This window comes from Citrus sinensis, chromosome 8, assembly GCF_022201045.2.
Source record: "Citrus sinensis cultivar Valencia sweet orange chromosome 8, DVS_A1.0, whole genome shotgun sequence".
Lineage (NCBI taxonomy): Eukaryota > Viridiplantae > Streptophyta > Magnoliopsida > Sapindales > Rutaceae > Citrus > Citrus sinensis.
In genome coordinates this window covers 24,224,981-24,513,338 of record NC_068563.1, presented here as the reverse complement: position 1 = coordinate 24,513,338, position 288,358 = coordinate 24,224,981, and the positions used below count along the sequence as shown (strand labels likewise).

At 35.0% G+C, this 288,358-nt stretch overlaps 9 protein-coding genes and 3 long non-coding RNA genes across 33 annotated transcripts; 9 read left to right on the top strand and 3 right to left on the bottom strand.

The window, feature by feature from the left end:
- Positions 1-294: 294 nt before the first annotated feature.
- On the bottom strand, positions 295-5,842 carry LOC102624929 (mechanosensitive ion channel protein 1, mitochondrial-like). Its single transcript, XM_006487848.4, has 7 exons — positions 5,675-5,842; positions 4,518-5,364; positions 4,154-4,431; positions 3,242-3,342; positions 2,685-2,792; positions 1,323-1,544; positions 295-773 (listed from the first exon to the last, which is right to left on the bottom strand). Exons 2-7 carry the CDS (start codon positions 5,330-5,332, stop codon positions 669-671), a joined length of 1,629 nt encoding a protein of 542 aa, XP_006487911.1. The 5' UTR covers positions 5,333-5,364; positions 5,675-5,842; the 3' UTR covers positions 295-668.
- A 5,565-nt stretch (positions 5,843-11,407) lies between these two features.
- On the top strand, positions 11,408-13,234 carry LOC102625209 (capsanthin/capsorubin synthase, chromoplastic-like). Its single transcript, XM_006487849.4, has one exon. It carries the CDS (start codon positions 11,573-11,575, stop codon positions 13,082-13,084), a length of 1,512 nt encoding a protein of 503 aa, XP_006487912.1. The 5' UTR covers positions 11,408-11,572; the 3' UTR covers positions 13,085-13,234.
- Positions 13,235-53,271: 40,037 nt separating this feature from the next.
- On the top strand, positions 53,272-59,145 carry LOC102625486 (mitochondrial fission protein ELM1). The gene is made up of 10 exons (XM_006487850.4): positions 53,272-53,590; positions 55,056-55,294; positions 56,148-56,244; positions 56,579-56,728; positions 56,891-57,017; positions 57,267-57,379; positions 57,468-57,531; positions 57,630-57,723; positions 57,801-57,909; positions 58,697-59,145. Exons 1-10 carry the CDS (start codon positions 53,408-53,410, stop codon positions 58,796-58,798), a joined length of 1,278 nt encoding a protein of 425 aa, XP_006487913.1. The 5' UTR covers positions 53,272-53,407; the 3' UTR covers positions 58,799-59,145.
- Positions 59,146-59,295: 150 nt separating this feature from the next.
- On the top strand, positions 59,296-60,829 carry LOC102625769 (casparian strip membrane protein 2-like). Its single transcript, XM_006487851.4, has 3 exons — positions 59,296-60,084; positions 60,181-60,304; positions 60,416-60,829. The coding sequence occupies exons 1-3, from the start codon at positions 59,792-59,794 to the stop codon at positions 60,632-60,634; spliced, it is 636 nt and encodes a 211-aa protein (XP_006487914.2). The 5' UTR covers positions 59,296-59,791; the 3' UTR covers positions 60,635-60,829.
- A 689-nt stretch (positions 60,830-61,518) lies between these two features.
- Positions 61,519-68,386, top strand: LOC102626053 (OVARIAN TUMOR DOMAIN-containing deubiquitinating enzyme 6). 2 transcript variants are annotated; one of them, XM_006487853.4, is made up of 10 exons: positions 61,519-61,738; positions 62,295-62,338; positions 62,423-63,308; positions 63,561-63,722; positions 65,530-65,607; positions 66,599-66,677; positions 66,769-66,914; positions 67,433-67,498; positions 67,593-67,767; positions 67,988-68,386. In XM_006487853.4, the coding sequence occupies exons 3-10, from the start codon at positions 62,625-62,627 to the stop codon at positions 68,203-68,205; spliced, it is 1,608 nt and encodes a 535-aa protein (XP_006487916.1). In that variant the 5' UTR covers positions 61,519-61,738; positions 62,295-62,338; positions 62,423-62,624; the 3' UTR covers positions 68,206-68,386. The 2 variants fall into 2 exon arrangements, with proteins under 2 accessions (XP_006487916.1, XP_006487915.1); XM_006487852.4 differs by having other exon boundaries at positions 62,295-63,308.
- Positions 68,387-82,010: 13,624 nt separating this feature from the next.
- Positions 82,011-262,926, bottom strand: LOC102613465 (receptor-like protein 15). Of its 10 annotated transcripts, none has more exons than XM_052432141.1 (16): positions 262,755-262,926; positions 197,389-197,775; positions 197,113-197,268; positions 195,305-195,379; positions 194,642-194,797; positions 193,754-193,828; positions 193,410-193,565; positions 141,298-141,372; positions 140,481-140,636; positions 139,598-139,672; positions 139,325-139,483; positions 139,095-139,244; positions 138,608-138,766; positions 136,884-138,281; positions 99,448-99,807; positions 82,011-82,602 (listed from the first exon to the last, which is right to left on the bottom strand). In XM_052432141.1, exons 2-16 carry the CDS (start codon positions 197,750-197,752, stop codon positions 82,028-82,030), a joined length of 4,089 nt encoding a protein of 1,362 aa, XP_052288101.1. In that variant the 5' UTR covers positions 197,753-197,775; positions 262,755-262,926; the 3' UTR covers positions 82,011-82,027. The 10 variants fall into 10 exon arrangements, 9 of the variants coding, with proteins under 9 accessions (XP_052288101.1, XP_052288099.1, XP_052288100.1 ...); XM_052432139.1 differs by lacking the exons at positions 136,884-138,281; positions 138,608-138,766; positions 139,095-139,244; ... (7 more) ...; positions 197,389-197,775; positions 262,755-262,926 and adding exons at positions 101,389-101,547; positions 101,874-102,023; positions 102,104-102,262; ... (7 more) ...; positions 262,079-262,234; positions 262,353-262,744 and having other exon boundaries at positions 99,448-101,061; XM_052432140.1 differs by lacking the exon at positions 262,755-262,926 and having other exon boundaries at positions 197,389-198,114.
- LOC102627204 (small RNA-binding protein 11, chloroplastic-like) lies at positions 109,068-110,854 on the top strand. Of its 5 annotated transcripts, none has more exons than XR_008050969.1 (4): positions 109,068-109,881; positions 110,249-110,317; positions 110,399-110,505; positions 110,583-110,854. XR_008050969.1 is itself a non-coding variant. In XM_006487859.4 (4 exons), exons 1-4 carry the CDS (start codon positions 109,867-109,869, stop codon positions 110,688-110,690), a joined length of 258 nt encoding a protein of 85 aa, XP_006487922.1. In that variant the 5' UTR covers positions 109,071-109,866; the 3' UTR covers positions 110,691-110,854. The 5 variants fall into 5 exon arrangements, 2 of the variants coding, with proteins under 2 accessions (XP_006487922.1, XP_052288113.1); XR_008050968.1 differs by having other exon boundaries at positions 110,249-110,322; XM_006487859.4 differs by having other exon boundaries at positions 109,071-109,881; positions 110,249-110,276.
- Positions 160,984-162,512, top strand: LOC102607679 (small RNA-binding protein 11, chloroplastic-like). The gene is made up of 4 exons (XM_006487871.4): positions 160,984-161,199; positions 161,970-162,038; positions 162,120-162,226; positions 162,303-162,512. Exons 1-4 carry the CDS (start codon positions 161,142-161,144, stop codon positions 162,414-162,416), a joined length of 348 nt encoding a protein of 115 aa, XP_006487934.1. The 5' UTR covers positions 160,984-161,141; the 3' UTR covers positions 162,417-162,512.
- On the bottom strand, positions 163,314-163,797 carry LOC102630589 (uncharacterized). Its single transcript, XR_371765.3, has 2 exons — positions 163,746-163,797; positions 163,314-163,607 (listed from the first exon to the last, which is right to left on the bottom strand). It is a non-coding gene; the product is annotated as an uncharacterized LOC102630589 (long non-coding RNA).
- LOC102607983 (uncharacterized) lies at positions 183,259-184,949 on the top strand. Its single transcript, XR_008050974.1, has 3 exons — positions 183,259-183,343; positions 183,667-183,723; positions 184,916-184,949. It is a non-coding gene; the product is annotated as an uncharacterized LOC102607983 (long non-coding RNA).
- On the top strand, positions 204,060-235,238 carry LOC102614642 (mRNA-decapping enzyme-like protein). Of its 5 annotated transcripts, XM_052432148.1 has the most exons (8): positions 204,079-204,478; positions 204,597-204,646; positions 205,051-205,195; positions 208,383-208,439; positions 209,360-209,477; positions 209,638-209,716; positions 234,203-234,585; positions 235,047-235,217. In XM_052432148.1, exons 1-8 carry the CDS (start codon positions 204,279-204,281, stop codon positions 235,104-235,106), a joined length of 1,092 nt encoding a protein of 363 aa, XP_052288108.1. In that variant the 5' UTR covers positions 204,079-204,278; the 3' UTR covers positions 235,107-235,217. The 5 variants fall into 5 exon arrangements, with proteins under 5 accessions (XP_006481472.2, XP_052288109.1, XP_052288110.1 ...); XM_006481409.4 differs by lacking the exons at positions 208,383-208,439; positions 209,360-209,477; positions 209,638-209,716 and adding exons at positions 232,873-232,929; positions 233,847-233,964 and having other exon boundaries at positions 204,060-204,478; positions 234,124-234,585; positions 235,047-235,238; XM_052432149.1 differs by lacking the exon at positions 209,638-209,716 and having other exon boundaries at positions 204,069-204,478; positions 234,124-234,585; positions 235,047-235,228.
- LOC127899141 (uncharacterized) lies at positions 252,705-254,162 on the top strand. Of its 4 annotated transcripts, none has more exons than XR_008050972.1 (3): positions 252,705-252,841; positions 253,102-253,220; positions 253,317-254,162. It is a non-coding gene; the product is annotated as an uncharacterized LOC127899141 (long non-coding RNA). The 4 variants fall into 4 exon arrangements; XR_008050973.1 differs by lacking the exon at positions 252,705-252,841 and adding an exon at positions 252,883-252,913; XR_008050970.1 differs by having other exon boundaries at positions 253,102-254,162.
- Positions 262,927-288,358: the final 25,432 nt, after the last annotated feature.

The following is a 288,358-nucleotide window of genomic DNA, read 5'->3' as shown; positions in this document are numbered from 1 at the left end:
ATATCTTGACTTTTAATTGGAATTAAAAATCATTTACTAGCAATTTGATTTGAAATTGTGGATGCTTATCTCGACATGGGAAGGCTGATTTAAGCTAATAATCTTAGGTAGGCTTCCTATATTTTTTTTGTTATTTAAAAGTTCACTAGGATATTGCTTCAATTTTCCAATTTATTTATTCAATTTTTTAATTCACAGCAAAGGTTTTCCTTAATAAGTTAGGGAAATTCCGCACAGCATTCCCCGAAAATATGCGATAAATTGAAGAGTTGAGATTTTTGCTGCTTGACGCAATGGCATAATCATCCACATACCAATTACCAGACGGCTACTGAATGTTTCATTTCTGCAGTTCCCATGTTTTTGGATTTCTGGCAGTGATTGACACTATCATTGCTCATGGTTTATACACTGGACAAAATTGTTATGCAGTGATCTTGGTTTGGTTCCAATATAAAGGAACTGTCAGCTTCCCTTGCACAAGCCCTCGGGCCTCGACTGCTGTCTTTCCTTTGATACTATCATCTTTTCTAAGGCAGTTGGCCACCTTATTTCGGCAATGATCCATCATTGCTTCACCTAACTTCAAGAACACCTACCATGCTTTGCTACCAGCATGGCTGAACTTCTGCAAGGACACTGTTGTCTTTTGGTTGTATCATCATCAACTAATCACTGTCGTATTTTCTGCCTAATGATGCACCATGCTCCTTGATAATCCAGACTGATTGTAGAAGAATGTCTTGTTGTGTAGAGTATAGCTCATCCTTGCTCTGAAGTCACATGTACAAAGTGAAAGACTTTAGAAAATGGAAAACAAATATGAGAAGTACATATCAAAGCACACCAGACTTGAAATAAGAAATGTCAAGTATTAAGCATATAAAACATTAGTCAGAAGGAAGAAGAAATAATTAAATATGTAATTCAATCGGTCGACTACCATAGAGATCAGTGACTCATTAAAGTTATAAAACCACACAGAAAGCCATTGACACTTATGTTCAGCAATAAATGAATCACAGTGTCTGCAAATTCTTGCTATTTAAGATGGCAAGGTCTCTCATTACCGCACAAAGAAATCTTCCAATCAAATCATACTCACTCAGGGGATCGGACTTTGCGGGTAGGTATAAGGCGTGAGTGGGCCAGGGGACACAAAATAAAGCGGGGGTAGAAAAGCCAATAATACTGACCAGATGATATTTGCAATGTACAGTTTTTAAACTTAAGCCGAATAACATAACCACCAGGTTCTAGTTCTGTACTTAATTTAGAATGATAAAATTAATGCAGTTGAAGCAGGAAAAAAGGAACTTAACCATTTGTTTGAGATTGCATCCAACATTCAATTCTGCAAAGGAACTTTCTATCTGAGACAAGAAACAGTAAGGAGCCTCCTTGCCCAAGAAAACTTTGGTGTTCGATCTTAGCATGCTTTTAACATCATCTGATATTTGGGGAACCTTGTCCAAATCATCAATGTGCATGGGAATTCTGATAACCAGGGCACGCCATGGAGCACGTGACTTATTCACAATTACCTGCAAATTTTACAAGGTAGATGTTAAGATCTCTCTAACTGAAAAAGATATACGATGTGTAAATCGTATGACCGAAAAACATCCAAGCTGTGGAACATTATTAACATAAAAGTTGTTAATCATGCACAACTAAACCATGCATGCGTTTTTGTGTCAATTTGTTCACCACGAGACCAACAGAAAAGTTTCCCCTTACCCTTCTAAATACAGAGCTAGAGGTAATTAAAAAAAAAAAAAAAATACAGAGCTAGAGCAATTTGATGAAAGTTGGTCATCTGAACTTAGCCTTGATATTGAAGCATAGGCAATATGATAACTACACAACCATTTCAAGATAAAAAATAAAGATCCAAAGCAATTACCAAGAAATATTAGTCATTTGAACTATTACCCTTGGTGTTGAAGAATCGGCTACAAGAGAAATACATAAAAGTATTTCAAGGCATAAAGAGAGTATAAATCAACATTTGAACATCCAACACTTAAGTCCTCATAGAACAACGACATAAGATTACAATAGAATGTGGAACTCCAAATATTCACAAAAGGATTTAGAATATAACTTGATAAATGTTTAGCAAGGTAATACTGCTCCATAATACCATGTCCAAAAGTTATTATTACCATTCAATGTTCTTAAGAGCTTTTTGCAATCACCAACCAAATTATCCAACATTGATCACCAATTAGGAAACATGCATAAAATTCTAGACCCGATCTATGGAATCCATGATCTCAAGAAAATGTCAATCAACGTAAAAGTTAAAGGCTCCAGGGATTAAATTCTAAAACTTTTATGAAGTGTTACATCCATTAAGCTTTATGAAGTATCCTTGAATCTACTTCAAATGCAAAGGTAACATTTCAGCAGTGTTAATCAAACAATTTGTCATCTAATATCCTAATCTGGTGCAGATTGACTGTTTTGGGCCAGTAACTAGTATTTCAATTTCCAGTTTTACTGTCCATTAGCACCTGAATAGCAGATGCAGTCTATGTGATCAATAAACCTACACTGAGATGATTTTAACAACAGTAAATTAGCATGAACATGGTTTGCACACTACAAGTTGGCTTGATAGTGAAGATCATAATTTGCAAAAGATATTAAAGAATAAATGGAGGGAAAAAGAGGTCCACCTGGCTAGAAAACATTGAATTTGGAACTATGACTGGAAATTTTTCAGCACTCAGTAATGTTGTCGTGGTAAGTCCCATTTCCACCACTTGACCCTCAACGGATCCAGCCTGCAGAAAAGAAAGACAATAAAAGAAAAAGTAATTAAAAAATAAACATTTTTCAACAAATGCATAAGAGCTAGAAGCACAAATTTCTTTTCTTTTTATTCTTTCAAAATATAAAAGCACTTACAAGGGTAGGACTATAATTATGCTAGATTAAAGAAATCTTTGATCTATAAAAAGTGAGCCGTATAGGTAATTTTACTTTGACCAATTCAATGAAACTAAACAAGAGGAAAAATCTAACTAAATCTCCCTTGAGGTTCAGGAGATGGAAATTTTCTTATTCTATTGAGGACCTCCCTTATAGGACATGTGTGGCAACTGCGATGGATGGTAGTTAAAAAGACAGAAAGTCTCTGTTTCAGCATAAAGTCTCTGCTTCAGCAAACTTTATTGCCAATCTGGAAGAAAGAAATAAATATCATTTTCAATGATGTATATACTCTTTTTACTTTTATAGTATCTCCCAGTGAAAAGGGCTTTGAGAACTGCATAGACAATCCACTAAGCACATTCCCAAGGACATCTCTGGAAGCAAAAGCGGTAGCCACTCCTAAAACAAAATATATAACGTTAAAGAAGAGTCAAATCTTAAAACAAATGCAATGAAGAAATCTTTAAAATTCATTCATGTCCATTTTAAAAACTTGAACAGAGTCTGTTAAATTAACCAACCATAATTTTTCAAAGAAAACACCAACAGTGAAAAGTGTCGAAAAGCCATTAAGATACTCAAACTTCTATCTTGAATACCTAAAAGCATATACTATAAGCGTATTATTTCCCACTTCTAGGAACAGACATGAGTGCAGTCGAATTGAAAAATTGTCAAGCCAAGGAATCAGATCTAGGTGGGTAGCCACGCAGTAAGCCCTATTTTGATGATCTTAGTCATTGGTTTATAGAGCAGACTGAACAGTACAGAACAATGATGTCAAGGCCAAAGAAACACAATTCCCAGAAAAATAAATTAACAAGTACAATCTCAGACATCTCTGGTTAAGAAAATTTAGTAATGAGACAAATAGAACGTACCCATTGACATATCTGAAGCTCAGACCTCTAGTTATGATAAATCATAAAGGAAATCAAATGATTTACACATGCATGGAAGTAGTGAGAAAAGATTATAAATCTTAAAGAATATAACATGCAGCACAAGAAGATGAATGCATTAGGCAAATTGTAACTAATTCTCTCGTTTAGAATAAGTATCGACAATTAACTACAAGGAAATGTAAAACTAAATTTACAAGACAAGAAAGTTTGATTAAATTTAAAATTTTGTTTACGATAACATCTTTCCTATCATTGTCAATGAAACAAAAACAAAAGAGAACATGTCGCTAACAACAAACACTGACCTCCTATGCCACCAACTGTCAAGATTGATTGCACAGCCACCCCACATGCCTCTGCTAAAGCCATTAACCCTATAACAAACAAACCAACTGATGAAATTCTGTCTAGAGCTAGCATCTTTTCCCGATCAAGCCCTGCAATACTTTGAGAAGCCATAGCACGGGTGAAGACATTTGTTTTCCACCGATGCAAAAACCAAACAAATGAAAGGATAACTGCACCCCTCCACGCCTGAGCAAGGTATTGAGATGCTATAGTGGTTGGAGCTACCATCATACCGCTAAAAGTCATAGCCACAAGTATTAGTCAAACTATGAAAACAATAAACAATGCCAACATGGGAAATGTTGAATTTGAACAACTAACATTTGCACAAATGCCATGAATGTGATCAGATATCTCACTGGATCCTCCAAAGCACCCCAAAAACTTTTCTCATAAGGAACTTGCTCGATGGATAAGCCTCCAGATAGTAAAGAAACAGGACCTTGTATTGCATATTTATGAAATCTCCTCAAAACCCTAGGCATCACCACCCAAGCCAACACAGTTCCAGTCAAATAACAACTAACTGGAACAATCACATCCCTAAGATATGGATGTGCATCAAGCAACTGTTCAATCTGTGGGCTCAGTTCATCTTTAGCCTTTTGTCCTGTGTAACTTACTCCATCTACTACACTCTTCCAAGCATCCTTAATTTTATCAAAGGAATCACTTCCAACAATACCATGGTTACTAACATCCGTTTCACTCCCACTAGATGCAGCTGGAACATCAATTTCTGTAGATTTATGAGTTTTGCTACCAAAGAAAGAAGAATATGATCGATGGCCCAGGAAGGGGCTTATTGAAGCAAATGTAGCCAATCTCCGTGAGCAAAATTTTTTCGATGTGGGTATATATGATGAAACACCATTGGCTTTGTGGCATTGAGTTTTACCGATAGGTGCAAAACCATGAACTTTAAGTTGATTATTAATAGAATTTAAAGCGGAGTGCAACCGACTGTTGTCGTAGTTGTTATTCACAACTGCACAGGATAGCTTTACGTGCTTTTGCTCAGCATATCTCGCGAGTTTGAAGTAAGAGTTAGAAGTATGTAGCAATCGTGGTTTGAAAGAAGGATAGATGGAACTACTACAAAGTGATTTTAGTATTGAGAACCTGATGCCGGCCATATGAACTACTTAAATCAAGGTCAAAATGATACCTGCAAAATGTTCAAGAACCAAACTGAAATTTTAAGAACTAATCAACTTTAGAGCTAAATATTCAAAGATATATCTGGAACCATCCTGAATTCAAGAAATCAATTACACAATCTTATGAGAATTTTACAGTAAGTAAAATTATTTTTTTAATGAAAAGAACACACATTACTTGTAATCCCTAACTCAAAAAAAAAAAAAAAAACCTTAAAATTGAGGCTGGATTAAACAAGAGCTTAAACTGAGAGCTAAATAAGAGGAAAAGAAAAATCGAAGGATAAATTGAGAGAGTGGTAATTTAAAGATTCATACCTTCAGTTAAAGTTCAGGAGAATGAGAGAGGATGCGTCGTCGTATTCGATCAAAGGCAGAGTTTGAAGATTCTCGAGTGGTTTAATGAACAAAGAACAGAACAAGACTGGTACACCACGCACGATATTTGAGAGGAGTAAATAACGTTTGGTTCCCCTAATGTTTTTCCAAATAAGTATATACATACTGATAATGAAAATATAAAATAAAATAAATTTATAATTAATAAAATTTAAAAGAAAAAAAGGAACCAAATGCAAAAAGGACCCCAAAAAAAATTTCAAAAAAAAAAGAGAAAAGAAGAGGAAGTTGGTTATAAAAAATAAATACATCAAGTTCCAATTTCAACTTGACAATCAGGTGGGTGGCATTTGTGGGTAGTTTGCCGCTTTGAGTCTTTAACCTCAAGTTTTGAGTGGAGATCAAAAGGATTAGAATTCTCCACCTCTCTTAAATTTTTAATTATTTTATGTCATGAATTTTTAATGATAGTGTATGAGAATAATTTATTTATTAACTAATAATTATCCACTTGATTAAAAAAAAGTTAAAATTATGAGAAATCATAATCCTAACTAAAAATCCATACCACATGCATTACACTTTGAGCTAATGAATTTTACAATTATTATATATGTTAAGTTTTCAGGTGCAGACATGTTGTTAAGCCGTATAGGTTAAAAGAGTTAATTTTCAATACAGTGTGATTTAATAATATTAAAAACTGACTCTATTAAAAGACGAGGGTATCCGGACTAGAAAAAGACTATATATATATATATATATATATATATATATATATATATATATATATGGACGTAACAAAATAATTTTTTAACTATGATTAAAATAACAATTATTTTTTTATGATAACTAAAAAATGTATTTAAGATGAAATTAGTTTAAAAAGTCTACTCATTGAAAAATTCTAAAATGCATCAAAATATCGTACCAGCCATATAACAAATAAGTGATACTAAAAAATGCGTATATTTATTTCATATAAGCATCGTTCAATTAGTGATTATATTAAATTGTATTAATTAGTTATATTAGCTGATGTATTCTTGAATTTTTTTTCCTAATCACTGTATATAAAAGTCCGTAATCCGCCTTGAAAGTAAAGTCGCACAACTCGCAAATGGCGAGTCTCCTACAGGATGTTATGACGGAAATACTAAGCCGACTGCCTGTGAACCCTCTCCTGCGTTTCAGGTGTGTTTCAAAGACATTTTGTGGGTTAATAGACAGCCGATATTTCATTAAGCTCCATATGAATCGCTCCATCGAAACGAACTCCAATCTCAGTCTCATTTTTGTAGATGATGAACGGCCGGATCGCTTCATCGAAAAACAAAAAATTCTCCAACTGCTTGGATTCCCTTGATGATGCCGTGGAAATTGATGATTATCCATTTAAGAATTCATGTGAGTTTAGTAATATTAAGATTTTTGGTTACTGCAATGGATTATTTGCCGTGAAAACTCGCCCAAGAAGTAAAGAAATAACTTTGCGTGGAACCCATCAACTAGGAAACACCGAATATTACCCAGGTGCTGCAGTGATGATAATGGTTCCCATGAATGCGTCAATGGGTTTGGTTATGACGCTGCTAGTGATGACTACAAGTTGATTAAGAATTTTACAACCCGGAGACGACGAGTTTATTGGAGTTAGTGTTTATGTTTATAGTTTGAAAACTAATTCTTGGCAACAAATTAAAGAGTTGCCATTTTCTTTTTTCGGTGCTCATGGAGGAGTTGCTTTTGTAAGCTGTGCTTTGCATTGGCTGGCTTGCACAGCTCCGATCCTGAAGTAGCAAAATATGATTTGATGGTTGCATTTGATCCAAAGAGTGAAGAACTTTACCAAGTGCCATTACCTCCAGTAGAGGATGATGGATATTTTGATGAAGTGGACGATTTCAGAGGATGTCTATGTTTGACTCGCGATTATGACATGTATGAATATAATTACCAGGGACCTTTCAGTACATGGATGATGAAGGAATATGGGGTGATGGAGTCTTGGACTCAAAGTTTAACCTCTTTTTCCAGTTCTACAAATCCTTTACCTTTTGTAAAACCTTTAACTAGGGGTGACAATTTTTCCCAATGGGATGAGATCATGCGGGATCCCATTCCATTTGGGACGAGATTGGTACATATATTTGTCCCACAAAAAAATTTAGGGACGGAAATGAGACATTTTTTTATCCCACTTGTATATACGGGACGGGAGTGAGATTGACAAATTTTCAGAAGATCTCATTTCATTTGGGATGAGATTGAGACATATATTTGTCTCATAAAAAGATTTTTTTTATCCCACTTACATATACTGGACGGAAGTTGGATTGACAAATTCTATCCCATCCAGTCTCATTGCCGACTAAAAATTGAAAATTTTCTAATTGCGAGATCTCATCTCTTTTGGGACGGGTTCGAGACATATTTTTGTCAAAAAAAAAATATAAGGACGGAAGTATGACGTTTTTTCATTCCACCTGCATATACGGGACGGGACTGAGATTGGTAAATCTCATCCCATCCCGTCTCATTACCAACCCTACCTTCAATTCATATGAAGTATGGGGATGTAGTTATAATTTATGAAAAAGACAAGGTCTTTTGTTGGTACAACGTGGACGAGCTGCTGGAGAATCAGGGCATGCTTGATGATAGGTGTGGGCAATTTCGGATTCGGATGAATCCGATCGGATTTCGGATAATTCGGATTGGAAAAAAATCCATCCGATTCCAATCCGAATATCAAATCCGATCTGAAATAGTTCGGATCGGATTCGGATTGGATAAAATTTCAGATAAATTTGGATTTGGATCGGTTCGGATTGAGTTCAGATTTGGGTGAGTTTGACTGGTTTAGATGATGCTTTCGAATCCTCCTTCTGAAACCTACCGGCGCTAGCGGTTCCACTGTTACTTCCATCAACAAAAGCATGGCACATCAACAAGAAAGTGCAACCACAACCCATTCCAAGAAAAAAAGATCAAATCAAAGAGAATACAAGTGAGTTTGAGAATGACAGTGCCGTTAGGAAAGCACCGTGACGGAGACGGAGCTTTGGAAGATGTCGGTGAGGACAGTGGCGACCATGTCAGCGGTGTAGTGCTTGTTGGAGGAGATATAACGACTGAGAGGGAGGCGATAACAATGAGGATGGAGAGGATGTGGAGGAGAATGAGAGAGAAGCAGACGAGGGAGGGAAAGAGGCTAAGGGAGAGGGTGAGGAAGATGAGGCTTGATGATGATGGTTGCTGTTGAAGGAGACGGCCATTGTTGCTGCTGTTATTGAGAGATGTTAGATCTTGAAATTTTTGATGATTTGAAGAAATATTAATGATGAAGATGAGTAGAAATATCTGAAGAAATATCGAATTCTGCTTTTATATTTAATTATTTAATTTATTTTTTTAATAAGTGTAATCCGATCGGATGACACAAATTATATCAAATCGGATTATTGGCCAAATCCGAATCCAATCCAAATAAGTTCGGATCGGATCGGATCTATCCGAATTCGATCTGATGCCCACCCCTACTTGATGATTTGCCAGTTCACTTTGTATATGCAAATATTATTTGTTTGGACAGCCTTTTGTCACTTGATGCTTATACAAGAAATGTAGTTGACGAAGGGGGGAGAATCAATTAGAAGAGGTAATTTTTTTTCCTCTTTTGCATTTTCAAGGTAAGTATATATGTAGACATTTTTTACGATGATTTGTCATGCTGAGAATTTTTAGAATACATTAGAGGTAATACAATGAATTAATGTATTTATAATACATGTAGTTAATTTTTATATAATCATCAATTGTAAGTTATTTTTCCAAAAAAGATATATATATATATATATATATATATGTTATAACATTCTTTATTTGTCGTATGATTGACATGATAAATTCAGAGGTACTCTAGAATAAAATTTAGCATTTTCTATTGAATCACAAAATAATTCACAAAACAATCAATTAATCTAATAATATTTTGAACCAATTAAAAATTCACAAAACAACCAATTACGGTAATAATATTTTGAACCAATTAATAATTCACAAAACAACCAAATAATGTAATAATATAAAATTTTAATGTGTTAATTTTTTTAATATAGAGTTGGGTCGGGTCGAACTTGGTCAAAACCCGAGAATTAGGACCAAATCAATCAGGTCAAAATTAGGGTCGGGTCAAATTGCTATTTTTAGTAGTGATTGTTGTATCTTCAACGACGGTAACAAGGAATTTATGGGAATGGCCGTCGATTTGGTAATGGGACTCATAAGAATATTGTCATAGACAGAGAACACTACATAGATAGTTCTATATTACAACTATCTATTTCTATTTGACTATAACCTTCTTTTTCTTATTTTCTTCTCTTTTCGTAAGAGTCCCTGCATAATAAGCTAAAATCTAAGGAGTTGAACTATTAGCACCGCTCTAATCTCCTCGCAAAACTCCTCTTTATATCTACACTTTTATCTTCGAATAAAATTTCACTAAAAGGAGAAGTAAAAATTGAAATCATGATTCATGCTACCATTACGGCCAACATTTTACACCCCACCTACGCGTTGCTTTGACATCATAATAAAACAAGAAAAAAAATTTAGAATTGTTTCTCAAAATTAATAATTATGCCACTATTTAGTAGTATTACATGCATATATATATATATATATATACAATAGTTTTTTGATCAGAGATTTTAAAGTGCGGGAAAGTTCGAGAAAGCTTTAAAACCGCACGGTTTTAAAGGATTACAGTTTTAAGCTTTTAAAAACCATACAGTTTTAATCTTTTAAAGTCATACAGTTTTTAAGCTTTACCGCACTTTCCCGTACTTTAAAATTTCGGACTGAAATATTTATATATATATAAATCAGTAAGCCATTTCTCATGATGGCAAAGATCTATCATCAACATCTAATAGAAGTTATTTCTTCTATTAGAAGGCATGTACCTTAAAACCGGTAAGTTAAGCTCATAAAAAGTTTGAGCAATTGACAAATTTCAACAAAACAACAACTAAAAGAAAATAAGTAGGGAGACAAAATGCAAAGAAATTAAGATAATTGAGATAGGTGATAGTTGAGAATTGAGAAGTAAAAAGATAAATTCAAACAAAACTAAAGAAATAGAAAGAGATGAGGGTTGTGACAATTAGTTGGTGTGTATAGAAAAAAAATGAATTTTTAAATCATTTCATAAGGTATGTTTAGAAAGCGGTTCTCACTTTTCAGTCAAACAGGGGTGCCAATAGTTCAGCTCAAATCCAATTCTTTTTTGGGCTTTGCAAAGCTAAGCCCAAAAACCTTCACGAGTGGTGACCTATACTCCGATTCTGGGAATGCGAAGATTCCATGTTTCCTAGTGGTTACCACTCTTTGGTCCAATCAACATTTTGCACACAATTAAGTTATTTTTGACTTCTCTAATACAGTAATATTTTGTTGCGTTTGGTGACTCTGTTTAAAATTAGGTTAATTCAATGCCGTACAATTTTGAGATGAGAGTTACAAGACCGGCCAGAACTTTTCTTAATATGACAAAACATAATTCGCAAACGCCATGTGAGCCTGCCAATAATAATATGGAGTATATGGTGCGGTGGCAGCAGTAGCTGATATCTTTAGTGCGGATTGACGATATTGGCGCTGCACGCAATAAAATATTGACAATTCAAAGCACCCATCGCTTTATTTACTTAGCAGTGAATTATGGTCTCCTCTCCACTTAGAAAATGCGCCAAAAACAAGTAAGAGAGCATCATTTTTCTCTTCTTCCTCTGAGATCCCTCTGTTTCTTTTATCTCAATTATTGACTCCTCTCCACTTTCTTTTGTCTTTCTCATTTCTCTGTGCTCTGGCATGGCAACTCTTCTTAGCCCGTTTTCTCCTTCTCCTTTAGCTAAAGTTTCGCAAATAATTGATTCAACATCATCACATTCATTTTCGCTATTTCCATTAGGCCGCCAAAATGCATGTTCAAGAAAGGCGGATCATCATCATCATCACAGGATCCGGACAAGCAAGTTTGGTAACTTCCTAGAGTTGACACCGGAGTCGGAACCTGAATTCTTAGTCTTTGATCTCCCCTGGTTTCATCCGTCCGATCGTATTCGATATGACGTGATCATCATTGGCACTGGACCTGCCGGCCTCCGTCTAGCTGAGCAAGTCTCATCGCGTCATGGTATCAAGGTATGTTGTGTTGATCCTTCACCTCTTTCTACGTGGCCTAACAACTATGGAGTTTGGGTTGATGAGTTTGAAGACATAGGACTTATAGACTGTTTGGACAAAACTTGGCCGATGACTTGTGTTTTTATTAATGATCACAAGACCAAGTATCTAGACAGGCCCTACGGTCGTGTTAGTAGAAATATTTTGAAGACAAAGTTATTAGAGAATTGTGTTTTAAATGGCGTTAGGTTTCATAAGGCTAAAGTTTGGCATGTGAATCATCAGGAGTTCGAGTCTTCGATTGTTTGTGATGATGGAAATGAGATTAAGGCTAGCTTGATTGTTGATGCTAGTGGCTTTGCTAGTAGTTTTGTTGACTATGATAAGCCAAGAAACCATGGATACCAAATTGCTCATGGGATTTTAGCTGAGGTTGAGAGTCACCCTTTTGATTTAGATAAAATGGTTCTCATGGATTGGAGAGATTCCCATTTAGGGAATGAGCCTTACTTGCGAGCTAGCAATTTGAAGCTCCCAACTTTTCTCTATGCAATGCCATTTGATTCAAATTTGGTATTTTTAGAAGAAACATCTTTGGTTAGTAGGCCAGTTTTGTCATATAAAGAGGTTAAGAGAAGAATGGCAGCGAGGTTAAGGCATATGGGAATTAGAGTTAAAAGAGTGATTGAAGATGAAAAATGTTTGATTCCAATGGGAGGTCCTCTGCCTGTGATCCCGCAAAGTGTGATGGCTATTGGCAGCACGTCTGGTTTAGTCCATCCTTCAACTGGGTATATGGTGGCTCGGACCATGGCTCTGGCCCCTGCGTTGGCTGATGCAATAGCTGAGTGCCTTGGCTCAACCAGGATGATCAGAGGCAGGCCACTTCATCAGAAAGTGTGGAATGGGTTGTGGCCAATTGACAGAAGATGCAATAGGGAGTTTTATTCATTTGGTATGGAGACTTTGTTGAAGCTGGATTTGAAGGGGACTAGGAGATTCTTTGATGCTTTCTTTGATTTGAATCCTCACTACTGGCATGGGTTTCTGTCCTCAAGGTTGTCTCTTGCAGAGCTTGCTGGCCTAAGCTTGTCTCTCTTTGGACACGCCTCGAATTCTTCCAGGTTTGATATTGTTACCAAGTGCCCTCTTCCTCTGGTTAAAATGATGGGGAATCTTGCCCTTGAAACCATTTGAAGATTAAATGTTCTTGAATAATTAGCGTCTCTTGCAGTACACAGTAACATGTTATGAATACAACGAATTTAAAAAGTGGATGTCGGTATCATTCGTGCACTTGAAATGATGGATAATAGAAATGAAAAGATCTGATTATATGGTTGAAAATGATGGCTTTATACATGTTATTGTGTTTATGTTTCACTTTATTTCTTTTACAAGTGAAGAAAGTGTTTCTGACCTTCGCTTTTATTTGTATCAAATCCAAATGTACAAAATGCAGTGAACACCCACCCAGGGGCGAAGCCAGAAATTTTTTCGGGTGGGCTAAATTTTTTCGAATTCCAAGTATTATCGCAGCTAAAAGTATAAAACTTAATTAAGAAGTTCATTAATATATAAGAAAATAAATCAAATCTCAAAAGTAATTCAATTACAATTAAAAACTATTTAAGTTGTGCTTTACGATATTTTTGAGTATTAAATTTATCTAGTATCAAATTTGAATCGATAGTATGTACAATTCTCTTTCATTATAAATAATCATACAATCTGATATAAACTCATTCTCTAGCTTATTTCGAAGTGGTGTCTTGATAATCCACTAAATTAGGCCATTTGATTTAGCTCCTGAATTTCTTCTTTTCTTTTATGAAAATAACTATCTCTAATGTATGATCTATCAATAATCAATTTAAAAATTTGATTGGTAGAATTCAATGCTTTGACTTAACAATAATTTAATCTTACGCAATAAAATTAGAACAAGAACTGACTAAAGTCTTTACTACCTTATAATTAATAAATATTTTTTAAATGATTAAATAAAAAATAAATTTATTATATATTCTTACCAACAGAAGGTGAATAACTGAAGAAGAAGCAGAGCATGTTAGCACCAAGATCCCAAGAAACAAAGAGAGCAGGTTATGAAAGAATAAAGTAAACGCTCACTTTTTTATTTATTTATTTATATGAATAACAAAGTTGTAAATTAATAAAATGATTAAGTCGTAAATAAAAGTATAGAGTAATGACAACTTGGTAAACTTTGCACAATGGTACTTTGTAAATTTTTCAAAATTTTGGACGGGCAGCTCCGCCCTTGCACCCACTCATTCCATAAAATTTCCTTTATTTCTTTCTCTGAGAAAAAGCTAATTTTCAACTTCAACACATTCTTGGACACACTCTTCAAAGCATATAATCGAATACTCTCAACCCTTTTACGTGTTCTACAAATGACTGTTATGAGGCTTACATACAAATACAACCCGCCAGAGATTGAGGCATTAAATGTCAACTGGTTCAATCTCTTTTTCCTCATATGGAAGACCTATGCTTAATTGCCAATGTTAACATTCAACAAGCTATGTTTTCAAGAACTGAAATCCTTCGACCACACCATTAATTTGGTAGCCAGGGTATGACACCACACTTGAGTGCGGTTTATTTGCCAACGACCACACTATTTCTTCAACCGGTACATTGTTTGCTCTATTATGTGCTAACTATAATTTAAATTAAAAAGTATAGTAATTAGTTACATAAAAAAATCTTATTAAAGTTTGTAACTTATATTGAATTTAGTTAAGAATTAATTCTAACTTTTTGTTTTTTGTAACCAAGCGGAAAATGTACGAGTGTGTTCATTTTGCAACCACATATGTTTTCTTACCTTATAGGGGTGTGTTGATGCCAAATAATGCATATGCTCTCTATAATGAGACCATATCAACACTTAAAACTTGTAATCAACCACCATAATGTTTGCACCTCCCAAAGGTCTTTTGATTGAAAAATCAATTTGACAATCAGTAGGTAGTCCAATAGCATCACAATTTGAGAGATACTCAGCACAAAATTCAAGTGCTTCTTCAGTAATATAACTTTCTGCAATACAACCCTCAGGGTGGTAGCGATTACAAACACAATTCTTAAAAGTTTTCATATCTCTCTCAAAAGGATACATCCATCGAAGGTAAACTGGCCCACATAACTTAAACTATTCAACTAATGGACTGACAAATGAATCATTACGTCCAAAAAGCTAGATAGGAAGTATTGCTGCAATAAGCATAAAATGATTACAAGTTCCTTTTACAAGTGGTCAAGAGTAATAGGTTCTACCACCATAGAGCACAATGAATTAAAAATGAAGCACATCTTGATTATAGTATTTTTAACATTTATAGGCAAGCAATTTCAAATGGCTAATGGTAGTAGTTGTTGTATCAAAGTATGACAATCATGAGACTTAAGACCTTGAAGCCAATAATCATCCGTTGAAACAAGTTTTTGGACATTGGAAGAGTAACCATAAGGAACTTTCACATTTTGCAAAGTTTCGCAAAACTGTTTTTTTTTTCTTTTTTACTTAAAACGTATAGAGTTGGAGGTAGGACTTTGTTACTTTCGTTTGTTTCATCAGGAACTAGTTTTCCTCTTATCTCAAGATGCTCAAGATCTTTTTTAACATTAATCTCATCTTTTGTCTTACCCGGTACATGAAGTAGTGTGCCATAAATATTTTCACACACATTTTTTTCAATGTGTATCTCATATAGTCACTACTAAAAAAATGGTCTTTACTGATACTTATCTTGTGACACTTAATTAAAAAGTATCAGTAATTACATGTGTTTGGGGCATTTTCCGTGTTTAACAGATAAGTATCACAAATTTTCAATACTATAGTGTCTGTAAATTAAGTATCACAAATATGTGACATTAAGGTATCAGTAATTAAAAAAATAAAATTTTAATTTTGTATCCACTGGGAGTCGAACCGCAGACTTCTATACTTTAACTTTTTAATTTTAAACCTTAAGCCACCAAACCACAAGTTGCATTTTTACTTAATAAACAATAATTATTAAAAATTAAATTAAATTATCTAGAAAGTAGAAACTATGTCGTTTTAATGAGGTGTACATGGAAACCTAAAATCTAAAAATTTTGACGAGCAAAAAATCTATCCCCACCGCCACTTTCTTCTTTGAACTGAAGCTCTCTTCTCTCTCTCTCCCCCCCCTCTCTCTCTCTACCTCTCTCTCTAACAACGTTCTACTTCACAAGTCGTTGCTGTAAACCTTCAAAATAAGCCGTCATCCTTGAGCTAAAATACCCTTGGAAAAAAGCCTAGAAAGTGTTGTGAAGAACTTGGCCAAAGTTAGGGTTCGAAAGTCAGATTCAAAAAATTAGGGCTTTTTTTTTTAGGGTTATTTTATTATTTTTAATGTTGAGTTCAGAGAGGCCATCGACATTGTGGGGGTTTAAGACAAGGGGATTGGGCCCTGCAGAGCCAAGAAGGCAAGTTAGAGGCGATTCCTTGATGAGAATGCTGATGCTTCTGAAATGGATTTTCTTGGAGGAGACCTTGCTGTTTCAGCCTTTGCAGATCTTTCTTTTGATCTTCCATTGAGGTGGTTTAGAGAAAAAGGAATTCATGGACATCTTTTTGCATGTGCTGGGAACGTTGCCAAGTTAATAGAGAATGAATACGGAATTTCTCTTTGCCAAAGTTTTTGGAGTCAACTCGAAGTTCTGCTAGAGCTGGGATTGTTTTTCCCACAAACCTATTCCGCCTGGAGGTGAGTTATCTGTTCTGTTGAGTTTATGGAATTTAAACAACATATGATGCTTTGATCTGGGTGGTTGTATGATTGAGGAAAGATATATGATGCATTATCAATCAAGGATCTGAAGGTATCTTGGCCTTAGTAAATGGTCATTTAGAGTTCTTCAGGACCAGTTTTTTCTTTGAAAAATAATTATGATTGAACACTATCTTAAAATGATTAAAATTTAATTCATTTCGGAATAAAAGAAGGTCCTATACTTCCATAATCAAGAACTGTTAAGGGAAATATTTGATTTTTACTTTGTGGGTCATTATCCATAAGTAATATTTGCAAACATGTAACTCTATAATTGGGAAAGTTGATTTTTGGGTATTTGTCAAACATTTAAATATGTGGGGGACCATCCCATTGAACTAGTAGATATTTATATGGATGTCCATTGAGCTTTTGTTTAACTTCAAATGTCTACTTCTTGAGTCATTACTTCTATATATGTAAATCCTAGTTTAAAGTGCCTGCAGAGAGGTGATTGTTTCTATTTCCATGCTTAAGTTCATCATGAAGTTTCCTTTGATAAACTTGCAGTAGAAAACATGGAGGGGAATGAGTAGGGAAAGAGCATTACATTGTTGGTCAGATTTAGGAAATGCTTGATGGAGTGCCCTTCTTATACCTCTTCATTTTTTTGGACTTGGCTTGTAAATTGTATTATCACCTTGCCAAATAGAAGTCAATTTTTAGTCCTTGTTTTTCTTCCTTTAATCTAAGATTGAATAACTTTTTGCATGAATACCGCCATATTTAGAAAATTTGTAATTATTATTCATTGATTGGTAAGCTAAATCTCACCTCTCTGTTTGGTTGAAATAATAAAAAAAATTATTCAAAATCAACTAGCAAACTTTTAATTTTTTTTCGTTTCTGCAAAATGTGCAGCTTCCATGATATTTTTTTCTCTGTATTACATTTGCCATACACACTGTCTTCTAAATCTTATTCGGTACTGATGTTGCTGATAGGTAGGTGAACTTATGAAACTTGACTACCAAAGAAAGGTTGCTATGCTTAACAAGCAAAAGAAACGAGGTACTAACTCTGAAGCACTGGAGAAAATAAAAGCAGCAGTCAGTCATCTGCATACAAGATATATTGTCGATATGCAATCCATGGATTCAACAGTTCTCGAAATAAATCGTTTACGAGATGAGTAGCTATATCCAAAACTTGTTCAGCTTGTTGATGGGTATGTTTCGTTCTGAGAAAAACTTCTGAAGTTAAATGTTCTTGTATCTTATTCCATTTGGTTATTTGGAATTGAATTATTATGTGTCAAAAATGAACTGAACAGTAGGACAGAACAAGAATTACTGGGACTTGTTTAGATGGTTTGACTGCTTAAGCTGATGCATTAGAAGATGCTGGATGTAAATTTTAATTAAGTTTGGCAATTAACTAGGTACTTAAGTTTATCATGCGAAATTCATTAAAGTTTTCACGAAAATGAACAGAATCGGTTTTGCTTAGGACCTGCACTACTGGGATTTTTTTATTCATTTCTATAGACATACAATATTATCACCATGCCATGCCTAGGAAGAACCTGTGGTAAAATAATGATTTATTCCTCTTGGAATAGTTCCTGTGGTGGGTAAATTGAACGAAAATAAATTTCTAGTCTCATAGGACTATTTCTCTTTTACACTTCCTTGACATTAACCGGTTGTTAGTAGTTTCAGACAAAACTTCTTTGCTCAGTTTGACTAGAAGAAAGATATGCGAAGAATATACAAATTGCTTATTTAGGTTGAATAGGTTTTTTTTTTTTTTTTTAGTTTGCGTTCACTGCATTTTGGAAACAATCTTTGGTGGGTTTATTTGGAGTTCTTGATGGCACATTTATTATTGAACTCATAAACTATCCAGCTCTAGCTGCACACTTTTCCTTCTTTATCATACTCTTTATAATTCTAAGGGTGCTCTTATTGGTGTTAGAAGAATGCTTTATTGGCTCTCCATGAGTCGAATGATTTTGGAAGTAAAAAATGTTGAATGTGATCTAAATGCAAAACATAATGATACCACCCCTGCTGCATGTCTTAAGCAGGCAACAAATTTTATGCAATTGGCATTCTCACATTTTATTAAGTTCATTTTTTTTCATCTTAGCTTCATGCTATTGGCATTCTCTCAAATGCTTCTCTCATCTTATGTTGATTTCCTTCTTTCCTTGTATTACTTTTTGAGTCACTTTTCCTCTCCATCTCAATATTTTCATTTTGGTTACTCATCCTATAACTTCATGTGTCGATTTGCAAGCTGGTCTTGTTTTACCATTGAATTTCTGCATAACTGCGCTACCGCATTTGTACGACCACATTCTCCTTTATAAACCATTTATTTTTATCTCATTGTATGAAAACCACTGCTGGTATTGACAAACAGTTTATCTTCAAAAACAATTTCTCCTAAAGAGATTTTGCACAAAACCTGAAGTCCCGTTTATGGCATGCAGGATGGCATTAATGTGGGGGACCATCCCATTTCTGAGGTCTGTACCAGTTTGGATCTGTACCAGTTTGGAGAACTAGTAATTTCTCGTAAGTAATATTATCCATTATTTCATGAGCTAATGTTTAAAGCGATTTTTGGGTTATGATGTCAATCAAGTTAAAGCAACATTACTTGTGAGTGGAAATATATAATGATTATATTTTTATTCTACTTTTTTTTTTATCTTCTTAAAGTTTATAATTAGGCAAACTTATTGAATACTTAATTACAATTTAGGGTGATATTCTTTAAATGGTTCACATGAATAGATTTAAGTAGTATAATAAATCTCTTACTCACTTTATAAAGGCTTAACTAAGTTTACAAATATTATTTCTTTTAGTAGTAATAATTTTGGATCGAACTCTCAAATTATTGAAATATTTTATGTCCAAGCTTTATTATGCCTAATATAAATATGGAGATTCATAGTTATTTTATGCCCAGTTTAAGGAAACTGCAGTTTGAGAACTTATTTTTTGCCTTGTTAAATAAGCTTTTAGAATGAATAAATTGAGGAAATGAGTGGTGATTTATTTATAATAGAGCATTTGTGATAACTTTTAACTATGCACAAAAATCATTTGGTATATGTAGATAGAGTAACATGCTTGTGCTGAAAGTAGATATTACATTGAAAACTTCTTGTCTGCTATAGTTTGCTATATATATAACCTTTACCAAAAGAGAATAATTGAGTTTATTTATAAATAGCTTATGATTATTTTTTTCTTTCGAACAAAATAATTTTATTTCTGTTAATTGTTGTTTCTCTAATGGCTCGATATTGGCAGCTAATTTTTTTTTTCTTTTCCATGTATTCATATGCAGATTTGATCAATGTGTTTGAAGTGTTTATTCTTCAACTTCACTTATATCCTAACCTATACAGTCTATTGAATGGAGAAGCTGCTGGTGGATAATGCAATTATACTACTCATATTCAAAGAGTGAAAGGCAGTCATCCTTGTCAATTTAGCTTATAGATTTATTAAATTTAGCCACAAGTAGTAGGCATTTGATTGGATAGTAGAAATTTTTATGTATTGAATTTGGATTATTTAGTTATGAGAGTAGGATATCTCATATTTTTGTTATTGAAGTTTTGGAATTTGTAATATATACTAATAATATTTAAATGTGAAATGAAAGATTTTATGATATAAATCAATTTCTTTTTGTTATTTTGTGGTGCCTTTTAATTTTCCGAATAAATCAATAAGCAATGATCCAATTCAATTTTTTATTTTTTTAAAATAAATTAACTAGTGATACCATGGTAACAGTAATCATAGACACTAATAAAATATCAATAACTACTAATCGTATGGTATCATAATATCGGTGATACTGTAGTAATAGTAATCACTGACACCACTTACAAGTGTTACTATTTTTCTGACTCCCAGATTACTGACACAATTAACAAGTGTCAGTGAAAGTAATTTCTGACACTATTCTAAAGTCAGTAAAGACCATTTTTCTAGTAGTGAGTGTGAACTAATAAATTATTTGAATATTCTAAGTTAAAAAATATTGATATCTTTTTGTACAATTTTCTAGTTTTGTTTTCATCACCGTCACCATCACCACTTCCATCATGTTTCCGCTTTTTGCTTTCTTTTCCCCAAACTTATTGTCAATATCTTTCACCATGTTAAAGATTTTCTTACCAGACAAAGTTTTAGGAGGCTCATCCTACTCTTACTTTCCATTGAAAACTTTTTTAAGTTTCCAAAATTGGTGAGCAAGTGGTAGAAATCGACGATGACCCATATACGACATTTTTTGACTATGCACCAACCAGCATGCACAAGTGTCTATCCCTGGACAAGCATAATAGCCCTTAATAGTACACTCGAAGAGGTTTTCGTATGCTGAGAAGTCACTAATTGTCCACATTAACATAGTCCGTAAATTGAAGATTTCTTTTCTATATGCATCATAAACATCAACACCTACATCCCATAGAGTTTTTAAGTCATCAATCAAAGGTGCTAAGCATACATCTAGATAATTTCCAAGTTGTTTAGAGCCAGATATCAAAAAAGAAAACTTCATAAACTTTCTTTTCATACACAACTAAAGAGGAAGATTACATGTTAATAATGTAACTGAAATACAAGTAAGCAACCCAAGAGGGGGGGGGGGGTGAATTGGGATTCTAAAAAATTATTCAATAATAAAGAAAATCTTAATGCAATTATAACTCAAATTCAAAGCAATAATAATTAAGATGATCACAATATAAAAAGGTAAGGGAAGAGAGATTCAAACACGAGATTTTTACGTGGTTCGGCCAACCTCGCCTACGTCCACGCCTCCAAGCTTTTCGGGCTTGAGGATTCCACTAAGCAAGCCTCCAAGGCTTCAAATGCTTACACTTGACTTCCAAGGTGTCAATGGACCTTTACAACAAGAGATTATCCCCAATCTCTTAACCCAAGTGTATCCCAACACTTACAATCACTCAAAGTAAAAGATTAAAAATTTATTTTGCCTCTCACAATATACAAGATAACTCAATGATGCTTAATATGTGAATAGATGAAGCAAGAATGTGTTATAAGCTCTATGAAGATTGTATTCTCGAATATTAGCTCAAATGGTTGTGTTGTGATCAACCTTATTTGAATTTGAATGAGCCTATTTATATCTGGAGCTGAAAATCTAGCCGTTACAAACTGTCGGGCAGAAAACGGTTCGCCGTTAACGATAAACGGTTAACCGTTTCGCTTGTTCAAAGTTACCGTTGGACCAGAATTCAAATAAACGGTTTGCCGTTTAGGATTGCCCTTTCGCCGTTAACTTCCAGAGACCTGCAAGATGAGCATTCGTTATACGTTTACGCTAAACGGTTAAGGACTTGTGTGAGGTAACGTTTCTGGATATTATCGGTTAACCGTTTGAACAATAATCGGTTAGCCGTTTGTCTCCAGTAACCTGCAAAATGAACATCAGTTAATCAATACCAGAGGCGGACAACCCTCAATTCTGGACGTTATCGGTTAACCGTTTAAAAAGAAACGGTTCACCGTTAGTTTCCAGTAGCCTTCCTATCTTGGGTGTTTTCTGTTAAGCGTAAACGGCTAGAGCTTAGGCAATATGATGCTCTCTGGTGATAATCGGTTAACCGTTTAAAAATAAACGGTTCACCGTTAGTTTCCAGTAACCTTCCCATCTTGGGTGTTTTCCGTTTTCCATGAACGGTTAGAGGTTAAGGAAATGTGTTACTCTCTGCCTTTAATCGGTTAACCGTTTAAAATAAACGGTTCACCGTTTATGACCAGTATTGCAATTTTAAACAAGTTTTTGCAGAGAATTTCTTTCTAATTTGAAATCCATCTTTTATGAAGAAATAAGGCAATGATTAAAAGAGTTTTCGTTTATTAAGAAATAACTCCATTATTTTTGTCAAAATACATTTAAAATTTGTTATCATCAAAATCAATATTATTAACATATTTATGTTAACAATCTCCCCCTTTTTGACGATGACAAATTTCATTCAAAGTTTTAGCTCCCCCTTAATATGTGCTCCCCCTACATGTATGGCCAAAATGAGAAATGTGAATAAAAGGATTCTTGCTTTAAATTTCCCATTTTAAATCCAAAAAAAATATCTCATTAAATCCCAAAAAAAAATCATCTTCATCTTAAAAAGCCACAAAATATCTCCCCCTTCATCATCAAAAAGAAAAGAGGAAATAAGAAATACGTAAATCCGTTTTAAAAAAAAATTGTCCGGTTATGGCGAGTGGAAATTTTGGCAGAGTTTTCCCTTAAAAATGAGCAAAACCAGTAATACAAAGTGAGAGAAAAACACTTCCAAAAATAGATTAACATCAACTGCTTCTTCCAACAAGCCAACAACTCCATGAACAAACATATATCAACACTCCAATATCCACAAATAATCTAATATGATAATATCCAACAGTCAGTCAATCACAAATCATCAATCATGTAATCATCAAGAACATCACAAATATATGCATCAAAATCCATGAGAGAAATATAAAAATGCTAAAAATCAAAATGAAGAATGTATGTGCGAAAACAGAACTCAGAAACTATGGAGGTGGAGAAGATGTGCTCCCCGGATCATATCCGAAATAGCTGAGGATAGTGCGCTATCCAGCGATAAGCTCAAGCTGCTGATCAAGGCTCTGCCGCTGGTAGATCTGAAAGTCTACACGCAGCTGCTGGTGGTCACGAGAAAGAGTGTCCAACCGATCAAGAATCATCTGCTGGCGCTCCGAAATCTGCTGAACATCAGTGATCAGCTGCTGCACGATGTCGGAGGCAGGAGGCGGAACTGGAGCTGGAGGTGGCACAGAGGCAGATGGCGGCTCGGGAACTGCAGAGGGCTCAGGAGCAGGAGGCGGCTCGGAAGAGGAGGGAATGTCAGCATCCATCGCACGCTCCTCAGAGTCTGAGTCAGCTGGAGGCTGAGGAACAAAACGACGACGCGGAGGATGAGGATGAGCGCCTAGTCTAAAGTCAGGAAGCTGATCGGGACGATAGATATCATTGAGCATCCGATCGTCCTCTGGAGCAATCAAGGTATCCCGGTTTTTGGCGTTGCTTGTCTTTATCCACTCTCCATTCTTCCTAGAGAAACCGATACTAGTCATGGCCTCGGGACCAATCCGTCTAGTCTCCATGTGACCAGTATCAAGAAGTGGAACCTCAAAGCGTCGCAGTATCTTAGTGATGATACTGCCATAAGGAAGCAAGCGGTGGTTGACCATTGGAGTACTCAACATATGTCGCACAATAATATACCCGAGGTTAATGGGACGGTCTGTAAGAAGGCTATCCAATAGGGCAACGTCCAACCTCGTAACCTCATCTGAGTGACCCTTCCTAGGAGTCACTATGTGCTGTAAAATAGAGTGAAGAATACGAACTTGGAGAGGTAAAAGTTGAGACCGAAATGGAAGCATACAAATCTCATCCGATAAGTCTCTACGACGACATATATTACGGACGCCATGAGTATGAGAAAAAGTATCAAAGGAGAGGGTTTTCCTAGAGGTATAAATGTCAAGCCCCTCACAAGGGATACCTAGAAAGTCAGCTAAGTCCGCATCATCAAATTCTATGGGTACACGGCCGACTTGAGTGACTATCCTATTTGGACGAGTATCAGAGATTTCCATGTTCGAATAAAAGACTCGCATTAAGTTTGGATAAACTCGGTTATCAAAATCAATGCCAGACTCCCAAGGCTGAAGCATATCCCGAATACTTCTACCACATACAACCAAATTACGAAAATCATCAATGTCAACAAAGAAGGATTCAAGTACCTTTCGACCATCGAAGCGTTCTTCGAACCGCTTGGCCAAGGAAGGTGTGGGGAAGTGAATCCTTGAAAATTCAGAGACCTCCCGAGGTGGTATAGGATTCCTTGGAGGCACTGATTTACGCTTGGGTGTTCTCTGAGAAGGTTCAGCCATGGAAACCCGAAATAGAGTAGAGAAAAAGCAAGGGAGATGTGATGGGACAAAAACAAACCGATAAAAAGTTTAAGAAAGAGTAGAGGATGTGACTAGGATGTTCAATTTGGTTGAAGAAAGGTGGAAATCGGATTAAGAACGAAGAAACTCGTCCCGTGACTGTTAGGGTTTAGATTTGGGATTTTTGAATTTTGGGCACGATTTGAAGTTTTGAATCAGTAGAAATGTTCTAAAGGTGATAAGGAATGATTTTGAAAGTTTGATTTGGCAAGAAAATCAAGAAAAATGAAGATTTGAGGACAGAGAAATCTTCGGCTGCGCAACAATGGTGGAAACGGTGAGAGGGTAACTGGAGAGGTAGAAGAGAACCTTTGAACAATATTTATACTTCGCGAAAACGGTTAACCGTTTATTGAAACGGTTAAAGGGTAACTTCCAGAGGCTAATGAAAAACAAAACGGTGTAGCAAACGGTGAGAGGGGTAAACGGACAGACACAGAATCTCGTTTCTGGAATTAAACGGTGATCCGTTTATATGAAACGGCTAACCGTTTATTTTATCTGTAATTTCGCACATTTGATTTAATTTTTGGCCAGCAAATAATATATTCCAAGATCATTTAATTGATCTGAAAATATTTTATGAGCCAATTTAAATGCATGATTCATGAACATGTTTTCAACCAATTTATTCATACAATCAAGAGTAATTAATTCAAATTCATCATTTGTCTATCAAGCTCAAGCATTTCATAAACAATAGTCAATCAATTTAGTACACTCAATAGCATGAATAGAGATGTTAATGCAAGAATTTCATCATCCTAAGTTCATGCCGAATTTTTGAAAATTGTTCTTCGCAAAGCGGTTTTGTGAAAATATCGGCAAGTTGTTTTTCCGTGGAAATAAACTCTAATGCAATATCTCCCTTTTGAACATGATCTCTCAAGAAATGATGTCTTATTTCTATATGCTTAGTTCGAGAGTGTTGAATGGGATTCTTTGAAAGGTTTATAGCACTAGTATTATCACACTTAATAGGAATTTGTTCAAGATTAATGCCATAATCTCTAAGTGTTTGTTTCATCCAAAGAGCTTGTGCACAACAACTTCCGGCAGCTATATATTCAGCCTCGGTGGTTGACAGTGCGACAGAATTTTGTTTCTTGCTAAACCATGAAACAAGAGAGTGTCCTAGAATATAGCAAGTTCCACTAGTGCTCTTCCTATCCACTTTATAGCCAGCAAAATCCGCATCCGAAAAACATGTTAAATCTATGTGAGTTCCCCTAGGATACCAAAGGCCAATATCTATGGTTCCATTCAAATAACGAAAAATTCTTTTAACAGCGAGCAAATGAGATTCCTTGGGACATGACTGAAATCTTGCACACAAACATACACTAAACATGATATCGGGTCTACTTGCAGTCAAATAAAGTAGGGATCCGATCATACCTCGATACATTTTGATGTCCACTTCTTTACCTTTTTCATCTTTGTCCAGCTTGGTTGTTGTGCTCATTGGTGTATTCTTGGTCTTTGAATCATCAATGCCGAATCGTTTGAGTAGATCCTTTACGTACTTGGCTTGATTTATGAAAATTCATTCCTCGTTTTGTTTGATTTGAAGTCCAAGGAAGTATTTCAACTCTCCCATCATACTCATCTCATATTCGTTGCTCATACACGATGAAAATTCTTTACACAACAACTCATTAGTAGAACCAAAAATAATATCATCAACATAAATTTGAACAATAAGTATGTCTTGATTCTTATGCTTAACAAATAAAGTAGTATCCGCTTTACCCATAGAGAAGTCATTTTCTAGCAAGAAATTCTTAAGTCTATCATACCATGCTCTAGGTGCTTGTTTTAATCCATACAAGGCTTTAAGTAATTTGTAAACATGATTTGGAAACTTTTCATTTTCAAAACCAGGGGGTTGTTTTACATACACTTCTTCCATAATATACCCATTTAGGAAAGCACTTTTCACATCCATTTGAAATAAAATAAAATCTTTATGACATGCATATGCTAACAACATCCTAATGGATTCTAACCTTGCTACAGGAGCAAAGGTTTCATCAAAATCAATTCCTTCTTCTTGGTTGTAGCCTTGAGCCACTAATCTAGCTTTATTTCTTACAACCACACCAGATTCATCCATCTTATTCCTAAACACCCATTTAGTACCTATTACAGATTGATGTTCAGGTTTAGGAACTAATTCCCACACATTGTTTCTTTCAAATTGATTTAACTCCTCTTGCATTGCCATAATCCAAGATTCATCATTTTCTGCATCCTCAAAAGATTTTGGTTCAATTTGAGAGATGAATGCATTATGCTCACAAGTATTTCTAAGTGATGATCTAGTTGTTATACCTCGTGAGGGATCTCCTAAAATTACATTTTTAGGGTGAGAAGAGACATACCTCCACTCCTTGGGGAGTGTTTGAGAAGTACCTTCATTTTGCTCCACATTTGGTTCTTCATGATGTTCGTTTTGAATTCCATGTGGTGCTTCCTCTTGTTTGTCATTTGATGCTTCTTCTTCTTGTTCTTCTTCTCCTGCATCATCATCAACCACGACTTTCTCCGTAGAGGAGGGGTTAGACTCATCAAATGTGACATGCATAGATTCTTCCACAACTAAAGTTCTTTTGTTATAGACTCTATAAGCTTTGCTTGAATTTGAATAACCAAGAAAAATTCCAACATCGGATTTTGGATCAAATTTACCAAGATTATCTTTTGTGTTCAAAACAAAACATTTGCATCCAAAAACTTTAAAATATCCAATGTTAGGTTTTCTCTCTTTCCAAAGCTCATAAGGAGTTTTGTTAAGATTAGGTCTAATCAACACCCGATTTAAAACATAACAAGCGGTGTTGACGGCTTCGGCCCAAAAATATTTTGGTAATGCATTTTCATTTAACATGGTCCTAGCCATTTCTTGAATAGACCTATTCTTTCTCTCAACAACTCCATTTTGTTGTGGAGTTCTAGGAGGTGAAAATTGATGCTCAATGCCTAGATTATTGCAAAAACTCTCAAATGCATGATTTTCAAATTCTCCTCCATGATCACTCCTAATGCATACAATACCATGCCCTTTTTCATTTTGTAATTTCTTACAAAGCACTTTAAAAGCATCAAGAGCATCATCCTTATTGGCTAAGAATAATACCCATGTATATCTAGAATAATCATCCACTATCACAAATGCATAATATTTGCCATTTAGACTTGCATATCTAGATGGCCCAAAAAGATCTATGTGAAGAAGTTCAAGCGGTTTTGAAGTAGAAATATGGTTTTTATTTTTGAAAGAAGTTTTAATTTGTTTTCCAAATTGACAAGCTTCACAAATCTTATCCTTTTGAAAACCAATTTTCGGAAGACTTTTAATTAAATCATCTTTCGATATTTTTGAAATCAAATCCATACTTGCATGACCTAACCTTCTATGCCATAACCAACAATCATCATGCAATGCTGAAAAACATTTATCAAGAATGGATGCACATTCTATGTCAATGATATAAACATTACCACATCTATTTCCAGCAAATACGGTTTTGCCATCACATGAGTTCTCAATAACACAACTAAATTTATCAAAGATAACTTTATAGCCTTTGTCACATAATTGACTAATGCTAATTAAGTTGTGTTTCAAGTTTTCAACCAAACACACATTCTCAATTAGAGTTGAAGAGATTTTACCAACATTTCCAATTCCAAGAATTTTTCCTTTTGAGTTGTCTCCAAAAGATACGTCTCCACCATTTTCAATTTTGGTGAAGCTTGAGAACCATGCATAGTTTCCGGTCATGTGCCTTGAACAACCGCTGTCCAAGTACCATTTATTTTTCTTCTTCTTCAAGCCCTACAAGAAAAAAAATCTCAAGTTTTAGGTACCCAAAGCTTTTTGGGTCCTTGAGGGTTAGCAACGGTTCCTTTTGGAACCCAAATGCATTTGACACCATAATATGCATTTCTTTTCACGGGACATCTAAATTTCATGTGACCATTTTGATTACAATAATGACATACAATCTTATGATTATTTGTGGAGGTAGCTTTAACAAAATAACTCTTATAATACTTTTGCTTCAAGTTAGGCTTATATCCAAGTCCTCATTTATCAAAAACACATTTTTATGAGTTAAGCATATTATCCAACATCTTTTGCCCATTTGTAAATTTCAAAACAATTTCATTCAATTCATTATTCTTTTTCTTGAGCATTTCATTCTCATTTTTCAACTCATCTATGTGTGATTCTAAATGCTCATGTAAGATGCTAGGTTTCTCATTTGATAATGCAATTTCATCATGCAATGTTTTGTTCCCTACTTCTAGGCATGCAATTCTAGCATTTAGAGATTCATTTTCATTTTTAAGCTTTGTCATTTCCTTTTTAAGACATACATTCTTTTTACCAATCTTCATCAACTCATTATGTAAGTCTTTAAAAGCATCATACAATTCATCATAGGTGGGATCACTTACCTCATTTAGATCATAATTCTCTCCTATTGCCATAAGTGCTAGGTTTGATACTTCTTGCGATCCTTCTTCATCACTTGATTCTTCCTCACTATCATCCCAAGTTGCAACCATTGCTTTCTTCTTGAGTTTGTTGATGAGTGGGCACTCCGATCTTATATGTCCAGGCTTTTTGCATTCATAGCATGTGATTGCCTCCTTATTTTCCCTGTGGTTCTTGAAGTTTCTGAAATTTCTTCGCTCTCCGGTTTTCTTGAAGAATTTTCTGAACCTCCTTGCTAGCATGGCTAGCTCTTCATCATCCGGTTCACTCTCCCCATCACTCTCATGTTTTGAAGCTTTGAGAGCAATGCTTTTCTTCTTCTCTTCAAGTCCTTTTTCTGCAGCTAAATCCTCTTCATATGAAATAAGAGAACCAATTAAATCATCAAGAGGTAAAGTATTTAAATCTTTGGCCTCTTCAATGGCAGTTCTTTTAGGTCTCCATTCTTTTAGAAGTGACCTAATAATTTTCTTAACTTTCTCACTATTTGAGAAGGTCTTCCCCAAGGCACCTAGAGTGTTCACTATGTCCGTGAATCTAGTATACATAGAATACACATTTTCATTTTGTTCCATTTGGAACAACTCATATTGGCGAGTGTATCTACTGATTTTAGACTCTTTCACTTGATTTGTCCCTTCATAGACAACTTCAAGTTTATTCCATATCTCTTGTGCACTTTCACAACTAGATACTCTATGGAATTCTTTCTTATCAAGAGCACAAAACAAAGCGTTCATAGCCTTGGAGTTTAGAGACATCTTTCTCTTTTCTAACTCACTCCATTGACTCGATGGTTTAGGAATATCATCTCCTACTTCATCTTTGAGCGTAGGCATGAATGGACTATCACAAACAACTTCCCAAATTTCATAATCTAAGGCTTGCAAATAAATTCTCATTCTAGTTTTCCAATAAACATAATCATTACCGTCAAAAAATGGTGGTCTAGTTGTGGATTGCCCTTCTCTAAAGGTTGAGTCATTTAGGGTTGCCATGGATCTTTTACTCTAGACGATTAAGTCTTAACAAGAGAACGAGGCTCTGATACCAATTGAAATACAAGTAAGCAACCCAAGAGGGGGGGTGAATTGGGATTCTAAAAAATTATTCAATAATAAAGAAAATCTTAATGCAATTATAACTCAAATTCAAAGCAATAATAATTAAGATGATCACAATATAAAAAGGTAAGGGAAGAGAGATTCAAACACGAGATTTTTACGTGGTTCGGCCAACCTCGCCTACGTCCACGCCTCCAAGCTTTCCGGGCTTGAGGATTCCACTAAGCAAGCCTCCAAGGCTTCAAATGCTTACACTTGACTTCCAAGGTGTCAATGGACCTTTACAACAAGAGATTATCCCCAATCTCTTAACCCAAGTGTATCCCAACACTTACAATCACTCAAAGTAAAAGATTAAAAATTTGTTTTGCCTCTCACAATATACAAGATAACTCAATGATGCTTAATATGTGAATAGATGAAGCAAGAATGTGTTCTAAGCTCTATGAAGATTGTATTCTCGAATATTAGCTCAAATGGTTGTGTTGTGATCAACCTTCTTTGAATTTGAATGAGCCTATTTATATCTGGAGCTGAAAATCTAGCCGTTACAAACTGTCGGGCAGAAAACGGTTCGCCGTTAACGATAAACGGTTAACCGTTTCGCTTGTTCAAAGTTACCGTTGGACCAGAATTCAAATAAACGGTTTGCCGTTTAGGATTGCCCTTTCGCCGTTAACTTCCAGAGACCTGCAAGATGAGCATTCGTTATACGTTTACGCTAAACGGTTAAGGACTTGTGTGAGGTAACGTTTCTGGATATTATCGGTTAACCGTTTGAACAATAATCGGTTAGCCGTTTGTCTCCAGTAACCTGCAAAATGAACATCAGTTAATCAATACCAGAGGCGGACAACCCTCAATTCTGGACGTTATCGATTAACCGTTTAAAAAGAAACGGTTCACCGTTAGTTTCCAGTAGCCTTCCTATCTTGGGTGTTTTCTGTTAAGCGTAAACGGCTAGAGCTTAGGCAATATGATGCTCTCTGGTGATAATCGGTTAACCGTTTAAAAATAAACGGTTCACCGTTAGTTTCCAGTAACCTTCCCATCTTGGGTGTTTTCCGTTTTCCATGAACGGTTAGAGGTTAAGGAAATGTGTTACTCTCTGCCTTTAATCGGTTAACCGTTTAAAATAAACGGTTCACCGTTTATGACCAGTATTGCAATTTTAAACAAGTTTTTGCAGAGAATTTCTTTCTAATTTGAAATCCATCTTTTATGAAGAAATAAGGCAATGATTAAAAGAGTTTTCGTTTATTAAGAAATAACTCCATTATTTTTGTCAAAATACATTTAAAATTTGTTATCATCAAAATCAATATTATTAACATATTTATGTTAACAGTAACGAGCCAACAACTGTAAGTAGTGCTAAGTGTACTATGTGGGTTAACTCCATCAGTTAAGAGAGCTAAATAGAGATTTTTGGGTTCTTAAGCAAATTTTGGCCATTTATTGTCAATTAGTTGCCAGGTTGGGGAGTATGTTAGGTGGCGAAACTTGCCATATCTAGTTTTCTTATTAGCATGCTATGTTAAGTTTTGAGCTGTTTGTGGTGATTGAATTCATCTTTTGAACTAGGAGTAAGAGGAAAGTACCATAACATCTTTTTGGAAACCCCTTTCCTAAATTTTTTTTAGCCATCTTTTTTTCTTTACCACTTAGATGCTTTGGGCATTTAGTAAGATTAGCAAATTTATTCCTATACAGAATGCAATCATTTGAACATGCATGAATTTTTTTGTACTCTAGGCCTATCACTTTCATTGTTTCCTTGGCCTCATACATTGACTTAGGTAGATTATTATTATTCAGTAAAATATCATCAAGGACTTCTAATAAAGCCGAAAACCCTTTATCGGACCATCCATAGTTTCATTTCACATTATAAAGTCCCATTAATCCAGATAACTTTGAATGTTTTGCACCCGGATACAAAGGCTTTTCAGCATCTTCAAGCATATCCTTAAAAGAACTATGATCTTTATCATCATAAGCATCTTCGACCATACCAATTATGCCACTGTAATCATGACATCTGAATCGTTGATTATGTTGATGGTCTTGACACTTTGTAGGTGCAGAAACATGGTCAGTCTCACCATGCTAAGTCCAAACTCTATATTTTGCAAGAAAACCTTTTTCAAATAAATGATCCTTCACCTATTGAAGAGTATGAAACTCCATATTACAACAAAAGGTGCAAGGACATCTAATTGACATTTGGTTTTTAGCATTCAAAATGGCAAAATTTAATAAATCAGTAATTCCGATACTACACTCTAGGGGCAACTTATTACAAGTTATCCAAGTTCTGTCTATTCCAAATACTTTTACCTGTTCATATATTATATAGTGTCAGTTTAAGTTTAATAAAATTGCATGATTAATTTCAAATATTTAAAGTTATTATGATTATAGCTTCAATAATAAATTCGTAATTAGGGAAAATCACTTACAACTCCTATACTATAAATCAATGCATTACCATAAAATATAATAATTTTTCTAGTACAATTATATTAATTTGAAAACATTAATAATAACATATTTTTGTTTGACAAAATTACAAGGCTTATGTATTAATTTGAAAACATTCCACTTACAGATAATCTCAATTAAGTTTAAATCACTGGAATGTCCTCGAATTGATGCTCCACCTATAAATTTAAGGAGATGAATTAGTAAGATTGGTAGTAATGGCTTTTTAATAAGCCGAGCTAAATTTCTAAATAATGAAGTTTATTAAATAATAATGAATTAATAAAACTAGAATTTTAGACCTTTTTATATAGTAACCTTAATATTGTGAATTTACCAAAATAGGTAAATTGAAGATATTATTTGATAATAAAATTCTCCTAATCAAAATAAGAAATCCAAAACAAACGGTGTCCAAATTGGATATCTACAAAAAAAAAAGATAAAAATCCTAAAAGAAACTAAAAAAATAAGAAAATATCTTAAAATAAAAAAACAACATAGAATCACTTTAGCATGGGATTTGATTGTCTCGTCTCAATCTTCGAAACGGTATATTATATGCCCCAAATGGATACCTGTAGCTCAAGTTATGCCCTTTGAAAGATACCCTACTCACAAACGCAACCATCCCACATTACTATATTTAAGCAAAACTATATTGCCTGAGTGGAGTTAGAAACTACAAACACTAATTTTACTAATAAAGATGACCTTTAATTCTATCTAATTCTACACTATTACTAAAACTAATGCAACCAAACAAAAGCCAACCTTCAACGAACTACATGTCAGAGTTTGGTTAATAGGTATGTGTAGTAAATTATTGAACTCCAACAAAGCAGGTTTTATACATACTGAGAGTACTCAAGTTTCATTTGACAAATAGTAGCTAGTCCAAGCTATAATATTTAATTCAACTAAACCTTAAATTTGAAATAAAGAAAGTGAGTGAAATGTTCAAAAAATGAAGCAGTACTGTAATTGCCGACGACAACGACGATGTTGATAGAGCTCCGTGTTGCTTCAAAATACTGTTGAAGGGTGAATCAAAGGCTCGATTTCTGAAATAAGAGTTTAAATAGACTATAATTGTGTTTAGGGTTTGTTTTACACCCTTACAAGGTTAGTTAATTTGGCTAGCATAGTGAACTGGGGAAAGAAATTTTTAGGTTTCCATTGATGGGATGAGGGAAAAAGATTCGACTGAGATTTGGGCTTGAAATAAGGGTGTGTCTGCCAACATAGTGAACTGAGGAAAGAAATTTTTAGGTTATGGTTGATGAGATGGAGGAAAGAGGTTCGATTGAGATCTAAACGTATTGCTTTTATTATTGTATTTTTGTATTTAAATTTTTAATAACAAAATTTGTATCCTAAGTTTATATGGTTTATTGGTAGATTTACAAATTATAATAATTTTTTTTAACCTCTGTATCAGTGATTTCTAATGTTTAATTTACTAACACACTAGTATCAATAATTTATTATACTTATTTGTTAAAAATAAAAATAGTTGTTAACATGAATATGTTAATAATATTGATTTTGATGATAACAAACTTTAAATGGCTTTTGATAAAAATGTTGGAGCTATTCCTTAATAAACGAAAGCCTTAATAATCATTCCATTCATATTCATAAAAGATGGACTTTCAAATTAGAAAAAGATTCTCTGCAAAAACTGGTTTAAAATGTGATTCTGAAAATAAACGGTGAACCGCTTTCTTTTAAACAGTTAACCGATTAATACTAGAGAGCAACATATTGCCTAAGCTCTAACCGTTTATGAAAAACGGAAAACACAAAAGATGGAAAGGCTACTTGAATTTAACGGTGAACCGTTTATTGAAACGGTTAACCGATAACATCCAGAATTGAAGGTTGTACTCCTCTGGCACTGTTTAACAAAATCGGATAAGGCTAAATTGTTTTGCAGGTTATTGGAAACAAACGGTGAACCATTTATTACAAACGGTTAACCGATAATATCCAGAGAAGTCACTTCATGCAAATCCTTAACCGTTTAATGTAAACGGATAACTGATGTTCATCTTGTAGGTCTCTGGAATTTAACGGCGAAGGGGTAATCCTAAACGGCAAACCGTTTATTTGAAATTTAGCCCAACGGTAACTTTTGACCAGCCTAAACGGTTAATCGTTAATGGTTAACGGCGAACCGTTTTCGGGCCGACAGTTTATAACAGCTAGTTTTTCAGCTCCAAATATAAATAAAGCTTATTCAAATTCAAAGGAGATTGATCACAACACGACTATTGAGCTTATATTCGAGAATACAATCTTCATAGAGCTTAGAACACATTCTTGCTTCATTTATTCACGTATTGGGCATCATTGTGTAATCTTATATATTGTGAGAGGCAAAACAAATTTGAAATCTTTTGTTTTGAGTGATTGTAAGTGTTGTGATACACTTAGGTTAAATAGATTGAGATAATCTCTTGTTGTAAAGGTTATTGACACCTTGGAAGTCAAGTGTAAGCATTTGAAGCCTTAGAGGCTTGCTTAGTGGAATCCTCAAGCACAGAAAGCTTGGAGGCGTGGACGTAGGCGAGGTTGGCCGAACCTCGTAAAAATCTCTGTGTTTGAATTTCTCTTCCCTTATCTTTTTATATTGTGATCAACTTAATTGTTATTGCTTTAAATTCATTCTAGATTTGCATGATAATTTGTCTTAGAATCAAATAATTTTTAAAATCCCAATTCACCCCCCTCTTGGGTTGTATACTTGTATTTCAATTGGTATCAGAGCCTTGTTCTCTTATTAGGACTTAATCGTCTAGAGTAAAAGATCCATGACAACCCTAAATAACTCAACCTTTAGAGAAGGGCAATCCACAACTAGACCACCGTTCTTTGACGGTAATGACTATGCTTATTGGAAAACTAGAATGAGAATCTATTTGCAAGCTTTAGATTATGAAATTTGGAAAGTTGTATGTGATGGTCTGTTTTTGCCCCTAACTAAAAATGAATTCGGGAAAAATATTCCAAAACCTTCAAGGGAATAGAATGAGTTGGAAAAGAGAAAAGCTTCTTTAAATTCCAAAGCTATGAATGCTTTATTTTGTGCACTTGATAAGAAAGAATTTCATCAAGTATCTAGTTGTGAAAGTGCCAATGAAATTTAGCACAAACTTGAAGTAGTTTATGAAGGCACAAATCAAGTGAAAGAGTCGAAAATTAGTAGGTACACTCGATAATATGAGTTGTTCCAAATGGAACAAAATGAGAGTGTGTACTCTATGTATACGAGATTTACGGACATAGTAAACACCCTAGGAGCCCTAGGAAAGACCTTTTCAAATAGTGAAAAAGTTAAGAAAATCATTAGGTCACTTCCAAAAGAATGGAGACCTAAAAGAACCGCTAATGAAGAGGCCAAAGATTTAAATACTTTACCTCTTGATAATTTAATTTGTTCTCTCATTTCATATGAAGAAGATTTGGCAGCAGAAAAAGGACATGAGGAGAAGAAGAAAAACATTGCTCTCAAAGCTTTAAAATATGAAAGTGATGGGGAGAGTGAACCGGATGATGAAGAGCTAGCCATGCTAGCAAGGAGGTTCAAAAAATTCTTCAAGAAAACTAGAGAGCGAAGAAATTTCAGAAACTTCAAGAACCAAAAGGAGAAGAAAGAGGTAATCACATGCTATAAATGCAAGAAGCTCGACCATATAAGATCGGAGTGCCCACTTATCAACAAACTCAAGAAGAAAGCAATGGTTGCAACTTGGGATGATAGCGGGGAAGATTCAAGTGATGAAGAAGGATCGCAAGAAGTATCAAACCTAGCGCTTATGGCAATAGGAGGGGATAATGATCTCAATGAGGGCTCAAAGAAGAAGAAAAATAAATGGTACTTGGACAGTGGTTGTTCAAGGCACATGACTGGAAACTATGCATGGTTCTCAAGCTTCACCAAAATTGAAAATGGTGGAGACGTATCTTTTGGAGACAACTCAAAAGGAAAAATTCTTGAAATTGAAAATGTTGATAAAGTTTCCTCAACTCTAATTTAGAATGTATGTTTGGTTGAGAACTTGAAACACAACTTAATTAGTATTAGTCAATTATGTGACAAAGGTTACAAAGTTATCTTTGATAAATTTAGTTGTGTTATTGAGAATTCATGTGATGACAAGATCTTATTTGTTGGGAATAGATATGGTAATGTTTATATCATTGACATAGAATGTGCATCTACTCTTGATAAATGCTTTTCCGTATTACATGATGATAGTTGGCTATAGCATAGAAGGTTAGGTCATGCAAGTATGGATTTGATTTTAAAAATTTCAAAAAATGATTTAGTTAAAGGTCTTTCGAAAATTGAGTTTCAAAAGGATAAGATTTGTGAAGCTTGTCAATTTGGAAAACAAATCAAAACATCTTTCAAAAATAAAAATCATATTTCTACTTCAAAACCACTTCAACTTCTTCACATAGATTTATTTGGGCCATCTAGATATGCTAGTCTAAATGGCGAACATTATGCATTTGTGATAGTAGATGATTATTCTAGATATACATGGGTATTATTCTTAGTCAATAAAGATGATGCTCTTGATGCCTTTAAAGTGCTTTGTAAGAAATTACAAAATGAAAAAGGAGATGGTATTGCATGCATTAGGAGTGATCATGGATGAGAGTTTGAAAATCATGCATTTGAGATTTTTTGTAATGACTTTGGCATTGAGCATCAGTTTTCATCATCTAAAACTCTACAACAAAATGGAGTTGTTGAGAGAAAGAATAGATCCATTTAAGAAATGACTAGGACTATGTTGAATGAAAATTCTTTGCCTAAGTATTTTTGGGCCAAGGCCGTCAACACCGCTTGTTATGTTTTAAATCGTGTGTTGATTAGACCTAACCTTAACAAAACTCCATATGAGCTTTGAAAACATAGAAAACCCAACATTGGTTATTTCAAAATGTTTGGATGCAAATGTTTTATTTTGAACACAAAAGACAATCTTGGCAAATTTGATCCAAAATCTAATGTTGGTATTTTTCTTGGATATTCAAACTCAAGCAAAACTTATAGAGTTTATAACAAAAATACATTAGTTGTAGAAGAATCTATGCATGTTTCCTTTTATGAGTCTAACCCTTCCTCTACGGAAAAAGGTTGTTGTTGATAATGATGTAGATGAAAACTTACAAAAAGAATCATCAAACGATAACCAAAAGGATGCGTCTCATGGGAATCAAGATGAGTAACATGAAGAAATGAATGTAGAGCAAAATGAAGGTGCATTTCAATCACTCCCCAAGGAGTGGAAGTATGTCTCTTCTCACCCTAAAGATGTAATTTTAGGAGATCCCTCACGAGGTGTTACAACTAGATCATCACTTAGAAATACTTGTGAGCATAATGCATTCATTTCTCAAATTGAACCAAAATCCTTTGCGGATGCGGAAAATGATGAATATTGGATTATGGCAATGCAAGAGGAGTTAAATTAATTTGAAAGAAATAATGTGTGGGAATTAGTTCCTAAACCGGAACATCAATCCGTCATAGGTACTAAATGGATATTTAGAAATAAGATGGATGAATCCGGTGTGGTTGTAAGAAATAAAGTTAGATTAGTGGCTCAAGGTTACAACTAAGAAGAAGGAATTGATTTTGATGAAACTTTTGCACCCGTTGCTAGACTAGAATCAATTAGAATGTTGTTGGCATTTGCATGTCATAAAGATTTCATCTTGTTTCAAATGGATGTAAAAAGTAATTTATTAAATGAGTATATTATGGAAGAAGTGTTTGTAAAACAACCCTCTAGTTTTGAAAATGAAAAATTTCCAAATCATGTTTATAAGTTGCTTAAAGCCTTGTATAGATTAAAATAAACACCTAGAGCATGGTATGATAGACTTAAGAATTTCTTGTTAGAAAATAGTTTTTCAATGGGTAAAGCGGATACTACTCTATTTGTTAAGCATAAGAACCAAGATTTACTTATTGTTTAAATTTATGTTGATGATATTATTTTTGGTTCTACTAATGAGTTGTTGTGTAAAGAATTTTCATCGTGTATGAGCAAAGAATTTGAGATGAGTATGATGGGAGAGTTGAAGTACTTCTTTGGACTTCAAATCAAACAAAAAGAGGAAGAAATTTTCATAAATCAAGCCAAGTACGTAAAAGATCTACTCAAACGATTCGACATTGATGACTCAAAGACCAAAAATACACCAATGAGCACAACAATCAAGCTAGACAAAGATGAAAAAGGCAAAGAAGTGGATATCAAAATGTATCGAGGTATGATCGGATCTCTACTTTATTTGACTGCAAATAGACCCGATATCATGTTTAGTGTATGTTTGTGTGCAAGATTTCAATCATGTCCCAAGGAATCTCATTTGCTTGCTGTTAAAAGAATTTTTCGTTATTTGAGTGGAACCATAGATATTGGCCTTTGGTATTCTAGGGGAACTCATATAGATTTAACATGTTATTCGGATGCGGACTTTGCCAGTTATAAAGTGGATAGGAAAAGCACTAGTGGAATTTGTTATATTCTAGGACACTCACGTGTTTCATGGTTTAGCAAGAAATAAAATTCTGTTGCACTTTCAACTACCGAGGCTGAATATATAGTTGCCGGAAGTTGTTGTACACAAACACTTTGGATGAAACAAACACTTAGAGATTATGACATTAATCTTGAACAAATTCCTATTAAGTGTGATAATACTAGTGCTATAAATCTTTCAAAGAATCCCATTCAACACTCTAGAACCAAGTATATAGAAATTAGACATCATTTCTTGAGAGATCATGTTCAAAAGGGAGATCTTGTATTAGAGTTTATTTCTACGGAAAAACAACTTGCCGATATTTTTACTAAACCACTTTATGAAGAACAATTTTCAAAAATTCGGCATGAACTTGGGATGATGAAATTTTCGCATTAACATCTCTATTCATGCTATTGAGTGTACTGAATTGAGTGACTTATTTGTGATTTAATATTTATGAAATGCTTGAACTTGATAGTCAAATGATGTATTTGCTTTGTTAATTCTTGATTGATTATATGAATTAATTGTTTGAATATATGTTCACGAATCATGCATTAAAATGGCTCATAAAACATTTTTAGATCAGTTAAATGATATTGGAATGTATTATTTGCTGGCCAAAAATTAAATTAAATGTGCGAAATTATAAATAAAATAAACGGATAACCGTTTTCAATAAACAGTGAACCGTTTTATTCCAAAAACGAGATTATGTGTGTCTTTTTACTCTTTCACCGTTTGATGCAATCGGTAAACCGTTTAAAAACAGAGAGTCCTCTAATAGTTACTCCTTAGTCGATAAGTGCTTAAGCTTCCTCCGTTGCCTATTCTTTAGCCTCTGGAAGTTACCCCTTAACCGTTTAAATAAACAGTTAACCGTTTTCGCGTTTATAAAATTGTTCAAAGGTTTTTTTCTTCTCATTCTCCAGTTACCCTTTCACCGTTTCGGCCATTATTGCGCAGCCGAAGGTTCCTCTGCCCTCAAATCCTCATTTTTCTTGCTTTTCTTGCCAAATCAAACCTACAACATCATTTCTTTTCACCTTTAGAACACTTTCACCGATTCAAAACTTCAAATCAAGCCCAAAATTGAAAAATTCCAAATTTAAACCCTAACTGCCGCGGGTCGGGTTTCTTCATTTTTAATCCGATTCTTCCCCTTCTTCAACCAAATTGAGCATCAAAATCACATCCTTTCCTCATTCCTAAGCAAATCATCGATTCATTTTCTTCTCATCACATCTCTCCCGCATTTTTTCACACTCCGTTGTGCTTCTCCATGGCTGCACCCCCTCGGAGAAATCTCAGGCGAAAATCTGTGCCTCCAAGGAATCCTATACTACCACGGGAAGTCTCTGAATTTGCAAGAATTCATTTCCCCACACCTTCCTTGGCCAAGCGGTTCAAGGATCGCTTCGATGGTCGAAAGGTACTTGACTCATTCTATGTTGAAATTGATGATTTCAGTAGCTTAGTTGTATGTGGTAGAGGCATTTGGGATATGCTTCAGCCTTGGGAGTCTTCCATTGACTTTGATGACCGAGTTTATCCCAATTTAGTGCGAGTTTTTTATTCGAACATGGAAATCTCCGCAATTCGCCTAAATATAATAGTTACTCAAATCAGTGGTGTGCTTATAGAGTTTGATGATGCGAACCTAGCTGACTTTCTTGGTATCTCTAGTGAGGGGCATGATATTTACACTTCTAGGAAAGCCATTTTCTTTGATAGTTTTTGTCATACTGATGTAGTCCGTAATATATGTTGTCGTCGAGACTTGTCTGATGAGATTTGCTTACTTCCTTTTCGGTCTCAACTTTTACCTCTCTAAGTTCGCATTCTTCACACTATTTTATAGCACATAGTGACACCTAGGAAGGGTCACTCGGATGAGGTTACGAGATTGGACGTTGGCCTACTAGATAGCCTACTTTCAGACTGTCCCTTTAACCTCGGGTATGTTATTGTACGACACATGTTGAGTACTCCTGCGGTTAACCACCGCTTGCTTCCTTGTGGCAGTATCATTACTAAGATACTGCGACGCTTTGAGGTGCCTCTTCTTGATACCGGTCATATGGAGACTAGACAGATTGGTCCCGAGGCTATGACTAGTATCGATTTTTCTAGGAAGAATAGAGAGTGGATAAAGACAAGCAACTCCAAAAACCGGGATACCTTGATTGCTCCAGAGGACAATCGGATGCTCAACGATATCTATCCTCTCGATAAGCTTCCTGGCTTTAGATTAGGAGCTTATCCTCATCCTCCATGTTGCCGTTTTGTCCCTCAGCCTCCAGCTGACTCTGATTCTGAGGAGCGTGTGATGGATACTGACATTCCCTCCTCTTCCGAGCCGCCTCATGCTCCTGAGCCATCTGCTGTTCCTGAGCAGCCATCTGCCTCTATGTCGCCTTCAGCTCCAGTTCAGCCCCCTGCTTCAGACGTTGTGCAGTAGTTGATTGCTGATGTTCACTGGATTTCGGAGCGCCAGCAGCTGATTCTTGATCGGTTGGACACTGTTTCTCGTGACCACCAGCAGCTACGTTCTGACTTTCAGACCTTCCAGCAGCAGAGCATTGATCAGCAACTTGAGCTTATCGCTGGCCAGCACACTCTTCTCCGCTATTTCGGCTATGATCCGGGGAGCACATCTTCTCCACCTCCATAGTTTCTGAGTTATACTTTCGCACATACATTTCATATTTTGGTTGTTTGCGTGTTGCCATTTATATTTGTATATACACTGTTACCTCTATATGCTCTTTCTAGATTTTGATGACATATTTTTGTGCTGTTCTTGATGTTGGATGACTTGGTAATTGGTTAATGAAATTGTTGGTTTTTGGATATTGAAGTGTTAGTTTGTTTGTTGATGGCGTTGTTGGTTTGTTGAAAGATGGAGTTGTTGTTAATATATTTTGGAAGTGTTTTAATCTCATTTTGTATTAGTGGTTTTGCACATTTTTAAGGGGAAACTCTGCCAAAATTTTCGCTCGCCAAAACCGGGTAACTTCTTTAACGAATTTGCATTTTTCCTTTCTTTCTTTTCTTTTTGATGATGAAGGGGGAGATATTTATGGGGAGATTTAGCATGAATTTAAAAATGTTTTCTTGAGCAAAAATCTTTTTATTGGACATTTCTTAATTTGGCCATACATTCAGGGGGAGCACATATTATGGGGGAGCTAAATATTGAATGAATTTAAAAATGTTTTCTTGAGCAAAAATCTTTTTATTGGACATTTCTTAATTTGGCCATACATTCAGGGGGAGCATATATTAAGGGGGAGCTAAATATTGAATGAAGTTTGTCATCATCAAAAAGGGGGAGATTGTTAACATGAATATGTTAATAATATTGATTTTGATGATAACAAACTTTAAATGGCTTTTGATAAAAATGTTGGAGCTATTCCTTAATAAACGAAAGCCTTAATAATCATTCCATTCATATTCATAAAAGATGGACTTTCAAATTAGAAAAAGATTCTCTGCAAAAACTGGTTTAAAATGTGATTCTGGAAATAAACGGTGAACCGCTTTCTTTTAAACAGTTAACCGATTAATACTAGAGAGCAACATATTGCCTAAGCTCTAACCGTTTATGAAAAATGGAAAACACAAAAAATGGAAAGGCTACTTGAATTTAACGGTGAACTGTTTATTGAAACGGTTAACCGATAACATCCAGAATTGAAGGTTGTACTCCTCTGGCACTGTTTAACAAAACCGGATAAGGCTAAATTATTTTGCAGGTTATTGGAAACAAACGGCGAATCATTTATTACAAACGGTTAACCGATAATATCCAGAGAAGTCACTTCATGCAAATCCTTAACCGTTTAATGTAAACGGATAACTGATGTTCATCTTGCAGGTCTCTGGAATTTAACGGCAAAAGGGTAATCCTAAACGGCAAACCGTTTATTTGAAATTTAGCCCAACAGTAACTTTTGACCAGCCTAAATGGTTAATCGTTAATGGTTAACGGCGAACCGTTTTCGGTCCGACAGTTTGTAACAGCTAGTTTTTCAGCTCCAAATATAAATAAAACTCATTCAAATTCAAAGGAGATTGATCACAACACGACTATTGAGCTTATATTCGAGAATACAATCTTCATAGAGCTTAGAACACATTCTTGCTTCATCTATTCACGTATTGGGCATCATTGTGTAATCTTATATATTGTGAGAGGCAAAACAAATTTGAAATCTTTTGTTTTGAGTGATTGTAAGTGTTGGGATACACTTAGGTTAAAGAAATTGGGATAATCTCTTGTTGTAAAGGTTATTGACACCTTGGAAGTCAAGTGTAAGCATTTGAAGCCTTGAAGGCTTGCTTAGTAGAATCCTCAAGCTCAGAAAGCTTGGAGGCGTGGACGTAGGCGAGGTTGGCCGAAACACGTAAAAATCTCTGTGTTTGAATTTCTCTTCTCTTATCTTTTTATATTGTGATCAACTTAATTGTTATTGCTTTAAATTCATTCTAGATTTGCATGATAATTTGTCTTAGAATCAAATAATTTTTAGAATCTCAATTCACCTCCCCTCTTGGGTTGCATACTTGTATTTCAATAGTGTATATTTACACAATTACTGACACTTTTTACAAAGTGTTAGAAAATTAAATGTCAGTAAATGTCATATTAATTGATTATGAGATTTAAGATATGCAAGCTTCTTACTCAAATGATCATATCAGCATCATTTAAAAATATTATGTGTTATATATTTACCATGCCATAAATTCTTTTGTAATTTTTTTTTTATAGTTCATATGTAGAGATTTTTAGAACCAGAATTATTACATGAGATTATAATATATATTTTCTGGGATTAATTGTTTTGGTAATCACCAAAACTTAATATCTTAACTTTTTTTAATAAATAAAATAAAAATTAAAAAAACATAGCTTGTTCGCAGAAAGGCTTTTGATCCTATTCTAAATATTCGGATTGCCTTAAATGATAATCAATGTTCTTGTAAATTAACATTAATTAAGTATATTTTGTATTATTAGCAGAATCTGTTTATTTTAGGCTTTAATTTTGATTCATGTGTTGTACGTGATCCACAAATAGCACTAAAACCATTGTTTTAAACTTAGCCTAGACACAAATATTCACACAAATCTTATTAAACGCATTGCAGATTAAACTCTTTTTTTTTTTTAAATATATAGAGAACGGTACATTCAATTAACTAAAAATAAATCCTTAGAAATGTATTTTGTAAGATTAATTATAAATCACCAATTTTAGTAAATCAAATATTATTAAACAATATCCGCGTTGCCGAATTGACCTGATCAAAAACTAAAAATACAACACGTTTTTTATGAGTTATTAATTAAAAATAAAAATTGTTTGAATTAGACATTATATTGATTAATCCTATATAAAGCCAAAATCTACGTGTTTGATAAGTTGTGTGTTTTCCCATTTTCGTTTTGCCCTCTTATCACCGGGGGGCGAAAATTTGAAACAGGGATCATCATCATCATCATCATCACCATCTCGGCATCTCCCATCTCCGAGCTGTTAACACGAAATCAAAAATGGGCTCGAAGGAAATGAGTTTGGTGCTCTTAATGATGGCCGTGGTCGTGGCAGCGGCAGCCACGCCGAGTGGCATCAAGAGCATTAATGTTGTTGGCCGCATTGAAGATGAAAATGAGATGTCGATGCCGACGGAGGAGAGCCGTCGCCACCTTAATGCAGGCCAAGACTGTATCAGCTATGACGCAATGTTAGCCAATAAGGTTCCATGCTCCCTAAAAGGTCATTCTTATTACGATTGCCATAACAGGACCGGCAGCGGCCCTGTTAACCCTTACCGTCGCGAGTGCTCCACCTCCACAAACTGCGAAAGGTCAACCAGCTGAGGCTAATGATGGCACTCAGGGGAGATTCAAGAGTTTACAGAAACGAGAGAAATAACATTTTTCAATATTGATTGTGCCTTATACTATATGGGGGTTCATTGGATATTTTGCTATTGAAAATTAATTTCCTCCTTTAAGTTTTCCTCTTTTATTATTTTATTTTGTAATTTTTATGGAATACAAATCAGGAGTATGAATATTGAGAAAAATATTTAGTAATTTAAATACACAGTTTTCTTTGAAAAATATCAATTGCTGATGCGTTATAGTCTTGAGTATGGGAATGAAGGCATAAACATGGAAAGCGAGCATGGAAGTCTAAATCAAACACCGAATGCAAAATTAAATTATTCTTCTTTCCATCGATCCTAGTAATCTTGAGGTTTGATTTTTATTATTAAAACAAAATTTGTAGTTGTAACATAATATAAGTGTGGGGAAACCGGAAAAAATAATTGTACAAATGACTATATTTTTAAAATTAATTTTTCTATTTAAAAAATAGCATTGTCGCTAACATAATTAAATAGTTTACAAAATATAAGCACATATATGTATTACTTAAAAGGGCGTACGTAAAAATGTTAGTTTTAAACAAACAACTTAACTTTCCAATTGGGAAGGAAAAAAAAATGTTTCAATTTTGGCGACCATGTATTTGCTAGGTGTTATGAACTATAAAATTTTGCTTGGTGTGATTTTGACATTATAGATTGGTGAGAATGACACTTTGAACCTCTTATAAAATATTTTTATTACTTACATTTTTTTATAAAAGTTTAATTCCTCATTTCTTCCATGGTATGAAAAATATATAGTAATAGAACAAACACACCATTGGAGATGGTATTTAAATATGATATTTTAGCAAATAAATTAACTCTATTATTTTTACATTGTAGAGCTACATCTCAAAACAATCAATTTGTTGCAAAGAAATCATATTTATCCAAGAAAGATATTAATTGTGAATGAGGAATTTAGAAAAGAAGGCCTTTGAAATTAGAGACCGATCCAGATATTCGATTTACTAAAATTAAATCCTTGGATAAATACATTTACATGTCAGATTATAATTAAACCATTAATATTAATCAAACAAATATTCTTAAAAGTTATATACGCACGTGGGCGAGTTGACCCGATCAAAAAGAACTAAAAATATCCATATATAAATATGTCATTTAATTCAGGTTAGGGCCAATTTTAGTATCACCAAATTGTGTAGAATTCTCTATATAAAGTCCAATTCTACATGTTTGATAGTCGTGCTTCCCTTGAGAGGGTTCACACATCTCTCCAAGGTTACACAAACATCTCTGATCGGACTAATCAACGTTCTTTGTATTGTTTGTTTTTTTTTCAATCTTTATTAATGGGTTCGAAGGTACTGAGTTTGATGTTCCTAATGTTGGCGGTGGTTATGACAATGGCAAGGCCCGTGGAAGAAGACGGTCGTCGTCAGCTTGGTGGCGGAGGCGGGTTCATAAGCTACGATGCCTTGAAAGCCGATTCGGTTCCGTGCAACCAACGTGGTGCTTCCTACTACGGTTGCAGATCAGCTAGCGGACCGGTTAACCCTTACCGTCGTGAGTGCAGTACCGCGACAAACTGCCAAAGGTCAACCGGCTAGGGCTCGTAATAACACTCAAGGGGATGCAAAGTTTACAGAAATGAGAGATACTTTTTTGCATCTGCAGATTCCGTGCAAATATCATTACTCTTATTTCCTCCATTCCGATATTTTTTGTTTGTACAGATTCTGTGCAAATATCATTACTCTTATTATTCCATTCCTTTCCAAAAGGCTAGGGTAATTGACACTGTAATTAATTCCTTTTATTTGGCGAAAACATGAGAAAAATAAGAAAGAAAAAGAAACAATGTTTGTTGCCTTTTTTTATTAGCCAAGCGAGTAAGTCCCACGTTTAAGTCATCTTGACCTGTTAAGTGTTAAGTGAATCGAATCCATGAAGCCTTTAGTGCATCATACAAAACATTCATTGATATGTAGATATGTACTGCTACCGGTGAAACACGGATTTTTATAATTCAACCTCACATCTCATACGATCATTGAAACATTAATCGGAGTTGCTATTGTCCTAAATTTTTGAAAGATTTTGTGTTGCCTATTCTTTGGTGCTAACTACTTTAATTTTTTAATTTATCAACCACTAATTACTTGAGTAAATTTTACTCAAGAGAAGATCTTAATCCACGAATTCATACATCTACAGATAAAAACTGGAAGATAATTTTATTAACAAATAGAAATTTAAAAAATTTGGGAACTACTCTCAAAATCCAATATCTTATACACCCAAATGGATCCCCTTAGCACCCAAATAGATCCCTTTAGTACCCAAGGAAATGCTTTCTCTACACTCTTGAAGAGCTCACTTGCAATGCTCTTAGATCTCACAATTTTTGGATGATCAAACAAATAAAGAATTGCCCTTCTATTTGTAAGGAGCATTGCTCACCGACCACAAGTTTCAATTTGGCTTTAATTTGCCAAATTGGCAAACTGTGCTCAACTTTGGTTTGATTTTTCAACAGTTTCAAATAAAAAGCATTGCCTCTACTTTTTTAATTTTTCCTTTATAAATAACATAATTATTTCATTCAGTTTCCAAAGAAAATAGTACAAAAATATGCCCATAATATATATTTAAAATACTTTATATGTGTTTTTCTTTTTTCTTTTTTTGTTGGACACCCGATTTCAAGTTCTAGGTAAGATCTAAAAAATTAATTTCAATTTTACCCATTCCTACATCCTTTATTTACAGACAGTTCCTTGCCGCAGACAGTTTGATAGACTAATATGAAATCTTACTTAAGTGTAGGGAAGAAAACTGATCCATTGGTTTATTATTAAATGATATCTCCATGAAATATACATACAACACATTCGAGCTCCAGCGGAAATACTTCTTAGCTTTTTACATTTTTTTTTCCTCTTCTTTCTTCATCACAAACCTTAACATATATAATGAATTAGAGCAAAGAAAATTATTGGTGTATAACAGATTTTTTTTTATAAAATTTTTAGATTCTCTTGTGAAGTTAATGAAATTAAGTTGCTGCTTTTACCCCCAGCCGAAAGCCGATCATGGTAATTCTAGTTTCTCAATTATATACAATGCTTCGTCTGTAATTTAGCCCCAAAAAACAGATAAATAAATAAATAAAACCGGGCGAATAATCTGTACAAGCATTTCTCTCAGTAATTTTCTTCTATTAAAGTCTTTTCCTGCCAATAATTTTCTATGCTTAAGTTGATTACCAAACTGAAGGTTTACGACAAAGATTGTTACAGGAAAAAGAAAGAAGCAAGAAGCGCTGGGCATAAATTTTTTTTATAAAAAAAATATGTTGACAAAGATAAAAAAATCTATTAATTTAGCGAATATTAATATATCGGTAAATTACTAATTTATCAATTTATGAAGATAATATCACGTTCGTAATAGAAAATTTTATGGAGTATAGAGGTAGTATAATTAAATAATGTAGTGATTCTGTCAAGCTGTATAATATTATTTTAATTTGATCTTAATTAAATGAATCAATCCCTTGATAATCCTTTGACTAGATTACAATTACACGCTAACTTGCCCAAGAAGACTTTATGGAGAGAATATATAATCTCAATCTCCCTTTTATTTCTCTTAACATAACACATAGATTATAATGTGGTTTTTCCTTTGAAAAGTGAAAAGAATGTAACAATGACAAATGAATGAATAAAACATTCTCCCAATACAATAAAGAAAATCATAGACATATCATATGTACTTAATTTCAAATTAGTTAATTATTTATTCACGGATTAATTAGGTCTTATAGAAACATAAGATCTTTTTGAAACTCTATTATCTAATATATTTATCAAATTATGAATTTACTACATTAGCTCCTTGAGATTGATAAAAATAATTATTTAATTGAGATTATCAATTTTTTTATCATTAATTTAATAAAGTTCTACTCTATTAGGATGGGTCCAACGACAATGTACATACAGTAAATTATTAAAAAAAAAATGGATTGAGTATAAAAGAAAGATTGTTGATGGGTAAGATTTGATTCTAATCTAATGATAGAAAAAAAAAAAATTCCCAGCCATCAATTAATGGAGAGAATATATAATCTCAATCTCCCTTTTATTTCTCTTAACATAACACATAGATTATAATGTGGTTTTTCCTTTGAAAAGTGAAAAGAATGTAACAATAACAAATGAATGAATAAAACATTCTGTCAGTACAATAAAGAAAATCATAGACATATCATATGTACTTCATTTCAAATTAGTTAATTATTTATTCATGTATTAATTAGGTCTTATAGGGTGCGTTTGGTACATGTATTGTATTATGCTGTATTGTATTATTTTAATGCTGGTGTATTGTATTATATTGTATTGCATTAGCACTGTATTATAATAATACTGTATAATGTTTGGTACTACATTGTACTGTAATAAATTTTTTGATTAATTTAAATTAAATATTATATTATATTAATATACTTAAATTATACTTATATTTTATATTATTATTAATTTTAAATTAATATTATTTAAATTTATTTATATTTAATTATTTATTATTAGTTATAATAAATTATAATGTAAAAAATAATATAATATAATAATATTGAATAATAAATTACATGTTTATTAATCAATATTAATAATTATAATATAAAAATAATATTAAATTAAAAGTTATATTTAATAATCATTATTATTATTATTTTAATAAAGCAAAAGACAAAAAGCAAAAGTCAAAAAGCAAAACTAAAAAAGGGGCTCCAGCGACAGTTACAAAAGCAAGGGAGAGAGAAAAAAAAATACAAAACAAAACGGCAGCTGGTTTAACTTAATGCGGCAACAGCCGCATTAGTTGGGCTTTTAATGTGGTGATTCTGTAGTTTTTTATTTGTCAAACATGGGCTTGTGTTAAATTAATACAATGAGGTGTTTTAATACAACATCCAAACAAGTCCATAAAAACATAAGATCTTTTTAAAACTCTATTATCTAATAAATTTATCAAATTATTAATTTATTACATTAGCTCCAAGTCGAGATTGATAAAAGTAATTATTTAATCGAGATTACCAATTTAATAAAGTTCTACTCTATTAGGATGGGGTCCAACGACAATGTACATACAGTAAATTATTAAAAAAAAATGGATTGAGTATAAAACAAAGATTGTTGATGGGTAAGATTTGATTGTAATCTAATGATAGCAAAGAAAAAAAATTCCCAGCCATCAATTAATGGACCCACGTCAACCCCGTCTATGAAAATGAAAAAGAAAAAAAATAGTCTTAAGAGTGATTGAGATTGAGTTCACTGCTCGAAAAGAAAATATTAGTTAAGTTTGATGTTCGCTATTTTTAAATAAATGTCTATACATTTTACGACTTATTTTTTAATTTTTAATTTTTAAAAAATTAAACTCCACTAATAAATTAAATAAAACTACTTGAAAACTATCTCGATTAACAAGATAGATTTTTGAGTTATTAAGAATATTGAGGGACGATGAATGATGGATGTATCACGTACATTTCCGCGCGTCGGTTATTTTCTGTTCAGTATGATTGTTCGTTCGCTTAATACGGGCAGCTCATAAGCTTGCAAGATTAGTTTTTCCCAAACGGGCTTTCCGTATTTCGTTGGAGCAACTTCCTTCTAAAGTTTCGGATGGTGTGTAAGTAATTCTGTAAGTTTTATTAGTTTATATTTGAAATTATTTGAAAAAAAAAAAGATTTTTATACTAGATTAGAGAAAAAAAAAAAGAATTTGAGTTTTAAAATTAGGGAAGAACATTGATCAATTAACTAAAACTAAATAAGTGGATATACGTTTAGTTACAAACCATTAACCATCAATACTATTCGATCAAATAAGCACATTATCCACGTCGTTGAGTTGACCTGATCAAAAACTAAAAATACTACATCATATATTTAGGTTTGTGTAAAAGATAAATATTCTTTTAGTCCATATAATTCTAATTAATTACTCAATTAGTTTTAATATTTTTAAAATTACAATGAACATCCTATCATTACCTTTTTTTTAATAATGATACGTTAAAATAACAAATCTACCTCCGTTTGGTACAGCTTATTAAATAGAGCTTATAACAGTAGAACTTATAGCAGTAAAGCTTATACCAATAGAGCTTTTAGATAAAAAGTCATTGGGTATTTGGTTGTCAATAAAAAAAATACTTTTGAACCATTAAACTGTATGATATTTTTTATATTATATATTTTTTGGAGAAGCTCTCTAACCTCTACTCCCAAAAGCTCAAATTTTGGGCTTTTGCCAGTAGAGGTAAATTAGCTTATTTAAGCTAAAAAAACTCTACTAAAAAAATAACCAAACACCATAAAAATTTTTAAAAAGTGCTTATGCGATTAAATAAGCATTTATGGCTCTTAAATAAAGCATACTAAACAAGCACTTATACTTATTTAAATCAATTCTATTATGCCACAATCTAGATTTCTATGCTACTCTACTCACATTTGTGGGAGAAATATCTAATTCCATTGACATTAATTCCCTGTTCTTATCTTATTACTTTAATAATTGCTTAATCTAAGCTTTCAAGGATAAAACAGATATTAACTAAAATAAGATATACCAAATGGACCTTTTTGCTATTTTTTAAAATTATAAGAACTAACTCAGTAACTAACTCAAATTATAAGGACTAACAAAGTAATTATCCTTGCATAAATTTTAGATCACCATTAAATTAGATGGTGTAGATAATTCTATATAAAGTGAAAAATTACGCACGTTTGATGAAATTGTGCATTAATTTCCCAAATTTCTCTAATCCCCTGTCATAAGGGGGGCAACAAAACTTGAAAAAGAAAAGGGATCATCTCCGAGTTAAAACGAAAGCAACGGAAGGAAAAAAAAATGGGTTCAAAGCTGATGAGTTTGTTGTTCTTAACAACGGCGGTGGTGGTGGTGGCAATGGCAGCCGAGTCCAGAGCCTTCGACGGAAGCAACTGGGGTCGGATCAACAACGTCGGCCGCATCAACGAATACGACGAGAATGAGATGTTGATGCCGACCGAAGAGAGCCGTCGCCAGCTCTGGGGAGGAGGCTTCATTAGCTACGGCGCCCTGAGGGCCAACTCTGTCCCGTGCAACCGACGCGGCACTTCCTATTACAACTGCAACCACGGTGGCGGACCCGTTAACCCTTACCGCCGTGGTTGCTCCGCCATTACCAACTGCGAACGGGTCACTAACTAAGCCTGAGGCTAATGATCTGATCATCGGTACTCAAGGGATATTCAAAGCTTGCATGCATGCATGCATGCAGCTTACACGGATTAAAGAGAGAAATAAAATTTCATAACACATGTTAGATGTTGCTTTGAGATTTTCATATTTATTTTATATCTAGTATTCATGTAAAACTTTGGTTATTATTTTTCTATTGCACATTTATTTCCTTCTCTATGGTTTCTTCTCTCGTTATTGTATTTATAATTTTATGAAATAAAAAGACAAAAAAAAAATCATTGTAATGACTAAATCGAATAAATAAATTGAGAGTTTTAAAGATTCTTGAAATTTATTTTCCCAAAATATTATGTGCGCGTTTAATGGAGATATATAATTAAGATTCCTTAGTGTATTTTTCTCCATGCTCTTCTTCGATAGTCATTCAATGACTAAACAAATTATTTATTGTAATGGATTTTTTTTTAATACGTAATGGGTTTAATATACATTTATCTAACTGTTTCTAATGAAAAATTATGAACTGTTTATGTTTATTTATTTATTTTAAAAAAAAATCTTTAAGAATCTCCTGTCCCCTTTCTCGTACATATTTTGTCTTTTTTAAAATATTGATCCCGAACTCAAAATGGGCCTTGATCTATTTGAATTGGGCTGAAAATTCTTAGATCCAGTACTTAGATCACCCAAAAACAATTATTAATTAATTAAAAAGAAAAGCGAAATTATTAATTAATTAAAAAGAAAAACGAAATGCATAAACAAGAAGACGAATAAGCAAAAAGACTGTTTGTGAAATTGCATCGTTTCTTCATTTCCTCGCAAGTTGCAGTTGAATTGTTGAATTATCTGTAATTTGGGATTAGGATTTTGAAGACATGAGGCCAATAAGGCTTCCGGAACCGCCAACGCAAACTATGGGTGTGCCGGAGATCTTTGCAGCCGGTGCTTACAGCGTCATTAGACGGGCCGTGGTTATCGGCAACGGTCACCCGGGTTCTGAGAATCAATGCGTCGGATTGGTTCGGGCGCTTGGGTTATCCGATAAGCATGTCCTATATGTGAGTTCATTTTTAGATCTTTGTTTCATAGGAAAATAATCATATTATTTTGCATGAAGAAATTTTTTTTTTCTAGTTTTTATTCATTGCTATTGACGTTGTGTTTTTGTAAGAATTTAGAGAAGTTGCTCTGTACATGTAACGTTGTTGCTGAAAATTATTTAAAAATGTGTGAACTAAGGAAATATAAGTAAATGAGGTGGAATATTTGGGTGTGGGGAACTTGGTTTGATTAAGGGGGCAAGGAAGCTGGCGTAATTACTGCTGCATTCTCAGTTTAATGATGATAGGGTTATGTGGTCGAGAGATATAGATGGTTGTGGAGGATTGAAGGTATTGGTTGATGAATAACTATGGGGGTAAAGGGAGCGCTCTGGAGTATAATTGTCTAAGACCATTGTGTAATGGGTGGGAAAAAATTTTGTGGTTAAAATTTTCTAGTAGTACTAATATTTTCTGGATTTTTCTGGATGATTAAATGATTAATGGTTTTGTTTCCATTCCCTAGTGTGCAATGAGACAGTGTTCTTATTTGGTGAGATTGGGTGTGAAAGTGTTCATGATGCTCATCATTGTTGTTTACAAGTAACAGTTGCCAACTAACCATGCATGCTGGTTAAAGAGGGAATATAGTGTTGGGATTTTTCCATTGCAATTAAATAGAAAACTGTTATTATTTTGTTAATTTGTGGCTTTACCACAGATTAAGAAGACAAAATATCATTTATCAATTGAACTTGGATTTTAGGGCTATATGTTGATGTTAATAGGTTTTACTCAATGATATGAGGGATTGTTTGAAGTGAAAAATTTGTTGTTTATGGTTATCTAATGCTTGAAATAGTTGGACAGTTTGTAGAAGCTTGTAGCAGTAGGGAAAAAGAAGAAAAGAACTAGTTCCTAAGCTAGAAAGAAGCTGATCACCACTTTGAGAGAGCTTCAAAAGCTTGTAAAACTCTTGCTTATTTATGGATTTTCAATTGATAGTGTACTAGGTTGTCAGTACCTAGTAGGATCGTAATTGCCGATTCTGGTAGAAAAGAATGTCTGGTTTAGGATAAAAACTCTCTGTGATACTTATTGCAACACAATTATAAAAATAATTTAAAAATCATCGTAGCCCCATGGACCACCCTCAATCATATCCATAAAATTATGAAAATTACTAAGTTTTCCTGATGCATAAAACTTGTCAGAAGTTGAGAAAAATGAACCAGCAGCATATTAACCTGAAGAATAGATAAATGCTGAAGTGACTAAGTTATCAAAGTATCATTCCAAATCAAAGCTTGGGTGTTAGAATTGGTCTTATTTTCTCTCTTATAATTTGTCGAAGGTTGATGCAGATTTCACAGGGTAATTTTGTCATTTAGTGGCCAAAAATTCTTTCCTAGCTCTAATTTAATTAATTGTCTCTGTGTTTGATTTTGTGGTTGTTTTTATCTTATACTGATATGATGTGCAGCGAGTTACAAGGCCAAGGGGAGGAATAAATGAGTGGCTTCATTGGCTCCCAGTATCTGTCCACAAGAAGTTAGAATATGTCATTAGGCAAATTTGTGGTTACTCGCGTCTTTTGTCAGCAGCCCGAGGGGAGAAACCTGTCCGTCACCCTTTGGAAAATGGTGGTAATGTAGGTTTGTCATCTGTACTTGAGGCTGATGTGCGGCAGATTGTGACTATGGCCCGCGAAACTTATGAAAAGTATGCTTTTCTTTTTTTCTATTTTTTATTACTGAAATTATTTATCTGTGCAGTTAAGAAGTGTGTCAAGGTAGACTTATGGTTGAAACCAATTTTAGATTTACTGGAGCTAAGAAATTTGGAATAGTAGTACTCCAATTTTCTGGTTGGTTTGGTCCTGGTTTTGTTATCAGTATCGAAATTTATAGATTGACCCTCCCTTCTGCAAAGTCTTTTGTTAAAAGCTAGCAAAGAAGAAGGATTGAGAGACCTACCGTTAAAATATGGGGCACTTTATGAGTCTTCGCTTGCAAACGCTAATGTTGATAACTGAATACAGGGTGTTCTGAAATGCAGTTCTTCCCAAAATTATTCTGAGAATACTCGGCCAAGCCAATATATATATATATATATATATGTATGTATGTATTCTTTTTTCCCCTTCTTAGGCAAGCAGAAAACATTTTGGAAATGTACCATGGCAGTTAAGAAAATTCGGACCCATAGTTTCTTCAGCGCACTCTTCCATTCCCGATTCAAATTTACCCTCACGTATTTGGCACATGGTTAAATAGTTGTTAAGGCTGCCTAACTTCATCAAAGATTTCTGATTCTCTGTGAATAAAATGCTTCTCGCAGTATCTTTTGTCTTTCACTTGTTCTTTTTGGCAAATTTTGACTCTTGATGCTTTAGTATTGTGATGCTTGTTTTTGAACTGGCATCATCCATCTTCTTGTATATTCCAATGGATATTGAATTAGCCATGCTAAATCGTGCACTTTATCACATTGGATTGGTATAATCCAATGTACATTGTAAAGATGCTTCTATGTTTGGCTGCACAATAATAATGATTTCTATTAAATTTTTCAGGGATGGCCCTTTACTGGTAGTTGCATCTGGTAGAGATACCATTTCTATTGCAAGCTCTATAAAACGTTTAGCATCTGACAATGTCTTTGTTGTTCAGGTTTGCCACTGGACCTTATTATTGTTCTAGTTTTGTACTTGATTGGCTTCTTGGAATAATTTGCTGTAAATGCTGTAGTTTTGAGATGTTTGTCTAAGGTAAATATAGTTTTATGCATGGTGTCTATTAATTGACTCTTTTCAATTAATCTTAATTAGTCTTCCAGAAAAGAAAGTATAAATAGTGAAAATAAGAAAGTAAATTAACTAAATTGGAATATAAGTACATTATTACTTTGGAATAAGTAATACATCAATTTGAATAGCTTAATAAAGTCAGTGTTTTCAATTCTATCGACATGACTTAAGTTTTGTTTCATTTATTCTTTTTGCAGATACAACATCCAAGGGTACATTTAAACAGGTTTGACTTGGTGATTACCCCCCGACATGATTATTATCCTTTGACTCCTGAAGGACAAGAGAAGATTCCTCAATTTCTTCGCAGATGGATAACTCCATGTGAACCTCCTGATGGGCATGTGGTATGTTATATGAATTATATTGGCCCATAGGTCTGCTTTAATGAGAAACTCTAGCCTTATGGAATATTATTTTCTTTTCTTTCTGAAACTGAAGATTGTGATCCATCTTGCGGACTTGCTTTTGCTTCTCTTCTTTTCAATCTAAATCTTCTATAAACTTAGGTCCTCACAACTGGAGCTTTGCATCAAATTGATTCTGCTGCACTTCGCAGTGCAGCTAGCGCATGGCATGAGGAGTTTGCGCCTCTGCCAAAGCCTTTAGTTGTGGTTAACGTCGGCGGGCCTACAGGTACTTTCTGTGATGCTTGTTCTTTAGTGTTTTGCATACCAACTTGTACTTGCTCTGAAATTCAAATAGCTACATTCTATATGGTACATCATACCACGCCATATTCAAATTTAAGTTTTATATGGATGTCTGAGTTCTGCAGAGCATTTGAAATATTATTTGGGTTTGTTATCCATCTTAGTTATGGATGTGAGTATGAGGAGGGTGTGTGCGTTGTTTATATGATCCAATACCAAAAATTCTTCACAGGCTGCTGTCGATATGGTTCGGACCTTGCTAAGCAGTTAACGGCACACCTTCTCAATGTGTTGGTGAGCTGTGGAAGCATCAGAATATCTTTTTCAATGAGAACACCTGAAAAGGTCTTACAACAACTGCTAATTTGTCATTGATTTGTTTTAGAAATTAGAACTAGTACTTTTTATCTTATACTGATTATCATCTCAACAGGTATCAAAGATCATCATCAAGGAACTCGGAAATAATCCAAAAGTGCACATCTGGGATGGCGAAGGTATCTTCAAATCTCAATTAATTTTGAAGTTTTATTTGTGATCAAATATGGCAAACCTGGAAGTATGTTGTATGATTACTTCATGTGATGTTCTGCAGAACCAAATCCACATCTGGGGCATTTAGCTTGGGCAGATGCTTTTGTTGTTACAGCAGATTCAATCAGTCTGATAAGTGAAGCTTGCAGCACAGGGTATTCACAAGGAAATCTTACTCCCGTTTTGATAACAATTTGAAAACTAGTTCATGTTTCCAATGCCTTTCTTACAGGAAACCAGTGTATGTTATGGGAGCTGAGCGTTGTACATGGAAGTTCACGGATTTTCACAAGTCTTTGAGGGAGCGAGGAGTGGTTCGACCTTTTACAGGTTCTGAGGACGTAAGTAAAATACATTTTGCAAAGTTTAAGTAATTTGCAGCCTTACTTTCTCTCTCAAAAATTGTTCTACTATCTTTAGCCTGAGCAATTAATTATGTCGTTAAGTTAGCTCTCTTTGTGTTTATAAGCCCCATGCCAGTTCTGTTACTCAAATGGAAATTGCTATTGCTCCTTAGCTACAGTGTTTAATTTACCAGGCTAATCTTGTCTCAGTCGCTTCACTACATATAATTATACATGTATACACGTACAGCCAAGGTTCTCTTAATTCTATTTATAGGGAAGAAGATCTACTGAAAAGGATGGTAGATAGGTTTCCCAAAAGACCAGAAAAAGTTGTCTAGTGTACTTAACCTGCACCTTTTTTTTGTGCAATACATATGGTTATAAATACAATTTTTAACATGTCAAAAAACAATGATGTGTCATTAAATATCAAGTTAAAATTTGTTATAGCTTCAGCATTCAGTTTTTACTGACCTCAGTTTCCTTTTCTCAGCCCTCCCAACCGTTCCTAACCCTTCATTTTTCTGTTCATGCCGAGTAAAACACTTTCTCTATCGTGTATTGGTGCCTCTTTTTGTTCATTAATTATCACTTGGGACTCCTCTTGAAATCATCTGTGTCTAAGTCCTTATCTTTTGGCACCTTAGTCTGCTCGATTTTTACGCTAGGAATTGATTAGCTGATTGTGAGTTTAGTACTCAACAATTGCAGAATAAGTATAAGATGTAATCAGGCTTCTTTTCCATGTATTTTAGTAGTTACGTTTGTTTATATTTTTCAGATGTCAGACAGCTGGAGCTATCCTCCCCTAAATGACACTGCAGAAGCAGCTAGTCGAGTTCATGAAGCACTGGCAGAGCGTGGATGGAAACTGCGACCATAGGAGGATATCTGTGAATAACTTGTGTCATAAGCACATTGGAATAACTCTCTTTGAAAGTAGTACTTTTTGCAAAATTCTTTTGATCACCAGCATGTATAGGAACAACACCATCTGCAAGAGTTGATGGTCAATACACGTTATTCTTTACCCTTGGGGGTTTCCTATATACGCAGAATAAAAGGCTAGCTTCGTAGTGCGGCTTGTATAAAGGAAGAGGGGCAGGCATATTTTTTGCGGCTGTACCGAAAGCCCTTTTAAGGTTGGGTTTGACAGTGTCTTATATTGTGCTCAAAATACATTTTGTAAATGAATTTGTTCACACAATTGAGTTTGATTGCACACTTGAAGATCAAGTCTGATACTGATCAAATGAAAGAGTGAACGAGATGTGATTCTAATGTTCTTACTTTCTTGACTATGTAAAGAGACAACATATTCATGAAGTGGAGATGATAAAGTGCTCTTTATTTCAGTCCACGAAAATAAGACGTTGAGATTCAGAGCTTTGACTTTTCAAATAATGACAATGCTACCCGAACTCTGTTTCGTGTCCACGAGCGAAACCAACCTTAAATTTGGACGAGTGACCATAAAATCGGGCATGTTGACGACTAGTCAATCTTCAAATTTTTGTATTAGTTGTGAGTTATTTAGGCACAACATAAGCCATGATCTTTGACTAAATGAAAGTAATAACAAATCTTAATCTCTCTGTTTACACATTTCTGTCTTGTCCTGAATTTTGATGAAGTGGATGAAGTTGGCACTCAACGACTCCTACATAACTAAACTGTGCAATAACCTAACTTCCCATGATAATTCTCAAGTGCAATCAAAACTAACCCATTATCCGACATTCTAAATTTCTCTCTTTTCCCTATATAAAACACTCCCATCATACTATTCCGTATCCAGCTCAATCTCCTTAAGCAACAAGCAGATTGAAAGACTCCTTAGCTCCTCTTCATCTCTATTACAGCATAATAATTCCTAATGGAATCGGCCCACGCAATCGACATGCCCGAATCAAAGAAGGTTAATGGTAGCGGCAAAGGAAAGGCTGCTGTCGGAGCTCCTGCAGCTGCCGTGGCCACAACAAAAGCTACACCACATCCAAGAGGAGGATGGAAGAAAGGTGTCGCGATCTTCGACTTCGTTTTGAGACTCGCTGCCATTGGTGCAGCTCTTGGTGCCACTGCTACAATGGGCACTGCTGATGAGATTCTCCCTTTCTTCACTCAGTTCTTCCAGTTCGAAGCTCAATATGATGATTTCGAAGTTTTCATGTATGTATCGATATTCATTTATTTCATCTTATAAAACTCATATTTGTTGGAATAAATTAGTGTGCATTTTCAAAAGAAAATTTTTGCCCCATGCAGGTTTTTTGTCATTGCAAATGGATTAGTGAGTGCATACCTTGTACTCTCCTTACCTTTCTCTATACTCTGCATTGTTCGCCCTCATGCTGTTGGACCAAGGCTGCTCCTCCTCATTGGTGACACAGTATGCTCAATTTACTGACATCAACATAAATTTTTTTTTTTTTCATTTATCATTCATATTCACAATGTGTAGGTGCTGAATATGATTAATTAATTATTAATGTACCTGCAGGTGATGATGGCACTTACAATAGGTGCCGCAGCAGCTGCTGCTTCCGTTGTGTATTTGGCTCATAGTGGAAATCCAAACGCAAACTGGCTACCTATTTGTCAGCAGTTTGGTGACTTCTGCCAGAGCACTAGTTCTGCTGTGGTGGCATCCCTCATAGCAGCAGCTCTGCTCCTGATCCTGATTGTGCTCTCTGCTTTCGCTCTTCGAAGAAGAACTTAGTACTGAGGAATCTGGCTTGTTTTCTCAGTGCATATGATTTGGACTCTGTTATATTCAATCAACTTGTGTGGTCTTGGGACCAAGAAAGGAAAAAAAAAATTGTGAAGAATGTTAGTGTTCTGTGGGTTGCATTGCGTTGCATCATTGAAATTAGTGTTTCTTTCAGTAATGGAATTGCTTGTGTACTTGTTGCCTTTCTGCCCTGCCCTGCTCTTCAATATCTAATTTTCGTATTTTGCAATGTCTATACATACATGAAAATTTGAAAATATGCTATGGATACCAATATGAAATTAGATAATTATGAATTAATTTTAATTTACTCCTAATACATTGATTATCTTTAAAATACCCTTAAAAAAAATTCGTTAACACCGCTTTTTATTTGCCGTCATCTTGTAAATGAAAATGAGAGTAAATTAAAATTTTTATATTTTCAATAAGGTAAAATAATTGAAGTTTATCACCTTATAATAATTGGAAGAATTTTGAAGACAATTAATTTACTAGGAGGTAAAGTGAAATTAACCCGGTAAGTGATCACTTTTTGCTGTTAAAGTAGAGCTATTTGATCATAAGTATCCTTTAGAGAAAATAACAGTAATCGGAGGGTAATAACGTAATTTGAACCAGCTCAGCTTAGGGAAGTAAGGAATCGATCTCAGAGGCTAACATGGAGCAACACAGCCAAGAATCCACCTTAAAAGAAAAAAAAAAGGACTTTTTAATTCTATCTGACATCGCACGTGTAGAGCCACGTGTTACTATCACACTGGAAGTGTCCACGTATGATGTCTGTGGAAGACTCGCCGTCGCTTTGGGGGTGAATTCCACGTCAGCCACAGGCCGTGCCTCACCGTTAAAAGGCAGCCTTTCATTCCTTTTATGCTTTTTCTTCCCTACTGTCTCCTTTGCAATCAAGTTATTATCTTCTCTCTTCTTCTTCTTCTTCTTCTTCTTCTTCTTCTTCTTCGGTCCTAAAAATAAAAAGAAAAATAAAAAAAAACCCTAAAAAACCAAAATCGGCTTCTGCAGATCGCAACATCTCGGCCTCAAGCTTGCTTTCTCTGATTCTCTCCTTCTGTATCTCCGCGTTTCTCTTAGGTGAGTCGCTTGACTCGTTACCTAGTCAACTCTAGGGTTTTCGATTTGTATTATCTTTTTTAAGGGTTACGGTGATTGGTGATAGATGATGATTCTTTATTTTTGCTTTTTTATGTAATAATTTGATTTGGTTGTAGTTCTGCCCGGTTACTCTTTGTTTGGTTATTGAGAAATGGTGGGAAATTAATCTAAAGAATAGAGAAGAAAGTAGACATTTTGGAGTCGTGCTTTTTTGGCTTTTGAAAGAATAAGAGAATCTCGGCAAAAAGGATGTCGTCAATTTGTTGAATATGGTAGATTCTATTGGATATTTTTGTTTGTTCAGAAAGTAATTTTTTTAAAAAATCTTTCGTAATGCTTCTTTCCAATGTTATGAATTACTTAAACATGTTTTAGCATACCGTTAACCCTAATTTGAAAGAGTAGTTAAAAGATTATAGTTTGCTTGATTTTCCTGCCTTTTCTTGGGAACCGAAAATGAAGTAGTAGGGATTAGGTGCACAAAGCTATGATTCTTTTGTTTATTTTTTGAGGAAATGGGTATTCTTGATTGCAGCTTGGCTTTTTGAAGGCGAATTTCTTCCAGACTCTTCTTTTCGGGTAAAATTCGAGTACTTAAAAAAGAGGGTTTTATTGTTTAAAGTTGGAGGTCTGGGTCTCATGAGAATTGTTAGGGGAATGCAGAGATTGTTTCGTGAGGAGCTGAACAAGATCACGCTGCTGAGCTGGAAAGAATCCTTCAGCCAAGGAATTGGTATCACCGTGCCCAAGGCTAGAACTCGCGATAAACCCACGAATACTATGATTTTTAGTCTCTAAGTGAGGTTTTCTTAAAGGAGATTCGGTCAAGGGTTGGAAATTTGAAGCTAACAAATACAGAATTCCAATGACTCGGATTTTGGTTCAGAGAGGTTCTGCTGGGGGTTCTTCTTCTTCAAACCCTAGTCGTTCTGGGTCCTCATCAGCTCGGGCAGAGCCACAGGTTGGTACTTCTTCTCAGGTTATTTCATCTGTGAAAGATGAGGAAATTGGAGAGCAAGTGCAGGAACAAGTTGTCGTGGATGAGCTACTGGATTATTGTGGGAGTACTGGTAATAAAGCATTGAAAAGTGATGATCTTGTGGTGGAAAGCAGCAATAATGATCTGAATGAGAGTTCAAATGCTGCAGCTGTTGATAGTGAAAAATTGGGTAATGAGGAGAATATTGGTTCTGGGGAATCAAAGAAGGGCTTGGGTGAATTGAGGATTTCGGAGAGGGTGGTAGTTGAGAGTGAAGGTTCAAGTGGTGACTCACCGCCTGTTAGCAGTGGAAGTCCTCAGCCGCCTCCTCCACCTGTTCCACCTCCAAAACCTTTGGCAGCAAACTCAAGTTCAAGGAGATCAGTCTCAGGAAGTCCAAATGCTGCAAGGAGTGGGTCCTCTAGAAGAGCGGTTGCCTGGCCTGTTGTTACCACGAGGACTTCACCATCCGGGTCAAGGCCTTCTTCTCCTAGGTCTCATGGTGAAAGTGAAGGGTATAACAGTGCTGATGAGCAGAGTCCTTGCTTTGCATCCTCTTATGACGACTTGGTAAATTTCTGCCACTATTTAGTTAAATGAATGCAGCACATGTGTACTACTGTGATTCATTGAATAATTATTTTTCCTGATTCAACAGCTTACAATAATTATTTTTCTTGAATAATTATGGTTCACATTGGTGGGATGATGCCTTTGATGTTTATTTTCCAGTTCTCTATCTATATTTTTAAAGTTACATTGGTGGGTGATGCCTTTAATTTACTGCTATGTTTCTTTGTGACCATGTTGAATTGATTTCAGGAACGAGAACGTCAATTTGAGATTGATATCAGGCGGGTGAAAGGTTTTGAAGTCAAAAGGATGATGGAGGATGGAAATTGTCTATTTCGTGCTGTTGCAGATCAAGTGTATGGGGACTCTGAATTGTATGATTTGGCCAGACAGATGTGCATAGACTATATGGTAATTTTACTTCTTTCATTATTTTTCTTCAATATGTATTGGTATATAATACTGATGCACTAGAAGATTGAGTTGGTATTTCCTAAGAATTTGGAGGAGGCATTCTGTGGTTCCAATTCATGCTTTCTTTGCATGGTATCTACAATTGTTAACGGTCAACTTAATTGTCTGCACTTTAGGCTATATTGGCCTTGTTTTGTCCTTGCTGTTGAATGTTTATTTTTATGTTTCTGGGTTGTTCCTGCCTTTTCCAAGAAGTAAATAAGAGAGTAATGGGAGATCTACCTCAACTAAGAAACAGTGCCGAAGGAATAATATCATTGTCTTAAATATCATTTCACAACTCACGAGATTATCACATTGATCATTTGATTTTCAATAGGGAAGCTGTTGGATTTTATGAGAATGGAGAAAGGAATCTGGTCAACTTGGTCAACTTTGATTTGTATGTGGTGTTTTGTATGGGACATATGAAGTTGTATTATTTAGGCTACAAGCTAGTGATTGCTAGAGGGGAGGTGTCAGTTAAGATGCCTCTAACGGAGTATTATCTTGGTGGAATGTGGTCCTAATGTTTTGATTTGCAGTTGAAAATGTTAGTATTTCCTCTTCTACACAATTCTCCTGTTTCTTATTCAGTACTTGAATCATAAGTTCCAGAAGGCCCCTGAGTGAGAAGTGAGGATGTGAACAAGGCTTTGGGATTGGATTTGGGTATTTGTGCTATGTGATATTTTCTTTCAAATTATTAATGAATTTCTGGCATGTACAGCATCATATTTGGTACTTGTAATGGAAACTGTTATGACTGCTTAAATTTGTATTGCACATGGGATGAAAGCAAAAGATTTTTCATGTTGCTCTTGTAAATGGGTATAGTAGCTGGTGATATGATTCAGAACTTTCTGTCGAAAGAAACTGATAAGAAAAGTTGTCACTTTAACAAGCTTGAACGATACATCCTAGTTAAAGAACATAAAAAGGATTATAGGAGCAGAAAGGAGAGATTATTAGTAGAAAGTGAAAATAACTAAAATATGATCAGCTTATGAAGTGCTTATATATCATCCGAGTGAGTGTCTTTTCTTTTTTTGTTTTTTTCGTTTTTCTTTTCCTTTTGATTTTGATTTTGATTTTGGTTGAAAATGCAAAGACAAATGTATTTGGTGATGGTGGACATTTGCTGACAAGGTGACAGTGAGTGTACACCATTCACAAGAATTACTATTATATTATGGAGCAGTTTTGGAATTGACACGAAGCAGATGGTCAAATAATTCTCATGCACTTATAGCTTGTTTACTTTATTTCTTCCTTCCCATGGTGGTAATTTGAAAATGGAAGTGGTCGATAGAATAGCTCTGGCCTTGTTAGATGAATTCAACCATAATAATTTACAGCAGTGCTACTTCATGATGTTATCTGGCTTCAAGGCAATTTGGAATTAGGGATGTCAAATGAACCTGTATTCATGGGCACGGGTGTGTCTATCCAGAACACGCGTATTTGAGAGATTGAAACTCAAGTGTTAGTTTAGTGTGGTTGACGTTGCATTGCCCACAGCATTTTGAGAGTTGATGAACACACCTTTATATATTTCAGTTTTTTGAATTTTGCTTTTGCGGTTCTTGAAAGTCATCTGGTGCATTTGATCTTGTAGACCTATCTCGAAGTGTGGTCACCATGTGTATGAGTGTGCGTGTGCCGATTTCTCTATTTCATATCAGTCTTTATGTTTGCAATTATGTTTTGTCTATGGATGATATTGTTGTACGGTATTCGCGTCTAATTGTCTTTGTGCTTTCAGGAGCGAGAGAGGGATCACTTTTCTCAATTTATAACCGAAGGTTTCACATCTTACTGTAAGAGGAAAAGAAGAGATAAGGTATGTAAAACTGTAATCTGAGTTAGCTGTTCACTCGTTGAGTTTGTTGGTTTTAAATGGAAATTTTATAACGATACTTTTGTTCATTATAAATCTCATTTTCTCCTTAACATATCTCATGTAAATTTGCCTCCATAAGTGTGTTCGTTGGTAATTTGAACATATTGTCAACATAACCTCATTATATTCCTTTCCACTTTCGGCTAAAGCCCTATTCCCTTTGGCTTGCAAACATGCTACAAACCATCTGGTGGATTTACGTAAAAATGGACAGATCTTAAAATCTTATTATTAATACCCCCTCTCTTCTCTTGTTTCAGTGTCATTGAATGGAACTATGATATATTTTTTTTCAATGTTTTCATTTTCAAATGGATGAGAAGGAGTGGGGACAAAGAATTGTACATATGGCTTAGGTGGAGAGAAACATCTTGTAGAAGATTAGAGAATAACCTCAAATGGATGTAAAAGAAATGGTTCTTTGTTTATTTCCCGCTCTTCATCGAAACTAAATGTTATTTTTCTTTCTGGAAGGTTGATGAAGAATGGCTAGAAGAATGCATAATGTTAACATAATCCATGATAATGGTGTCTTATATTACTTTCTCAAGAAAGGGATTTTGAGTGTAGATAATGGATTGTTGAAGTGCAGAATTATCTAATTGATTTCTTTACTAAATGGTGTTACTTAATGTTGGGTGATTTACTGGCTGGTTTTTTGCTCCATGTGTAAATGCTGATGAGGAATGTGCCTTTATTAAAATAAAATATGAACTTTATCATTCTAAGCTAAGAATCTGAACCATACCCTTCCACCACTCCCGTTTTGCTTCTCGGGAAAGGGCTTTTCCCTGTAATCTCTTGATGCAAGTGTATTGTCAGTTTTTTATACTGTTTTTGCTGTGTAATGCTTTTATTTAGTTTTTCTATTTGCAATTGTGATAGCTATAGCTTTGTGGTTAAAAGATTTGTTTTAACATCTTGGATGCAGGTCTATGGAAACAATGTGGAGATTCAAGCATTATGTGAGATGTATAATCGGCCTATTCATATTTACTCCTATACAACTGGTACCACTGTGTTTTGTGTGAATGGTCTTAAAAACGCCTAGATGAATTTGCTTACTACTTCATAATTCTTTCTAACTAGTGACCGATGCAGAACCCATCAATATATTTCATGGAAGCTACAATACTGACAATCCTCCAATACGGCTGAGTTATCATCATGGGAATCACTACAACTCCCTGGTGGACCCCCGGCGTATGACAGTTGGTGCAGGACTGGGATTCAGTTGTCTTCGAGGGGTATGCGTAGCTGCTGGGATATATATATTTTTCTTTTCCATGTTTCAATCCTAATTTTTTTTTGGTGATTATATTATTGCAACTCATGATATTAGGTTTCTTTCCGCCAAAAAGGGGGGTCATGATATTAGGTTGATTTTATATTCGAAAGACTGATTTGAGGACTTGTGGAGCTATATTAGGTTTGTTTCTTTACGGCATTAAAAAATGACGTTAGAGAGGGCAAGACTGAGATGTTTATATGTTTATGGAAGAGCGTGTTTATTATGACAATAACAATGTTTATCCTTTAGAAACTTCAAATTCATGAGTTTCTTTTTCCATGGTCGTTCTATTGGATGAAATTGAAACTTCTTATAAGGCTTGAAAGAAAAATATAATAGTCCTTACCGACCAGTCAATGTCAACTGTGTTGGGGATTTTCCCAGACTGTTTCTTTGGGTTTGTTAAGCCGGTCAATGGCTTTTACTTCAATATATGATTTATTAGCTGACATTAGTTTTATGTTTTCTGTACAGACAAATGCGGACAAGGATCAAGTTAAGGCTGCCATTAAAGCTCAACAAGACCAGCAGATTGACAATGTAAATATCTTCTTTGTGCAAACAATTCTCAGCAAAATATTTGAATTTATTTGTGGATAACTAGATTCTACATTTTTTTTTAAAATATTTACAGGCGCTTCTAGCTGAGGGGCGGTTTTATTCTGATCTTGAACTTACTGAAAAGGAAATCGAGTGCATGGTAATGGAAGTCTCTCGGGCTGAGTATCTTGCAGGTGACAATTTGAAGCAGCAACTTGGCCATAAAGAATCATCTACTTCTGGGGCTGAACCATCATCTTCTGGAGCTAGTGAGTGTATTTTCAGTTGACAATGCAAGTGCAATTCTAATAAGTGGATTAAGTCATGACTTGTTTTAACTTCTCAAGAATGAGACGACTGAAGCATTTCAACTAAGATGTCAACTAAGAGCAGTTTTGTTTGTATTTGACACTTGAAACCCTGTTTCCCAAATTGAGTCTGAATTAGATTGCTAGATCCTTGTTAATAATATTTAATATTGGAATGCAGGATCATCATGTAGTGAGACCAAGCTGGAAGGCGGGAAAGGATGTGAGTTATCGGATACCGTTCTCAGCAGCAGCATGCAGATGGTGCTTTCGATGGGATTCAGTTATTTGCAAGTAATTGAGGCATATAGCATATTTGGGGATGATGTTGATTCTATGGTTTGTTATTTGTTGGAAACTGGAAGTAGCAGCAGGCGGAAAGGCAAAGCAACTGAATAAGCAAAGCTGCTGAATTTATATAATGCAGGGTAAAAATGTGGCCAGCAGCTGTGTTGGCATCTCTGTGTTGCCGTTGTAACTGGTTACATCTACCATTCGAAAGCAAAAAGTAGGAAGCAAAATCTGTACGAAACTTTTATTGTGTAACTCTCAATATCAATAAAGTAGGACTATTGCCTGATGCTTGGAATTTCTAAGATGAGGGTTTTTATGATTTTGTCAAATTTCCAGTGATCTAAAACGGGACTAAACAGCTTTCAATGGGTGTTTGCTTGACAGAAGCTTTAACATGATAGGTGAAGGCTCTTTTAGTTATTAACAAATCATTGTACTTCCTAAGCAAGTTTGATTTATTGCTCTCTGGGCAAATTTGTTGTAGGTGTAATAATTTCGGTCCTCATTCTTTATTTTTCTCTTAGATTTTTGTAAGAGATCATTTAAGCAAATTTGTTGGTGTAATAATTTCGGTCCTCATTTTTTTTCTCTTAGATCTTTCTAAGAGATCATTTAAGCATTTGAATCGCAAAAAATTAAGTGACATACGTAGATGAATGGTGAATAATAGTGAAAAATAGAACAAAAGCTACATATCTTTCATTCATGCATACATTCCTAATTAATGCAATAAAAGGTACTCAGGTCTTTGAAATTACTCAATTAAATTTGAGAGACTTATATTATAATACATTCACCAACTTTAGGGATCCTAATTATTGTATTAATATTCAGATGTAATTGTCACATTATATTAGTCATTGATGTTTACTAATTCTTTCTTGAGTAATAATCTTGCCATTTCATGATAAACATTCTTACATTAATAGTTGAGTTGATGTTGCAGTTACTAATGAGTTATCACTTTAGTTATGACTGAAATACTGAAATATAGAACAAAAACTACACATCTTTTATTCATGTATACATTCCTAATTAATGTAATCAAAGGTAATCAGGTCTCTGAAATTATTCAATTGAATTTGAAAGACATATAAAGTGGTGTGTAATACATTCACTAACTTTAGGGATCCTAATTATTGTACTAATATTCAGCTGTAATTGTTACATTATATTAGTCATTGATGTTTACTAAGTTTTTCTTAAATAATAATCTTGTCATTTCATGATACATTAATAATTGAGTTAATGTTGCAGTTACCGATGAGTTATCACATTAGTTATGATTGAAACATTGACATAATAGTTGGGATTTCTAACATTTTTCTAATACATTATATATTGACAAATTAATAGTGTATGGTTAAAATATAATTATAAGAAATCTAATTTTGGGGTCTAAATGACATAAAGGAAAAAAAAAACAGTAGAGAAATTGAAAGAAATAAATGCTATTTCCCAATCTCGAGTCTCTGTCCGAAACTGTTCACCTCACCTTGTTTGGCTGTTCAACTCTTTCACTCTCTCTCGGCTATCTCATCAAACACTTTATTTACAAAAGAGAGAGCTCACAGAAAAACCTGAGGGCTAGTGGTCGGGGCAGAGCCCAAAACGACTATAAAAAATGTCGCAGAACGGAAAATTGATGCCTAAACTGGACCAGCAGAGCACAAAACTCCTAAACCTGACGGTTCTTCAGCGAATCGATCCGTTCATTGAGGAGATCCTCATCACGGCCGCTCATGTCACCTTCTACGAGTTCAACATCGACCTCAGCCAATGGAGTCGTAAGGATGTTGAAGGATCTCTCTTCGTCGTCAAAAGGTCAATAAAGTTAGATTCTTTTCTCTCTTATGCTTTCCATTTTTTTATTTGATATTCGGTGTTTTCGAGATTGTATTACATATGAAGTTGGTGAAATTATTATTTTTTCAATTTTCAGGAACACACAGCCTCGATTTCAGTTTGTTGTGATGAATCGATGTAATACAGGTTGGTTTATCGTTGCTTCTATTTCAGTTTTGATTATTTGTACGTGAACTAGTTTTAATTTCAGTGATGAATCACTTTATCACAGTTCTGGCTAATTATTGAGGTTTTAGAACGAAGAATATAATGTACCTAACCGAAAATATTTATATGCCAATATTACAGAGGCTAAAGTATTTGCAATGTTGTTGTCTAGAGTTAAATATTGGTCGTTTTATGACAATCAGGAGAGGGGGTTGGCACAATTTTTTAGATACCCTGTGTCTATATTGGTTACAACTAGTGTTATATTTCATGTCTTGTTGTGCTTATCAGTTGCTAAGTTTTAGTTATGTCTTCTAACCTTCATGTCTTTTTGTATATGTTTTTGCACTGATAAGCTTCAATATCTTGTATAGGTGCAGATAATTTAGTGGAAAATCTTTTGGGAGATTTTGAGTTTGAAGTTCAGGTTCCGTATTTGTTATATCGAAATGCATCCCAAGAAGTAAATGGGATTTGGTTCTACAATGCTCGTGAATGTGAAGAGGTAGCAAATCTTTTTAGCAGGTATTGTTGTTTTACTGGTTTTACTACTGTAGTAGTTTAAGTGTATATTATTATGTTTTACATGTTAATAATTGACAGATAGAGAATAGTTTAGAATCTTAACCAAACTTGGAAATGTGTTTCAAATAATAGAGTATGGTTATTACATGTTGCTTCTGCCGAGGCCTCGTGAACCTGGTTTTAGTTATTGTTTTCCTGAATTGTATATTGGAATTATTATTCTTGGAATCTGGCTTGTACAGATTCCTTTTTTGCCTTGCTGGCATCTTTGAAGTTTGGTTAATAAAACTTGTTTAATGCTATTATATTCTCTTTCTTGCATGCTTTTTATTTCGAGATGTGCAATGCCAAGTGCAAAGGAGTTATTTTTGTATAGAAACTGACTATTTTATACCAGAGTTGTTCTGTGCGCCTTAAGATTGGAAAAAAGAACGGGTTGCGTTTCCTTTATATTTAGGAGATAGGAGAACAAAACAACTTGGGGAGCTGGTGATGAAGCCTTCAATTTTTTTTCATCATTTTCATCATGCAAGTGTGGACTGAAGACTCTATAGGTGATATCTGGAGTCCTTGGTGTTCTCATATTAGGTTTTTACAGTTTCATTGCTCTTCAAATTCGTCTGAAAATGTGCATCTCACAAAGACATGATTTTTTTATTTGTTGACTTGCATGTGGTAAAAGTCAAATTTCTTGCCATAAAAAATGGAACGCAAGAAGATTCTTTGAGGTTCTATATTTGTAAATTTTTCAATTTGGTATGGACTATAGGTTGTACAGCCAATGAGAATTTAAATTGGTTTTTCAGGAGTGGGGGCTGAGGTGGTGTGGGAAGAAATCTTTATATTCTATTAGTCTATGGGAGCAACAAGTTCAGAAGTATGGTTAGAATGTGGAATTTCGTTGACAAATGTAAAGAAGCAATAGGAGGTATTACTCGCTCGTGGGTTGAATATGCCGACTAGATCAGAATCATTGGTTGATTGGAATGGCACCCATGTGATAAATATGGAGTTTTAAGAAGCATGCCATTTCCACTAATTAATACTGTCAGATATGTGATTCCATGAACTTGATGATGATCATCGGTTACATTTAGTTAGTTATGGTGGTTTTCACGTGTTTTAACAAACATGGTAGTAGCAATTTATGAATATTCATTACAAAGTGGCTTTTGTTTGGAAAGCAAACAATATGACTATTTCGAGTGGCTTGCGTGCCTACATAAGTTTTTGCTGTGGCTGCTAAGTTATTGAAGTTTAACCACACAATTCTTATCCATTTTGTCATTTTTGTTTGGAGGGATTTGATGATTTTCAGTGGGACAGTAAGGTATAGAGAGTAGGTATCCAAGATATTTATGTCCTGTAGATGATTGTAAATTAGTCTTTGAATACATTCACATCGCCTTTGATTTGTTCTTGTTGCATGCAAAAGCTGTTTGAAAGGCTTTTAATTGAGTGTCTATAATTTTTTTGACCTCTATCTGTTTCAAATTTGATACAAAGTGGGCTCTCACTATTGGTGTTTCTTGTGTTAGTTAAGTGATTGCATTTGCACTTTCCTAGTTGCACCAACATTTTGCGATTTGGGAATTTAAATGATGAATTCTTAATAATTCACTTAGTGTTAAGCTTTTCAATTGCTTCACGGCTAGAAAATATTGAGATTGAGAAGAAAAACATCTCCTGATATGGATGTTGTAAATTTTTTTTTTTTTTAACTTTCGTTCTTTTTTTAACTATTTTATAATTTGCTAAAGAGTTGTTTGAGAATCTCTACGGGGATAATGGTATTTTCAATTTTACAGAACTTGATAGTAAATGATCATGTACAACTTCTTTTATTTATTTTTTATATTTGACATTCACTATTTGACCTAATCGATATCTTGGTCCTTGTATATTATCTTTAGGCTTTCCAATTATCTTCTAACACTGCTTGAAATGGAAGAGTTCTCCTTGGATTATATTGATTCATTGAATAGGAAAGATCTAAACGAGAACTTTTTAAACAAACACTATTAATTAATGGCTTTCTTTACCAAGCTGTGATCCTTCATTTTCGTGGCTTAATATGTAAAATGTAACCAACATAGGTACAAGGAGGGCTACAGGAACTAGATGGTTGACCATGCTATTCACCCAGTCATTGATTGAAGGTGCAGTAGATACTTAATCTTAATTAATGTTGAATTTACTTGTGAATGTTCTTTTGCAAGACTTAATTGTGTTTTTACCAGGATATTGAAGGCTAAAATAGGAGTATATGGGGTGTTTCTAGCTATTGCTTTTTAAGGTCTGTATTATCATGAGTTGTCTTTTCTAATTAGTTCTTGATTTGACACTAAATAAGTCTTGCACTAGTTAATTAATAAAATGAGATATAATAATAATATAGTCTGTATTTTTTTCTCTATCCCAATAATAATGTAGTCTTTATATGATAGTTCTGTAGACGTGGGCAATGAAGAAAGGTTAGAAAAGTTGCCTAATGGTGGATGAAAGGGGGGAAAAATGTGGCTGCTAGGTCGATTTGCACATTGTCATCCATTGGAAAACATTTGAGTAGGCGCTATTTATTGACAACTCATTGATTTTTTTTTGGCGTGGCCCCGGGGGGGGGGGGGGGGGGGGGGGGATAAGATGTTGACAACCCATAGATTGCTATTTTAGCTTTAAAAAAGATCAAATAGATGATGCTGGAAAGTTCCAAGTCAAAACAAGAAAAAGGGAAAAGAAAATTCAATGGAGGTTCAAAGCAATAGATATTCTCTAGGCAGGAGATCTAGTAAGTCACCTATCTGGAAAAATGCCCCAAGTCTCCTTCTTCCTTCAAGATTGTAAGGTTTGGTTGCAGCTCCTGGTTTCTGACTCGAGTTTTCCTAATTGGGTTGGAAGGTATCTGGATTAATCCTCCTAACATATCTCCTGATGCAACATAGTTGTAAAACAGTTGTATTCTCTTCCATTTTAGAATGGCTATATCATACTCTTATTGGTGCCTAGTATTGTTGAGTTCATAGGAGTGATTTTTACTATTGTATACTTGAAAAATAGGTTTGCACAGAATTACTTATTCTGTCATTGAGATTGTTCTTTTATAGAGATTTACAGCACACATAAAACCATTAAATCAGGAAACTAAATTACTGATTTAAGGAAAGAATAATTTCTAGGTAGATTTTCCTAAAATACATAGATTTGCACCTAAATAGCTATGTTACAGCTAATGACTAATTTACAGCTAATATATAATTACAGCACATATTTTTTCTAATTTTCTAACACTCCCCCTCAAGCTGGTTTGAAGATATCCTCCATAGCCAGCTTGCCAACTAGAAAATTGAACTGTTTTGTGTGTAGTCCTTTGGTAAAGACATCAGCCACTTGTTCTCCAGTAGGAATGTGCTCCATATGAACCAATCCATTATCTATCTTCTCCTTGATGAAATGCTTGTCAATCTCCACATGTTTTGTGCGGTCATGAAGGATTGGATTGTGTGCTATTGAGATTGCTGCCTTGTTGTCACAGTACAACTTCATAGGAGATGATTTTGTCGCTTTTAACTCTTCCAACAGCCTCCTAATCCACATGATCTCACAAATACCATGGGCTACAGCTCTAAATTCAGCCTCAACACTGCTCCTAGCTACCACATTCTGTTTCTTGCTTCTCCATGTAACCAAATTACCACCTACAAATGAACAGTATCCAGAAGTGGATCTTTGGTCTACTATGCTTCTAGCCCAATCTGCGTCTGTGTAGGCTTCAATCTGCAAGTGTCCTTGTGGCTTAAACAGAAGTCCTTTGCTCGGTGTCCCTTTTAGATACTTTAAAATTCTGTAGACAGCTTCAAAGTGTGCCGGTCCTGGGGCATGCATAAATTGGCTAACCATACTAACAGAGAAGGATATATCTGGGCGTGTATGGGATAGATAAATCAGTCTCCCAACAAGTCTCTGATAATGCTCCCTATTCTTCACATTCTCAGCTTCTGCAGGTTGCAGTTTCACATTAGGTTCTACAGGGTTTTCAGCAGGTTTACACCCTAGCATACCTGTCTCGTTTAACAAGTTGATAACATACTTCTTCTGATTTACAAAAATGCCTTCTCTAGATCTAGCAAACTCCATCCCAAGAAAGTATTTTAATGCCCGGAGATCTTTAATCTCAAACTCCTCAGCCAGTTTCTTTTTTAACTTTGCTAGCTCATCACAATCATCCCCAGTTAACACGATATCATCCACGTATACTATATGACTTGCTGCATTTTTGTGGTAATGTTGCATACTTATGTAGAAACATATTATTTCAAAGAAAACATACATTGAAGAAGTTCACAAAAGCAGGATCTTCAGGAACATCAGCAGCATTTGAGGGAGTTGACTCTAGAGGACCATCCATAACTGCCATAGTTGGAACAGCTTCCAGTTCCTTAAACTCACTGTAGTTTAACATAAAAGGAACTTGATGACCAATTTAAGTAATAATTAGATGATATAAGAGGTTAGGGAAAATGATGAGTGGACCCTTATGGAAGGTGATTTCACCTTAGCTAAACACGAAAATAAAAAGAAATCAAAGCTGAATCCTCGAGTGCAATGCAAATAATTTTTTCTCGTCTCTAACTCCTCTTATTCGAAATTGCTCATCATTGTGCTGTTCTTCGAGTTTTCGCTAGAGTAGAGAAAGCTATTCTCCCATTAAGTGCAGAGGAAAGAGAAGGGCAAGGGCCTGGTATGATGCTATTCTATAGGAAGTGAGAAGGTGAAGGGTTAAAATATTTTGCAATTTGGAGGTGGTGTTTGTTAGTGTGTGTGTACTTCTGAATTTATTACCTCTTTAGGATCCATAGAAATTGCCTCTTGTTCAGCATGCACTGTGCCTACGAGTAAGGTGAGCTTGCATGGTATCTATTGTCTATTTACTTGGATATTCAAACAGGACTACCAGCAACCAAACACAAATCCCCAAACAAAACACTCTTTCAAGTGCAAGGAAAGAGTAACTTGGGCATATTTATGGTTCAAGCACTACAATAGCTAAGAATGTGATGACTGTCCACAAACACTATATCAGTGCCTTTTGAACTACATCACATGCTCAAAGACTTTTTTTTTAGTCATACATAAATTAGCTATAAAATTAAGACCCTTATACAACTAAAAAGAAAGAAAAATTGTTTGCTACTACATATCAAAACTGGTAATAGCAATGTAAGATGGCAGACTTCTTACTTAAACAGATGAGAGGCTACAAATAAAAAATTTGTGCAAATAAAATATATGATAAAGAGCATAATACTTTCTTAGGGGCTAAAAATAATATACAACTTGTGAAATATAAATTGAGCTACCATTACCTTTTAGATGTGGCAACTTTCGACTTTTGAGGCACCTTGGAATATGCATTCAGAATCCTGCATTTGGAAGCCAAATAAATAATGTTAATAACAATTTTACAATAGAAAAATTAAAAATTGATAAATGGCAGTTGTAATTTATGTATGCGTAAAGATAGCTTCACATCTAGGGTCCTCCCATAAACATGCTTGTAACAAGAATTAGTTTGCCTCAACTGTTAGCAACTGCTAACAATATACATGTTAGAAAATTAGAAAAAATATGTGCTGTAATTATATATTAGCTGTAAATTAGTCATTAGCTGTAACATAGCTATTTAGGTGCAAATCTATGTATTTTAGGAAAATCTACCTAGAAATTATTCTTTCCTTAAATCAGTGATTTAGTTTCCTGATTTAATGGTTTTATGTGTGCTGTAAATCTCTATAAAAGAACAATCTCAATGACAGAATAATTAATTCTGTGCAAACCTATTTTTCAAGTTGGTATCAGAGCAGGAAGAATATCTTGCCGGAATTCCTTTTCTCTTCCTTTTGATTCCTGCACCCTAAAACCATGTCTGACTCTTCATCCAATTCCAGTATTGTCCCTCAATCCTCTATAAACAATCCTAGTAGCACGGATGTTTCAAAAATTAGTGCTATCTCCTCAGAATCTCATTCTGTACAAATCACCACAATTCGTTTGAATGGTGACAATTTTCTGAGGTGGTCTCAGTCAGTTAGGATGTATATTAGAGGGCGTGGAAAAATGGGCTATTTGACTGGTGAAAAGAAGGCTCCTGCAGTGGATGATCCGGCCTATGTTACATGGGATGCTGAGAATTCCATGGTGATGACGTGGCTTGTGAATTCAATGGAAGAAGATATTAGCTCTAATTATATGTGCTATCCAACAGCACAAGAGCTTTGGGAGAATGTAAATCAGATGTATTCTGATCTCGGAAATCAATCACAGATTTTTGAGTTGATCCTCAAACTCGGAGAGATGCGACAAGGGGAGCACAACGTCACAAAATATTTTAATTCCTTAAAGCGGATTTGGCAAGACCTTGACCTTTTCAACACCTATGAGTGGAAATCTCCCGAGGATGCTCAACATCACAAAAAGACTGTAGAGGATGGCCGCATTTTTAAGTTTTTGGCTGGACTGAATGTCGAGTTTGATGAGGTGAGGGGAGAATTATTGGAAGATAGCCCCTACCTTCAATTGGTGACGTTTTTTCAGAGGTCAGAAGAGAGGAGAGTCGGAGGAATGTGATGCTTGGCAAGAAGGGAACTGGGGTTGTTGAAGGTTCTGCCCTGGTCTCCATGACTGGAAGCAAGGCTCCTATTTTGCAACGCAAATCTGATGAAAAACAGCAAGTTTGGTGTGATTTTTGTCATAAGCCTCGCCATACCCGTGAGACCTACTGGAAAATTCATGGGAAACCTGCAAATTGGAAAGGAAAAGCTGGCCGAGCCAACCTTACTGCCAATGAGGTTGAGACCAGCCCCTTCACCAAAGAGCAGATGGAGCATCTTCTTGCACTGTTAAAATTTAATTATGTACCCAATGTTCCTAGTGTTTCTGTGGCACACACAGGTAATAAATTCTATGCTCTATCTTGTCAATTTAAATCTGCTCCATGGATAATAGATTCAGGAGCATCCGACCATATGACCAATTCCTTACATTTGTTTGAGACTTTTTCACCATGTCCCGAAAATAAGAAGGTTAGGATAGCCGATGGTAATTTCTCACCAATTGTAGGCATTAAACTTTCTGAGAGAGTAGATCTTAAATCTGTTCTCTATGTCCCTAAACTTGCTTGTAATCTCTTGTCAGTTAGCAAACTATCTAGAGACTCTAACTGTTCTGTTATTTTCTATGAATCCTATTGCATTTTTCAGGACCGGAGCTCGGGGAAGACGATTGGCAGTGTTAGGATGATTAATGGTCTCTATTATTTCGATGATAAATTTCTTAGTAATAAAATAGTTCAAGGGCTAAGTAGTATTAGTTCTTTATCTGCTCGTGATCAAATAATGGTTTGGCATTGTCGTTTAGGCCACCCAAGTTTTCCTTATTTAAAACATTTATTTCCAGTGTTATTTAAAGGGATTGATCCTTCATCATTTCAATGTGAGAGTTGTTTAATGGCAAAAAGTCAAAGAAAATCTTATATTCCAAAACCTTATCATGCTTCAAGACCGTTTTATTTATTTCACAGTGATGTTTGGGGTCCTTCAAAAGTGACCACAATTTCTGGAAAAAAATGGTTTGTGACTTTTATTGACGATCATACACGTCTGTGTTGGGTGTACTTAATGAGAGAAAAATCTGATGTAGAACAGATTTTTAAAGAATTTTATAGGATGATTGAAACTCAGTTTCAAACAAAAATCAATATTTTGAGATCTGACAATGGAACAGAGTATTTTAATAAAGTTTTGGAAACTTTTTTAAATGAACAAGGAATTTTACACCAATTCTCTTGTTCCGACACACCTGAACAAAATGGCATTGCTGAGCGTAAGAACAAGCACTTGTTAGAAGTAGCTAGAGCCATGATATTTTATATGAATGTTCCAAAGTATCTATGGGGTGATGCTATACTGACAGCTTCATATCTTATTAACAGGATGCCTACCAAAGTTTTACAATATATCACCCCGTTGGATTGCTTAAAAAAGGTATTCCCAGAATCTAGAATCAATTCTGACTTACCTTTGAAAATATTTGGCTGCACAGCATATGTGCACACTCCAAAGATGCTAAGGTCTAAATTAGATCCAAGAGCTGAAAAATGTGTTTTTATAGGGTATGCACCCAATAAAAAAGGTTACAAATGCTTTAATCCCCTTACAAAACTTTTTTTGTTACTATGGATGTTTCTTTCATGGAAAATACATCATACTTTACCAAAAATTTGCTTCAGGGGGAGAAGATAGTTGAACTAAATTTTTGGGAAATTGCTGAACCCTTACCTAGCACACTACTTGATACCTTTTTTGAAAAAGAAACCTTGGAAACTAGGCCTAAAGAAACCGAATCTGACATTGGTCTGACAGAAAAAGAAATACTACGAATGGAAAAAAATAGAAACAATCTTGAGCCTGTGGTTTATTCTAGGAAAGGTGTCCTTAGAGGTGGTAGAGACCAGGCCATTATCCAAGCACGTGGTCAACCGGAAGCCCTAAGCAATGGTCATCCAAATGCCTCAGGTAATCCTTTTTCTGTTCCTTCCTCTTCCTTTCCTATTACTGACTTAAACTTACCATTACGATCAGATTCTAGGGACGAGAACTCTGCACCTGAATCTATTTTGGAACCAGCCCCTGTTATTCTTGAACAGAATCTTAATCTTGACCTCCCCATTGCCCTTAGAAAAGGAACCCGAACCTGTACCAAACATCCTATTGCCAAATATATTTCCTATCAAAACCTTTCTGACAATTATAGAGCTTTCACTACAAACATTTCAAAACTTGTTGTGCCTAAAAATATTCAAGAAGCACTTAGTGATCCGAATTGGAGGTTGGCTGTGTTTGAAGAGATGAATGCCTTGAAGAAGAATGATACTTGGGAGATGGTAGAATTACCGAATGGAAAAAAGGTTGTGGGGTGCAAATGGGTGTTTACTATCAAGAGTAAGGCAGATGGGAGTGTCGAGAGATACAAAGCCCGTCTTGTTGCAAAAGGTTTTACTCAAACCTATGGGATAGATTACCAAGAGACCTTTGCTCCGGTAGCTAAAATCAACTCAATTAGGGTCCTGTTGTCTCTTGCTGTTAACTCTAATTGGCCCTTACACCAATTGGATGTTAAAAATGCTTTCCTTAATGGAGACCTTGAGGAGGAGGTATATATGAGTTCCCCACCAGGCTTTGAAGAAAGGTGTGGAAATGGGAGAATGTGCAGATTGAAGAAGTCCTCGTATGGACTTAAACAGTCACCAAGAGCTTGGTTTGAGCGCTTTGGCAATTTTTGTGTGAGGTTCAACTTCTATGATGTCCTTGTATATGACATCTGTCCTTATCATTGCAGACAGCTTTGACTGTGGGGAATACTTCTAATGCAGCAATCTCTGCAGAACCTTACCAGTCCAATACAACTATTTCTTTACCTTCTCATCCCGCCAGTGTTGCTTCTCCTATCGTGCCAACCTTGCAAATACCATCTCCACCTCTGTCAGCACCTACCCCTAATCTTGTAAAGCCTTCCTTATTCTTTGTTCCTCCTCCATCCTCCTATGCACGGATGATGCAGCTTGTCTCTTCATCTACACCAACAGCTCCGCCACTTAATCCTCCCCTGAGTCTGCAACGCCCATATGGTGCCCCAGTGCTTCGACCTTTTCCACCACCAACCCCTCCACCATCTCTTACTCCTGCTCTTACTTCAAACAGCGGACCATTTATCAGCAAGGAGAAAGTCCGAGAGACAGTTCTGGTGCTTGTTCAGGTTAGGATTTCTAGTTATGCAAATGCTCAAAGCTATAATTGCATTTGACATGTCCATGTTTACTGTTATTAAGATTAGGGGAACTTTATCATGCAGCTGGTATAATCTTCTTAATTGCATATTGACAGCAGATTTAAAGCTAGCATATTTGTATTGTCAGAAATACTCTTTGGATTTCTTATATACAAAAATGCATTCATGGCACGCATTTTATCAACTCTTTTAAGTGACTGTGAATTACTGTTTACTTTTTTATGATATCTAAATTGACATGTAAATAAATTTATGTTCATCAGTGGATTGAACTATTTTTCACTTATCCCAGTCTTCAAAATCATGAACCCGCACCACTTTGCCATGCTTACAGTGCAAACACTAATGCGAGACTTATTTTTTGTGATGCATTTTCAATTATTATTTTTTTCCTTGTATATCAGACCAGCTTTTATATGTAATAGGACAATCAATTCATAGACATGGTCTATTGAGCACTGCTGAATGCACACCATTCATGACCAGCTGAAAGTGATACCATTATGTAGCTGCTAGATTTTGTCTATCGTGTAGTTTTCTGCAAGTGTATAAAACCCAGTTTGTATAGTGTTTCAACTCAAATCAGTATTTTTTATGGAAAACTTATTGGTATCAGTATTTTTTATGGAAAAATTATTGGTATATAATTATTCTTGTTTCTTTTTGTTAGGGATGATGAAAAACACTTTAATGACTTAAATGTCATTTTTGGGTTTGAGCTTATTATAAGTTACAAGCTTCGAAAGTGTGTTCATTTATACCCACAATTTAGTTATACTGGTTAAACAAAGTGAGCTGGGATAGTTTTTGGATTCATGACATGAATAAAATAGGATTATTTTGTTCACGGCTTGGTGTGTTAGGTGTGTTTATTCTGAGGAAGAGGGCAAAAAGGAAAAAAAAAAATTGTGGGTTGTGAAATTTCTTAAATGAACCTTCTCTTATTGTTCTTGTATAGAGCTGGGTTACCATCAGAAATGAAGGAGGAAATGAATCGATTACTGTAACTCCCAAGGCGATAATCGCTACCTGAATCCCCACTAGCATATAACAAGAGTTGTAGATCTGATAGTTATTCCAAGTCCTAGTTATCCTCCATAAGTTGAGCTGCCCATCACTCTCACCCTGGACTATAATTTTTTTTATTTTAAGTTTGTCCCAGTTTACTTAAAGTGTAGTCTCGTCGCCTGCATTTAACTTTCATCTGGACCTGAAATCTCAACCGTCAAGTTTAATAGAGAACTTTCACACACTCCAGAGGGCGTAAGTTAATCTTCATTCAGATCGTGTAAAAGAGAGACCTTTTGCCTGTTATGATGTGTAGAAGTAGAGCCCCAAATCTGTTAGTTTTGGCCGCCATCTAAAGAAATTCCTACTGCGGATGGTTAAAAATTTCATTAACTGTATATATACAACCGAATAGTAGCAATGAAATTACTAAGTTGTTCTTGGACAATTTGCATCAAATACTTTTATTGAGTTGCTATTCCATGCATGCAAAAGAAAATTCTTTAAAAATTACATATAAGTTGTAAAGTAACTGAAATTACATCCATCCACCATAGAATCTTCTAGGAACAAGATTGTCTGCCACAAAATAGTAGCAAGAGGTCATACACACTTCAACAAGGTAAAACCATCTTCGCCGCCAATAGGGGTTTACGTACAAAACTCCAATAATTCCTAATATCACAATTCCATAAGATACTGTAAAAGTGATCAGGAAACTGTCCATGTCAATTAAACTATCACCTTCTTCATTTTTAGTGTCAGCTTCTGTTGTCACTGTTGTTAATCCATTATCATCGCAACTTTTGGACAGTGGCCATCCACAAAGAAAAGGATTCCCCTCATAGCTATCTTCCTCAAAAGTTGAAAATTGTGCAACTCTATCTGGAATTTTGCCTGATAAGTTATTGTATGCTACTTTGAAGACGGCCAATGTATTTAGCACAGTGAGTTGAGAAGGGATTTTCCCATGCAGTAGGTTGTAGGAGAGGTCCAAGCTTTCGATTTGCTTCAGGTTTGAAAATGTTGTTGGAATTGTGCCCGTCAAATTGTTATGAGATAGATTTAGCGCATGAATCCTTGTAAGATATCCAATTTGAGTAGGAATCTCACCTGTCAGTTTGTTACAAGAAAGATCAATCCCAGACATACTCGTCAAAATTCTTCCTTGATAATAGTAGGACATATTCTTTGTTGTGAATTGTACAGTTTCTTCCTTTCCCATCGGAGGTCCACTTTGAGTAGGCAGACATGGAGATCCATAGACAGATGCTCGATCACACCAAATAGAAGTTGGAGGTCCTTCCTCATGATAATCTTCACCGAGTGAAGTGTAAACCAAGCAAGCAGGAATATACCCAGATAGATTATTATGAGAAAGATCAATCAACCGCACTTCCTTCAACTCACATAATTGAACTGGTATTTCGCCTTCAATATAATTATTACCTAGAAGAAGGGAGCTTAACTGAGGAAGTATGTTAATCCAATTTGGAATACTTCCGTGGAAGCGGTTATAACTAAGATCTAATGTCACCAAATAAGGGCTGTCATGGATTATACTTTCCAACTGTCCTTCTATCTTGTTTTTTGACAAATGAACTTGTTCGATAAATGCTGGACTAAAACAAGATGGTAAGGTTCCGAAAATAGCATTGTTTGAAAGGTCTAAAATTGTCAGATAATCTAGCTGACAAAACTCGATTGGAATTGGTCCTTCAAGATTGTTATTGGACATTCTAATATCTTCTAAAGCTGACAAATTACCCAACCATCTTGGAATCCTACCAGAGAGATGATTATCACTCAGATATAATCCTGCTAACAAACGGCAATTAGATAAGCTATCTGAGATCTCTCCAGTGAAATTATTACCATCCAACTGCAACCTCATTAAATTTGTCAAGTTGAATTTTTTAGAGAATATATGACCTTGTAAATTGTTGTTTGACAATGCAAGAATTTCCAATAAGAAGCAACCCGTGGCCATGCGCTCAGGGATTTCACCAGTCAACTGATTGTAGGATATGTCCAACCTTTCCAACATTTTCATATCAGCAAATGAAGAGGGAATGCTACCGTTGAAAGCATTTCTAGATAAGTTTAAATCCATTAAGCCAGGCAGATATGTTCCGATTTCTACTGGGATATGGCCTTGAAAGAAATTTTTGGAGACATCCAATATTGCCAATTTCTGGTAGGAATGAATTGGCATCCGAAATGATCCAAAAAGAGAGTTGTTGGCAAGAAGAAGCGTCTCTAAGTTCGTATTGTTTTCTACCAACCAATTTGGAAAATTTCCACTCAAGTTAAGGTGTGAGAGATCAGCATTCTTCAAGTCATGCTGATGGTACAAGAATTTGGGAAATGTGCCACCATCTATGTAACCAGACAGTGAGATAGAAGTCAGTTGGAATTTAGGGGTCACAGAATTATAATGTGACTCAGTTTCTGCCCATATTTCACCATCGAAAGTCTTGAGTTTTGAGAGATTGAAAAGTGGTTCAAGTGAAATAGGGATTTGGAAGAAGTGATTATTTGAAAGTATGAGCTCTTCGATAGATGTTATTTGACGTTAACCTGCACCCAACCCATGTCCAGATGTTCCAAATTCTTGAATTTACGAAAATCTACAAGCAGTAAACAAGAAATGGTTATAATTTTGATATTGATCACATAATGAAAGGGAATAAGGATAATCCGGTGCTGTTCTTTTCTTTTTTTTGGGTTAATTTACTTATTTTTCTTTACTCTTCTAAGCGATCGAAATATTCTTAACATAACAGAACTAAAATTTCATTAACCTTAATCAAGAATCCTACAATTTAGAGAAGGTAGAACTATTGGACAGTGAAAATATATAAAATTTAAAAGAAAAAAAATCTTATTTTACAAGAGAAATTTAACTTGAAAAGAAAGAATCATTATCGAATTAATATCACAAAAGCTTCAGATACCCGTATTTTACCTTGACCATGCAGGGCACCCTTGAATACACTATCTTGCATTGACAAATACTTTAACGAAGTGAATGATGCGATGCTTGACAGAAGCTGGCTTACGTGGAGATCAGACTTGTCCAATATCAATTCTTCCAAGTTGGTGAAATTGTGCAATTCTATTTAGAAAGAAGTAGAAACAATAAATTTTAGCTATATATATTAATTCAATTATTTTCGACATAAAAGATTTACTTACCTTGATTAACTACTGTTCCTGTAAAATTAGTATACGAAAGGTAAAGTGTTTTGAGGGATGGTAGTGATCCTATTGATTGCAACACCTTACTTCCATCTATCATTGCAATTTCCGTTCGCCCTAAACGAAGGGTATTCAACTTCCTCAAACCTCTGAAATCTATTTGGGATACAATTTCAGATTAAATTATTTTGGGTAAGTGTCATTGGGCATTCCCTAATCAAATCTATTAAACTGTCCTCCAAATTATTAAGAGTAATGATATAGCCACAAATTCTTGTACAAATTTATTTTGTACAAACTGATATGGCATGATAAGATTGGTTGAATGAAAATATAAATTAATAAAAACAAATCATGTGGGGCAAGTGATATTTAATTCAACCAATCTTATCATGCCACATCAGTTTGTACAAAATAAGTTTGTACAAGAGTTTGTGGTTGTATCATTACTCAATTATTAATATTTGAACATTTTGTATACCTTTAGGAACCACAAGTTTGTCGATTGCATTGTTGCTCATGTCCAGCTCCTCCAAGTTACTCAAGGAATTCAGTCCTGCATTTATGCCAACACTTAAAACAAGGTTAATTATTTAGTCTAAGGGTCTGTTTGGTATAGCTTCTTCCTGTAGATCCTACACTAGTAGAGCTTTTAACAAAATGTTGTTGGTTGTTTAGTTGTCCATAATATCTTTTAGCAAACAATAACATCAAGGTATTTTTGACAATTCAACCTTTCAAAAAAGCCCAAAAAATCTCCTAAAAGCTTCCTACAGAGAACAGGAAACATCATTTTTAATCTTCCACAATCTCTTCCTTAGTTAAACCAAACAAGAAAAACAGTTTGAAACAGTTTTAACATCTAAAAAAGCTCTTTAGTCCCATAAAGAAACCATCTGTGTATATCTTGGTCCTTGTATATTATATTTAGGCTTTGCAAATATCTTCTAACACAGTTTGAAATGGAAGAGTTCTCCCTGGATTACATTGATTCATTGAATAGGAAAGATCTAAACGATAACTTTTTAAACAAAAACTATTAATTAATGGCTTTCTTTACCAGGCTGTGATTCTTCATTTTCATGGCTTAATATATAAAATGTAACTAACATAGGTACATGGAAGGCTACAGGAACTAGATGGTTGACGATGCTATTCACCCAGTCATTCAATAGATACCTAATCTTAATTAATGTTGAATTTACTTGTGAATGTTCTTTTGCAAGACTTGATTGTGTTTTTACCAGGATAGTGAAGGCTAAAATAGGAGTATATGGGATGTTGTTAGCTATTGCTTATGAAGGTCTGTATTATCATGAGTTGTCTTTTCTAATCAGTTCTTGATTTGACACTAAAGAAGTCTTGCACTAGTTAATTAGTAAAATGCGATGTAATAATAATACAGTCTGTATATTTTCTCTACCTCAATAATAATGTAGTCTTTTTATTATAGTTCTGCAGGTGTGGGCAATGAAGGAAGGTTAGAAAAGTTGCCTAACGGTGGTTGAAAGGGGGAAAACATAAGTTGAGTAGGCATTATTTGTGACATAGTTGTCTTTTTATTATTATTTTTTTTTTGGGTGGGATTTGGCAGAATAAGATGTTGGCAGAATAGATTGCTATTTTACCTTTAAAAAAGATCAAATAGATGATGCTGGAAAGTTCAAGTCAAAACAAGGAAAAGGGACAAAGAAATTTCAATGGAGGTCCAAAGCAATATATATTCTCTTGGCAGGAGATCTAGTAAGTCACCTATCTGGACCACAAGTCTCCTTCTTCCTTCAAAATTGTAAGGTTCAGTTGGGGGCCCCTGGTTTCTGACTCGAGTTCGTTAATTGGGTTCGAAGGTATCTGGATTAATCCTGCTAACATATCTCCTGATGGGACATATTTGTAAAACAGTTGTATTCTCTTTCATTTAGAATGGCTGTATCATACTCTTATTGGTGCCTAGTATTTGTGAGTTCATAAGAGTGATTTTTACTATTGTATGTTGTTAGCAGATTGTAATATATACACTTTAATTTTTCCTAGTTAAGTGTATTATGTGCTTTTCGTTTGCAAAATCTGTACGAAACTTTTATTGTGTTACTCTCAATATCAATAAAGTCGGATTGTTGCCTGATGCTTGGAATTTCTAAGATGAGGGTTTTTATGATTTTGTCAAATTTCCGATGATCTAAAACGGACCTAAACAGCTTTCAATGGGTGTTTGCTTGACAGAAGCTTTAACATGTTAGGTGAAGGCTCTTTTAGTTATTAACTAATCATTGTACTTCCTAAGCAAGTTTGATTTATTGCTCTCTGGGCAAATTTGTTGTTGGTGTAATAATTTCGGTCCTCATTTTTTTTTCTCTTAGACTTTTCGTTTATTTTATTTATATCTAAGAGATCCATTCAAGCATATTAATTGTAAAAAATCAAGTGACGTACGTAGATGAATGATAAATAATAGTGAAAATAGAACAAAAACTACACATAATTCATTTATGTATACATTCCTAATTAATGTAATAAAAGGTATTCAGGTCTCTGAAATTATTCAATTGAATTTGAGAGATATATAAAACGGTGCAACACACGTATATTATAATACATTCACTAACTTTAGGGATCCTAATTATTGTACTAATATTCAGCTGTAATTATCACATTATATTAGTCATTGATGTTTACTAATTCTTTCTTGAATAATAATCTCATCATTTCATGATAAACATTAATAATTAAGTTAATGTTGCAGTTACCGATGAGTTATCACATTAGTTATGATTGAAACATTAAGATAATAATTGGGATTTCTAACATTATTCTAGTACATTAATATTGACAATTTAAAAAATAAAAGGGGTTAATAGTGTATGGGTAAAATATGATTATAATAAATCTAATTTTGGGGTCTAAATGACAAAAAGGAAAACAAAAAAAAAGTAGAGAAATTGAAAGAAATAAATGCTATTTCCCAAATGTTTGAAAGAAGTTAAAGCAAGATCAGTTTCGAGTCTCAGTCCGAAACTGTTCACCTCACCTTGTTTGGCTGTTCAACTCTTTCACTCTCTTTGGACTATCTCATCAAACACTTTCTTTTCTCTCTTATGCTATCCATTTTTTTCATTTGATATTTGGTGTTTTGGAGATTGTATTACATATGAAGTTGGTGAAATTATTATTTTTTCAATTTTCAGGAACACACGGCCTCGATTTCAGTTTGTTGTGATGAATCGACGTAATATAGGTTGGTTTATCGTTGCTTTTATTTCAGTTTTGATTATTTGTACGTGAACTAGTTTTAATTTCAGTGATGAATCATTTTATCACAGTACTAGCTAATAATTGAGGTTTTAGAACGAAGAATATAATGTACCTAACCGAAAATATTTATATGCCAATATTACAGAGGCTAAAGTATTTGCAATGTTGTTGTCTAGCGTTAAATATTGGTCGTTTTATGACCATCAGGAGAGGGGGTTGGTACAATTATTTAGATACCGTGTGTCTATCTTGTTTACAACTTGTGTTATATTTCATGTCTTGTTGTGCTTATCAGTTGTTGCTAAGTTTTAGTTATATCTCCTAACCTTCATGTCTTTTTGCATATGTTCTTGCATTGATAAGCTTCAATATCTTGGATATGTGCAGATAATTTAGTGGAAAATCTTTTGGGAGATTTTGAGTTTGAAGTTCAGGTTCCGTATTTGTTATATTGGAATGCATCCCAAGAAGTAAATGGGATTTGGTTCTACAATGCTCGTGAATGTGAAGAGGTAGCAAATCTTTTTAGCAGGTATTGTTGTTTTACAATTAAACTACTGTAGTAGTTTAAGTGTACATTATTATGTTTTACATGTTAATAATGTTGAAAAGTCATGCATGTGGCAATTTTTCAAAGAGCTACCAAACATTTGAAGAAAAAATGGAAAGTTGGCAAATTTGTCAAATTTGCCAAATGATCACCATTGACATTTTTGCATGGGTTAGGTGGAATAGTGCTTGGGTTAGGTGAAATAGTACTTGGGTTAGGTGGAATAGTACTAGCTTCAAGTCTATAAATAGAGAGCACTTCTTCCTTTCTAAATCATCCCAAAATTGTTAAGCTTATAAGTTTCTAAGCTTTTGAGAGAAGTGAGAGAAGTGTGTCTGGGGAATTTATCTTTCCTGCAGAGTGTGAAAGTACTGGGTATATTTGGGTTTCTAGGAAGTGAGATTCGTTACTCAAATATTGTATTCTATTAATTGTTAAATAAACAATTATTCTTTCTTGCCTCCGTGGATGTAGGTTTAATTACCGAACCACGTAAATTCTTGTGTCTTATATTTTTCAGTAATTATTTGGTGCGCTTGATTCCGCATTCTGCGCACAACAAGTGGTATCAGAGCCGACGGTTCGTACTTGGGGGGATACAGTACTGTTCACGTATACGGTACTGTTCACATACACGGTACTATTCACGAATACGGTGGAGACGGCCATTTGTACTTGGGAGACAGTCTATTGTAAGTAGTGTGTATTTTTGCATGTCTAGGAAAGTTCTGTCAAAAAAGGCGATAAGAGTCTAAGGATTTTGATTTTTAATTGGGACCGAGTTCCTGTCCAGTTTCCTGGAAACTTTCTTAGTGCATTTATTCACGCGAAATTAACATCATAGAGGCTGTTTTTCAAGTGGAAATAGTTCGTTGAGAAAAATGGTAGAAGGTGAAACTTCCAGAATTGGGGAGAGATCTACCGAGACTATTTCAGGAGACAATTCATGTGGGAGGCGAGATTTGTCAAATCGCTATTCAGCACCTGTTATAGGAGGCCAGAAGATCGATGTTGAAAAGTTTGATGGGAAAATCAACTTTGGCATGTGGAGGCGCGAAGTTATGGATGCCCTTATTCAAATCGATCTTGATGTTGTTCTGAAAAATAAAAGACACTTGTATGATGAAGAAATTTGGGATCGTATGAACGAGAAAGCCTGTGGTCAGATCAGATCTTGTTTGACTAAGGAGTTGAAATACTTGGTGAAAGATGAGGAGTGTGCAGTGACTTTGTGGCGTACATTGGAAGAGAAGTACCTAGTGAAAAGTCCTGAAAATCGTCTTCATGCAATGAGCCAAGTATATGGCTTTCGAATGAAGTCTAGGGTGTCAATGCACGATCATGTTTCAAGATTTGAAAAGTTACTTGCTGATTTGAAGAATCTTGATGAAGATATTAAAGATGAAGTCAAGGCTATGATTCTGTTACACTTACTACCAGAGGAATATAGCCATTTTGTGACTACTTTGATATATGGGAAAAGTGTGATCGTCTTTAAAGATGTTTGCACAGCATTGACTAGCTTGGAGATTCGGAATAATGATAAAAATTCTGAACGAGCATCGTCTGAAGCTTTGGTGAGCAGAGATTGGGCGATGGAGAAACATAAAAAGCGTGGTGGAAAGAATTCTCGATCCAAATCGAGAAGCAGAAATAGCTCGAGATGAGTGTGCCTTTTGTCATGAAAAGGGCCATTGGAAGAAAGATTGTCCAAAGGCTCAAAAGAGAGATGGGAAGAAACCAGCAGCAGCAAACATGGCACGGAAAGATGAGGACTCTGATTATTCACTAAGTATCACTCCTGCAGCATATGTGGCTAATTTGAGCGAGTGGATACTTGATACTGGAGCAACCTATCATTTGTGTCCTATTAAGGAATGGTTTACGAATTTTTGTAATCTGGAATCCGATGCAGTGGTGATGGGGAATAATCAACCTTGTCGCACAATGGGGATAGGAACAATTCGGCTAAAAATGTTTGATGGAATAGTTAGAGAACTCAAAGAGGTTAGATTTGTTCCAGAGATAAAGAAAAATCTAATTTCTGTGGGTGCTTTGGAAGCTAAAAGTTACAAAGTTACCATTGAAGATGGCACAATGAAGTTTACACATGGGGCTATGGTGATTCTGCAAGGGGTTCGGCGTCACAATCTGTACTATTTGAAGGGAGGTACAACTGATGAAGCAAATGTTGTTGAGGCGCACAGTGACACCACCAAGCTATGGCATGTACGACTGGGACATGCAGGAGAGAAGTCTTTGCAAACTCTGATGAGGCATGGACTCTTAAAAGGTACCAAAACCTGTAAATTAAATTTCTGTGAGCATTGTGTAGTAGGCAAGAAAACAAGGGTCAAGTTTGGTACAGCTAATCACGACACTCGTAAGATCCTTGAATATGTTCATAGTGATGTATGGGGACCAACCAAAACTGCATCAATTGGTGGAAGCCATTATTTTGTTATATTTGTTGATGATTTCTCTAGACGTGTATGGATGTACACCATGCGAGCAAAGGATGAGGTTCTAGAGATTTTCGTAAAGTGGAAGAAATTGGTGGAGACTCAAACTGGCAGAAAGATCAAAGTATTACGATCTGATAATGGGGGTGAATATACTTCTGATCCATTCTTGCAAGTATGCTAGAACGAGGGTATTAAAAGACATTTCACGGTGAGACATACTCCGCAACAGAACGGTGTGGCTGAGCGTATGAATCGTACTTTACTGGAGAAGGTACGATGTATGTTATCTAATGTTGGTTTAGATAAAAAGTTTTGGGCTGAAAATGTGAGCTACGCAAGTCACTTGGTAAATCGGTTGCCTTCTGCTGCAATTGGAGATAAAACTCCTATGGAACTGTGGTCTGAAAACCATGCACAAGACTATGATTCCCTTCGTGTATTCGGGTGTCCAGCTTATTATCATGTCAAATATGGTAAACTGGATCCTCGTGCTAGAAAATTCATTTTTGTGGGATTCAAAGGTGGAGTAAAGGGCTTCAAGCTTTAGGATCTTGAAGACAAAAAGTTTATGTGTAGCAGAGATGTCACATTTGATGAAGCTTCAATGATAAAAACTTCAAGTTCTCAGCAGGTGGAGAACAAGACCACAGAGGTATTGCAGCGGGTGGAGTTTGATGCAACTCCATATGTACCGGTTAGTTCTACATCAAATAATAGTTCAACTATGGAGGTGACACCTAGAGTTGAAGAAGAGGTTGTTTCTTCTGATGTCCCACAAAATGAAGAAACAATTGATGATGTAAATGATGATGATTTTATAGCAACAAGGAGGCCAAGAAGAGAGATAAAGAAACCCGGATGGCTTACTAAAGATATGGTGGTAGCCTATGCACTTCCAGTTATTGATGATGACATCCTCAATACTTTCGGTGAAGCATTACGCAGCAGTGAAAGTGATCAATGGAAGCTAGCCATGGAGGAAGAGATGAAATCTCTCCATCAAAACCAGACTTGGGAACTTGTAAAGTTACCAAAGGGGAAAATGGCTATTGGCAATAAATGGGTCTACACCAAAAAGCAAGGATCTCCGAATCAAATAACTCCTCGATACAAGGCAAGGCTCGTGGCAAAAGATTTTGCTCAAAAAGAAGGTATTGACTACAATGAAGTTTTCTCTCTAGTTGAAAAACATACTTCCATTCGTATCCTACTTGCCTTAGTTATAGAGTATGAGTTAGAGTTGACTCAGTTAGATGTTAAGACGGCATTCTTACATGGAGATTTGGAGGAGGAAATCTATATGATTCAGTCTTGTGGTTTCAGAGTTGCTGGAAAGGAAAATCGTGTGTGCAGATTGAGTAAATCTTTATACGGATTGAAACTAATTCTTCGAATGCGTTGAGTTTGGAGAATTTTGAACTACGGTTGGCTTGATCCCAAATTTTGGGTACGTAGGCAGTCGAAACGACATAGCCATTCTGGATCCTTATTGAAGGATCACTTTGGGGATGAGGGTTCGTTGGTAGTCGACTCAGATTTAGACAAATTTTCGCCGATGTGGAAAATTGTTGAAAAGTCATGCATGTGGCAATTTTTCAAAGAGCTACCAAACATTTGAAGAAAAAATGGAAAGTTGGCAAATTTGTCAAATTTGCCAAATGGTCACCATTGACATATTTGCATGGGTTAGGTGGAATAGTGCTTGGGTTAGGTGAAATAGTACTTGAGTTAGGTGGAATAGTACTAGCTTCAAGTCTATAAATAGAGAGCACTTCTTCCATTCTAAATCATCCCAAAATTGTTAAGCTTATAAGTTTCTAAGCTTTTGAGAGAAGTGAGAGAAGTGTGTCTGGGGAATTTATCTTTCCTGCAGAGTGTGAAAGTACTGGGTATATTTGGGTTTCTGGGAAGTGAGATTCGTTAATCAAATATTGTATTCTATTAATTGTTAAATAAACAATTATTCTTTCTTGCCTCCGTGGATGTAGGTTTAATTACCGAACCACGTAAATTCTTGTGTCTTGTATTTTTCAGTAATTATTTGGTGCGCTTGATTCCGCATTCCGCGCACAACAAATAATTGACAGATAGAGAATAGTTTAGAATCTTAACCAAACTTGGAAATGTGTTTCAAATAATAGAGTATGGCTATTGCATGTTGCTTCTGCCGAGGCCTGATGAACATGGTTTTAGTTATTGTTTTCGTGAATTGTATATTGGAATTATTATTCTTGGGATCTGGCTTGTACAGATTCCTTTTTTGCATTGTCTGGCATCTTTGAAGTTTGGTTAATAAAACTTGTTTGATGCTATTATATTCTCCTCATTGCATGCTTTTTATTTCGAGATGTGGAATGCCAAGTGCAAAGGAGTTATTTTTGTATAGAAACAGACTATTTTATACCAGAATCGTTCTGTGCCCCTTAAGATTGGAAAATGAACGGGTTGCCTTTCCTTTACATTTAGGAGATAGGAGAACAAAACAACCTGGGGAGTTGGTGACGAAGCCTTCAATTTTTTTTCATCATGCAAGGGTGGACCAAAGATTCTATAGATGATATCTGGAGTCCTCAGTGTTCTCATATTAGGTTTTTATGGTTTCATTGTTCTTCAGATTCGTCTGAAAATGTGCATCTCACAAAGACATGATTGTTTTATTTGTTGACTTGCATGTGGTAAAAGTCAATTTTCTTGCCGTAAAAAATGGAACGCAAGAAGATTCTTTGAGGTTCTATATTTGTAAATTTTTCAATTTGGTATGGACTATAGGTTGTACAGTCAATGAGAATTTAAATTGGTTTTTTAGGAGTGGGGGCTGAGGTGGTGTGGGAAGAAATCTTTATATTGTATTAGTCTATGGGAGCAACAAGTTCAGAAGTATGGTTAGAATGTGGAATTTTGTTGAGAAATCTAAAGAAGCAATGAAGGTATTACTCGCTCGTAGGTTGAATATGCTGACTAGATCAGAATCATTGGTTGATTGGAATGGCGCCCATGTGATAAATAAGGAGTTTTAAGAAGCATGCCATTTGCACTAATTAATACTGTCAGACATGTGATTCCATGAACGTGATGATGATCATCAGTTACATTTAGTTAGTGATGGTGGTTTTCACGTGTTTTAACAAACATGGTAGTAGCAATTTATGAATATTCATTACAAAGTGGCTTGTGTTTGGAAAGCAAACAATATGACTATTTTGAGTGGCTTGCGTGTCTACATAAGTTTTTGCTCTGGCTGCTAAGTTATTGAAGTTTGACCACACAATTCTTATCCGTTTTGTCATTTTTGTTTGGAGGGATTTGATGATTTTCAGTGGGACAGTAAGGTATAGAGAGTAGTTATCCAAGATATTTACGTCCTGTAGATGATTGTAAATTAGTCTTTCAATACATTCACATCGCCTTTGATTTGTTCTTGTTGCATGCAAAAGCTGTTTGAAAGGCTTTTAATTGAGTGTCTTTATAATTTTTTTGACCACTATCTATCTGTTTCAAATTTGATACAAAGTTGGCTTCTCACTATTGATGTTTCTTGTGTTAGTAAAGTGATTGCATTTGCACTTTCCTAGTTGCACCAACATTTCGCGATTTGGGAATTTAAATGATGAATTCTTAATAATTCACTTAGTGTTAAGCTTTTCAATTGTTTTACGGCTAGAAAATATTGAGATTGAGAAGAAAAATATCTCCTGATATGGCTGTTGTACATTTTTTTTTTTAAACTTTCGTTCTTTTTTTAACTATTTTATAATTTGCTAAAGAGTTGTTTGAGAATCTCTACAGGGATAATGGTATTTTCAGTTTTACAGAACTTGACAGTAAATGATCATGTACAACTTCTTTTATTTATTTTTTATATTTGACATTCACTATTTGACCTAATTGATATCTTGGTCCTTGTATATTATCTTTAGGCTTTCCAATTATCTTCTAACACTGCTTGAAATGGAAGAGTTCTCCCTGGATTACATTGATTCATTGAATAGGAAAGATCTAAACGAGAACTTTTTAAACAAAAACTATTAATTAATGGCTTTCTTTACCAGGCTGTGATCCTTCATTTTCGTGGCTTAATATGTAAAATGTAACTAACATAGGTACAAGGAGGGCTACAGCAACTGGATGGTTGACCATGCTATTCACCCAGTCATTGATTGAAGGTGCAGTAGATACTTAATCTTAATTAATGTTGAATTTACTTGTGAATGTTCTTTTGCAAGACTTAATTCTGTTTTTACCAGGATATTGAAGGCTAAAATAGGAGTATATGGGGGGTTGTTAGCTATTGCTTTTTAAGGTCTGTATTATCATGAGTTGTCTTTTCTAATTAGTTCTTGATTTGACACTAAATAAGTCTTGCACTAGTTAATTAATAAAATGAGATATAATAATAATATAGTCTGTATTTTTTTTCTCTATCCCAATAATAATGTAGTCTTTATATGATAGTTGTGTAGACGTGGGCAATGAAGAAAGGTTAGAAAAGTTGCCTAATGGTGGTTGAAAGGGGGGAAAAATGTGGCTGCTAGGTCGATTTGCACATTGGAGAACATAAGTTGACTAGGCGCTATTTATTGACAACTCATTTTTTTTTTTGGGGGCCCCCCGCCGGTGTTGGGGGGGGGGGGGGGGGGGGGAGATAAGATGTTGACAACCCATAGATTGCTATTTTAGCTTTAAAAAAGATCAAATAGATGATGCTGGAAAGTTCCAAGTCAAAACAAGAAAGAGGGAAAAGAAATTTCAACGGAGGTTCAAAGCAATAGATATTCTCTTGGCAGGAGATCTAGTAAGTCACCTATCTGGAAAAATGCCCCAAGTCTCCTTCTTCCTTCAAGATTGTAAGGTTCGGTTGCGGCTCCTGGTTTCTGACTCGAGTTTTCCTAATTGGGTTGGAAGGTATCTGGATTAATCCTCCTAACATATCTCCTGATGCAACATAGTTGTAAAACAGTTGTATTCTCTTCCATTTAGAATGGCTGTGTCATACTCTTATTGGTGCCAAGTATTGTTGAGTTCATAAGAGTGATTTTTACTATTGTATAGTTGCTAGCAGTTGAGGCAAACTAATTCTTGTTACAAGCATGTTTATGGGAGGAACCTGGATGTGATGCTATCTTTACACATACATAAATTACAACTGCCATTTATCAATTTTTAATTTTTCTATTGTAAAATTGTTATTAACATTATTTATTTGGCTTCCAAATGCAGGATTCTGAATGCATATTCCAAGGTGCCTCAAAAGTCGAAAGTTGCCACATCTAAAAGGTAATGGTAGCTCAATTTATATTTCACAAGTTGTATATTATTTTTAGCCCCCAAGAAGTATTATGCTCTTTATCATATATTTTATTTGCACAAATTTTTTATTTGTAGCCTCTCATCTGTTCAAGTAAGAAGTCTGCCATCTTACATTGCTATTACCAGTTTTGATACGTAGTAGCAAACAATATTTCTTTCTTTTTAGTTGTATAATGGTCTTAATTTTATAGCTAATTTATGTATGACTAAAAAAAAAGTCTTCGAGCATGTGATGTAGTTCAAAAGGCACTGATATAGTGTTTGTGGACAGCATCACATTCTTAGTTATGGTAGTGCTTGAACCATAAATATGCCCAAGTTACTCTTTCCTTGCACTTGAAAGAGTGTTTTGTTTTGGGGATTTGTGTTTGGTTGCTCGTAGTCCTGTTTGAATATCCAAGTAAATAGACAATAGATACCATGCAAGCTCGCCTTACTCGTAGGCACAGTGCATGCTGAACAAGAGGCAATTTCTATGGATCCTAAAGAGGTAATAAATTCAGAAGTACACACACTAACAAACACCACCTCCAAATTGCAAAATATTTTAACCCTTCACCTTCTCACTTCCTATAGAATAACACCATACCAGGCCCTTTCCCTTCTTTTTCCTCTGCACTTAACGGGAGAATAACTTTCTCTACTCTAGCGAAATCTCGAAGAGCAGCACAATGATGAGCAATTTCGAATAAGAGGAGTTAGAGAAGAGAGAGAAAAAATTCTTTGCATTGCACTCGAGGATTCAGCTTTGATTTCTGTTTATTTTCGTGTTTAGCTAAGGTGAAATCACCTTCCATAAGGGTCCACTCATCATTTTCCCTAACCTCTTATATCATCTAATTATTACTTAAATTGGTCATCAAGTTCCTTTTATGTTAAACTGCAGTGAGTTTGAGGAACTGGAAGCTGTTACTCCTGCTCTTACTTCAGTGCTTCAACCAGTGCTTCCCCAGTGCTTCAACCTTTTCCACCGCCAACCCCTCCACCATCTCTTACTGCTGCTCTTACTTCAAACAGCAGACCATTTATCAGCAAGGAGAAAGTTCGAGAGACACTTCTGGTGCTTGTTCAGGTTAGGATTTCTGGTTATGCAAATGCTCGAAGCTATAATTGCGTCTGACATGTTCATGTTTACTGTTGTTAAGATTAGGGGAACTTTATCATGCAGCTGGTATAATCTTCTTAATTGCATATTGACAGCAGACTTAAAGCTAGCATATTTGTATTGTCAGAAATACTCTTTGGATTTCTTATGTACAAAAATGCATTCATGGCACGCATTTAATCAACTATTTTAAGTGACTGAATTACTGTTTACTTTTTGATGATATCTAAATTGACATGTAAATAAATTTATGTTCATCAGTGGATTGAACTATTTTTCACTTATCCCAGTCTTCAAAATCATTAACCCCGCACCACTTTGCCATGCTTAGAGTGCAAACACTAATGCGAAACACTTATTTTTTGTGATGCATTTTCAATTATTATTTTTTTCCTTGTATATCTGACCAGTTTTTATATGTAATAGGACAATCAATTCTTAGACATGGTCTATCGAGCATTGCTGAATGACCAGCTGAAAGTGATACCAATATGTAGCTGCTAGATTTTTTCTACCATGTAGCTTTCTGCAAGTGTAATAAAACCCAGTTTGTATAGTGTTTCAACTCAAGTCAGTATTTTTTATGGAAAAATTATTGGTATATAATTATTCTTGTTTCTTTTTGTTAGAGATGATGAAAAACACTTGCAGGATTTAAATGTCATTTTTGGGTTTGAGCTTATTATAAGTTACAGGCTTCGAAAGTGTGTTCATTTATATCCACAATTTAGTTATGCTGGTTAACCAAAGTGAGCTGGGATAGTTTTTGGATTCATGACATGAATAAAATAGGATTATTTTGGGCACGGCTTGGTGCGTTAGGTGTGTTTATTGTGAGGAAGAGGGCAAAAAGGAAAAAACAATTGTGGGTTGTGAAATTTCTTAAATGAACCTTCTCTGATTGTTCTTGTATAGAGCTGGGTTACCATCAGAAATGAAGGAGGAAATGAATCGATTACTGTAACTCCCAAGGCGATAATTGCTACCTAAATCCCCACTAGGATATAACAAGAGTTGCAAATCTGATAGTTATTCCAAGTCCTAGTTATCCTCCATAAGTTGAGCTACCCATTACTCTCACCCTGGACTATAATGTTTTTTATTTTAAGTTTGTCCCAGTTTACTTAAAGTGAAGTCTCGTCGCCTGCATTTTACTTTCATCTGGACCTGAAATCTCAACCGTCAAGTTTAATAGAGAATTTACACACACTCCAGAGCCCAGAGGGCGTAAGTTAATCTTCATTCAGATCGTGTAAAAGAGAGACCTTTTGCCTGTTATGATGTGTAGAAGTAGAGCCCCAAATCTGTTAGCTTTGGCCGCCATCTAAAGAAATTCCTACTGCGAATGGTTAAAAATTTCATTTACTGTATGTATACAACCTAATAGTAGCAATGAAATTACTAAGTTGTTCTTGGACAATTTGCATCAAATACTTTTATTGAGTTGCTATTCCATGCATGCAAAAGAAAATTCTTTAAAAATTACATATAAGTTGTAATGTAAGGAAATTACATCCATCCACGATAAAATCTTCTAGGAACAAGATTGTCTGCTACAAAATAATAACAAGAGGTCATACACACTTCAACAAGGTAAAACCATCTTCGCCGCCAGTAAGGGTTTATGTACAAAACTCCAATAATTCCTATTATCACAATTCCATAAGATACTGTAAAAGTGATCAAGAAACTGTCCGTGTCAATTAAACTATCACCTTGATTTTCGGTGGAAGCTTCTGGTGTCACTGTTGTCAATCCATTATGATTGCAACTTTTGGACAGTGGCTTTCCACAAAGAAAAGGATTCCCCTCATAGCTATCTTCCTCGAAAGTTGAAAATTGTGCTCTATCTGGAATTTTGCCTGATAAGTTATTGTATGCTACTTTGAAAACCTCCAATGTATTTAGCACAATGAGTTGAGGAGGGATTTTCCCATGCAGTAGGTTGTAGGAGAGGTCCAAGCTTTCAATTTGCTTCAGGTTTGAAAATGTTGTCGGGATTGTGCCCGTCAAATTGTTATGAGATAGATTTAGCGCATGAATCCCAGAAAGATATCCAATTTGAGTAGGAATCTCACCTGTCAGTTTGTTACAAGAAAGATCAATCCCAGACATACTCGTCAAAATTCTTCCTTGATAATAGTAGGACATATTCTTTGTTGTGAACTGTACAGTTTCTTCCTTTCCCATCGGAGGTGCACTTCGACTAGGCAGACATGCAGATATATAGACAGACGCTCGACCACACCAAATAGAAGTTGGAGCTACTGCCTCATGATGACCTCCACTGAGTGCAGTGTTAACCAAGCAAGAAGGAATATGACCAGATAGATTATTATGAGAAAGATCAATCAACCGCACTTCCTTCAACTGGCATAATTGAACTGGTATTTCGCCTTTAATATAATTATGAGCTAAAAGAAGGTAGTTTAACTGAGGTAGTCTGTCAATCCGATTTGGAATACTTCCGTGTAAGCGGTTATAACTAAGATCTAATGTCACCAAATAAGGGCTGTCATGGATTATACTTTCCAACCGTCCTTCTATCTTGTTTTTTGACAAATGAACTTGTTCGATATGTGCTGGACTAAAACAAGATGGTAACGTTCCAAAAATAGAATTGTTTGAAAGGTCTAAAATCTTCAGAGCACTAAGCTGACAAAACTCGATTGGAATTGGTCCTTCAAGATTGTTATTGGGCATTCTAATACCTTCTAAAGCTGACAAATTACCCAACCATCTTGGAATCTCACCAGAGAGATGATTATCACTCAGATACAATCCTCCCAACAAATAACACTTAGATAAGCTTTCTGGGATCTCTCCAATGAATTTATTACCATCCAACTGCAACCTCATCAAATTTGTCAAGTTAAATTTTTTAGAGAATATATGACCTTGCAAACTGTTGTTTGACAATGCAAGAATTTTTAATGAGAAGCAACCGGTGGCCATGCGCTCAGGGATTTCACCAGTCAACTGATTGTCAGATATGTCCAACCTTTCCAACATTTTCATATCAGCAAATGAAGAGGGAATGCTACCGTTGAAAGCGTTTCTAGATAAGTTTAAATCCATTAAACCTGGCAGATATGTTCCGATTTCTACCGGAATATGGCCGTGAAAGAAATTGTTGGAGACATCCAAAGTTGCTAAATTCTGGTGGGAATGAATTGGCATTCGAAATGATCCAAAAAGAGAGTTATTGGCAAGAAGAAGCATCACTAAGTTTGTATTGTTTTCTAGCAACCAATTTGGAAATTGTCCACTCAAGTTAAGGTGTGAGAGATCAGCATTCTTCAAGTCATGCTGATGGTACAAGAATTTGGGAAATGTGCCACCATCTATGTAACCAGACAGTGAGATAGAAGTCAGTTGGAATTTTGGGGTCAAAGAATTATAATGTGACTCAGTTTCTGCGCATATTTCACCATCGAAAGTCTTGAGTTTTGAGAGATTGAAAAGTGGTTCAAGTGAAATAGGGATTTGGAAGAAGTGATTATTTGAAAGTATGAGCTTTTCAATAGATATTAGATGCATGATGGGAGATGAGGAGATGTTTTCAGTAAGTTGATTGTAAGAGACATCTAATACTCGAAGGGAAGTCAAATTTGCCAAGCACCATGGCAAGCTACCTCTCAAATCATTACTGCTGATGTATAACTCTTGCAGATGCACTAACCGACAAAGTCCTGAAAAATATAATTGCATAAAACTTAAATAATTGCATAAAATCTTTAAAGTACATATTAAAAATTAAGTTTGATCACTGATAGTTGAACAGTAGAATCTGACGTAATGGCAACAAAACAATTGTAAAATTATACGGCGTTATAGTGTTAAGTAAAAAATTAGCATTATTTTTCAATCAACACTACAACAGCACACTATTTTACAGTAGTTCATTATTATGGCTCCCTATCATCTTTCACTAAGTTTATAAATAGCTAGCATTTTAGGTATTCTCAATTAAATTTAGTTAAGATGCGCGAGAGGGAGAAAGAGAATCATTAATTAACCTTGATCAAGAATGGTGTTTTTATTAAGACTTGAATATGTCAGTGATAAAAACTTCAGAGAAGGCATCGATTCGCCGACAATTTGAAGAAAACTGGTGTTGACGTCAACCTGCACCTCACCCATGTCCAGATTTTCCAAATTCTTGAATTTACGAAAATCTGCAAGCAATAAACAAGAAATGGTCATAATTTCACATAATGCAAGGGAATAAGGATAATCCGGTCCTGTTCTTTTCTTTTTTTTGGGTTAATTTACTTATTTTTCTTTACTCTTCTAAGCGATCGAAATATGCTTAACATAACAGAACTAAAATTTCATTAACCTTAATCAAGAATCCTACAATTTAGAGAAGGTAGAACTATTGGATAGTGAAAATATATAAAATTTAAAAGAAAAAATATTATTTTACGGGAGAAAATTAACTTGAAAAGAAAGAATCATTATCGAATTAATATCACAAAAGCTTCAGATACCCGTAATTTACCTTGACCATGCAGGGCACCCTTGAGTACACTATCTTGCATTGACAAATACTTTAACGAAGTGAATGATGCGATGCTTTGCAGAAGCTGGCTTACGTGGAGATCAGACTCGTCCAATATCAATTCTTCCAAGTTGGTCAAATTGTGCAATTCTATTTACAAAGAAGTGGAAGCAACAAATTTTAGCTATATATATTAATTCAATTATTTTCGACATAAAAGATTTACTTACCTTGATTAATTACTGTTCCCGTAAAATTAGTATACGAAAGGTAAAGTGTTTTGAGGGACGGTAGTGATCCTATTGATTGCAACGCCTTACTTCCATCTATCATTGCAACTTCCGTTCCCCCTAAGACAAGGGTATTCAACTTCCTCAAGCCTCTGTAATCTGTTTGGGATACAATTTCGGATTAAATTATTTTGGATAAGTGTCATTGGGCATTCCCTAATCAAATCAATTAAATTGTCCTCCAAATTATTAATATTTGAACATTTTGTATACCTTTAGGAACCACTAGATTGTCGATTGCATTGGCGCTCATGTCCAGCTCCTCCAAGTTACTCAAGGAATTCAGTCCTGCATTTTTGCCAACACTTAAAACAGGGTTAATTAAATAACTTATTTTCTTCTTCTTTGTTTTAAATCTCGGCGCAAAAGAATTTTATTAATAAGCAAAAAAGTACACGGCTAATCCGAAAAACCTAAAAAGTAGTTGCCAAGGGCCTGACCGATGATTTTAAGTAGGTATATTTGTCTGACAACGGCGAATTTAAATTTGTAAGGAATAAAAATTTATTTCAACTTTACCTATTGCTATACCTTATTCTTGTTTCAAAAAATTTACTTAATTAATTAAGTAAATACAAGTTGGTTTATGGAAGCCAATATCTGATCCCTTCACACTAACCAAAATACTAAATTCAGCGCACAAATTTATATATAGGCAGATAAATAAGATGCATGTTATTATGGCTTACCTTGAACATCAAAACTTTTTTTTTTTTTTTGAATCTAATCCACTCTCAGGATATAAACTCGTTAACAAAGAAAGAGCATTAGAAAAATCAAAAAACTACAATGTCGATTTCCGTTTAGTGTACAATTCTTTACTTTTGAAGACAGGACATACGAAATAATTAGATTGAATTGTGTCTGATTATGAGAAGCATTGAAAATTGCGTATATTGATAATTTCTTAATCCTATTTTTATAATATTCACAGCCTCGAAGCTTAAACTAGCAAGAGTCTAGCTAGATCTCGTATCAATACTTCCAGCTGGTCGATGAAATAAGATCCACAAAGATGGGACACGGGAGAAGGGATGAAGCTTGCTTACCTTTAATATCAATACTTCCATTCAATCGATTAGCAGCCAATAATAAGTGTCTGAGTGATGAAAGACCACCTAGAGATGAAAAGATGCTGTTGTTGAAGTAGTTAAAGCCTAAATGAAGAAACTTCAAGTTGTTCAACCTTGATAACCTATCTAGACCTGCCAAAAAATAAAAAATAAAACCTAATTTAATTGTATCACGTACAAATTAAACAAAAGCCAAAAGGGATCAGATAAATGCTAGAAATTACGAGGGAGAATTAGAGTAGAGTAAATTGAGGACCTTCATTTTCAACACAACCGGCTATATTGTTCCCAGTTAAATCAAGAGATTCTAATTGTTGAAATTGAGAAAACAGATAAGCATTCATATGCCACTCCGCTGATTCCCAATTCCTAAATTGAAGATCTAATTTAATCACTCTGCCAGTGGTGTTGTTGCACTCAACCCCTTCCCACTGACAACAATCTGAAAAATTCTCATCATCTCCCGCGTCTACCCAGTTTTGAAGACGTTGATCATCATTGAAGAAATGTTTTGAGTTTGAGGAGAGCAGACCTCTAGACTTTAACGATTACTTTGCATGAGTCCTTGAATATTGACCAACGAATTTCTTTATTGATTGCAACACCTTGCTTCCATATATCACTGCAATTTCCCCCCCCCCCCCCCCCCAAATAAAGGGTATTCAACTTCCTCAAGCCTCTGTAATCTATTTGGGATACAATTTTGGATAAGTGTCATTGGGCATTCCCTAATCAAATCAATTAAATTGTCCTCCAAATTATTAATATTTGAACATTTTGTATACCTTTAGGAACCACTAAATTGTCGATTGCATTGTCGCTCATGTCCAGCTCCTCCAAATTACTCAAGGATTCCAGTCCTGTATTTATTCCAACACTTAAAACAGAGTTAATTAAATAACTTATTTTCTCATTTTTTTATGTTAAATCTCAGCGAAAAGAATTTTATTAATAAGAAAAGAATATGGCTAATCCGAAAAATTTAAAGCAGCTCTCAAAGGGTTCGACTGAGTGGCTTTAAGCAAGTATATTTAGCTGACAACCATGAATTTAAATTTGTAAGGAATTAAAATTTATTTTAGCTTTACCTACTGCTATATCTTTTTCTTTTTTCTTAAAAAAATTAAAATAGATTAAACACGAAATTTTAATTTGTTAAATATTAAATGTCGTTAATTAATTAATTAACTAAATACAAGTTGGTCTATGGAGGCCAATATCTGATCCCTTCACAATAACCAAAATATTAAATTCAGTGCACAAATTTAGATACATGCAGACAAATAAGATGCAGGTTATTATGGCCTACCTTGAACATCAAAATTTTTTTTTTTCAATCCAATCCCTCTTAGGATATAAACTCGTTAACGAAAAAAGAGCATTAGAAAAAATAAAAAGCTACGATGTCGATTTCCATTTAGTGTACAATTCTTTACTTTTGAAGACAGGACATACAAAATAATTAGATTGAATTGTGTCTGATTATGAGAAGCATTGAAAATTGCATATATTGATAATTTCTTAAACCTATTTTTATAATATTTAAATCCTTGAAGCTTAAACTAGCAAGAGTCTAGCCAGATCTTATATCAATACTTCCAGCCCGTCAATGAAATAAGATCCACAAAAGATGGGACACGGGAGAAGGGATGAAGTTTACTCACCTTCAATATCAATACTTCCATTCAATTCATTAGTACCCAATGATAAGTGTTTGAGTGATGAAAGACCACCTAGAGATGAAAAGATGCTGTTGTTGAAGTGGTTAAGGGTTAAATCAAGAAACTTCAAGTTCTTCAAACTTGATAACCTATCTAGACCTGTCAAAAAATAAAAAGTAAAAAATAAAAAATAAAACATAATTTTATTGTATCACGTATAAATTAAACAAAAGTCAAAAGGGATTAGATAAATGTAAGAAATTACGAAGGAGAATTAAAATAGAGTAAATTAAGGACCTTCATTTTGAACACAACCGGTTATATTATTCCCACTTAAATCAAGAAACTCTAATTGTTGAAAGGGAGTAAACAGAGAGGCATTCATATACCACTCTGCTGAGTCCCGTTTTCGAAATGCTAGATCTAATTTAATCACTCTGCCAGTGGTGTTGTTGCACTCAACCCCTTCCCACTGACAACAATCTGAATAATTCTCACCATCATTCCAGTAGTGAAGATGTTTACTATCATTGAAGAAATGTTTAAGTTGGAGGAGAGCAGACCTCTCTTGCTCCAAACATCCCTCACTCCACCACCCTTTAACTGCTAATAATATGAAAATTAACTCACTCACCCACACCCTTTTTGAACCACACATTATATCTTCTTAATTATAATCACCTACACACACTCTTTCTGTCACTCTTTGCTTCAGTTCTGCAACAACGAGAGGATGGCTGTATGCTATTTATAACCAATTGAACTGATGATACTCCCAGCTTTTAATTGACTTCTCTAAGTCTTGCATGCGTTTTTCTTCATTTCTTTTTATTTTTACTGTTAATATGTAATATGATTATAATATATTTTATTTAATTCAGTCAACTGAAAATATTTCCTCTCCGTCCATACTCCATATGGGATGTCATAAATATCTGCACAGCCTGGATTCTGACGGAACCTTGGGCAACGCGGGTAATACCGATTGTATTTGTCATATCAACATCATTCGTTGTCACGAAGAAGGTGAAGAGTCTTCTTTCTTTCTTCGAAGTTCATGAAAGGAAATCATGTTTTACACGTTAGTTGACTTTGAATTGACCCCAAATCGCGAAACATTGGCCCTCAATCCTCTCTCTCTCTCTCTCTCTCTAATTACTAAATAAGTGAAATTATTATTGAAAATTTTAAGCTACAAACCAGCAATTTTACATTAAAAAAAATCGATAATCAAATCTTTATCCACTGTTGTAGCTTTCGACAGCTTTGCAAAATAACTGTAAGCCAATATATTTCAATTAAAAGTCACGTTGCTTTTAACAACCTTTGGCAACCAGATACATTGATGGGTCGAATATACAATATTGGTGACATTACATTAGTAATATTACTCAACTATTAACCTTTTTAAAACGACACAGTAAAAGACCACCGAAAAGGTTATATTTTTCGGCGTTTTTTTGTTTTACGATGGGACAATTCGTACTCTAAAAACTAATCAGAACACTCATAATCTAATAAAATTTATTTTACGCTGATAAATTATTCGTTATGCAATTTACCGTTATAGACAAGTAGACTTAATAGATTTAATATCTTTTTACGTATGTTCTTTGCTCAAAATAGAAAATCTGATTCCATCTCCCTTAATTTTTTTTCTTTTTACTTTTTCTAACATTTTCTCCTCCTCGATTTCACAGGTAAATATTTATGCTAACAAACTGTTATTGAAAAAAAAAAGACAAACAAATAGATAATTGGGTTGCTGTTTATCTTAAAAGAACAAATATCAAGAATGTCCAAAGTATTATTTATATTTAAGCATAAATTTTATTTTATTTAACTTAAAAAAATTGGGGATAATGACTTGGTTACAATCTTTAGAATTAGATAGAACCTCCCTCAAGTCTCGGCTCCAAAAACTTATTCTTGTATGTAATAACGTTATGTATTTGTCACGTTAACATAATTGGAGTCACTGTCCGGAAAGAGACGAGAGGCACTCTCTTTCATGGAAATTCATGAACACGTGAAAGCAAATCAAACCATTTTAGGGTGCGTGGAAGTTAGGCATGGAATATTTGTAATTGACTTTGAGTCAACAAATGCCCCCTTTTCTCTCTTATTTCTATGATTACTTAAATAAATTATTTTATATTAAAAAAAAAACAACAGTGAAAATTGAAAGCAAGAAAAATTTTAGTAAACGACATACTTAACTGAAATGCCAGCAATCAAATGCAAAGAAGACCTGCTTAGTCTTTTCAAGAGCTATTGAATGCAACTTTATCAATTCAAAGTTATGGATATAATGAAAAAGCGAATATTGCTTTCAACAAGCAGTCTAACATATTTTTTAATGTAGGCAATCTCACATAATCTGTTAAGAGAACTCCACTGAAGAGTAGAGTAATGTTATGATTTCTGACAGTTAAGTCTTAATTTATGTGTGTTATTAATCTATTAGATATTAGATTTCATGACTATTAGAATTAATATTTTACTGCTCAATAGATGATTACTATACTAATTGGGACCAAATTAAGAGTTGATTGTTAGGATCCCAAATACTACTGTGCAAAGTAATATATTGGGCATAAGCAAGTCATTGAAGCGAGCGAAAAATTCAACCCATTTACAAACCATCAAATTTCTTTTCACAACACAAGCATTTTTGTCATCGGCAATTCAAACAACCATTCCGTCCCTTTCTCTGCTCAATACCTTCCTTAAATTGTTCATAATCTTAACCTTTGATTTAAGTTGTTTCTTCTTAATTGTTCGTAGCCTTAACATTTGTTTAAGCACATGTTTCCTAGTAATTTCTTATTTTAACATGCTTTCATCTTTTGATAACTAGTCAGGGCAATTTAATAATACTATTACTTTTAAAATAATTAATGTTAGTCGAGATGTAAAAATAATTAGCCGTGTGAAGATAAATTGTTAAGTTTTTATTTATTTATTTATGCAATGTTAGATATTCCAACATTTAAGTCCTAATTTAGTCCCAACAAATATAACATTTATCAAGTGGTTAAATACTTTTACAAACTATAAAATCTATTATTTAATAAATCAGTGATACATAATATTAAGATTCAAATATCAAGATTTCTAACATCATCATTATTAAATCTTATTCTCTGAATTAATCTTGGAAAACTATTCCATTTTTCTTTTTCAAAAGATGCAATAGCGTGTGTAGCGGTTTGAATTAATTGTGCAAACTACTTTTCAATGAAATAAACAAAAATGGGCCCTCGATTTGGTTGCAATACCGTGTGTAGCGGTTTGAATTAATTGCAAACACTCTTTTGTACTTGGCAATGGTCTCTTGGCCCACTGTCACACCCTACGCTCTCAAACTAGCGTGTATGAGTTCTGAATCCTGACTATTGAAAGGACTTAATTCTCGTTCCAGTTAAATTGGATAGAAGTAAAAATGTCTCTTCGTTAATAGTGGAAAAGAATATATATCTCTCTTTGATATTATATGAGAATAGGAATTTGGGTTGTACTAGTTTAGAATTATCAAAGATAGTCAGATAAAATTCTGATTGTAAATATTAATAGAATCTTGATTGTTATATATCAATGTAACAAAAAAAAAAAAAAAACTCATAGTCCTTATGATTACCTGTTTCCATAAGCCACCAATATCTCACCGTTGCTTTCATTTACAAATAATCTAACGACCGTTTAAGATACAAAATTTGTAGCCCTCAATCTCTATTTCTTACTTTTGTTTTGTAGCCCTCGTTCTCTATTTCTTACTTTTGTTGTTTTTCCTTTTTGAAAAAAAATTAAAATTATGTTATAACCATTTCGTAAATTATTGTTTTATTTTTCAAAATTACATTGCAATCTATTTATAAAATCAGGTATTACCCTACTTTTAGTTTTAATGCAAGTTTTGTTTATTATTAAAAAAGATACAGCATAAAATTATTGGAAACAACTGAATTTAACCATTCAATTTTGATCGCATGCATGGCATATAACTAAATTGGGCCGCTTCTGCTCACCTCTTACCCGATTTTATATGCTCAAATTGATCAGTCGAATCCAAATGGGGGGATCTGATATTTTGGGTTGTGGTGGAACTGACGGAGCCACATATTTGGATACTGACCTAGAGATTTCTTTGAATAATTTTATAGTGTTTGCTCAAGTGATATTGTGTGAGGCTTTGCTGGTGAATCAAACTCATCAGCTCTAAACGGCAGCGTTTTGGCAATATAAGATAAGAGCACTTAAAAGTCACGGGCTGAAGCACGTGTGTAATCACTTGTTTCTTAAGCTTGAAACGGCAGTTCTTCTGTGTCGTTTAAGGGAAAGCTTTAAGTGATGCACGTGATAGCCGTGCGAGGCAACTTGATTCAGTTCGTTAAGTTTGTTGCTCAACGTGTCAACAAGCTGTGCAATCTGGATTTAGCTGATTCGTTGCTCTTGTAGTTCAGTTTGTGAGCTGAGCGTGTGTGTAACCGTGTTAAGAGAGAGAGATATCAGAGAATGTGAAAGATGAGTTCTCTGTAATCTTAAGTAAAAGCCCTGTAAAAGATCCTCCATTGTTATTCAATAAAAGCTCTTCAGAAAGCATCTCCCGTGGATGTAGGTTGTACCTCCTTGGTGCAACCGAACCACGTAATTGATTCTTGTGTTGTCTGTGTTTGTTTCTATTCTTTTCAGTTCTCTTAATTCTTGTGTTAAATTGATTCTTTCTGGATTCGTTCTTCAATCTGTGCAACTTGGTAAATCTATATCTGAGATCCTGGGAAGTGATTGTGTCTTGCATAGTTACGAGCAGATTCATTCACTACGTATTGTTTCATTTTTTCCAAAATCAAAACCACGTTGATTTGATTTTGAACTTTTTCTGGTGAATAGTTTCTTCACCTTGCAGCCTTATCAGGTCGTTAATTATTTCATTCTTCACCGCATAGCGAGACCATCCAGTGATTTAATCATGCAGCTAGTGAATGTGAGTTTCTGCAGATGCATTAGTAGGTTTTTGCTTGTATTTAGGCCCTCTACTCTCATAGGGAAAGGCAATTGCATTGTACACACTAATTTGGTTGCATGGAATTGATATTTTTTCTTAATTATCTGGATCCATCTGTTTGCCCTGTTCGGTCCAAAATATCAAATATTTATAAATTCAACCATGCCATCATCTAATTCCTTTGAACTTATAACTGTTTCACAAGTTACTTATGCTACTCTTAATATTTTGAGATTGAAGACATGTTCATATTTGATTTCCTTCATTCAGTTGCGTACTGCCTTTGGCTGCAGAATTTGCAATCTGACCATCTAATTATGATAAAATTAACTGGCATTTTTTGCAGGCGTATCTTTCTCGACCACTAAAGAGATGTTAGCTGATGCTTTTTCACAATTTGGCCAAGTCACTGAGGGTTTGGTCTATTTCTGTTTTAAGTCTCAACCCCTCTTCCCTCTTCACTATTTTGTAATATCCGATTCTTTTCTTTTTGCAGCTACAATAATAATGGATAAAGGTAAGAATAGATCAAAAGGTTACGGGTATGTGACTTTCAGTACAGAAGAGGAAGCCCAAAAAGCCTTGGCAGACATGAATGGGAAGGTAAAATTGCATCATTTTTCTCTAATTTACCATGCTTATATTGTTGAGTTAAAGCATCTCACAGTATGTACTTGCAGTTACTAGATGGACGAGTTATTTTTGTGGATAATGTAAGACCCAGCAGACGTTACAATACTGATGCGCCCCTTGCAAGACAACTTCCTCAGTCTCCTGAAGAAAATTGATATTAAATTTGTCGAAAGTTGGAGATTATAGCCTAATTTTCTGTACATATATTTAGTCTTTCCTAGTATAGCTTATTTTTCTAATTTCATATAGCTTCCTTATATAGCCTAGTCAGACTAGTATATAATGTAAAGATTGCAACTTCTATGAAAAAAAAATATCTTCCCAATATTTTTTCTCAAAATTGTTTTACATTTCATATTAATATATTGCAACAATTCTGTTGTTCTTTTATGATTACCTTCTTGTTGACATGGGATATCTCTGTTTATCGTTTGGGTAACTGCTATGAGGAAGGAGCAAAGATCTGGGAGATTGCGCTGGATCTGCGGCTACCTTGCAATTTTCAAGTTATGATAATATGAACGGGAAAATGGGAGACTCTTGGTTTTGGATTTTAGATGATATAATTGCCATTAGATTGATATCATATGCGCCCTTGTGTAAATATGACCTAAGTTGATTTGAAGTGCTCATAAGCTGGAAGAAACATCGTTGGTACCTTGGCGCATAGTGGTTTTATTCCATCTGAAAATTTTCCCAGATGCATCAAACCCGAAAAACTGCGGTTTCGGATACAAGTTCATAGAAGAAATGTACATTCTGTTGATTGGCTCAAAAGAAAATTACTCTTCTCAAAGTGTGTGCGCGTGCATATATATAATGCATTACGAGACTAAATACAAGCCCGTGGACACACATCTTTTATTGTAAGAAATTCCGCTCATAGATCGTCTGCTGCGATAAACAAAAAAATAATTCGTCTTGTTTCGATAATTCAGACACTTCTCTTGGCTTAGTGCCTCTATCCGCTGTAATCACCAAGTTCAGAAATCACATAAGCATTATTCTCTGCCCAAAAAAAAAAAAAAAGGCCAGCTGTAACATCAGGATGAAAAATTGTTAAGGAAGCTCATCATGCTTGCTGTACAGTAAGCAAAACAGAAGATAAAGCAGAGGATTGCGGCAGCTATAGCACACAGTTAAAGGTTGATGACTTGGCTGTCCAGCTGGCACCTGATGGTTATGTGATTACCAGTACACGTGAAGATTTAGTTTGATTAGTTATATTTAGTAAATTGCTAAAGTAGTAGTTAGTTATACAATTAAGCTGTTATCTTCAGCTGTGTACATAAACAACAATGTATTCACATTTTGAGTATTCGGAACAAATTGAAAGATGTTCTAGAATCCTCTTAGCTTCAATTTTATTCTCTCAACTTTCTTCCATTTTCTCGTTTGCCAAACACTCAATAAAACAATTTTAACTAAAATGAATCTCAACAAATGTTTTTCGCATATTAGATTTTCTATTTTTGGCACAACAAGCTATAGGCATCTTCCTAGGATCAATTGTTGAAAACTATCCTTTGTGTCACTGAGCTAAACCATAACACATTCGTAGTTGTCATTTGCCAACTTCTCCTGGGAGACTTCCACCTCGGTTATGAGAGAAAATCTTCTCTGAAAAAGTTACACAGGACTGGTGCAGCATCGTGCTTCCGCATCAAGCTTTTTTTACCTTACGGGATGGGGGTCTTCGAAACAAACTGATTAGATCATCAAGACCCTGTTGGAAAACTTGGAACTTTTGAAGTTTCTATTCTAATCTGTTTGCAATGAAATTATAAAACATCAAATAAAAGATAAAACTGAAATTTAGAACTTCAAGCTTGATATGGAGAAAGAGTAATACCCAAGTTGTTATGACAAGAAAGCTGAAAAGCACAATTAAATACGATCCCAACACTAGAAGCAACAGCAAGTCGAATGTTACACTAGCAACCTGTAAAAAAAATCTGCAGTAATGAGCTTCAAGCAAATGAAGGAAAAAGATCAAAACTTTATACATAAAAAGCTAATGAAGGACTCTGAAGTACGTAGAAGGCTTGAGACGAGCCGTCTAGCGTTCAATGGAGAGAGAGATTACACGTCTAAACAATATTAGTTTCTAGAAGGTAAAAACAAGCAGGCACCTGATATATGTTGAGGCTAGCTTTAGTTGTATCATAGAAAGTAAACATCCCGTCAAGCACCTCATGTTGCACACTCACCTCGTCGGTATGATCGGCCAGTTCCTGCAATCAAGCATACAGAATAAGGTTATACAAAGTAACAGGCTTGGGCTTTCTCACCGAAGCGGGGTTGTTAGTGGAGATTCTGAGTCCAATTTTACAAACTTAAGATCGAGTTATTCAGTCTTAAAGTCTGTTTGGTATAGCTTCTTTAAGTAGATTCTACACTAGTAGAGCTTTTAACAAAATGTTGTTGGTTGTTTAGTTGTCCATATAACATCTTTTAGCAAACAATAACATCAAGTTATTTTTGACAATTCAACCTTTCAAAAAAGCCCAAAAAATCTCCTAAAAGCTTCCTACAGAGAACAGGAAACATCATTTTTAATCTTCCACAAGCTCTTCCTTAGTTAAACCAAACAAGAAAAACAGTTTGAAACAGTTTTAACATCTAAAAAAGCTCTTTGGTCCCATAAAGAAACCATCTGTGTATATCTTGGTCCTTGTAATTATCTTTAGGCTTTGCAAATATCTTCTAACACTGTTTGAAATGGAAGAGTTCTCTTTGGATTACATTGATTCTTTGAATAGGAAAGATCTAAACGATAACTTTTTAAACAAAAACTATTAATTAATGGCTTTCTTTATCAGGCTGTGATTCTTCGTTTTCGTGGCTTAATATGTAAAATGTAACTAACATAGGTACATGGAAGGCTACAGGAACTAGATGGTTGACTATGCTATTCACCCAGTCATTGGTTGAAGGTGCAGTAGATACCTAATCTTAATTAATGTTGAATTTACTTATAAATGTTCGTTTGCAAGACTTATTTGTGTTTTTACCAGGATAGTGAAGGCTAAAATAGGAGTATATGGGATGTTGTTAGCAATTGCTTATTAAGGTCTGTATTATCATGAGTTGTCTTTTCTAATTAGTTCTTGATTTGACACTAAAGAAGTCTTGGACTAGTTAATTAGTAAAATGCGATGTAATAATAATATAGTCTGTATATTTTCTCTACCCAAATAGTAACGTAGTCTTTTTATTATAGTTCTGTAGGTGTGGGCAATGAAGAAAGGTTAGAAAAGTTGCCTAACGGTGGTTGAAAGGGAGCAAAAACGTGGTTACTAGCTAGGTCGATTTGTTGTCCCCCGGGGGGGTGGGGTGGGGTTTGGCAGAATAACATGTTGGCAACCTATAGATTGCTATTTTACCTTCAAAAAAGATCAAATAGATGATGCTGGAAAGTTCCAAGTCAAAACAAGGAAAAGGGAAAAAGAAATTTCAATGGAGGTCCAAAGCAATAGATATTCTCATGGCAGGAGATCTAGTAAGTCACCTATCTGGACCACAAGCCTCCTTCTTCCTTCAAGATTGTAAGGTTCAGTTGGGGGCCCCTAGTTTCTGACTCAAGTTCGTTAATTGGGTTCGAAGGTATCTGGATTAATCCTACTAACATATCTTCTGATGTGTCATAGTTGTAAAACAGTTGTATGCTCTTTCATTTAGAATGGCTGTATCATACTCTTATTGGTGCCTAGTATTTGTGAGTTCATAAGAGTGATTTTTACTATTGTATATTGTTAGCAGTTCGTAATATATACACTTTAATTTTTCCTCCTAGTTAAGTGTATTATGTGCTTTTCATTTGCAAAATTTGTACGAAACTTTTATTGTGTAACTCTCAATATCAATAAAGTAGGACTATTGCCTGATGCTTGGAATTTCTAAGATGAGGGTTTTTATGATTTTGTCAAATTTCCGATGATCCAAAACGGACCTAAATAGCTTTCAATGGGTGTTTGCTTGACAGAAGCTTTAACATGATAGGTGAAGGCTCTTTTAGTTGTTAACTAATCATTGTACTTCCTAAGCAAGTTTGATTTATTGCTCTCTGGGCAAATTTGTTGTAGGTGTAATAATTTCGGTCCTCATTTTTTTTCTTTTATATTTTTCTAAGAGATCCATTTAAGCATATTAATCGCAAAAAATCAAGTGACGTACGTAAATGAATGGTAAATAATAGTGAAAAATAGAACAAAAATTGTACATCTTTCGTTCATATATGTATTCTTAATTAATGTAATAAAAGGTTAGGTTTATAAAATTACTTAATTTAATTTGAGAGACAAAAAGTGGTGTAACATACGTATATTATAATACATTCACTAACTTTAGGGATCCTAATTATTGTACTAATATTCAACTGTAATTGTCACATTATATTAGTCATTGATGTTTACTAAGTTTTTCTTGAATAATAATCTCATCATTTCATGATAAACATTAATAATTAAGTTAATGTTGCAGTTACCGATGAGTTATTATATTAGTTATGATTGAAACATTGAGATAATAATTGGGATTTCTAACATTATTCTAACACATTAATATTGATAAATTTAAAAAATAAAAGGGGTTAATAGTGTATGGGTAAAATATGATTATAATAAATCTAATTTTGGGGTCTAAATGACATAAAGGAAAACAAAAAAAGTAGAGAAATTGAAAGAAATAAATGCTATTTCCCAGATGTTTGAAAGACGTTAAAGCAAGATCAATCTCGAGTCTCAGTCCAAACTGTTCACCTCACCTTGTTTGGCTGTTCAACTCTTTCACGCTCTCTCGGCTATCTTATCAAACACTTTATTTACAAAAGAGAGAGCTCACAGAAAGACCATGGGGCTTCTGCTTGGGGCAGAGCCCAAAAGGACTATGAAAAATGTCGCAGAACGGAAAATTGATGCCTAATCTGGACCAGCAGAGCACAAAACTCCTAAACTTGACAGTTCTTCAGCGAATCGATCCATTCATTGAGGAGATCCTCATCACGGCTGCTCATGTCACCTTCTACGAGTTCAACATCGACCTCAGCCAATGGAGTCGTAAGGATGTTGAAGGATCTCTGTTCGTCGTCAAAAGGTCAATAAAATTAGATTCTTTTCTCTCTTATGCTTTCCATTTCTTCATTTGATATTCGTTGTTTTGGAGATTGTATTACATATGAAGTTTGTGAAATTATTATTTTTTCAATTTTCAGGAACACACAGCCTCGATTTCAGTTTGTTGTGATGAATCGACGTAATACATGTTGGTTTATCGTTGCTTCTATTTTAGTTTTGATTATTTGTACGTGAACTAGTTTTAATTTCAGTGATGAATCACTTTATCACAGTTCTAGCTAATAATTGAGGTTTTAGAACGAAGAATAGAATGTACCTAACCGAAAATATTTATATGCCAATATTACAGAGGCTAAAGTATTTGCAATGTTGTTGTTTAGCGTTAAATATTGGTCGTTTTATGACCATCAGGAGAGGGGGTTGGTACAATTATTTAGATACCGTGAGTCTATCTTGTCTACAACTTGTGTTATATTTCATGTCTTGTTGTGCTTATCAGTTGTTGCTAAGTTTTAGTTATATCTCCTAACCTTCATGTCTTTTTGCATATGTTTTTGCACTGATAAGCTTTAATATCTTGGATATGTGCAGATAATTTAGTGGAAAATCTTTTGGGAGATTTTGAGTTTGAAGTTCAGGTTCCGTATTTGTTATATCGAAATGCATCCCAAGAAGTAAATGGGATTTGGTTCTACAATGCTCGTGAATGTGAAGAGGTAGCAAATCTTTTTAGCAGGTATTGTTGTTTTACTGGTTTTACTAGTGTAGTAGTTTAAGTGTATATTATTATGTTTTACATGCTAATAATTGACACATAGAGAATAGTTTAGAATCTTAACCAAACTTGGAAATGTGTTTCAAATAATAGAGTATGGTTATTACATGTTGCTTCTGCCGAGGCCTCGTGAACCTGGTTTTAGTTATTGTTTTCCTGAATTTTATATTGGAATTATTATTCTTGGAATCTGGCTTGTACAGATTTCTTTTTTGCCTTGTGTGGCATCTTTGAAGTTTGGTTAATAAAACTTGTTTAATGCTATTATATTCTCCTCCTTGCATGCTTTTTATTTTGAGATGTGCAGTGCCAAGTGCAAAGGAGTTATTTTTGTATAGAAACTGACTATTTTATACTAGAGTCGTTCTGTGCCCCTTAAGATTGGAAAAAGAACGGGTTGCGTTTCCTTTACATTTAGGAGATAGGAGAACAAAACAACCTGGGGAGTTGGTAACGAAGCCTTCAATTTTTTTTCATCATGCAAGGGTGGACCAAAGATTCTATAGATGATATCTGGAGTCCTCGGTGTTCTCATATTAGGTTTTTATGGTTTCATTGTTCTTCAGATTCGTCTGAAAATGTGCATCTCATAAAGACATGATTGTTTTATTTGTTGACTTGCATGTGGTAAAAGTCAATTTTCTTGCCGTAAAAAATAGAACGCAAGAAGATTCTTTGAGGTTCTATATTTGTAAATTTTTCAATTTGGTATGGACTATAGGTTGTACAGTCAATGAGAATTTAAATTGGTTTTTTAGGAGTGGGGGCTGAGGTGGTGTGGGAAGAAATCTTTATATTGTATTAGTCTATAGGAGCAACAAGTTCAGAAGTATGGTTAGAATGTGGAATTTCGTTGAGAAATCTAAAGAAGCAATGGAGGTATTACTCGCTCGTGGGTTGAATATGCTGACTAGATCAGAATCATTGGTTGATTGGAATGTGTTATGCAGCTGGTGAACACACCGAACAGCAAGGTTTCCACACTTTTCAAGCAAGTGCAAGCTCCCAGAATTTTAAAGAAACGAGTGAATGGCAAGAGAGAATAGAGAGGAAAATTCAGAGAAGAAGAAGAAACTAAGTCCAGAATTTTTATATATATCCCTTCAAATACAACCATGGAAATACTTATAGCAGCAAGAATATGCTCACAGCTGTCAAAACTAAATAACAACCTCTCTCTATAACAAAAAATTATTCTCTAAAGAGCTAAGGCCGTTAGAAACCGAGTCCTTTGCTCATATATGCTCAGTGTGTGTAATCCTTGAACCATTTGGGTGGCTTCCTTACGCGACTTGGCTTGATGATATCTTGGGGTCGGTTTTGGATAGCCTCACTTGAGTTTGCCTGGGCCTTTTCCTCGCTATTGATAGAGCTAGCTGAGTTGGGCTTGTCTAACTGTAATATTGGGGTTGTATCACCCTCCACTCCTTGAGGAATCACCTTGTCCTCAAGGTGAAAATTCGGGTACTGCTTAGTAAATTCGGAAAGAGCTTCCCATGTTGCATTCTCAGGAGCACAATCCTGCCACTGCACTAAAATTTGGGATTGTAGGATGCCATGAACCAACACTTGACGTTGAACACAAATAGCAATGGGAACAGACATAGGCTGGTTATTGTAAGACTCGCTAGGTAGTGAGTGAACTTGTGAGGCATCCTGACCATGAAACGGCTTGAGAAGTGAGATGTGAAAGACTGGATGAATCTTAGAATCAGGAGGTAAATCCAAGCGATAGGCCACAACGCCAATACGCTCCATTACTCGAAAAGGACCATAATATCGCTTCGCTAGCTTGTTGGATAATTTGTTTGCAACTGATATTTGCCGATAAGGCTGCAACTTAACCAAAACTTGATCCCCGACCCGAAGCTCTAGCTCACGGCGATGAGCATTAGCCTTTTGCTGCATTCTATGTTGAGCTGCTCGCAAGTTGGTTTTCAAGGCTGTTAGGAAGGCATCACATTCCAGCAGCAATTCATCAAGTGCTTGGATTGAAGTAGAGCTCCCGGTATAGGAAGGAATTACAGGTGGCTCATGACCATACAAGGCCTTAAAAGGAGACATTTGGATGCTTGTATGAAAGCTAGTGTTGTAAGAAAACTCAGCCTAGCCTAAATAATCGAACCACGATGTCGGTTTCGCTTGTGTGAATACTCGCAAATGCTGCTCGAGTCCTCGATTAATAACCTCTGATTGGCCATCCGTTTGAGGATGATATGATGTACTATGCTTCAATGTGGTACCACTTAACTCAAAGAGTTTCTTCCAAAAGCTACAAAGAAAGATAGAGTCACGATCTAAAATTATTGTACGAGGAAAACCATGGTGCTTAACAACCATATCAGTGAATAAAACAACTGTTTTGCTTGTTGTAAAGTGTGTGGGTAGAGCACCAAAATGAGCTGATTTTGTCAATCGGTCAACAACGACTAAGATAACAGTGAACCCATGGGAAGAGGGTAAACCTGTAATGAAGTCTATGGTAACTTCCTACCAAACTAGTGAAGGTATAGGCAAGGGTTGAAGGAGTCCAGTTGGTGCCTGAGTAGAGTATTTTGTTTGCTGACACAATAAACAAGAGGCGACAAATAACTCCACATCCTTGTGCATATTTGGCCAATAAAAGAGAGTGGATAGACGAACTAATGTCCGCTTGACTCCGGCATGACCTGCAACTGGTGTGGCATGAAATTCTTGTAATAAAGAAGGCTTCAAAACAGAGTGAGAGCTGATGAAGAACCTGTTTTTGAACCGTAGGATTCCATCCGAGACCGAATATGGATACATTAAAGAACCAGTGGGATACTTTTGATGGAGAGCTAAGAGATCCGGTAAGGACTGATTTTCCGCACGAAGAATAGAGAGGAATTCAGGAATAGGACAGCTAGCGAGTAACAGAGTAGCAGTAGAATGGCCATATAATTTAGGGACATCAACTTCATGTACCCTGGATAAGGCATCAGCTGCACTATTAGTTCGACCCGGCTTATATTCAACCCTGAAATGATACCCCAGTAATTTACGAACATAAAATTGTTGCTCTGGAGTTTGGATAACCTGCTGAAGGAGTTCTCGAATACTTTTCTGGTCAGTTCGGATAATAAAGAAATGGCCTAACAAGTATTGTCTCCACTTATGTACTGCTTCGGCAATGGCATGAAGTTCTTTGATATAAGTAGAAGCGACAAGCATGCGAGGACCCAATTTTCGGCTAAAATAAGCAATCGGATGATCAGCTTGCATCAGTACGGCTCCATACCAACATTCGAGGCATCCGTTTCAATAAAAAAATCCAATTGAAAATCTGGCAAGCGAAGGACTGGTGCTGCATTCATGGCTTGTTTTAAGGCAGCGAAGGCCGTGTCAGCTGCGGAGGACCAATGGAAACAATCCTTCCGTAATAAATTTGTGAGAGGGGTAGCAATGGAAGCATATGCTTTAATAAAGCGATGATAGTAGCCTGTGAGACCCAAGAATCCTCGCAATTGTTTTGTGGTAGACGGCGTAGGCCAATTAGACATGACCACCAACTTGCGAGGATAAGCCTCAACTCCAGAAGAGGAAACAATATGGTCGAGATATTCAATGTTATCTTGGCAAAAAAAAATCACTTTGAGAGCTTAAAAAAAAAATGATTAGTATGAAGACAATCAAATACTCTATGTAAATGCTCAAAATGGTCTTCTAGAGAAGTGTTGTACACTAAGATATCGTCAAAGAAAACGATCACAAACTTACGGAGATAAGGAGCAAAGAGCCTATTCATTGTCGCTTGAAAGGTGGAGGGGGCATCAGAGAGTCCAAAAGGCATGACAAGGAACTCAAAATGCCCATCATGAGTCCGAAAGGCTGTTTTATAAATATCTCTGTCACATACTCGTATTTGATGGTACCCCGCTCGCAAATCCAGCTTACTGAAAATACAAGCACCACCAAGCTCGTCTAATAACTCATCAATAGTTGGTATCGGAAATTTGTCTTTAATTGTTACTGCGTTCAAGGCTCGGTAATCAACACAAAAATGATAGGAGCCATCTTTCTTTTTAACCAGCAACACAGGTGAAGAGAATGGGCTCTGACTTGGGCGAATAATGCCTTGATCAAGCATTTCTTTAATTAGTCTCTCCATTTCGGCCTTTTAGAAGTGAGGATAACGGTATGGGCGAACATTGACAGGTTTAGTATTTGGGAAAAGATGAATGTGATGGTCAATAAGTCTATGAGGAGGTAAGGAAGATGGAGTGTGAAATAATTGCTCATATTGATGAAGAAGGGCAAGTACAGGGGAAGGCAAATCGGGTGGGAAGTCAAACTTAGCAGCAGTGGTTGGAACAGAGAGGGTATCCTGCGCGTCTGTAGTAGTATGCAACTAGAAAAATTCAAAAAGGCCGTGGATTTGATCATGGGACATGAGGGCTTGTAATTGATGAAAAGAAATCAGTCTTAGAGACAATGAGAGATCACCTCGCAGGAAGACAGGAGAGCCATTATAGAAAAATTCCGTTGACAATGCCGCATAGTCATGAGAAACTTTGCCAAGCAGCTGTAACCATTGAATTCCGAGGACAATATCCGGTCCCTCAATATGAAGAACATAAAGGTCGATGTAGAAAACATGGCCTTGCATAGATAAGGTGACTTGGGAACAAACATATCGACAAACTAAAGAATCACCATTACCGATATATACTGGGAATGTGGTAGTGTCTTATACTGCTAACCCCAAAACTTCAGCCACAGCGGGTTTAATAAAATTATGGGTGCTACCACTATCGATAAGTGCTTGCACGGGCTGTTGATTAATTTCACCAAGGAGTCGTAGAGAGCGAGGAGTATTTTGGTCCGCTAAGGCATTTAAACTAGAGATATCACCAACTATAATAGTTTCCTCAACAACATCTGAGATCTCAGAATTAATTGGTGGACCCATCGCCTCGTCAACATCCTCTGTTCCTAAAAGAAGCAGAAACTTACTACGGCATCTATGAGAGTTGCTCCACTTCTGGTTGCAATTGTAGCAGAGTCCTTTCTCCCTTTTTTCACGAAGTTCTTGAGGAGAAAGACGCTTAATAGGGAGAGATGGCGTTGATAAAAGTGGAGGTAAAGTGGACGGGGCAGGTTGAGGTGGGTTTATGGCAGGGGCACTTGCAGGATTATGATTGGTTGTAGTAGGGTGAAAGGATGGTGTGGTGGTTTTGTGGGTTCACTTAGACCAAGGTCTGGACGTAACTTTACTCTCATCTCCATGTGCTTCAAACATACGAGCCAGTGCAAATGCCTCCATCAACGAGGAAGGCCGTGACAGCAATAGCTCGTGATGAATATCCACTCGCAACCCTGTGATAAAAAATGAGATAAGGAGAGGCTCGGAAATACCAGTGACTTTATTCATGAGGTCCCCAAACTCGGTTTGAAATTCTGCCACACTTGATTTCTGTGTAAGTTTGGATAGATTGCCTTGGTGGTCCTCATACAGGGAAGCTCCGAAACGAAACTTCAGATTTTGAAGAAAATCCTTCCAACTGGTAAGAAGATCATTCGCCTTCATCCATTGGTACCAAGTCGAAGCGCGACCTTCCAAATGAAAAGACACGATGTGGAGACAAAGAGCTTCGGATGTGCCATGGAAATCAAAATACTCATTGATGCGAAAAGCCCAACCGTTTGGGTCAGTTCCATCAAATTTTGGGACCTCGAGTTTCATTGTTCGCAAGAGAGGATTGGAGTCATGGGTGCCCGATGAACCATCAGATATCTGTGGAAACGAGGGTGGATTCGATGGTCCATTTGTTGGAACCGAAGGTAACCCCTTGATCTGAGAACGCAAGTCCTCCAAGCGAGAATCCACGGTAAGAGCATCTCCAAAAGGCTATATAAGTTTTACTCTTCAAATACTTATTTGCTTACTTATGTGGCAAATAGAAAGGTGAAAAAATATGATATTCTCCAAAAGACAATTCAAATAGAAATAAGTTAATATTATTTTAATCATATAATTAGTTTTTTAAAGGAAAAGTCAATAACAATTAAAGCTCTTCTCTCTCTTTCTTCAATGAAAAGTAATAAAATATAAATTGAAGAGGGGGAAATTAACTCTCCAAATTTGAAGAGAGGGAATTAATTCTTGTTTGAAGAATTTTAATTGAAGTGCCTTTTGAAGTTTTAAATATTGATGTGGCTCTTCAAATAAGTAATAAAATCTTATTTAAAGAGACTTTTGGTGATGCTCTAAGCATGTATTGTTGCAGTGTGTGATGAACTGCGACCGTTTGGCTATCAAGTTTTGTTTGTAAAGCTTTAATGGCAATTAGAATCTCCGAATCAGCCATGATGAGCAAATATCAATGAAAGCACCAATGTTATGCCGCTGGTGAACACACCGAACAGCAAGGTTTCCACACTTTTCAAGCAAGTGCAAGCTCCCAGAATTTTAAAGAAACGAGTGAACGGCAAGAGAGAATAGAGAGGAAAATTCAGAGAAGAAGAAGAAACTAAGTCCAGAATTTTTATATATATCCCATCAAATACAACCATGGAAATACTTATAGCAGCAAGAATATGCTCACAGCTGTCAAAACTAAATAACAACCTCTCTCTATAACAAAAAATTATTCTCTAAATAGCTAAGGCCGTTAAAAACCGAGTCCTCTGCTCATATATGCTCAATGTGTGTAATCCTTGAACCATTTGGGAGGCTTCCTTACGCTACTTGGCTTGATGTTAGCTTGGGGTCGGTTTTGGATAGCCTCACTTGAGTTTGCCTGGGCCTTTTCCTCGCTATTGATAGAGCTAGCTGAGTTGGGCTTGTCTAACTGTAATATTGAGGTTGTAACAGAATGGCGCCCATGTGATAAATAAGGAGTTTTAAGAAGCATGCCATTTGCACTAATTAATACTGTCAGACATGTGATTCCATGAACGTGATGATGATCATCAGTTATATTTAGTTAGTGATGGTGGTTTTCACGTGTTTTAACAAACATGGTAGTAGCAATTTATGAATATTCATTACAAAGTGGCTTGTGTTTGGAAAGCAAACAATATGACTATTTTGAGTGGCTTGCGTGTCTACATAAGTTTTTGCTCTGGCTGCTAAGTTATTGAAGTTTGACCACACAATTCTTATCCATTTTGTCATTTTTGTTTGGAGGATTTGATGATTTTCAGTGGGACAGTAGGGTATAGAGAGTAGTTATCCAAGATATTTATGTCCTATAGATGATTGTAAATTAGTCTTTCAATACATTCACATCGCCTTTGATTTGTTCTTGTTGCATGCAAAAGCTGTTTGAAAGGCTTTTAATTGAGTGTCTTTATAATTTTTTTGACCTCTATCTATCTGTTTCAAATTTGATACAAAGTTGGCTTCTCACTATTGATGTTTCTTGTGTTAGTAAAGTGATTGCATTTGCACTTTCCTAGTTGCACCAACATTTTGCGATTTGGGAATTTAAATGATGAATTCTTAATATTTCACTTGGTGTTAAGCTTTTCAATTGTTTTACGGCTAGAAAATATTGAGATTGAGAAGAAAAACATCTCCTGATATGGCTGTTGTACATTTTATTTTTTTTAAACTTTCGTTCTTTTTTTAACTATTTTATAATTTGCTAAAGAGTTGTTTGAGAATCTCTACAGGGATAATGGTATTTTCAGTTTTACAGAACTTGATAGTAAATGATCATGTACAACTTCTTTTATTTATTTTTTATATTTGACATTCACTATTTGACCTAATTGATATCTTGGTCCTTGTATATTATCTTTAGCCTTTCCAATTATCTTCTAACACTGCTTGAAATGGAAGAGTTCTCCTTGGATTACATTGATTCATTGAATAGGAAAGATCTAAACGAGAACTTTTTAAACAAAAACTATTAATTAATGGCTTTCTTTACCAGGCTGTGATCCTTCATTTTCGTGGCTTAATATGTAAAATGTAACTAACATAGGTACAAGGAGGGCTACAGGAACTAGATGGTTGACCATGCTATTCACCCAATCATTGATTGAAGGTGCAGTAGATACTTAATCTTAATTAATGTTGAATTTACTTGTGAATGTTCTTTTGCTAGACTTAATTGTGTTTTTACCAGGATATTGAAGGCTAAAATAGGAGTATATGGGGTGTTGCTAGCTATTGCTTTTTAAGGTCTGTATTATCATGAGTTGTCTTTTCTAATTAGTTCTTGATTTGACACTAAATAAGTCTTGCACTAGTTAATTAATAAAATGAGATATAATAATAATATAGTCTGTATTTTTTTCTCTATCCCAATAATAATGTGGTCTTTATATGATAGTTCTGTAGACGTGGGCAATGAAGAAAGGTTAGAAAAGTTGCCTAATGGTGGTTGAAAGGGGGGAAAAATCTGGCTGCTAGGTCGATTTGCATATTGTCATCCATTGGAGAACTTAAGTTGAGTAGGCGATATTTATTGACAACTCATTGATGTTTTTTTTTTTGGGGCCCCCCCGGGGGGAGGGGGGGATAAGATGTTGACAACCCATAGATTGCTATTTTAGCTTTAAAAAAGATCAAATAGATGATGCTGGACAGTTCCAAGTCAAAAAAGGAAAAAGGGAAAAGAAATTTCAATGGAGGTTCAAAGCAATAGATATTTTCTTGGCAGGAGATCTAGTAAGTCACCTATCTGGAAAAATGCCCCAAGTCTCCTTCTTCCTTCAAGATTGTAAGGTTCGGTTGCAGCTCCTGGTTTCTGACTCGAGTTTTCCTAATTGGGTTGGAAGGTATCTGGATTAATCCTCCTAACATATCTCCTGATGCAACATAGTTGTAAAACAGTTGTATTCTCTTCCATTTAGAATGGCTGTATCATACTCTTATTGGTGCCTAGTATTGTTGAGTTCATAAGAGTGATTTTTACTATTGTATATTGTTAGCAGTTGCTAGCAGTTGAGGCAAACTAATTCTTGTTACAAGCATGTTTATGGGAGGACCCTGGATGTGATGCTATCTTTACACATATATAAATTACAACTGCCATTTATCAATTTTTAATTTTTCTATTGTAAAATTGTTATTAACATTATTTATTTGGCTTCCAAATGCAGGATTCTTCCAAGGTGCCTCAAAAGCCGAAATTTGCCACATCTAAAAGGTAATGGTAGCTCAATTTATATTTCACAAGTTGTATATTATTTTTAGCCCCCAAGAAAGTATTATGCTCTTTATCATATATTTTATTTGCACAAAGTTTTTATTTGTAGCCTCTCATCTGTTTAAGTAAGAAGTCTGCCATCTTACATTGCTATTACCAGTTTTGATATGTAGTAGCAAACAATTTTTCTTTCTTTTTAGTTGTATAATGGTCTTAATTTTATAGCTAATTTATGTATGACTACAAAAAAAGTCTTCGAGCATGTGATGTAGTTCAAAAGGCACTGATATAGTGTTTGTGGACAGCATCACATTCTTAGTTATGGTAGTGCTTGAACCATAAATATGCCCAAGTTACTCTTTCCTTGCACTTGAAAGAGTGTTTTGTTTTGGGGATTTGTGTTTGGTTGCTGGTAGTCCTGTTTGAATATCCAAGTAAATAGACAATAGATACCATGCAAGCTCGCCTTACTCGTAGGCATGGTGCATGCTGAACAAGAGGCAATTTCTATGGATCCTAAAGAGGTAATAAATTCAGAAGTACAACACTAACAAACACCACCTACAAATTGCAAAATATTTTAACCCTTCACCTTCTCACTTCCTATAGAATAGCATCATACCAGGCCCTTGCCCTTCTCTTTCCTCTGCACTTAACGGGAGAATAGCTTTCTCTACTCTAGCGAAAACTCGAAGAACAGCACAATGATGAGCAATTTCGAATAAGAGGAGTTAGAGAAGAGAGACAAAAAATTCTTTGCATTGCACTCGAGGATTCAGCTTTGATTTATTTTTATTCTCGTGTTTAGCTAAGGTGAAATCACCTTCCATAAGGGTCCACTCATCATTTTCCCTACCCTCTTATATCATCTAATTATTACTTAAATTGGTCATCAAGTTCCTTTTATGTTAAACTGCAGTGAGTTTGAGGAACTGGAAGCTGTTCCAACTATGACAGTTATGGATGGTCCTCTAGAGTTGGGTGAAATGAGATATGATAATAATATAGTCTGTATTTTTTTCTATATCCTAATAATAATGTAGTCTTTATATGATAGTTATGTAGACGTGGGCAATGAAGAAAGGTTAGAAAAGTTGCCTAATGGTGGTTGAAAGGGGGGAAAAATGTGGCTACTAGGTCGATTTGCACATTTGTCATCCATTGGAAAACATAAGTTGAGTAGGCACTATTTATTGATATTCCATTGATTTTTTTTTAGGCCACTTGGGGGGGGGGGGGGGGGGGGGAGGATAAGCTGTTGACAACCCATAGATTGCTATTTTAGCTTTAAAAAAGATCAAATAGATGATGCTGCAAAGTTCCAAGTCAAAACAAGAAAAAGGGAAAAGAAATTTCAACGGAGGTTCAAAGCAATAGATATTCTCTTGGCAGGAGATCCAGTAAGTCACCTATCTGGAAAAATGCCCCAAGTCTCCTTCTTCCTTCAAGATTGTAAGGTTCAGTTGGGGCCCCTGGTTTCTGACTCAAGTTTGTTAATTGGGTTGGAAGGTATCTGGATTAATGCTCCTAACATATCTCCTGATGCGACATAGTTGTAAAACAATTGTATTCTCTTCCATTTAGAATGGCTGTATCATACTCTTATGGGTGCCTAGTATTGTTGAGTTCATAAGAGTGATTTTTCTATTGTATATTGTTAGCAGTTGCTAACAGTTGAGGCAAACTAATTCTTGTTACAAGCATGTTTATGGGAGGACCCTGGATGTGATGCTATCTTTACGCATATTGTAAAATTGATATTAACATTATTTATTTGGCTTCCAAATGCAGGATTCTGAATGCATATTCCAAGGTGCCTCAAAAGTCGAAAGTTGCCACACCTAAAAGGCAATGATAGCTCAATTTATATTTTGCAAGTTGTATGTTATTTTTACCCCGCAAGAAAGTATTATGCTCTTTATCATATATTTTATTTGCACAAATTTTTTTATTTGTAGCCTCTCATCTGTTTAAGTAAGAAGTCTGCCATATTACATTGCTATAACCAGTTTTGATATGTAGTAACAGACAATTTTTCTTTCTTTTTAGTTGTATAATAGTCTTAATTTTATAGCTAATTTATGTATGACTTAAAAAAAAAGTCTTCGAACATGTGATGTAGTTCAAAAGGCACTGATAGAGTGTTTGTGGACAGTCATCACATTCTTAGTTATTGTAGTGCTTTAACCATAAATATGCCTAAGTTACTCTTTCCTTGCACTTGAAGGAGTGTTTTGTTTGGGGATTTGTGTGCTGGGACAGGTTTGGTTGTTGGTAGTCCTGTTTGAATATCCAAGTAAATCGACAATAGATACCATGCAAGCTCGCCTTACTCGTAGGCACAGTGCATGCTAAACAAGAGGCAATTTCTATGGATCCTAAAGACGTAATAAATTCAGAAGTACACACACTAACAAACACCACCTACAAATTGTAAAATGTTGTAACCCTTCACCTTCTCACTTCCTATAGAATAGCGTCATACCAGGCCCTTGCCCTTCTCTTTCCTCTGCACTTAACGGGAGAATAGCTTTCTCTACTCTAGCGAAAACTCGAAGAACAGCACAATGATGAGCAATTTCGAATAAGAGGAGTTAGAGAAGAGAGACAAAAAATTCTTTGCATTGCACTCGAGGATTCAGCTTTGATTTATTTTTATTCTCGTGTTTAGCTAAGGTGAAATCACCTTCCATAAGGGTCCACTCATCATTTTCCCTACCCTCTTATATCATCTAATTATTACTTAAATTGGTCATCAAGTTCCTTTTATGTTAAACTGCAGTGAGTTTGAGGAACTGGAAGCTGTTCCAACTATGGCAGTTATGGATGGTCCTCTAGAGTCAACTCCCTCAAATGCTGCTGATGCTCCTGAAGATCCTGCTTTTGTGAACTTCTTTAGTGTATGTTTTCTTTGAAATAATATGTTTCTGCATAAGTATGCAACATTACCACAAAAATGCTGCAAGTCATATACTATTTCATATGTTATCACTTCTTTTTTGTGTGAGGTTCAACTTCTATGAAGTACTTGTATATGACACCTGTCCTTATCATTGCAGACAGCTATGACTGTGGGGAATACTTCTAATGCAGCAATCTCTGCACAACCTTACCAGTCCAATACAACTATTTCTGTACCTTCTCATCCCGCCAGTGTTGCTTCTCCTATCGTGCCAACCTTGCAAATACCATGCCCACCTCTATCAGCACCTACCCCTTTAATGCTACCCATTGACACCTCTGAATCTGGCAACTGGATGCCTAATCTTGTAAAGCCTTCCTTATTCTTTGTTGCTCCTCCATCCTCCTCTGCACATATGATGCAGCCTGTCTCTTCATCTACACCAACAGCTCCGCCACTTAATCCTCCCTTGAGTCTGCAATGCCCATATGGTGCCCCAGTGCTTCAACCTTTTCCGCCACCAACCCCTCCACCATCTCTTACTCCTGCTCTTACTTCAAACAGTGGACCATTTATCAGCAAGGAGAAAGTCCGGGAGGCACTGCTGGTGCTTGTTCAGGTTAGGATTTCTGGTTATGCAAATGCTTGAAGCTGGAATTGCATCTGACATGTTCATGTTTACTGTTATTAAGATTAGGGGAACTTTATCATACAGCTGGTATAATCTTCTTAATTGCATATTGATAGTAGATTTAAAGCTAGCATATTTATATTTGTATTGTCAGAAATGCTCTTTGGATTTCTTATGTACAAAAATGCATTCATAGCACGCATTTTATCCACTCTTTTAAGTGACTTTGAATTACTGTTTACTTTTTGATGATATCTAAATTGACATGTAAATAAATTTATGTTCATCAGTGGATTGAACTATTTTTCACTTATCCCAGTCTTCAAAATCATGAACCCCGCACCACTTTGCCATGCTTAGAGCGCAAACACTAATGCGAGACACTTATTTTTTGTGATGCATTTTCAATTATTATTTTTTTCCTTGTATATCTGACCAGCTTTTATATGTAATAGGACAATCAATTCATAGAGATGGTCTATCGAGCACTGCTGAATGCACACCATTCATGACCAGCTGAAAGTGATACCATTATGTAGCTGCTAGATTTTGTCTACCATGTAGCTTTCTGCAAGTGTATAAAACCCAGTTTGTATAGTGTTTCAACTCAAATCAGTATTTTTTATGGAAAAATTATTGGTATCAGTAATTTTTATGGAAAAATTATTGGTATATAATTATTCTTGTTTCTTTTTGTTAGGGATGATGAAAAAACACTTGCAGGATTTAAATGTCATTTTTGGGTTTGAGCTTATTCTAAGTTACAGGCTTCGAAAGTGTGTTCATTTATACCCACAATTTAGTTATGCTGGTTAAACAAAATGAGCTGGGATAGTTTTTGGATTCATGACATGAATAAAATTGGATTATTTTGTGCACGGTTTGGTGTGTTAGGTGTGTTTGTTGTGAGGAAGAGGGCAAAAAGAAAAAAAAAATTGTGGGTTGTGAAATTTCTTAAATGAACCTTCTCTTATTGGTTCTTGTTTGAAAGTTAAATTGTAATCGTAAAAGTTGTTTGGAAGCTAAGAAAATGATAAAAAAACTTTCTGGGAAACTCTTGACTTTATTTAATCTCACGTTATTACTTACAAATACAATCACAACAATATTTATACTAACACTGATATCTCAACCAGGATTACAGTTGATTAACAACTAGAGAACAGAACGTAAAACATGATTAACAGATTTGTTGAGCTAGCTTCTTTTGTCAATTAACTGCTGACTCATCATTGACACACGTGCTAAGTATGCAGCTCCCTTTTGTACATTGTGAGCTTTCTTAACAGCCCCCCTCAAACTTAAGGGCATTTGAGTTTGCTCTTGAGGTAATTAAATTGAGTGAATGTGAGAGGCCTGGTCAAGATGTCTGCAATCTGTTCTTCACGGGGAATGTAATTGATTTCCAGCTCTCTTGCTAACACTTTGTCTCTTATAAAGTGCATGTCCAATTCAATATGTTTGGTTCTCGAGTGGTAGACAAGATTTTTGACCAGCTCAGTTGCACTTATGTTATCACACCAGATTGTGGGCATTGAAACACATTCAATCTTGAGTTTCTTGAATAATGACTGTAACCATGTAATTTCTGCACTTGCAGAAACAAGAGCTCTGCATTCACTCTCTACACTAGACCTTGTAACTATAGATTGCTTCTTGAATGACCAAGATATCAAGTTATTTCCCAAGTAAATACAGTATGCACCTGTTGATTTCATATCATCAATATCACACGCCCAATCTGCATCTGTGAAACCTGTTAACTTTATTTCTCCATCAGCTGAAAATTTCAATCCATAGTCTTCTGTTTCTCTCAAATATCTAAGCATTCTCTTATAGGCTATGATATGTTGTAGTGTAGGTGCAGAACCGTATTGGCTTAACTTGTTCACTGCAAAAGCTATCTCTGGCCTGGTCAGAACTAAATACTGCAGCCCTCCAATTAAACTTCTATAACTTGTTGCATCTTCAACATGCTGACCCAAAGATCCCTTAGCTTCCTTTTGAAGTTTTGTCCCTGTAATCATTGGTGTATCACATCCTTTGCAGTGAAGCATATCAGCTTTACTCAGCAGGTCTCTAATATATTTTCTTTGGGATAATTAAATGTTGTTCTTAGCATAAGATACTTCTATACCCAAAAAATATGAGAGTCTTCCCAAATCTTTCAATGCAAACACTTTGCTGAAATCTGAGATAAACTTTTCAAGTTCATCACTGTTAGGCCCTGTTATCAATATGTCATCAACATAAATCAAGACTAGTACCATTAAATCTTGTTTTCCCTTAAAGAATAGTGAAGTATCAGCTCTGGAATTTTGAAATCCCCAATTTGTAACCAAACAACCTTTTAGTTTATCAAACCAAGCTCTAGGAGCTTGTTTCAACCCATATAAAGCCTTCTTCAACTTACATACATAACATGATCTCTTCTCATAAAAAAACTTCAGGTTGACACATGTAGACATCTTCTGTTAAGTCACCTTTCAGAAAAGCATTGTTGACATCTACTTGTCTGATCATCCAACTATGCATTGCAGCCAAGCTCAATATAACCCTCACTGTGGAAGCCTTTATAACAGGGCTAAAAGTTTCGAAATAATCAATCCCTTCAGTTTGTTGAAATCCTTTAGCAACCAATCTAGCTTTGTACTTTGCTATACTGTCATCACTATTTTGTTTGACCCTGAACACCCATTTGTTTCCAACTATTTTGCATTCAGCTGGAGGTGGTACAAGAGACCAAGTCTCATTCCTGATCAAAGCTTCATATTCTTCTTTTATGGCCTTATACCAATTTCTATCATTCAGACCTTCTTGAACTGTGTCAGGTTCTTTGTTGATCAAGGTGGTTGTATACAACTTAGGCTTGAATATTCCAGACTTTGATCTGGTAATCATTTTGTGTGTGGGTTGTGAGATCAGAATTATGTTTGGATTATATTCAGTGTGTTGCTGATTGCTTGTTTGTGGTTCGGGTTGTGTTTGAGTATATTCAGGGATTTGAGGGATAACTTGTGATGTTGATGGTTATGATAAAGAATAACTATATGATTCTTGTTGATGCACATTATTTGTATGCTCAGGCAATGCAAGAGTTTGTTCATCACTTGGTACACTTGCTGAGTAAGTATCTTCAAAGCTGCTGTTGAATAAGGGTAGAGTTGAAAGATGATAGACTTGTTGTTTAGAGAAATTTGACACTGGTGTTTCTGATTTGGCAACATTTTCAGATGAAGAAGAAACAAAGATTGTTGTATATGGAAATACACTTTCATCGAAAACAACATGTCTAAGGATATGAACTTGACCTGAACTTGTGAGACATTTATATCCCTTATGAGATGAGCTATAACCAATAAAGATGCACTTACTGCTATGAAAGTCAAATTTATGTCTTTTAAAATCTCTCAAGTATGGATAACAGAGACAACCAAAGCATTTAAGGAAGCTATAATCTGGTTTATGCTTAAAAAGCTTCTCATATGGAGATAAGAGTTTCAATACAGGTGTTGGTAATCTGTTTATGTGATACACTGCTGTATGAACAGCTTTCCACCAGAATTTAAAAGGAAGATTAGCTTGAGCTAAAAGAGTCAAAGCTAACTCAATTATATGTCTATGTTTTCTTTCTACTAGACCATTTTGATGATGTGTGTAAGGGCATAAATGTCTGAAAATGATCTCATTCTGGTTTAAAAAATCAGTAAAAACTCTATATTTTCTCCCCCAGTCAGATTGCAGCATCTTGACTTTGGTATTGAACTGATTCTCTACTTGAATTTTGAACAATTTGAAGACTTCAAAAGCTTCTGATTTGAGTTTGAGTGGGTAAACCCATATATACCTACTATAATCATCTACAAAGCTAATGTAGTATTTAAAACCATTTCTAGATGTAGTAGGTGAAGGCCCCCAAAGATCAGTATGTATCAGTTCTAATACTTGAGTTGTTTTGGTTTTGGTTGTAGAAAAATGTTGCTTGTGAGCTTTTCCTAATTGACTTGCTTCACATATAGAATGCACAGGAGATAAAATTGACTTTTGAGATACTTTAACTTGTTTACAAGTCTTAAGCAAATGCACCAATACTGTTGAGCTTGGATGACCAAACTTTCTGTATAACAAGGTAAGTTCATCATGTTTCTGGTTACACTTATTTGAAATTGAGCTGAAACAAGTCTTATCAAAACAATTACAATGATGAGAAATAGAAGACACATTTGAGCATGATAGCATGGATATTGGTTTATGTGACTGAAGTTAAGAAAGATGAAAGGCAGGTGATGTGTGATAAGCAGAAGATGACAGAGAAGAAGATTTAATCAACAGCTTGTAAAGACCTTTCTTAGCAAGGCCCTGCAGAAGAACTTGCCCCTTCATGTCCTTAACATAACAACCATTTCCAAAAAATTCAACAGAGAGTGAATTATCAAATGTAAGTTTGAAAATGCTTAGTAAATTCTTAGTGATTGTAGGAACAAGCAACATATCTTTAAGTGCTATAGTGGTGGCATGTGTGTAAGGATGTTTTGAAGCTCTAAATGATAAAAATGCATGACCAATATGAGAAATTGACAGACCTTGACCATTTTCAATAATGAGTTGATCAGTACCTTTGTAGTCTTCCTTAAAATGCAAGTTCTCCATATTGTTGGTCAAGTGATGAGTTGCCCCACTATCCAAATACCAGCCATCATCAGCAAAGCTTTCAAAATTAGCCACATAAGCTTCTGCAGGTGCATAGTTATCAATTTCAGAATAGCAGCTTGTCTCAGATGCAGGATGATTATCATAGTTATCATAACCTTGATATGGACATATAAAGCCATTAAAATTAGCAATATATGCTGATTTTGGTCATTTGCCTCTGTTTAGACTCCTTGAAGAAGGGACATAATCCTCCATAAATCGATGCCAGTAAATATCAACAGTGTGACCAGGCTTAAAGCAAATTTGGCAAACCAATTCTTCTGCATTGTTTGGAATTCCTTGAAGTCCATTCATACTAGTAACTCCAGTTCGAGCAAATTGTATTGGATTTCTAGGTGCATGAAAAGAGTTGACATTATTTGAGCCAAATAAGTGTCCTCTTCCATATCCACCTCTGTGATTTCCATTAAACATCCTTGGAGACTGAAAAATATTTCCTCTTCCAGCAGTATGATTTCTACCAGTATTACCAAATTGAGCACCAACATATCCTCCTCTTCTAAAATTATTTCTTGATTGAGCATAGAATGCCCTTGGATAATAGGCATTTGTATAAGCATAATTTGCATTAAACATGCTTTTATCATCCTACTCTTGTTCAAGTCTGGTTTCATGAGTTAATAATAATGCATAAGCATCATCATAGTCCATTTTAGAACCAGTTATAAAAGTAGCAATATCACGATAGCCTGCTCCTAAGCCATTAAGAATTGTTAGCATGAGATCTTTCTCTATTATAGGACTTCCAGCACTAGCAAGTTTATCTGCTACAATTTTCATTTTGATGCAGTAGTCTTCAATACTCATTGATTCCTTCCTAAGAGTATTTAACTCATATCTAAGTTGAAGAACCCTAGCTTCAGATTGCACACCAAATTTCTTTTCTAAAGTTCTCCAAACATCAAAAGAGCTTCCACAATTTATGACAAGATTTAGAGTACCTTCACTTATTGATGATAACATCCATCCAAGCAAAGTTTGATCCTGTGACCTCCAATTCTGATATTCTGGATTATCAATTTTCTGAATATATCCATAAGCTCCAACTTGAGTAAATTGTTCTTCAGGTGCTGGCTTTGTTCCATTGATGAAACCTTCTAATCGATTGCCTCTTATGGAAGCTAAAACTTGAAAACGCCAAAGTAAATAGTTAGAACGATCTAGCTTAATTGGAGTGTTGAAAGAAAAATTTATTTGACTTTGTTGATTTGTTTGCAGAAAAATTTATTTGACTTTGTTGATTTGTTTGCTGAGTACTAGAACTTGCCCTGTTTGGCTCTGATACCATGTTTGAAAGTTAAATTATAACTGTAAAAGTTATTTGGAAGCTAAGAAAATGATAAGAAAACTTTATGGGAAACTCCTGACTTTATTCAATCTCACGTTATTACTTACAAATACAATCACAACAATATTTATACTAACACTGATATCTCAACCAGGATTACAACTTGGCTAACAACTAGAGAATAGAACGTAAAACATGATTAACAGATTTGCTGAGCTAGCTTCTTTTCTCAACTAACTGTTAACTCATCATTGACACACACGTGCTAAATATGCAGCTCCCTTTTGTACATTGTGAGCTTCCTCAACAGTTCTTGTATAGAGCTGGGTTACCATCAGAAATAAAGGAGGAAATGAATCGATTACTATAACTCCCAAGGCGATAATTGCTACCTAAATCCCCACTAGCATATAACAAATAAAGAGTTGCAAATCTGATAGTTATTCCAAGTTCTAGTTATCCTCTATAAGTTGAGCTACCCATTACTCTCACCCTGGACTATAATTTTTTTTATTTTAAGTTTGTCCCAGTTTCCTTAAAGTGTAGTCTCGTCGCCTGCATTTAACTTTCATCTGGACCTGAAATCTCAACCGTCAAGTTTAATAGAGAACTTACACACACTCCAGAGGGCGTAAGTTAATCTTCATTCAGATCGTGTAAAAAAGAGACCTTTTGCCTGTTATGATGTGTAAAAGTAGAGCCCCAAATCTGTTAGTTTTGGCTGCCATCTAAAGAAATTCCTACTGCGAATGGTTAAAAATTTCATTAACTGTATATATACAACCGAATAGCAGCAATGAAATTACTAAGTTGTTCTTGGACAAATTGCATCAAATACTTTTATTGAGTTATTATTCCATGCATGCAAAAGAAAATTCTTTTAAAATTACATATAAGTTGTAATGTAAGGAAATTACATCCATCCACGATAGAATCTTCTAGGAATAAGATTATCTGCTACAAAATAATAACAAGAGGTCATACACACTTCAACAAGGTAAAACCATCTTCGCCGCCAGTAGGGGTTTATGTACAAAACTCCAATAATTCCTATTATCACAATTCCATAAGATACTGTAAAAGTGATCAGGAAACTGTCCGTGTCAATTAAACTATCACCTTCATTTTCGGTGGAAGCTTCTGGTGTCACTGTTGTCAATCCATTATCATTGCAACTTTTGGACAGTGGTTGTCCACAAAGAAAAGGATTCCCTTCATAGCTATCTTCCTCGAAAGTTGAAAATTGTGCTCTATCTGGAATTTTACCAGATAAGTTATTGTATGCTACTTTGAAAACCTCCAATGTATTTAGCACAATGAGTTGAGGAGGGATTTTCCCATGCAGTAGGTTGTAGGAGAGGTCCAAGCTTTCGATTTGCTTCAGGTTTGAAAATGTTGTCGGGATTGTGCCCGTCAAATTGTTATGAGATAGATTTAGTGCATGAATCCTAGTAAGATATCCAATTTGAGTAGGAATCTCACCTGTCAGTTTGTTACAAGAAAGATCAATCCCAGACATACTCGTCAAAATTCTTCCTTGATAATAGTAGGACATATTCTTTGTTGTAAACTGTACAGTTTCTTCCTTTCCCATCGGAGGTGAACTTTGACCAGGCAGACATGCAGATCTATAGACAGACGCTCGACGACACCAAATAGAAGTTGGAGCTACTTCCCCATGATAACCTTCATTGAGTGAAGTGTTAACCAAGCAAGGAGGAATACGCCCGGATAGATTATTATGAGAAAGATCAATCAACCGCACTTCCTTCAACTGGCATAATTGAACAGGTATTTCGCCTTTAATATAATTATGAGCTAAAAGAAGGTAGTTTAACTGAGGTAGTCTGTCAATCCGATTTGGAATACTTCCGTGTAAGCTGTTATAACTAAGATCTAATGTCACTAAATGAGGGTTGTCATGGATTATACTTTCCAGCCGTCCTTCTATCTTGTTTTTTGACAAATGAACTTGTTCGATAGATGCTGGACTAAAACAAGATGGTAAAGTTCCAAAAATACTATTGTTTGAAAGGTCTAAAATCTTTAGAGAATCACGCTGACAAAACTCGATTGGAATTGGTCCTTCAAGATTGTTATTGGGCATTATAATATATTGTAAAGTTGGCAAATTACCCAACCATCTTGGAATCTTACCAAAGAGATGATTATCACTCAGATATAATCCTCGTAACATATAGCACTTAGATAAGCTTTCTGGGATCTCTCCAATGAAATTATTTCCATCCAACTGCAACGTCATCAAATTTGTCAAGTTAAATTTTTCAGAGAATATATGACCTTGCAAACGGTTGTTTGATAACGCAAGAATTTCCAATGAGAAGCAACCCGTGGCCATGCGCTCAGGGATTTCACCAGTCAACTGATTGTTGGATATGTCCAACCTTTCCAACATTTTCATATCAGCAAATGAAGAGGGAATGCTACCATTGAAAGCATTTCTAGATAAGTTTAATTCCATTAAGCCTGGCAGATATGTTCCGATTTCTACCGGGATATGGCCTTGAAAGAAATTGTTGAAGACATCCAATGTTGCTAATTTTTGGTGGGAATGAATTGGCATCCGAAATGATCCAAAAAGAGAGTTATTGGCAAGAAGAAGGGTCTCTAAGTTTGTATTGTTTTCTAGTAACCAATTTGGAAACTCTCCACTCAAGTTAAGGTGTGAAAGATTAACACTATTCAAGTCATGCTGATGGTACAAGAATTCAGGAAATGTGCCACCATCTACGTAACCAGACAATGAGATAGAAGTCAATTGGAATTTTGGGGTCAAAGAATCATAATGCGACTCAGTTTGTGCGTTTATTTCACCATTGAAAGTCTGGAGTTTTGAGAGATTGAAAAGTGGTTCAAGTGAAATAGGGATTTGGAAGAAGTGGTTGTTTGAAAGTATGAGCTCTTCGATAGATGTTAGATGCATGAGGGAAGATGAGGAGATGTTTTCAGTAAGTTGATTGTACGAGACATCTAATACTCGAAGGGAAGTCAAATTTGCCAAGCACAAAGGCAAGCTACCTCTTAAATCATTGTTATCAATGTATAACTTTCTCAGAAGCACCAACTCACAAAGGCCTGGGGAGATGTTTCCAGTAAGTTGATTAGAAGAGGCATATAACACTTGGAGGGATGTCATGTTTGCCAAGCACCAAGGCAAACCATCTCTCAAATCGTTATCACGAATGTATAACCCTTGCAGATGCACCAACTGACAAAGTCCTGAAAAGTATATAATTGGATATCTTTAATCTTTAAAGTACATATTAAAAATTAAGTTTGAGTACTGATAATTGAACAATAGAATTTGACGTAATGGCAACAAAATAACTGTAAAATTATACGGCATTATAGTGTTAAGTAAAAAATTAGCATTATTTTTCAATCAACACTACAACAGCACACTATTTTACAGTTGTTTTGGTCATTATTATGGCTCCTTATCATCTTTCATTAAGTTTATAAATAGCTAGCATTATAGACATTCTCAATTAAATTTAGTTAAGATGCTAAATGCGAGAGATGGAGAAAGAGAATCATTAATTAACCTTGATCAAGAATGGTGTGTTTATTAAGACTTGAATTTGTCAGTGATAAAAAGTTAAGAGAAGGCATCGATTCGCCGACAATTTGAAGAAAATTGGTGTTGACGTCAACCTGCACCCAACCCATGTCCAGATATTCCAAATTCTTGAATTTGAGAAAATCTACATGCAATAAACAAGAAATGGTTATAATTTTGATATTGATCACATAATGCAAGGGAATAAGGATAATCCGGTCCTTTTTTTGTGGTTAATTTACTTATTTTTCTTTACTCTTCTAAGCGATCAAAATATTCTTAACATAATAGAACTAAAATTTCATTAACCTTAATCAAGAATCTTGCAATTTAGAGAAGCTAGAACTATTGGACAGTGAAAATATATAAAATTTAAAAGAAAAAAAATCTTATTTGACGGGAAAAAATTAACTTGACAAGAAAGAATTATTATCGAATTAATATCTTAAAAGCTTCAGATACCCGTAATTTACCTTGACCATGCAGGGCACCCTTGAGTACACAATCTTGCATTGACAAATGCTTTAACGATGTGAATGATGCGATGCTTTGCAGAAGTTGGCTTACGTGGAGATCAGACTCGTCCAATATCAATTCTTCCAAGTTGGTGAAATTGTGCAATTCTATTTAGAAAGAAGTAGAAACAATAAATTTTAGCTATATATATTAATTCAATTATTTTCGACATAAAAGATTTACTTACTTTGATTAACTACTGTTCCCTTAAATTTAGTATGCGAAAGGTAAAGTGTTTTGAGGGACGGTAGTGATCCTATTGATTGCAACACCTTGCTTCCATCTATCCTTGGAATTCCGCTTCCCCCTAAATAAAGGGTATTCAACTTCCTCAAACCTCTGAAATCTGTTTGGGATACAATTTTGGATTAAATTATTTTAGGTAAGCATCATTGGGCATTCCCTAATCAAATCTATTAAATTGTCCTCCAAATTATTAATATTTGAACATTTTGTATACCTTTAGGAACCACAAGATTTTCGATTGCATTGCCTGTCATGTCCAGCTCCTCCAAGTTACTCAAGGAATTCAGTCCTGCATTTATGCCAACACTTAAAACAAGGTTAATTAAATAACTTATTTTCTCCTTCTTTGTTTTAAATCTTAGCACAAAAGAATTTTATTAATAAGCAAAAAAGTACACGGTTAACTAGAAAAACCTAAAAAACTGTTGCCAATGGCCTGATTGAGTGGTTTTAAGTAGGTATATTTGGCTGAAACGAATTTAAATTTGTAAGGAATAAATATGTATTTCAACTTTACCTACTGCTATACCTTATTCTTGCTTCAAAAAATAAAAAATAAGACAAATTAAGCACGAAATTTTAATTTGTTAAATACTAAATGGTGTTAATTAATTAATTAAGTAAATACAAGTTGGTTTATGGAAGCCAATATCTGATCCCTTCACACTAACTAAAATACTAAATTCAGTGCACAAATTTAGATATAGGCAGATAAATAAGATGCATGTTATTATGGCTTACCTTGAACATCAAAACTTTTTTTTTTTTAATCCAATCCCTCTTGGGATATAAACTCATTAACGAAGAAAGAGCATTAGAAAAAATAAAAAGCTATGATGTCGATTTCCATTTAGTGTACAATTCTTTACTTTTGAAGACAGGACATACAAAATAATTAGATTGAATGTGTGTGTGATTATGAGAAGCATTGAAAATTGCATATATTGATAATTTCTTAATCCTATTTTTATAATATTCAAAGCCTTGTAGCCTAAACTAGTAAGAGTCTAGCTAGATCTCGTATCAATACTTCCAGCTGGTCGATGAAATAAGATCCACAAAGATGGGACACGGGAGAAGGGATAAAGCTTGCTTACCTTTAATATCAATACTTCCATTCAATCTATTATCAGACAATGATAAGTGTCTGAGTGATGAAAGACCACATAGAAATGAAAAGATGCTGTTGTTGAAGTGGTTAATGGCTAAAGAAAGAAACTTTAAGTTGTTCAACCTTGATAACCTATCTAGACCTGCCAAAAAATAAAAAAATAATAATTTTATTGTATCACGTACAAATTAAACAAAAGCCAAAATGGATTAGATAAATGTAAGAAATTACGAGGAAGAACTAAAATAAAGTAAATTAAGGACCTTCATTTTCAACACAATGGGCTATATTGTTCTCAATTAGATGAAGAGACTCTAATTGTTGAAAGGGAGTAAACAGAGAAGCATTCATATGCCACTCTGCTCATTCCCGATTCCTAGTGGCTCCTAGATCTAATTTAATCACTCTGCCAGTGGTGTTGTTGCACTCAACCCCTTCCCACTGACAACAATCTGAATAATTCTCATCATCTCCCGTGTCTACCCAGTTTTGAAGACATTGATCATCATTGAAGAAATGTTTGAATTGGAGGAGAGCAAACCTCTAGACTTTAATGATCACTTTGGATGAGTCCTTGAATATTTACCAACGAATTTCTTTATTGATTGCAACACCTTGCTTCCATATATCACTGCAATTTCCCTTCTCCCCCAAATAAAAGGTATTCAACTTCCTTAAACCTCTGTAATCTATTTGAGATACAATTTTGGATTAAATTATTTTGGGTAAGTGTCATTGGGCATTCCCTAATCAAATCAATTAAACTGTCCTCCAAATTATTAATATTTGAACATTTTGTATACCTTTAGGAACCACTAGATTGTCGATTGCATTGTCGCTTATGTCCAGCTCCTCCAAGTTACTCAAGGATTCCAGTCCTGTATTTATTCCAACACTTAAAACAAAGTTAATTAAATAGCTTATTTTCTCCTTTTCTTATGCTAAATCTCAACGAAAAGAATTTTATTAATAAGAAAAGAATATGGCTAATCCGAAAAATTTAAAGCAGCTCTCAAAGGGCTCGACTGAGTGGCTTTAAGCAAGTATATTTAGCTGACAACCATGAATTTAAATTTGTAAGGAATTAAAATTTATTTTAGCTTTACCTACTGCTATATCTTTTTCTTTTTTCTTAAAAAAATTAAAATATATTAAACACGATATTTTAATTTGTTAAATACTAAATTTAGTTAATTAATTAATTAACTAAATACAAGTTAGTCTATGGAAGCCAATATCTGATCCCTTCACATTAACCAAAATACTAAATTCAGCGCACAAATTTAGATACAGGCAGACAAATAACATGCATGTTATTATGGCCTACCTTGGACATCAAAACTTTTTTTTTTTTTTAATCCAATCCCTCTTAGGATATAAACTCGTTAACGAAAAAAGAGCATTAGAAAAAATAAAAAGCTACAATGTCGATTTCCATTTAGTGTACAATTCTTTACTTTTGAAGACAGGACATACAAAATAATTAGATTGAATTGTGTCTGATTATGAGAAGCATTGAAAATTGCATATATTGATAATTTCTTAAACCTATTTTTATAATATTTAAATCCTTGAAGCTTAAACTAGCAAGAGTTTAGCCAAATCTTATATCAATACTTCCAGCCGGTCAATGAAATAAGATCCCCAAAAGATGGGACACGGGAGAAGGGATGAAGCTTACTTACCTTCAATATCAATACTTCCATTCAATTCATTAATACCCATTGATAAGTGTTTGAGTGATGAAAGACCACCTAGAGATGAAAAGATGCTGTTGTTGAAGTGGTTAAGGGTTAAATCAAGAAACTTCAAGTTCTTCAAACTTGATAACCTATCTAGACCTGTCAAAAAATAAAAAGTAAAAAATAAAAAATAAAACATAATTTTATTGTATCACGTACAAATTAAACAAAAGCCAAAAGGGATTAGATAAATGTAAGAAAATACGAAGGAGAATTAAAATAGAGTAAATTAAGGACCTTCATTTTGAACACAACCGGCTATATTGTTCCCCATTAGATCAAGAGACTTTAATTGTTGAAAGGGAGTAAACAGAGAGGCATTCATATACCACTCTGCTGATTCCCATTTTCGAAATGCTAGATCTAATCTAATCACTCTGCCAGTGGTGTTGTTGCACTCAACCCCTTCCCACTGACAACAATCTGAATAATTCTCATCATCTCCGGTGTCAACCCAGTTTTGAAGACGGTGATCATCATTGAAGAAATGTTTGAGTTGGAGGAGAGCAGACCTCTCTTGCTCCAAACACCCCTCACTCCACCACCCTTTTACTACTAATAATATGAAAATTAACTCACTCACCCACACTCTTTTTGAACCACACATTATATCTTCTTAATTACAATCACCTACACACACTCTTTTCTCTTCTGCAACAACGAGAGGATAGTTCTACGCTATTTATAACCAATTGCACTGATGATACTCCCAGCTTTTAATTGACTTTGTCTAAGTCTTGCATGCGTTTTTCTTCATTTCTTTTTATTTTTTCTGTTAATATATAATATGATTGTAATATATTTTTATTTAATTCAGTCAACTGAAAATATTTCCTCTCCGTCCATAAATATCTGCACAGCCTGGATTCTGACGGAATCTTGGGCAACGCGGGTACCCAAACTTCACTAGACAAGCTTATGGGCTAGCTCAAAACTTGGATTTTTATGAAGAATATTATAAAATATCTATTATTTTGTTCATTTGGTCCACTTATTATCTATTTTTAAAATTTTAAACATTTAAAACTCATATTTTTAATTCCAATTTCATTAAAATAAAATTTGAAAATATAAAATTATAAAATAAATTAAATATATATAATATTATAAAATATAAATTCTAGGTTTTTTAAGTTTTGATTAAAAAAGTCCGAGTGTTCAAAAAAACATGCTTAGGCCAGATCTGGGTAATACCATACCTAAGAACGGTCGGAGTTTTTTTCCATCCCTACCATCCTTACACACTAATAATTGGCTGAATTTAATCAAACTCTCGATTTGCTTTCACATTATCTTGGGTTTGAAACTTCACAGGTACCTATATATCCCTTGAATGAGAGTAGATTTTCACCTAAATTTGAATGCAAACATGTGCGACACGTCCTGGTCTAGGGAGAATGAATAGGATGTCTTCATAGGGCCATAACTTGAGTAATTGGTATTTGTCTTAGGCTCATAATATATCATTATGAAGTTCTCAAGGAAAAGTCACATTTTCAATGTGGATTAGCAAATCTTCGCCAAATTTCTCTTGGACGCTTCTATTTTTGTCTGAAGATATCTTTCTTATTTTTTAGATTCTTGTTGGATTTTTATCTATTTTGGTCGATATTTGATTTAAGCGTCATTTTTTTAATTTGTTTTGGCAAGTAAAATTTTTATTATGACATACCAATTCAAATTTATTTATTTTGATAAATTCATGTATTTTTAGGGTTTAGTATAAAAGGCTGTTAAAATCCTAGTTTTTATTTGTACTCGTAAAACATATTTTTAGATTAGGAGACCTGTGATCACTACTCAAATACTAAAAAACCCTATAACTAATTAAATAATAAGAATACGGAAGTTAAAAAAAAAAGATTTCTAAACCTGTCCTAGATCACACGACCAGTGACTACATATGATGTTAAGCCAAAAAATTAAAAATAAATGCTAATCATACGGAACCTCTAGATTTTACCGGTCACTTTGGATGAGTTCTTGAATATTAATCAACGAATTTCTCTTCTCTATTTATTTATTTCAATATATTCCACACATCACCCTGATTACAATTTTATTTTATTTTTATTTTTTTCTTCCAATTCAGTCAACAAGAAAATAACGTGTAATTTAACAAACCCTTTATCAAGTCTCGGTCTTATGATGTTCCCTGTAATAGCGATTGTATTTGTCATATCAACATCATTCGTTGTCACGAAGAAGATGAAGAGTCTTCTTTCTTTCTTCGAAGTTCATGAAAGGAAATCATATTTTACACGTTAGTTGACTTTGAATTGACCCCAAATCGCGAAACATTGGCCCTCAATCCTCTCTCTTTCTCTCTAATTATTTAATTCAGTCAACTGAAAATATTTCCACTCCGTCCATATGGGATGTCATAAACATCTGCACAGCCTGGATTCTGATGAAACCTTGGGCAACGCGGGTACCCAGACTTCACTAGATAAGCTTATGGGCTAGCTCAAAACTTGGATTTTTATGAAGAATATTATAAAATATCTAGTATTCTGTTCATTTGCTCCACTTATTATATATGTTTAATATTTATCAAGTCTCGGTCTTATGCTGTTCCCTGTAATAACGCTTGTATTTGTCATATCAACATCATTTGTTGTCGCGAAGAAGGTGAAGGGTCTTCTTTCTTTCTTGGAAGTTCATGAATTTTATTTTATATTTAACTTTAAAAAACTATTTATATTTAAGCATAAATTTTATTTTTTTAACTTAAAAAAATTGGGGATAATGATTTGATTATAATCTTTAGAATTAGATAGAACCTCCCTCAAGTCTCGGGTCCAAAAACTTATTCTTGCAATAACGTTATGTATTCGTCACGTTAACATAATTTTTCCATGACTGTAGTCACAATTCGGAAAGAGACGAGAGGCACTCTCTTTCATGGAAAATCATGAACGCATGAAAGCAAATCAAACTGTTTTAGGGTGCGTGGAATTTAGGCATGCAATGTCCGCTCAAGTTTTGATAATTATACTCTTGAGTCAAGAAATGACCCCTTTTCTTTCTTATTTATATGACTAGTTAAATAAATTATTTTACAAAAAAAAAACAACAGTGAAAATTGAAAGCAAGAAAAATTTAAGTAAACGACAAACTTAACTGAAATGCCAGTAATCAAATGCAAAGAAGGCCTGCTTAGTCTTTGATTAAATTTATAATGATTATTATTCCATGTGCTTTTCAAGAGCTATTGGATCAATTCAAAGTTACGGAAAAGGGAATATTGCTTTCAATGATCAGCCTAACATATTTTGCTTTCAACCTAATATAATATGTTAAGAGAACTCCTCTCGAGAGTAGAGCAATGTTATGAATTCTAATAGTTAAGTTCTAATCGACGTCTGTCAAGAATCTATTATATATTGAATTTCATGACTAGAAAAATTCATATTCTATTGCTCAATAGATGATTTCTACACTAATTGGGACCAAATTAAGAGTTGATCTTGAGGATCCTAAACACTACTGTGTAAAGTAATATATTGGGCATTAGTAAGTCAGTTGGAGCGAGCGAAAAATTCAACCCATTTACAAACCATCGGATTTCTTTTCACAACACAAGCATTCTTTGTGACAAAATATAGGAAGGAAACAGTAAACACTGCACTTTCATATGTCCTTTATTAATCAAACTACAAGATTATATATAGGCTTGAAGCTAACATAGACTAGGAGTCTTATCTTAGCAAAGTCCTTTATTCTAGGGATAAAAACAAAAAATAAGTAGATAGAACATATCATGTAAAACAACCACCAGATAAGGATAACTCTATTTTTTCAAATTCTGCCACATTCTTGTCACCGGCAATTCAGACAACCATTCCGTCCCTTTCTCTGCTCAATACCTTCCTTAAATTGTTCATAATCTTAACCTTTAATTGAAAGTTGTTTCTTCTTAATTGTTCATAGCCTTAACCTCTATTTAAGCACATGTTTCTTAGTAATTTCTTATTTTAACGTGCTTTCATCTTTTGATAACCAGTTAGGGCAATTTAATAATACTATAACTTTCGAAAATAACTAAGGTTAGTTGTGATGTAAAAACAATTAGTCATGTGAAGATAAATTGTTAAGTTTTTATTTATTTTTTTTATGCAATACTAGATATTCCAACATCTAAGTCCCAATTTAGTCCCAACAAATATAACATTTATCAAGTGGTTAAATAATTTTACAAACTATGAAATCTATTATTTAATAAATGAGTGATACATACTATTAAAATTCAAATATTAAGATTTCTAACATCATTATTAGTAAATCTTCTTCTCTGAATTAATTTTGGAAAACTATTCCATTTTTCTTTTTCAAAAGACGCAGTGGAGCAATACATTTTATTAATTTAAAGTAATTTTGTTACAAAAATACCATAAAAGACCTAGAGAAATAATCCATTATTAGCATTTTATTCCTTCTCCAAATAAGATCTGTTTGGTAGTGAAGTGCTGTGACTTTTTGAGGTGTTGTGGTTTTTAACACGAAACGCAGATTCTTTGTGTCGTTTTGATGGATTTGTTTGACCTCCAAAACGCGAATTACATCCGTCGTTTCAACACCATTTGATTTCGCTTCCCTGGTTACTCAACATTTAGTCAAACGAGAGTGAATTGTTACAAATTGCTAAAAATACTAATAAAACTTAATGTAATAATAATAATTACAATAGCACAAATGAAAACAATAAAATTAATAAGTTTTAATGATGATGATGAAATTAATGACAATAACAATAATTAAGATTCGAATTTGGAATTTTTCCGAATTCTCTGTCATGTAGCGGTTTGAATTAATTGCAACCACTCTTTTGTACTTGTCAATGGTCTTTTGGCCCATTGTCACACCCCACACTCTCAAACTAGCGTGTATGAGTTCTGAGTCCTAACTATTGAAATGACTTAATTCTCGTTCCAGTTAAATTGGATAGAAGTAAACATGTCTAGTTAAGATTCTCGTTAGATTGTTATCTATTTTTGTCAATATTTGATTTAAGTGTCATTTTTTTAATTTGTTTAGGCAGGTAACACTTCTATTATTCCATAAACATTTAAATTAATTTACTTATTTTGATAAATTCATGTATTTTTAGGGTTTAGTATAAAAGGCTGTTAAAATCCTAGTTTGTTATTTGTACTCGTAAAAACATATTTTTAGATTAGGAGCCATGTGATCAATACTCAAATACTGAAGAACCCTATAACTAATTAAATAATAATAAGAATACGGAAGTTAAAATAAAAGGAATTCTTAACCTGTCCTACATCACACGATAAGTGACTACATATGATGTTAGCCAAAAAATTAAAAATAAATGCTAATCACACTGAACCTCTAGACTTGGACGATCACTTTGGATGAGTTCTTGAGTATTGATCAACGAATTAAAACTCATGGACAACGAAAAAATTTCATAAGACAAAGAAAGAACACGTTGCTTTTAACAATCTTTCGCAACCAGAGACATTGATAAGGTGGAATATACAATATTGGTGCATTAAATTACTAATAGCACTCAACTACTAACCTTTTTACAACGACACGGTAAAAGACCACCGCAAAGGTTATATTTTCCGGCGTTTGTTTTACTATGGGACAATTCGTACTCTAGAAAATAATCAGAATCTAATAAAATTTATTTTACGCTGATAAATTATTCGTTATGCAATTTACCGTTATAAACAAGTAGACTTAATAGATTTAATATCTTTTTACGTATGTTCTTTGCTCAAAAAAGAAAATCTGATTCTATCTCCCTTATTTTTTTTCTTTTTATTTTTTCTAAAATTTTCTCCTCCTCGACTTCACAGGTAAATATTTATGCTAACAAACTGTTAATTAAAAAAAAAAAGACAAACAAATAGATAATTGGGTTGCTGTTTATCTTAAAAGGACAAATGTCAAGAATGTCCAAAGTATTATTTATATTTAAGCATAAATTTTATTTTATTTAATTTTAAAAAATTGGGGATAATGATTTGGTTACAATCTTTAGAATTAGACAGAACCTCCCTCAAGTCTCGGCTCCCAAAACTTATTCTTGTATGTAATAACGTTATGTATTTGTCACGTTAACATAATTTTTCCATAAATGCAGTCACTGTCCGGAAAAAGACGAGAGGCACTCTCTTTCATTGAAAATCATGAACGCGTGAAAGCAAATCAAACCGTTTTAGGGTGCGTGGAAGTTAGGCATGCAATGTCCGCTCAAGTTTAATATTTGTAATTGACTTTGAGTCAACAAATGCCCCCTTTTCTCTCTTATTTCTATGATTAGTTAAATAAATTATTTTATATAAAAAAAAACAAACAAGCATTCATAAAGTAATATATTGGGACCAAATTAAGAGTTGATTGTTAGGAATTAGGATCCCAAATACTACTGTGCAAAGTAATATATTGGGCATAAGCAAGTCATTGAAGCGAGCGAAAAATTCAACCCATTTACAAACCATCAAATTTCTTTTCACAACACAAGCATTTTTGTCATCGGCAATTCAAACAACCATTCCGTCCCTTTCTCTGCTCAATACCTTCCTTAAATTGTTCATAATCTTAACCTTTGATTTAAGTTGTTTCTTCTTAATTGTTCGTAGCCTTAACATTTGTTTAAGCACATGTTTCCTAGTAATTTCTTATTTTAACATGCTTTCATCTTTTGATAAACTAGTCAGGGCAATTTAATAATACTATTACTTTTAAAATAATTAATGTTAGTCGAGATGTAAAAATAATTAGTCGTGTGAAGATAAATTGTTAAGTTTTTATTTATTTATTTATGCAATGTTAGATATTCCAACATTTAAGTCCTAATTTAATCCCAACAAATATAACATTTATCAAGTGGTTAAATACTTTTACAAACTATGAAATCTATTATTTAATAAATCAGTGATACATAATATTAAGATTCAAATATCAAGATTTCTAACATCATTATTATTAAATCTTATTCTCTGAATTAATCTTGGAAAACTATTCCATTTTTCTTTTTCAAAAGATGCAATAGCGTGTGTAGCGGTTTGAATTAATTGTGCAAACTATTTTTCAACCAAAGAACAAAAAAGGGACCTCGATTTGGTTGCAATAACGTGTGTAGCGGTTTGAATTAATTGTGCAAACTACTTTTCAATGAAATAAAAAAAAAAAATGGGCCCTCAATTTGGTTGCAATACCGTGTGTAGCGGTTTGAATTAATTGCAACCACTCTTTTGTACTTGTCAATGGTCTCTTGGCCCATTGTCACGCCCCACACTCTCAAACTAGCGTGTATGAGTTCTGAGTCCTGACTATTGAAAGGGACTTAATTCTCATTCCAATTAAATTGGATTGAAGTAAAAATGTCTCTTCATTAATAGAGGAAAAGAATATATATCTTTCTTTGATATTATATGAGAATAGGAATTTGGGCTGTACTAGTTTAGAATTATTAAAGATAGTCAGATAAAATTCTAATTGTAAATATTAATAGAATCATGATTGTAATATATCAATGTAACAACAAAAAAAAAACTCATAGTCCTTATGATTACCTGTTTCCATAAGCCACTAATATCTCACCGTTGCTTTCATTTACAAATAATCTAACGGCCGTTTAAGATACAAAGTTTGTAGCCCTCATTCTCTATTTCTTACTTTTGTTGTTTTTCCTTTTTGAAAAAAAAATTAAAATTATGTTATAACCATTTCGTAAATTATTGTTTTATTTTTCAAAATTACATTGCAATCTATTTATAAAATCAGGTATCACCCTACTTTTAGTTTTAATGCAAGTTTTCTTTATTATTAAAAAAGATACAGCATAAAATTAGTTCTAAGCTTTTCGTCAAAGGTATTCTCTCTCTGTGAGTGTTTCTATTATGTCATCTTTCTTCTTTATTTTGCAAACAAAATATTATGTAATGCATCATGTTAAAGGAACTGATTCTGTGGAATATAAACTTTGATTAGGGAAGTTTAAAACCCGATTTTATATGTTCAAATTGATCAGTCGAATCCAAATGGGGGGATCTGATATTTTGGGTTGTGGTGGAACTGACGGAGCCACATATTTGGATACTGACCTAGAGATTTCTTTGAATAATTTTATAGTGTTGCTCAAGTGATATTGCGTGAGGCTTGCGGGTGAATCAAACACATCAGCTCTAAACGGCAGCGTTTTGGCATTATAAGATAAGAGCACTTAAAAGTCACGGGCTGAAGCACGTGTGTAATCACTTGTTTCTTAAGATTGAAACGGCAGTTCTTCTTTGTCGTTTAAGGGAAAGCTTTAAGTGATGCACGTGATAGCCGTGTGAGAAAACTTGATTCAGTTTGTTAAGTTCGTTACTCAACGTGTCAACAAGCTGTGCAATCTGGATTTAGCTGATTCGTTGCTCTTGTAGTTCAGTTTGTGAGCTGAGCGTGTGTGTAACCGTGTTAAGAGAGAGAGATATCAGAGAATGTGAAAGATGAGTTCTCTGTAATCTTAAGTAAAAGCCCTGTAAAAGATCCTCCATTGTTATTCAATAAAAGCTCTCCAGAAAGCATCTCCCGTGGATGTAGGTTGTGCCTCCTTGGTGCAACCGAACCATGTAATTGATTCTGGTGTTGTCAGTGTTTGTTTATATTATTTTCAGTTCTCTTAATTCTTGTGTTAAATTGATTCTTTCTGGATTAGTTCTTCAATCTGTGCAACTTGGTAAATCTGTATCTAAGATCCTGGGAAGTGATTGTGTCTTGCATCGTTAAGAGCAGATTCATTCACTACATATTGTTTCATTTTTTCCAAAATCAAAACCACGTTGATTTGATTTTGAACTTTTTCTGGTGAATAGTTTCTTCACCTTGCAGCCTTATCAGGTCGTTTATTATTTCATTCTTCACCGCATAGTGAGACCATCCAGTGATTTAATCATGCAGCTAGTGAATGTGAGCTTCTGTAGATGCATCAGTAGGTTTTTGCTTGTATTTAGGCCCTCTACTCTCATAGGGAAAGGCAATTGCATTGTACACACTAATTTGGTTGCTCGGAATTGATGTTTTTCTTCATTATCTAGATCCATCTGTTTGCCCTGTTTGGTCCAAAATATCAAATATTTATAAATTCAACCATGCCATCATCTAATTCCTTTGAACTTATGACTGTTTCACAAGTTACTTAATGCTACTCTTAATATTTTGAGATTGAAGACATGTTCATATTTGATTTCCTTAGTTGCGTTCTACCTTTGGCTGCAGAATTTGCAATCTTGTTATCTAATTATGATAAAATTAACTGGCATCCTTTAGCTATATATATATATATATATATATATATATATACATATATATTAATTCAATTATTTTCGACATAAAAAAATTTACTTACCCTGATTAACTACTGTTCCCTTAAAATTAGTAAACAAAAGGTAAAGCGTTTTGAGGGATGGTAGTGATCCTATTGATTGCAACACCTTGCTTCCATCTATCATTGGAATTCCGCTTCCCCCTAAACGAAGGGTATTCAACTTCCTCAAACCTCTGAAATCTGTTTGGGATACAATTTCGGATTAAATTATTTTGGGTAAGTGTCATTTGGGCATTCCCTAATCAAATCTATTAAATTGTACTCCAAATTATTAATATTTGAACATTTTGTATATCTTTAGGAACCACAAGATTGTCGATTGCATTGGCGCTCATGTCTAGCTCCTCCAAGTTGCTCAAGAAATCCAGTCCTGTATTTATGCCAACACTTCTACCAGGGTTAATTAAATAACTTATTTTCTCCTTCTTTATTTTTAAATCTCGGCGCAAAATAATTTAATTAATAAGCAAAAAATACCGCTAACCAGAAAAACCTAAAAAACAGTTGCCAAGGGCCTGATTGAGTGGTTTTAAGTAGGTATATTTGGCTGACAACGGCGAATTTAAATTTGTAAGGAAGAAAATTTTATTTCAACTTTACCTACTGCTATATCTTATTCTTTTTCAAATAAAAAAATTAAAACAAATTAAACACGACATTTTAATTTGTTAAATGCTAAATGGCGTTAATTAATTAATTAAGTAAATACAAGTTGGTTTATGGAAGCCGATATCTGATCCCTTCACAATAACCAAAATACTAAGCTCAGTGCACAAATTTAGATATAGGCAGACAAATAAGATGCAGGTTATTATGGCTTACCTTGTACATTAAAACTTTTTCGGAATCCAATCTCTCTTAAGATATAAACTTGTTACCGAAGAAAGAGCATTACAGAAAATTAAAAGCAACGATGTCGATTTCCAATCGGTGTACAATTCTTTACTTTTGAAGACAAAACATACAAAATAATTAGATTGAATTGTGTTTGATTATGAGAAGCATTGAAAATTGCATATATTGATAATTTCTTAGACCTATTTTTATAGTACTCAAAGCCTTGAAGCTTACACTAGCAAGAATCTAGCTAGATCTAACATCAGTACCTCCAGCTGCTCAATGAAATAAGATCCACAAAAGATGGGACACGGGAGAAGGGATGAAGCTTGCTTACCTTTAATATCAATACTTCCATTCAATCCATTACCAGGCAATGATAAGATTCTGAGTGATGAAAGACCACATAGAGATAAAAAGTTGCTGTTGTTGAAGTAGTTATGGTCTAGAAAAAGTAACTTCAAGTTGTTCAACCTTGGTAATCTCTCTAGACCTGCCAAAAAAAAATTAAAAAAATAAAAACAAAAAAAAATAATGTTATCGTATCACGTAAAAATTAAACAAAAGCCGAAAGGGATCAGAAAAATGCTAGAAATTACGAGGGAGAATTAGAGTAGAGTAAATTGAGGACTTTCATTTTCAACACAACCGGCTATATTGTTCCAACTTAAATCAAGAGACTCTAATTGTTGAAAGGGAGTAAACAAAGAAGCATTCAAATGCCACTTCGTTGATTCCCGATTCCTAGTATCTCGTAGATCTAATTTAATCACTCTGCCATTGGTGTTGTTGCACTCAACCCCTTCCCACTGACAACAATCTGAATAATTCTCATCATCTACCCAGTAGTGAAGACAGTGATCATCATTGAAGAAATGTCTAAGTTGGAGGAGAGCATACCTCTCTTGCTCCAAACATCCCTCACTCCACCACCCTTTTACTACTAATAATATGAAAATTAACTCACTCACCCACACTCTTTTTGAACCACACAGTATATCTTCTTAATTATAATCACCTATTCGCATCTGCAACAACGAGAGGGTGGGTTTACGCTATTTATAACCAATTGATCTGATGATACTCCCAGCTTTTTCAAGTCTTGTATTCGTTTTTCTTCATTTCTTTTTGTTTATGCTATTAATATATAATATTATTGTAATACATTTTTATTTAATTCAGTCAACTAAAAATATTTCCTCACTGTCCATATGGGATGTCAAAAATATCCGCACAGCCTAGACTGACGACAACGCCGCATTTGATAAGCTTGTTGGCTGGCTCGAAACTTGGATTTGATGAAAATTAATGAAAATTATTATAAAATATCTATCATTTTAGATATTCATTTGGTCCCCTATTATATATATTTAAAATTTTAAACATTAAAATTCATATTTTCAAGCCCAAATTCATTAAGATAAAATTTAAAAATCATAAAATTATAAAATAAATTAAAATATGTATATATTATATTATTAAATATAAAATATAGATTTTTTTTAAAGCTTCAATTAAAAATCCTGAGTGTTAAAAGGACATGCTTAGGCCAGATCTGGGTAATGCCATACTTAGGAACGGTCAAGGTTTTTGCCATCCCTACTATCCATACACACTAATAATTGGCTAATTGATTAAACTCATGATTTGTTCTCACAGAATCTCGGGTTTGAGACTACACCGACACCTACATATCCCTTGAATAAGAGCAGATTTTTACCTAAATTCGAATGCAAACATGTTTGAAACGTCCAAGTTGCTCTATTGATTTAGGTTGGTTTAGGGAGAATGAATAGGACGTCTTCCCAAGGCCATAACTTGAGCAATAGCTATTTGTCTTAGGCTAATAATATATCATCCTGAAGTTCTCGAGGAAAAGAGTGCGAGGCAAAGTAACATTTTCAATATTGGTTAGCAGACCGTCGCCAAATTTCTCTTGGGCTTCTATTTTTGTCTGAAGATTTCTTTCTTATTTTTGGGATTCTTGTTAGATTTTTATCTAGTTTTGTCAATTTTTTATTAAAGTGTCGTTTTTTTAATAATAATAATATTATTATTAGTAGTATTAAATTTTATTAACTTTATTATTTTAGTTATTAATTAATTATTGTTAATATTATTTTTATTAATATTATCATTATTAAAAATTATTATTTTTATTATTAAATTTTATTAACTTTATTATTTTAGTTATTATTATTTTTATTAATATTATCATTATTAACATTTATTATTATTATTAAATTTTATTAACTTTATTATTTTAGCTTAAATAAGCTATTTTGCCTCCACTTGCAAAAACTCAAATTTTGGACTTTTAGGAGTAGAGGTTGAAAAGATTTTTTAAAATGTTAAAATATCTAAAATATCATCTATTTATTTGACAATCTTACTTTATTCTTTTCATAATATAACTTTAAAAAACTTCGCTATTAAAGTAATTTCATAAAGTTTTAATAAAAATTCTTATTGACAATCAAACAACTAATTTTTTTTTTTAGTAAAATCTCTACTAACAAAAACTCTATTTAAATAAGCGTTACTTGAAAAACTCTACCAAACAGAGCCTTAGTATAAAAGGGTGTTAAAATCCTAGTTTGTTATTTATACTCGTAAAAGCATATTTTTAGACTAGGAGACGTGATCACTACTCAAATACTAAAAAACCTTATAACTAATTAAATAATAAGAATGCGGAAGTTAAATTAAAAGGATTTCTAAACCTGCCCTACATCACACGACAAGTGACTATGTACGATGTTAGCCAAAAAATTAAAAATAAATGCTAATCATACGTAACCTCTAGACTTTAACGATCACTTTTGGATGAGTTCTTGAATATTGATCAGCAAATTTGTCTTCTCTTTTTATTTATTCCACTATATTTCACACATCACCCTGATTTGGATTTTGGATGATATTTGTCATATCGGCATCATTTGTTGTCATGAAGAATGTGAAGGGTCTTCTTTTTCTTCTTCGAATAGTTCATGAAAGCAAATCAATTTTTCTTAATTAGTAATGTAAGCGTTTTCTATGCATACCCATGTTTTATATATTAGTTGACTTTGAATTGACCCCAAATCCCGTAACATTGGCCCTTAATATTCTCTCTCGCTTTCTCCCTCTCTCTGTGTTTAATGACTAAATAAGTGAAATTAACATTGAAAATTGAAAGCAACAAACTACCAATTTTATATTTAATAAAAAAATCCATATTCAAATGTAAAGAATGACCTGGTTAATCTTTATCCGCTGTGGTAATTTTCAACAGCTTTACAAATAACTGTAAGCCAAGTATTTCAATTCAAAGTCGTGGATAGCGAAAAAATTACCTGAAGCAAAGATCACGTTGCTTTTAACAATCTTTGGCAACCAGAGACATTGATATGGTAGAATATACAATATTGGTGCATTAAATAACTAATATTACTCATCTATTAACGTTTGTACAACGACACAATAAAAGAACACCGCAAAGGTTATATTTCCCGGCATCTTGTTTTACGATGGGACAATTCGTACTCTAGAAAATAATATGAATACTCATAACTTAATAAAATTTATTTTATGTTGTTAAATTATTCGTTATGCAATTTACCGTTATAGACAATTAGACTTGATAGACTTAATATCTTTTAACATATGTTCTTTGCTCAAAAAAGAAAATCTGATTCTATCTTCCTTAATTTTTTTTTTCTAACATTTTCTCCTCCTCGATTTCACAGGTAAATATTTATGCTAACACACTGTTATTTAAAAAAAAAAAAAATTTCAGACAAACAAATAAATAATTAGGTTGCTGTTTATCTTAAAAGGACAATAACAAGAATTGGGACTCCATGTCCTTGAGCAAATTCAGCGAGTAAGGTAAAAAAAATAATAATAAAGTTTTGAATAATTTTAGCGTAAACAAAGTTTAAGTCATGAGCATGCATGAATGTAATCACAAGGGTTACTAAGGGTGTTGCGGGGTGTTAACTTTTGAAGAAAGAGAGCTTTAACAAAAGAAACTAATTTCTGTGTAATTCTGGGACTTTGATGGGTGTGCAGAGTGGAAATTTAATTTTCAAATTTAACGTCAGAGTTTTCTGAACACTTTGAGTAAATGAATGTGCAAGGCACTAGTTATACTTCAGCATAAATTTTATTTAATTTAACTTAAAAACAATTAGGGATAAATAAATTTTATTTAATTTAACTTAAAAACAATTAGGGATAATAATTTGGTTGCAATCTTTAGAATTAGATAGAACCTCCTTCAAGTCTCGGGTTCAAAAACTTACTCTTATAATAACATTATTTTTTTGTCATGTTAACATAATTTTTCCATAATTGTAGTCACTGTTCCAGAAAGAGACGAAAAGCACTCTCTTTCCTGGAAATTTATGCACGCATGAAAGCAAATCAAACCGTTTTAATTGCTTGGAAATTAGGCATGTAATGTCTGCTCATGTTTTATAATTATAATTGACTGACTTTGAATCAAGAAATGGCCCCTTTTCTCTCTTATTTCCATGACTAATTAGATAAATTATTTTATAAAGAGATTTAACAGTGAAAATTGAAAGCAAGAAAAAATAAAGTAAACGACAAACTTAATTGAAATGCCCGTAATCAAATGCAAAGAAAGACCTGCTTAGTCTTTGATTATAATTTATAATGATTATTATTCTATGTGCTTTTCAAGAGCTATTGAATACAACTTTATCAATTCAAATATAATGAAAAGGGTAAAAGCCCATTTAGTCCCCATATTTTAAGATTAGTGCCCGTTTAATCTTTTTATTTTTGAAAAATGCCTCAAAACACCATCGACGTCACCTCCGTAACTGTTAATTCTAGATTCATGAGGGTAAAAATGTTTTTTTCTTGTTAAAATTTAAAATTAAAAAAATATTGCGATAACCTAGATTCATAATAGTAAAATCGTATTTTCAAACTTATATTCTTCACAACCCTAGCTTTAAGAACTTAAACGACTTGCATTTTCAAAGCTCTTAACAATTTTTCTCGCTATAAAATTTTTTTCTACTGGAAGTGTCGTCTTGCGGTAGATGTCAAAACTGTCGGCAAAGGAAATTGGCTTACTCTAGTACGTGTTATATTGGTCTTGTTTATTTATTTATTTTTTAATCTTCCATGTGTATTTTAGTGAAAAGAAATCATTATTTGTTTTCACTTGAATGGGTATTTCTTCACAAAACTAATGCAAAAAGTTTAACAATTTTTTTATTATTTTTTTTTACCTTTTTTAACCCTTTCATGGTTGTTTCATAGCTTAATATTAGTAGTGGAATGGATTTGTAATTGAAAAGAATTTATTTTAACTTCACTTGATTAAGTATTTTTTGGGAAAAAAAATCATAATCATACAAAGTTCTGTAATGTTGATTTTGTATTTTATGAATTCATATGTAATAGTTTTAAGTTTCTGATTTTTTTTATTCATATTTGTGTTGCCAGATTCAAAATGAGTCAAATCAGCATTTCAGTTCGATTTTTAGGCAAAATGTGGAGGATTCTTATGATCCTGATTGCTTGAGTCTTGTATCCCTTATCAACGATGTCTTGAATAATGTCTTTGGAAGGCACAAGCATTATGATGAGAGCTTTAAGCTTACTGGCATTGTCCCATGGTCCAATGAAGGGATTGAGTTGAACAATGATAAAGACTTCTAGAATTTGAGGCATTCTTAATTTTTTCAAGTTTAAATTTTAACAAGAAAAATACATTTTTACCCTCATGAATCTAGAATTAACAGTAATAGAGATGACGTCGAGGATGATTTGAGGCATTTTTAAAAATAGAGAGACTAAATGAACACTAATATTAAAATATAGGGACTAAATGAGCTTTTACCCTAATGAAAAAGGGAATATTGCTTTCAACAAGCAGTCTAACATATTTTTAATGTAGGCAATCTCACATAATATGTTAACGCAACTCCAATGAAAAGTAGAGTAATGTTATGATTTCTAACAATTAAGTTCTAATTAATGTGTGTTATTAATCTATTATATATCGAATTTCATGACTATTAAAAATAATATTTTACCACTCAATAGATGATTACTACACTAATTGGGACCAAAATAAGAGTTGATTGTTAGGATCCCAAATACTCCTGTGCAAAGTAATATTTTGGGCATAAGCAAGTCACTTGAGCGAGTGAAAAATTCAACCCATTTACAAACTATAGGATTTCTTTTCACAACACAAGCATTCTTATCACCAGCAACTCAGACAACCATTTCGTCCCTTTCTTTGCTCAATATCTTCCTTAATTTGTTCGTAATCTTAACCTTTGATAGTAAGTTGTTTCTTCTTAATTGTACATATCCTTAGCCTTTGGTTAAACACATGTTTCTTAGCAATTTCTTATTTTAACATGCTTTCACCTTTTAATAATTAGTTAGGGCAGTTTAACAATATTGTAACATTTAAAATAATTAATGTTAGTCGAGATGTAAAAAGAATTAGTTGTGAAGAGAAGTTAAATTTTTATCTATTTTTTATGCAATATTAGATATCCTAGCATTTAAATCTCAATTTAGTCCCAATAAATACGATATTTATTTAATAGTTAAGTATAAACTATGAAACCCATCATTCAATAGCTGAGTAACACATAATATTGGGATTCAAATGTTAGGATTCCTAACATCATTATTAGTAAATCTTATTTTCCAAATAAAATTTTGAAGAACTATTCCATTTTTCGTTTTCAAAATATGGTAGTGGTTTTATCATAAGTGCAAACTATTTTTCAACCTAATAAGCCAAAATGGGCCTCCAATTTGGTTACATCCCACTCTCAAGTATCTAACCACTCTTTTGTATTCGTCAATGGGCTCTTGACCCATTGGCACAACACACCACCCACACTAGAGCGCATGGGTCAAATTCTAGACATTGCTAGGACTCGATTCTCTTCCCAGTTAAATTGAGTAGAAGTAAAAATCTCTCTTTAATATTATGTGAGGATAAGAATTTGGGTTCCACTATGTTAAAATTATCAAAAATTGTCTCAATAAATTTTTTACCGTAAATATTTGTTGTAGAAAATATAAAAATCAATAAAGTGTGCGACAAAAAGTGATGCTCTTTAAGAATAAAAAGTATATTGGGAGTAAGCTCCCAAGAATAAAGAGCAAGATTCATGCTCCTTAGGGGGCAGAACCATGCTCCCCCAAAAGTGGGGAGCATGCAAGAATCATACTCCCCTAAGAATGGGAGGCCTACGAATTACTATATTGTGGGAGCAAGAGACCATCAGTTTCCCTCAACTTACTTGTTGTCAGTGAAGAAGGAGAAGGATGAGTCATTGACTGACTATATTATTCGTTTTAGAAAAGAGATAGTAATAGTAGAAAATTGTACAGATGCAGTAGCAGTAACGGCCATAATGGCAGGCCTACGTCCATAAAGATTCAACTATAGGCTCGCTAAGAATGCACCAAGGACTTTCACTGAGTTGCTATCGAGAGCTCAAAAATATTATAGTGCTGATGAGCTAACCAATGCAAAGAAAGGAACAGATTCAGACTTTCAAAGGTCTGGAAAAAAAAATGGAAAAAGAAAAGAAAAATAAAATATTACAACCTTTGTGTAGCATAAAAATTATTATGCCTAAATAGAAACTCACTTAATGATGGAATATTGGAGGAAATAAAAGGGATAAAGCCAAAAGCGGTTAGAAAGCCTGTTTGAGAAAGATATTTTCAAGAACACAAATTTTTAGGATCCTTAAAAATTTCATCGATCTAATTTTGCTCGGCATGATCAATAGGGGTGCAGCCCCATGACACTAAAAAAAAAAAGAGTAAGTACATTGATAAAGAAAAACACATTCTGTCGAAATTTCTTATGAAGCTACCGAGAGTAGAAAAGTGGGTTTGAACTTGATACCTAGGAAACATATTAGGAGAATTTTCTAGCTCCCAATCCCCAAGGGCAAAAAAGTAAGAATCTTTCCAAGAACCATCATGAGATTTACCATGGATGATTAGAGGGAGAGACTTATCCCAAGTATGGACATAATGCCAACCCTTGAGAAGAGAATCTTTATCATCTGAAAGGTTCATTAGCTGGTAATTCGCTGAAACTAATTAAATGTGGGATCTGGAAAACCTCTCAATTTTCATAAGATGTACATGCCAATCATAGCACACCAGATATTGGGGGAAAGTTGTGCTGGGGCACAGTTTAGATAAATCAACATATATTTCAAGAAAGGGTGCAATGGTAACCTAACATCAAAACAAAAAAAATATGGATGAAAGGTAACAGCCCCAAGAGGAGGTTGGTTGGCGAACTCGCCAATTTGAGGCTTCCTAAGTTCAATTGAACTTGACATTTCATATTTGACTCTAATGGATGAAATAGATTTTTCAAAAGTTGTATTCCCCACCTCATTGATGGACCAGTCAATGCTGGGTTGGAGGTTCGTTTGGTTACTAGGAACAAATGACGCATAAGTAAAATATACAGCAAGAGGTAATTGGTCAGATTATATATGACAGCAACCATCGTCATCTTCAATATACTCATGACAATAAATTATTGGAAACAACATAATTTAACCATTCAATTTTGATCACAAACATGGCATATAACTGAAGTACTAAATTGGGCTTCTTCTGCTCACCTGTTGCGTTGTTATTTATTTACTCTCCCTTGCAAAAATGGCGGCGCTAATACGAAAAAACATTTTCAGAAATGGCAGCAGCCCAACTCGTATCTTACAGAGGATTCACTTCTAAGCTTTTCGTCAAAGGTATTCTCTCTCTCTGAGTGTTTCTATTATGTCATCTTTTTTCTTTATTTTGCAAACAAAATATTATGTGATGGATCATGTTAAAGCAACCGATTGTGTGGAATATAAATTTTGATTAGGGAAGTTCAAAATCCGATTTTATATTGCTCAAATTAATCAATCGAATCCAAATGGGGGGTCCTTGGTTCTGATTTTTGAGGTTGTGGTGGAATGGACGAATCCATATATTTGAGTACTGACCTAGAGATTTCTTTGAATAATTTTATATTGTTGCTCAAGTGATATTGTTTCATTTTTTCAAAAATCAAAGCCACTCTGATTTGATTTTGAACTTTTCTGGTGAATAATTTCTTCACCTTGTAGCCTTATCAGGTCGTTAATTATTACATTCTTCACTGTATAGTAAGACCATCCAGTGGTTTAATCACGCAGCATGTGAATGTGAGCTTCTGTAGATGCATCAGTAGGTTTTTGCTGGTTTTCAGGCCCTCTACTCTCATAGGGAAGGCAATTCCGTTGTCCACAGTTGCATTGGAATTGATGCTTTTCTTAATTATCTGGATTCATTTGTTTGCCCTTTTTGGTCCAAAATATCAAACTTAGCCACGCATCTATCTAATTCCCTTGAACTTGTAAATGTTTCACAAGTAACTGAGACTGAAAACATGTTCATATTTTTTATTTCCTTCCTTCAGTTGTGTACTACTTTTGGCTGCATAACTTGCAATCTTACCATCTAATTGTGATAAAATAATTGGCATGTTCCACAGGCGTATCTTTCTCAACCACTGAAGAGATGTTAGCTGATGCTTTTTCACAATTTGGCCAAGTCACTGAGGGTTTGTTCTATTTCTATTTTAAGTCTCAACCCCTGTTCCATCTGCACTATTTTCTAATATCCAATTCTTTTCCTTTTGCAGCAACAATAATAACAGATAAAGGTAAGAACAGATCAAAATGTTACGGGTTCGTGACTTTCAGCACAAAAGAGGAAGCCCAAAATGCCTTGACAGAGATGAATGGGAAGGTAAAATTGCATCATTTTCTCTGATTTACCATGCTTAAATTGTTGAGTTTAAGCATCACACAGTATATACTTGCAGTTACTAGATGGACGAGTCCTTTTTGTGGACAATGTAAGACCCAGCAGACGTTACAATACTGATGTGCCACTTGCGAGACAACCTCCTCAGTCAGCTGAAGATAGCCGACATTAAATTGTTTTACATTTCATATGAATATATTGCGGTGTCCTTAATGCTGGATACATGGGTGCTCAAATCATTTCATCTATAACAAAATTTATTTTACAATTCTGTTGTTCTTTTATGATTACCTTCTTGTTGACATGGTATATCTCTGTTTACTGTTTGACTAACTGCTACAAGGAAAGAGCAAAGATCTGGGAGATTGCATAGGATCTGCGGCTGCCTTGCAATCTTCAATTTGTGATAATATGAACAGCGTAGAGAACGGGAAAATGGGAGACTGTTGGTTATGGATTTTAGATGATATAATTGTCATTGGATTGATATCATGTGCCCTTGTGTAAATATGACCTAAGTTGATTGAAGTGCTCATAAGCTTAAAAAAAAAAATGTCATTGGCGCCTTGGGGCATGATAGTTTTATTCCATCTGATAATTTTCCCAAATGCATCAACCAAGCAACTGCGGTTTCGGTTACAAATTCGTGCAAGAAATGTACGTTCTGTTGGTTGGCTCAAAAGAAAATTCATGGTCTGAGTCTTCTCAAAGTGTGTACATACATGCATGCATCAATTACTTATAATATATAAGTGATATTTTAGAATTTCTCTCTCTCTCTCTCTCTCTCTCTCTATATATATATATATATATATATATATATGTAAAATATGCATGACGAGACTAGATACAAGCCGATGAACACGCATCTTTTGTTGTAAGAAATTCCGCTCATAGACCATCTAATGCGATAAGCAAAGATTAATTAATCTTTTGAATAATTCAAACATTTCTCTTGGCTTACTGTCTCTATCCGCTATAGTCACCAAATTCAGAAATCATATAAGCATTATTCTCTGCCCCCAAAAAAAAAAAAAAAAGGTCGGCTGTAATAGCCAGATGAAAAATGAATCTCAACAAAATTTTTTCGCATCTTAGATTTTCTGTTTTTGGCACAACAAGCTATGGACATCTTCCTAGGATCAATTGTTGAAAACTATCCTTCGTGTCACTGAACCAAACCATAACACATTCGTAGTTGTCATTTGCCAACTTCTCCTGGGAGACTTCCACCTACGTTACGAGAGAAAATCTTCTCTGAAATAGTTACACAGGACTGGTGCAGCATTGTGCTTCTGCATGAAGCTGTTTTTACCTTACGGGATGGGGGTCTTCGAAACAAACTGATTAGATCATCAAGACCCTGTTGGAAAACATTGTTAGTCACTTGGAACTTTTGAAGTTTCTATTTTAATCTGTTTGCAACAAAATTATAAAACACCGAATACAAGATAAAACTGAACTTTAGAACTTCAAGCTTGATATGGAGAAAGAGTCATACCCTAGTTGTGATGACAAGAAAGCTGAAAAGCACAATTAAATACGATGGAGATGTGGACTGGAAAGCCAGCTGATTATTTCTACCTACATGCATTTGGATGTCCTGTGTACGTGATATACAATGCCCAAGAAAGAACAAAGCTGGATCTAAAATCTAGAAGATGTATCTTCTTGGGGTATGCTGATGGAGTAAAGGGGTATCATCTGTGGGACCTGTTGAGTGTTAGAAAATGCATATTTATAAAGGAGAAAACCGTCATTTTACATTTCAAGTCTTACTAACAACCCTTACTTTTATGTATTTAACATTCTTATGATTTAATTACGTGTGTTTTATTTTAATTAAGTCATTTATGTATTTTAGGGGCATTATAGTCATTTCACAATAAAGGAGAGATCAGACGGCAAAACGGACATCACTTTTGAACTCAGGACGGTCGAAAACCTTAGGAGGAGCATAAAAGGAAAAATGGCACTATTCACATGTACGGTACTATTCACGTGTACGATACTGTATACGTTACTGTTCACGACACTGTTCACATAGACGGATGATGACGTGGCATTGACCGATGATGTGGCATTGACTGATGAGGTGTCACGATCCTGTTGGACTAAAATTCTTATGTACTGTTGATGGTGACGTGGCAGCATATCAGTGGACGAAAAATCTCGCGTACGGTGCATGCATCACACAGGATTATTTTCAACCAAACCGCGTTACTGTTCATCCGGGTCAAACCGCGTTACTGTTCAAAGTCGGGTCAAACCGTGTTACTGTTCATCCGCGTGGTCAAACCGTGGACTGTTGACTGATGACGTGGCGCAATCCTGAGCGTCCAAACTGTTTTTAATCCGATGGCCATGATTTACTCCATGTATCTATAAAAAGGGGGCCTCCCCCCCCTAATTTGATATCTCTGAATCCATTTTTGGGATCCATTTTCTGTAATTCCTTCTCCATCTTGTATTTTCTTCATATTTTAATAAATTTCCATTTTGCCCCTAGTTCAATTATGAGTGGCTAATTTTCTTTCAAGCTTGGGTTGAAGGTGAAGTCTCAACATGTGTCATGGGCTTAATTTGGTAAATTTATTTTCTCTTCCCCTCTAGTTTTTGTGGATGTTTTGACTTCTCGTCGACAAATAATACTAATCTTGTCTAGTACCGCCTTGGTTACACCGGCCCTCTAGTACAAGGTTGTTATTATTTGGCACGATAAGCCCTTAGCACCATATTGATTAGAGCGTGGTTCATGAGGTGTGGATTCCCCCCTCATGATTTAATTGGCATTAATACGGATTATTTAGCCCATGATGCATGTTGATACGGATCCAGATACCCAAGTACGTCATTTCAATAGAATTATCTTCAATTTATTCTCGCCATTGCAATTCCAATTTTAGAATTTATTCTCGCCATTTTAATTTAAGTTTTAGCATATACCAAATCATTTCCACCATAAATCCAACAACCCATTTACAAAATTAATTCTACACAATTAAAATCCACCTCCTCGTGGGATCGACACTCGTCACCATAGATCTATACTACAATAGATTCGTGCGCTTGCGAGTACATTAAAATTTGCACAACAAGTTTTTGGCGCCGTTGCCGGGGAGGTAAGTAATTTTAATTCATAGAATTAATTTTTGTGAATAATTTCTTTTATTTATTTTCTTGTATTTTTTTATTATTAAAAAAAAAAAGAAAAAAAAGAGTGAATCTACATTTAAAGGTTAGTATTTCTTTTATTTTTCTCTTCTTTAAAATTCTGTAATTTAATTTTTAATTTATTTTTCTTTGTAATTTTTCTTATTAATTTAATTTTTAGTTAATTTCTTTCACGTATTTATTTTTGTGTATTTTTATAGAAAGGTTGTAATAGCGCAATAAGGTTAGTATCGTAATTTCTCCCTCTTCTTTATTTTTATTTGTTTTGTTCCCATCTTTATTTTTGTTTTGTTTGTATCTTTATTTTTATTTTATTTATTTTGCATGCATGGTCGTAGGTCATTATTACCTAATCTTGAACCTATAGACCTTGAATTACAAAAAACACTTCGCACACACAAACACGTTAAAAATAAAATGGATTTACAAGCACCACAGGAGAGGCCATTTAAGGACTATTTTAGTCCCTTAGCTAATTTGAGCACGTCATGCATAAGATACCCAAATGTAGCTGCTAGGAGTTTTGAATTAAAACCTAGTGTGTTAAATTGTCTCCCTACATTTTATGGCCTAGAAAATGAGGATCCATATAATCATTTGATGATTTTCATGCCATTTGTCAAACATTCAAATATGAGAATTTTTCAGATGATGATGTTAAACTTAGACTATTCCCATTTTCTTTAAAAGATAGAGCTCGTTCATGGCTTAATACATTGCCTGCTAATAGCATTGCATCATGGGAACAAATGGTTACAAAATTTTTAAATAAATATTTCCCAGTGCATAAAACCAATGCTATTCGCAGGGAAATCTCAGAGTTTACCCAGAGAGAAGACGAGCAATTTTTCGAAACTTGGGAGCGATTCAATGGGCTACTCTTGAAGTGTCCACATCATGGGTACGAGAAATGGCACCAATGCCAATACTTTTTGGAGGGATTACTACCAAATGTGCAAGAATGGCTAATGGCAACAAGTGGAGGAGAGCTAATGTCAAAAAGTGCGTCAGAAATTTGGGAATTCTTCCAACGACAAGCAGATAATTCCCAACAACGGAGTCGATCACTCAGGACTACTAGAAGAATTAAAGGAGTGAATGAGGTTCAAATTGGCGAATCAAGTTCAGAAATTAAAGAAGTCAAAGCGATAATTGAAGGTCTCTCTCGACAAATAGCATCATTATCGACTGCTAAATCAACAGAGCCACATGATCATGACTCATACTCAGATCAAGCCAATGCCATAGGTGTAATGAGAAAACCATCGAATTACAACCCATACTCCAACACATATAACCCTGGATGGAGAGACCACCCCAATTTTTCATGGTCTCAAGGATTCCAACAGAATGGACCAACAGCTTCAGCTCCACCAATTCCACAAAATCCTCAAGCCTCTCAGCCACCATTTAGACCATACAATCAGAACCAGAATTACTCTCAGCCCAGACCATGGGAGGATTCATTCCAGAATCTTAAGAATCTTACTCACTCCACGATTGAGCAACAGAACCGCACCATTGATGGACTACGAAATGAGTTGAGAGCAGGCTTCAACTCACAAGCTCAATCAGTTTCAAGCCTCGAGAAGATGGTGTGACAACTTGCTTCTTCAGTTCAGACCTTGGCAATGACCGTTGAGAAAGGTAAATTTCCAAGTCAACCAGTGCCTAATCCTAAAGGAGTGCATGAAGCGAGTACCAGTTCACCACAGCAGCATGGAGAGGTCAAAGCAATAATGACCTTGCGAAAAGGAAAAGAAATCGACAACAAAGTGGAGATGCCGGTGACAAAGGAAAATCAAATTGTACCTGTGAACGTTGAGGACTCACCACCGGAGGAGAAAGAAGAAACTAACCCACGAGAATACGTTCCCAAAGCTCCATTTCCTCAGAGGTTAGCGAAAGGAAAAAAGGGAAAATCTACAGGTGAGATTCTTGAAATCTTCAAACAGGTAAGTGTTAACATCCCTTTACTTGATGCTATTAAACAAGTTCCATCTTATGCCAAGTTTCTTAAAGACCTTTGTACTAAAAAGAGAAACATGCATGTTCAAAAGAAGGCATTTTTAACAGAAAACGTTAGTTCTATACTCCAACATAAAATTCCTTTAAAATGCAAAGACCCAGGCTCCCCCACTATCTCATGTAGTATAGGGAACCACACAATTGAGAATGCTTTGTTGGATTTAGGAGCTAGTGTAAATTTATTGCCTTACTCTGTGTTTGTGAAACTTGGACTGGGAGAATTACACCCAACTCCAGTGGTGTTACAACTTGCAGATCGGTCCACGAAAATACCTCGTGGTATTGTGGAGGACGTGCTTATCCAGGTAGACAAGTTTTATTTTCCTGTTGATTTCATTGTAATTGACACTCAACCAATACAGGATTCAAGGAAGCACATCCCCATTATTCTAGGCCGACCTTTCTTGGCAACTGCGGATGCTCACATTCAATGTAGGACTGGAAATATGCAGTTGTCCTTCGGCAACATGACTATGGAGCTGAACATCTTCAACATTGCCAAACAACCTCACAGTGCAGATGATGGAATTGTTGATGTGGATTTAATCGAAACAATAGTTGATAATACTTTTCTTTCAAACCTTAGTGATGATCCTTTACAAACATGTTTAACTCACTTTGGTTTGGATTTTGATATTGACAGATCGGTCGAAGAGGTCAATGCCCTACTTGACTCAGCACCATCTATGGACACTAATAAATGGAAGTCAAGAGTTGAACAACTAGCACCATCAGAGAAGGAACTCATCCCATCATCAGAATCACCACCGAAACTCGAGCTCAAACCATTGCCCAACACTTTGGAATATGCGTTTTTGGGAGAAGAAAGTACTCTGCCGGTAATCATCTCATCATCCCTAAATGACGAACAAAAAGGTAAGTTGTTGGATGTTTTAAAAGAGCACAAAGAAGCATTAGGATGGACCATAGCAGATATTAAAGGTATAAACCCAGTAGATTGCATGCATTACATTCACCTTGATGAAAATGCTAAAACTACTAGGGAGATGCAACGTCGGTTAAATCCTAACATGAAAGAAGTTGTTAGAACTGAGGTCCTTAAGCTATTAGATGCAGGTATCATTTACCCCATTTCTGATAGTTCATGGGTCAGTCCTGTGCAAGTTGTCCCCAAAAAGTCAGGAATCACAGTAGTTACGAATGCTGATAATGAATTGATACCCACTAGAGTAACTACAGGATGGCGTGTATGCATTGATTATAGAAAGTTGAATTCTGTCACACGTAAAGACCATTTTCCTTTACCATTTATTGATCAAATGCTTGATAGATTAGTAGGACATGAATTTTATTGCTTTCTAGATGGCTACTCAGGATATAATCAGATTCCCATAGCACCAAAAGATCAAGAGAAAACTACTTTCACTTGCCCTTTTGGCACATTTGCATATAGAAGAATGCCATTTGGATTATGTAATGCACTTGCTACATTTCAACGATGCATGCTAAGCATTTTTTCTGATATGGTTGAACGATTTCTTGAAGTCTTTATGGATGATTTTTCTGTCTTTGGTGACTCGTTTGATCAATGTTTACATCATCTAACACTAGTTCTGCAGAGATGTATCGAGAAGAACTTGATCTTAAATTGGGAGAAATGCCATTTTATGGTAAAACAAGGTATTGTTCTCGGTCACATCATTTCGAGCAAAGGTATTGAGGTTGACAAAGCCAAGGTGGATCTCATTTCTAATCTTCCTCCACCTAAAACAATCAGAGAAGAATTTGACTTGGAATTCAAAGATAAGAAAGGGACAGAAAATGTTGTGGCGGACCATCTCTCTCGTCTCCATTTTGACACAATTATAGAACAATTACCATTAAATGAGTCATTTCCAGATGAACAATTAATGAGTGTGGAAGTATTACCTTGGTATGCTGATATAGTTAATTATCTTGTTACAGGTAAACTTCCAGAGCATTGGACCAAGCAAGACAAGGCTAAATTCTTTGCAGAGATAAAGAATTTCTTTTGGGATGACCCGTATTTGTTCAAGTATTGTGCGGATCAAATTGTTAGACGATGTGTCCCAGAAAGTGAAATTCAGAATATCCTTTCATTCTGCCATGAACAAGCTTGTGGAGGCCATTTCAGTGCTAAGAAGACAGCGACTAAAGTTTTACAATGTGGTTTCTATTGGCCATCTATATTTCGAGACGCTTACACTTTCTGTTCTTCATGTGATAGGTGTCAACGAATGGGAAGCATTACACGAAGGAACATGATGCCACTAAATCCAATTTTAGTGGTTGAGATTTTTGACGTATGGGGTATCGACTTCATGGGACCCTTTCCCCCTTCTTTTGGCCATCAATACATATTGGTTGCTGTTGACTACGTATCAAAATGGGTAGAAGCAATTCCATGTAAGACCAATGATCACAAGGTGGTGATAGCATTTTTGAAAAGCAACATTGTTTCACGCTTTGGATTCCCTCGAGCAATAATCAGTGATGGTGGTGCCCACTTTTGTAACAAAGCATTCAAAGCACTTTTGACAAAGTATTCAATCACACACAAAGTGGCGACCCCGTATCATCCGCAAACCAGTGGCCAAGTTGAGATCTCCAATCGAGAAATAAAGCACATATTAGAAAAGACGGTGAGGCCAGACAGGAAAGATTGGTCATTAAGACTTGATGATGCATTATGGGCATATAGAACGGCTTTCAAGACCCCGATTGGGATGTCACCCTACAGGCTAGTGTATGGAAAAGCTTGCCACCTACCTGTGGAACTCGAGCATCGTGCGTATTGGGCCATCAAGAAATTCAATTTTGACATGCAGCAAGCCAACTCAGAAAGAAGATTACAACTGGCAGAACTTGAAGAAATTCGCAATGATGCATACGAAAATGCCAAGATTTACAAGCAACGAATGAAAGTCTTCCATGACAAGCACGTTATGAGAAAATCGTTCACTCCAGGTCAGAAAGTGCTTTTATTCAATTCTCGCTTGCACCTATTCCCAGGTAAGTTACGCTCTCGTTGGTCTGGCCCATTTATTGTTCATACTGTTTTTCCACATGGGGCAATTGAAATTAAAGACCCAAAGAATGGTGTCACGTTTAAAGTTAATGGTCAAAGATTAAAGTCATATCTAGAGTACCAACCACATGAAGAAGACACCGAAATAAATTTAAGTGACCCACCAAATTTGAATTGATTTTTTTTTCTTCTCGTTGATTTGATTTTTCTTTCTTTCTTTTTATTATTATTCTTTTGCTAATTGAAATTGTTTTTGCATAAGTGTGTTTATTTTACCATTAAGTTTTCTCTTATCATTTTTAATCATGAGTCTCATACTTAGACCGTTCCTCCTGAACATTCTTAAACCACTTCAACGTGTCAAAACTCATCTCAAAAGACAGATTCAATTTTGTAAAACACATCGCATTTGGGCTCTACAACCACCAGAGTTAGTAGCCTATGTTGAGGGTTTAGAACACCAACTCAGAGACATTGAGAGAAGTGTTTACGACATCCAGTTGGAGCTTGAGGTAAATTCAATAAGAGGACGATTTTAATTTTCTTTGTGTGTTTTAATTTGTTTTTCTGTTTGTGTGCTTTAGTTTGTTACCCCGGTGAAGTGGCGGATAACGGTACTCCGTGACAATCAAGTCGGTTACTTCAGTTTCCCATAATAACTGATATTCTGAGGCGAAGGTATGGACAGAAACGAGATTCTAACGAAGCTTCACAAGCGATTCCCTTCACTTCCTCAGAATGCCCTCCTTACGATCTATAAAGCTCGGTCCGAACGCATGCGATTACTCATGAGAAATAACATACCTGCTGACATCCGTTGGTTAATCGAGGCTAAAGTACGATCGGCAGGTGAGTTACCTCCAAAATTTATTGCATACATGCCTGGTTGTGGTAAAGGAAATTATGCAAGAAAACGACGAGCTCGAAGAATTTCTGTTGCTTGTCATAAGTGTGCCAGAATGAGTTGCAATAAAAACCCATGTTCTTTAGGAATGATGTCTGATAACAGGGAAGATAAGATTCAATTCATTAGGGATGGCTTGAATAAGGAGTCATTGGATGATATCCTTTTGTCTCTTGAAACGCATCCCAGTGGATATGTGCAAGGAGCGATTCTCCAGTTATGGCCATTATTCCAGAAAGAGCATGCACGATATAGTCTCGGGAATCTGACTATAAACGACCCTGTTTGCCTGTTTATAAGAAAACTGGATGGGAAGCCTATCCTCGACCCATAGAGGGCGTTCAAGCCGTTTCTGGACGTAAAACCAGAGGAAGATGTGAGCCACAGTCGCAACTACGTGTAAATATCCTTTTACTTTACTGTTATTTTATTTCATTTCACTGTTGTTTTATTGTTTGCATTATTGTCTTTAATAATTTCATTACTGTTTGCTTTTTCCTTTTTACTGTTTTCTTTTTGACTCGCGAGCCATGTGCTTCATGCGTTATTTGACACTAACATGTTACCTCATTCACAGCTGTGACACACTATCACCAAGACTCTTAAATGTGATTTCTTTTGTCAAACACTCACAAATTGTTTTTGAGAAATATTCCAATGGCAGCTACTCCCAATAGACAATTCAAGAACATTTGTGTGCTTTCTGGATTTACCTATGGCAAACATAAAGAGTTCGTTGAGGCAGCCATAGATCTTGGTCGAAGCATAGCAGCGAGAAATTTACATTTGGTGTATGGAGGAGGTAACCGAGGGTTATCAAAAATGGTCTCCGAAGCAGCTTTTATCAGAGGAAGTCAAGTGTTAGGCATCATCCCAAGAGTCCTAAAACCATTGGGCAGTTCGTCTGACTCATCAACTGGAGAAGAGTTAATCGTCTCAGGTATGCAAGAAAGAATAACTGAAATGCTTAATCATGCTGATGCTTTTGTTTTCCTTCCAGGAGATCTTGCAACACTAGAGGCACTTATGACACTAGCATCTTGGGCCCATCTGCACATCCACCAGAAACCCATCGGTTTGTTAAATGTCAATAACTTTTATGATGGCTTTATCGCATTTCTTAACCATGCAATAAAAAACTATTTCATTCCCTCTAATGTGAAAAAACTCTTTATTTGTGCTCACACTGCTAATGAGCTACTTGATATGTTACAAGCTTATCGACCGGAGCCAGACCCCTGGACCTTTGTGTTGGAGCGTCCAAATAATGATGGTAACAGTAGCCGCAGTAAGAAGTACAAATTAGATTTAACTCTCCGCCTGTAAATATTTTCTTCTGTGTTGCACCACCCAGGTGATGTCTTCTAAACTCTACTTCTTTCATTTCAAACATTGAGGACAATGTTTCGTTCTGGTTGGGGGGAGGGAATAGTCGACAATTGTGGAATTTTGGTTAAGTTTTTACTAATTTTTGTTGTAGAAACTAACTGTTGCTAACTTTTTGTGTTGAAGATGGCTGAATATGGAGTGTAGTTACTCTAGAAACGCATCTTCATTGTTTAAAAACAAGTTCAAAAAAAAAAAATTCAAAAAAAAAAAAATTAATTTCAGACATTTTCTTTTTCTTTATTATGTGTTTATGTTTATTTTTCTTCTTTAATTTCTCCTCTATAAATATACATTTTCCAACTTTTGAGTCAAAGATGGCTGAATATGGAGTGTAGTGCCTCTAGAAACGCATCTTCTTAGTTAAAAAAAAAAAAATTTTTTTTTTCTAATAAATTTTTCTACATCATTTTCACATTCCTGCATGCATATTTTTCTTTCATGTTTAGAATAGGTTGGGGGGTAGAATGTTGTTAAAAAAAAAATTTGTGTTATTTGTTTTAACATTGGATGACATGATTAATTTCAAATTTTATTATTTGTATTATCTTTGGTCTTAAGTGATGTTACGCTATGTTTGCTACTTTACATGTTGATGTCGGAGACAAATATGAGTTGCTTGAAGGAATGAACATGTCATAAATAAGTGCCAAGTGAGTTGTTGAGCCTATCATTTTCTTGGAGAGTAACCCTTTTGCCCATTCTCTATACAGCTTAGCAATTTATTATTTTATACACGATCTCTACATTTCTTTTGAGTTAACCCTTTAAAAAAAATGGTAAAAAAAAAAAGAAAAAAAAAAAGAAAAAAAAGAGTGTGTTGCTACATTTGGAGGCCCATCTAACTAGTAGATATGGAAAATTATTTAGAGCCCTAAAAGACGATGGAGAGGCCATCTTTGATCCGTTTGAGCCTTTCAAGCCATCCCTTTTATTTAATATCCATAGTTAACCCTTTTGAGCCTTTAAAAAAAAAAAAAAAAAAAACATTTTCTTTGTCAACTTATCATCTTGACCCACTCCGATTTGGAATATTACCTGATATCTTATAAGTTCCATCACCTATGTATGTTTGAGAAAATGTAAATAATTATTTTGTTCAGTGAAGTTATGCCAAATAAAAGCAAAAAAAAAAATAAAAAAAAAAGTTGTTGTTTCAAAAGAATAAAAATAGGTGAAATCCACCTTGCAACTTCCAAAAAAAAATTCTCTGCATTTTTCTCAAACATACACTTTGTTTTCCTTATTTTCCTTCTTTGTTAGCCATGTCCCTAGCCTACGTTTCGTCCTAATAAAAGTCCTTCTTGATTTTAGGGAACTATAGTTTGAAGTAGAAGCTAGTTATATGGGCTAAAAAGATGTAGTGATGCATAATTAAAAAAAAAAAAAAAGATAAATAAAGTGGGTTGACTAACATTTTATTTGACTTGAGATCGTATTATTTCTAAGCTGAGGGCATATTTATTTCATCTTGGTGAGAGCATGTGATATCACTTCTTTATTATTTTCTCTCTCAATTACCATTCATTGGAGTGACTATTTTTATTGGGATTAATTTATTTGTGAGAGTGTCACTACTTCCAGTGAGATTTTGGGGTTTGACATGTCATTCTTGAGAGTAGCTAAAACAAAGTCTACTGGGCTAATTCATGTGGATGGTTGATGTGGGTGTGATGTTGCTTTAGACTGGAGATAATGCTTATACTTTTATTTGATTGCTATCATTAATCTGATGGAATAAATACGAGTGTTTCTATTAAAACAAAAAAAAAAATTATTTTGAATTTGAATTTTGTTTTCGCTTTATTTGCTAGGGACTAGCAATAAGCTGGTTGGGGTGTGTGTTGAGTGTTAGAAAATGCATATTTATAAAGGAGAAAACCGTCATTTTACATTTCAAGTCTTACTAACAACCCTTACTTTTATGTATTTAACATTCTTATGATTTAATTACGTGTGTTTTATTTTAATTAAGTCATTTATGTATTTTAGGGGCATTATAGTCATTTCACAATAAAGGAGAGATCAGACGGCAAAACGGACATCACTTTTGAACTCAGGACGGTCGAAAACCTTAGGAGGAGCATAAAAGGAAAAATGGCACTATTCACATGTACGGTACTATTCACGTGTACGATACTGTATACGTTACTGTTCACGACACTGTTCACATAGACGGATGATGACGTGGCATTGACCGATGATGTGGCATTGACTGATGAGGTGTCACGATCCTGTTGGACTAAAATTCTTATGTACTGTTGATGGTGACGTGGCAGCATATCAGTGGACGAAAAATCTCGCGTACGGTGCATGCATCACACAGGATTATTTTCAACCAAACCGCGTTACTGTTCATCCGGGTCAAACCGCGTTACTGTTCAAAGTCGGGTCAAACCGTGTTACTGTTCATCCGCGTGGTCAAACCGTGGACTGTTGACTGATGACGTGGCGCAATCCTGAGCGTCCAAACTGTTTTTAATCCGATGGCCATGATTTACTCCATGTATCTATAAAAAGGGGGCCTCCCCCCCCTAATTTGATATCTCTGAATCCATTTTTGGGATCCATTTTCTGTAATTCCTTCTCCATCTTGTATTTTCTTCATATTTTAATAAATTTCCATTTTGCCCCTAGTTCAATTATGAGTGGCTAATTTTCTTTCAAGCTTGGGTTGAAGGTGAAGTCTCAACATGTGTCATGGGCTTAATTTGGTAAATTTATTTTCTCTTCCCCTCTAGTTTTTGTGGATGTTTTGACTTCTCATCGACAAATAATACTAATCTTGTCTAGTACCGCCTTGGTTACACCGGCCCTCTAGTACAAGGTTGTTATTATTTGGCACGATAAGCCCTTAGCACCATATTGATTAGAGCGTGGTTCATGAGGTGTGGATTCCCCCCTCATGATTTAATTGGCATTAATACGGATTATTTAGCCCATGATGCATGTTGATACGGATCCAGATACCCAAGTACGTCATTTCAATAGAATTATCTTCAATTTATTCTCGCCATTGCAATTCCAATTTTAGAATTTATTCTCGCCATTTTAATTTAAGTTTTAGCATATACCAAATCATTTCCACCATAAATCCAACAACCCATTTACAAAATTAATTCTACACAATTAAAATCCACCTCCTCGTGGGATCGACACTCGTCACCATAGATCTATACTACAATAGATTCGTGCGCTTGCGAGTACATTAAAATTTGCACAACAAGTTTTTGGCGCCGTTGCCGGGGAGGTAAGTAATTTTAATTCATAGAATTAATTTTTGTGAATAATTTCTTTTATTTATTTTCTTGTATTTTTTTATTATTAAAAAAAAAAGAAAAAAAAGAGTGATGAGGATGATGGCACTACAAAAGAAAAGTCAGAGACTATACCGGTATATGTAGAAAATAATCTAGAAGATTCAGATTCTTCTGAAGCAGCACCAGAGCACGAGGAACAAGAACCAGTCGAGTCCGAGGCTCCAGAAGTTCGTCGGTCAACTCGTGAGAGACGACCGCCAACGTGGCACTCGGAGTATGTTACAGAAATCAACGTTGCATACTGTCTTCTAACAGAGGATGGAGAGCCTTCAACTTTCCATGAAGCTTTAAACAGCTCAGATGTTGCTTTGTGGATGACAGCAATGCAGGAAGAAATTGAAGCTCTACACAAGAACAAGACATGGGAACTTGTACCACTACCATACAGAAGAAAAGCCATTGGAAACAAATGGGTCTAGAAGATCAAGCGTGATGGCAATGACCAAGTGGAGCAGTATCGTGCAAGATTGGTGGTGAAAGGATATGCTCAGAAAGAAGGTATTGACTTCAATGAGATATTTTCTCCGGTGGTTCGACTCACAACAGTCAGAATAGTCTTGGTAATGTGTGCTACATTTGACCTACATCTAGAGCAGTTAGATGTTAAAACTGCATTTCTTCATGGAGAACTTGAAGAAGAAATATATATGCTCCAACCAGAAGGTTTTGCAGAAACAGGAAAAGAGAACTTGGTTTGCAGGTTGAACAAATCTCTATACGGTCTCAAACAGGGGTCGATGTGTTGGTATAAGAGATTTGATTCCTTCATCATGAGCCTTGGATACAACAGACTCAGTTCAGATCATTGTGCATATTACAAGAGGTTTGAAGATAATGATTTCATCATTTTGCTGTTGTACGTGGATGACATGTTGGTAGCAGGCTCCAACAAAGATCAAGTCCAAGAATTGAAGGCACAGTTGGCTAGGGAGTTTGAAATGAAGGACTTGGGACCAGCAAACAAGATTCTAGGGATGCAAATTCACCGAGACAGAAATAACAGGAAGATTTAGCTTTCGCAGAAGAATTACTTGAAGAAAATCTTGCGACGCTTCAACATGCAAGATTGTAAGTCAATTTATACCCCACTTCCTGTTAATTTCAAATTATCCTCAAGTATGTGTCCTAGCAATGAAGCAGAGAGGAAGGAAATGTCTCGAGTACCGTATGCATCAGCAGTGGGAAGTTTAATGTTCGCTATGATATGTACAAGACCGGACATTGCGCAAGCAGTGGGAGCAGTCAGTCGATATATGGCGAATCCTGGTGGAGAGCATTGGATAGTTGTGAAGAGGATTCTGAGATACATCAGAGGAACCTTAGATGTTGCATTATGTTATGGAGGATCAGAGTTTACTGTCAGAGGCTATGTAGATTCAGATTTTGCAGGAGACCTTGATAAAAGGAAATCCACTACTGGTTATGTGTTTACACTTGCGGGAGCAGCTGTAAGCTGGGTTTCGAAACTGCAGACCGTTGTGGCTTTATCTACAACAGAAGCAGAGTACATGGCAGCTACACAAGCTTGCAAGGAAGCTATTTGGATACAAAGGTTATTGGAGGAGCTCGGGCACGGACAAGAGAAAATTTCTGTATTTTGTGACAGTCAGAGTGCCTTGCACATTGCAAGGAATCCAACCTTTCATTCCAGGACAAAGCACATAGGAGTCCAGTATCACTTCGTTCGTGAAGTAGTGGAAGATGGAAGTGTGGATTTGCAGAAAATCCATACCAAAGAGAACCTAGCAGATGTTTTGACCAAGCCGATTAATACTGATAAGTTTGTCTGGAGTAGATCCTCTTGTGGCCTAGCAGAAACGTAGGCAACATGATTATGGCGAAGCAGAAAGGATGGTGTGGAGATTGATTGACTCTCAATCTAATCTCCAAGTAGGAGAAATGTCAAATAAAGTGGCCATCTAGATGGTCTAAAGTAGCCATCTAGATGGTCAGCTTGCAGCAAGTTTGAAAGAATGGTGGCACACGGCTTTGAAGATTGAATTTGGTGAACACGGCTTTGACTTTCTTGGCCATCATTTTGCTATAAATACAAGTGAAAATGAAGAGCTTATTCATTCCATTTTTAGAGAGCAATTTAGTACTTAGGAGAGAGTTTAGAGAGCTTGCATTTATAAGCTCTTGTTACAGTGATTGAGAGAGTTTGGGTGTATTGGGGTTTTGGGAAGTAAGCTAAAATACTACAATACTTGTAACTCATTTTCACTAGTAAATTTTTTCCTTCTGTCTTCGCCCGTGGATGTAGGCTAAAAGCCGAACCACGTAATTTTCTGGTGTCCTCTATTGTGTTTGATCTTTATTTTTCTTCTAATTTTACTTTAGCTGCGTGTCTGCTTCACCCACCAATTTCCTAACAAGTAATACCCAAGTTGTTATGACAAGAAAGCTGAAAAGCACAATTAAATACGATCCCAAGACTAGAAGCAACAGCAACTCGAATGTTACACTAGCAACCTGTAAAAAAAATCTGCAGTAATAAGCTTCAAGCAAATGAAGGAAAAAGATCAAAACTTTATACATAAAAAGCTAATGAAGGACTCTGAAGTAGGTAGAAGGCTTGAGACGAGCCGTCTAGCGTTCAATGGAGAAAGAGAGATTACACGTCTAAACAATATTAGTATCTAGAAGGTAAAAACAAGCAGGCACCTGATATATGTTGAGGCTAGCTTTAGTTGAATCATAGAAAGTAAACATCCCGTCAATGGGTGTTTTGCTTGACAGAAGCTTTAACATGTAAGGTGAAGGCTCTTTTAGTTATTAACTAATCATTGTACTTCCTAAGCAAGTTTGATTTATTGCTCGCTGGGCAAATTTGTTGTAGGTGTAATAATTTCGGTCCTCATTTATTTTTCTCTTAGACTTTTTGTTTATTTTATTTATATCTAAGAGATCCATTTAAGCATATTAATCGCAAAAAATCAAGTGACGTACGTAGATGAATGGTAAATAATAGTGAAAAATAGAACAAAAACTACGCATCCTTCATTTATGTATACATTCTTAATTAATGTAATAAAAGGTACTCAGGTATATGAAGTTACTCAATTGAATTTGAGAGACATAAAGTGGTGTAACACACATATATTCTAATACATTCAGTAACTTTAGAGATCCTAATTATTGTACTAATATTCAGCTGTAATTGTCATATTATTTAGTCATTGATGTTTACTGAGTTTTTCTTGAATAATAATCTCATCATTTCACGATAAATATTAATAATTAAGTTAATGTTGCAATTACCGATGAGTTATCACATTAGTTATCATTGAAACATTGAGATAGTGTATGGGTAAAATATTATTATAATAAATCTAATTTTGGGACTTCTCACCTTGTTTGGCTGTTCAACTCTTTCACTCTCTCTCGGCTATCCCATCAAACACTTTATTTCCAAAAGAGAGAGCTCACAGAACGGAAAATTGATGCCTATTCTGGACCAGCAGAGCACAAAACTCCTAAACCTGACAGTTCTTCAGCGAATCGATCCATTCATTGAGAAGATCCTCATCACGGCCGCTCATGTCACCTTCTATGAGTTCAACATCGACCTCAGCATATGGAGTCGTAAGGATGTTGAAGGATCTCTCTTCATCGTCAAAAGGTCAATAAAATTAGATTCCTTTCTCTCTTATGCTTTCCATTTTTTCATTTGATATTGGGTGTTTTGGAGATTGTATTACATATGAAGTTGGTGAAATTATTATTTTTTCAATTTTCAGGAACACACAGCCTCGATTTCAGTTTGTTGTGATGAACCGACGTAATACAGGTTGGTTTATCGTTGCTTCTATTTCAGTTTTGATTATTTGTACGTGAACTAGTTTTAATTTCAGTGATGAATCATTTTATCACAGTACTAGCTAATAATTGAGGTTTTAGAACGAAGAATATAATGTACCCAACCGAAAATATTTATATGCCAATAATATAGAGGCTAGAGTATTTGCCATGTTGTTGTCTAGCGTTAAATATTGGCCGTTTTATGACAATCAGGAGAGGGGGTTGGTACAATTATTTAGATACCGTGCGTCTATCTTGTTTACAACTCGTGTTATATTTCATTTCTTGTTGTGCTTATCAGTTGTTGCTAAGTTTTAGTTATGTCTCCTAACCTTCATGTCTTTTTGCATATGTTTTTGCACTGAGAAGCTTCAATATCTTGGATATGTGCAGATAATTTAGTGGAAAATCTTTTGGGAGATTTTGAGTTTGAAGTTCAGGTTCCGTATTTGTTATATCGAAATGCATCCCAAGAAGTAAATGGGATTTGGTTCTACAATGCTCGTGAATGTGAAGAGGTAGCAAATCTTTTTAGCAGGTATTGTTGTTTTACTGGTTTTACTACTGTAGTAGTTTAAGTGTATATTATTATGTTTTACATGTTAATAATTGACAGATAAAGAATAGTTTAGAATCTTAACCAAACTTGGAAATGTGTTTCAAATAATAGAGTATGGTTATTACATGTTGCTTCTGCTGAGGCCTCATGAACATGGTTTTAGTTATTGTTTTCGTGAATTGTATATTGGAATTATTATTCTTGGGATCTGGCTTGTACAGATTCCTTTTTTGCCTTGTCTGGCATCTTTGAAGTTTGGTTAATAAAACTTGTTTAATGCTATTATATTCTCCTCCTTGCATGCTTTTTATTTTGAGTTGTGGAATGCCAAGTGCAAAGGAGTCATTTTTGTATAGAAACTGACTATTTTATACCAGAGTCGTTCTGTGCCCCTTAAGATTGGAAAAAAGAACGGGTTGCGTTTCCTTTATATTTAGGAGATAGGAGAACAAAACAACCTGGGGAGCTGGTGACGAAGTGATAGGACTTAGGGCTTATATTTGCGCCTAACATAAGTTTTCATGGGTCTAACACGAAGCCTTCAATTTTTTTTCATCATTTTCATCATGCAAGTGTGGACCGAAGATTCTATAGGTGATATCTGGAGTCCTAGGTGTTCTCATATTAGGTTTTTACGGTTTCATTGCTCTTCAGATTCGTCTGAAAATGTGCATCTCACAAAGACATGATTTTTTTATTTGTTGACTTGCATGTGGTAAAAGTCAAATTTCTTGCCGTAAAAAATGGAACGCAAGAAGATTCTTTGAGGTTCTATATTTGTAAATTTTTCAATTTGGTATGGACTATAGGTTGTACAACCAATGAGAATTTAAATTGGTTTTTCAGGAGTGGGGGCTGAGGTGTTGTGGGAAGAAATCTTTATATTGTATTAGTCTATGGGAGCAACAAGTTCAGAAGTATGGTTAGAACGTGGAATTTCGTTGAGAAATGTAAAGAAGCAATAGGAGGTATTACTCGCTCGTGGGTTGAATATGCCGACTAGATCAGAATCATTGGTTGATTGGCATGGCGCCCATGTGATAAATACGGGGTTTTAAGAAGCATGCCATTTGCACTAATTAATACTGTCAGATATGTGATTCCATGAACGTGATGATGATCATCAGTTACATTTAGTTAGTTATGGTGGTTTTCACGTGTTTTTACGAATATGGTAGTCGCAATTTATGAATATTCATTACAAAGTGGCTTTTGTTTGGAAAGCAAACAATATGACTATTTTGAGTGGCTTGCGTGCCTACATAAGTTTTTGCTGTGGCTGCTAAGTTATTGAAGTTTAACCACACAATTCTTATCCATTTTGTCTTTTTTGTTTGGAGGGATTTGATGATTTTCAGTGGGACAGTAAGGTATAGAGAGTAGGTATCCAAGATATTTATGTCCTGTAGATTATTGTAAATTAGTCTTTGGATACATTCACATCGCCTTTGATTTGTTCTTGTTGCATGCAAAAGCTGTTTGAAAGGCTTTTAATTGAGTGTCTTTATAATTTTTTTGACCTCTATCTATCTGTTTCAAATTTGATACAAAGTGGGCCTCTCACTATTGGTGTTTCTTGTGTTAGTTAAGTGATTGCATTTGCACTTTCCTAGTTGCACCAACATTTTGCGATTTGAGAATTTAAATGATGAATTCTTAATAATTCACTTAGTGTTAAGCTTTTCAATTGCTTCACGACTAGAAAATATTGAGATTGTGAAGAAAAACATCTCCTGATATGGATGTTGTACATTTGTTTTTTAAAACTTTCGTTCTTTTTTTAACTATTTTATAATTTGCTAAAGAGTTGTTTGATAATCTCTTCAGGGATAATGGTATTTTCAATTTTACAGAACTTGATAGTAAATGATCACGTACAACTTCTTTTATTTATTTTTTATATTTGACATTCACTATTTGAGCTAATTGATATCTTGGTCCTTGTATTTTATCTTTAGGCTTTCCAATTATCTTCTAACACTGCTTGAAATGGAATAGTTCTCCTTGGATTACATTGATTCATTGAATAGGAAAGATCTAAACGAGAACATTTTAAACAAAAACTATTAATTAATGGCTTTCTTTACCAGGCTGTGATCTTTCATTTTCGTGGCTTAATAGGTAAAATGTAACTAACATAGGTACAAGGAGGGCTACAGGAACTGGATGGTTGACCATGCTATTCACCCAGTCATTGATTGAAGGTGCAGTAGATACTTAATCTTAATTAATGTTGAATTTACTTGTGAATGTTCTTTTGCAAGACTTAATTGTGTCTTTACCAGGATATTGAAGGCTAAAATAGGAGTATATGGGGTGTTGCTAGCTATTGCTTTTTAAGGTCTGTATTATCATGAGCTGTCTTTTCTAATTAGTTCTTGATTTGACACTAAATAAGTCTTGCACTAGTTAATTAATAAAATGAGATATAATAATAATATAGTCTGTATTTTTTTCTCTATCCCAATAATAATGTAGTCTTTATATGATAGTTCTGTAGATGTGGGCAATGAAGAAAGGTTAGAGAAGTTGCCTAATGGTGGTTGAAAGTGGGGGGAAATGTGGCTGCTAGGTCGATTTGCACATTGTCATCCATGTGAGTAGGCGCTATTTATTGACAACTCATTGATTTTTGTTTTTGGGGGGCCCTTGGGGGGATAAGATGTTGACAACCCATAGATTGGTATTTTAGCTTTAAAAAAGATCAAATAGATGATGCTGGAAAGTTCCAAGTCAAAACAAGAAAAAGGGAAAAGAAATTTCAATGGAGGTTCAAAGCAATAGATATTCTCTTGGCAGGAGATCTAGTAAGTCACCTATCTGGAAAAATGCCCCAAGTCTCCTTCTTCCTTCAAGATTGTAAGGTTCGGTTGCGGCTCCTGGTTTCTGACTTGAGTTTTCCTAATTGGGTTGGAAGGTATCTGGATTAATCCTCCTAACATATCTCCTGATGCAACATAGTTGTAAAACAGTTGTATTCTCTTCCAATTAGAATGGTTGTATCATACTCTTATTGGTGCCTAGTATTGTTGAATTCATAAGAGTGATTTTACTATTGTATATTGTTAGCAGTTGCTAACAGTTGAGGCAAACTAATTCTCGTTACAAGCATGTTTATGGGAGGACCCTGGATGTGATGCTATCTTTACGCATACATAAATTACAACTGTCATTTATCAATTTTTTATTTTTCTATTGTAAAATTGTTGTTAACATTATTTATTTGGCTTCCAAATGCAGGATTCTGAATGCATATTCCAAGGTGCCTCAAAAGTCAAAAGTTGCCACATCTAAAAGGTATGGTAGCTCAATTTATATTTCACAAGTTGCATATTATTTTTAGCCCCCAAGAAAGTATTATGCTCTTTATCATATATTTTATTTGCACAAAATTTTTTATTTGTAGCCTCTCATCTGTTTCAAGTAAGAAGTCTGCCATCTTACATTGCTATTACCAGTTTTGATATGTCGTAGCAAACAATTTTTCTTTCTTTTTAGTTGTATAATGGTCTTAATTTTATAGCTAATTTATGTATGACTAAAAAAACGAGCATGTGATGTAGTTCAGAAGGCACTGATATAGTGTTTGTGGACAGTCATCACATTCTTAGTTATTGTAGTGCTTGAACCATAAATATGTCCAAGTTACTCTTTCCTTGCACTTGAAAGAGTGTTTTGTTTGGGGATTTGTGTTTGGTTGCTGGTAGTCCTGTTTGAATATCCAATTAAATAGACAATAGATACCATACAAGCTCGCCTTACTCGTAGGCATAGTGCATGCTGAACAAGAGGCAATTTCTATGGATCCTAAAGAGGTAATAAATTCAGAAGTACATGCACTAACAAACACCACCTCCAAATTGCAAAATATTTTAACCCTTCACCTTCTCACTTCCTATAGAATAGCATCATACCAGGCCCTTGCCCTTCTCTTTCGTCTGCACTTAACGGGAGAATAGCTTTCTCTACTCTAGCGAAAACTCGAAGAACAGCACAATGATGAGCAATTTCGAATAAGAGGAGTTAGAGAAGAGAGAGAAAATATTCTTTGCATTGCACTCGAGGATTCAGCTTTGATTTCTTTTTATTTTTGTGTTTAGCTAAGGTGAAATCACCTTCCATAAGGGTCCACTCATCATTTTCCCTAACCTCTTATATCATCTAATTATTACTTAAATTGGTCATCAAGTTCCTTTTATGTTAAACTGCAGTGAGTTTGAGGAACTGGAAGTTGTTCCAACTATGGCAGTTATGGATGGTCCTCTAGAGTCAACTCCCTCAAATGCTGCTGATGTTCCTGAAGATCCTGCTTTTGTGAACTTCTTCAGTGTATGTTTTCTTTGAAATAATATGTTTCTACATAAGTATGCAACATTACCACAAAAATGCAGGAAGTCATATACTATGTTCATATGTTATCACTTCATTTTTGTGTGAGGTTCAACTTCTATGATGTCCTTGTATATGACATCTGTCCTTATCATTGCAGACAGCTTTGACTGTGGGGAATACTTCTAATGCAGCAATCTCTGCACAACCTTACCAGTCCAATACAACTATTTCTTTACCTTCTCATCATGCCAGTGTTGCTTCTCCTATCGTGCCAACCTTGCAAATACCATCTCCATCTCTATCAGCACCTACCCCTAATCTTGTAAAGCCTTCCTTATTCTTTGTTCCTCCTCCATCCTCCTATGCACGGATGATGCAGCTTTTCTCTTCATCTACACCAACAGCTCCGCCACTTAATCCTCCCCCGAGTCTGCAACGCCCATATGGTGCCCCAGTACTTCAACCTTTCCAACCACCAACCCCTCCACCATCTCTTACTCCTGCTCTTACTTCAGACAGCGGACCATTTATCAGCAAGGAGAAAGTCCGAGAGACACTTCTGGTGCTTGTTCAGGTTAGGATTTCTGGTTATGCAAATGCTCGAAGCTATAACTGCATCTGACATGTTCATGTTTACTGTTATTAAGATTAGGGGAACTTTATCATGCAGCTGGTATAATCTTCTTAATTGCATATTGACAACAGATTTAAAGCTAGCATATTTGTATTGTCAGAAATACTCTTTGGATTTCTTATGTACAAAAATGCTTTCATGGCATGCATTTTATCAACTCTTTTAAGTGACTGTGAATTACTGTTTACTTTTTTATGATATCTAAATTGACATGTAAATAAATTTATGTTCATCAGTGGATTGAACTATTTTTCACTTATCCCAGTCTTCAAAATCATGAACCCGCACCACTTTGCCATGCTTAGAGTGCAAACACTAATGCGAGACACTTATTTTTTGTGATGCATTTTCAATTATTATTTTTTTCCTTGTATATCTGACCAGCTTTTATATGTAATAGGACAATCAATTCATAGACATGGTCTATCGAGCACTGCTGAATGAACACCATTCATGACCAGCTGAAAGTGATACCATTATGTAGCTGCTAGATTTTGTCTATCTTGTAGCTTTCTGCAAGTGTATAAAACCCAGTTTGTATAGTGTTTCAACTCAAATCAGTATTTTTTATGGAAAAATTATTGGTATCAGTAATTTTTATGGAAAAATTATTGGTATATAATTATTCTTGTTTCTTTTTGTTAGGGATGATGAAAAACACTTGCAGGATTTAAATGTCATTTTTGGGTTTGAGCTTATTGTAAGTTACAGGCTTCGAAAGTGTGTTCATTTATACCCACAATTTAGTTATGCTGGTTAAACAAAGTGAGCTGGGATAGTTTTTGGATTCATGACATGAATAAAATAGGACTATTTTGTGCACGGCTTGGTGTGTTAGGTGTTTTTATTGTGAGGAAGAGGGCAAAAAGGAAAAAAAAAATTGTGGGTTGTGAAATTTCTTAAATGAACCTTCTCTGATTGTTCTTGTATAGAGCTGGGTTACCATCAGAAATGAAGGAGGAAATGAATCGATTACTGTAACTCCCAAGGCGATAATTGCTACCTAAATCCCCACTAGCATATAACAAGAGTTGCAAATCTGATAGTTATTCCAAGTCCTAGTTATCCTCCATAAGTTGAGCTACCCATCACTCTCACCCTGGACTATAATTTTTTTTATTTTAAGTTTGTCCCAATTTACTTAAAGTGTAGTCTTGTCGCCTGCATTTAACTTTCATCTGGACCTGAAATCTCAACCGTCAAGTTTAATAGAGAACTTGCACACACTCCAGAGGGCGTAAGTTAATCTTCATTCAGATCGTGTAAAAGAGAGACTGATGAGTGTCGAAGCCAACAAAAATAAATTCCTACTCTAAATAAATTGTGTATAGTGATTGAGCAGGGTCGTGTCCACAGAGATCGGTAATTATTTAAATCCTTTTGAAATGTAAAACGTAAAATGGGGAAATTGTTGACAATAATAAAAATCAAATTAAAAATAACAAGAATGCAAATTGATGAGCATAATTTATATACATATTTTACCCTTAATTATATAATTACTAGTTATTTTTATTTGTTATTTTTAATTAATTAAATTATTTTATTGAATAGGGGATTCATTGAAGATTATGGATAAAAAAGGATATAAGGGAGCTCAATTTTGGAAGCGTTAATTAATTGATTTTAGAAGCAATTAGACATACATGCATGTGGAAGTGAAGCCGAGGAAACCGAAGCTAGTAAATTAATAGCATAACATTGGCTTTAGCTTAGTTAAGTTACACGTACATGGCTTTGTAATATTTGGAAAGCAATTTAAATGGGACCCGCACTTGGCTTTCATAATTGGAAAAGGAATCTTAAAGCAATTCCAAAGGTGGTCACGTGTGAGAGCTAAAGGAAATAAAAGGCAAGCCTTTTGGCTTTAGGATTTAAGAGATGGGGCCCATTTCAAAGATTATAAAAGGGAGTTGTGGCTTTTGGAGAAGGTAGTAGCCGCCAGTGGAGTGAAAACGCAAGGCAGAAGAGGGGAGAAAAGGACGAGTGCAGCAGTTCGGCTTCATGGCTGATTTTATTTTTTGTGTTGCTCTCAATTCAAGTATGTCTAGCTAATTTTCTTATACTGAGGTTAAGGATGAAACCTTATTCAATGAAATAATTATCTTTTTATTTAATTAATTCCCTATATATATTCTTTGATGATTATGGTTTTTATTTCACATGATTAATTAGATGTTAATAAAATCTTTTCATCAATTCTGTCATGCATTATTGATTGTTAAGATTAATATTCGATTAATTCTATGCTTGGATCTATAAAGTTTATACATGATTATCTTTGATTTTATGTCTTTCATTAAATTGTTTACATGGAGTGCTTAGGAAACTTTGACTCTTTGTTATTCAATATGTTTACATGAGATTCTTAGATGTCATATTATTAAGCAGAAAAAGAACCTACATTAGATTTAATTACTTGGGCTTAATTGTTATATCCATGAGATGACATAGATTGATTTCGAGTTGTCACTCTAAAATTGGGGATTAATTAATAATTAGATAATTACTAGTTGAATAGTGGTGGATTCTGAAACCTTGGTAATTCTTATCTTATTGAATTCTCCTTTATTTTAATTGCTTCCTTAGTTTAATTGGTTTAATTTTCTTAAAAACTCAATTTGCTCAACTAGGTTAGAATTAATATCAATTTTAGATTTAAATTAGACTTTTTAATTTATAACAATCCCTGTGGGATCGACCTCGTTACCACTATTCTATTTCTAGATTCGTGCGCTTGCGAGTATATTAAAATTTTCACAACACAAATTAAAGTTGTAATTCAAATTGGAGAAAGCTCTGGTTGAAGGAATTAACTCAGCTTGATTCGACTACTGATCATTGATTCAAATATAGATTATTATTACTCATGAATAGACCGGTTATAGCTACTGAGACCCTCTAATAGCCAATCTCTCCTTAACTAGTCGATAACCAAGGTACGACCGTTGGTTATTTCCCTAATCAATAGACAACCCTAGATACGATCATAGAATTTAATCAATTGACAACCTGAAAAACCAGAGAGACCCAAATCCTAATCAACACATATGATGATTCATTTAAATTAGATTGTTTATTCTCACAACACAACTCTCTGCTATGTTATTTGTCACAAACATTAAATTCTTCATACGATGAATCCTTTAATTGACAATAGATTAAGTTGATAATTAAATAGTGGCCAATTACCTAATTAACAAACATAATCATGAAAATAATTCAGAGAATAAACAAATACCCAAAAAGTAATAAAACAATTAAAGCACAAGAAAGATCTCACAGTAGTGATGAATCAAAGCTTCATTAACCTTCAACCAGAAAAATGGGTTTAGTTCCTCATAGAGAGAAGTGAACAATTAGATCTAGGGTTTCTTTTTCTCCAATCCAAAAATCCCCCTTTTTCACAATAGATTCCTCCCTTAAATACTCTCTCTCTCTTCTACTCTAGAATTCTATTTAAAATAAAATACTAATATCTTAAATATTAAATTCGTAATTACAAAAATAACGAAAAATACAAAACACGTTAAACTCAAAATTGCAGGTTCGCAGTTGACAGCACGCGCCCACGCCTTATCAACAAAGTTCTTCTGCCACTCATAATTTCTCCAAGAGAACAATTATCCTTAAACAACATCTTGTAGTTCACTTTTATCACCAATCAATAGAATTGCACCTACAAAAGTAAAACACAAGTAAATCACTATTATTAAGTGCAAAACATCGATATTAAGAGAAGTAAACAATACAAAACTAGTGCATAAATTGCACTCTAACAGAGACCTTTTGCCTGTTATGATGTGTAGAAGTAGAGCCCCATATCTGTTAGTTTTGGCCGCCATCTAAAGAAATTCCTACTGCGAATGGTTAAAAATTTCATTAACTGTATATATACAGCCGAATAGTAGCAATGAAATTACTAAGTTGTTCTTGGACAATTTGCATCAAATACTTTTATTGAGTTGCTATTCCATGCATGCAAAAGAAAATTCTTTGAAAATTACATATAAGTTGTAATGTAATGAAATTACATCCATCCACCATAGAATCTTCTAGGAACAAGATTGTCTGCTACAAAATAGAAGCAAGAGGTCATCCACACTTCAACGAGGTAAAACCATCTTCGCCGCCAATAGGGGTTTACGTACAAAACTCCAATAATTGCTAATATCACAATTCCATAAGATACTGTAAAAGTGATCAGAAAGCTGTCCATGTCAATTAAACTATCACCTTCTTCATTATCAGTGTAAGCTTCTGGTGTCACTACTGATAATCCACTATCATCGCAACTTTTAGATAGTGGCCATCCACAAAGAAAAGGATTCCCCTCATAGCTATCTTCCTCAAAAGTTAAAAATTGTGCAACTCTATCTGGAATTTTGCCTGAGAAGTTATTGTATGCTACACTGAAGACCGCCAATGTATTTAGCACAGTGAGCTGAGAAGGGATTTTCCCATGTAGTAGGTTGTAGGAGAGGTCCAAGCTTTCGATTTGCTTCAGGTTTGAAAATGTTGTCGGGATTGTGCCCGTCAAATTGTTATGAGATAGATTTAGTGCATGAATCCTAGTAAGATATCCAATTTGAGTAGGAATCTCACCTGTCAGTTTGTTACAAGAAAGATCAATCCCAGACATACTCGTCAAAATTCTTCCTTGATAATAGTAGGGCATATTCTTTGTTGTGAATTGTACAGTTTCTTCCTTTCCCATCGGAGATCCAGTTGGAGCCTCAGATGGAAGTAAGGCAGGCGCTTGATCCCGCGAACTAGAAGTTGGAGCTACTGCCTCATGATGACCTTCACTGAGTGAAGTGTTAACCAAGCAAGGAGGAATATGACCAGATAGATTATTATGAGAAAGATCAATCAACCGCACTTCCTTCAACTGGAATAATTGAACTGGTATTTCGCCTTCAATATAATTATTAGCCAAAAGAAGGTAGCTTAACTGAGGTAGTCTGTCAATCCGATTTGGAATACTTCTGTGTAAGCGGTTATAACTGAGATCTAATGTCACCAAATTGGGGCTGTCATGGATTATACTTTCCAACCGTCCTTCTATCTTGTTTTTTGACAAATGAACTTGTTCGATATATGCTGGCCTAAAACAAGATGGTAAGGTTCCGAAAATACTATTGTTTGAAAGGTCTAAAATCCTCTGATAATCAAGCTGACAAAACTCGATTGGAATTGGTCCTTCAAGATTGTTATTGGGCATTATAATATCTTCTAAAGCTGACAAATTACCCAACCATCTTGGAATCTTACCAGAGAGATGATTATCACTCAGATATAATCCTCTTAAGAAACGGCACTTAGATAAGCTTTCTGGGATCTCTCCAGTGAAATTATTACCATCCAACTGCAACGTCATCAAATTTGTCAAGTTAAATTTTTTAGAGAATATATGACCTTGCAAACTGTTGTTTGACAATGCAAGAATTTCCAATGAGAAGCAACCCGTGGCCATGCGCTCAGGGATTTCACCAGTCAACTGATTGTAGGATATGTCCAACCTTTTCAACATTTTCATATCAGCAAATGAAGAGGGAATGCTACTGTTGAAAGCATTTCTAGATAAGTTTAAATCCATTAAACATGGCAGATATGTTCCGATTTCCACCGGAATATGGCCTTGAAAGAAATTTTTAGAGACATCCAATCTTGCCAATTTCTGGTGGGAATGAATTGGCATCCGAAATGATCCAAAAAGAGAGTTGTTGGCAAGAAGAAGCGTCTCTAAGTTCGTATTGTTTTCTACCAACCAATTTGGAAATTGTCCACTCAAGTTAAGGTGTGAGAGATCAGCATTCTTCAAGTCATGCTGATGGTACTAGAATTTGGGAAATGTGCCACCATCTATGTAACCAGACAGTGAGATAGAAGTCAGTTGGAATTTTGGGGTCAAAGAAATATAATGTGACTCAGTTTCTGCGCATATTTCACCATCGAAAGTCTTGAGTTTTGAGAGATTGAAAAGTGGTTCAAGTGAAATAGGGATTTGGAAGAAGTGATTATTTGAAAGTATGAGCTCTTCGATAGATGTTAGATGCACGAGGGGAGATGAGGAGATGTTTTCAGTTAGTTGATTGTAAGAGACATCTAATACTCGAAGGGAAGTCAAATTTGCCAAGCACAAAGGCAAGCTACCCCTTAAATCATTGTTATCAATGTGCAACTCTCTCAGAAGCACCAACTCACAAAGGCCTGGGGAGATGTTTTCAGTAAGTTGATTGTAAGAGACATCTAATACTCGAAGGGAAGGCGTCGATTCGCCGACAATTTGAATAAAACTGGTGTTGACGTCAACCTGCACATCACCCATGTACAGATGTTCCAAATTGTTGAATTTACGAAAATCTACAAGCAATAAACAAGAAATGGTTATAATTTTGATATTGATCACATAATGCAAGGTAATAAGGATAATCTGTTCCTGTTCTTTTCTTTTTCTGGGTTAATTTACTTATTTTTCTTTACTCTTCTTAGCGATCGAAATATTCTTAACATAACAGAACTAAAATTTCATTACCCTTAATCAAGAATCCTGCAATTTAGAGAAGCTAGAACTATTGGACAGTGAAAATATATAAAATTTAAAAGAAAAAAATATTAATTTACGGGAGAAAATTAACTTGAAAAGAAAGAATTATTATCGAATTAATATCATAAAAGCTTCAGATACCCATAATTTACCTTGACCATGTACGGCACCTGTGAGTATACAACCTCCCATTGACAAATACTTTAACGAAGTGAATGATGCGATGCTTTGCAGAAGCTGGCTTACGTGGAGATCAGACTCGTCCAATATCAATTCTTCCAAGTTGGTGAAATGGTGCAATTCTATTTAGAAAGAAGTAGAAACAATAAATTTTAGCTATATATATTAATTCAATTATTTTCGACATAAAAGATTTACTTACCTTGATTAACTACTATTCCCGTAAAATTAGTATACGAAAGGTAAAGTGTTTTGAGGGACGGTAGTGATCCTATTGATTGCAACGCCTTACTTCCATCTATCGTTGCAATATCCGTTCCCCCTAAACGAAGGGTATTCAACTTTCTCAAACCTCTTAAATCTGTTTGGGATACAATTTCAGATTAAATTATTTTGGGTAAGTGTCATTGGGCATTCCCTAATCAAATCAATTAAATTGTCCTCCAAATTATTAATATTTGAACATTTTGTATACCTTTAGGAACCACTAGATTGTCGATTGCATTGGCGCTCATGTCCAACTCCTCCAAGTTACTCAAGGAATTCAGTCCTGCATTTATGCCAACACTTAAAACAGGGTTAATTAAATAACTTATTTTCTTCTTCTTTGTTTTATATCTCGGCGCAAAAGAATTTTATTAATAAGCAAAAAAGTACACGGCTAATCCGAAAAACCTAAAAAGCAGTTGCCAAGGGCCTGACCGATGATTTTAAGTAGGTATATTTTGCTGACAACGGCGAATTTAAATTTGTAAGGAATAAAAATTTATTTCAACTTTACCTACTGCTATACCTTATTCTTGTTTCAAAAAATTTACTTAATTAATTAAGTAAATACGAGTTGGTTTATGGAAGCCAATATCTGATCCCTTCAAACTAACCAAAATACTAAATTCAGTGCACAAATTTAGATATAGGTAGATAAATAAGATGCATGTTATTATGGCTTACCTTGAACATCAAAACTTTTTTTCTTTTTTTTGAATCCAATCCACTCTCAGGATATAAACTCGTTAACAAAGAAAGAGCATTAGAAAAATTAAAAAGCTACAATGTCGATTTCCGTTTAATGTACAATTCTTTACTTAGATTGAATTGTGTCTAATTATGAGAAGCATTGAAAATTGCATATATTGATAATTTCTTAAACTTATTTTTATAATATTTAAATCCTTGAAGCTTAAACTAGCAAGAGTTTAGCCAGATCTTATATCAATACTTCCAGCCGGTCAATGAAATAAGATCCACAAAAGATGGGACACGGGAGAAAGGATGAAGCTTGCTTACCTTTAATATCAATACTTCCATTCAATCGATTAGCAGCCAATGATAATTGTCTGAGTGATGAAAGACCACCTAGAGATGAAAAGATGTTGTTGTTGAAGTGGTTAAAGCCTAAATCAAGAAATTTCAAGTTGTTCAACGTTGATAACCTCTCCAGACCTCAAAAAAAATAATTTTATTGTATCACGTACAAATTAAACGAAGGGTATTCAACTTTCTCAAACCTCTTAAATCTGTTTGGGATACAATTTCAGATTAAATTATTTTGGGTAAGTGTCATTGGGCATTCCCTAATCAAATCAATTAAATTGTCCTCCAAATTATTAATATTTGAACATTTTGTATACCTTTAGGAACCACTAGATTGTCGATTGCATTGGCGCTCATGTCCAGCTCCTCCAAGTTACTCAAGGAATTCAGTCCTGCATTTATGCCAACACTTAAAATAGGGTTAATTAAATAACTTATTTTCTCCTTCTTTATTTTAAATCTCAGCACAAAAGAATTTTATTAATAAGCAAAAAAGTACACGGTTAACTAGAAAAACCTAAAAAACTGTTGCCAATGGCCTGATTGAGTGGTTTTAAGTTGGTATATTTGGCTGACAACGAATTTAAATTTGTAAGGAATAAATATGTATTTCAACTTTACCTACTGCTATACCTTATTCTTGCTTCAAAAAATAAAAAATAAGACAAATTAAACACGAAATTTTAATTTGTTAAATACTAAATGGTGTTAATTAATTAATTAAGTAAATACAAGTTGGTTTATGGAAGCCAATATCTGATCCCTTCACACTAACCAAAATACTAAATTCAGTGCACAAATTTAGATATAGGCAGATAAATAAGATGCATGTTATTATGGCTTACCTTGAACATCAAAACTTTTTTTTTTTTTTGGAATCCAATCCACTCTCAGGATATAAACTCGTTAACAAAGAAAGAGCATTAGAAAAAATAAAAAGCTACGATGTCGATTTCCGTTTAGTGTACAATTCTTTACTTTTGAAGACAGGACATACGAAATAATTAGATTGAATTGTGTCTGATTATGAGAAGCATAGAAAATTGCATATATTGATAATTTCTTAAACCTATTTTTATAATATTCAAAGCCTTGAAGCTTGCACTAGCAAGAGTCTAGCTAGATCTCGTATCAATACTTCCAGCCGGTCGATGAAATAAGATCCACAAAGATGGGAAACGAGAGAAAGGATGAAGCTTGCTTACCTTTAATATCAATACTTCCATTCAATCGATTAGCAGCCAATGATAATTGTCTGAGTGATGAAAGACCACCTAGAGATGAAAAGATGCTGTTGTTGAAGTGGTTAAAGCCTAAATCAAGAAACTTCAAGTTGTTCAACGTTGATAACCTCTCCAGACCTGAAAAAAAATAATTTTATTGTATCACGTACAAATTAAACAAAAGCCAAAAGGGAACAGATAGACGTAAGAAATTACGAGGAGGAAGAATTAAAATAGAGTAAATTAATGACCTTCGTTTTTAACACAATCAGCTATATTGTTCCCAATTAGATCAAGAGACTCTAATTGTTGAAAGGGAGTAAACAGAGAGGCATTCAAACATTGAAGAAATGTTTGAGTTGGTGGAGGGCAGACCTCTAGACTTTAATGATTACTTTGGATGAGTCCTTGAATATTGACCAACGAATTTCTTTATTGATTGCAATACCTTGCTTCCATATATCACTGCAATTTCCCCCCCCCCCCCCCCCCCCAAAATAAAGGGTATTCAACTTCCTCAAACCTCTGTAATCTATTTGAGATACAATTTCGGATTAAATTATTTTGGGTAAGTCTCATTGGGCATTCCCTTATCAAATCAATTAAATTGTCCTCCAAATTATTAATATTTGAACATTTTGTTACCTTTAGGAACCACTAGATTGTCGATTGCATTGTCGCTCATGTCCAGCATCTCCAAGTTACTCAAGGAATCGAGTCCTGTATTTATGCCAATAGTTAAAATAGAGTTAATTAAATAACTTATTTTCTCCTTTTTTTATGTTAAATCTCAGTGAAAAGAATATGGCTAATCCGAAAAATTTAAAGCAGCTCTCAAAGGGTTAGACTGAGTGGCTTTAAGCAGGTATATTTAGCTCGTAACAACCATGAATTTAAATTTGTAAGGAAACAATGTATATATATGAAAAACGATTATATCCCCAATTTTCCCAATTTAATTTTAAAAAGCGATTCGATGTTTGTATATAAACGGTTGGGTTATACAGGTTGTATTCTTCTTCTCCTGAATAGTAAAAATCACAAAGTTGTGTTGTTATATCGGTTGCATTAGAAATGTATCAAATCTCTCCTGATATGTCATAGTTGAAACCTAATTTAAAAAAATATTTAGAATTTTCAACAGAGGAGAAAATTTGCTTCTACAATGTGCGAGAAAAGAATTAAACCTTTATTTATTAAATTTAACCATTTAAGTATAATTTTAGAATAACTTTAAGAAATCCTCGGAGATAGAGAGTTTGAATATCACCGTATGGTTGTGAGAATTCATTTTCTTTTAATTTCTATATTGATGTGGTTTCATTTTGTATTTAAATGATGGACTTATACACCTATTTGTACTGCATAATATTAAAACAATAAATTAATATAACGGACGAACTGAAACCTTACAACTTAACCCTTGATTCAGTTTTTAGTTGGACGTTCAGGACAAAAAAAATGGTTTGGACAAAATAATTTTGCCAACATTTAACACAAAGGTAAACTATAAGTCAACAAAATGTTTTTTAAAAAAAATTAATTTCACATAAAAAAAATTAACTTCACAATAAAGAAAATATTAATGAATGGGGTCTTAAATTAAAGAAATTAAAAACTATTAGATAGGAACAGGAATGTACTCAAAACTTGGTAAGTGCCTTAGATGCCTGTGACATTTGTATTATGGTCCTAGTAATTCATCTAAGCTTGTCAATGATAACTTCAAAGTCTACTGCATTAAAAATGCAATATTGCCCCATCTATTATCAAGACATCAATCTTAAGCCATTCAGTATTGATAAACAATAAGTTTCTTTAAAAAATAATCAAATAAAATCAAATAAACAATATAAGTTGAGTCCAGAGAGAAAAGAAATCAAACAAATAATCAGAATCTAATAAAATTTATTTTACACTGATAAATTATGTTATGCAATTTACCGTTATAGACAATTAGACTTAATAGATTTAATATCTTTTTACGTATGTTCTTTGCTAAAAAAAGAAAATCTAATTATATCCCCCTTAATGTTTTTCTTTTTATTTTTTCTAACATTTTCTCCTCCTCGACTTCACAGGTAAATATTTATGCTAACAAACTGTTATTAAAAAAAAAAGAAAAAGACAAACAAATAGATAATTGGGTTGCTGTTTATCTTAAAAGGACAAATATCAAGAATGTCCAAAGTATTATTTATACTTAAGCATGAATTTTATTTTATTTAACTTAAAAAAATTGGGGATAATGATTTTGTTACAATCTTTAGAACTATTATTGTATGTAATAACGTTATGTATTGATTATTTCTTAGACCTATTTTTGTAGCACTCAAAGCCTTGAAGCTTACACTAGCAAGAGTCTAGCTAGATCTCGTATCAATACTTCCAGCTGGTCGATGAAATAAGATCCACAAAGATGGGACACCGGAGAAGGGATGAAGCTTGCTTACCTTTAATATCAATACTTCCATTCAATCGATTACCAACCAATGATAAGCGTCTGAGTGATGAAAGACCACCTAGAGATGAGAAGATGCTGTTGTTGAAGTAGTTATTGTCTAAATGAAGAAACTTCAAGTTGTTCAACCTTGATAACCTCTCTAGACCTGCCAAAAAATAAAAAATAATTTTATTGTATCACGTACAAATTAAACAAAAGCCAAAAGGGATTAGATAGATGTAAGAAATTACGAGGAGGAAGAATTAAAATAGAGTAAATTAAGGACCTTCATTTTTAACACAACTGGCTATATTGTTCCCCATTATATCAAGAGACTCTAATTGTTGAAAGGGAGTAAACAGAGAGGCATTCATATACCACTCTGCTGATTCCCATTTTCGAGTTACTGCTAGATCTAATTCAATCACTCTGCCAGTGGTGTCGTTGCACTCAACCCCTTCCCACTGACAACAATCTGAATAATTCTCATCGTCTACCCAGTTTTGAAGACATTGATCATCATTGAAGAAATGTTTGAGTTGGAGGAGAGCAGACCTCTCCTGATCCAAACATCCCTCACTCCACCACCCTTTAACTGCTAATAATATGAAAATTAACTCACTCACCCACACTCTTTTTGAACCACACATTATATCTTCTTAATTATAATCACCTACACACACTCTTTCTGAGTCTCTTTGCTTCAGTTCTGCAACAACGAGAGGATGGCTCTGAGCTATTTATAACCAATTGAACTGATGATACTCCCAACTTTTAATTGACTTGTCTAAGTCTTGCATGCGTTTTTCTTCATTTCTTTTTATTTTTTCTGCTAATATATAATATGATTGTAATATATTTTTATTTAATTCAGTCAACTGAAAATATTTCCACTCCGTCCATATGGGATGTCATAAACATCTACACAGCCTGGATTCAAACGGAACCATGGGCAACGCGGATACCCAGACTTCACTAGATAAGCTTATGGGCCAGCTCAAAACTTGGATTTTTATGAAGAATATTATAAAAATATATTATTCTGTTCGTTTGCTCCACTTATTTTATATATTTAATATTTATCAAGTCTCGGTCTCATGCTGTTCCCTGTAATAGAGCTTGTATTTGTCATGTCAACATCATTTGTTGTCGCGAAGAAGGTGAAGGGTCTTCTTTCTTTCTAGGAAGTTCATGAATTTTATTTTATATTTAACTTAAAAAAATTATTTATACTTAAGCATAAATTTTATTTTATTTAACTGAAAAAAACTAGGGATAATGATTTGGTTACAATCTTTAGAATTAGATAGAACCTCCCTCAAGTCTCGGCTCCAAAAACTTATTCTTGTAAGTAATAACGTTTTGTAATCGTCACGTTAACATAATTGTCGTCACTGTCGGGAAAGAGACGAGAGGCACTCTCTTTCATGGAAAATCATGAACGCGTGAAAGCAAATCAAACCGTTTTAGGGTGCGTGGAATTTAGGCATGCAATGTCCGCTCAAGTTTTGATAATTATAATTGACTTTGAGTCAAGAAATGGCGCCCTTTCTCTCTTATTTCTATGACTAGTTTAAATAAATTATTTTATTAAAAAAAACAACAGTGGAAATTGAAAGCAAGAAAAATTTAAGTAAATGACAAACTTAACTGAAATGCCAGTGATCAAATGCAAAGAAGACTTGCTTAGTCTTTGATTAAATTTATAATGATTATTATGTGCTTTTCAAAAGCTATTGGATCAATTCAAAGTTACGGAAAAGGGAATATTGCTTTCAAAGAGCAGTCTTAACATATTTTGAATGTAGGCAACCTAACATAATATGTTAAGAGAACTCCCCTTGAGAGTAGAGTAATGTTGTGAATTCTAACAGTTAAGTTATAATCGATGTGTGTCAAGGATATATTATATATTGAATTTCATGACTAGAAAATTCTTATTCTATTGCTCAATAGATGATTTCTGCACTAATTGGGACCAAATTAAGAGTTGATCTTGAGGATCCTAAACACTACTGTGCAAAGTAATAAATTTGGCATTAGTAAGTCAGTTGGAGCGAGCGAATAAAAAATTCAACCCATTTATAAACCATCAGATTTCTTTTCACAACACAAGCATTCTTGTCACCGGCAATTCAGACAATGATTCCGTCCCTTTATCTGCTCAATACCTTCCTTAATTTGTTCATAATCTTAACCTTTGATTGTAAGTTGTTTCTTCTTAATTGTTCGTAGCCTTAACCTCTGTTTAAGCACATGTTTCTTAGTAATTTCTTATTTTAACATGCTTTCATCTTTTGATAACCAGTTAGGGCAATTTAATAATACTATAACTTTAAAAAATAACTAAGGTTACTTGTGATGTAAAAACAATTAGTCATGCGAAGATAAATTGTTAAGTTTTTATTTATTTTTTTATGCAATACTAGATATTCCAACATATAAGTCCCAATTTAGTCCCAACAAATATAATATTTATCATGTGGTTAAGTAAATTTACAAACTATGAAATCTATTATTTAATAAATGAGTGATGCATAATATTAAGATTCAAATATTAAGATTTCTAACATCATTATTAGTAAATCTTATTCTCTGAATTAATTTTGGAAGACTACTCCATTTTCCTTTTTTAAAAGACGCAATAGCGTGTGTAGCGGTTTGAATTAATTGTGAAAACTACTTTTCAACGAAATAAACAAAAATGAGCCCTCAATATAGCGTGTGTAGCGGTTTGAATTAACTGCGATCACTCTTTTGTACTTGTCAATGGTCTTTTGACCCATTGTCACACCCCACACTCTCAAACTAGCGTGTATGAGTTATGAGTCCTAACTATTGAAAGGACTTAATTCTCGTTCCAGTTAAATTGGATAGAAGTAAACCCTATAACTAATTAAATAATAAGAATACGGAAGTAAAAATAAAAGGATTTCTAAACCTGCCCTACATCACACGACAAGTGACTATATATGATGTTAGCCAAAAAATTAAAAATAAATGCTAATCACACCGAACCTCTAGACTTGGACGATCACCTTGGATGAGTTTCTGAATATTGATCAAAGAATTTCTCTTCTCTGTTTATTTATTTCACTATTCCACACATCATCCTGATTACAATTTTATTTTTTTTCAACATCATTCAAGTCAAAAGAAAATAACATGTAATTTAACAAACCCTTTATCAAGTCTCGGTCTTATGTTGTTCCCTGCAATAGCGCTTGTATTTGTCATATCAACATCATTCATTCATTTGTTGTCACGAAGAAGGTGAAGGGTCTTCTTTCTTTCTTGGAAGTTCATGAAAGGAAATCAATTTTTCTTTTCTTAATTTCTTGCACTTGGAACACAAATCATCTAAGCGTTTTCTATGCATACACGTGTTTTACACGTTAGTTGACTTTGAATTGACCCCAAATCGCGAAACATTGGCCGCCAATCCTCTCTATATCTCTCTAATTACTAAATAAGTGAAATTATTATCGAAAATTTTAAGCAACAAACCAGCAATTTTAAATAAAAATAAAAAAATAAAAAATCGATAGGCAAATGTAAAGAATGACCTGGTTAATCTTTATCCACTGTGGTAGTTTTCGACAGGTTTACAAAATAACTGGAAGCCAAGTATTTCAATTAAAACTCATGGACAACGAAAAAATTTCATAAGACAAAGAAAGAACACGTTGCTTTTAACAATCTTTCGCAACCAGAGACATTGATAAGGTGGAATATATAATATTGGTGCATTAAATTACTAATAACCTTTTTATAACGGTATAACGACACAACAAAAGACCACCGCAAAGGTTATATTTTCCGATGTTTGTTTTACGATGGGACAATTCGTACTCTAGAAAATAATCAAAATCTAATAAAATTTATTTTACGCTGATAAATTATTCGTTATGCAATTTACCGTTATAGACAAGTAGACTTAATAGATTTAATATCTTTTTACGTATGTTCTTTGCTCAAAAAAGAAAATCTGATTCTATCTCCCTTAATTTTTTTTCTTTTTATTTTTTTCTAACATTTTCTCCTCCTCGACTTCACAGGTAAATATTTATGCTAACAAACTGTTATTTAAAAAAACAAAAACAGGTAAACAAATAAATAATTAGGTTGCTGTCTATCTTAGAAGGACAAATAACAAGAATGTCCAAAGTATTGTTTATACTTAAGCATAAATTTTATTTTATTTAACTTAAAAAAATTAGGGATAATAATTTGGTTACAATCTAACGAGAATTATAATTTTTTCCATAATTGTAGTCACTGTCCCGAAAGAGACGAAAGGCAGGCTGTTTCATGGAAATTCATGAACGCGTGAAAGCAAATCAAACCGTTTTAGGGTGCGTGGAAGTTAGGCATGCGATGTCCGCTCAAGTTTTGATAATTATAATTGACTTTGAGTCAAGAAATAGCCCCCTTTCTCTCTTATTTCTATGACTAGTTTAAATAAATTAGTCTTTTCAAGAGCTGTTGAATACAACTTTATCAATTCAAAGTTATGGATATAATGGAAAAGCGAATATTGCTTTCAACAAGCAGTCTTAACATATTTTTAATGTAGGCAATCTCACATAATCTGTTTAAGAGAACTCCACTGAAGAGTAGAGTAATGTTATGATTTCTGACAGTTAAGTTTTAATTTATGTGTGTTAGGAATCTATTATATATTGGATTTCATCACTATTAAAATTAATATTTTATTGCTCAATAGATGATTACTATACTAATTGGGACCAAATTACGAGTTTCTTCTTAATTGTTCATAGCCTCAACCTCTGTTTAAGCACATGTTTCTTGGTAATTTTTTTTATTTTAACATGCTTTCAACTTTTGATAACCAGTTAGGACAATTTAATAATACTGTAACTTTCAAAATAATTAAGGTTAGTTGTAAGACCCAGCAGACGTTACAATACTGATGCGCCCCATGCGAGACAACTTCCAGAAGAAAATTGATATTAAATTTGTTGAAAGTCAGGGATTATAGCCTCATTTTCTGTACATATATTTATTCTTTCCTAGTATAGCTTATTTTTCTAATTTCATATAGCTTCCTTATATAGCATAGTCAAACTAGCATATAACGTAAAGATTGCAACTTCTATGAAAAAAAAAATCATCTTCCCAATATTTTTTCTCAAAATTGTTTTACATTTCACATGAATATATTGCAACAATTCTGTTGTTCTTTTATGATTACCTTCTTGTTGACATGGGATATCTCTGTTTATCGTTTGATTAACTGCTATGAGGAAGGAGCAAAGATCTGGGAGATTGCGGCTGCCTTGCAATCTTCAAGTTATGATAATATGAACAGAGTAGAGAACGGGAAAATGGGAGACTCTTGGTTTTGGATTTTAGATGATATAATTGCCATTAGATTGATATCATGTGCGCCCTTGTGTAAATATGACCTAAGTTCATTTGAAGTGCTTATAAGCTGGAAGAAACATCATTGGTACCTTGGCGCATGGTGGTTTTATTCCATCTGACAATTTTCCCAGATGCATCAAACTTGAAAAACTGCGGTTTCGGATACAAGTTCATAGAAGAAATGTACATTCTGTTGATTGGCTCAAAAGAAAATCAATGGTCTGATTCTTCTCAAACTGTGTGTGCGTGCATATATATAATGCATTACGAGACTAAATACAAGCCGGTGGACACACATCTTTTGTTGTAAGAAATTCCGCTCATAGATCGTCTGCTGCGATAAACAAAAAATAATTCATCTTGTTTCGATAATTCAGACATTTCTCTTGCCTTAGTGCCTCTATCCGCCATAATCACCAAGTTCAGAAATCACATAAGCATTATTCTCTGCCCCAAAAAAAATTGTTAAGGAAGCTCATCATGCTTGCTGTACAGTATGCAAAACAGAAGATAAAGCAGAGGATTGCAGCAGCTATGGCACACGGTTAAGGGTTGATGACTTGGCTGTCCAGCTGGCACCTGGTGGTTATGTGATTACCAGTGCACGTGAAGATTTAGTTTGATTAGTTACAGTTAATAAATTGCTAAGTAGTAGTTAGTTATACAATTGAGCTGTTATCTTCAGCTGTGTACATAAACAACAATGTATTCACATTTTGAGTATTCGGAACAAATTGAAAGATGTTCTAGAATCCTCTTAGCTTCAGTTTTATTCTCTCAACTTTCTTCCATTTTCTCGTTTGCTAAACACTCAATAAAACAATTTTAACTAAAATGAATCTCAACAAAATTTTTTCGCATCTTAGATTTTCTATGTTTGGCACAACAAGCTATAGGCATCTTCCTAGGATCAATTGTTGAAAAATGTCCTTTGTGTCACTGAGCTAAACCATAACACATTCGTAGTTGTCATTTGCCAACTTCTCCTGGGAGACTTCCACCTCGGTTATGAGAGAAAATCCTCTCTGAAAAAGTTACACAAGACAGGTGCAGCATCGTGCTTCCGCATCAAGCTTTTTTTACCTTACGGTATGGGGGTCTTCGAAACAAACTGATTAGATCATCAAGGGGGAAACATAAGTTGAGTAGGCATCATTTGTGACATAGTTGTCTTTTTTTTATTATTATTTTTTTTGGGTGGGATTTCGCAGAATAAGATGTTGGCAACCTATAGATTGCTATTTTACCTTAAAAAAAGATCAAATAGATGATGCTGGAAAGTTCCAAGTCAAAACAAGAAAAAGGGAAAAAGAAATTTCAATGGAGGTTCAAAGCAATAGATATTCTCTTTTGCAGGGGATCGAGTAAGTCACCTATCTAATACATTTTTTTAGTTATGATTGAAACATTGAGATAATAATTGAGATTTCTAACATTATTCTAATACATCAATATTGACAAATTAAAAAATAAAAGGGGTTAATAGTGTATGGGTAAAATATGATTATAATAAATCTAATTTTGGGGGTCTAAATGACATAAAGGAAAACAAAAAAAGTAGAGAAATTGAAAGAAATAAATGCTATTTCCCAAATGTTTAAAAAGACGTTAAAGCAAAGATCAATCTCGAGTGTCAATCCGAAACTGTTCACCTCATCTTGTTTGGCTGTTCAACTCTTTCACTCTCTCTCGGCTATCTCATCAAACACTTTATTTACAAAAGAGAGAGAGCTCACAGAAAAGCCATGGGGCTTGTGCTCGGGGCAGAGCCCAAAAGGACTATGAAAAATGTCGCAGAACGGAAAATTGATGCCTAATCTGGACCAGCAGAGCACAAAACTCCTAAGCCTGACAGTTCTTCAGCGAATCGATCCATTCATTGAGGAGATCCTCATCACGGCCGCTCATGTCACCTTCTACGAGTTCAACATCGATCTCAGCCAATGGAGTCGTAAGGATGTTGAAGGCTCTCTCTTCGTCGTCAAAAGGTCAATAAAATTAGATTCTTTTCTCTCTTATGCTTTCCATTTTTTCATTTGATATTCGGTGTTTTGGAGATTGTATTACATATGAAGTTGGTGAAATTATTATTTTTTCAATTTTCAGGAACACACAGCCTCGATTTCAGTTTGTTGTAATGAATCGACGTAATACAGGTTGGTTTGTCGTTGTTTCTATTTCAGTTTTGATTATTTGTACGTGAACTAGTTTTAATTTCAGTGATGAATCATTTTGTCACAGTACTAGCTAATAATTGAGGTTTTAGAACGAAGAATATAATGTACCTAACCGAAAATATTTATATGCCAATAATATAGAGGCTAGAGTATTTGCAATGTTGTTGTCTAGCGTTAAATATTGGCCGTTTTATGACAATCAGGAGAGGGGGTTGGTACAATTATTTAGATACCGTGTGTCGATCTTGTTTACAACTAGTGTTATATTTCATATCTTGTTGTGCTTATCAGTTGTTGCTAAGTTTCAGTTATGTTTTCTAACCTTCATGTCTTTTTGTATATGTTTTTGCACTGATAAGCTTCAATATCTTGTATATGTGCAGATAATTTAGTGGAAAATCTTTTGGGAGATTTTGAGTTTGAAGTTCAGGTTCCGTATTTGTTATATCGAAATGCATCCCAAGAAGTAAATGGGATTTGGTTCTACAATGCTCGTGAATGTGAAGAGGTAGCAAATCTTTTTAGCAGGTATTGTTGTTTTACTGGTTTTACTACTGTAGTAGTTTAAGTGTATATTATTATGTTTTACATGTTAATAATTGACACATAGAGAATAGTTTAGAATCTTAACCAAACTTGGAAATGTGTTTCAAATAATAGAGTATGGTTATTACATGTTGCTTCTGCTGAGGCCTCATGAACATGGTTTTAGTTATTGTTTTCGTGAATTGTATATTGGAATTATTATTCTTGGGATCTGGCTTGTACAGATTCCTTTTTTGCCTTGTCTGGCATCTTTGAAGTTTGGTTAATAAAACTTGTTTAATGCTATTATATTCTCCTCCTTGCATGCTTTTTATTTCGAGATGTGGAATGCCAAGTGCAAAGGAGTTATTTTTGTATAGAAACTGACTATTTTATACCAGAGTCGTTCTGTGCCCCTTAAGATTGGAAAAAAGAACAGGTTGCATTTCCTTTATGTTTAGGAGATAGGAGAACAAAACAACCTGGGGAGCTGGTGATGAAGCCTTCAATTTTTTTTCATCATTTTCATCATGCAAGTGTGGACTGTAGATTCTATAGGTGATATCTGGAGTCCTCGGTGTTCTCATATTCGGTTTTTATGGTTTCATTGCTCTTCAGATTCGTCTGAAAATGTGCATCTCACAAAGGCATGATTTTTTTATTTGTTGACTTGCATGTGGTAAAAGTCAAATTTCTTGCCGTAAAAATTGGAATGCAAGAAGATTCTTTTAGGTTCTATATTTGTAAATTTTTCAATTTGGTATGGACTATAGGTTGTACAGTCAATGAGAATTTAAATTGGTTTTTTAGGAGTGGGGGCTGAGGCGGTGTGGGAAGAAATCTTTATATTGTATTAGTCTATGGGAGCAACAAGTTCAGAAGTATGGTTAGAATGTGGAATTTCGTTGAGAAATGTAAAGAAGCAATAGGAGGTATTACTCGCTCGTACGTTGAATATGCCGACTAGATCAGAATCATTGGTTGATTGGAATGGCACCCATGTGATAAATAAGGAGTTTTAAGAAGCATGCCATTTGCACTAATTAATACTGTCAGACATGTGATTCCATGAACATGATGATGATCATCAGTTACATTTAGTTAGTGATGGTGGTTTTCACGTGTTTTAACAAACATGGTAGTAGCAATTTATGAATATTCATTACAAAGTGGCTTGTGTTTGGAAAGCAAACAATATGACTATTTTGAGTGGCTTGCGTGTCTACATAAGTTTTTGCTCTGGCTGCTAAGTTATTGAAGTTTGACCACACAATTCTTATCCATTTTGTCATTTTTGTTTGGAGGGATTTGATGATTTTCAGTGGGACAGTAAGGTATAGAGAGTAGTTATCCAAGATATTTATGTCCTGTAGATGATTGTAAATTAGTCTTTGAATACATTCACATCGCCTTTGATTTGTTCTTGTTGCATGCAAAAGCTGTTTGAAAGGCTTTTAATTGAGTGTCTTTATAATTTTTTTTACCTCTATCTATCTGCTTCAAATTTGATACAAAGTTGGCTTCTCACTATTGATGTTTCTTGTGTAAGTAAAGTGATTGCATTTGCACTTTCGTAGTTGCACCAACATTTTACGATTTGGGAATTTAAATGATGAATTCTTAATAATTCACTTGGTGTTAAGCTTTTCAATTGTTTTACGGCTAGAAAATATTGAGATTGAGAAGAAAAACATCTCCTGATATGGCTGTTGTACATTTTTTTTTTTTTAAACTTTCATTCTTTTTTTAACTATTTTATAATTTGCTAAAGAGTTGTTTGAGAATCTCTACAGGGATAATGGTATTTTCAGTTTTACAGAACTTGATAGTAAATGATCATGTACAACTTCTTTTATTTATTTTTTATATTTGACATTCACTATTTGACCTAATCGATATCTTGGTCCAATTATCTTCTAACACTGCTTGAAATGGAAGAGTTCTCCTTGGATTACATTGATTCATTGAATAGGAAAGATCTAAACGAGAACTTTTTAAACAAAAACTATTAATTAATGGCTTTCTTTACCAGGCTGTGATCATTTTCGTGGCTTAATATGTAAAATGTAACTAACATAGGTACAAGGAGGGCTACAGGAACTAGATGGTTGACCATGCTATTCACCGAGTCATTGATTGAAGGTGCAGTAGATACTTAATCTTAATTAATGTTGAATTTACTTGTGAATGTTCTTTTGCTAGACTTAATTGTGTTTTTACCAGGATATTGAAGGCTAAAATAGGAGTATATGGGGTGTTGCTAGCTATTGCTTTTTAAAGTCTGTATTATCATGAGTTGTCTTTTCTAATTAGTTCTTGATTTGACACTAAATAAGTCTATCACTAGTTAATTAATAAAATGAGATATAATAATAATATAGTCTGTATTTTTTTCTCTATCCCAATAATAATATAGTCTTTATATGATAGTTGTGTAGACGTGGGCAATGAAGAAAGGTTAGAAAAGTTGCCTAATGGTGGTTGAAAGGGGGGAAAAATGTGGCTGCTCGGTCGATTTGCACATTGTCATCATTGGAGAATATAAGTTGAGTAGGCACTATTTATTGACAACTCATTGATTTTTTTTTTGGGGGCCCCCGGGGAGGGGGGGGTGATAAGATGTTGACAACCCATAGATTGCTATTTTAGCTTTAAAAAAGATCAAATAGATGATGCTGGAAAGTTCCAAGTCAAAACAAGAAAGAGGGAAAAGAAATTTCAACGGAGGTTCAAAGCAATAGATATTCTCTTGGCAGGAGATCTAGTAAGTCACCTATCTGGAAAAATGCCCCAAGTCTCCTTCTTCCTTCAAGATTGTAAGGTTTGGTTGCAGCTCCTGGTTTCTGACTCGAGTTTTCCTAATTTGGGTTGGAAGGTATCTGGATTAATCCTCCTAACATATCTCCTGATGCAACATAGTTGTAAAACAGTTGTGTTCTCTTCCATTTAGAATGGCTGTGTCATACTCTTATTGGTGCCTAGTATTGTTGAGTTCATAAGAGTGATTTTTACTATTGTATAGTTGCTAGCAGTTGAGGCAAACTAATTCTTGTTACAAGCATGTTTATGGGAGGAACCTGGATGTGATGCTATCTTTACACATACATAAATTACAACTGCCATTTATCAATTTTTAATTTTTCTATTGTAAAATTGTTATTAACATTATTTATTTGGCTTCCAAATGCAGGATTCTGAATGCATATTCCAAGGTGCCTCAAAAGTCGAAAGTTGCCACATCTAAAAGGTAATGGTAGCTCAATTTATATTTCACAAGTTGTATATTATTTTTAGCCCCCGAGAAAGTATTATGCTCTTTATCATATATTTTATTTGCACAAATTTTTTATTTGTAGCCTCTCATCTGTTTAAGTAAGAAGTCTGCCATCTTGCATTGCTATTACCAGTTTTGATATGTAGTAGCAAACAATTTTTCTTCTTTTTAGTTGTATAAGGGTCTTGATTTTATAGCTAATTTATGTATGACTAAAAAAAAAGTCTTCGAGCATGTCATGTAGTTCAAAAGGCACTGATATAGTGTTTGTGGACAGCATCACATTCTTAGTTATGGTAGTGCTTGAACCATAAATATGCCCAAGTTACTCTTTCCTTGCACTTGAAAGAGTGTTTTGTTTGGGGATTTGTGTTTGGTTGCTGGTAGTCCTGTTTGAATATCCAAGTAAATAGACAATAGATACCATGCAAGCTCGCCTTACTCGTAGGCACAGTGCATGCTGAACAAGAGGCAATTTCTATGGATCCTAAAGAGGTAATAAATTCAGAAGTACACACACACTAACAAACACCACCTCCAAATTGCAAAATATTTTAACCCTTCACCTTCTCACTTCCTATAGAATAGCATCATACCAGGCCCTTGCCCTTCTTTTTCCTCTGCACTTAACGGGAGAATAGCTTTCTCTACTCTAGCAAAATCTCGAAGAACAGCACAATGATGAGCAATTTCGAATAAGAGGAGTTAGAGAAGAGAGAGAAAAAATTCTTTGCATTGCACTCGAGGATTCAGCTTTGATTTCATTTTATTTTTGTGTTTAGCTAAGGTGAAATCACCTTCCATAAGGGTCCACTCATCATTTTCCCTAACCTCTTATATCATCTAATTATTACTTAAATTGGTCAACAAGTTCCTTTTATGTTAAACTGCAGTGAGTTTGAGGAACTGGAAGCTGTTCCAACTATGGCAGTTATGGATGGTCCTCTAGAGTCAACTCCCTCAAATGCTGCTGATGTTCCTGAAGATCCTGCTTTTGTGAACTTCTTCAGTGTATGTTTTCTTTGAAATAATATGTTTCTACATAAGTATGCAACATTACCACAAAAATGCAGCTAGTCATATACTATTTTCATATGTTATCACTTCATTTTTGTATGAGGTTCAACTTCTATGATGTCCTTTTATATGACATCTGTCCTTATCATTGCAGACAGCTTTGACTGTGGGGAATACTTCTAATGCAGCAATCTCTGCACAACCTTACCAGTCCAATACAACTATTTCTTTACCTTCTCATCCCGCCAGTGTTGCTTCTCCTATCGTGCCAACTTTGCAAATACCATCTCCACCTCTATCAGCACCTACCCCTAATCTTGTAAAGCCTTCCTTATTCTTTGTTCCTCCTCCATCCTCCTATGCACGGATGATGCAGCTTGTCTCTTCATCTACACCAACAGCTCCGCCACTTAATCCTCCCCCGAGTCTGCAACGCCCATATGGTGCCCCAGTGCTTCAACCTTTTCCACCACCAACCCCTCCACCATCTCTTACTCCTGCTCTTACTTCAGACAGCGGACCATTTATCAGCAAGGAGAAAGTCCGAGAGACACTTCTGGTGCTTGTTCAGGTTAGGATTTGTGGTTATGCAAATGCTCAAAGCTATAATTGCATCTGACATGTTCATGTTTACTGTTATTAAGATTAGGGGAACTTTATCGTGCAGCTGGTATAATCTTCTTAATTGCATATTGACAGCAGACTTAAAGCTAGCATATTTGTATTTTCAGAAATACTCTTTGGATTTCTTATGTACAAAAATACATTCATGGCACGCATTTTATCAACTATTTTAAGTGACTCTGAATTACTGTTTACTTTTTGATGATATCTAAATTGACATGTAAATAAATTTATGATATCTAAATTGACATGTGGATTGAACTATTTTTCACTTATCACAGTCTTCAAAATCATGAACCCCGCACCACTTTGCCATGCTTAGAGTGCAAACACTAATGCGAAACACTTATTTTTTTTTATGCATTTTCAATTATTATTTTTTTCCTTGTATATCTGACCAGCTTTTATATGTAATAGGACAATCAATTCATAGACATGGTCTATCGAGCACTGCTGAATGCACACCATTCATGACCAGCTGAAAGTGATACCAATATGTAGCTGCTAGATTTTGTCTACCGTGTAGCTTTCTGCAAGTGTAATAAAACCCAGTTTGTATAGTGTTTCAACTCAAATCAGTATTTTTTATGGAAAAATTATTGGTATATAATTATTCTTGTTTCTTTTTGTTAGGGATGATGAAAAACACTTGCAGGATTTAAATGTCATTTTTGGGTTTGAGCTTATTATAAGTTACAGGCTTCGAAAGTGTGTTCATTTATACCCACAATTTAGTTATGCTGGTTAAACAAAGTGAGCTGGGATTGTTTTTGGATTCATGACATGAATAAAATAGGATTATTTTGGGCACGGCTTGGTGTGTTAGGTGTGTTTATTGTGAGGAAGAGGGCAAAAAGGAAAAAAAAAAATTGCTACCTAAATCCCCACTAGCATATAACAAGAGTTGCAAATCTGATAGTTATTCCAAGTCCTAGTTATCCTCCATAAGTTGAGCTACCCATCACTCTCACCCTGGACTACAATTTTTTTTATTTTAAGTTTGTCCCAGTTTACTTAAAGTGTAGTCTCGTCGCCTGCATTTCACTTTCATCTGGACCTGAAATCTCAACCGTCAAGTTTAATAGAGAACTTACACACACTCCAGAGCCTAGAGGGCGTAAGTTAATCTTCATTCAGATCGTGTAAAAGAGAGACCTTTTGCCTGTTATGATGTGTAGAAGTAGAGCCCCAAATCTGTTAGTTTTGGCCGCCATCTAAAGAAATTCCTACTGCGAATGATTAAAAATTTCATTAACTGTATATATACAACCAAATAGTAGCAATGAAATTACTAAGTTGTTCTTGGACAATTTGCATCAAATACTTTTATTGAGTTGCTATTCCATGCATGCAAAAGAAAATTCTTTAAAAATTACATATAAGTTGTAAAGTAAATGAAATTACATCCATCCACCATAGAATCTTCTAGGAATAAGATTATCTACTACAAAATAGTAGCAAGAGATCATACATACTTCAACAAGGTAAAACCATCTTCGTCGCCAATAGGGGTTTATGTACAAAACTCCAATAATTCCTAATATCACAATTCCATAAGATATTGTAAAAGTGATTAGGAAACTGTCCATGTCAATTAAACTATCACCTTCTTCATTATCAGTGTAAGCTTCTGGTGTCACTGCTGATAATCCACTATCATTGCAACTTTTAGACAGTGGCCATCCACAAAGAAAAGGATTCCCCTCATAGCTATCTTCCTCAAAAGTTGAAAATTGTGCAACTCTATCTGGAATTTTGCCTGATAAGTTATTGTATGCTACTGTGAACACCGCCAATGTATTTAGCACAGTGAGCTGAGATGGGATTTTCCCATGCAGTAGGTTGTAGGAGAGGTCCAAGCTTTTGATTTGCTTCAGGTTTGAAAATGTTGTCGGGATTGTGCCCGTCAAATTGTTATGAGATAGATTTAGCGCACGAATCCTTGTAAGATATCCAATTTGAGTAGGAATCTCACCTGTCAGTTTGTTACAAGAAAGATCAATCCCAGACTTACTCGTCAAAATTCTTCCTTGATAATAGTAGGACATATTCTTTGTTGTGAACTGTACAGTTTCTTCCTTTCCCATCGGAAGTCCACTTGTATTTTTCGCACATGGACTTGCATAGCCAGACCCTCGACCACACGAACTAGAAGTTGGAGCTACTGCCTCATGATGACCTTCACTGAGTGAAGTGTTAACCAAGCAAGGAGGAATATGACCAGATAGATTATTATGAGAAAGATCAATCAACCGCACTTCCTTCAACTGGCATAATTGAACTGGTATTTCGCCTTCAATATAATTATTAGCCAAAAGAAGGTAGCTTAACTGAGGTAGTCTGCCAATCTGATTTGGAATACTTCCGTGTAAGCTGTTACAACTAAGATCTAATGTCACCAAATGAGGGCTGTCATGGATTATACTCTCCAGCCGTCCTTCTATCTTGTTTTTCGACAAATGAAGTTGCTCGATAGATGCTGGACTAAAACAAGATGGTAAAGTTCTAAAAATACTATTGTTTGAAAGGTCTAAAATCTTCAGAGAATTAAGCTGACAAAACTCGATTGGAATTGGCCCTTCAAGATTGTTATTGGGCATTATAATATCTTCCAAAGCTGACAAATTACCCAACCATCTTGGAATCTCACCAGTGAGATGATTATCACTCAGATATAATCCTTCTAACAAATAGCACTTAGATAAGCTTTCTAGGATCTCTCCAGTGAATTTATTACCATCCAACTGCAACGTCATCAAATTTGTCAAGTTAAATTTTTCAGAGAATATATGACCTTGCAAACTGTTGTTTGACAATGCAAGAATTTCCAATGAGAAGCACCTCGCGGCCATGCGCTCAGGGATTTCACCAGTCAACTGATTGTAGGATATGTCCACCCTTTCCAACATTTTCATATCAGCAAATGAAGAGGGAATGCTACCGTTGAAAGCATTTCTAGATAAGTTTAAATCCATTAAGCCTGGCAGATATGTTCCGATTTCCACCGGAATATGGCCTCGAAAGAAATTGTTGGAGACATCCAATGTTGCCAATTTCTGGTGGGAATGAATTGGCATCCAAAATGATCCAAAAAGAGAGTTATCGGCAAGAAGAAGCCTCTCTAAGTTCGCATTGTTTTCTACCAGCCAATTTGGAAATTTTCCACTCAAGTTAAGGTGTGAGAGATCAGCATTCTTCAAGTCATGCTGATGGTACAAGAATTTGGGAAATGTGCCACCATCTATGTAACCAGACAGTGAGATAAAAGTCAGTTGGAATTTTGGGGTCAAAGAATTATAATGTGACTCAGTTTCTGCGCATATTTCACTATCGAAAGTCTTGCGTTTTGAGAGATTGAAAAGTGGTTCAAGTGAAATAGGGCTTTGGAAGAAGTGATTATTTGAAAGTATGAGCTCTTCGATAGATGTTAGATGCATGAGGGGAGATGAGGAGATATTTTGAGTTAGTTGATTGTCAGAGACATCTAATACTCGAAGGGAAGTCAAATTTGCCAAGCACAAAGGCAAGCTACCTCTTAAATCATTGTTATCAATGTGTAACTCTCTCATAAGCACCAACTCACAAAGGCCTGGGGAGATGTTTCCAGTAAGTTCATTAGAAGAGGCATACAACACTTGAAGGGATGTCATGTTTGCCAAGCACCATGGCAAGCTACCTCTCAAATCATAACCGCCGATGTATAACTCTTGCAGATGCACTAACTGACGAAGTCCTGAAAAATATATAATTCATCCTTCAGTACACATAGATAAATAATTGCATAAAATCTTTAAAGTACATATTAAAAATTAAGTTTGAGTACTGATAATTGAACGGTAGAATCTGACGTAATGGCAACAAAACAACTGTAAAATTATACGGCGTTATAGTGTTAAGTAAAAAATTAGCATTATTTTTCAATCAACACTACAACAACACACTATTTTACAGTAGTTTTTGTCATTATTATGGCTCCCTATCATCTTTCACTAAGTTTATAAATAGCTAGCATTATAGGTATTCTCAATTAAATTTAGTTACGATGCGAGAGAGGGAGAAAGAGAATCATTAATTAACCTTGATCAAGAATGGTGTTTTTACTAGAGTTTATCAGTGATAAAAACTTAAGAGAAGGCTTCGATTCGCCGACAATTTGAAGAAAACTGGTGTTGACATCAACCTGCACTTCACCCATGTCCAGATGTTCCAAATTCTTGAATTTACGAAAACCTACAAGCAATAAACAAGAAATGGCTATAATTTTGATATTGATTGTTGAGAGTGAAACGAATCAAGACTGGAAACTTTGGTGGTTTGCTCGCCCTTGCTTGGTTGAGCAGATCCTGGCATGCTTGGCTTCCTGTCTCGCCATAAAACAGGCTTTGAGACTTGGTGAGTCTTTGCATGCCTTAGAAACTTTTCAATGCTTGGGAGTCTGCTCGCCTTCGCTTGGTCGAGCAGATCCTGGCACGCTTGGCTTCTGGTCTAGCCATAAAACAGGTTTTGAGACTTGGTGAGCCTTTGCATGCCTTAGAAACTTTTCAATGCTTGGGAGTCTGCTCGCCTTCGCTTGGTCGAGCAGATCCTGGCACGCTTGGCTTATGGTCTCGCCATAAAACAGGTTTTGAGACTTGGTGAGCCTTTGCATGCCTTAGAAACTTTTCAATGCTTGGGAGTCTGCTCGCCTTCGCTTGGTCGAGCAGATCCTGGCACGCTTGGCTTCTGGTCTCGCCATAAAACAGGCTTTGAGACTTGGTGAGCCTTTGCATGCCTTAGTAAATTCTTCAATGCTTGGGATTCTGCTCGCCTTCTCGTGGTCGAGCAGATCCTGGCATGCTTGGCTTCTGTCTCGCCATAAAACAGGCTTTGAGACTTGGTGAGCCTTTGCACGCCTTAGTGACTTCTTCGATGCTTGGGGATTCTGCTCGCCTTCGCGCGGTCGAGCAGATCCTGGCATGCTTGGCTTCTGTCTCGCCATAAACAGGCTTTGAGACTTGGTGAGCATTTGCATGCCTTAGTGACTTCTTCAATGCTTGGGGATTCTGCTCGCCTTCGCTCAGTCGAGCAGATCCTGGCATGCTTGGCTTCTGTCTCGCCATAAACAGGCTTTGAGACTTGGTGAGCCTTTGCATGCCTTAGTGACTTCTTCAATGCTTGGGAATTCTGCTCGCCTTCGCGCGGTCGAGCAGATCCTGGCATGCTTGGCTTCTGTCTCGTCATAAACAGGCTTTGAGACTTGGTGAGCCTTTGCATGCCTTAGTAAACTTTGATTGACTTCTCAATGCTAGCCTAACTCGATTTTCTTAAATCATTCTCATATTGAGTAACTTTCAAGAAATCAAGTTAACTAAGTTATACCGTCAGCCCTAATATGAACACAATCAATTTAATGAATATAAGGCATTCTGATCTCACATAGCAGGATTTAGAGAAATAATTAAATTTTCATGAAAAAATTGCTTGTAAATAAAAATTTAACTTCTAACCTGTTCTGATTTCTATAAACGTGTGCCTTCAATGTGCTATCATTTAAGGTTTTTGCTTCTTTGTTTAAGCAAGCTCATTCATTTATGCACTGTAACATTCTGATCTACTTCGACTAGATGAAAATTGATAGAGATAAAAAATTGGCTTCTTGTACCAGTCCCCACAGACGGCGCCAAATGTTGATGCCGAAATCCGGATAAGTTGGTCAGATCTCAGATCCCTGCATCATCATTAAATTTGTTTGGTGGGAAGCTGATGATTAGTTAGCACCATGAGCAGATTTTCAATGAGCAGATGTTCTGTGAGCAGACAACCCATGAGCAGACAATCCATGAACAGACGATCCATAAGCAGAGAACTCATGAGCAGACAAACATATGAGCAGATAACCCGTGAGCAGACGATCCATGAGCAGATAACCCATGAGTAAACGATCCATGAGCAGATAACCTGTGAGCCTATGGACACAACCAACAGTCAGGAAGTGCTGGAAGTTTTTCCGGCGAGAACCCTTCGACCCTCAAGTCAGCGATTCGGGTCTTATTTGGAAAAACCCATACCACAATTCATGTGGCTTAATTATGATTGCCTTAAACAAAAAGCTTTTAAGTAAATTTAAAGGAAAAGAATTCAAAATAATCAATCTTAAAGAAATCACAGGGGAAAGAGAAATTTCTCTGTGGTAGAGAGAGAAAAATGTCCAATGGGTTCAGTTGCTTAGAGAGAGAGAGAGAGAGCTCCCAGACCCCCTTTCCTTTCCTTTTCTAGGGTTTTTATAGAAAACTATAGCGGTTTTCATCCACTAAGAATATGGTCCCTAATATTTCAGAGAAAATGTTTTGACTGAATCATGCTTTCTGGTAAAATCCTGGTCGAGGTGACCAATAACATCCTGGTCGAGGTCACCACATATTATCCTGGTCGAGGTGATGTGCTCGAGATCACCACATATTATTCTGGTCGAGGTGACCAATAATATCCTGGTCGAGGTGATCTGCTCGAGGTCACCATATATTATTCTGGTCGAGGTGACCAATAATATCCTGCTCGAGGTGATGTGCTCGAGGTCACCACATATTATTCTGGTCGAGGTGACCAATAATATCCTGGTCGTGGTGATCTGCTCAACCATTTGCTCGCTTTTACTCTGGAGGAGAGCGCGATAATGTATGAGCAAACTGTTAAGCAAGCTGACCAAGATTACCAAAAGGAAAGTCATCAACGGTCAAGTCAACAAAGGGTTTATCACTCCACACAGCTTGCTCACGTCAAAGCTATTTGTCAAGGAATATCTCCAGCACGATTTTTACACTTGAATGCCAATATCATGTAGGAATATTTCATTCCTATTTTATAAAGATATTGTGCAATAGTTTAGGAAGTTACTTATTTTTCCTTTAATATTATTAAGCCTTTCAACGGCTACTTTGTCTTTATTTTGTATAAATAACTCTGTAAATTTCATTAAAATGATAGAACAAGAATTATACTCTTCATAGAATTTCTTTCATGGTATCAGAGCCAGCCATGAGTACTAGCAATATAACCTCTTCATCCTTTATCAAAGAGCCAAGTCTAAATATTCAGTCTTTTCATCAATGCTCAAGTCTTGTGTCCATTAAACTAGACAACACGAACTTCTTGTTGTGGCGCTCACAGGTTCTCCCTTTGGTCAGAAGCCTTGGCATTCTGCACCATATTACAGATGCTGAGAGACCCGCAAAAGAAATATTATTGTCTGATGGGGAAAAGGCTGGCAACGAAGATTTCACCATGTGGATCAACAATGATGGGCTGTTAACATCTTGGTTGTTAAGCCTGATGACAGAAGAAGTGATGAGTGGAATCGTTGGAGTAGAAAATGCTCAACAAATTTGGTCATCTTTGGAGGATCAATTACTTCCGATGACTAAGGAAAAAGAGGTACATCTCATGGACAGATTGGCAACATTAAAAAAGGGATCTCTATCAGTTGAAGAGTATGTGCGCAAATACAAGCATATTTGTGATTGTTTGGCTGCAATAAATAAACCAGTGAATGACTTAGATAAAGTCTTTGGTCTTGCAAGAGGTCTTGGCTACAGGTATCAAGACTTCAAACTTGCTCAACTTTCAAAACCACCTTATCCCTCATTTAAGCAGTTTGTCATGGCCCTCGAAAATCATGAACAAACTCTTATTAATTTTGAAGAAGAAAAGAAGAATACAATCAATCTGGCTCAAGCCTTTTTTAGCCAACGAGGCAAGGGAAAAGGTCGTGGAAATGGAGGTTTCTTTAACTCAAAAGGTCGTGGTTTTACAGCAGCAGGAGGACAAAATTTGGCTGATTCAAGTGGTCAAAAAATCAACTACAATGGTGGAAAAAGTTGGAATAATAATGCAAGTCAGTCATGGCAAAAATCAAACAATAATCCAAGTCAACAAGGGCAACAATCATGGCAAGGAAATTCGGGACAACAGTGGCAGCAACCTCGGCAAAATAATTCTGGACAGCCTTGGCAGAAAATTCAGAATCAATCCAAACAACAAGCTGAGGAAGTCAATGAAGAAACTGTCATATGTCAAATTTGTCATTTACCGAAACATACAGCCATTGAATGTCGACGTAGGTATGACTACTCACATCTTACTGAGGAAATTCCACAAGCCTTAGCTGCAATGAACCTGGATGCAAATGATGCCAAATTATATGCTGACTCAAGAGCAACTACCCATATGGTCAATGATCCAGGTAAAATTTCTGAACTTAAACCTTATGAAGGGAATGATGCCATTGTTGTTGGAAATGGCGATTGTCTTAATATTTCACATATAGGAAACACCTCCATAGACACTGGCATTAGTAAACTATATTTAAAAAATGTGCTTGTGGTTCCAGGCTTGAAAAAGAATTTACTTTCGGTAGGGCAGCTCACACATGATAATTCATGCATTATTGAGTTTTCATCTAACAAGTTTGTTGTTAAGGATTATCAGGGAAACATCTTGGCAAAGGGAACTAAGACAAAAGGGCTTTATGCTTTAGATGAAGGACATCATGCAGCCCTATACTTATCTGAAGGCAGGAAAGCACCTTACAACATATGGCATCAAAGAATGGGACACCCCCAAATCAAGTCTATTAAGTTTTTGAATAAAAACAAACTTATTGATGTTTCAAATTGGATTACGAAAGATTATGTATGTTCCAGTTGTCAAATGGGAAAGAACTGCAAACTTCCTTTTAATTTTTCCAATAAAATTTCCAGCGTTCCTTTGCATAAAATTCATTGCGACTTGTGGGGTCCTGCTCCTATTTCTTCTGTTCAAAATTTTAGATATTATGCTGTCTTTGTTGATGACTGCACACGTTATACATGGCTATACCCTTTGAAAAATAAATCAGATTTATTTGATGTTTTTATCAAGTTTCAGAAACAGGTTGAAAATCGATTCGACAAGAGGATAAAATTATTTCAAAGTGATGGAGGAGGTGAATTCATATCAAATGAATTTCAAAGTCATCTCAGTCAATGTGGAATACAGCATCAATTGTCATGTCCTGCAACTCCTGAACAAAACGGTGTTGCCGAAAGAAAACACCGACATATTGTAGAAACAGGTTTGACAATGCTCTTTCATGCAAATATGCCATTACAATATTGGGTTGATGCTTTTTCTACTGCTGTTTATGTTATTAATAAGCTACCTTCGTCCACTTTAAATATGAAGACTCCCTTTTACAAACTTTTTGGTATAAATTTTGATTACAAAGGGCTTAGAAGTTTTGGGTGCCGATGTTTTCCATATCTACGTATTTATAGGAAAAATAAATTCTCACCAAAAACATACCCTTGTGTGTTTATTGGATACAGCCCTTCACATAAGGGGTATCGATGTTTGTATCCACCAACAAACAAGGTGTATATCTCACGTCATGTAATTTTTTATGAGAATTTGTTTCCCTTTAAAACTAATAGTCTGCCAAGTTTACCTATACAGGTCAACCAAGAAATTGTTACATTTCCTGATGTTGAGAGCTGGACTAAAAACGAGAAAGCAACAAACAAGCCATATCATACACATCGTTGCCATGATATACTTAGTTTAGATGAAAATAGCTCCCCATTTCAGCAAGCCCAGCATGAGTTTCACGTAAACCAACAACAAGTTGCTCATGCAAATCCAAACTCTATAGGTCTTCAAAACACAATGAACTCAAACATGCATGACTTGGACACAAGCCAACAAGTCCCACGTGAAATTCATGATATAGTCATCCACACCGATTCAGCCTCTACAGATAATCAAGCCAGCTTAAGCCCTAGCTCAGCATCATTTGAACAATTTGATATCACGTCAACTGAGCAAGATTCAGAGAACAATATAGGAACAGGCAGCACTCATTTGGAGTTAGAAACTAATACTCCTCAGTCAACTAAAGGCATTGATATATTTGTAGATCTTCGTATTCCAAAAGAGCCGGAAACAAGCAACACTCATCAAATGATAACTAGACACAAGTTGCGTCATCACCCTGAGTTGGTTGATAAAATGGCTCTTACTACAACAATAGAGCCAAAACACTTCAAAACCGCCATTCGACAACCTCATTGGCGCACAGCTATGTTAGAAGAGCTTGATGCTCTCCATCAGAATAATACATGGAGTTTGGTACCAAGGCCAGTGAATACAAACATAGTGGGATCAAAATGGGTGTATCGAACTAAGTTTAAGGAAGATGGGTCCATAGACAAATACAAGGCGCGTCTTATAGCACAAGGATACACACAAATTCCAGGTTTGGATTTCGAAGAAACCTTTAGTCCTGTGATTAAACCTACCACAATTCGGTTAATTTTTTCTCTTGCTGTAACATTAAATTGGACCATGAGACAACTTGATGTTAAAAATGCTTTTTTACATGGTTTTTTAAAAGAAACTATTTTTATGGAACAACCTCCTGGTTTCTCTAATCCTTTATATCCTGATTATGTGTGTAAGCTTAACAAGTCCTTGTATGGTCTTAAACAAGCACCCCGTGCTTGGTTTGATAGGCTTTCTCATTATTTACTTCAATTGGGTTTCATATGCAGTAAAGCCGACTCTTCCTTATTTATATTTCATAATAATGACTCATTAATCCTAATGCTAATTTATGTTGATGATATAGTGGTGACAGGCAACAATACTTTTTTAATTGACCAACTTATTCATCAACTAAGCATTGAGTTTGCTTTAAAGGATTTGGGACAGCTCCATTTCTTCTTAGGACTTGAGATTCGGTATTTCTCTGGAGGTATTTATGTTTCTCAAACCAAATACACCAAAGACTTACTGACCAAAGCAAAGATGCTAGAAAGCACTAGTTTGTCAACTCCTATGGCCATCAAAGAACAAGCCAACCCCATTGATCACAAGCCCGTCAATGCAACCGAATATAGACGATTAGTTGGAGGGCTCCAATATCTCACTCTAACAAGGCCGGACATCGTTCACGCAGTCAATAAGGTATGTCAACATTTTCAAACACCCACTGAGGCTAATTTACGTGCTGTTAAACGTATTCTCAGGTACTTAAAAGGGAGCTTGGATTATGGGATCAGATTTCTCCAACAAAGCTCTCTTAATATTACTGCCTTTTGTGATGCTGATTGGGGAGGCTGTCCAGACACTCGGAGAAGTACCACGGGATATTGTGTCTATATGGGTGCAAATTGCATCTCATGGTCTTCAAAACGACAGCCAACTGTCTCTAGATCCAGTGCTGAAGCTGAGTACCGAGCCCTTTCTTCTTCAGCAGCAGAACTCACATGGATCACATACCTGTACCGAGAAATTGGCATTCCTCTTGCTCAACCTCCACAACTTTTAAGTGATAATTTAAGTGCCTTGCATATGACTATTAACCCAGTCTTTCATGCTCGCTCGAAGCATATTGAATTAGATTATCACTTCATTAGAGAAAAGGTTGCTGATGGTGCCTTGGTTACGAAGTTTGTCCCTTCTTCGTTACAAATTGCAGACGTTTTTACTAAGGCTTTGTCAAAAGCCATGTTCCGCGATTTCAGATACAAGCTTGGCGTTCATCAAATGTCACTTGCCAGCTTGAGGGGGGATGTTAAGCAAGCTGACCAAGATTACCAAAAGGAAAGTCATCAACGGTCAAGTCAACAAAGGGTTTATCACTCCACACAGCTTGCTCACGTCAAAGCTATTTGTCAAGGAATATCTCCAGCACGATTTTTACACTTGAATGCCAATATCATGTAGGAATATTTCATTCCTATTTTATAAAGATATTGTGCAATAGTTTAGGAAGTTACTTATTTTTCCTTTAATATTATTAAGCCTTTCAACGGCTACTTTGTCTTTATTTTGTATAAATAACTCTGTAAATTTCATTAAAATGATAGAACAAGAATTATACTCTTCATAGAATTTCTTTCACAAACACCTTTATCTTGGTCACCCTATTTCATTCCCTAAACATTGATCACATAATGCAAGGGAATAAGGATAATCCGATTCTTTTTTTTTTTTTGGTTAATTTACTAATTTTTCTTTACTCTTCTAAGCGATCGAAATATTCTTAACATAATAGAACTAAAATTTCATTAACCTTAATCAAGATTCCTACAATTAAGAGAAGATAGAACTATTGGACAATGAAAATATATAAAATTTAAAAGAAAAAATAATCTTATTTTAGGGAAAAAATTAACTTGAAAAGAAAGAATTATTATCGAATTAATATCATAAAAGCTTCGGATACCCGTAATTTACCTTGACCATGTAGGGCACCCTTGAGTACACATTACTGCATTGACAGATTCTTTAACGAAGTGAATGATGCGATACTTTGCAGAAGCTGGCTTACATGGAGATCAGACTCGTCCAATATCAATTCTTCCAAGTTGGTGAAATTGTGCAATTCTATTTAGAAAGAAGTAGAAACAATAAATTTTAGCTATACGTATTAATTCAATTATTTTCGACATAAAAGACTTACTTACCTTGATTAACTATTGATCAACACCTTGCTTCCATCTATCATTGCAATTTCCGTTCCCCCTAAGTGAAGGGTATTCAACTTCCTCAAACCTCTGTAATCTATTTGGAATACAATTTCGGGTTAAATTATTTTGGGTAAGTGTCATTGGGCAATCCCTAATCAAATCAATTAAACTGTCTTCCAAATTATTAATATTTGAACATTTTGTATACCTTTAGGAATCACTGGATTGTTGATTGCATTGTCGCTCATGTCCAACTCCTCCAAGTTACTCAAGGAATCCAGTTCTGTATTTATGCCAACACTTAAAACAGAGTTAATTAAATAACTTATTTTCTACTTTTTTAATGTTAAATCTCAGCGAAAAGAATTTTACTAATCCGAAAAATTTAAAGCAGCTCTCAAAGGGTTCGACTGAGTGGCTTTAAGCAGGTATATTTAGCTTACAACCATGAATTTAAATTTGTAAGGAATTAAATTTATTTTAGCTTTACCTGCTGCTATATCTTTTTCTTTTTCTTAAAAAAAATAAAATAGATTAAATACGAAATTTTAATTTGTTAAATACTAAATGTCGTTAATTAATTAATTAACTAAATACAAGTTGATCTATGGAAGCCAATATCTGATCCCTTCACAATAACCAAAATACTAAATTCAATGCACAAATTTAGATACAGGCAGACAAATAAGATGCAGGTTATTATGGCTTACCTTGAACATCAATTTTTTTTTTTCAATCCAATCCCGCTTAGGATATAAACTCGTTAACGAAGAAAGAGCATTAGAAAAAATAAAAAGCTACTAAATTTCCATTTAGTGTACAATTCTTTACTTTTGAAGACAGGACATACAAAATAATTAGATTGAATTGTGTCTGATTATGAGAAGCATTGAAAATTGCATATATTGATAATTTCTTAATCCTATTTTTATAATATTCAAATCCTTGAAGCTTAAACTAGCAAGAGTCTAGCCAGATCTTATATCAATACTTCCAGCCGGTCAATGAAATAAGATCGACAAAAGACGGGACACAGGAGAAAGGATGAAGCTTACTTTACCTTTAATATCAACACTTCCATTCAATCTATTATGAAACAATGATAAGTGTTTGAGTGATGAAAGACCACCTAGAGATGAAAAGATGCTGTTGTTGAACCAGTTAAAGTCTAAATGAAGAAACTTCAAGTTGTTCAACCTTGATAACCTATCTAGACCTGCCAAAAAATAAAAAATAAAACATAATTTTATTGTATCACGTACAAATTAAACAAAAGCCAAAAGGGATCAGAAAAATGTAAGAAATTGCGAGGAAAAATTAAAATAGAGTAAATTAAGGACCTTTATTTTCAACACAACCGGCTATACTGTTCCAAGTTAGATCAAGAGACTCTAATTGTTGAAAGGGAGTAAACAGAGAGGCATTCATATACCACTCTGCTGATTCCCATTTTCGAATTTGTGCTAGATCTAATTTTATCACTCTGCCTATGGTTTCGTTGCACTCAACCCGTTCCCACTGACAACAATCTGAATAATTCTCATCGTCTACCCAGTTTTGAAGATGTTGATCACCATTGAAGAAATGTTTGATTTGGAGGAGAGCAGACCTCTCTTGCTCCAAACATCCCTCACTCCACCACCCTTTTACTACTAATAATATGAAAATTAACTCACTCACCCACACTCTTTTTGAACCACACATTATATCTTCTTAATTATAATCACCTACAAACACTCTTTCCGTCTCTCTTTCCTTCAGTTCTGCAACAACGAGAGGATGGCTCTACGCTATTTATAACCAATTGAACTGATGATACTCCCAGCTTTTAATTGACTTCTCTAAGTCTTGCATGCGTTTTTCTTCATTTATTTTTATTTTTGTTGTTAATATATAATATGATTGTAATATTTTTTTATTTAATGAAGTCAACTGAAAATATTTCCTCTCCGTCCATATGGGATGTCATAAATATCTGCACAGCCTGGATTCTGACGGAACCTTGGGCAACGCGGGTACCCAGACTTCACTAGACAAGCTTATGGGCTAGCTCAAAACTTGGATTTTTATGAAGAATATTATAAAATATCTATTGTTTTATTCGTTTGGTCCACTTATTATCTATTGATTTAGGATGGTCTAGGGAGAATGAATAGGATGTCTTTACAGGGCCATAACTTGAGCAATTGGTATTTGTCTTAGGCTGATAATATATCATTATGAAGTTCTTAAGGAAAAGTGACATTTTCAATATGGATTAATAAATCCTTGCTGAATTTCTCTTAGGTGGTTATATTTTTGTCTAAAGATATCTTTCTTATTTTTTAAAATTCTGGTTAGATTTTTATCTATTTTTGTCAATTTTTTATTTAAGTGTCTTTTTTTTTTAATTTGTTTCGGCAGGTAAAATTTTTATTATGCCATACGAATTCAGATTTACTTATTTTGATAAATTCATGTATTTTTAGGATTTAGTATAAAAGGCTGTTAAAATCCTAGTTTGTTATTATTACTTGTAAAAACATATTTTTAGATTAGGAGACATGTGATCAATACTCAAATACTAAAATACCCAATAACTAATTAAATAATAAGAATACAGAAGTTAAAATAAAAAGATTTCTAAGCCTGTCTTAGATCACACGACAAGTGACTATATATGATGTTAGCCAAAAAATTAAAACAAATGCTAACCACACCTAACCTCTAGACTTTAACGATCACTTTGGATGAGTTCTTGAATATTGATCAACAAATTTCTCTTCTTTATTTATTTATTTCAATATATTCCACACATCACCCTGATTACAATTTTATTTTATTTTTTTCTTCCAGTTCAGTCAACAAGAAAATAACATGTAATTTAACAAACCCTTTATCAAGTCTCGGTCTTATTCTGTTCCCTGTAATAGACCTTGTATTTGTCATATCAACATCATTTGCTGTCGTGAAGAAGGTGAAGGAGGGTCTTCTTTCTTTCTCGGAAGTTCACGAAAGGAAATCAAATTTTCTTTTTCTTAATTTCTTGCACTTGGAACACAAATAATCTAAGCGTTTTCTATGCATACACATGTTTGACACGTTAGTTGACTTTGAATTGATAATCAAATGTAAAGAATGGCCTGGTTAATCTAAAGAATTGACTTTGCATTGGCCCTCAATCCTCTCTCTCTAATTACTAAATAAGTGAAATTATTATTGAAAATTTTAAGCAACAAACCAGCAATTTTACATTTAAAAAAATCGATAATCAAATGTAAAGAATGGCCTAGTTAATCTCTATCCACTGTGGTACTTTTCAACAACTTTACAAAATAACTGTAAGCCAATATATTTCCTTCAATTAAAAGCCACGTTGCTTTTAAAAAAGAACACGTTGCGTTTAACAACCTTTGGCGACCAGAGACATTGATAGGGTCGAATATACAATATTGGTGCATTAAATTACTAATATTACTCAACTATTAACCTTTTTACAACGACACAGTAAAAGACCAACGCAAAGGTTATATTTTCCGGCGTTTGTTTTACGATGGGACAATTCCATGTGCTTTCAAGAGCTATTGGATCAATTCAAAGTTACGGAAAAGGGAATATTGCTTTCAATGATCAGCCTAACATATTTTGAATGTAGGCAACCTAACATAATATGTTAAGAGAACTCCCCTCGAGAGAAGAGTAATGTTATGAATTCTAACAGTTAAGTTCTAATTGATGTGTGTCAAGAATCTATTATATATTGAATTTCGTGACTAGAAAATTTCATATTCTATTGCTCAATAGATGATTTCTACACTAATTGGGACCAAATTAAGAGTTGATCTTGAGGATCCAAAACACTACTGTGCTAAGTAATATATTGGGCATTAGTAAGTCAGTTGGTGCGAGGGAAAAACTCAACCCATTTACAAACCATCAGATTTCTTTTCACAACACAATCATTCTTGTCATCGGCAATTCAAACAACCATTCCGTCTCTTCCTCTGCTCAATACCTTCCTTAAATTGTTCATAATCTTAACCTTTGATTGGAAGTTGTTTCTTCTTAATTGTTCGTAGCCTTCACCTCTGTTTAAGCACATGTTTCTTAGTAATTTCTTATTTTAACATGCTTTCATCTTTTGATAACCAGTTAGGACAATTTAATAATACTGTAACTTTCAAGATAATTAAGGTTAGTTGTGATGTAAAAATAATTAGTCGTGTGAAGATAAATTGTTAAGTTTTTTTTTTTATGCAATACTAGATATTCCAACATTTAAGTCCTAATTTAGTCCCAACAAATATAACATTTATCAAGTGGTTAAATTATTTTACAAACTATGAAATCTATTATTTAATAAATGAGTGATACATAATATTAAGATTCAAATATCAAGATTTCTAACATCAGTATTATTAAATCTTATTCTCTGAATTAATTTTCGAAAACTATTCCATTTTTCTTTTTCAAAAGATGCAATAGCATGTGTAGCGGTTTGAATTAATTGTGCAAACTACTTTTCAACGAAATAAACAAAAATGGGCCCTCAATTTGGTTGCAATAGCGTGTGTAGTGGTTTGAATTAATTGCAACAACTCTTTTGTACTTGTATTATTGAAAGGACTTAATTCTCATTCCACGTAAATTGGATAGAAGTAAAAATGTCTCTTCATTACTAGAGGAGAAAAATATATATCTCTCTTTGATATTATATGAGAATAAGAATTTGGGCTGTACTAGTTTAGAATTATCAAAGATAGTCAGATGAAATTCTGGTTGTAAATACCAATAGAATTTTGATTGTAATATATTAATGTAAAAAAAAAAAAACTCACAGTCCTTATGATTACATGTTTCCATAATCCACCAATATCTGACCGTTGCTTTCATTTACAAATAATCTAACGGCCGTTTAAGATGCAAAGTTTGTAGCCCTCATTCTCTATTTTTTACTTTTGTTGTTTTTCCTTTTTAAAAAAAATTAAAATTATGTTATAAACATTTTGTAAATTATTGTTTTATTTTTCAAAATTACATTGCAATCTATTTATAAAATCAGGTATTACCCTAATTTTAATTTTAATGCAAGTTTTCTTTATTATTAAAAAAGATACAGCATAAAATTATTGGAAACAACAGAATTTAACCAGGGTCCGGTTATGTTACAGCAGCTGTAAGTAACAGTAATGACATGACTAATTGACCCATGTAACAGCAGCACGTGGCGGTTAAATAGGGATATAAAATTATTGAACCAACCGATTGTAATCCGGTTGCAAAAGCTGTCAACGGTAAGTCATTGTACCGTACCCAACAGCAATTTCAAAATTAAATTTTTTATCCTTTCGTCCCTCAATGCACGATCCAAATTAAACGGGTTTCAATATTCTCCGATTACTCCATTCATAATTTAAGTTGTAGCCATCATTTCAATTTCCCAGCAGAAAAGAAAAAAAAAACTACAGCAAATTTGAAAAATATCCATCCAACAACATATAATTTCATAGTTTTATTTGTACAACTTCTGGTCCTAACACTTTAGTGCATGTTTAGTATTATTTACTCAATGAAAAAAATATTTTTTTTCAAAAAAAAGTACTTAACTAGTCCAAAAAACTTATTAAAAATTTTTGTGTTACATGGTTGTATTTTGAGTAGAGCTTTTGACTTTTGAGCATTAAATAAACTATTTTGTATCCACTATTAAAAACTCAAATTTTAAACCTCTTAGCGAGTTTTTTTTTTAAAGTTCAATTATCTAAGATACTCTTAATTTATTATATAATCTTATTTCATTTCTTTCATAATATATATAACTTTAAAAGCTTATTTATTAAAGTACTTTTTAAAATTTATCATTGACAATTCTAATTAAATTTTTTTTTTGTAAAAGCTCTACTTTTCTCTAAGCTTTATGAAAAGCCATATTAGACAGAGCTTTAAATAGAAATTAAAATTTCGCAACGTATCATTAACCACGAACCTTGGATAATTTATTTAGTATAGGAATATAAGTATGGCATTAATATTAGATTTGAGAATTGACATTTCTATCTTCTCTCATTATCATCCCCACTATTTTCCCTCTTTTCAAATCCTACATATACAAGATATTGGAAATAAATATTTAATCAATGAAAAGAAAATTTTCTCAGTTATTTAGGGAAGCATTAGCTCTAATAGATCCAAATTATAAATTAGTATACACATTGAGTCACCATGAAAGACATAGATTTAAGATGGAAATAAGATCTATAACCTATAATTTGATTTTTTTTCCCTTTTAAATTTGATTAGCGGCTATTTCATCAGCTGGTTTGTTTGAAATAAACTTGGACTAATGCAACCTGTAATCTATTTTTCGTTAAATTAAATATTATCCATTGGATTTCATATTCCCAAATCCAACGATCCATGCAGGCGGTTTGTTACTTACACAAGATGTAACATAGTGGCTGCCATTTAACCATTCAATTTTGATCGCATGCATGGCATATAGCTAAATTGGGCCGCTTCTGCTCACCTCTTACTTTGTTACTTATTTCTTTACCCTCTATTACAAAAATGGCGGCGCTAATGAGAAAAAAACATTTTCAGAAACGGCGCAGTCTCTCATTCAAACTCGAAAAATTCAGCAGCTCAACTCGTATTTTACAGAGGATTCACTTCTAAGCTTTTCGTCAAAGGTATTCTCTCTCTGTGAGTGTTTCTATTATGTCATCTTTCTTCTTTATTTTGCGAACAAAATATTATGTAATGCATCATGTTAAAGGAACTGATTCTGTGGAACTTAAATTTTGATTAGGGAAGTTTAAAACCCGATTTTATATGCTCAAATTAATCAATCGAATCCAAATGGGGGGATCTGATTTTTTTGGTTGTGGTGGAACGGACGGAGCCATATATTTGGATACTGACCTAGAGATTTCTTTGAATAATTTTATAGTGTTGCTCAAGTGATATTGCCCACACTAATTTGGTTGCATGGAATTGATGTTTTTCTTGATTATCTGGATCCATCTGTTTGCCCTGTTCGGTCCAAAATATCAAATATTTATAAAATTCAACCATGCCATCATCTAATTCCCTTGAACTTATAACTGTTTCACAAGTTACTTAGGCTACTCTTAATATTTTGAGATTGAAAACATGTTCATATTTGATTTCCTTCATTCAGTTCCGAACTACCTTTGGCTGCAGAAGATTTTTTATGGAATTGTGACCACACTAACTGTTGGTCTTTTATGATTACCTTCTTGTTGACAGGGATATCTCTGTTTATCGTTTGATTAACTGCTATGAGGAAGGAGCAAAGATCTGGGAGATTGCGCTGGATCTGCGGCTGCCTTAGCAATCTTCTAGTTATGATAATATGAACAGAGTAGAGGACGGGAAAATGGGAGACTCTTTGTTTTGGATTTTAGATGATATAATTTCCATTAGATTGATATCATGTGCGCCCTTGTGCAAGTATGACCTAAGTTGATTTGAAGTGCTCATAAGCTGGAAGAAACATCATTGGTACCATAACACGTTCGTAGTTGTTATGAGAGAAAATATTCCCTGAAAAAGTTACACGGGACTAGTCAGTTGGAACTTTTGAAGTTTCTATTCTAATCTGTCAGCCGGAAACCGACTGGAACGCCGGCGTTTGAGCTCGAAAAGTCGCGGCCGTGACCCGTTTTCGCCGCCGTCGATTTCGCCGGAGTTTGGGCACACCTCTAGCTGGTTTCTACTCCTCACGTCACCAGCATCATTTTCCGACCAACCTCGTCACCTGAAACCGCCGGATTACCGCCGATCAGCCACTTGGAAGCTCGCGGATTTGGAAGCTCGATTTGCCGCCGTTGCCGCGCGTGGGAAGTCACCGCCGGCACCATTGGACTCACTGAGGTCTGAAATATCGGATCTAAGCTTACCGTCGTCGTTTACTCAAGTCCGGTCACCGTTGACCGGCAGGAGTAATTCGGTAAATTCATAAAATTTTAGGGTGAATTTGTAATTTATGAAAATCAGTGGATAATTGGTAATTGATTTTTCGCTTATGGTTTAATGAAATTATGTTTGGAAATGATATGATTATTTCTTTTAAAGTAAGAATAAATTTTCAAACCTATTATCCACTCACTGATCTCACTGAGTTTTAAAGTCACCCCATTTCTATTATATTTTCTCCCTTCACTAGGAGGTTGCAGGTACACTAGACCGATCCAGCAACTGTAAATATATTTTGAGTCTTGGCCACGTGATGGTGCTAGAAGATATAAATATTTTTATTAGGACATCTTGTTCTTTTGGGATTGTATAACATAAAACTCAGCATTTTGATGGAGGATGTTGAGTACTGGAGTTTGTTGTATATTGAATTGTATTGGGAGTGTTATATATATAAAAGAGATTTTGCCGAATTTTCGGCAGACTCTTTACGAATAGAATTATTATTAAGTCCGTTTTGATGAGACCAAATAGACTCGCCTGGGGGAGTTTCGGGGCGGGTCGTTTCAAGCACCTCATGTTGCACACTCACCTCGTCGGTATGATCGGCCAGTTCCTGCAATCAAACATACAGAATAAGGTTATACAAAGTAACAGGCTTGGGCTTTCTCACTGAAGCGGGGTTGTTAGTGGAGATTTTGAGCCCAATTTTACAAACTTAAGATCGAGTTATTCAGTTTAAGAGTCTGTTTGGTATAGCTTCTTTAAGTAGATTCTACACTAGTAGAGCTTTTAACAAAATGTTGTTGGTTGTTTAGTTGTCCATAACATCTTTTAGCAAACAATAATATCAAAGTATTTTTGACAATTCAACCTTTCAAAAAAGCCCAAAAAATCTCCTAAAAGCTTCCTACAGAGAACAGGAAACATCATTTTTAATCTTCCACAAGCTCTTCCTTAGTTAAACCAAACCAGAAAAACAGTTTGAAACAGTTTTAACATCTAAAAAAGCTCTTTAGTCTCATAAAGAAACCATCCGTGTATATCTTGGTCCTTGTATGTTATCTTTAGGCTTTCCAATTATCTTCCAACACTGCTTGAAATGGAAGAGTTCTCCATGGATTACATTGATTCATTGAATAGGAAAGATCTAAACGAGAACTTTTTAAACAAAAACTATTAATTAATGGCTTTCTTTACCAGGCTGTGATCCTTCATTTTCGTGGCTTAATATGTAAAATGTAACTAACATAGGTACAAGGAGGGCTACAGGAACTGGATGGTTGACCATGCTATTCACCCAGTCATTGATTGAAGGTGCAGTAGATACTTAATCTTAATTAATGTTGAATTTACTTGTCAATGTTCTTTTGCAAGACTTAATTTTGTTTTTACCAGGATATTGAAGGCTAAAATAGGAGTATATGGGGTGTTGCTAGCTATTGCTTTTTAAGGTCTGTATTATCATGAGTTGTCTTTTCTAATTAGTTCTTGATTTGACACTAAATAAGTCTTGCACTAGTTAATTAATAAAATGAGATATAATAATAATATAGCCTGTAGATTTTTCTCTATCCCAATAATAATGTAGTCTTTATATGATAGTTCTGTAGACGTGGGCAATGAAGAAAGGTTAGAAAAGTTGCCTTATGGTGGTTGGAAGGGGGGAAAAATGTGGCTGCTAGGTCGATTTGCACATTGTCATCATTGGAGAACATAAGTTGAGTAGGCACTATTTATTGACAACTCATTGATTTTTTTTTTGGGGGCCCCCGGGGAGGGGGGGTGATAAGATGTTGACAACCCATAGATTGCTATTTTAGCTTTAAAAAAGATCAAATAGATGATGCTGGAAAGTTCCAAGTCAAAACAAGAAAGAGGGAAAAGAAATTTCAACGGAGGTTCAAAGCAATAGATATTCTCTTGGCAGGAGATCTAGTAAGTCACCTATCTGGAAAAATGCCCCAAGTCTCCTTCTTCCTTCAAGATTGTAAGGTTCGGTTGCGGCTCCTGGTTTCTGACTCGAGTTTTCCTAATTGGGTTGGAACGTATCTGGATTAATCCTCCTAACATATCTCCTGATGCAACATAGTTGTAAAACAGTTGTATTCTCTTCCATTTAGAATGGCTGTGTCATACTCTTATTGGTGCCAAGTATTGTGGAGTTCATAAGAGTGATTTTTACAATTGTATAGTTGCTAGCAGTTGAGGCAAACTAATTCTTGTTACAAGCATGTTTATGGGAGGAACCTGGATGTGATGCTATCTTTACACATACATAAATTACAACTGCCATTTATCAATTTTTAATTTTTCTATTGTAAAATTGTTATTAACATTATTTATTTGGCTTCCAAATGCAGGATTCTGAATGCATATTCCAAGGTGACTCAAAAGTCGAAAGTTGCCACATCTAAAAGGTAATGGTAGCTCAATTTATATTTCACAAGTTGTATATTATTTTTAGCCCCCAAGAAGTATTATGCTCTTTATCATATATTTTATTTGCACAAATTTTTTATTCGAGCCTCTCATCTGTTCAAGTACGAAGTCTGCCATCTTACATTGCTATTACCAGTTTTGATACGTAGTAGCAAACAATATTTCTTTCTTTTTAGTTGTATAATGGTCTTAATTTTATAGCTAATTTATGTATGACTAAAAAAAAAGTGTTTGAGCATGTGATGTAGTTCAAAAGGCACTGATATAGTGTTTGTGGACAGCATCACATTCTTAGTTATGGTAGTGCTTGAACCATAAATATGCCCAAGTTACTCTTTCCTTGCACTTGAAAGAGTGTTTTGTTTGGGGATTTGTGTTTGGTTGCTGGTAGTCTTGTTTGAATATCCAAGTAAATAGACAATAGATACCATGCAAGCTCGCCTTACTCATAGGCACAGTGCATGCTGAACAAGAGGCAATTTCTATGGATCCTAAAGAGGTAATAAATTCAGAAGTACACACACTAACAAACACCACCTCCAAATTGCAAAATATTTTAACCCTTCACCTTCTCACTTCCTATAGAATAGCATCATACCAGGCCCTTGCCCTTCTCTTTCCTCTGCACTTAACGGGAGAATAGCTTTCTCTACTCTAGCGAAATCTCGAAGAACAGCACAATGATGAGCAATTTCGAATAAGAGGAGTTAGAGAAGAGAGAGAAAAAATTATTTGCATTGCACTCGAGGATTCAGCTTTGATTTCTTTTTATTTTCGTGTTTAGTTAAGGTGAAATCACCTTCCATAAGGGTCCACTCATCATTTTCCCTAACCTCTTATATCATCTAATTATTACTTTAATTGGTCATCAAGTTCCTTTTATGTTAAACTGCAGTGAGTTTGAGGAACTGGAAGCTGTTCCAACTATGGCAGTTATGGATGGTCCTCTAGAGTCAACTCCCTCAAATGCTGCTGATGTTCCTGAAGATCCTGCTTTTGTGAACTTCTTCAGTGTATGTTTCTTTGAAATAATATGTTTCTACATAAGTATGCAACATTACCACAAAAATGCAGCAAGTCATATACTATTTTCATATGTTGTCACTTCATTTTTGTGTGAGGTTCAACTTCTATGATGTCCTTGTATATGACATCTGTCCTTATCATTGCAGACAGCTTTGACTGTGGGGAATACTTCTAATGCAGCAATCTCTGCACAACCATACCAGTCCAATACAATTATTTCTTTACCTTCTCATCCCGCCAGTGTTGCTTCGCCTATCGTGCCAACCTTGCAAATACCATCTCCACCTCTATCAACACCTACCCCTTTAATACCACCCGTTGACACCTCTGAATCTGGCAACTGGACGCCTAATCTTGTAAAGCCTTCCTTGTTCTTTGTTCCTCCTCCATCCTCCTATGCACGGATGATGCAGCTTGTCTCTTCATCTACACCAATAGCTCAGCCATTTAATCCTCCCCCGAGTCTGCAACGCCCATATGGTGCCCCAGTGCTTCAACCTTTTCCACTACCAATCGCTCCACCATCTCTTACTCCTGCTCTTACTTCAAACAGCGGACCATTTATCAGCAAGGAGAAAGTCCGAGAGACACTTCTGGTGCTTGTTCAGGTTAGGATTTCTGGTTATGCAAATGCTCAAAGCTATAATTGCATTTGACATGTTCATGTTTACTGTTATTAAGATTAGGGGAACTTTATCATGCAGCTGGTATAATCTTCTTAATTACATATTGACAGCAGACTTAAAGCTAGCATATTTCTATTGTCAGAAATACTCTTTGGATTTCTTATGTACAAAAATGCATTCATGCCACGCATTTTATCAACTATTTTAAGCGACTGTGAATTACTGTTTACTTTTTGATGATATCGAAATTGACATGTAAATAAATTTATGTTCATCAGTGGATTGAACTATTTTTCACTTATCACAGTCTTCAAAATCATGAACCCCGCACCACTTTGCCATGCTTAGAGTGCAAACACTAATGCGAAACACTTATTTTTTGTGATGCGTTTTCAATTATTATTTTTTCGCTTGTATATCTGACCAGCTTTTATATGTAATAGGACAATCAATTCATCACCATTCATGACCAGCTGAAAGTGATACCAATATGTAGCTGCTAGATTTTGTCTACTGTGTAGCTTTCTGCAAGTGTAATAAAACCCAGTTTGTATAGTGTTTCGACTCCAATCAGTATTTTTTATGGAAAAATTATTGGTATATAATAATTTTTTTTTTGTTAGGGATGATGAAAAACACTTGCAGGATTTAAATGTCATTTTTGGGTTTAAGCTTATTATAAGTTACAAGCTTCAAAAGTGTGTTCATTTATACCCACAATTTAGTTATGCTGGTTAAACAAAGTGAGTGGGGATTGTTTTTGGATTCATGACATGAATAAAATAGGATTATTTTGGGCACGGCTTGGTGTGTTAGGTGTGTTTATTGTGAGGAAGAGGGCAAAAAGGAAAAAAAAAATTGTGGGTTGTGAAATTTCTTAAATGAACCTTCTCTTATTGTTCTTGTATAGAGCTGGGTTACCATCAGGAATGTAGGAGGAAATGAATCGATTACTGTAACTCCTAAGGCGATATTTGCTACCTAAATCCCCACTAGCATGTAACAAGAGTTGCAAATCTGATAGTTATTCCAAGTCCTAGTTATCCTCCATAAGTTGAGCTACCCATTACTCTCACCCTGGACTATAATTTTTTTTATTTTAAGTTTGTCCCAGTTTACTTAAAGTGTAGTCTCGTCGCATGCATTTAACTTTCATCTCAACCGTCAAGTTTAATAGAGAACTTACACACACTCCCGAGCCCAGAGGGCGTAAGTTAATCTTCATTCAGATCGTGTAAAAGAGAGACCTTTTGCCTGTTATGATGTGTAGAAGTAGAGCCCCAAATCTGTTAGTTTTGGCCGCCATCTAAAGAAATTCCTACTGCGAGTGGTTAAAAATTTCATTAACTGTATATATACAACCGAATAGTAGCAATGAAATTACTAAGTTGTTCTTGGACAATTTGCATCAAATACTTTTATTGAGTTGCTATTCCATGCAAGCAAAAGAAAATTCTTTAAAAATTACATATAAGTTGTAAAGTAAATGAAATTACATCCATCCACGACAGAATCTTCTAGGAATAAGATTATCTACTACAAAATAGTAGCAAGAGATCATACATACTTCAACAAGGTGAAACCATCTTCGATGCCAATAGGGGTTTATGTACAAAACTCCAATAATTCCTATTATCACAATTCCATAAGATACTGTAAAAGTGATCAGGAAACTGTCCATGTCAATTAAACTATCACCTTCTTCATTATTAGTGTAGGCTTCTGGTGTCACTGTTGATAATCCACTATCATTGCAACTTTTAGACAATGGCCATCCACAAAGAAAAGGATTCCCCTCATAGCTATCTTTCTCAAATGTTGAAAATTGTGCAACTCTATCTGGGATTTTTCCTGATAAGTTATTGTATGCTACTCTGAAGACCGCCAATGTAGTTAGCACAGTGAGCTGAGAAGGGATTTTCCCATGCAATAGGTTGTAGGAGAGGTCCAAGCTTTCGATTTGCTTCAGGTTTGAAAATGTTGTCGGGATTGTGCCCGTCAAATTGTTATGAGATAGATTTAGTGCATGAATCTTAGTAAGATATCCAATTTGAGTAGGAATCTCACCTGTCAGTTTGTTACAAGAAAGATCAATCCCAAACATACTCGTCAAAATTCTTCCTTGATAATAGTAGGACATATTCTTTGTTGTGAACTGTATAGTTTCTTCCTTTCCCATCGGAGGTGTACGTGAACCCACATAATCAAGTGCATAGGGATATCCTCGACCACACGAACTAGAAAATGGAGTTGTCGCATTGAGTGCAGTTTTCGTATATGAACTTGCATAGCCAGACGCTCGACCACACGAACTAGAAGTTGGAGCTACTGGCTCATCATGACCTTCACTGAGTGAAGTGTTAACCAAGCAAGGAGGAATATGACCAGATAGATTATTATGAGAAAGATCAATCAATTGCACTTCCTTCAACTGGCATAATTGAACTGGTATTTCACCTTCAATATAATTATTAGCCAAAAGAAGGTAGCTTAACTGAGGTAGTCTGTCAATCCGATTTGGAATACTTCCGTGTAAGCAGTTATAACTGAGATCTAATGTCACCAAATTGGGGCTGTCAGGGATTACACTTTCCAACCGTCCTTCTATCTTGTTTTTTGACAAATGAACTTGTTCGATATATGCTGGACTAAAACAAGATGGTAAGGTTCCGAAAATAGTATTGTTTGAAAGGTCTAAAATCCTCAGAAAACGAAGTTGACAAAACTCGATTGGAATTAGTCCTTCAAGATTGTTATTGGGCATTATAATATCTACTAAAAATGACAAATTACCCAACCATCTTGGAATCTCACCAGAGAGATGATTATCACTCAGATATAATCCTCCTAACCGACGACACTTAGATAAGCTTTCTGGGATCTCTCCACTGAAATTATTACCGTCCAACTGCAACGTCATCAAATTTGTCAAGCTAAATTTTTTAGAGAATATATGACCTTGCAAACTGTTGTTTGACAATGCAAGAATTTCTAATGAGAAGCAACCCGTGGCCATGCGCTCAGGGATTTCACCAGTCAACTGATTGTAGGATATGTCCAACCTTGCCAACATTTGCATATCAGCAAATGAAGAGGGAATGCTACCGTTGAAAGCATTTCTAGATAAGTTAAATTCCATTAAGCCTGGCAGATATGTTCCGATTTCTACTGGGATATGGCCTTGAAAGAAATTGTTGGAGACATCCAATGTTGCTAATTTCTGGTGGGAATGAATTGGCATCCGAAATGATCCAAAAAGGGAGTTATTGGCAAGAAGAAGCGTCTCTAAGTTTGTATTGTTTTCTACCAACCAATTTGGAAATTCTCCACTCAAGTTAAGGTGTGAGAGATTAGCATTCTTCAAGTCATGCTGATGGTACAAGAATTTGGGAAATGTGCCACCATCTATGTAACCAGACAGTGAGATAGAAGTCAGTTGGAATTTTGGGGTCAAAGAATTATAATGTGACTCAGTTTCTGCGCATATTTCACCATCAAAAGTCTTGAGTTTTGAGAGATTGAAAAGTGGTTCGAGTGAAATAGGAATTTGGAAGAAGTGATTATTTGAAAGTATGAGCTTTTCTATAGATATTAGATGCATGAGGGAAGATGAGATGTTTTCAGTAAGTTGATTGTAAGAGACATCTAATACTCGAAGGGAAGTCAAATTTGCCAAGCACAAAGGCAAGCTACCTCTTAAATCATTGTTATGAATGGATAACTCTCTCAGAAGCACCAACTCACAAAGGCCTGGGGAGATGTTTTCAGTAAGTTGATTGTAAGAGACATCTAATACTCGAAGGGAAGTCAAATTTGCCAAGCACAAAGGCAAGCTACCCCTTAAATAATTGTTATCAATGTGCAACTCTCTCAGAAGCACCAACTCACAAAGGCCTGGGGAGATGTTTTCAGTAAGTTGATTGTAAGAGACATCTAATACTCGAAGGGAAGTCAAATTTGCCAAGCACAAAGGCAAGCTACCCCTTAAATCATTGTTATCAATGTGCAACTCTCTCAGAAGCACCAACTCACAAAGGCCTGGGGAGATGTTTTCAGTAAGTTGATTGTAAGAGACATCTAATACTCGAAGGGAAGGCATCGATTCGCCGACAATTTGAAGAAAACTGGTGTTGACGTCAACCTGCACCTCACCCATGTACAGATGTTCCAAATTGTTGAATTTACGAAAATCTACAAGCAATAAACAAGAAATGGTTATAATTTTGATATTGATCACATAATGCAAGGTAATAAGGATAATCTGTTCCTGTTCTTTTCTTTTTTTGGGTTAATTTACTTATTTTTCTTTACTCTTCTTAGCGATCGAAATATTCTTAACATAACAGAACTAAAATTTCATTAACCTTAATCAAGAATCCTGCAAATTAGAGAAGCTAGAACTATTGGACAGTGAAAATATATAAAATTTAAAAAAATATATATTATTTTATGGGAGAAAATTAACTTGAAAAGAAATAATTATTATCGAATTAATATCATAAAAGCTTTAGATACCCGTAATTTACCTTGACCATGTACGGCACCTGTAAGCGTACAAACTTGCATTGACAAATGCTTTAACCATGTGAATGATGCGATGCTTTGCAGAAGCTGGCTTACGTGGAGATCAGACTCGTCCAATATCAATTCTTCCAAGTTGGTGAAATTGTGCAATTCTATTTAGAAAGAAGTAGAAACAATAAACTATAGCTATATATATTAATTCAATTATTTTCGACATAAAAGATTTACTTACCTTGATTAACTACTGTTCCCGTAAAATTAGTATACGAAAGATAAAGTGTTTTGAGGGATGGTAGTGATCCTATTGATTGCAACACCTTGCTTCCATCTATCATTCGAATTCTGCTTCCCCCTAAACGAAGGGTATTCAACTTTCTCAAACCTATTAAATCTGTTTGGGATACAATTTCAGATTAAATTATTTTGGGTAAGTGTCATTTAGGCATTCCCTAATCAAATCTATTAAACTGTCCTCCAAATTATTAATATTTGAACATTTTGTATACCTTTAGGAACCACAAGATTGTCGATTGCATTGTCGCTCATGTCCAGCTCCTCCAAGTTACTTAAGGAATTCAGTCCTACATTTATGCCAACACTTAAAACAGGGTTAATTAAATAACTTATTTTCTCCTTCTTTGTTTTAAATCTCGGCGCAAAAGAGTTTTATTAATAAGCAAAAAAGTACACGACTAAGTAGAAAAACCTAAAAAACAGTTGCCAAGGGCCTGACCGAGTGGTTTTAAGTAGGTATATTTGGCTGACAACGGGGAATTTAAATTTGTAAGGAATAAAAATTTATTTCAACTTTACCTACTGCTATACCTTATTATTGTTTCAAAAAATAAAAAATAAAACAAATTAAACACGAAATTTTAATTTGTTAAATACTAAATGGCGTTAATTAATTAATTAAGTAAATACAAGTTGGTTTATGGAAGCCAATATCTGATCCCTTCACACTAACCAAAATACTAAATTCAATGCACAAATTTAGATATAGGCAGATAAATAAGATGCATGTTATTATGGCTTACCTTGAACATCAAAACTTTTTTTTTTTTTTGAATCCAATCCCTCTTAGGATATAAACTCGTTAACGAAGAAAGAGCATTAGATATGATAAATATATTAATTAGTTATATTCTTTACTTTTCGTACGTACGTATAATTCTCATATACATAAGTTAGTTGAATTATTTGATGTAAATATATTAAATAATATATTAGATATGAAAAATATATATTTTACGAAGAAAGGCAATATCTTGTGTACTACGATGTCGATTTCCATTTAGTGTACAATTCTTTGCTTTTGAAGACAGGACATACAAAATAATTAGATTGAATTGTGTCTGAGTATGAGAAGCATTGAAAATTGCATATATTGATAATTTCTTAAACCTATTTTTATAATATTCAAAGCCTTGAAGCTTAAACTAGCAAGAGTCTAGCTAGATCTTATATCAATACTTCCAGCCGGTCAATGAAATAAGATCCACAAAAGATGGGACACGGGAGAAGGGATGAAGCTTACTTTACCTTTAATATCAACACTTCCATCCAATTCATTACCAGCCAATGATAAGTGTCTGAGTGATGAAAGACCACCTAGAGATGAAAAGATGTTGTTATTGAAGCAGTTAAAGTCTAAATGAAGAAACTTCAAGTTGTTCAACCTTGATAACCTCTCTAGACCTGCCAAAAAATAAAAAATAATTTTATTATATCACGTACAGATTAAATAAAAGCCAAAAGGGATCAGATAGATGTAAGAAATTACGAGGAGGAAGAATTAAAATAGAGTAAATTACAGACCTTCATTTTCAACACAACCGGCTATATTGTTCCCAATTAGATCAAGAGACTCTAATTGTTGAAAGGGAGTAAACAGAGAGGCATTCATATACCACTCCGCTGATTCCCATTTTCGAGTTTGTGTTAGATCTAATTTAATCACTCTGCCAGTGGTGTTGTTGCACTCAACCCGTTCCCACTGACAACAATCTGAATAATTCTCATCGTCTACCCAGTTTTGAAGACGGTGATCATCATTGAAGAAATGTTTGAGTTGGAGGAGAGCAGACCTCTCTTGCTCCAAACATCCCTCACTCCACCACCATTTTACTAATAATAATATGAAAATTAACTCACTCACCCACACTCTTTTTGAACCACACATTATATCTTCTTAATTATAATCACCTACACACACTCTTTCTGTCTCTCTTTGCTTCAGTTCTGCAACAACGAGAGGATGGCTCTATGCTATTTATAACCAATTGAACTGATGATACTCCCAGCTTTTTCAAGTCTTGTATTCGTTTTTCTTCATTTCTTTTTTTTTTTATTTAATTAAGTCAACTGAAAATATTTCCTCTCCGTCCATATGGGATGTCATAAACATCTGCACAGCCTGGATTCAAACGGAACCTTGGGCAACGCGGATACCCAGACTTCACTAGATAAGCTTATGGGCCAGCTCAAAACTTGGATTTTTATGAAGAATATTATAAAAATCTATTATTCTATTCGTTTGCTCCACTTATTTTATATATTTAATATTTATCAAGTCTTGGTCTTATGCTGTTACCTGTAATAGCGCATGTATTTGTCATATCAACATCATTTGTTGTCACGAAGAAGGTGAAGGGTCTTCTTCCTTTCTAGGAAGTTCATGAATTTTATTTTATATTTAACTTAAAAAAATTATTTATACTTAAGCATAAATTTTATTTTATTTAACTGAAAAAATTTGGGGATAATGATTTGGTTACAATCTTTAGAATTAGATAGAACCTCCCTCAAGTCTCGGGTCCAAAAACTTATTCTTGTATGTAATAACGTTTTGTATTCGTCACGTTAACATAATTTTTCCATGACTGTAGTCACTGTCCGGAAAGAGACGAGAGGCACTCTCTTTCATGGAAAATCATGAACGCGTGAAAGCAAATCAAACCGTTTTAGGGTGTGTGGAATTTAGGCATGCAATGTCCGCTCAAGTTTTGATAATTATAATTGACTTTGAGTCAAGAAATGGCCCATTTTCTCTCTTATTTCTATGACTAGTTAAACAAATTATTTTATTAAAAAAAAAACAACAGTGGAAATTGAAAGCAAGAAAAATTTAAGTAAACGACAAACTTAACTGAAATGCCAGTGATCAAATGCAAAGAAGACCTGCTTAGTCTTTGATTAAATTTATAATGATTATTATGTGCTTTTCAAGAGCTATTGGATCAATTCAAAGTTACGGAAAAGGGAATATTGCTTTCAAAGAGCAGTCTAACATATTTTGAATGTAGGCAACCTAACATAATATGTTAAGAGAACTCCCCTTGAGAGTAGAGTAATGTTGTGAATTCTAACAGTTAAGTTCTAATCGATGTGTGTCAAGGATATATTATATATTGAATTTCATGACTAGAAAAATTCTTATTCTATTGCTCAATAGATGATTTCTGCACTAATTGGGACCAAATTAAGAGTTGATCTTCGGGATCCTAAACACTACTGTGCAAAGTAATAAATTTGGCATTAGTAAGTCAGTTGGAGCGAGCGAATAAAAAATTCAACCCATTTACAAACCATCAGATTTCTTTTCACAACACAAGCATTCTTGTCACCGGCAATTCAGACAAGGATTCCGTCCCTTATCTGCTCAATACCTTCCTTAATTTGTTCATAATCTTAACCTTTGATTGTAAGTTGTTTCTTCTTAATTGTTCGTAGCCTTAACCTCTGTTTAAGCACATGTTTCTTAGTAATTTCTTATTTTAACATGCTTTCATCTTTTGATAACCAGTTAGGGCAATTTAATAATACTATAACTTTAAAAAATAACTAAGGTTAGTTGTGATGTAAAAACAATTAGTCATGTGAAGATAAATTATTAAATTTTTATTTATTTTTTTACGCAATACTAGATATTCCAACATCTAAGCCCAATTTAGTCCCAACAAATATAACATTTATCAAGTGGTTAAGTAAATTTATAAACTATGAAATCTATTATTTAATAAATGAGTGATACATAATATTAAGATTCAAATATTAAGATTTCTAACATCATTATTAGTAAATCTTCTTCTCTGAATTAATTTTGGAAAACTATTCCATTTTTGTTTTTTAAAAGACGCAATAGCGTGTGTAGCGGTTTGAATTAATTGTGAAAACTACTTTTCAACGAAATAAACAAAAGTGGGCCCTCAATATAGCGTGTGTAGCGGTTTGAATTAATTGCGACCACTCTTTTATACTTGTCAATGGTCTTTTGACCCATTGTCACACCCCACACTCTCAAACTAGCGTGTATGAGTTATGAGTCCTAACTATTGAAAGGACTTAATTCTCGTTCCAGTTAAATTAGATAGAAGTAAAAATGTCTAGTTAAGATTCTCATTAGATTGTTATCTATTTTTGTCAATATTTGATTTAAGTGTAATATTTTTTTTTAATTTTTTTCGGCAGGTAAAACTTCTACTATGCCATACCAATTTAAATTAATTTACTTATTTTTGATAAATTCATGTATTTTTAGGGTTTAGTATAAAAAGCAGTTAAAATCCTAGTTTGTTATTTGTACTCGTAAAAACATATTTTTAGATTAGGAGACATGTGATCAATACTCAAATACTTAAAAACCCTATAACTAATTAAATAATAAGAATACGGAAGTTAAAATAAAAGGATTTCTAAACCTGTTCTAGATCACACGACAGGTGACTATATATGATGCTAAGCCAAATAAAAATAAAAATAAATGCTAATCATACCGAACCTCTAGACTTTGACGATCACTTTGGATGAGTTCTTTAATATTGATCAACGAATTTCTCTTCTCTATTTATTTATTTCACTATATTCCACACATCACCCTGATTACAATTTTTTTTTTCTTCAACATCATTCAAGTCAAAAGAAAATAACATGTAATTTAACAAACCCTTTATCAAGTCTCGGTCTTATGATGTTCCCTGTAATAGCGCTTGTATTTGTCATATCAACATCATTCATTCATTTGTTGTCGCGATGAAGGTGAAGGAGGGTCTTCTTTCTTTCTTGGAAGTTCATGAAAGGAAATCAATTTTTCTTTTCTTAATTTCTTGCACTTGGAACACAAATAATCTAAGCGTTTTCTATGCATACACGTGTTTTACACGTTAGTTGACTTTGAATTGACCCCAAATCGCGAAACATTGGCCCTCAATCCTCTCTATCTCTCTCTAATTACTAAATACTTAAGCATGAATTTTATTTTATTTAACTTAAAAAAATTAGGGATAATAATTTGGTTACAATCTAACGAGAATTATAATTTTTTCCATAATTGTAGTCACTGTCCCGAAAGAGACGAAAGGCAGGCTCTTTCATGGAAATTCATGAACGCGTGAAAGCAAATCAAACCGTTTTAGGGTGCGTGGAATTTAGGCATGCGATGTCCCCTTTTCTCTCTTATTTCATGACTAGTTTAAATAAATTATTATAATTGACTTTGAGTCAAGAAATGGCCCCTTTTCTCTATTATTTCTATGACTAGTTAAATAAATTATTTTATATAAAAAAACAACAGTGAAAACTGAAAGCAAGAAAAATTTAAGTAAACGACAAACTTAACTGAAATACCAGTGATCAAATGCAAAGAAGACCTGCTTAGTCTTTTCAAGAGCTATTAAATACAACTTTATCAATTCAAAATTATGGATATAATGAAAAAACGAATATTGCTTTCAATAAGAAGTCTTAACATATTTTTAATATAGCCAATCTCACATAATCTGTTCAAGAGAACTCCACTGAAGCTTAGAGTAATGTTATAATTTCTGACAGTTGAGTTTTAATTTTTGTGTGTTATTAATCTATTATATATTGGATTTCATCACTATTAAAATTAATATTTTACCGCTCAATAAATGATTACTATACTAATTGGGACCAAATTAAGAGTTGATTGTTAGGATCCCAAATACTACTGTGCAAAGTAATATATTGGGCATAAGCAAGTCATTGAAGTGAGCGAAAAATTCAACCCATTTACAAACCATTGGATTTCTTTTCACAACACAAGCATTCTTGTCATCGGCAATTCAAACAACCATTCCGTCCCTTTCTCTGCTCAATACTTTCCTTAAATTGTTCATAATCTTAACCTTTGCTTGTAAGTTGTTTCTTCTTAATTGTTCGTAGCCTTAACCTTTGTTTAAGCACATGTTTCCTAGTAATTTCTTATTTTAACATGCTTTCATCTTTTGATAACTAGTCAGGGCAATTTAATAATAATGTTACTTTTAAAATAATTAAGGTTAATTGCGATGCAAAAACAATTAATCGTGTGAAGATAAATTGTTAAGTTTTTATTTATTTATGCAATGTTAGATATTCCAACATTTAAGTCCTAATTTAGTCCCAACAAATATAACATTTATCAAGTGGTTAAATACTTTTACAAACTATGAAATCTATTATTCAATAAATCAGTGATACATAATATTAAGATTCAAATATCAAGATTTCTAACATCATTATTATTAAATCTTATTCTTTGAATTAATTTTGGAAAACTATTCCATTTTTTCTTTTTCAAAAGATGCAATAGCATGTGTAGCGGTTTGAATTAATTGTGCAAACTACTTTTCAACGAAATAAACAAAAATGGGCCCTCAATTTGGTTGCAATAGTGTGTGCAGCGGTTTGAATTAATTGCAACCACTGTTTTGTACTTGTCACTGGTCTCTTGGCCCATTGTCACACCCCACACTCTCAAACTAGCGTGTATGAGTTCTGAGTCCTGACTATTGAAAGGACTTAATTCTCGTTCCAGTTAAATTTGATAAAAGTAAAAATGTCTCTTCGTTAATAGAGGAAAAGAATATATATATCTCTTTGATATTATATGAGAATAGGAATTTGGGCTGTACTAGTTTAGAATTATCAAAGATAGTCAGATAAAATTTTGATTGTAAATATTAATAGAATCCTGATTGTAATATATCAATGTAACCAAAAAAAAAAAATTGTAGTCCTTATGATTACCTGTTTTCATAAGCCACCAATATCTCACCATTGCTTTCATTTACAAATGATCTAATGGCTGTTTAAGATACAAAGTTTGTAGCCCTCATTCTCTATTTCTTACTTTTGTTGTTTTTCTTTTTTGAAAAAAAAATTAAAATTATGTTATAACCATTTCGTAAATTATTGTTTTATTTTTCAAAATTACATTGCAATCTATGTATAAAATCAGGTATTACCCTACTTTTAGTTTTAATGCAAGTTTTCTTTATTATTAAAAAAGATACAGCATAAAATTAGTTCTAAGCTTTTCGTCAAAGGTATTCTCTCTCTGTGAGTGTTTCTATTATGTCATCTTTCTTCTTTATTTTGCAAACAAAATATTATATAATGCATCATGTTAAAGGAACCGATTCTGTGGAATATAAATTTTGATTAGGGAAGTTTAAAACCCGATTTTATATGCTCAAATTAATCGGATCCAAATGGGGGGATCTGATATTTTAGGTGGTGGTGGAAAGGACGGAGCCATATATTTGGATACTGACCTAGAGATTTCTTCGAATGATTTTATAGCGTTGCTCAAGTGACATCGTGTGAGGCTTGTCGGTGAATCAAACTCATTAGCTCTAAACGGCAGCGTTTTGGAAATATAAGATAAGAGCACTTAAAAGTCACGGGCTGAAGCTCGTGTGTAATCACTTGTTTCTTAAGCTTGAAACGGCAGTTCTTCTGTGTCGTTTAAGGGAAAGCTTTAAGTGATGCACGTGATAGCCGTGCGTGGCAACTTGATTCAGTTCGTTAAGTTTGTTGCTCAACGTGTCAACAAGCTGTGCAATCTGGATTTAGCTGATTGGCGCTCCGGTAGTTAAATACAGACTGGTATCAGTTTGTGAGCTGAGCGTTTGTGTAACCGTGTTAAGAGAGAGAGATATCAGAGAATGTGAAAGATGAGTTCTCTTTAATCTTAAGTAAAAGCCCTGTAAAAGATCCTCCATTGTTATTCAATAAAAGCTCTCCAAAGCATCTGAAAAGAATTGAATGAATTCTGTATGTATTATTCGGCCACCATATCATGAGTTTATATACAAGATACAAAGGCAGAGGAATGCCGAAATCTATGGCAAACCCATTAATGTGATTCCTATCTATAGCTGTACAAAAGTAAGAAGGGAAACAAATAAAGTCATATAATTATACAATCGATTCAAATCTTCGTGATTGACTTCTCAATCTTTAACATTCCCCCTCAAGTTGGAGTGTATATTCATAACACTCAACTTGCCAAGTAGATGATGAAACTGAGCTGGACCAAGGGCTTTAGTAAAAATATCAGCTGGTTGTTGGCTGGTGCGTACATGGGCTGTTTGAATCATGCCGGTTTGAAGTTTCTCACGTATAAGATGACAATCAATCTCGATATGCTTTGTACGCTCGTGGAAAACAGGATTTGAAGCAATGTGAATGGCTGCCTTGTTATCACAATATAACATAACTGCTTGCGAATGTTTCACATTCAAGTCTTCAAGTAAATATTTTAACCAAGTAATTTCGCAACAAGTGGTTGCCATAGATCTGTATTCAGCCTCAGCTGAAGATCGAGAGACAGTTGTTTGCTTCTTTGTTTTCCAAGAGATCAGTGATTCTCCAAGCATGATGCAATATCCAGTAATCGACCTTCGAGTATCTCTACATCGTGCCCAATCTGCATCACAATAAGCCTTCAACTGAATTGAGCTATGTGCTGACAGGAATATCCCTTGGCCTGGTGCTTGCTTAATATATCGTATAACTCGATGTGCTGCATCTAAGTGTGATGTACGTGGCTTGTCCATGAATTGACTTAGCACATGTACTGCATACACCAAATCTGTTCGTGTTATAGTTAAGTAAATCAATCTACCAACGAGCTTCCGATATGATGATGGTTCTGTTAATAAATCCCCATCCGATGGACTTAAATTTAAGTTTTGCTCCAAAGGAATTTTTGTTGGTTTTGCATCTAGAAAACCCGTGTCTTCAAGGATTTCAAGAGCATATTTTCTTTGACAGAGATGAATCCCATTTCTCGAGCGTGCAACCTCAATGCCTAAGAAATATTTCAAGCTTCCAATATCCTTGAGTTTGAAACGACCATTCAAAAATTCTTTAAGTTCTTGAATTTTCTTCAAATTATTTCCAGCTAAGATCACATCATCAACATACACCAAAACAACAGTGAAATTTCCTTCCTCTGATTGGACGAACATTGAATAATCTGCCTTTGATTGCTTGTAGCCAGCATCTCTAAGGGCGGAAGAAAGTTTAGCAAACTATTGTCTAGATGCTTGCTTTAGACCATACAATGACTTGTTGAGTTTGCAAAACCTTGTGTCCCCCTTTCGTCCAAATCCAGGAGGGAGATCCATGTAGACATCTTCATGAAGATCTCCATGAAAGAACGCATTATTAACATCAAGTTGATGAAGATGCCATTTTTGTGTAGCTGCAATTGCAAGTAATACACGAACTGTCACTCACGTGGCAACTGGAGCAAATGTTTCTGTATAATCAAGCCCTTCTATTTGGCTGAAACCTTTCGCAACCAAACGTGATTTATATCGTTCAACAGAACCATTGGGATTATACTTGACTTTGAAAACCCATTTACACCCTACTGATTTTTTTCCAGGAGGAAGAGAAACATCATTTTTAATCTTCCACAAGCTCTTCCTTAGTTAAACCAAACAAGAAAAACAGTTTGAAACAGTTTTAACATCTAAAAACGCTCTTTAGTCCCATAAAGAAACCATCTGTGTATATCTTAGTCCTTGCATATTATCTTTAGGCTTTGCAATTATCTTCTAACACTGCATGAAATGGAAGAGTTCTTCTTGGATTACATTGATTCATTGAATCGGAAAGATCTAAACGAGAACTTTTTAAACAAACACTATTAATTAATGGCTTTCTTTACCAGGCTGTGATCCTTCATTTTCGTGGCTTAATATGTAAAATGTAACTAACATAGGTACAAGGAGGGCTACAGGAACTAGATGGTTGACCATGCTATTCACCGAGTCATTGATTGAAGGTGCAGTAGATACCTAATCTTAATTAATGTTGAATTTACTTGTGAATGTTCTTTTGCAAGACTTAATTGTGTTTTTAATAGTGAAGGCTAAAATAGTAGTATGTGGGGTGTTGCTAGCTATTGCTTTTTAAGGTCTGTATTATCATGAGTTGTCTTTTCTAATTAGTTCTTGATTTGACACTAAATAAGTCTTGCACTAGTTGATTAGTAAAATGAGATATAATAATAATATAGTCTGTATTTTTTTCTATATCCCAATAATAATGTAGTCTTTATATGATAGTTCTGTAGATGTAGGCAATGAAGAAAGGATAGAAAACTTGCCTAATGGTGGTTGAAAGGAGGAAAAATGTGGCTACTAGGTCGATTTGCACATTGTCATCCATTGGTAAACATAAGTTGAGTAGGCACTATTTATTGACAACCCATTGAATTTTTTTTTTTGTGGGGGGGGGGGGGGGGGGGGGGGGGGGTGGGGGGGGGACGATAAGATATTGACAACCCATAGATTGCTATTTTAGCTTTAAAAAAGATCAAATAGATGATGCTGGAAAGTTCCAAGTCAAAACAAGAAAAAGGGAAAGAAATTTCAATGGAGGTTCAAAGCAATAGATATTATCTTGGCAGGAGATCTAGTAAAGTAGTAAGTCACCTATCTGGAAAAATGCCCCAAGTCCCCTTCTTCCTTCAAGATTGTAAGGTTCAGTTGGGGCCCCTGGTTTCTGACTCGAATTTGTTAATTGGGTTCGAAGGTATCTGGATTAATCCTCCTAACATATCTCCTGATGTGACATAGTTGGAAAACAGTTGTATTCTCTTCCATTTCGAATGGTTGTATCATACTCTTATTGGTGCCTAGTATTTGTGAGTTCATAAGAGTGATTTTTACTATTGTATATTGTTAGCAGTTGCTAACAGTTGAGGCACACAAATTCTTGTTACAAGCATGTTTATGGGAGGACCCTGGATATGATGCTATCTTGACGCATACATAAATTGCAACTGTGATTTATGATTTTTTAATTTTTCTATTGTAAAATTGTTATTAACATTCTATATTTGGCTTCCAAATGCAGGATTCTGAATGCATATTCCAAGGTGCCTCAAAAGTCGAAAGTTGCCACATCTAAAAGGTAATGATAGCTCAATTTATATTTTGCAAGTTGTATGTTATTTTTAGCCCCCAAGAAAGTATTATGCTCTTTATCATATATTTTATTTGCACAAATTTATTTATTTGTAGCCTCTCATCTGTTTAAGTAAGAAGTCTGCCATATTACATTGCTATTACCAGTTTTGATATGTAGTAGCAAACAATTTTTCTTTCTTTTTAGTTGTATAATGGTCTTAATTTTATAGCTAATTTATGTATGACTAAAAAAAAACAGGTCTTCGAGCATGTGATGTAGTTCAAAAGGCACTGATATAGTGTTTGTGGACAGTCATCACATTCTTAGTTATTGTAGTGCTTGAACCATAAATATGCCCAAGTTACTCTTTCCTTGCACTTGAAAGAGTGTTTTGTTTGGGGATTTGTGTTTGGTTGCTGGTAGTCCTGTTTGAATATCCAAGTAAATAGACAATAGATACCATGCAAGCTCGCCTTACTCGTAGGCACAGTGCATGCTAAACAAGAGGCAATTTCTATGGATCCTAAAGAGGTAATAAATTCACAAGTACGCACACTAATTAACAAACACCACCTCCAAATTACAAAATGTTTTAATCCTTCACCTTCTCACTTCCTATAGAATAGCGTCATACCAGGCCCTTGCCCTTCTCTTTCCTCTGCACTTAATGGGAGAATAGCGTTCTCTACTCTTGCGAAAACTCGAAGAACAGCACAATGATGAGCAATTTTGAATAAGAGGAGTTAGAGAAGAGAGAGAAAAAATTATTTGCATTGCACTGGAGGACTCAGCTTTGATTTCTTTTTATTTTCATGTTTAGCTAAGGTGAAATCACCTTCCATAAGTGTCCACTCATCATTTTCCGTAACCTCTTATATCATCTAATTATTACTCAAATTGGTCGTCAAGTTCCTTTTATGTTAAACTGCAGTGAGTTTGGGGAACTGGAAGCTGTTCCAACTACGGCAGTTATGGATGGTCCTCTAGAGTCAACTCCCTCAAATGCTGCTGATGTTCCTGAGGATCCTGCTTTTGTGTGAACTTCTTCAGTGTATGTTTTCTTTGAAATAATATGTTTCTACATTACTACATAAGTATTGTTAGAGTGCAATTCATGCACTAGTTTTGCATTATTTACTTCCCTTAATATCAATGTTTTGCACTTAATAATAGTGATTTACTTGTGTTTTACTTTTGTAGGTACAATTCTATTGATTGATGATAAAATTGAGCTATAAGATGATGTTTAAGGATGATTGTTCTCTTGGAGAAATTATGAGCGTCAGAAGAACTTTGTTGATAAGGCGTGAGCGCGTGCTGTCAACTGCGGACCTGCAGTTTTTAGTTTAACGTGTTTTGTATTTTTGGTTATTTTTGTAATTACAAATTTAATATTTCAGATATTAGGATTTTATTTTAAATAGAATTCTAAAAGAGAAGAGAGAGAGAGTATTTAAGGGAGGAATCTATTGTGAAAAAGGGGGGATTTTGGATTGGAGAAAAAGAAAGAAACCTTAGATCTTAATTTTTCTCTTCTCTCTATGAAGAACTAAACCTATTTTTCTGGTTGAAGGATAATGAAGCTTTGATTCATCACTACTGTGAGATCTTTCTTGTGCTTTAATTGTTTTATTGCTTTTTGGGTATTTGTTTATTCTCTGAATTATTTTCATGATTATGTTTGTTAATTAGGTAATTGGCCACTATTTAATTATCAACTTAATCTATTGTCAATTAAAGGATTCATCGTATGAAGAATTTAATGTTTGTGACAAATAACATAGCAGAGAGTTGTGTTGTGAGAATAAACAATCTAATTTAAATGAATCATCATATGTGTTGATTAGGATTTGGGTCTCTCTGGTTTTTCAGGCTGTTAATTGATTAAATCCTATGATTGTATCTAGGGTTGTCCATTGATTAGGGAAATAACCAACGGTCGTACCTTGGTTATCGACTAGTTAAGGAGAGATTGGCTATTAGAGGTTCTCAATAGCTATAACCGGTCTATTCATAAGTAATAATAATCTATATTTGAATCAATGATCAGTAGTCGAATCAAGCTGAGTTAATTCCTTCAACCAGAGCTTTCTCCAATTTGAATTACAACTTTAATTTGCATTCTTGTTATTTCAATTTGATTTTTATTATTGTCAACAATTCCCCCATTTTACGTTTTACATTTCAAAAGGATTTAAATAATTACCGATCTCTGTGGACACGACCCTGCTCAATCACTATACACAATTTATTTAGAGTATGAATTTATTTTTGTTGGCTTCGACACCCATCAAGTATGCAACATTACCACAAAAATGCTGCAAGTCATATACTATTTTCATATGTTATCACTTCTTTTTAGTGTGAGGTTCAACTTCCATGAAGTCCTTGTATCTGACATCTGTCCTTATCATTCCAGACAGCTATGATTGTGGGGAGTACTTCTAATGCAGCAATCTCTGCACAACCTTACCAGTCCGATACAACTATAAATTGACATGTAAATAAATTTATGTTTTCTTTAAGTGACCGTGAATTACTCTTTTCTTTTTGATGATATATAAATTGACATGTAAATAAATTTATGTTCGGCAATGGATTGAACTATTTTTCACTTATCCCAGTCTTCAAAATCATGAACCCACCCCCACTTTGCCATGCTTAGAGTGCAAACATTAATGCGATACTCATATTTTTTGTGATGCATTTTCAATGATTATTTTTTCCCTTGTATATCTGACCAACTTTTATATGTAATAGGACAATCAATTCATAAACATGGTCCATCGAGCACTGCTGAATGCACACCATTCATGACCAGCTGAAAGTGATATAATTATGTAGCTGCTAGATTTTATCTATCGTGTAGCATTCTGCAAGTGTGTAAGACCCAGTTTGTATAGTGTTTCAACTCAAATCGGTATTTTTTATAGAAAAAATATTGGTATAAAATTGTTCTTGTTTCTTTTTGATAGGGATGATGAAAAACAATTGCAGGATTTAAATGTCATTTTTGGTTTTGCTCTAATACCCCACCACAAAGAGAAAGAAAGAGAAAAAAAAAAAAAAAAACTCACGGGGAGAGAGGGGAAAGAGAACCGGGTCGACCTGAACCCGTGAATCCGACTCGGCTGTCGTTCCCATTTTCGGCCATGTCACCGGCCGAGCAAGGTACTGATTTGAAGCTTGGAAGACGGCCGTCGTTTCCCAGCCGTCCAAGTCGCCGGAAAAGGCCAGAACACCGGCGATTTAGATCAAAAGAACCGCGGCTCAATCCATCACCATCGCCGTCGATCTCGCCGGAGTTGGGCCACACCACCGCTTGTGTTTTGTTCCTTATCTTGCCCTCTATCTTTTCCGACCATCCACTGCCGTCGAGGGAGCCGATTTGCCATTAATCGGCCATTGAAGGATTCACGGCTTTGGGAGCTCGATCTGGAGCCATCGCCGCGCGTGGAAGGTCACCACTGCCACCGTTTGAATCAGCGTGGCCCGAACTTTTAGACCTGAGCTTCCAGTCGCCGTCGGTTGAATTCCGGTGAGCGTTGACCGGCAAAAGACATTTCGGTAATTTTGCACTTTGAGGGTAATTTTGTAATTTCAGATTTTATGGGTATTTTAGTAATTGCCAAAATTGAGGATAAGTTGGTAATTTTTGATTTTGACATTAAATTAGTAAATTATGATTTTAGGGGTATTTTGGTAATACTGAATTCAAGGGCATTTTGGTAATTCTGAAATATTTGAGGGTATTTTCTTAATTTCAGGAATTATGAGTATTTTGGTGGTTTATGATTTAAATTGAGATTATTTGAGGTTAAGTATGGGATGTGATTATATTGAGAGATTTGAGAATATTGGAGTTTATGAGTATGATTTAATTTTATCTTATGATAGTATTTTTATTGATTTTAGACTGATGATATCGATACGCATTTGGTACTCGAGAATGTTAGGAGGTAAGTAAACTAGATTTCTAAACGAATCACAATAAACAATATATATATATGACATGTTTGAAAAACCTATTTTGATATATATACGGATATGAATTAATCTGCTCTGCCCATGTGTTTATGTGATGTGTTGTTTTGTGTGTTTATGGACATGGGAATACGATTGTGTGGAATTTCATTGGCATAAACACGAAAATGCAGTATGCTTTCTATAAAATGAGAAAGTGAATTTTAGCCAAACGAAATTTGAAGAAAGAAAATTTGTTTTATGGTTTTGGCTTGAATGCTTGAATTTGTTACTGGCTTAGTGGAGGATACTCTGGATGTTATATTATAGTTATGAGATAAGTGGACGAGGGATGCATTAGCGAGAAGCCCAAAGTGTATGAAAGTTATGAAAATTAATGGAGTGTCCTACTAAGCAATAATTGAATGAAGGTAGCTCAAGTAAGTAATTTGAAAGTGAATGCGAAAGTTTGAGAATGATAGAATGAGATTTCGATTATTTGTTTTACAATGTTTTTGTATACTATGACACGCCATACATTTGCATTATATATATGTATGTATGTATTTTGGTATATGAAAAATTAGTTTACTTATTGAGTTTCGTATTCATTATAGTTTATTGTGATTCAGTCACATAGATGAAGATTGATTCATGATGAGCGACAAGGAAGACTTGAATGGTGGAAATAAATGGTTTGGCATAAATTTTAAATTCTTCCGCTGTAGTTCGCGTAATATATTTGTATTTTGAGGCTCGAATTTTTATGGATTGGAAAATGATTATTATTATTATTTTTAAGTATAAATATTGGACCGCAAATAAGATTCACCCTGTGGAGCTCGGGGTGGGTCGTTACATTTGCGTTTATTATAAGTTACAGGCTTCGAAAGTGGGTTCATTTACACCCACAATTTAGTTATGCTGGTTAAACAAAATGAGCTGGGATAGTTTTTGGATTCATGACTTGAATAGAATAGGTTTATTTTGTGCACGGTTTGGTGTGTTACGTGTGTTTGTTGTGAGGAAGAGGGAAAAAAGAAAAAAAAATTGTGGGTTGTGAAATTTCTTAAATGAACCTTCTCTTGTTGTTCTTGTATAGAGCTGGGTTACCATCATAAATAAAGGAGGAAATGAATCGAATACTGTAACTCCCAAAGAGATAATTGCTACCTAAAATCCCCACTAGCAAATAACAAGTAAAGAGTTGCAAATCTGATGGTTATTCCAAGTTCTACTCTAGACTATAATTTTTTTATTTTAAGTTTGTCCCAGTTTACTTCTAGTGAAGTCTCGTCGCTTGCATTTAACTTTCATTGGACCTGAAATCTCAACCCTCAAGTTTAATAGAGAACTTACACATACTCCAGAGGGCGCAAGTTAATCTTCATTCAGACCGTGTAAAAGAGAGACCTTTTCCCAGTCATGATGTGTAGAAGTAGAGCCCCAAATCTGAGAGTTTTGGCCGCCATCTAAAAAAAATTCGTAAGGGTCTTCTGCTAATGGTTAAAAATATCATTAACTGTATATATACAACTGAATAGTAGCAATGAAATTACTAAGTTGTTCTTGGACAATTTGCATCAAATACTTTTATTGAGTTGCTATTCCATGCATGCAAAAGAAAAGTCTTTAAAAATTACATACAAGTTGTAATGTAATGAAATTACATCCATCCACGATAGAATCTTCTAGGAATAAGATTATCTGCTACAAAATAGTAGCAAGAGGTCATACACACTTCAACAAGGTAAAACCATCTTCGCCGCCAATAGGGGTTTATGCACAAAACCCCAATAATTCCTATTATTACAATTCCATAAGACACTGTAAAAGTGATCAGGAAACTGTCCATGTCAATCAAACTATCACCTTCTTTATTTTCGGTGTAAGCTTCTGGTGTCGCTGTTGTTAATCCATTATCATCGCAACTTTTGGACAGTGGCAGTCCACAAAGAAAAGGATTCCCCTCATAACTATCTTCCTCAAAAGTTGAAAATTGTGCAACTCTATCTGGAATTTTGCCTGATAAGTTATTGTTTGCTACTCTGAAGACCGCCAATGTATTTAGCACAATGAGCTGAGGAGGGATTTTCCCAAGCAATAGGTTGTAGGAGAGGTCCAAGCTTTCGATTTGCTTCAGGTTTGAAAATGTTGTCGGGATTGTACCCGTCAAATTGTTATGAGATAGATTTAGGGCACGAATCCTAGTAAGATATCCAATTTGAGTAGGAATCTCACCTGTCAGTTTATTACAAGAAAGATCAATCCCAGACATACTCATCAAAATTCTTCCTTGATAATAGTAGGACATATTCTTTGTTGTGAACTGTACCGTTTCTTCCTCTCCAATTGGAGATCCATTTGGAGCCACAGATGGAAGTACATAGGTAGACGCATCATCCGACGAACTAGAAATTGGAGCTACTGCCTCATGATAACCTTCATTGAGTGCAGTGTTAACCAAGCAAGGAGGAATATGACCAGATAGATTATTATGAGAAAGATCAATCAACCGCACTTCCTTCAACTGGCATATTTGAATTGGTATTTCGCCTTCAATATAATTATTAGCTAAAAGAAGGTAGCTTAACTGAGGTAATCTGTCAATCCAAGTTGGAATACTTCCGTGTAAGCAGTTATAACTAAGATCTAATGTCATCAAATAAGGGCTGTAATGGATTATACTTTCCAACCGTCCTTCTATCTTGTTTTTTGACAAATGAATTTCTTCGATATATGCTGGACTAAAACAAGATGGTAAGGTTCCGAAAATAGTATTGTTTGAAAGGTCTAAAATCTTCAGATAATCAAGCTGACAAAACTCGATTGGAATTGGACCTTCAAGATTATTATTGGGCATTATAATATCTTCCAAAGCTGACAAATTACCCAACCATCTTGGAATCTTACCAGAGAGATGATTATCACTCAGATATAATCCTCCTAACAAATAGCACTTTGATAAGCTTTTTGGGATCTCTCCAATGAATTTATTACCATCCAACTGCAACCTCATCAAATTTGTCAAGTTAAATTTTTTAGAGAATATATGACCTTGCAAATTGTTATTTGATAATGCAAGAATTTCCAATGAGAAGCAACCTATGGCCATGCGATCAGGGATTTCACCAGTCAACTGATTGTAGGATATGTCCAAGCTTTTCAACATTTTCATATCAGCAAATGAAGAGGGAATGCTACCGTTGAAAGCATTTCTAGATAAGTTTAAATCCATTAAACCTGACAGATATGTTCCGATTTCCACCGGAATATGGCCTCGAAAGAAATTGGTGGAGACATCCAATGTTGCCAATTTCTGGTGGGAATGAATTGGCATCCGAAATGATCCAAAAAGAGAGTTATTGGCAAGAAGAAGCGTCTTTAAGTTCGTATTGTTTTCTACCAACCAATTTGGAAATTTTCCACTCAAGTTAAGGTGTGAGAGATCAACATTCTTCAAGTCATGCTGATGGTACAAGAATTTGGGAAATGTGCCACCATCTATGTAACCAGACAGTGAGATAGAAGTCAGCTGGAATTTTGGGGTCAAAGAATTATAATGTGACTCAGTTTCTGCGCATATTTCACCATCGAAAGTCTTGAGTTTTGAGAGATTGAAAAGTGGTTCAAGTGAAATAGGGATTTGGAAGAAGTGATTATTTGAAAGTATGAGCTTTTCCATAGATATTAGATGCATGATGGGAGATGAAGAGATGTTTTCAGTAAGTTGATTGTAAGAGACATCTAATACTCGAAGGGAAGTCAAATTTGCCAAGCACAAAGGCAAGCTACCTCTTAAATCATTGTGATGAATGGATAACTCTCTCAGAAGCACCAACTTACAAAGGCCTGGGGAGACGTTTCCAGTAAGTTGATTAGAAGAGGCATCTAACACTTGGAGAGATGTCATGTTTGCCAAGCACCATGGCAAGCTACCTTTCAAATCATTACCGCGGATGTATAACTCTTGCAGATGCACTAACCGACAAAGTCCTGAAAAATATATAATTCATCCTCAGTATATATAGATAAATAATTGCATAAAATCTTTGAAGTACATATTAAAAATTAAGTTCGAGTACTTATAGTTGAACGGCAACAAAATAACTGTAAAATTATACAGGATTATAGTGTTAAGTAAAAATTAGCCTTATTTTTCAATCAACACTACAACAGCGCACTATTTTACAGTTATTTTTGTCATTATTATGGCTCCTTATCATCTTTCATTAAGTTTATAAATAGCTAGCATTATAGATATTCTCAATTAAATTTAGTTAAGATGCGAGAGAGGGAGAAAAAGAATCATTAACCTTGATCAAGAATGGTGTTTTTATTAGGACTTGGATATGTCAGTGATAAAAACTTAAGAGAAGGCATCGATTCGCCGACAATTTGAAGAAAACTGGTGTTGACATCAACAAGCATCATATTCATGACCAGATGTTCCAAATTCTTGAATTTAAGAAAATCTGCACGCAATAAACAAGAAATGGTTATAATTTTGATTTTGATCACATAATGCAAGGGAATAAGGATAATCAGGTCCGTTTTTTTTTTTTTTTGGTTAATTTACTAATTTTTCTTTACTCTTCTAAGCGATTGAAATATTCTTAACATAATAGACCTAAAATTTCATTAACCTTAATCAAGAATCCTGCAATTTAGAGAAGCTAGAACTAGTGGATAGTGAAAATATATAAAATTTAAAAGAAAAAATCTTAGTTTACGGGAGAAAATTATCTTGAAAAGAAAGAATTATTATCGAATTAATATCATAAAAGCTTCCGATACCCGTAATTTACCTTGACCATGTAGGGCGCCCTTGAGTACACAACCTCGTATTGACAAATACTTTAACGAAGTGAATGATGCGATGCTTTGCAGAAGCTGGCTTACATGAAGATCAGACTTGACCAATAACAATTCTTCCAAGTTGGTGAAATTGTGCAATTCTATTTAGAATGAAGTAGAAACAATACATTTTAGCAAAATATATTAATTCAATTATTTTCGGCATAAAAGATTTACTTACCTTGATTAACTATTGTTCCCTTAAAATTAGTAAACAACAGGTAAAGTGTTTTGAGGGATGGTAGTGATCCTATTGACTGCAACACCTTGCTTCCATCTATCATTGCAATTCCCCCTAAATAAAGGGTATTCAACTTCCTCAAACATCTGTAATCTGTTTGAGATACAATTTCAGATTAAATTATTTTGGGTAGGTGTCATTGGGCATTCCCTTATCAAATCAATTAAACTGTCCTCCAAATTTAATATTTGAAAATTTTGTATACCTTTAGGAACCACTAGATTGTTGATTGCATTGTTCGTCATGTCCAGCTCCTCCAAGTTACTCAAGGAATCCAGTCCTGTATTTATGCCAACACTTAAAAACCAAGTTAATTAAATAACTTATTTTCTGCTTTTTTTTATGTTAAATCTTGGCGAAAAGAATTTTATTAATAAGAAAAAAATGTGGCTAATCCAAAAAATTTAAAGCAGCTCTCAAAGGGCCCGACTAAGTGGCTTTAACTAGGTATATTTAGCTGACAAGTGACAACCCTGAATTTAAATTTGTAAGGAATAAAAATTTATTTTAACTTTAGCTATTGCTATATCTTTTTCTTTTTTCCAAAAAAAATTAAAACAAATTAAACACGAAATGTTAATTTGTTAAATACTAAATGTCGTTAATTAATTAATTAAGTAAATACAAGTTGGTCTATGGAAGCCAATATCTGATCCCTTCACAATAATCAAAATACTAAATTCAGTGCACAAATTTAAATATAGGCAGACAAAAAAGATGCAGGTTATTATGGCTTAGCTTGAACGTTAAAACTTTTTCCGAATTCAATCTCTCTTAAGATATAAACTTGTTAACGAAGAAGGAGCATTACAGAAAATAAAAAGCCACGATGTCGATTTCCAATCGGAGTGCAATTCTTTACTTTTGAAGACAAGACATACAAAATAATTAGATTGAATCGTGTTGGATTGTGAGAAGCATTGAAAATTGCATATATTGATAATTTCTTAGACCTATTTTTATAGTAATCAAAGCCTTGAAGTTTACAGTAGCAAGAGTCTAGCTAGATCTAACATCAGTACCTCCAGCTGCTCAATGAAACAAGATCCACAAAAGATGGGACACGGAGAATAGATGAAGCTTGCTTACCTTTAATATCGATACTTCCATTGAATCTATTATCAGCCAATGACAAGATTCTGAGTGATGAAAGACCACCTAGAGATGAAAAGATGCTGCTGTTGAAGGAGTTATAGTCTAAACGAAGAAACTTCAAGTTGCTCAATGTTGATAGTCTCTCTAGTCCTACCAAAAAAAAAAAAAAAAAAACACTAAAACATAATTTTATTGTATCACGTACAAATTAAACAAAAGCCGAAAGGGATCAGAAAAATACTAAGAATTACAAGGGAGAATTAGAGTAGAGTAAATTAAGGACCTCCATTTTCAACACAACCGACTATATTGTTCCAACTTAAATCAAGAGACTCTAGTTGTTGAAAGGGAGTAAAAAAATGAGCATTTAAATGCTGCTACTAATTCTCGATTCCTAGCATCTCCTTATAAAATGGTTAAATAAGTAGATGATATTTTAGATATTTAAACATTTAAAAAACATTTCAACCTTAACTTGCAAAAACCGAAAATTTAATTATTTTTCGAACATAAAAAATTTGCTTACTTTGATGATTACTGTTCCCTTAAAATTAGTAAACTAAAAGTAAAGTGGCAGCGATCCTATTGATTGCAACACCTTGTTTCCGTCAATCATTGCAATTCCGCCTAAACAAAGCGTATCTGCTTGGGATATAATTTCAGGATTAAATTATTTTGGGTAAGTGTCATTGGGCATTCCCTATCAAATCAATTTGACTCTCATCCAGATTTAATATTTGAACATTTTGTATACCTTGAGGAACCACTAGATTGTCAATTGCATTGTAGCTCATGTCCAGCTCCTCCAAGTTACTCAAGGAATCCAGTCCTGTATATATGCCAACACTTAAAACCGAGTTAATTAAATAACTTATTTTCTCCTTTTTTATGTTAAATCTCGGCAAAAAGATTTTTATTAATAAGAAAAAAATATGGCTAATCCGAAAAATTTAAAGCAGCTCCCAAAGGGCCCGACTGAGTGGCTTTAAGCAAGTATATTTAACTGACAACCCCGAATTTAAATTTGTAAAGAGTAAAAATTCATTTCGACTTTACTTACTGCTGTACCTTTTTCTTTTTTCAAAAAAAAAAAAAACTAAAATCAACTTAAACACGATATTTTAATTTGTTAAATAGTAAATAAGATATAGGCAGATAAAGAAGATGTAGGTTATTATGGCTTACCTTGAACATCAAAACTTTTTTGGAATCTTGTATAAAAGAATAAAAATAAATATAAAAATAAAAACTTTTTTTGAACCCAATCTCTCTTAAGATATAATCTTGTTAACGAAGAAAGAGCATTAGAGAAAATAAAAAGCAACGATGCCGATTTCCAATTAGAGTACAATTCTCTACTTTTGAAGACATACAAAATAATTAGATTGATTTTTTTTTTTTATTATGAGAATTGAAAATTGCATAGATTGATAATTTCTTAGACCTATTTTTATAGTACTTAAAGCCTTGAAGTTTACAGCAGCAAGAGTCTAGCTAGATCTAACATCAGTACCTCCAGCTGCTCAATGAAATAAGATCCACAAAAGATGGGGCACGGGAGAAGAGATGAAGCTTACTTACCTTTAATATCAATACTTCCATTCAATCTATTATCAGCCAATGACAAGATTCTGAGTGATGAAAGACCACCTAGAGATGAAAAGATGCTGTTGTTGAAGTAGTTACTGTCTAAAAGAAGAAACTTCAAGTTGTTCAACCTTGATAGCCTCTCTACACCTGCCAAAAAATAAAAAAATAATTTTTTTGTATCACATAAAAATTAAACAAAAGCCAAAAGGGATCAGACAAATGCTAGAAATTACGAGGGAGAATTAGAGTAGAGTAAATTGAGGACCTTCATTTTCAACACAACCGGCTATATTGTTCCAACTTAAATCAAGAGACTCTAATTGTTGAAAGGGAGTAAACAAAGAAGCATTCAAATGCCGCTCTGATTTCCGATTCTTCCGATTCTTAATATCTCCTAGATCTAATTTAATCACTCTGCCTGTGGTTTTGTTGCACTCAACCCGTTCCCACTGACAACAATCTGAATAATTCTCATCATCTGCCGCATCTACCCAGTTTTGAAGACGTTGATCATCATTGAAGAAATGTTTAAGTTGGAGGAGAGCAGACCTCTCTTGCTCCAAACATCCCTCAATCCACCACCCTTTTACTACTAATAATATGAAAATTAATTCACTCACCCACACCCTTTTTGAACCACACATTGTATCTTCTTAATTATAATCACCTACACACACTCTTTCTGTCTCTCTTTGCTTCAGTTCTGCAACAACGAGAGGATGGCTCTACGCTATTTATAACCAATTGAACTGATGATACTCCCAGCTTTTAATTGACTTCTCTAAGTCTTGCATGCGTTTTTCTTCATTTCTTTTTATTTTTGCTGTTAATATGTAATATGATTGTAATATATTTTTAATTAATTCAGTCAACTGAAAGTATTTCCTCTCCGTCCATATGGGATGTCATAAATATCAGCACAGCCTGGATTCAGACGGAACCTTGGGCAACGCGGGTACCCATACTTCACTAGATAAGCTTATGGGCTAGCTCAAAACTTGGATTTTTATGAAGAATATTATAAAATATCTATTATTCTGTTCGTTTGCTCCACTTATAATATATATTTAATATTTATCAAGTCTTGTATTCGTTTTTCTTCATTTCTTTTTATTTTTGCTGCTAATATATAATATGATTGTAATATATTTTTATTTAATTAATTCAACTGAAAATATTTCCTCTCCGTCCATATGGGATGTCATAAATATCGGCACAGCCTGGATTCAGACCGAACCTTGGGCAACGCGGGTACCCATACTTCACTAGATAAGCTTATGGGCGAAACTTGGATTCTTATGAAGAATATTATAAAATATCTATTATTTTGTTCATTTGGTCCGCTTATTATTTATATTTAAAATTTTAAACATTTAAGATTTATATTTTCAAGTCTAATTTTATTAAAATTAAATTTAAAAATTTAAAATTATAAAATAAATTCAAAATATATATAATATTATAAAATATAAAATCTAGGTTTTTTGAGCTTTGATTAAAAAAGTCTGGGTGTTAAAAAAATATGCTCAGGTCAAATCTCGGTAATACCATATCTAAGAACGGCCAGGGTTTTTGCCATCCTTACCATCCGTACACTCTAATATTTGGCTGAATGATTAAATTCATGATTTGCTTTCACATTATCTCGGGTTTGAGAACTTCACATGCACCTATATATCGCTTGAATAAGAGTGGATGTTTACCTAAATTTGAATACAAACATGTTAGACACGTTCAAGTTGCTCTATTGATTTAGGATGGTCTAGGGAAAATGAATAGGATGTCTTCATAAGGCCATAACTTGAGCAATAGCTATTTGTCTTAGGCTCATAATATATCATTATGAAGTTCTCCAAGAAAGGAGAGTGAGTCAAAGTTACATTTTCAATATGGGTTGGCAGATCGTCGCCAAATTTCTCTTGGACGCTTCTATTTTTGCCTGAAGATATCTTTCTTATTTTTGATATTCTTGTTGGATTTTTATCTATTTTTGTCAATATTTGATTTAAGTGTCATATATTTTTAATTTGTTTTGGCAACTTAAATTTTTATTATGCCATGCCAATTCAAATTTACTTATTTTGATAAATTGATGTACTTTAGGATTTAGTATAAAAGGCTGTTAAAATCCTAGTTTGTTATTTATACTCGTAAAAACATATTTTTAGATTAGGAGACTTGTGATCACTACTCAAATACTAAAAAACCCCTATAACTAATTAAATAATAAGAATACGGAAGTTAAAATAAAAGGATTTTTAAATCTGTCCTAGATGACACGACAAGTGACTATTTATGATGTTACCCAAAAAATTAAAAATAAATGCTAATCTCACCGAACCTCTAGACTTTAACGATCACTTTGGATGAGTTCTTGAGTATTGAGCAACCAATTTCTCTTCTCCATTTATTTATTTCACTATATTTCACACATCACCCTGATTACAATTTTATTTTATTTTATTCTTCCAATTCAGTCAACAAGAAAATAACATGTAATTTAACAAACCCTTTACCAAGTCTCGGTCTTATGCTGATCCCTGTAATAGCGCTTGTATTTGTTATATCAACATTATTTGTTGTCACGAAGAGGGTGAAGGGTCTTCTTTCTTTCTTGGAAGTTCATGAAGGAAATCAAATTTTCTTTTCTTAATTTCTTGCATTTGGAACACAAATAATCTAAGCGTTTTCTATGCATACACATGTTTTACACGTTAGTTGATTTGAATTGACCCCAAATCGCGAAACATTGGTCCTTAATCCTCTCTCTCTCTCTCTCTCTCTCTAATTACTAAATAAGTGAAATTATCATTGAAAATTTTAAGCAACAAACCAGCAATTTTACATTAAAAAAAAAAAAATTGATAGTAAAGAATGACCTGGTCAATCTTTATCCACTATGGTAGTTTTCAACAGCTTTACAAAATAAGTGGAAGCCAATTATTTCAATTAAAAGTCATGGATGTTAAGACCGAAAAAAAAAAATTAAAAGTCATGGATAACGACAAAATTACCTAAAACAAAGGACACATTGCATTAAATTTCTAATAGTACTCAACTATTAACCTTTTTACAACGACACAGTAAAAGACCACCGCCGAGGTTATATTTTCCGGCGTTTTGTTTTACGATGGGACAATTCGTATTCTAGAAAATAATCTGAACACTCATAATCTAATAAAATTTACAATGATGCTACACATTCTAAATTTTTTATCCCAAAAAGTTATCCCAAATGATATGGCATTTATCAATTGGTTGGTGAGATAATATAATTAATTCACTTGGATCTTGTAAAGAATTATCAACCAATTGATAAATGACACATCATTTGGAATAACTTTTTGGGATAAAAAAATTGGGATGTGTAGCATTATTGTAAAATTTATTCTACGCTGATAAATTATTGGTTATGCAATTTACCGATTATAGACAATTGACTTAATAGATTTAATATCTTTTTACGTATGTTCTTTGGTCAAAAAAGAAAATCTGATTCTATCTCCCGTAATTTTTTTAAAAATTTTTTTCTAACATTTTCTCATCCTCGATTTCACAGGTAAATTTCTATGCTAACAAACTGTTATTTTAAAAAAAAAAGTCAGACAAACAAATAAATAATTAGGTTGCTGTTTATCTTAAAGGATAAATAACAAGAATTGGGACTCCATGTCCTTGAGCAAATTCAGCGAGTGAGGAAAAAAAAAAATAAAGTTTTGAATAATTTTTGCGTAAACAAAGTTTAGTCATAAGCATGCATGAATGTAATCACTAGGGCTACTATGGGTGTTGCGGGGTGTTGACTTTTGAAGAAAGAGAGCTTTAACAAAAGAAACTAATTTCTGTGCAATTTTGGGACTTTGATGAGTGTGCAGAGTAGAAATTTAATTTTCAAATTCAACGTCGGAATTTCTGAACTCTTTTGAGTAAATGATTGTGCAAGGTATTATTTATACTTCAGCATAAATTTTATTTTATTTAACTTTGAAAAATTAGGGAAAATAATTTGGTTACAATCTTTAGAATTAGATAGAACCTCCCTCAAGTATCGTGTCCAAAAACTTATTCTTATAATAACATTATGTATTTGTCCTGTTAACATAATTTTGTCACCGTCCAGAAAGAGACGAAAGGCACTCTCTTTCATGGAAATTCATGAACGCATGAAAGCAAATCAAACCGTTTTAATTGCTTGGAAGTTAGGTATGTAATGTCTGCTCATGTTTTATAATTATAATTGACTTTGAATCAAGAAATGGCCTCTTTTCTCTTTTATTTCAATGACCAGTTAAATAAATTATTTTTAAAAAAAAAACAACAGAGAAAATTGAAAGCAAGAAAAAATTAAGTAAACGACAAACTAAACTGAAATGCCAGTAATCAAATGCAAAGAAGACCCCATTCAAAAAAAATAAAATGCAAAGAAGACCTGCTTCGTCTTTGATTATAATTTATAATGATTATCATTCAATGTGCTTTTCAAGAGCTATTGAATACAACTTTAATTGTTCAATTCAAAGTTATGCATATTGTTGATGCCGAAATCCGAACGAGTTGGTTAGTGACTCAATTTTAGATCCCTGCATCAGCATTAAATTTGTTTGGTGGGAAGCTGCTGGTTGATCTCCAGGAATATTCTCTGACTATGAGCAGAACATTCATGAGCATATAATCTTCAAGCTGACGATATATAAGTACTTAAAATTACAGAGAATGGTCAGAGGCGCCAGAAGTTTTTCTGGCGTAAACCCTCCGACGCCCAAGTCAGTTTATGGGTTTACGGGAAAAACAAAATATGTCAGTTCCTATTTTTATGAAGAAAAATAATCTTAAGTAAATGTAATAAAAGAATAAAATAAAAATTCAGAAAGGAAAGTCCCCCCTTGGCGTGATTTTCTTGGGGTTTTTATAACACCTTCTACCCACGTCCTTAGGTCGTGACAATAACAATTAATTGATCAAATTTGTGCCCTGATTTTTCGGATGAGGTTTGTGGTGGTTTATTTTGACTGAGTCTTGTTTCCTGGTCATCACCTGATCTAGGTGGTCTGCTCGAGATCATCAAAATTACCACCTAGTCGAGGTCATCTGCTTAAGCTCATAGCACCTAGTCATCAGCTCAAGCTCATACCACCTAGTCATTAGCTCAAGCTCATAGCACCTGATTGAGGTGATCTGCTCAAACTCATAGCATCTAGTCGAGGTGGTCTACTCAAGCTCATAGCACCTGGTCGAGGTGGTCTGCTCAACCATTTGCTCACTTTTACTTGGAGGAGATCATGGTCACCGTATTTAATTTCCCAAACAGATATATTGAAAAGGGGAATATTGCTTTCAACCAGCAATCTAACATATTTTGAATGTAGGCAATCTAACATACTTTGTTAAGAGAACTCCTAACAGATTAAATATTGCTTTCAACAAGCAGTCTATCATATTTTAATCGATCAATTCAAAGTTATGGAGAGTAGAGTAATGTTATGAATTCTAACAGTTAAGTTCTAATTGATGTGTGGTATTAATATATTATATATTGAATTTTATGACTAGTAAAATTAATATTCTACCGCTTTATGGATAATTACTACACTAATTGGGACCAAATTAAGAGTTGATTGTCAGGATCCCAAACACTACTATGCGAAGGAATATATTGGGCATTAACAAGTCAGTTGGAGCGAGCAAAAAATTTAACCCATTTACAAAACATCGGAATTCTTTTCACAACAGAAGCATTCTTGTCACTGGCAATCAAACAACCATTCCGTCCCTTTCTCCGCTCAATATCTTCGTAAATTGTTCATAATCTTAGCCTTTGATAGTAAGTTGTTTTTTCTTAATTGTTCATAACCTTAACCTTTGTTTAAACAAATGTTTCATAGTAATCTCTTATTTTGATAACTAGTTAGGGCAGTTTAATAATACTGTAGCTTTTAAAATAATTAATGTTAGTTGTAATGTAAAAATAATTAGTTGTGAGGAAAAGTAAGTTGTTAAATTTTATTTATTTTTTTTGTGCAATACTAGATACCCCAGCATTTAAGTCCCAATTTTGTTCCACATAATATGGAATTTATCAAGTGGTTAAGTAATTTTACAAATTATGAAATCTATCATTCAATAGATAAGTGATACATAGCATTAGAATTCAAATACTAGGATCCCTATCATCATTATTAATAAATCTTATTCTCCAAATCAAAATTTGAAAAACTATTCCTTTTTTTTATTCAAAAGATGCAATAGCGTGTAGTGGTTTTATCATAAGTGGCACTCATAAAAATATATTTTTAGATTAGGAGACGTGTGATCACTACTCAAATACTAAAAAACCCTATAACTAATTAAATAATAAGAATATGGAAGTTAAAATAAAAGAATTTCTAAACCTGTCCTACATCACACGACAAGTGACTATACATCATGATGTTAGCCAAAAAATTAATAATAAGGAGCTTGTTACCTTACATAGTAATGTAATATACATAATTGTCTTGTAATCATTTGATGAAAATCAAACGCTGTAAAAAAAAAAGATTCTATTACTTTATATTTTTATAGTCGTTCGATTTTCATTGAACGGTTACATGACCATTGTCTACCTTACATTATTACGTAAGATAACAATTGCCTAAAAATAAATGCTAATCATACCTAACCTCTAGACTTTAACGATCACTTTGGATGAGTTCTTGAATATTGATCAACAAATTTCTCTTCTATATTTATTTATTTCACTACATTTCACACATCACCCTGATTACAATTTTATTTTATTTTATTCTTCCAGTTCAGTCAACAAGAGAATAACATGTAATTTACCAAACCCTTTATCAAGTCTCGATCTTATGCTGATCCCTATAGTAGCACTTGTATTTTTCATATCAACGTCATTTGTTGTCATGAAGAAGGTGAATGGTCTTCTTTTTTTCTTGGAAGTTCATGAAAGGAAATCAATTTTTCTTTTTTTAATTTCTTGCACTTGGAATACAAATAATCTAAGCGTTTTCTTTGCATATTAGTCGACTTTGAATTGACCCAAAATCGCGAAACATTGGCCCTTAACCCTCTCTCTCTCTCTCTCTCTTTAATGACTAAATAAGTGAAATTATCACTGAAAATTTTAAGCAACAAACCAGCAATTTTACATTAAAAAAAATCGATAATCAAATGTAAAGAATTACCTGGTTAATCTTTATCCACTGTGGTAGTTTTCAACAGCTTTACAAAATAACTGTAAGCCAAGTATTTCAATTAAAAGTCATGGATAACAAAAAAATTACCTAAAACAAAGAACACGTTGCTTTTAATAATATACGATATAGGTGCATTAAATTACTAATAGTACTCAACTACTAACCCTTTTACAATGACACAGTAAAAGAGCACCGCAAAGATTATATTTTCTGACATTTTGTTGTGCGATGGGACAATTCATACTCTAGAAAATAATCAGAACACTCATAATCTAATAAAATTTATTTTACGCTGATAAATTATTCGTTATGCAATTTACCGTTATAGACAATTAGACTTAATAGATTTAATGTCTTTTTACGCATGTTCTTTGCTCAAAAAAGAAAATCTGATTCTATCTCCCTTAGTTTTTTTTTTCTAACATTTTCTCCTCCTCGATTTCACAAGTAAATATTTATGCTAACAAACTGTTATTAAAAAAAAACAGATAAACAAATAAATAATTAGGTTGCTGTTTATCTTAGAAGAACAAATAACAAGAATGTCCAAAGTATTATTTATACTTAAGCATAAATTTTATTTTATTTAACTTAAAAAAATTAGGAATAATAATTTGGTTACAATCTTTAGAATTAGATAGAACCTCCCTCATGTCTCAGGTCCAAAGACTTATTCTTGTAATAACGTTATGTATTTGTCATGTTAACATAATTTTTCCATAATGGTAGTCACTGTCCGGAAAGAGACGAAAGGCACTCTCTTTCATGGAAATTCATCAACACGAGAAAGCAAATCAAACCGTTTTAGGGTGCGTGGAAGTTAGGCATGCAATGTCCGCTCAAGTTTTATAATTATAATTGACTTTGCATCAAGAAATGGCCCCTTTTCTTTCTTATTTCTATGACTAGTTATGTTGATGCAAGATTCTGGTTCTCCTCGTTCTACGACCAGGGTCTCTGCTCGATCAACTTCACTACGACCAGGATCTCTCCTCGTAAAGCTTCTTCTCTAGAGGTTCCTGCGCACACAGACAGGTCAGAGTACGCCGGTTGTTTTCCCGGCGCAAACCCTCCGACGCTCAAGTCAGATATGAAGGTTCGGGGAACGCTTGCCACAAATCTTATGGCTGTTAGGTTGTTTTCTCTCTTTTAGAATCAAAATTGCTAACCCTTTTACCTTCGTTGGCTACCTTTTTATAGGCTTCCTCTGAGTCCCGGTCTTCCGCAGTTTACGCCCGTTGTTCTCCCCACGCTCGGATGTGGATGTCCCATTATCGTCATGATGGGCGAATGGAGATGGACCTCGTGCCTTGATTCTCGGATAGGAAGGCACGTCTCGCCAACTGTTGTTGACCGGGTCTCCTCGCCTCGAACCCTAGCGGGAGTGACCCTATGCCTCTAGCAAGGGTTCGGCCTCGCGAATGGCATATTCGTGGACGAGCAGAATATTCCTGCTCCTGTTCCCTTGCTACCTGGCTCTTACAGGAGACACCTGCTCCCAGAATTCTGCCACCAAACATCTGCTCATCACGTCTGGACTCATCGAAGTATTTCCCTCAAACACCGGTCCCCCAGTTTCTGGTGTTGGGTAATGTAATGGACCAGCAGTAGAAACTCAGTGGTTCTTGGTCGCGTGGGACTGGAAAAGGCTGTCAAGGAAAATGCCCAAGGGGTGGAGCCAATCGTGATTGAGGAGGAAAGCTCTCCTCCTCATGCAATCCCTGCTGATATTGGCGAGGCGAGCACCCCCCGGACGCAACTGGTGATACCCCCCTGCACCTGAGGAGGCCCAGCCTGCCGACGCTACTCGGCTTACTGATCCACCATCTTCTTGATGTATTTCTTGTCTTTTAATGAACCATGTTTGTGAAGATTCTCTCCTCTGTTAATTATTAACAAATTAAAAAATGTTTTTTAATTGCTTTCTTGTGTTGTAATCATGAGTTATTTTTCGTTTGAGAATCTGCTCGTCTTCGTCTGATTGAGCAAGTTCTGGCTTGGCATATGGTTTCGCCACATGCCTTGGAAAATTCTTCAATGCTTGAGATTCTGCTCGCCTTCGCGTGGTCGAGCAGATCCTGGCATGCTTGGCTTCTGTCTCGCCATAAAACAGGCTTTGAGACATGGTGACCCATTGCATGCCTTAGTGACTTCTTCGATGCTTGGGGATTCTGCTCGCCTTCACGTGGTCGAGCAGATCCTGGCATGCTTGGCTTATGTCTCGCCATAAAACAGGCTTTGAGACTTGGTGAGCCATTGCATGCCTTAGTGACTTCTTCGATGCTTGGGGATTCTGCTCGCCTTCACATGGTCGAGCAGATCCTGGCATGCTTGGCTTCTGTCTCGCCATAAAACAGGCTTTGAGACTTGGTGAGCATTTGCATGCCTTAGATGATTTCTTCAAAACTTGGGATTCTGCTAGCCTTCTCGTGGCCGAGCAGATCCTGGCATGCTTGGCTTCTGTCTCGCCATAAAACAGGCTTTGAGACTTGTCGAGCCTTTGCATGCCTTAGACGATTTCTTCAAAGCTTGGGATTCTGCTAGCCTTCTCGTGGCCGAGCAGATCCTGGCATGCTTGGCTTCTGTCTCTCCATAAACAGGCTTTGAGACTTGACGAGCTTTTGCATGCCTTAGGTAATTTCTTCAAAGCTTGGGATTCTGCTAGCCTTCTCCTGGCCGAGCAGATCCTAGCATGCTTGGCTTCTGTCTCGCCATAAACAGGCTTTGAGACTTGACGAGCCTTTGCATGCCTTAGGTAATTTCTTCAAAGCTTGGGATTCTGCTAGCCTTCTCGTGGCCGAGCAGATCCTGGCATGCTTGGCTTCTGTCTCGCCATAAACAAGCTTTGAGACTTGACGAGCCTTTGCATGCCTTAGGTAATTTCTTCAAAGCTTGGGATTCTGCTAGCCTTCTCGTGGCCGAGCAGATCCTGGCATGCTTGGCTTCTGTCTCGCCATAAACAAGCTTTGAGACTTGACGAGCCTTTGCATGCCTTAGGTAATTTCTTCAAAGCTTGGGATTCTGCTAGCCTTCTCGTGGCCGAGCAGATCCTGGCATGCTTGGCTTCTGTCTCGCCATAAACAGGCTTTGAGACTTGACGAGCCTTTGCATGCCTTAGGTAATTTCTTCAAAGCTTGGGATTCTGCTAGCCTTCTCGTGGCCGAGCAGATCCTGGCATGCTTGGCTTCTGTCTCGCCATAAACAGGCTTTGAGACTTGACGAGCCTTTGCATGCCTTAGGTAATTTCTTCAAAGCTTGGGATTCTGCTAGCCTTCTCGTGGCCGAGCAGATCCTGGCATGCTTGGCTTCTGTCTCGCCATAAAACAGGCTTTGAGACTTGTCGAGCCTTTGCATGCCTTAGATGATTTCTTCAAAGCTTGGGGTTCTGCTAGCCTTCTCGTGGCCGAGCAGATCCTGGCATGCTTGGCTTCTGTCTTGCCATAAACATGCTTTGAGACTTGACGAGCCTTTGCATGCCTTAGGTAATTTCTTCAAAGCTTGGGGTTCTGCTAGCCTTCTCGTGGCCGAGCAGATCCTGGCATGCTTGGCTTCTGTCTCGCCATAAAACAGGCTTTGAGACTTGTCGAGCCTTTGCATGCCTTAGATGATTTCTTCAAAGCTTGGGGTTCTGCTAGCCTTCTCGTGGCCGAGCAGATCCTGGCATGCTTGGCTTCTGTCTTGCCATAAACATGCTTTGAGACTTGACGAGCCTTTGCATGCCTTAGGTAATTTCTTCAAAGCTTGGGGTTCTGCTAGCCTTCTCGTGGCCGAGCAGATCCTGGCATGCTTGGCTTCTGTCTCGCCATAAAACAGGCTTTGAGACTTGTCGAGCCTTTGCATGCCTTAGATGATTTCTTCAAAGCTTGGGGTTCTGCTAGCCTTCTCGTGGCCGAGCAGATCCTGGCATGCTTGGCTTCTGTCTCGCCATAAACAGGCTTTGAGACTTTGTCGAGCCTTTGCATGCCTTAGTGACTTTTCACAGTTTCAAGTGAATGAAGTTCCTCGACGTTCCATTGATTGCAGGATTCAACTTACACGAAATTGTTTGGACATAAAATAAATAACAACAAATACGAACAGAAAGAACTTGAAAATATTAACAACTCTTACTGGAAATATTTCCTGAGATGTGCTGCGTTCCATGGGTGCTTCACCTCGTGGCCATCCATGCGGACCAGCTTGTAAGCTCCTGGTCCAACTAGCTGCTTGACTCTATACGGCCCCTCCCAATTCGGACCGAGCATTCCTTGAGTCGAGTCTTTTGTGTTCTGATTTACTCTCCTTAACACCCAATCTCCAACCTTGAACTGCCATACATTCACGTCCTGGTTATAATACCGAGCAACCCTCCGCTGGTAAATGGCTGATCGCTTGGCTGCTTGATCCCTCTTTTCCGTTAGAAGATCGAGATTCAATACCGAGCACATCTGCATGAGCCTGTAAGCATTTCACTAAAGCATCCTCGTGGGGGTACATAATTCCTTCTTCATCCTCATCTGTCCACATAATTGGCACTTGCCTGACTCTGGCACGTTTGACTGCTGGGGTGTTGAAGAATACCTCTTTGCTGGTCATGGCGTATTTAGCATAGTTCTTCCTCGACCTGTTGGAATCTCCGGCCAATGTTGGGCCCCCAGCTATCACCCTAACTGCAGGCTGCTCGCGCCTCAAGTTCCTGTCTCTCTGCTCCCCTTCGCTTGTCGAGGCTACCATTGGGAAGGTCCCATCTATAAACTCGTCCAGGTACCGATTTCTCACCAAATCTTCTACCTGGGTCTTGAGATCTCTACACTCTGCTGTGGTATGGCCATGAGTGACATGGAACTTACAATATCGTCCCCTATCTCTCCTGCCGGGTAGCTCTGTTATTGGGGCATGGAGGTACAGCAATCCTCGGTCCTTTATGGCCTCATACACCTCGTCCAGGGACATCTTCAATGAAGTATACCGCCCGTAGTCTTGGTTCTGGTCAATGAGGCTGGTAAGCTGTTACTCGACCTCCTGCTCCACTACCTGAGGCCTGGTGGTCCCTCCTCCTGATCGGCCCATTCCCTGGTGGTGCCATCTTCTCTTTCTTTTCCAACCCCTCTAGCTGGTCAGTCTTAATCCGAGCCGCCTTTTCTTCCTCGATCTCTATGTCTCTTTTAGCTTGCTCGTATGCGGCCGCATATGACTGAATAGCTGGGCTTCTCAAGTTGTACCACAACCTTCCTATCTTCACTCCCTCTTTCAATCCCCTTAGTGCCTGAGGATGGTTGAAGGCTCCCAAATCGAAGACAGCACGATGAAACCTCTTGATGAATTCACGAAGGGTTTCTTGCTCCCCCTGTTTCATGCTTTTCAGCTCCATCATGTCATCTTCTGGTGCCATCGCCCCACTAAATTGCTCTGCGAATTCCTGGCACATCTGTTCCAAGGTTTTAATGCTGCCCCGAGGAAGTTTCCTGTACCACTCTCGTGCACGTCCCTCAAGGGATAGTGGGAACACCCTGCACCTTTGGGATTGAGATAATCCTTGTACCCCAGTTATGTCGTTGAAGCGCTCTATGTGCACCAGCGGATCAGTTCTTCCCGCGTATCTAAGGTCTGGGAGGCAGAAATCCCTTGGAATAATTGCCCTCATGATCTCTGCTGCGAGCGGTGATTCTCCGTCCAGCATTATCCTCCAACCAGGAGCTCTGCTCCTTCCTTGCATGTCTTCAATTATCTGCGCTAGCCTGCGCACTTCCTCCTCCAGCTGCACTGCACGACCAGGGTCACGTGCAGCAACTTGATCCCGCTCTTGCTCTACATCATGCAAGTGTTGCCTCAACTCCGTTTCCTCTGTATTCGCCACCCCGTCGTCCTCGTCAAAAATCTGTCTTGCTGGGGATTGCTCTTCCTCTCTATGAAATTCTCCCCGCAGATGTATGTTATCTCTCTCACCACCAAATCTCCCGGTGGTTTGACTTCTCCTCGCACTATTAGGACCTGGTGCCACTCCACCACCTCTCACCCTTTCCTCTTAGGTTACCCTGCGTTCACTCCGCAGCTCATGTAGGATGGTTGTCAGGATCTCCATCTGCTTTTCCATCCGTTCCATCCGATCGAACATGGCTTTTTCCCGTGCTTCACTGGCTATCTCCCTCAGCGTCACGGAATCGTTAAGCCTCAAATCACCCCCTTGTGCACTACTTCCTCCTGTCTCCATTGCTTTTCACTTGCTTCACTCCTCTTTTTGCTATCAACAGAAGCTTTTTGCTCAGCTCCCCACAGACGGCGCCAAAATGTTGATGCGAGATTCTGGTTCTCCTCGTTCTACGACCAGGGTCTCTGCTCGATCAACTTCACCACGACTAGGATCTCTGCTCGATCAACTTCACCACGACCAAGATCTCTCCTCGTAAAGCTTCTTCTCCAGAGGTTCCTGCGCACACAGACAGGTCAGAGTACGCCGGTTGTTTTCCCGGCGCAAACCCTCCGACGCTCAAGTCAGATATGAAGGTTCGGGGAACGCTTGCCACAAATCTTATGGCTGTTAGGTTGTTTTCTCTCTTTTAGAATCAAAATTGCTAACCCTTTTACCTTTGTTGGCTACCTTTTTATAGGCTTCCTCTGAGTCCCAGTCTTCCGCAGTTTACGCCTGTTGTTCTCCCCACGCTCGGATGTGGATGTCCCATTATCGTCATGATGGGCGAATGGAGATGGACCTCGTGCCTTGATTCTCGGATAGGAAGGCACGTCTCGCCAACTGCCGTTGACCGGGTCTCCTCGCCTCGAACCCTAGCGGGAGTGACCCTATGCCTCTAACAAGGGTTCGGCCTCGCGAATGGCATATTCGTGGACGAACAGAATATTCCTGCTCATGTTCCCTTGCTACCTGGCTCTTACAGGAGACACCTACTCGCAGAATTCTGCCACCAAACATCTGCTCATCACGTCTGGTCTCACCGAAGTATTTCCCTCAAACAAGTTAAATAAATTATTTTATTAAAAAAAAGTGAAAATTGAAAGCAAGAAAAATTGAAATAAACGACAAACTTAACTGAAATGCCAGTAATCAAATGCGAAGAAGACCTGCTTAGTCTTTGATTATAATTTATAATGACTATTATTCTATGTGCTTTTCAAGAGCTATTGGATTAGTTCAAAGTTATGGATATAATGAAATAGGGAATATTGCTTTCAACAAGCAGTCTTAACATATATTGAATGTAGGCAATCTAACATAATATGTTAAGAGAACTCCCCTCGAGGGTAGAGTAATGTTATGCATGAAATCTAACAGTTAAGTTCTAATTGATTTGTGTTATTAATCTATTATATATTAAATTTCATGACTAGAAAAATTATTATTCTATTGCACCAAATTAAGAATTGATCTTTAGGATCCCAAACACTACTGTGCAAAGTAATATATTGGGCATTAGTAAGTCAGTTGAAGCGAGCAAAAAATTCACCCCATTTACAAACCATCAGATTTCTTTTCACAACACAAGCATTCTTGTCACCCGCAATTCAGACCAACAATGGTAAAAAAGCCCGACCCGCATTTTTGGCCCGATTAGCCCGACCCGAATTTTGAGGGCTTTGGCCCGAATTTAAGGGTAAAAAATTGGGCTAGGGTTTAAAAAATAAACGCCCGATTAAATTAAGGTCAGGGTTCGGGCTTTATATGACCCGAACCAACCCAACCTTGGCCCTAATTTAGTAACAATTTTATATACTTAAATTATTCACACTTTTTTTTATAGGTAAAATTCTTGAAAGTGAAATTTTTACCGGAGAAGAATTTGTGGATGAAGAAGAATGTGACCCGCAAATTTTGGAGTAGTTTTTTTTTTTTAATGTTGGGTTATGAATTGTAGCTTTTATTAAACCAATGAACTAATGAACTCATTGTTTAAATTGTGGACTTATGGTATTGAGTTGTTTGTTTTTATTTTGTTTGTTAAATTGATGAACTATTTGGTTAGATTGTGGAATTAAATTGTGTGTTAATTGATGAACTTTTTATTTATATTTGGTTATTTATATAATTTATGGTTAAGATGTTGAGTAGAGCAATTTGTATATTTATGTTACTTTAAATAAGTTTCAATTTTTTTTTAAATTTTAACATATTAGTAAATTTAAATTTAAATTATTTAAATATAAAAAAGGACTTTTTCAGAGCTCGACTTTGACCCTTTTAGGGTCGGTCAAGCCCGATCTGAAGGTGAAACAATAGGGCTTTTTGTAGGGCTAGGGCCCTCTAGTTGTGTTATAGGGTCGGGCTCAGGCTTGGCCTAACCCGACCCTGATTCGATAAATTGCCAACCCTAATTTAGACAACCATTCCGTCCCTTTCTCTATTCAATACCTTCCTTAAATTGTTCATAATCTTAACCTTTGATTGTAAGTTGTTTCTTCTTAATTGTTCATAGCCTTAATCTCTGTTTAAACACATGTTTCTTGGTAATTTCTTATTTTAACATGCTTTCATGTTTTGATAACCAGCTAAGGCAATTTAATAATATTGAAACTTTCAAAATAATTAAAGTTAGTTGTGATGTAAAAATAATTATTTGTGTGAAGATAAATTGTTAAGTTTTTTTTTAAGTAATACTAGATATTCTAACATTTAAGTCCCAATCTAGTCCCAACAAATATAACATTTATAAAGTGGTTAAGTAATTTTACAAACTATGAAATCTATTATTTAACAAATGAATGATACATGATATTAGGATTCAAATATTAAGATCGCTAACATCATTATTAATAAGAGTTGAACTATTAGCACCCCTCCAAAATCCTTTTGAAACCCCTTTTTCAATTATATTCTATTTAATGCCAAAAGTACCCTTTTTCTGAATAATTTTCTCACTCTTTCAGTTTTAATAATTGTATTCTTCTCTTCAAACTTTTATTATTATTTAATTTCTAAAAAAAATCTAAAAGAAAAAGTGAGAAAAACCTTATAAAATATTGAATATTTATGGGTCCAACACAATTTTATCGTAAATATAAATTTTGGGTGAAACAATTAATTTGAGAATCCTTAAAAAGTTATTTGTAGTGAGATAAAATGTCTCTTCATTAATAGAGGAGAAAAATATATATCTCTCTTTGATATTATATGAGAATAGGAATTTTGGGCTGTATTAGTTTAGAATTATCAAAGTTAATCAGATGAAATTCTGATTGTAAAGATTAATAGAATTCTAATTATAATATATCAATGTAACCACAAAAAAAAAAAAAAAACTCGTTTGTCCTTATGATTACTTGTTTCCATTAGCCACCAATATCTGACCATTGCTTTCATTTACCAATAATCTAACAGCCATTTAAGATACAAAGTTTGTAGCCCTCATTCTCTATTTCTTACTTTTATTGTTTTTCCTTTTTGAAAAAAAATTAAAATTATGTTATAAACATTTCGTAAATTATTGTTTTATTTTTCAAAATTACATTGCAATATATATATATATATATATATATATATATATATAAAGCTGGGACTAGAGGAGGTGATGTGGCATCACTATTTCTCATTTTCTTATATTTTCTATTATCTAATAAATTGGTTGAGATTATAAAAATAATTACATTATAAAATATTAAAAATAAAAAATAATTATTAGATTACAAAAAATTACATGTCTCTTCCTCTTTTTATTTAAATTCAATAATATGTAACTATTAATAATAATTAATTATAAGTTTTGAAACATTCAATTATTTTATTATGCCAACAATTAAACTTTAGTGGCTTAAATACATCAATTAATTAATATAGGAAAGAATGTTCCTTCATCTTCCCCCAACAATGCCATTAGGGATTTTAATGCCATAATCCCATATTTAATTATGCAAACTTTTGTTTAGTACCTTTTGGCTTCTTCAAACCCTATAAATATTAAGTAGTTAAGATTTGTGGCATCATTATTTCTCATCTTTTTATATTATCTATTATCTAATATATTGGTTGAGATTAAAAAATAATTACATTACAAAATATTAAAAATAGAAAATAAATAGAAAATAATTATTAGATTACAAAAGATTACATTTCTCTTCCTCTTTCTATTTAAATTCAACAATATGTAACCATTAATAATAATTAATTATAAGTTTTGAAACATTCATTTATTTTATTAAGTCAATAACTAAACTTTAGTGGTTTTAAATACATCAACTAATTAATATAGGAAGTAAGGTTTCTTCATCTTCCCTCACTAATGTTACTAGAGCCTAATTTTAATGCCATAATCCCATATTTAATTATGCAACCTTTTGTTTAGTGTTTTTTGCCTTCTTCAAACTCTATAAACATTAAGAATTTAAGATTTACTATGTTTGGGTTTTTTTATTATTTAACCAACATCCTCTTTAGAAATGTTCTTGTGTTTTTATTTTTTGACTTATTTGAATTTTTAGTATTGTGTGCTTCATGGAGTACTTTTTTCTTCATGAATTGAACAATGATAAAAATAGCTGGATGATAAGGGTTAGAGTTTGTAGGATGTGAGAATCTGTTAATACCAACAATAATGGAGAATTGATTAGTGTAAACATAATTTTTATTGATGAAAAGATTGTGTACACTTAACTGTACACATTAATATATATTTTTAAAGTTAACAAAAAAATAATTAACTTTCATAAATAATATTAGTTTTATAAGGTTGCGTTATCTTTAAAAAACTATTTATATAAAGTTGGGACTACAAGAGGTGATGTGACATCACCATTTGTCATCTTTGTATATTCTCTATTATCTAATAAATAAAGAAATTTCTTTTAGATTCGACTTTTCATTTTCTCATAATTAATTTGATTGTTATTACACAATCAATATGTAACAATTCATCAAAAGACTCACTATCTTCTCTAATTGAAACCTTTTTGATCATAAATTAAGCAATAATTTATAAACATTTTTAATCACCTTTCTCCTCTGCCTCACCTTAATTTATAAATAGCAACAAAAAATATGATATCCCACGTAAATATAAACACAACATAAAAGAATAGAAAATAGCAATGACTCTAAAACATGTGTTTTCATTTTGGCTCTCACTTGCCTGATCATGGAAAATATTGCAAATACAACCAGTAGGAATGATCGCCTCAACAATAATATGAAACCAGGCTATGATCTTGCAACAAGACTTGAAGCTAGCGGAGGCATAACGAAGTGCTGGAACTCGTTAATGGAGTTGAAATCATGCTCAAATGAGATTGGTATATTCTTCCTTAATAGCCAGGCTGATATTGACCATGACTGTTGCCGCGCTATTGATATTATCGCCCGTAATTGTTGGCCTGCAATGCTCACCTCTCTCGGATTCACTGCCGAAGAAGGGAACATACTGAGAGGCTACTGTGATGCATCTTCTGTTCCTTCTCTAGGTGGCCTCGTGGTGATATATCAACCTCAGGTTTCCAAGGTTTTGGGTTAGACTAGGTGCATCTATGACACTTCTATTTCCGTAGTGTTAATTTAGCTAATGCAATTTTAAATAATTAAAAAATTCTTTTTAGTTTTAGCTTTGCTTTATTTTTTTTCATGTTTTTTTGGAAGTCTTGCCTTTTAATCAAATAGAATAAATCGTTAAAAGTAGAATAAGAAAAAAAATGATAATACTAAATTCTTTTTCTAAAGCCGCGCGAAGCGCGGTTCTATTTCCTAGTCCATTTATAAAATTAGGTATTACCCTAATTTTAATTTTAATGCAAGTTTTCTTTATTATTAAAAATGATACAACATAAATTATTGGAAACAACCGAATTAAACCATTCAATTTTGATCACATACATGGCATATAACTAAACTGGGCTGCTTCTGCTCCCCTCTTACTTTGTTACTTATTTCTTTACTCTCACCTACAAAAATGGCAGCGCAGTCTCTCATTCAAACTCGAAAAATTTAGCAGCTCAACTCGTATTTTACAGAGGATTCACTTCTAAGCTTTTCGTCAAAGGTATTCTCTCTCTGTGAGTGTTTCTATTATGTCATCTTTCTTCTTTATTTTGCAAACAAAATATTATGTAATGCATCATGTTAAAGGAACCGATTATGTGGAATATAAATTTTGATTAGGGAAGTTTAAAACATGATTTTATATGCTCAAATTGATCAGTTGAATCCAAATGGGGGGATCTGATATTTTAGGTTGTGGTGTAACCGACGGAGCCATATATTTGGATATTGACCTAGAGATTTCTTTGAATAATTTTAGTGTTGCTCAAGTTATATTGTTTCATTTTTCCAAAATCAAAACCACTTTGATTTGATTTTGAACTTTTCTGGTGAATTGTTTTGTTGAGTAATAAAACGTACCATTTAAGCATCTCCCCATTTCTCACCCGGGGGCAAATCTCCTCGGCTGAATGTTATGAACAGATTCCTGGTAGCATTTCATTATGGAGCATGTGCCGATAAGAAACGAACGCTGACCATAAGTTCATACCGACCAGGTTCTTATCACTCATAAAGAAGGCACAATCTCACACCCACACGATAGTTTCGCTATGGCCCAAACCATTGGAGAGAACACGATTACCCATGTTTATCCACGTTCGGCGGTTGAAGGCTCCTTGAGGCCCCTGATCATAACGGACATGGGAAGGGCCTAGAAACATGGAACTATCTATAAAAGCTGAGAAAAAAAGATAAAAGGGGACACAAAAAAAGAGAGAAGGGGAAAACTCTGCCTAATTGATATCAGACATTACTACATAACAACCTTAAATAGTTTTACTTTAAGAAAATCACAGTGAGTGTGCGTAACCATAAATCATATAGTTTTCCCGTAAACTCCATATACTGACTTAAGCATCGGAGGGTTTACGCCGAAAAAACCACTGACATCTCTGATTGGTTTCTGTGAACACAGGTTTGGAAAGAAGCTAGCACAATTACTAAAGTTAGTGGAGTGCAGCCTGTTCGTCATTATCAGCACAATCGTTGGTGATACAATCTGGTTAGGCTGAGGGTGACCAGATTTTAGTATCAATATTTTAGTGCCGTCTGTGGGAAGCTGGATAAAAAGCTACCACCAAGATAGTAACCATCAGAAGAGCAGCGAACGATCAGTTATGGATGTGACAAGGAAGGATGCCCTAAGGGGCGACAATGAAACTGGTAAAACAATCAATCTCTGAGAGATAACAAATGAGGGTAGAGAGAGAATGATGCAAGAGCGAATGGAATGGATGGAGAAGCAAATTAAGAAACTCACAGTTATATTGCATAAGATGAGGGACGAGCAGAGAAGGGATTATGAGACCACCGCGGTGAGAGATGAGGTCACTGCGGAACCCAACCATTAAAGGTATAGAAACGAGGAAGTTCCTCCGTTGGGGGAGCAACCTTGTGGGATACATCCCCATAAAAGTGCAGTTCGGATCTCAGGAGAACATGTGGATGAAAGAAGAGACCAGTCTCGATCTGGACGGGTTCTGGGAAATGATAACCGACGGACGAATGTTAAGGAAAACGAGCTCAGACAACAGTTGCATAACATTGAGAGGGAGCGTGACTAGGTAGCTGTACGCGATCCCAATCGGGCTTTTGAATTGAAGGGAGAGGTGCGATAGCTGGCGCAGGTGATAGACGAGAAGCAGGGCAAGAGAAAGCCACCGAGCTAGAGGATAATGTTGGATGATGAGTCTCTGCTGTCAGCCGAGATCATGGGTATTGTGATCCCAAGAGATTTTCGCTTCCTCGACCTCAAGTATTCCGGGAGAAGTGACCCGCTAGTGCATATTGAGCGTTTCAATGACATGACATGTGTGCAGGGGTTAACATCAGCTTAGAGGTGTATGGTATTCCCATTGACATTGGAGGGGCGAGCCCGAGAGTTGTACCGTAAGTTGCTGCGCGGAAGTATAAGGGGTTACGAGTAGATATACCAAGAGTTGGCCGAGCAGTTCCATGGAGCGGTAGCCCCAGAGGATGATATGATGGAGTTGGCAGGGATGAAACAAGCGGAGCACGAATCTCTTCAGGATTTCGTGAAGAGATATCATCGGGCTGTGCTTGATTTGGGGGCTTTTAACAACTCAAAAGCGCTGAAAGGGTTAAAAGATGGTGTAAGGATAGGTCGATTGTGGTACAACTTGAGAAATCCCGTCATTCAGAGTTATTCAGCAGGATATGAACAGGCAAAAAGAGATATAAAAATTGAAGAGGAGAAAATAACGAGGATTAAGAATGAACAGCTGGAGGAGCTGAGGCGAAAGGAAAAGAGAATACTGAGTGGGAGCAGGTCGGGAAAGCGAGGGGAATCATTAATAATGAGGGGAGCATCAACTTGGCCCTGCCCCTACTCGATAAATCAAAGACCACAACAGTTCCAATATAGTCGAGCTTAGTCTCAGTTGCCACTATTTTCGGAGCGGCGGCGAGAATTCCGGTAGATGACTGCCCATCCTTATCACAACACTCCTAGGGAGTTGAATGCAGTTAACCCTAGGGCTGGCCGACCAAACCAGCCACCCAGTACCAGGTCGAGATGATTTTCACGACAACCGAGCAGTCCAACTGATTAACCAGAGCTTGGCGTATAAACAATACACCCCACTGAAATTTTCTGTAGAAGAATTATATGAAATGATTAAAGGACGAGGCCTCCTGTATCCCCCTACCCCTATAACCAAACCAGCTCACAAATGGGATAAAGGCATGTTTTGTAAGTTCCACGACACTGATGGTCATACTATCGACCAGTGCCGTGATTTGAAAAACCAAGTGGAGGTTCTGGTGAGAAACTGATATTTGGATGAGTATGGGGTATTTCCTGTCACGGAGTCACAATATACATTGGGGGATGGAACTGAAAAGAATCTGGAGCGTGAACAACCAACCATTTGGGTGATAGTAGGAAGGCTGACATTGGCTGGAGATTCAAATCGGGCAAGAAAGAATTATGGACGATATACTCTGACCAACAAAGAGGTGTTTTTTAATTTGCCGATAGCCAAGAAGGCAAAGGTGAGACAAGTTCCCATTATGTGGACAAATGATGATGAAGAGGGTGTTTTATACCCCCACGAGGACGCACTGATAATGAAGGCGACCGTGGCGGGTAAAGAGTTCCAATGGATATTTGTGGACACAAGTGGCCCGGTCGGTATACTCTTTAAGTCGACCTTAGATGAGATGAGAATTGCAGACTTAAAGTTGGAACAGACGAACATATCCTTGAAGGGATTTGGTGGAGGACGGTTAACTCCCATGGGGATCATCGAGCTGCCGATTACTGTAGGATCAAAGCCATTTGAAAAAATAATGATGTTGGACTTTGTAGTGGTGGAAGACAAAAGCCCCTATTAGATAATACTTGGGCGACCATTCATGAGGGTAAGTCAATGTGTCATATCCACGCATTACCTGACGTTGAAGTATAGAGTGAACAGGGTTGTGGGTGTGGTGAAGGGTGATTAAAGGATTGCGAGGAGTTGTTATGCTACAGCCGCCAAGGAAACTTTACAAGTTACGGCACTCGACAACTGATGAGACTCCAGGAAGGGTCGCCAGGGACCAGCTAAGAACTTGAAGAAGGTTATAGTGAACAAGGATGACCCGAGCAGAGTAGTAAAGATTGGGTCCAATTTGGGCATAGTAATAAAGGGTGAACTAAAAAAGTAACTGCAGTCTCATGCATATATATTTTTGTCTAGTCACATGAAGACATGCTAGGAATTGATCCTGGGGTTGCCTATCATAAGTTAGCCATCAGAAAGGGGGCTAGACCGGTGAGACAAAAAAAGAGATGTTTTAACCATGAAAGGTACGAGGCCATAAACGCTAAGGTGGAGAAGCTATTGCGAGCGAGATTCATAAGGGAGGCTAGATATTTAGAATGGATTTCCAATGTGGTAATGGTAAAGAAGGCAAATGGAAAGTGGAGAATGTGTGTGGATTTCACAGACCTCAACAAAGCATGCCTAAAGGACGGTTTCCCCATACCAAAGATAGATCAATTGGTTGACTCAATAGTTGGACAGAGCCTGCTCAGTTTCATGGATGCCTTTTCTGGATACAACAGATCCCCATGGATAAACAAGATGAGGAGAGCACTACGTTTATAACTAACATGGGTTTGTTTTGCTACAGGACGATGCCATTCGGCTTAAAAAACGTGGGGGCAACCTGTCATAGGTTGGTGAATAAGATCTTCAAGCCATTGATTGGACACACCATGGAGGTATATACGGATGACATGATTACGAAGTCCAAAAAATCAGCAGATCATGTACAGCATTTGGAAGAAACCTTTGATCTACTAAGGAAGTATCGAATAAAATTGAATCCCAAAAAGTGTGCATTCGAGGTAAGTTCAGGAAAGTTCTTAGGATTTCTGGTGAGCCATCGAGGAATAGAGGCCAACCCAGAGAAAATATGGACAATGATAGATATGAAGGCCCTTCGAATAGTCAATGAGGTTTAGAGCCTTACAGGGAAGTTGGCAGCATTGAACCGGTTCATTTCAAGGGCCACAGATAAATGCCACATTTTTTTTCCAAATTATGAGGAAGGGAAAGAAAATGGAGTAGACAACATAATGCGATGAGGCATTTGAGCAGTTGAAAGAGTATCTCAGCCGTGCCCTACTGCTAACAACTCCGAGAGAGGGCGACAAGTTGTATTTGTATTTGGCTGTCTCTAAGTGGGCTACCAGCTCGGTGTTAGTTAGAGAAGATGAAGGAAAGCAACACCCATTGTACTATACCAGTAAGGTCTTAGTGGACGCAGAAACCACATATCCCGTAATGGAGAAATGGGCGCTGACTTTGGTAACAACAGTATGTAAACTCAGACCATACTTCCAAGCACACACAATAATTATGATGACTGATAAACCTTTTTGGCAAATACTCCTAAAACCAGATGCATCTGGTCAGTTAGTGAAATGGTCTGTGGAACTGAGTGAGTTTGACATAACCTACTAATCCCGAGGAGTGGTCAAAGCAAAAGCCTTGGCTGATTTTGTGGTGGACTGTACAGAGTCAGAGGAAGGGGTTCACGAGGAGCAACCGGCTGAGCAAGAAAGGCCAGAGGGGGTGTGGTTGAAAATGGTTGATGGATCACGCAGTGAATAAGGATCCGGAGCAGGGGTGGTGATATAGAGCCAGAGGGGGCCGATATCTCTTATGTAGTAAAGTTTGGGTTTCAGCTCACGAATAACCAGACGGAGTACGAAGCCTTTATTATTGGGCTTGGGTTGGCACATGCACCACGAACAGAAAGGGTAAAGATCCAAGTCGATTCCCAGTTGGTCTGTAATCAGCTTAATGAGCATTTTCAAGCAAGGGGAGAAAAGATGAAACTGCATTTAAAGAAGGCAAAGTAGATGATTAGGCTCTTTCGAGGGGTTGAAATAAAACAGATAGCGAGGATAGAGAATTACCAAGCAGATATGATGGCCAAAATGGCTGCGACTGCAGATCCGAAGTTGCCCAAGTCAGTCCCATTAGAAGTGAGAACTTTGTCAAGCATTGGGGAATAAATAGAAGTAATAGGGGTGGACGCCGAAAGATCCTGGATGGACCCAATATTCTCATATATCCGTGATGGCGTCTTACCAGCAGATAAAAAGCAAGCAAGGAGGTTGAAATGTCGAGTAGTAAGGTATACATGACTTAATGGAGTACTTTACCGTCGAGAGTTTACTTTACCCCTCCTAAGATGCTTAGACGACGAGAAAGCCAATTATGTGCTAAAGGAAATACATGAAGGAATATCTGGCAATCATTTGGGAGCAAGGACTTTAGTGTTCAAAATGCTACGACAGGGATATTTATGGCCGACCATGCACCAAGATGCGAAGGAGATGACCAGAAGTTGTAAAGCCTGCCAAAGTTTCTCAGATATCCCTGCTTAGCCCCTAGAAAAACTAACTGCTATGTTATCCCCTTGGCTTTTTGCCCAGTAGGGGATCAACCTGATTGGTCCATTGCTGAAAGGCCAAGGAGCTGCAACACATGCAATCGTGACTATAGACTATTTTACAAAATGGGTGGAAGTGGAAGCTCTTAGCCAAATCACGGAGAAGAAAATAACTAGTTTTGCCTGGAAGAACGTTATTTGCAGATACAGAATCGCCTTTGCAATCATAATAGACAATGAGAGACAATTTGAAAACCACAATTTTAGAGAGTTTTGCCAAAACTTGGGCGTAGAGTTGAAGTTTTGTTCTCCGGCACATCCTCAGGCAAATGGGCAAGTTGAGGCACCCAACAAAGTCATAAAGAAGCTCCTGAAAACCAGGCTGGGAGAAAAAAAGGGAGCTTGGGTTGATGAACATCCACGAGTGTTATGGCCCTATCAGACAACACACAAAACCGCAACTGGAGAAACCCCGTTTGCCTTAGCCTTCGGCCATGAGGCTGTGATCCCAATAGTAATTGGAGTAGGAACGCACTGGACATAATATTTCAATGAGGAGAAGAATGACGAGCAGATATGGATGAACCTAAATCTGTTGGAGGAGAAAAGAGAAAGAGCCTTGCAGAGGGTAGTTCAGTGCCAGCAGAGGATCATGCGCTACTACAACTAGAATGTACGCATAAGGCAATTTCGAGCCGGGGATTAGGTCCTCAAAAAGGTGAACCAGAATAAAAAAGATCCTAACCAGGGCGTTCTTGGCCCGAACTGGGAAGGTCCGTACAGGGTGGTGCGAACAACTGGCTCAAGAGCCTATAAGCTGGCCTACCTAGATGGACGAGAGGTGAAGAGATTGTGGAACACTGAGCACTTGAAGAAATACTTTGAGTAAGCAAAGTACTTTATGAAATTTCTTCTCATTAAGTTATCTTGATTGGATGTATTAAGGAGCTGTGGCATGTGCATGTGTTTTACCTATTATAACCCGCACAAATTTTAATAGAGATAAATTCAGTTCATAGCAGTCTTATTAGAACAAAATTCTTTAAGGCAAAAGAGTTGCCTATTTTTGCTCAATCGCTTAAAGGACCAGCGAGCAAATTCTACAAAATTCGCTAAGGCAAAAGAGTTGCCTATTCCTGCTCGGTCACTTAAAGGACCAGCAGGCAAATTCTACAAAATTCGCTAAGGCAAAAGAGTTGCATATTCCTGCTT

Bases quoted from the DNA above. Each gene is read 5' to 3' on its own strand.
- LOC102624929 (XM_006487848.4), bottom strand. From the start codon at position 5,332: ATGGCCGGCATCAGGTTCTCAATACTAAAATCACTTTGTAGTAGTTCC. The intron at 4,432-4,517 runs GTTAGTTGTTCA...TATGACTTTTAG, and splicing joins TTCATGGCATTTGTGCAAAT to CGGTATGATGGTAGCTCCAA. The intron at 2,793-3,241 runs GTAAAAAGAGTA...TCTTTTCTGCAG, and splicing joins CACTGGGAGATACTATAAAA to GCTGGATCCGTTGAGGGTCA.
- LOC102626053 (XM_006487853.4), top strand. From the start codon at position 62,625: ATGACTCGGATTTTGGTTCAGAGAGGTTCTGCTGGGGGTTCTTCTTCT. The intron at 63,309-63,560 runs GTAAATTTCTGC...AATTGATTTCAG, and splicing joins CATCCTCTTATGACGACTTG to GAACGAGAACGTCAATTTGA. The intron at 63,723-65,529 runs GTAATTTTACTT...TTGTGCTTTCAG, and splicing joins AGATGTGCATAGACTATATG to GAGCGAGAGAGGGATCACTT.
- LOC102607679 (XM_006487871.4), top strand. From the start codon at position 161,142: ATGGCAGCAGCCCAACTCGTATCTTACAGAGGATTCACTTCTAAGCTT. The intron at 161,200-161,969 runs GTATTCTCTCTC...CATGTTCCACAG, and splicing joins TTCTAAGCTTTTCGTCAAAG to GCGTATCTTTCTCAACCACT. The intron at 162,039-162,119 runs GTTTGTTCTATT...TTCCTTTTGCAG, and splicing joins ATTTGGCCAAGTCACTGAGG to CAACAATAATAACAGATAAA.
- LOC102613465 (XM_052432139.1), bottom strand. From the start codon at position 262,731: ATGTGTGGTTCAAAAAGGGTGTGGGTGAGTGAATTAATTTTCATATTA. The intron at 194,798-259,607 runs GTATACAAAATT...ATTTTTTTTCAG, and splicing joins CAATCTAGTGGTTCCTAAAG to GTCTGGAGAGGTTATCAACG. The intron at 102,024-102,103 runs GTAAGTAAATCT...CTTTGTAAATAG, and splicing joins GGGAACAGTAATTAATCAAG to AATTGCACAATTTGACCAAC.
- LOC102614642 (XM_006481409.4), top strand. From the start codon at position 204,279: ATGTCGCAGAACGGAAAATTGATGCCTAATCTGGACCAGCAGAGCACA. The intron at 204,479-204,596 runs GTCAATAAAATT...TTCAATTTTCAG, and splicing joins TCTCTCTTCGTCGTCAAAAG to GAACACACAGCCTCGATTTC. The intron at 205,196-232,872 runs GTATTGTTGTTT...TTCCAAATGCAG, and splicing joins GTAGCAAATCTTTTTAGCAG to GATTCTGAATGCATATTCCA.
- LOC102625769 (XM_006487851.4), top strand. From the start codon at position 59,792: ATGGAATCGGCCCACGCAATCGACATGCCCGAATCAAAGAAGGTTAAT. The intron at 60,085-60,180 runs GTATGTATCGAT...TGCCCCATGCAG, and splicing joins GATGATTTCGAAGTTTTCAT to GTTTTTTGTCATTGCAAATG. The intron at 60,305-60,415 runs GTATGCTCAATT...ATGTACCTGCAG, and splicing joins TCCTCCTCATTGGTGACACA to GTGATGATGGCACTTACAAT.
- LOC102627204 (XM_006487859.4), top strand. The intron at 110,277-110,398 runs GTTAGCTGATGC...TTCTTTTTGCAG, and splicing joins TTCTCGACCACTAAAGAGAT to CTACAATAATAATGGATAAA. The intron at 110,506-110,582 runs GTAAAATTGCAT...ATGTACTTGCAG, and splicing joins TGGCAGACATGAATGGGAAG to TTACTAGATGGACGAGTTAT.
- LOC102625486 (XM_006487850.4), top strand. From the start codon at position 53,408: ATGAGGCCAATAAGGCTTCCGGAACCGCCAACGCAAACTATGGGTGTG. The intron at 53,591-55,055 runs GTGAGTTCATTT...TATGATGTGCAG, and splicing joins CCGATAAGCATGTCCTATAT to CGAGTTACAAGGCCAAGGGG. The intron at 57,380-57,467 runs GTCTTACAACAA...TCATCTCAACAG, and splicing joins CAATGAGAACACCTGAAAAG to GTATCAAAGATCATCATCAA.
- LOC102625209 (XM_006487849.4), top strand. From the start codon at position 11,573: ATGGCAACTCTTCTTAGCCCGTTTTCTCCTTCTCCTTTAGCTAAAGTT.